General features: G+C 45.6%; 4 protein-coding genes across 10 annotated transcripts in view; 2 read left to right on the top strand and 2 right to left on the bottom strand.

The window, feature by feature from the left end:
• LOC134352238 (uncharacterized) overlaps positions 1-60,151 on the bottom strand; it is a 103,548-nt gene extending 43,397 nt beyond the window's left edge. For all 3 annotated transcript variants that reach the window (XM_063059556.1, XM_063059615.1, XM_063059691.1), the window contains exons 1-11: positions 59,533-60,151; positions 55,106-55,185; positions 52,181-52,289; positions 39,882-40,031; positions 36,687-36,792; positions 32,746-32,804; positions 27,876-27,970; positions 23,814-24,031; positions 23,015-23,144; positions 20,357-20,532; positions 2,438-2,695 (exon numbers count right to left, since the gene is read on the bottom strand). In XM_063059556.1, the coding sequence (XP_062915626.1) occupies positions 2,438-2,695; positions 20,357-20,532; positions 23,015-23,144; positions 23,814-24,031; positions 27,876-27,970; positions 32,746-32,804; positions 36,687-36,792; positions 39,882-40,031; positions 52,181-52,289; positions 55,106-55,185; positions 59,533-60,112 (1,961 nt within the window). In that variant the 5' untranslated portion in view covers positions 60,113-60,151. The remainder of the gene's footprint in view (positions 1-2,437; positions 2,696-20,356; positions 20,533-23,014; positions 23,145-23,813; positions 24,032-27,875; positions 27,971-32,745; positions 32,805-36,686; positions 36,793-39,881; positions 40,032-52,180; positions 52,290-55,105; positions 55,186-59,532) is intronic.
• Positions 60,152-91,840: 31,689 nt separating this feature from the next.
• On the top strand, positions 91,841-92,772 carry LOC134343794 (G-protein coupled receptor 4-like). Its single transcript, XM_063042968.1, has one exon. It carries the CDS (start codon positions 91,984-91,986, stop codon positions 92,770-92,772), a length of 789 nt encoding a protein of 262 aa, XP_062899038.1. The 5' UTR covers positions 91,841-91,983.
• A 5,450-nt stretch (positions 92,773-98,222) lies between these two features.
• hhipl1 (HHIP-like 1) lies at positions 98,223-144,700 on the top strand. Of its 5 annotated transcripts, none has more exons than XM_063045365.1 (9): positions 98,223-98,553; positions 113,185-113,831; positions 123,692-123,835; positions 124,966-125,294; positions 129,515-129,641; positions 131,337-131,482; positions 134,276-134,357; positions 136,660-136,742; positions 144,471-144,700. In XM_063045365.1, exons 1-9 carry the CDS (start codon positions 98,293-98,295, stop codon positions 144,698-144,700), a joined length of 2,049 nt encoding a protein of 682 aa, XP_062901435.1. In that variant the 5' UTR covers positions 98,223-98,292. The 5 variants fall into 5 exon arrangements, 4 of the variants coding, with proteins under 4 accessions (XP_062901435.1, XP_062901425.1, XP_062901456.1 ...); XM_063045355.1 differs by having other exon boundaries at positions 124,933-125,294; XR_010017617.1 differs by lacking the exons at positions 136,660-136,742; positions 144,471-144,700 and adding an exon at positions 133,608-133,918 and having other exon boundaries at positions 124,933-125,294; positions 134,276-134,315.
• Positions 144,701-160,147: 15,447 nt separating this feature from the next.
• LOC134352161 (cytosolic carboxypeptidase 3-like) lies at positions 160,148-258,136 on the bottom strand. Its single transcript, XM_063059461.1, has 19 exons — positions 257,825-258,136; positions 230,364-230,418; positions 221,769-221,951; positions 217,202-217,309; positions 214,388-214,532; positions 206,627-206,860; positions 205,267-205,815; positions 200,683-200,842; positions 197,657-197,783; positions 193,518-193,618; positions 190,231-190,358; positions 188,392-188,473; positions 187,607-187,705; positions 187,280-187,393; positions 185,801-185,885; positions 181,660-181,818; positions 180,025-180,082; positions 176,796-176,968; positions 160,148-160,309 (listed from the first exon to the last, which is right to left on the bottom strand). The coding sequence occupies exons 2-19, from the start codon at positions 230,392-230,394 to the stop codon at positions 160,290-160,292; spliced, it is 2,556 nt and encodes an 851-aa protein (XP_062915531.1). The 5' UTR covers positions 230,395-230,418; positions 257,825-258,136; the 3' UTR covers positions 160,148-160,289.
• Positions 258,137-288,358: the final 30,222 nt, after the last annotated feature.

Here is a 288,358-nt window from a genome sequence, read left to right as displayed (position 1 = left end):
AAATTCAAATGTGGTGAAGTATTGCTGCAGCTCCCCAGCCTCATGGTTAGACCACGCTTGTGTTAACTTCTGGTTGCCTCATTATAGGAAGGATGTGGAAGCTTTAGAGAAGGTGCAGAGGAGGCTTACCAACATGCTGTTTCTTTACAGGCATATCTTATGAGGATAGGCTGAGCAAACTAGGACTTTCCTCTTTGGAGTCAAGGCAGAGAGAGGCTTGACAGAGGTGTACAAGATGATAAGAAGCATAGAGTGGACAGCCAGATACTTTTCCCTAGGATGGTAGAAATATGGAGGGCTATGTAGGAGGGAAGGGTTAAAAGTTCAGCATAATATTGTGATCTGAAGTGCCTGTACCATCCTGTTCTATTCTATGTTCTATCCATCTGATTCTTCCTCAAACCTCAGCCCTGGAAGTTTGCTGCATATGTAGCAATTGGTGTGAAACTTCACAGCACCAGTTGTAAGAGCAGGGTTTGATTCCAGCCACTCTCTGTAAGGAGTTTCTATGTTCTCTCTGTGACCACGTGGATTTTGTCTGGGTGCTCCGATTTTCCCCCCCATATTCTAAAGATGTATGGATAGGGTTCGTGAGTTGTGGGCACGTTATGCTGGTACCGGAAGCGCGGACTGCCCCACCACATCTTTGCTGATTTGATTTGATGCGAAAAATGCATTTCACAGTGTGCTTCAATGTACATGTGAAAAAATAAAACTAATTTTTAATCTTCACAAGGTTTCAGGTCATGATTCTCAGTCTGGGCTGCAGGGCTGGGGTAGCTTGCAGAGGTCACAGGAGGTCTGTGGGGCCTGTGACATATTGCCCTGATGTAGGCATAGAGTTCACAGGTAAAGAATATACCCCACCCCTCCATTACCTGCCCCAGTGCAGGACTAGTGGCTGTGTCCCGGGGTTTCTGGGACAACCCTGACTCCATAAAAGGAACAACCAGTGATGCCTGTGGATAGTTATTGGACAGTGGAGGGCAGGAATTCTCTAGGGGTGATGTTGGGATATTATGGGGAGCAATCAGGATGCTTTCCCACAACTGGACAGGGAGCATCAAGAGGTGAGGTTTTGGAACCGGACCTCAGGGTCCTTAACTGCTGAGATGGGGGCTGGACTGAGCTCCCCCATTGTAAAAACTAACCATGACCCCTCACTCACATCAACACCGGATGATGGAGTTAACCTGCTAATCTTGAAGTCAACTGGGTGGTCTAGGCTCGGCAACAGTGTCTACCTCTGTGGGTTAATGGTATCCTATATGTTGTAGAACCACCACATCCTGGAATAATACAGGACTTTATGCGTGTTCGACAAACTTTACTTTGATGCATTACTGAAGGCTTTATGATGAATTCGGCACGTATGGATCTCCAAAAGATATCAGACAAACTTTTTCATGTGTAACAGGACGTGGGCTTAACATGCTGAGCCAGGCCTTAATTACCCATCTCCAGCTGCCCTTGAGAAGGTGGTGGCGAGTTGCCTCTTTGAGCCACCAGTGTCCCTGAGGTGTGGGTAAACCCACTATATTGTTCTGGAGATAGTTTAACCCAGTGGGAAAGGGATGGCGATGTATTTCCAAGTCAGGGTGGTATGTGGCTTGGTGGGTGACTTCCAGGGAATGGGGTACCCGTGCTAATGCTGCTCCTGTCCCTCTAGGTGGTAGGGTTGGTGGGTTTGGAAGGTGCTGTCTGAGGAGTCCCGGTGAGTTACTGAGGTGAGTCCTGAAGATGGTACAAACTGTGTCGTGGTGGTGGAGTGAGTGAATGGTTGTGGATGGAGTCCTGTCAAGTGGGCTGCTATTTCCTGCATGGTGTCACTGCCTATGAAACTACTTCAGTTCAGCTTCTGTCAGTGGTAACCCCATAATACTGACAGTGTGGGATTCAGTGATGGTTATGGCTTAGAATGTCAGGGGGTGATAGCTGGATTTTCTCTTGTTGGATCCCATAATTCACTGGGCTGGTAGGAGTGCATGGTAGGACAGTGTAGAGTGAACTTAACTCTATCTAACCCTAGGAGTGTGTGATGGGACAATGAAGAGCAAGTTCTACTTTACCTAACCCTGGGACTGTGTGATGGGACAGTGTAGAGTGAGTTTTACTTTACCTAGCCTTGGGAGAATGTGATGGGACAGCATAGAATGTGTTTAACTCTATCTAACTCTGGGAGTGTTTGATGGGACATTGTCGAGTGAGCTTTACTTTACCTGGGAGTGTGTGATGGGGCAGTGTAGAATGAGATTTACTATATCTGACCCCGAGAGTGTGTGATGGGACAACGTAGAGTGTGTTGAACTCTATCTAACCCTGGGAGTGTGTGCTGGGATGGAGTAGAGGGAGTTTACAGAGGCAGTTTAATCATGAGGGTGTGGAGAAGCAGGAAGAAGGGAGTTGTGGTGAACGGAGTTATCAGGGTGACACTTACTTTTGGATCTCGGCCCACATCTCCTCCTTCTCGTTCCTGAGAGCTGACAGCTCAACACTGGTAGCGAAGAAGTCAGACTGCAGGTCTGTCAGCTCCTTGAGGGCGCACTCCAGAGCGCAGGCACCTTCTGCCAACTTCCTGGGCTGCCTCTCCCCATTCCGCAGGACCAAGATCTGGGTAGTGCCTGCTTCACCAAGCATCTGCTCCAAAGATTCCACAGAGCAATTCCGTGCACTCCTTCCGTTGATCTCAATCAGCCTGAAAACAGAGAGTATTGAGAACAGCATACAGTACCTCCACACACAATGTTAGCTGCAGAAATAGGTCATTCTCCTTTTTAACATCACAGTATCTGCTTTTACAAAGCTGCTCAAATATCTTCTACTTGTCCTGAATCTCTTCACAAAGTCAAATTTTAATATCCCGGATACTAAACACAGGTTCTATGGTCATATCTACGCAGATTTCCAATGCATTCATTGCATCTGACAATAATACTGGATTTTACTTACTCTGGATATTCTTTCTCCCACCCCCCCCCCCGCATAAGATCAAAAGACATACAAGCAGAGTTAGGCCTTTTGGCCTATTAAGTCTGTTCCACTATTCCATCATGGCTGATTTATTATTCCTCTCAGCCCTAATCTCTTGTCTTCTCCCTGTAACCTTCAATGTCCTTACCAATCAAGAACCTACCAAGGTCCACTTTAAATATACTCAAAGACTTGGCCTCCACAGCAAACTGTGGCAATGAGTTCCACAGATTCAGCATCTCCCATCGGGCAGAAGATACAAAAGTCTGAAAGCATACATCGCCAGGCTCAAGGACAGCTTCTATCCCGCCGTTATAAAACTATTCACTGTATCAAAGTATCATTTGTTATCAAAGTACGTATACATACATCACCATATGCTACCTTGAGATTCATTTTCTTGCAGGCATTTAGATTAGATTAGATTATGAGAATACTCAGTTCTCTTTTATTATCATTTAGAAATGCATACATGCATTAAGAAATGATACAATGTTCCTCCAGAGATATATCATAGAAAACAGGACAAACCAAAGACTAACACTGACGGAACCACATAATTATAACATAAAGTTACAGCAGTGCAAAGCAATACCATAATCTGATAAAGAACAGACCATGGGCACGGTAAAAAAAAGTCTCAAGTCCCGATCGACTCCCAAGTCCCCGATAGCAGGTGGCAAAAGGGAGAAACTCCCTGCCATAAACCTCCAGACACCAACAACTGCCGACGCATTGGAAGCAGCCGACCACAGCTGACACTGAGCCCATTCGACCGAAAACTCCGAGCTTCCGACCCAGCCCCTCCAATACAGCCTCCCGAGCGCCGTCCTCTGCCGAGCGCCTTCAACCTCGCCCTGGCTGCCGAAACAAGCGAAGCCAAGGATTCGGGGCCTTCTGCTCCGGAGATTCCGGTTACCACACAGTAGCAGTGGCAGCGAAGCGGGCACTTCAGAAGTTTCTCCAGATGTTCCTCCGTATTCTCACGTCTGTCTCCATCAAATCAGGATTGTGCACAGTGCCCTACTTGACAGATAACAGATATCATTCACCGGAGAGGCCGCCATCTTCTTCTCCTCCCTGCTGATTTACAGGAAAATAAAGAAATACAATAGAATTTAAGAAAAACTATAAAGAGTGGCAAACGACCATTGTGCAAAAGAAGACAAATCATGCAGATAAAAAATAAATAATACGGGGAACACGAGTTGCAGAGTCCTTGAAAATTAGTCTGTAAGTTATGGAATTAGCTCAGAGGTCTGGTAAGTGAAGTTATCCATGCCAGTCCAGAAGCCTAGTGGTTGTAGAGTAATAACTGCCTCTAAACCTGGTAGTGTGGGACCTAAAGCTCTTGTATCTTCTACCTGATGGTAGTAGCAAGAAGAGAGTGTGGACTGGATGGTGGATGCTGCTTTCTTGTGGCAATGCTCCTTGTAGATGAGCTCAATGGTGGGGAGGGCTTTGCGTAATGGACTGGGCTGTCTCCACCATCTTCTGTAGAGTTTTCCATTCTTGGCCACTGGTGATTCCATATCAGGCTACCATGTACCCCGGTACATGTGGCAACAATAAACAGAAACACCAATACAAAAAAAGCAAAAACCACAAGGTGAGATATTAGGCGGGGACTGGTGTTCCAGGTTGTGAGTTGAAACACCACCATGCTCACAGTGGAATTTAAATTCAATTATTTGCAGTGCCTATAGAAAGTATTCACTCCCCCCCCCCGGAAGTTTTCATGTTTTATTGTTTTACTACATTGATTCACAGTGGATTTAATTTGTCTTTTTGACACGATGAACAGAAAAAGACTCATGTCAAAGTGAAAACAGATCTCCACAAAGTGATCTAAATTAATTACAAATATAACACACAAAATAATTGATTGCATAAATATTCACCCCCTTTAATATGACACTTGGTTTTAGAAGTCACATAATTAGTTAAATGGAGATCTGTGTGCAGTCAAGGTGTTACAATTGACTGCAGTAGAAATACACCTGTGTCTGGAAGGTCCAACTGCCAGTGAGTCAGTATCCTGGCAAAAATTACACCATCAAGATAAAAGAACACTCCAAACAACTCCGCAAAAAGGTTATTAAAAAGCATGTCAGGAAATGCAGCCAAGAAAATTTCCAAGTCACTGAATATCCCCTGGAGTATAGTTATTGAGAAATGGAGAGAATATGGCACAGCTGTAAATCTGCCTAGAGCAGGCCGTCCTCAAAAACTGAGTGACTGTGCAAGAAGGGGACTAGTGAGGGAGGCCACCAGGAGACCTATGACAACTCTGGAGCAGTTACAAGCTTCAGTGGCTGAGATGGGAGAGACTGCACATACAACAACTGTTGCTCAGGTGCTTCACCAATCGCAGCTTTATGTGGAGGGTGGCAATGAGAAACCCACTGTTGAAAAAGACTTGCATGAAATCTCAGCTAGAGTAGCATAAATGCAGCAAAATACAGGGAAATCCTGGAGGAAAACCTGATGCAGTCTGCAAAAGAATTGTGACCTGGGAGAAGATCTATTTTTCAGAAAGACAGTGACCCCAAGCATAAAGCCAAAGCTACACAGGAATGGCTTAAAACAACAGTTATTGTCCTGGAGTGGCCAAGTCAGAGTCCAGACCAAAATCTAATTGAGAATTTGTGGCTGGACTTGAAAAGGTTTGTTCATACAATCTGACAGAGGCTGAGCAGTTTTGTACAGAAGAATGGGGGAAAAATTGCAGTGTCCAGATGTGCAAAGCTGACAAGAGACCGATCCACACAGACAAGGCTGTAATTGCTACCAAAGGTGCATCTATTAAATACAGACTTGAAGGGAGTATATACTTACGCAATCAATTATTTTGTATTTTACAACTGTAATTAATTTAGATCACTTTGTAGAGATCTGTTTTCACTTTGACATGAGTGTCTTTTCCTGTTGAACAGTGTCAAAAAAAGCCAAATTAAATCCACTGTGATTCAATGTTGCAAAACAATAAAACATGAAAATGTCCGGGGGGGGGCGCGTCGGTGAATAATTTTTATAGGCACTGTATGTAGTGTATGTAGTTATTAGTAATGATGATGACAATAGTAGCTGAAACCCACTTAGTTCACTCACATCCTTCAGAGATGCATCCTTACCTGGCCTGGTATTATATGTGACTACAGACCAAGACCATGTAGCTAATGTTGAATATCCTAGCATGTTCCCTATTAAGTCAATTAGGGAATGTGTTACTAATGTGGGATTTCACCGAAAAAAGATGACTGGAGTTGTTTAGCACTTGCGTGCAAGCATGTTTATTCAATGTGCCAAAAAATCTAAATACAAAACTTAGTGAAAATAACGAAAATAAATCTGTCAATGTTCACAAAAAGTTATCTACCAGAAAACACAGCATTAGGCTGTACTTATAACTGACCAGTGTGACCTCCTGGCATCTCTATTTCTCCCCCCTGTGACTGAGAGCGAACTGCCACATTTTCTCGGCACCATGACATACCATCCTTAATTATCAACAAAGATAACTTCAGACTACACAGAGTTTGATGCACCCCACAATGTAGTTACAATCACATTACAAAATAAACATTAGTATCTACATTAAATACAAAATACAAAGAATATTTGTCTGTGAAGAGAAGTATTTCAGATTGTATACTGTACACATTCTCAGATAATAAATGGAAACATTTGATATATACACATTTACACATCCCCGTTACTGAAGAAATGAAATATTCCACCATATATGGTGGCAAAGGAAGCAGAAAGCCAATCCATTATAAGAATATACCAGGGAAGACGTTGAAATGTACACACTCAAGCACAACGACAGTGGAATGCCAAGGCAATATTTGTGTGTGGGTTAAGTGCGTGTAAATGCGCATGTGTATAGAGTGCCTTGACGAGTGCTCTCCATCACATTACCACCCTCCTCTCGTGTGGCGATAATGTTCAACAGTCGAGACAGGTCATCTGCAGTAACATTTTCTTTTCCTACTTAAGATTGAACGCAGAATTTGAAGGGTTGGAGCTCCAGGTACCACTGTGTTACTCTGGCATCATTGTCTGAATCCATGTCAACACTTTGTGATCTGCGTAAAGGTCAAACTCCCAGCCTAGGAGGTAGTACCGGAGGTTGTCAAGGATCCACTTAATGGCTAGACACTCCTTTTCAGTGGTGGAATACCAGATTTCACTAGGGAGAAGCTTTCGGCTTACGTAAAGGACAGGTCACTCTTCTCCAGGTTCTCCTTGTGCCAGAACTGCTCCAAAGCCTTCTCCTGAGAGATCCACCTGGCAAAGTCCAGGCTCTGAAGAATAGGTGAGATTTTAAAGGCTTGAAAAGTGTTTTTACATTCATTGTCCATGTCACTGGGTTGCTTACAAATCTCCCAGTCAGATTAGTCAGAGGCGCAGCTAGAGTGGTGAATTGGAGAATGAACATGATACTACCCTACTAGGCCCAGGAAGATCTTCCCTTCCTTCTTGGTGCGAGGTTTAGGACTGTTGCCGATTGCTCTCACTTTGTTCATCTATGCTCAAACCTTTCCATGTCCCAACTGGTAGCCAAAGTTTCCCTTTTTGCCCACTCACATTTTTGTAGGTTGAGGGTGAGACTGGCAACATGAATATTCCCCACGGTCTTGCGCAGATGGTCCAGGTGTTCTGACCATGTCTGGCTGTAGACAACCATGTCATCTAGATAGGTCGCACTGCAGCTCTTGTAGCCTTGTAGCACCCAGTCCATCAACCGCTGTAAGGTTGCTGGTACACATTGAAGACTAAGAGGCATCACAAATATATACACATCCTCATTATTAAAGAAATGGAAAATTCCACCATGTATGGTGGAAAAGCCATAAAGCCAACCCGTTATAATATACCAGGGAAAGATTCTGAAGTGCGCACATTCAGTGCAATGAAAGCAGAATGTCAAGACAGTGTGCGTGTGTGTGTTATTGACTCCTCTCTATCACAGATGGATTTGTAGATTCATAGGGTTACGTGGTACAGAGAAACCCAATTCGTCCATGCTGACCAATGTACTATCCTGTGCTAGTCCCATTTGCCTGCATATCAATAGGCACATTTAGTCAGAGAAATGTATACAATATACATCCTGAAATTCTTTTTCTTCGCAAACATCCACGAAAACAGAGGAGTGCCCCAAAGAATGAATGACAGTTAAAACATTAGAACCCCAAAGCCCCCCCAACTCCCCCTCCCAGACACAAGCAGCAGTAAGGCATATGGCTTGTATCCCTCTAAACCTCTGCTATCCATGTACCTGTCCAAATGTCTTTAAAAATTGTAATTGTACCCATTTCTACATTGTACACTCCTCTACAGGATGCATAAGATCAGCAGACAGATCCATACTAACAGATCCAGATAAAGTATGTGAGAGGTGGATTCAGTATATAGAACAGCTTTTTGAAGACAATAAAGGGGAACCCCCAGATATTAAACACCCTAATTCTGGTCCACCTATTACCAAAGAAGAAATAACTAAAGCAATGAAAAGCATGAAACATGGTAAAGCCACTGGATCTGATGAAATTTCAGTGGAAATGATACAAGCCCTCGAAGATCTGGGCATAGATATTCTTTTTGAACTGTTTAATGGCATATAGGGGTCTGGTGTATTGCCTGACGATCTCTTGAAATCAGCATTTATAACTCTGCCAAAAACTCCTGGAACTATTGACTGCGAAAATTCTAGAACAATCAGTCTTATGAGTCACATAATAAAGATTTTGTTGAGAATTGTTCTGAGTCGAATTAAAAACAAGTTAAAGCCAGAAACTTCTAAACTGCAGTATTGATTTATTGAAGAGAGAGGAACTAGGAACGCAATTTTCATACTACAAATGCTTTCAGAAAGTGCAATTGAATATCAAAATGATGTCTTTTTATGTTTTACGCAAACAACAGGAATTCTGCAGATGCTGGAAATTCAAGCAACATACATCAAAGTTGCTGGTGAACGCAGCAGGCCAAGCAGCATCTATTGATTTCATTAAAGCATTCGAAAAAGTGCAACATGAAAAAATATTTCAAATTCTCGCTAAACTAAACATAGTCGGAAGGGACCAACAACTGCTTCAAAATTTATATTGGAATCAAGCAGCGGCGGTAAAAATTGATGATAATATAAGTAGTTGGACTAAGTTTCAAAGGGGAGTTAGACAGGGATGTGTTGCCTCACTGGAATTATTTAATATCTATAGTGAAATGATTCTCAGAGAAATAGAAGACCTAGATGGGATAAAAATTGGAGGTGTTAACATCAACAATATAAGATATGCCGACGATACCACCCTAATAGCAAGTGCTGCAGAAGACCTACAAATCCTCCTAGACAAAGTAGTACAAACAAGTGCAGATTTTGGTCTAACCATCAACTGTAAAAAAAAATAAATGTATGGTCATATCAAAACAGCAGGATATTCCCAATTGCCAATTGTACATCGGTAACCAAGAGATTGAACAAAAGACCAGCTTTAATTACCTTGATAGCTTTATATCACAAGATGCTAGAAGTAAAGTAGAAATAAAAAGAATTGCCTTTGCCAAAACCAACTTCCAAAAAATGAAACCCATTTTTTACCAACAGACACATTTCTATGACAACAAGGCTTAGGCTACTAAAATGTTACATCTGGTCAATCTTGCTGTATGCTTCTGGTGTTATAGTTTGGACTATTAACACCAGAACTCCAAAGAAACTTAGAAGCAACAGAAATGTGGTTTCTTAGAAGAATGCTGAAAATATCATATAGGGATAGGGTAACTAATGAGACAGTACTCCAACGTGCCCATACAAGAAGATTTTTAATGAGAACATTAAATGAGAGGAAACTTAAATTCCTGGGCCATGTCATCAGAAAGGGAGAAATAGAATGCCTTACATTACAAGGCCGTATGCCTGGGAAACGCAGAAGAGGAAGGCAAAGAAGAAAATATAGATCGTTCGATGTGGAGAGCCATGATCGCCCAAGCATGTAACACGCAAGGCACATGAAGAAGACGACCCACTTCTACAGCTTCTTCTGATAGATGGTTGCACCCAGGCCATGCCATCTTCTCACATTCATCATTGGATAGGAGGTACAGAAGCCTGAAGTCCCACACCACTAATTCAAGAACAGCTACTTCCCTTCAACCATTCTGATCTTGAACCAACCAGCACAACCCTAATCACTATATTTTAGCAACATAATGATCACTTTGGTTACCTTGCACTAAAATGGATATTTTTTCTTCTAATTGTTTTGTCTTGTAAAGATTGTATAGGAATTATTTTTAAGTTATGTTTTTTTCTTGTGAATGTTGTGTATCTTGATGCTGTATGCCTGTAATGCTGCTGTAAGTTAGTTTTTCATTGCACCTGTGCACATATAAACTTGTGCAGATGACAATAAATTCAACTGTGACCTTGACCTGAGTTGGGAATGGAATTCACATTCTATGATTCCATATAAACTGCACAAACACACACGAAGAACAGAAGGATGGGATTTGAGGATGAAATGAGAGGAGACTTCTATAGAATATACAAACAGTGTGGTATCCCCACTATCCAAGCCATTCCAATAATGACCATCTACCACAGGGCACGAGAAACCTGAAGTCCCACATCACTCAGTTCAAGAACAACTACTTTCATTCTACCTTTTGGTTCATGAACAAAGTGGCAAACCCTTAATCACTGTATGTTATCAACATAATAACCACTGATCACTTTGTACTAAAACAGAGTTTGCTTTTTTTCTGTTCTAATCGAGTTTTCTTCTAAAGGTCATAAGACCATAAGACACAGGAGCAGAATTAGGCCATCTGGCCCATCGAGTCTGCTCCGCATTCAATCATGGCTGATCCTTTTTTCTATCCCCTCCTCAACCCCAGTTCCCGGCCTACTCACCATAACCTTTGATGCCATGTCCAATCAAGAACCTGTCAATCTCTGCGTTAAATACACCCAATGACCTGGCCTCCACAGCTACATGTGGCAACAAATTCCACAAATTCACCACCCTTTGGCTAAAGAAATTTCTCCACATCTCTGTTTTAAATGGTCGCCCCTCTAGCCTAAGACTGTGCCCTCTTGCCCTAGACTCTACCATCATGGGGAACATCCTTTCCAAATCTGCTCTGTCTAGGCTTTCAACATTTGAAAGATTTCAATGAGATCCCCCCTGATTCTTCTGAATTCCAGCGAGTACAGGCCCAGAGTCATTAAGCATTCCTCGTACAATAACTCTTTCATTCCTGGAATCACCCTTGTGAACCTCTGGACCCTCTCCAATGCCAGCACATCTTCTCAAAGATGAGGGGCCCAAAACTGTTCACAATACACAAGGTGAGGCCTCATTTGTGCCTTATAAAGCCTCAGCATCACATCCTTGCTCTTGTATTCTAGACACCTAGACCTCATGGCATTTGCCTTCCTCACCACCAACTCAACCTGCAAGTTAACCTTCAAAGTGTTCTGCACAAGGGCTCCCAAGTCCCTCTGCATCTCAGATTCCTATATTTTCTCCCTGTTTAGAAAATAGTCTGCACACTTATTTCTACTACCAAAGTGCAGGACTATGCATTTTTCAACATTGTATTTCATTTGCCACTTCCTTGCCCATTCTCCTAATCTGTCTAAGTCCTTCTTCATCCTACCTGTTTCCTCAACGCTACCTGCATCTCCACCAATCTTCATATCATCTGCAAACTTGGCAACAAAGCCATCTATTCCATCATCTAAATCATTTATATACAGCACAAAAAGAAGTGGTCCCCACACTGATCCCTGCGGAATCATGCATAATTCATGTTTGTGTTTTTCTTGTGAATGCTGCTTATCTGCTGCTTTGTGCCAGTGATGCTGTTGCAAGTAAGTTTTCATTGCACCTGTGTACAAATAAACTTGACATTGACTTTGACCCACCTTAAACTTGTGCCATCTAGTTTTACCCTGGGGAAAAGACTGTGATTATCTTGCCTATCTATACCCTTCATGACTTTATTTCTTTAAGGACACCCCCTCGGCTCCAGGGAAAACTCTTTCCAGAGTCTCTCCTTATATCTCAGGCCTCCAGTCCTGGCAACATCCTAGTGAATGTTTTCTACACAGTTTCCTAGTTTAATCACATCATTCCTTGGGCACAGCAGCTTAGTGCCTACCGTGATGCTTTACAGCACTGTTTATAAGGAGTTTATACGTTCTCCCCATGACTGAGTCATAGAGTCATAGAAAAAATACAGGATGGAAACAGGCCCTTCAGCCCATCTAGTCCATGCCAAATCATTTAACCTGCCTGCTCCCATCAACCTGCACTGGGACAATAGCCTTCCATACCCCTATCGTCCATGTATCTAAATAAAAAGATTAATTTTAAATTCAATTTGTCTAATGTTACATGCCTTACACGTTCCAAAGATGCACAGTTAGGGTCAGTAAGTTGTGGGCATGCCATATTGGTACCGGAAGTATGGCAACACTTGCAGGCTGCCCCCAGCACATATGCACCGATTTGATTTGATGTAAAACAATACTATGTTTCAAAGTACATGTGATCAATAAAGCTAATCTCTATACAATCTGTTTATCCTTTAATATGACGACCATAACTGCTCATGATATTCCAGGTGTGGGCTAACAACAGACTCTGAATGGCATAATGGTGATCTTGCTGGTTATATCCTGCCAATCTGATAATCATAGAACAGTGCAACACAGGAACAGGCCCTTTGGCCCATAATATCTGTGCCGACCATAATGCCAAATTAAAGTAAACCCCCTTTTCCTGCACATAATCCACATAGGTACTAGCATTGGCTTATTATTGTCGCAAGTACCCAGATACCGTGGAAGGCTTGCCTTGCCTATTGTGCATACAGATCTGGTATTTACACAGTGCATTGAGGTCGCACAAGGCAAATTCATAACCAGACAGCTGACGGTAGCAAAATCGTTAGTGTAATGCTATTACAGCACCAGTGACCCCGGTTCAATTCCCGCTACTGTCTGTAAGGAGTTTGTATGTCTGGGTGCTCTGCTTTCCTCTCATATTCCAAAAATTCCATTGTCTGTAATTGGTCACATGGGTGTCATTGGGCAGCACGGGCATCATTGGGCAGCACGGGCGTAACTGGGCAGCATGGGCGTAACTGGGCAGCATGGGCTCATTGGGCCAGAAAGGCCTGATATTGCGCTGTATCTCTAAATTAAAAAAAGACAAATAAAATGAAGTGTGAAAGCTACCAAAAAAATGTAGTGCAGGTAAACGAAAGTGCAAGATCATAATGAAGCAGATTGTAAAGCCATGAGCCCATTTTATCCTTTCATTGCACATAACTCAGGATAGAAGCTGCCCCGAGCCTTGTGATACATGCTTTCATGCTGTTGTATCTTCTGCCTGATGGGAGGGAGGGGAGAGAATGCCCGGGATGGGTGGGGTCTTACTGAGGCAGTGAGCAGTATAGACAGAGTCCCACGGAGGGGAGGCTGGTTCCTGTGATGTTCTGAGCTCTGTCCTCAATCCTCTGCAGCTTCTCACGGTCACATGCAGAGCAGCTGTCATACAAAGCCACAATACATGCTGACATTGCTTTTAGTGGTGTATCGATAAAGATTCAATCAGGACTCTTTATTGAGTTTTCTCTTTCTAAAAGAACGCTACCAACCCTGACAGGTACCCACTATTCTCTGTAAAGAACTTGCTCCACACATCTCCTTTAAACCAGCTCCAGCAAGCTGGGGCTTTTCCCTCTCGACTGGAGGATGATAAGAGGCAACTTTGCAAAGGTGCACAAGATGCTAAGAGGCATAGGCCGATATCAATATCAATAGCCAGAGACCTTTTTCCAGGGCAGAAATGGCTAATATCAGGGGGTATATGTTAAAGTGATTGGAGTACATGGGAGATGTCAGAGGTATGCTTTTTACACACAGAGTGGTGGGTACATGGGATATCCTGCCAGAGGTGGTGGTAGGGGCAGATACATGAGGGAAATTGAAGAAACTCTTAGATTGGTACATGGATGAGAGAAAAATAAAGGGCTAGGTGGGAGGGAAGGGGTAATTTGACCTTGGAGTAGGTTAAAAGGTTGGCGCAAGATTGAGGACCTGAACTGTGCTGTAATGGTTCATGTTCTAAACCTTCCCCCTCTCACCTTACAACAGGAATTCTGCTGATGCTGGAAATTCAAGCAACACACATCAAAGTTGCTGGTGAACGCAGCAGGCCAGGCAGCATCTATAGGAAGAGGCGCAGTCGACGTTTCAGGCCGAGACCCTTCGTCAGGAGTCCTGACGAAGGGTCTCGGCCTGAAACGTCGACTGCGCCTCTTCCTATAGATGCTGCCTGGCCTGCTGCGTTCACCAGCAACTTTGATGTGTGTTCCCCTCTCACCTTAGATGTACATCATCTAATATTTGATATTTAGACCCTGGGGAAATGATACTGACTGTCCGCCCTATCTATGCCTCTGATAATCTTATGAACTTCTAAACAGAACAGTTATTCATACAATGGGGTGGTGGTAATGAAATGAATGCACTCAATTCTCTATCCACAGATGCTGGGTTTGTCCAGCATTTTCTGTTTTAACCACCTTCTCTGTGTCGGATTTCCAATATTCAGAAATTGGAGGTGCAAAGAGAGTTGGGAGCGCAGGAATCCCTAAAGTTAACATGCAGATTGGTTGGTAGTAAGTGAAGAAATAGGAGCAGGAGCAGGCCATCTGGCCTGTCGAGCCTGCTCCACCATTGAATAAGATCATGGCTGATCTGGCCATGGACTCATCTCCACCTGCCTGTCTTTTCCCCATAACCCTCAATTTCCCTACTATGCAAAAATCTATCCAACCTTGTCTTAAATATATTTACTGAGATAGCCCCCACTGCTTCATTGGGCAGAGAATTCCACAGATTCACCACTCTCCGGGAAACGCAGTTCCTCCCATCTCCGTCCTAAATCTACTCCCCCAAATCTTGAAGCTATGTTCCCTAGTTCTAGTCTCACTTACTAGTGGAAACAACTTTCCTGCCTCTATCTTATCTATCCCCTTTCATAATTTTACATGTTTCTATAAGACCTCTTCTCATTCTTCTGAATTCCAGCGAGCACAGTCCCAGGCGACTCAATCTCTCCTCCTGTCTAACCCCCTCATCTCTGGAATCAACCTAGTGAACCTCCTCTGCACTGCCTCCAAAGTCAGTATATCCTTCCTCAAGTAAGGAGACCAGGACTGCACACAGTACTCCAGACGCAGCCTCACCAGTACCCTGTACAGTTGCTGCATAACCTCCTTGCTCTTAAATTCAATCCCTCTAGCAATGAAGGCTAACAGTCCATTTGCTTTCTTGATAGCCTGCTGCACCTGCAAACCAACCTTTTGTGATTCATGCACAAGTAAGGAAGACGAAGGCAAATGCAATGTTAGCATTCATTTGGAGAGGACTAGAATATAATGCTGAGGCTTTATATGAATTGGTCAGACTACATTTGGAGTACTGTGTATAGTTTTGGATCCCTTAGCTATTAAAGGATGTGCTGGTATTGGAGAGAGTGTATAGTTTAATGAGAATACCCAGGTTTCCCCCGCTATCCGAAGGTAGAGTGTTCCTATAAAACGGTTCGTAAGCCGAAATGTTGTAAAGTGAATGAGCAATTACCATTTATTAATAAGGGAAAAATTTTGAGCGTTCCCAAACCCAAAAAAACCCTACAAAATCATGCCAAATAACACATAAAACCTAAAATAACACTAACATATAGTAAAAGCAGGAATGATACGATAAATATACAGCCTATATAAAGTAGAAATACTTTTCAGCACCGTCTAGCGCAGCGAAAATCTCACAGCAGCGCTCTCGGCAGAAACACTCTCTCCAGTAACCTTTAAGCTATGAAGCTGCCAAATCATATCAAATAACGCATAAAATACACAGCCTATATAACGTAGAAATATTTTTCGGCACTGTCTATCGCAGCGAAAATATCACGGCAGCACTCTTGGCGGAAGCGCTCTCCGCGGAAACTTTCTCTCCAGTAACCTTTAAGCTATGAAGCTGTCAAATCATACCAAATAACGCATAAAAATGCACAGCCTATATAAAGTAGAAATAATGTATGTACAGTAGCCAAACTCACTATTGCCGTTTTTATTGTTGATGGTTCGAAGCCTTTAAAAATCGTTCACTGCTTCGGGACACAGTTTCCTCCAAAAGCCATTTCTCATCGAGACTGTTAGCCTGTCGAGAGCATCTCCAATGTTGGCGATTGCCAATTTTATATTGTATTCTTTCCCGATCTTTCACAAAGACGCTTCGGAGTTGTCCTCTCTGTCAGTGATACTTACAACAAAACGCATCACGTTTTGCGTATAGTAAGCCTTAACTGTGGCTATTAGGCCTTGGTCGCATGGCTGCAGCAACGATGTCGTATTTGGCGATAAGAACGCAAGACGAATGTTACCGCCATACTCGGTAATGCCAGGCGGATGAGCAGCACAATTATCGACGATCACAAGGCACCTATTATCGAGGTTATTTTCTCTACAGTATTTTTCAACAAAAGGACTAACGTATCCACTCATGTACTCAGAAAAAAGCACTTGGGTATTCCGACCACTTGGATGTGAACGGAACACAACGGGAAGTGTTTTCTTATCAACGCCTTTAAGTACCCTCGGATTTTCTGAATGATACACTAGTAGAGGCTTAAGGACAGCATCACCATTGGCGTTAATAATAGGCATTAGGGTAAACCTGTCCTTCGATGCCTTGTGTCCCTTAGCCTGCTTTTCTTCTATCGAAATAAATGTTTTGCTCGGCAATTTTTTCCAATAAATTGCAGTTTCGTCACAGTTAAACGAATAACCAAACGCCGTTTCTCTCTGCGTATAAATAGTGCGAATGGTGGACGCAGGCAAGTTCAATGCACGGACAATGTCCTTACTTCGTTCACCACGATCGAAACGCTTAATTATGTCTAGTTTTACGCTAAGTGTAACACCCTTACGAGCTCTTTTAGGCTTTTCCGATACCTTAGAACTCATCTTGTTAACAGATGCCCGTGTTCAAGCAATGCCGGCTAGAATGCAGTTCCGGGGGAGGAACTTGGCTGTTCGGGCGCGCTCTGCCTTTTTTGTAACAGTGAAAACACCTTCTGTTAGCGAAAACAGGTAACTAATGTAGGTCTTTCATAACAGTTTGGTATCGTAAAGCAAACGTTCGGAAAGCGGGGCCCACCATCCCAGGAATGAAAGGGTTAACACATAGGAGCATTTGATGGCCTGAGGCCTCTGCTCACTGATGTTTAGAAGAATGAAGGGGGATCTCGTTGAAAGGCCTAGATAGAGTAGATGTGGAGAGGATGTTTGCAATACTGGGAGAGTCTAGGACCAGAGGGCACAGCCTCAGGATAGAAAGATGACACTTTAGAATAGAGATGAGGAGGAACTTCTTTAGCCAGAGGGTGGTGAATCAGTGGAATTCATTACCACAGATGGCTGTGGAGGCCAAATCATTGAGTATATTTAAAGTGGAGGTTGATATTTTTCTGCATAGTAAGGGTGCCAAAGGTTTTGGAGAGAAGGGAGGAGAATGGGTTGACGCAAGCTCAATGGGCCAAATGGTCTAATTCTGCTCGTCTCTTTTGGCCTAATAATCTGTTATTCATATCACAGCTGTGAACATGTTTACTGATGAAGGTTCCACTGCCTGTTGGGCTAGGAGATTCCAAAGATTCATCACCTTAAATGGCCACAGCTTCTCTTGAGACCACATCAGCTGTGCCTGCCGCCCTTGGAGAGGACAAGCAAGCACTTTCCCCTAATGCTCCAAGTTCTCCAATGTTTGAAGAATAAAGTCAACCTGGCATAAAACTTCCTTTTAGTATTAAAAATTTGACGGCAGTTTATACGAGTTTTTCAGTCGTTTCCCTGACATGATGTGTGGTCAACATCTATCATTGAGAAGGCTAACACAAATATTTAAAATGACAAACAAGGAACTATGCTAAACACTTGTAAATCACTCAGTAGGATCCAGTACACAATTCCAGGAAGGATGTAGAGGAATTCTTGTTGAGGATAAGGGACTACAGCTGAGAAACCATAGGGGAGAAATTGGACTGTGGCAAGATGTAGTGAAGATTGTACAAAATTATGAGGGTTTCCCATGTAGCTGATAGAGTGAAACCATTTCCAAACCGAGGAAGGCTGATAACATATAAAGTATCTAAAGACTAATGCCAAAGAACCCAGAGGGGATTAAGGCAGAGACAGGATCTCTGATCTGGAATGTAATGACAAACTATGTGAAAGCTGGTCGAGTAACAACTTTCCAAAGGGAAGTAAACAGAGAGAAGGAATTGCCGGGGTTGGGGTACAGAACGTGGAAGGGTTTGCTCCTTAATGTTCTGAAATGCTGGGTATGGATATTTAATTGTAACAATGTGGTTCGGAATTCTGAATTGTAAACAACCTTTGGTAATTATTTGTGAAGTCTCCCGGAGGATTTCAATGCAATTTTTACACATTACGTCATATCAAACTCTTCCGGGACAGGGACAGTGTGAGTTGGATACAGAGTAAAGTGCCTCCACACTGTCCCAACAACACTCCCAGAGTAGGAAACACCTGTAGATGCAGAAAAATACTTCACCTTCACTGTCCTGTCACACACTCTTCAGGTAAGGATGACACTGGTTTATTATAAAGTCATTCTCAATTTCCTGAAATCCATCTGCACTGTCCCAGCAGCAGCAGCATGGGTCAGGCACAGGATGAAGTTCCCTCTACACTGTCCCATCACACGCTCCCAGGGTTATATATAGAATAGATGATGCTCCATCAACACTGTCTCATCACACACTCTCAGGGCAGTAACAGTACCTATTAGATAGATAAAGAGCAAATGTCCCTCTACGATGTCCTTCCAGAAAAAGTGATAGATTGAAGATGATCACTAAGATAGTTAATGAATGTTAACCAGGCCCAGCTATCTTACTAAGCATCTGGCACACCAGTACTCTTAACCATTGCTGGTTTGGCTTCTGATTATAGAAACTAGACCAACTAACCAATGCTCTGAGGTGGGATCTCGGGAATGATATGGGTCAGGCCTACAGATGAGGATAGTGGGAGGCCTGAGGTCTGACACATACTGGATACATGCGGAGGGAGAGAACTGTGAGAGTGTCAGAGACTGGGAATGCATAAGGGATGAATCACATTCAGGGCATTGACTGGTGGAGTAGAGACCACAGAGTCAAACAGCATGGACGCAGACCCTTCAGCCCAACTGGCCTATGCTGACAAACACCCATATGCAAAAGAAGACAAACTGCACAAATGCAAAATAATACCCAGAACATGAGTCCTTGAAAGTGAGTTTATAGGTTGTAGAATCAGATCAGAATTGAGGTGAGCAAAGTTATCCATCCCGGTTCAGGAGTCTGATCGTTGAAGGGATTGGTTCCTGAGCCTAGGGGTGTGGGACCTAAGGTTTCTGTACCTCTGGCCCAGTGGTGGTAGGGAGAAGAGGATATGGACAAGAAGGCTCTAGTTTGTTGCTTTAGATTCCAGCATTTACAGTCTCTTGTGACATAGAGTCATAGAGTCGTATCGTGTGGAAACAAGCTCTTCAGCCCAACTATCGTATACTGACCATCAAAGCTAGTCTGATTTGCCTGCATTTGACCCATATTCCTTCAAACTTTTCCTATCCAGGTAGCTATCCAAAGATTTAAAATGTTGTCATTGTACCTACTTCAACCATTTCTTTTGGCAGCTCCTTCCATATCCTGACCACCCTCTGTGTGAAAAGGCTACCCCTCAGATTCCTATCAAATCTCCCTCCTCTCCTATGCCCACTAGTCCTTGATTCCATAACCCTGGGAGAAGACTGTGTGCATTCACCCGATCTATACCCCTTTTATAACGTCAGAAACAACAGAGATTCTGCAGATGCTGGAAATCCAGAGCAACACACAAAATGCTGGAGGAACTCAGCAGGTCAGGCAACATCTGTGGAGGGGAATAAGCTGCCCATGTTTTGGGCTGAGACGCTTCATCAGTCCTGGAAAGGAAGGAGGAAGAAGCCAGAATAAGTAGGTGGGGCGGGGGAGGGAGGGAGTTCAAGCAGGCAGGTGATCAGTGAGACCAGGGGAGGGGGAGAGTAGGTGGGTGGAAGAGGGGGGATGAAGTAAGGTCGTTCAGATTCACATTCATTTTACTTATTACATGCCTATCGAAACATTCAGTGAAATCACCCTTCAGTCTCTTGGACTCCAATGGAAAATGCCTGAGCCTGCTCAGCCTCCCTCCATATCTCAGTCCTTTGAGTCCTGGCAATATTCTCATAAAACCCATCTGTACTTACCGATCTCCTTCAGCCAGTACTGGTAACACAGACCACGTTACCATGGGGGTCCCTGATGGATCCATGTCCAGACTGACCCACTGCTTTCGTGGGTCCGTGTCCACCTCCACCTGTAGTAACTGGGCTGATGAAGGGACTAGGGGTGAGAGGGGTTTCTTTGCCTGCTGCAGCAGGTCCTGTGAATTATGAAAGAGTTTATCAACTGGCCCTCAGCCAACACTGACATGTTGTCACTTTACAACATATTTTTTGTATCAACTTTTTATAGCAAATTTTTTCTAGCTACTTGCCATTGAAGTTGATGGGGTTGTTTAGAAGGCATAAAGTGTTTTGGCCTTTATTAGTCAAGGGATTAAGATCAAAAGCCACAAAGTAATGCTGCAGCTCTATAAAATTCTAGTTAGACCACACTTGGAGTATTGTGTTCAGTTCTGGTTGTCCTCATTACATGAAGGATGTGGAAACTTTAGAGAGAGCTCAGAGGATATTTACCAAGACACTGCCTGGATTATAGCATGTCTCATGAGAGAAGATTGAATGAGTTATGGCATTTTTCCCTGGAGCAAAGGAAGAGGAGAGATGACTTGATAAAGGGATACAAGATGAAAAGAGGTAAAGATATTATTGATAGCCAGAGACTTTTTCCCAGGGTGGAAATGGCTAATATGAGGGGGCATTATTTTAAGGTGATTGAAGTAAAGTATGAGGGGGTGTCAGAGGTAGGTGACAGAGAGTGGCGGCTGTGTGGAATGCTCTGCTGGGGGTGGTGGTAGAGCATTTAGGTGCATTGCTGAATACATCTTCCCAAAATTTTTCAAGGCTCGGACATGTCCAAAACATATGAATTAGTGTGGCCACTCCATTAGTACATCTATCACAGTAAGGGGAAATATCTGTGTAGAAACGAGAGAGCTTGTCTTTAGACATATGAACCCTATGTACCACTTTGAATTGTAATAAAGAATGACGAGCCCATATGATGAAGAATTAATCAATTTTAAAATAATCTTCCAGCTTTCTTCAGATATAAAAATCTGTAAATCCTTTTCCCAGTCTCCTTTAATTTTAACTAAAGAAGCCTTTTTCAGTCCCAACAGCAGACCGTAAATGTAAGATATTGAACCATTGTCAAAGGGTTTCAGATTAAAAATTGTATCTATTATATTCTTGTCTGGACTTGTAGGAAATGTATGTAATTGAGATCTTAAAAAATCTCTAATCTGTAAGTAACGAAACAAGTGGGTATTGGAAAGGTTAAATTTCGTTGAAAGTTGCACAAAAGAAGAGAGATTCCCTCCATCAAACAAATCCTGAAATCGTTTAATACCCAATCTATCCCATTCTTTAAAAGATAAGTCAATTATAGATGGTTTAAAGAAACAATTAGAAAAGATGGGACTCGAGAGGGAGAATCTCAATAAACCGAAATATTTTCTAAACTGTAACCAAATCCTCACAGTATGTTTGACCACCACATTGTCAGTTAGTTTATTTAAAGATAAAGAAAGCAAGATTCAAACTTTTTCTGTACTTTTCAAATGTTAGTTTTAAGCCTAATCCCTTGACTGCCATCTTCGGTATTGTTGAGGATAGTGCTACAAAATTGAAGCCACCTAATTTGCGGGTATTGGCCTTTATGTCTCTTATGGCCAGGAGGGTGACCTTGCTCAAGTGGAAGGAGGCCGCCCCCCCCCCACTCATGTTCAATGGCTATCTGATGTTATGTTATGCCTTGATCTAGAGAAGATTTGTTGTTGGAATTCTGATTCTAAACATGATTTTATAATGTTATGGGGATCCTTTCTGAGTTATTTTCATAATCTTTGAACTGTTATTAAAGTATGGATCTGAGCCATTATTATATGGTAAGATATTTTTTTTCTTCTCTTTTTTTTACCAACCAGCTCATTTTGGTAGTGGGGGTAGATTTTTTTTTAAATAAAATAAAATTATCTTATTTTATTTCATTTCATAATTCAATCTTTTTTTTCTACATGATTGATTTGGAATATAGGATACTGTGATCATATTACTGTGATTTAAACATAATGTAATTCATATTACTTACTTGTGTTCCTATGAATTTTGTATTTGTATTCATGCAATTTATCTAATATTATTAAAAATATTGAAAGAGGTGCATGGATGAAAGGAAAATGGTGGGTTATGTGGAAGGGAAGTGTTTGATTGATATTGGAGTAGATTAAAAGGTCATTGTGGGCTAAAAAGTCTATACTATGAATCCATCACAAGGAACAATGAGGGATTCTGATTGTTCAGGGTAATTCTTTTGATTTAAATTGGCGCTGGTGAAACACAGTGACCACTTGCTGGCAGCAAACAAAACTACTAACTGATCTATTAATCACACTTTCCCCAGTAATGATCACTGCAATCAATACCCTATAACTTCCCTTTTGGAGTTGAGCTTGTGAACTGCCTATACAATCTGGGATTTTTACAGTGTGAACAGAAGTCTCAAAGGTGCAGTGTGGTGTGTGTGGGCTGAATTGAGGTGGCAGGGCCCAAGCCCAAGAGTGGAAAACAAGCCAATGAATGGTCTTTGCTGGAGTGGACTTCGATTCCAAGAATAGATGGGAATCTTCCTCCTACTGCCCTCTGCCACCAGTCCCCGTGAGGAAGTAAGAGGAAGAATACCTGGAGGCCGTTCACACGGAGCTGTGTTTTCGCCTGACAGAACCGCTGTTTCAGCTGCAATAATACCACCTTCTGCTGGATCAGGTGCAGCTCCAGAGCAGTACCTTCACCCGAGGCCTTGGCCAGGTTCCTAAACACGAAGAAAGTGGATGGGCAGCTTTCAACATACAGTGTTGAGGCATAATCACCACTGTGGCCCAAATGAGTGCCAAGATAATAGCCTGGAGACTTGGAACCAAAGCATCAGGGAAATGAATTTGTTTAATTGAGATAAAGATTTAAAGATTAGGTTTACTTGTCACTTGTTCTTAGAAACATACAGTGTCGTTGGCATCAAATCAAATCAAATGTGAGGATTACTCTAGGCAGTCCACAACTTCATAAACACATGAGATTCTGCAGATGCTGGAAAGCCAGAGCAAACACATAAAGGAACTCAGCAGGTCAAGCAGCATCTATGCCAAGGAATAAACAGTGGACATTTTGGCCCGATACCCTTCATCAGGATTTAGGTTAATTAATTTCCTTCTGCATTACGTCAGATTGCATTGCTATCTTTTGGCTTCTGGCCCGCTTTCTTTCCAGACCTGATGAAGGATCTGTCAGTCTGTCTGTCAGCTGGTCTGTTTATCTATCTATATACATACAAGTATATACACACAGTACATTTCTTTTTGTAATTTATAATCTATTTTATGTACTAAACTGTTCTGCTGTCGCAAATCACATTTCATGACATCCGTCAGTGACAATAAACCTAATTCTGATTCCTTTGAGAGCTTCACTAAGCTTGACTGACCTGTCTTCCCAACTATAGGACTGCCGCCCTAACTCGATTTGCAAAATATTCTCTTCCACCTCTTCCATCATCTCTTGGATATGTCCCAGCCGGTCCTTCACCAGCACCAGATCCAGTGGTTTCCACAGATCACACTCCTGGACTTGGCGCCCGGCTTCACGCAGCCCTTCGTCCACCACCTTTGACAGTTCAAGCACTCTCCGATTCAGCAGAGGCATCTGAGGGGTGAGCACAGCAGAGGATATCACCATCAAGGGAGCCATCAGCTCTGGCCTTTGAGATGTAAGTCTTGGTTACATGGAGGTGCAGGCAACAGAGAAGCCAGCGTCACACTGCCAGTGACGCAGGTTCAATCCTGACATTAGGTGCTATCAAAGTTGAGGTCAAACTTACGATTATGGTGCAAAGAAAAAACTTGGAGTTGCATAACAGGCACATAGCATCAGATAAACAACGACAAGAAAAAGCAAAGTTCAACTTAAATTATACACCATATTTACAAGAGGAATACGATTACAACCAAAAAAAAGTCCATTTTAGTGGAAAGTGGTCATAGTGTCATGGAGCACTGCAGCACAGAGACAGGCCAAACTAGTCCATGCCAAACTATTATTCTGCCTAGTCCCATTGACTTTCACCCAGACTATAGCCCTTCATACCCCTCCCTTCCACGTACTTATCCAAACAGCTCTTAAGTATTGAAATCAAACCCACATCCAGCACTTTCATTGGCAGCTCGTTCCACACTCAAGAGCGAAGAAGTTCTCCCTTCATGTTCCCCTTAAATATTTCACTTTTCACCCCTTACGCAGATTAGTGTTGATAAACTGTAATGATTAGGATTGTGCCAAATGGGTGAATGGGAGTAGCTGTTCCTGAACCAGGTACTGTGGGACTTCAAGCTTCCCTACCTCCTGCCCAACAGTAGCTGTGAGAAGATGGTAGGAGCTGGACGGTGGGGATCTTTGCTGATCAACGTTGCCTTCTTGAGGCAATGTCTGCTGTAGATGTTCCCGATGGTGGAGAGGGATGTGCCCATGATTTATCGGGCAGAGTCCGCTACTCCCTGCAGTGTGACATTCTGGGCTTCCTGCATCCCAAAGACGTGTAAGTTGGGGGAGTTAATGGTCTGCAGGAAATTTCCCCCGGTGTGTCGGAAACGGCAGAATCTGGCAGGGAGTGGGGATAGTGCAGCTGAAGGGAATGTGGGAGAATGAAACAGGATTAGGAGTGGTGTAAACGGATGGTCGAGGGTCAGTACACACTCGGTGGGCTGAAAGGCCTGTGTCCATGCTGTATCTCTTTTGATCCTGAAGTCTCATCTCCAGAGCCTTGAATCAACAACTGTTAACCATCTATCAGCCTACTGAGACAAGTCTATCGACATAACTCACTCCCCACTCCCTTTAATAGCCCTCCCAGTCTGATCCCACTCTCCCTTCGCTCCCATACCCTTTAATACCTCACCCAGCTGCTATGTGACTTCCCAGTTTATATACTCACACCCTGCCTAATGATGGCAAGTTCCTCTCCACGCTTGCTTTGCCAATTTCAGGGAGCTATGTACTTGCACCCCAACAACTCCCTGTACACAAAAATGCACCTATTTCCCCACCATCACAAAAATAAAGCTCTCTCTAAATCCTCCATTAACCTAGTTGGTTCACTGAAGACAAGATTTAAAAGGTACTTGGACAGATCTAGATGGAGGAAAGGTTTAGAGAGATGGTGACCAAATGTGGACAAGCTGAAATGGTTGGCATGGACCAGCTGGGCTGAAGGGCATGTTCCTATGCTGTATGACTGTGTTTGAAGAGAGCGCTCGGAGTCACAGAGTACTACAGCACAGGAACGGACCCTTTGGCTTATCTAGTCCATGCCAACATGATCTTCAGGCTAGTACCATCAACCTGCACCTGGACCATAACTCTCCGTACCCTTCCCATCCATGTACGTATCTAAACTTCTCTTCAATGTTACAATTGAACCTGCATCTACCACTTCCACTTGTAGCTCATTCCACACTCTCACCACCCTCTGAGTGAAGAAATTCTCCCTCAGGCTCCCTTTAAATATTTAATCTTTTACCCTAAACCTGTAACTTCTAGCTCTAGTCTCACCCAGCCTCAGTGAACAAAGCCTGCATGCATTCATCCTCGCTATACCCCTCAAAATTTTATATACCTCTATAAGATCTCTCCTCATTCTTCTGCGGTCTAGGAATAAACTTCTAACCTATTCAACCTTTCCCTATAACTCAGGTCCTCAAGTCCTCGACATTCTTGTAAATTTTCTCTGCACTCTTTCAAGCTTATTGATGACGTTCTCGTAGGTAGTCAGCCAGAACTGTACACAATACTCCGAATTAGCCTTCTCCTACATCTTGTACAACTTCAGTGTAACATCCCAACCCCTGTATTCAATGCCCTGATTTAGGGCCAACATGCCAAAAGCTCTTTATAATCTTATCTACCTCTATGAAGGTAAATGTTCAAGGAGTGTCCCTTAATGCTGGAAACAGAAAATTGTCACTGAGTTGCTCTGTGCTTTCAACCGCTGTCAGAGATAAATCATCAGGCTGCTTCCTGACAAGGGAAGGATTTGTTAATTATACGCTGTCAGAAGGTCAAGGATATGACTGTGATTAAATGGGTGGTGAATTTCCATTTCTGTCAGGCAACAGGATTCCCATGAAACATTTTTACTTCAGAAACACCACACTGTAATGAAGTGTTTTAAGTAAGATAAACACTCTGTGATGTCAGTGCTCTGAATGCTTGCTTCAAGTGCAGCCAAGTGAAAAATGTATGATGTTCCAGCACTCTTTGTAATCTAAGTTAAAACATTCAATATTTGAGTTCTACATTTAAGCTGTTAATATTTCCTTTATTTACCTTGAGAGGTACAAATCATTTTGCGAATAAATTGTAGACACAACATGGTTAAGAGTTTTAAGGTGTTAGTACTGGGCCTCCTGTGTTTTATGTAAATTTGTGGATGGATCAATGATGATAAGGCTCATTGGTGATCTAGATGAGGGGGGCTAAAAGGCTTTTTTTCAGTTCCTTTGTATCAGTCTGAGGGAGTTAAATGGCTTGCTTTTGCTCTATTTATGGGCCAAGGAGTTTACAGCTTTCTTATACTCCTATATACGTTTCAAGGTTGTCCTTCAGTGTTACTTGATGGACTAAGTGAAGTCCACTTGTTCCCTTGTAACAAATCCAAGTACAGGTCGACCTTCACTAATCCGACTACCTGTAATCCGGTTCCTTCAATAATCCGGCACTGATTATGCTTAATGTGATCCTTCCGAATTCGGCGTTCTCACTAATCCGGCACTCCTCAGGTCCCAGTGGTGCCGGATTAGTGAAGGTGGACCTGTAGTCAAATGGCCTCCCATAAGACCATGAGACATAGGAGTGGAATCGGGCTATTTGGCTCATCATGTCTGCTCCACCATTCCATCATGGCTGATGTCTTATCCCCCTCAACCCCATTCTCCTGCTTTCACCTCATAACCATTAGAAGCTGCCTGACCCACTGAGTTCCTCCAGAATTTTGTGATTATATGGAATGAGCTCCAAGGAATTGGTTTTAAACATACTTTAAAGTTACTCGGGATAGGAAAAGTTTAGAGCAGGGGTTCCCAAGCTAGGATCCATGGACGCCTCGGTTAATAAGACCATAAGACATAGGAGCAGATTTAGGCCACTTGGCCCAGCGAGTCTGCTCTTCTATTTCATCAAGGCTGATCAATTTTCCCCTCAGCCCCAATCTCCTGCCTTTTTCCCCTTCCTGTATCCTGTGTAATGGTAGGAGTCCATGACATAAAAAAGGATGGGAACCTCTGGTTTAGAGGGAGATGGGCCAAATGTGAGCAAATAGGATTAACTTAGATAGGAAGTTTGGCGACAATAAAGTATAAAGTATCATGGTTGGCATGGACCAGTTGGGCTGAAGAGCTTACTCCCATGCTGTATGACACTATGGGTCTATGCCTAATCCAGGCCTAGCTTGAGGCTGCTCTCCCATCTTCCTAGTCACCCAGTGAGGAAGCATTACCTGATCCTGTTCAAAAGTAGCAGGAGACAATGGCACAGATTTAGATGGTGTGTCCTGAACTAGTTGCTGAGTTTGGTGACTGTATAACATGTCCACTGCCAAGGGAAAACACATAGAAGATTCAGATTTATTTATCACATGTGCATAGGAATACATCATTATCATTAACCGAAGGTTGTGTGGAGGGCACGGTTTCCTCAAAGCTGTACAGGTGCACGGCTGCACAGTTACTGAAATGCTCCCATACACATAGCCTTTGTTGCTGAGCAACTGAAATTTTCATTTATAATACAATTTTGAAATCATATTAATAATAGATGTGTATAGATGTGCAGTGGACAGTATATTGGCTGGCTGCATCACAGCCCGGTATGTAATTGCTAATGCCCTTGAACGGAAAATCCTATAAACAGTACTGGATACGGCCCATTCCATTATGGACAGAGCCCTCCCCATCCCTAAGCACATCTACATGAAGCATTGTTGCAGGGAAGCAACATCCATGATCAGGGACTCTCATCATCCAGGTCATGCTCTCTTCCCGCTGCTGCCATCAGGAAGAAGGTACAGGAGCCCCAGGTTCAGGAACAGTTAATCCCCCTAAACCATCAGGATCTTGAATGGAAAGGGATAACTTCGCTCAATTTCACTTGCTTCATTATTGAAATGTCCCCAGAATCTATGGACTCACTTTCAAGAACTCTTCATCTCATGTTCTCTATATTTATTATTTATTTATTTATTTATTTTTAATTTTATTTTTTTTTCTTTTTGTTTTTGCAGAGTTTGTGTCTTTTGCACAATGATTGAACACCCAAGTTGGTGCAGTCTTTCATTGATTCTATTATGGTTATTATTCTATTATGGATTTATTGAGTATGCCCACAGAAAATGAATCCCAGGGTTCTATATGGTGACATATATGTACTTTGATAGTAAATTTACTTTGGACTTTGAAATTATGTTCATATAACTTTGAAATAATGCCAACTTAATTTTGAAATCTATGGTAACATAATTGTGAAATATCCTTTAATTAATTATGAGTTCATGAATATAATCCATAAAATTTCTAAATAATAAACATACCACAACCTTTACTTTGAAACATTTTAAAGCTTCAACATATTTACTGTACGTGGTCAGTGTTTTAAGTTTCAACACTGATACAAATTGTAACAATAAACACAGAATGGAAGTCAGTACCTCATTATTAACCGCCAACCCACTAAAGACCATCACTGAATGTAAATGATTGTCTTTGTTGTACTGTATTCCATTATACCCTTCAATAAATAAAATCAAAAGTATGTGATCTTTTAACTTTCATTCCAAATATTTGTAATAAGCATATTACAGAAAAAAACATTTAAAGGACTGCACAGATTTCAGGCCATGTAAAAATTTCCTCTTAGAGCAATGGTTAGGCTGCACAGCTGTAAGAAAATTAGTGGCATTGTTGGCTGAGGGCAGCCCACAAATGTCACCACACATTCCAGCGCCAATATATCATGTTCACAATGCTCAGCAGAACAACACATTACACAACAAGCAACACAACAACAGTAGCAAAACAAGATCCCTTCTCTCTTCCCCCCCCCTCACACACACACACACACACAGTCCTCCAACCCCAGGCCCCAGGACAGGCTTGGTAACAGGCCCTTCTGGCCCAACAAGCCCGCGCTGCCCAATTACACTCGTGTGACCCATATCACCTCCTGTTCCTGTTCATCATTCATAATGCTTACTCTCCTGTATGCCTGGAATAGAGAATGCTAAAAATTCACAACTGCAAGAGGGAAATTTATAGGCAAATTCATCTTGAATTTAGAGTCCCTAGCATTTTACATCTAATTCCTCCCATTCTGAATAGAGCATAATTTAAATTGAACATACTTCCAGAGTCATACAGTACAGCAATAGGCCCTTTAGCTCTACCCATCCACACCAACCAAAATGTTTATTCAACAAGCCCCAATTCCTTGTATTGGGCCCATATCTCCCTAAACCTTTCCTATCCATGTACTTATCCGAATGTCTTTAAAACATTGCAATTTTATCCCCTACCACTTCTCTGGCAGCTCCTTCCATATACCCGCCACCCTTCTATGGAAATGTTCCTCCTTAAATCCCCTTTAATCTCCGTTAGCACAATGCTTTACAGTACAGGTGATCAGGTTCAATTCCCACTGCTGCCTGTAAGAAGTTTGAACGTTCTCCCTGTGACAACAGACCAAGTTATCAGAAGATTGATGCCGATAAGAGAGATGAGAGAGAGACAAATGGGGGAAATATTCAAAATGCTAATAAGGGAGAGATGAGAGAGATTAACGAAAAGAGACACAGTTCTGAGTATTGACAGACCGGTTGCTTTGAACCTGAACTGTTTGAAGTTTGATGGACAGGCGATACCCCAGCAGGGGGAATAAGAGGAACAGGTTCGCTAAGGCAAGCGACACACCACAACACCACGAGGTAACGAGACCCTGGAAGTGCAGTGTGCCCCCCCCCAAGTTGGTGGGAGTTTTGGAGGTCTGGTCACGGGACCGACCATAGACGCACAGGATGAAAAGGTACGATCGGCGGGAACCTGGTGTGTGTGTCCGCCCTTGCCTGGGTGCCGGGTTCACTGCAGAAGAACGATCGTATCCAGAACGGAGGGGACCTCAGAACACATTACAAAGAGCTTGCCCGAAAGCAAACTGTGAGGTATATCAAAGGTCTGTTTGAATCCGATTTGAATATCATCATTCGCTCGCTCTCTCTCTCTCTCTCCCCCCCCCCCCCACGGTACAACAGCGATTACTGCGAACTGAACTAAACTGAACTGAACTCTGTGTCACTTGAGACTGATCATTTTACCCCTAGACTATTATCCTATTAATATTATCCTAGTTCTGTGTACATGCGTGTTTTATCATTGCTAACCTGTTGCATTTATATCCTTGTGTTTAGAGTACTGTGTTACTTATTTCTTTAATAAAACTTTCTTAGTTCCAGTAATCCAGACTCCAACTAAGTGGTCCATTTCTGCTGGTTTGGCAACCCAGTTACGGGGTACGTAACATCCCCAAGACTGTGTGGGTTACCTCTGGATGCTCTGGTTTCCTCCCAGAGTCCAACGACATGCCGGTTGGTAGGTTAATTGGTCATGGTAAATTGTCCCATGTTTGGGCTCAGATTAAATCGGGGGATTGCTGGGTGGCCAGCTTGAAGGGTCAGAAGGGCCTATTCCACGCTGTATTTCAGTTTTTAAAGATTCTCTTCTCAGTGGAAAGGGTGAGCACCTTCAAGTTCCTGGGTATCAACATCTCAGAGGATCTGTCCTGGGCCCAACACATAGATACAATCGTGAAAAAGGTACGTCAGTGACTATACTTCATTAGGAGTTCAGGAAGATTTGTTATGTTATCAAAGACTCTAGTAAATTTTTATAGATGTACTGTGGAAAGTATTCTGAGTAACTGCATCACCGTCTGGTAGGAGGCACCACAGCATAGGACTGATAAAAGCTGCTGAGGGTTGTAGACTCACCCAGCTCCATCATGGGCACAACCCTCCCCATCACTGAGGAGATCTTCAAAAGGTGATGCTTCAAGAAGGTGACATCCATCATTAAGGACCCTCACCATCCTATACGTGTCCTCTTCTCATTATTACGATCAGAAAGGAGGAATCGGAGCCCAAAGATGCAGATTCAACATTTTAGAAAAAGCTTCTACCCCTCTGCCGTCAGATTTGCGAATGGTCCATGAACCCGTGAACACTATCTCACTACTCTTCTCTCTTTTTGCACCATATTTTATTAACTTCTTTCATCTATTTCCCATTGTAACTGGGCGTCATGGTAACGTAGTGGTTAGCACAGTACTAAGTGAGTTGAGAGTTGAGAGTTCAATTCTGGCACCAACTGTAAGGATGTACATTCTCCTTGTGACTGCATGGGTTTCCTCCGGGTGCTCCGGTTTCCTCCCACAGTGCAAAGATGTACCAGTTAGCAGGTTAATTGTTCATTGTAAGTTGTTCTGTGATTAGGCTAGGGTGAAATAGATGGGTTGATGGGGAGTACGGCCAGAACGGTCTGGTTAGTGCTGTGTCACTGAATAAATAAATAAACACATAGTAATTTTTATTCTATTATTTTTACCCCAATACAGTGTACTACTGCTATAATTAATTTCAGTGATAATAAACCTGATTCAGATTTGTTCCCTCTAGTTTTGGACTCTCCTACCCTGGGATAAAGACTGTGACCATCCACCTTATCTATGACCCTCATGATTTTATAAACCTCTATAATGTCACCCTCAGCCTCCTTCAGTCCTAGCCTCTCCTCAAAGCTCAAGCCCTGTCAGTCTTGGTGCAACCCATGTAAATCTCTCATGCACCCTTTCCAACATGATGACATTCCTCCTATAGCTTGGCAAGCAGAACTGTACACAATACTCCAAGTGTGGTCTCTCACCAATGCTTGCACAGTTACAACAATGCCCAATGTCCTGGTTGGCTGAAGATCATTGAATTGAATTGACTTTATTTCTTAAATCCTTCACATACATGAGGTGTAAAATTCTTTACGTTCGTCGGCAGTTTATTAATAATGAGCTACTGACTTTCATTCTGTGTTTATTGTTACAATTTGTATAGTATGTACAACAGGACAGTCAATATAGCATAGAAATACAATAGTGTCAGCGTGAATTAATCAGTCTGATGGCCTGGTGGAAGAAACTGCCTTGGAGCCTGTTGCTGAGGTATTAAATGCCAAATGCCACCTGTGTTCCCACTTTAGGGGAACCATGTGCCTGTAATCCAGGTCTCTCTGTTCTACAAGAATCTCTGAGGCCCAAACACTAATGCCACTTACTGTTACCCGGTGAGTTCTTGATCACTGATTCCAGCGCCAAATCCTCCAGATTTATGTAACTGATAAAGAATTAAACATAGTCTGAATTAAAGTTACACAAAGTGGCACCAAAACAGAGAAATATCGTTTTCCAAATAGACTCACTGGGTGTAATTAGAAAGAAAGGTTAGCTTTATTTGTCACATGCTCCTTGAAACTTACAGTGAAATGCGTTGTTTGCGTCAAAGTAAATCAGCGAGGGTTATGCTGAGGGCAACTCACAAGTGTCACCACACTTCCAGCACCAACAGAACATTCCCATATCTTGCTAGTCCTAAACCCATATGTCTTTGGAATGTGGGAGGAAACCAGAGCATCTGGAGGAAACCCATGTGGTTAAGGGGGGAAGGTACAAACTCCTTACAGAGAGTGATGGGAATCAAAACCCCATCTGGGACTGCTGGTATGTAAAGCAATGATGCTAAGCTACCATGCTGCAATTGGTAATTGGTTGTTGGTTTATTATTGTCACACGTACTGAGATACAGAGGAAAGCTTCTGTTTGCATACCACCCATACAAATCACTCCATACATCAGTGCATCAAGCAAAGGGAAAACAATAACAGGATGCAGAATATAGCATGGTACACTAAGTGTAGTACAGGGTCAAAGAAGACAGACACGGAGATCAATAATTCACCTTAAAACAGTGGAATAGAAGCTGTCCCTGAGCCTGGTGGTATGTGTGCTCTGTATCTCCCACTCGACAGGAGGGGGAAAGAGAGAGTGTTAGTGGGTGGGAGGGGTCCTTGATTATGCTGAGTTCAGGTAAGGATTAGGGATATCTACCTGGAGAGGCACACAATATCTCAGCTTCAGCCTAGTCCCTTGCTCTGCCCTGTCCCACCAGGGACACCTATCTTCCTGAATTCTCTGCTGCACAGACGTGCATGCACTGTTGTTGCACAGACTGTGACATTCTGGTGGGGAGGCGAGTTGGGAGGTGGGGAATGGGTATGTAGATCGTAGAGACATGGAGCACTACAGCACAGAAACAGGAACTGTGGCCCACCTAGCCCAAGCCACGTTGTTATTCTGCCTAGTCACCTGGACCATAGCCCTCCATACCCCTCCCATCCATGTACTCAACCAAACTTCTCTTCAAAGTTGAAATCAAACCTGGTGCCAGAGATTTTTTCTTGCTGTACTACGGAGGGGCAAAATGATTCAGTGATGGTGCTGAGGGATGCACTGTATGGTAATATATTCACAAGGCTAGACGCGAGGCATTAAAAAGTCAGTTTCAAGCATTATGTGCCTACTATAAATGCCTCTGTTGATTCACAAGCAACAGCAATTGACAGATCTAATGTAGAAGTGAACTGTTACAGTGTCAACGGCATCGGAGACAACCTGGGCTACATGGAGCATAGACAAAAAAAAACAAACAGAGCATCCGAACAACAGCGGACAACATGAATCACGCACCAATCCCGCAATCAGCGTCAAATGCGTGCTTTTCAACTGAAAAACACAACACGAACCCACTGCTATTCGTATTACATAGACATCAATGCCAAAAGATACACCGTTATTCAAGTCAAATAAGGCAAACAACAGATGCAAGGCTTTACCAGGAGTTGGACAAATCGTACTCTGACCATGCAGTACCTCAATTAATTGAATTTAAAACAAAAATCAACAGAATCAGCACTTGGAAGTCTAAGCAAAACCAGTAGGCTTAATAGCAGTAAATGTAATATTTTAGGATTTGCAGGAAACATAAGGACTATGGGGTATCCACCACAAAATAATAATAACAATAATCAGCATTAGTCTTGGCCCAAATTTTTAAAAAACAACTGCACTCACCATTAATGTTTTCAGAGAAGCACAACCCGTCTGTTGTTGTGATTGGTGGCGAAAGAATCAATGATTTTCTGGATGTCAAGTGCCTTGGTCCTCCGTTTGTTTATGGCCAACAGGGCCAAGTTGCTGTTCTGAGCATCGCCGCTGCTATTCCTTAAGTAGTTTTTGACGCGTCTGAGGCAAGAGAAACTCCGTTCGCATGAGGACCTATACTGACCTATACGTGCGTTCTTATCAATAACACACTGGGCGAGTGTCTGTACAATGCTTTTAAGAAGCAACTCTGCGTCCAACCCTTCTGCTGGAGTGAAGTGCAAACATTCTTCAAGCACTGTTCGTTATTCAAATACCGCACCACCACTGATATTTGCTCCTTTTTACTCAAGTCCTTACTTTCATCCACCATGATGGCAAAATATCCAGCCTCCTTGATTTCTGCACTTATTTGATGTCTGACCATATCTGCCATAATACCCATAATTTCATTTTGGATATCGTGATGGGTGTTTTTTTGCATTTCCAGGATTGCCCTCTATTTTTTTAGCTACAGTTTTATCAAACTTCCCAATTACACTGAGCAACTCAACAAAGTTTCCCCTATTGCCAGATCCATCATTCTCCCGGTGTCCTCGCTGGGCAATGCCTTGGCACACAGTATAGCGTAGAGCCTCAACTACTGCTCTCATATACTCACGATTTTCTTGGACAATCTTTGCATGTCCTTTATCAAGCATATTTCCCAATCTTGACCCGTCCTGTTTTCTCAGTCTGAATTCGGTCCATGCCTCCATAGCAAACTTATGAGCTGCACTTACATGGTGGGTTTTGAAAGCTGTTGTAGCTTTCCGCCAGTTGCGGTAACCGGTGACAGTGAAGGTAGACTCAGAATGGAACCCATGTCCTCCACACAGGAAATGCCTGCATGCGAAGCAGAATGTAGCATCTTTTGTGATTGAATATTCCAGCCAGGAGTACGGGTCAAACCAGCCACGAATAAAACTCCTTTGCTGATTGCCAAACTGTTGCGAAGGGTACTTTTTCAATGCTGGCTGACGGGGTCCTTCCTCAGGCTGCTGGCTAACATCGCTAACAGTATTCCCACTCGCACTAGGAGCGGCTTCATCCACGTTCTCTTCCGAATCCCGCTCCATTTCTTGTTCCTCTACTTTGCCCTCACACTCCTTCGATGAACTGCTGTCGTCCTCATCCCCACTTACTCCTTTCTACATGTCACTTTCAATTAAGACAGGCTCAGGCTGAGACACCACTGATTCCTCTGGATGAGGTTGTTTTCTGACTGAAGATCGATCCATTTTTCAAGCCCGCCAAAATAATGCACGTGCCAGGTCGACACTAGCTTGTAAAAGCACAATGTGCGCGTGTGACATCCGTTAGTCTCGCAAGACCATGGATCTGCGCCTGGATGTATACTATCAATCTCTCGCGTGAGTGAGAGTGAGTGACGTCACCACCTTAAGTGATCTTAGATCAGCTTAACTGATCTGAGGACAGCAATGGCAAGACATTGACAACGAACGAATAAGCAGAAGTGTAGGGTGGATCTGACCGAGTTTATAACTTTATTGCTGCATGGGTGCTATGGTAATTGGGGGCGCTGTTTCACTAGATCAACTGGAGAAACAAGCTGTATTCAAAACTATACAGAGAAAGCAAAGCAGCTGCAGTTGATTTCTTGGTGGTGCTATGGTGGTGCTATTACAATTTCTGCTGGGGCTATAGCCCCAGCTAGCACCACCATAGCGCCGCCCCTGTCAAACCTGTGTCCACTACTTCTGCTAGCAGCTCATCCCACACCATCACCACCCCTTGTGTGAAGAAGTTCCCTCTCAGGTTCTGCTTATATATTTCACCTTTCACTGTTAATCTATGACCTCTAATTCTAGTCTCACCCAACCTCAATGGAAAAAGCCTGCTTGTATTTACCCCATCTACCATATACCCCTTATAATTTCATTCAAATCTCTCCACATTCTTCTACGCTGCAGGGTATAAAATCCTAACACATTCAAACTTTCTCTAAAACTCAGGTCTTCCTGCCTGAGGTGAGAGAGCACAGGTCATTATTGTCTACCTGGAGTTCGCCTGAAGTAAATGTTCTCCTGATATCCGATCCTCTGAACCTGGCCTGTCCATTGTTAACTCCACGCCAGAGAACACGTTGTCAATGTCAGTGCTTCCTGTATGAGAGCAGAGGGAAAGAGGATCTAAATCATGTCTTGATCCACACATCCTATCTTGTCTTCCAGCTACTGAGGTTTTTGAGCAAATTGAGATCTCGGAAAGAGTGAACTAAAGAGTGACATACAGCAGGACAGGCGGCATCTGTGGAGAAAGAAACACACGGGTACAAACAAATGGAGCTGGGCTAGGCCACTCAGCCCCTCAAGCCTGCCTGCCTGCCATTCAATGCAATCATTGGCTGATCTATGCTAGCCTCAACTCCTGTTCTGTGCCAGTTCCCCATTATCATTAATTTCCTTACAAATAATGTTTCAGGCTCATTTATGACAGTAGCCCAGACCTGAAATGTTCACTGTGTTTTCCTCTCCACAGTCGCTGACTGACCCACTGGGTGTTTCCTATATCGGTTTATTGCAGGTTTCCGGCATCTATATTTTCTTTTCCTTGTGGAAAGTTACAGCAGGCCCATTAGAACAGCAGTGTACCAGTTAGCATGATGCTTTACAACACCAGCAACCCAGGTTCAATTCCTGCTGTTGTAAGGAGTTTGTTCGGTCTCCCTGTGATCATGTGGGTTTCCTCCAGGAGCTCCAGTTTTCTCCCACTTCCCACAACGGATGTGTTAGGGTTAGTGAGTTGTGGTCATGCTATATTGACGCCAGAAGTGTGGTGCACTTACGGGCTGCCCCCAGCACATCCACAGACTGTGTTACTTATTGACACAAATGGCGCATTCCACTGTGTATTTTGATGTACATGTGATGAATCTTGCTCTTTAGAAACAGATTTCCTATTTGCAATTGAACAAACCCGGGAAGAGGAGGATTAGTTTCTCAAGTTATTGTAGGAATATGGACAAAATACTCGAACGTGGGAACTGCTGATCATTGGTATGGAAACATCGATACCCAAGAATGGAAAAGCCTACTGGAAGTTTACAGTGGTGGATACAGCCCAGTCCATCAGAGGCAAAGTCCTCCACGCCGTTGAACACACTATATGGAACGCTGCTGCAGGAAAACAGCATCCATCATAAAGAACCCCCACCATCCAGGTCACGCTCTCTTTCTCGCTACTACCATTGGGCAGGAGCCTGAAGACCCACACCAGCAGCTTCTGGAGCAGTTATTACCCTACACCCATCAGGCTACTGAGCTGGTGTAGATAACTTCATTCGCCTCAATACTGAGCTGATTCCTCAGACTAGGGGCTCACTTTCAAGGACCCATACAACTCATGTTCTTGGTATTTTTTATTGTACGGTTTGTTTTTCTTTTGCACTTTGGTTGTTTATCGGTCTTTGTGTATATCTAGTTTTAATAAATCCTGTTGAATTTCTTTATTTTCCTGTAAAATGCCTGCAAGAAAATGAATCTCAAGGTATATCTGGCGACTTATGCATATTTGATAATGAATTTACTTTGACTTTGACCTGTAATTTGGGGAGCTGCTGTAGGTGAGGTGCACTGTGGCTTCATGATGGTACTACAGTTCCCAAGAATACGCTTGGCATTCATCACTGAGCATCCCACCATTCTGGTCATGCCCTCTTCTTGTTGCTACTGTCGGGCAGGAGGTACAGAAGCCTGAAGTCCCACACCACCAGGAACGCTTGTTATTCTATAACTAACAGGTTCTTCAACCGACCTGCGCAACCCTAACCTTACCTAAGCCGCGGAAAAATACAGAGCACCTCTTGCACTACCAGGGACTTGTGTCCGGTTATTTTCTGCACTAATGTCTGGTTTTGCACACTCTTTTTGTTCACTGTCTTGTTTATTTTGGCATAATTTGTGTGCTATGCATTGTCCGTACTTTGTGCTTCCGATGCTGCTGCAAGCAAGTTCTTTCTTACTGAGTTGGCAGCTTCTGCTGAGGAGAATGAACAGCCAACGCTTTGAGCTGAGCCCCCTCATCAGGACTGAGAAAGGGGGCAGAAGCAAGAATAAGAATTTGAGGAGGGGCACGTAGTACAAGCTGGCAGGTGAAAGATGAAACGAGGAGAGAGGGAAGGTGGGATGATGTAAGAAGCTGCGAGGGGATAGGTGAAAAAGAGAAAGGACAAAGGAGGAACCCCCCCCCCACATGCTCTTACCTATCACCTTATTCTGCTGAAGGATCTCAGTTAGAAATATCCACTGTTTACTCCTCTCCATAGATGGTGCCTGACCCACTGAATTTCTCAAGCATTTTGCCTATGTTGCTCAAGATGTCCAGCATCTGCAGAATCTCCTAGTTAAGTTTTTCCACTCTACCTGTACGGTGTACCTCACCGTACTTGACCACGAGACTCCATCATCTAGCCAACCACTGAAATTAGGCTAACTGACCTATAATTTGTCATATGAAGAGTGTTTGATGGTTCTGGGCCTGTACTTACTGGAATTCAGAAGAATGAAGGGTGACCTCATTGAAACCTATTGAATGGTGAAACGCCTTGATAGAGTGGATGTGGAGAGGATGTTTCCTATGGTTGGAAAATCTAAGACCAGAGGACACAACCTCAGAATAGAGGGGTCTCCTTTTAGAACAGAGATGAGGAGGAATTTCTTTTGCTAGAGAATGGTGAATCTGTGGAATTTGTTGCCACCGGCAGCTGTGGAGGCCAGGTCACTGGGTATATTTAAGGCAAAGGTTGATAGATTCTCGATTAGTCAGGGCTTGAAAGGATATGGGGAGAAGGCAGATTGGAGCTGAGAGGGAAATGGATCAGTCATGATAAAATGGTGGAGCAGACTTGATGGACCAAATGCTCTAATTCTGCTTCTTATGGTCTTATAAGTTCTTGTCTATTGTCTCCCTCCATTCTTAAAGAGTGAAGTTTTCCACTCCTCCAAAACCATTCCAGAATCAAGTGATTCTTGAAAGATCACTACTAATGCCTCCAGAATCTCTTCTGCTACCTATTTCAGAACCCTGGTGCGTAGTCCATCCGGTCCAGATGACTTATCCACCTTCAGACCTTTCAGATTCCCAAGCACCTTCTCCTTAGTAATAGTGACTACACTTATTCTGCCCCCTGACGCTCTTGAACTTTTCTGTTTTTATTGAACAGTATGTATACTGCATTTACTGTATTCCTTACCCAGGATCTCTTCAACGTTCATATCAGATGGGTTAAGCTCCTGGTACAGGGCAAATAGCAGCCTCTCTCTGTCCTCGGCTCCCTGCAGCTGCAGCTGGTCAAACAACTCGGAGTCAGTGTTGGCAAGCTGTCTGCCAGTGATCCCAAACTCTGCAGGAAGACAAGACAGGTGTACAACCAGATCACAATCTGCCCTTCCCATCCCACTTATTTGCGGGCATCAGCCTGGTGTTTCAGTTAGCATGACACTATTACAGCACCAAAGATTCCTGTTGCTGTTGTAAGGACTTTCTATATTCTCCCCGTAATTGTGTGGGTTTCCTCTGGGTGCTCCAGCTTCCTTCCTCATTCTAAAGACATATGGATTTGGGCTAGTAAGTTGTGGCATGCTGTGTTGGTACAAGAAACACAGCGACCCTTGCCCCAGCACAATCCTCGGACCGTGTCGGACTTTGAAGCAAACGGCACACTTCACTGTATGTTTCGATGTACATATGACAAATAAAGCTAGATCATCCCACACTCTCCTATGCTACAATGATGTATTAGTTAGTATAACACTTTGCAACACCAGTAATTGGGGTTCAATTCAATTACAGCCACCATCTGAAGGCATTTGAATGTTCTCCCTGTGACCGTACAGGCTTCCTCTGTTTGGCTCCCCTGACTGAGAACTTTTAAGCCTTGCTTACCATTTATTTTCCAATCACAATGTTAACTCTAGCTGGCTTGTGATCATCACCCAATGATAAGCAGAACAACATTAGAACAAGTTCTTGCTCATGGCTCCTTGCCTGTCCATACCAGTCCACTATGCTTTAATTTGGCATACCAATGTCAACCTGATTCTTTATCACATCCAATTTAAAATACACTAAATCAGGGGTTCCCAACATTTTTTATGCCTTGGACCCTGACCCCAGGCTGGAAACCTCTGAACTACAAACATAGATTAAAATGGACTCTCCAAGTGTTGACTAAATATTAAGTCTGAGTCAAATTCAGTTAAGAGTCTTTGCAACCTAAACAAAGATGAGTTTACGAAGTTTATAATGGAATGACTCAAAGGATTAAGATTTGAATCTTTCTTTTACATTTTGAGAGTCTCTTTATTGCAGATGAGCATATTTGATCTCATTGGTTCGGTGGATGCTGGGTGTCACCAGAATGTGGGAGGACAATGATTTTCCCTAATGGAGTTATTCTTCAGCCACAATGTGTATCACTGAAGTCGCCTGCTTCCCTAGAGGAAGTCGGTCAGTAGACAATCTAAAGACTGGCTTTGTTTGCCAAATGTATATCAAAACATACAGAGAAATGTATTGTTCGCATCAACGACTAACTCTGTCCAAGGATGTGCTGGGGGTAGCCCACTGGTGTCACCCTGCTTCCATCACCAACTCAACATGCCCACCATTTACTAACCCTAATCTGTACATCATTAGAATGTGGGAGGCAACTGCGGCACCCATGTGGTCATGGGAAGAACGTAGAAACTCCTTGCAGATGGCGACAGGAATTGAACCCCAAGTGCTTATGCTGTAAAGCATTACACTAGCCACTATGTTGTGTGCCATATTTAACTGCATTGGCCACCATCACCAATCCACTAATCTTCTACTTAACAGCTCACCATCTGCCTGTATTTTGTGCCATCTATAAATCTGGTATTTGTACCCTGTAAATTAAGATATATCATGAGAGCTGGGCAGATGAAATTAGATCCTACAAGTATGAGGTGATCATTTTTGGTAAATTGTATAAGAGGACTTGGCTTCAGGTTCAAGTCTGTTGTTCCCAGAAGGTGGTGGCACAGGTAGTTATGGTGGAGGCTTGTTTGACTTTATAGGTTGAGGCATTGAATAAGAGGTGGAATACTTTGTTGCTACTTTACAAGACACTGCTTAGGCCACACTCTGGTTACCACACTGTAGGAAGGATGTGGTCGTGCTGGATGGAGTGAAGAGCAGATTTGTCATGATGTTGCCTGGAGGACCTTATTTCTGGGAAGGGATTGGATAGGCTGTGTTCAACTTTCCTGAAGGCTGACAGATGAACACCAATGCCCTTGAACAGAAAGTCCTACAAAAAGTCATGGATATGGCCCGGTCCATCAAGGGTAAAGCCCTCCCCACCATTGAGCACATGTACACAGAGTGTAGTCGCAGGAAATCAGCATCCAAAATTTGGGACACCCACGCCCCAGGTCATACTTTCTTTTCACTGCTGCCATCAGGGAGAAGGTACAGGAGCCTCAGAGCTCTCACCACCAGGTTCAAGAACAGTTATTACCCTTCAACTGTCAAGCTTTTGAACCAAAGGGGATAACTTCACTTGCCCCATCACTGAAATGTTCCAGAACCTATGGACTCACTTTCACTCTTCATCCATTCGTCTCGATATTTATTGTTTATTTATTTATTTATTTCTTTTTGTAGTTGCTCAGTTTGTTGTCTTTTGCATACTGGTTGTCTACCCTGTTGGTGTGATCTTTCATTTATTCTATTATGGTTGTCGGATTTACTGAGTATGCCCGCAAAAAGATGAATCTTAGGGTTATATATGGTCACACATATGTACTTTGATAATAAATTTATTTCAAACTTTGAACTTTGATATGATGCAGGTATATAGTGAATCAAAATATTTTCCCATGATAGGGGATCAAAAATAAAGGGTTCAAGGTATTAAGAAGGATTTTTAAAGTTGATATCTGGAACTTGCTGTCAGAGATGATGCAGAAAAGATTTACAAGGATGTTGCCAGCACTTGAGAGACTGAGTTATAGGGAGAGGATGCACAGGCCAGAACTTTATTTCTTGGAGTGTAACAGACTGTGGGGTGATGTTATAGAGGTGTATAAAATCATGAGGGGCATAGATAGGCTGAATCAGAATCAGATTTATTATCACCAGCATGTGTCGTGAAATTTGTTAACTGAGCGGCAGAAGTACAATGCAATACATGATAATATAGAAAGAAAAAATACGTAAATCAATTACAATAAGTATATATATGTATAACAAATAGATTTAAAATAGTGCAAAAACCAAAATAATGTATTAAAAAAAAGTGAGGTGGTGTTCATGGGTTCAACGTCCATTTAGGAATTGGATGGCAGAGGGGAAGAAACTGTTCCCGAATTGCTGAGTGTGTGCCTTCAGGCTTCTGTACCTCCTTCCTGAAGGTAAAAGTGAGGAGAGGGCATGTAGGGCAAGTCTTGGGTGATGGGGGTCCTTCAAAATGGACGTTGCCTTTCTGAGCCACCACTGCTCCTTGAAGATGCCCTGGGTACTACGAAGGTTCGTACCCAAGATGGAGCTAATTTTACAATTTTCTGTAGCTTCTTTTGGTCTCATGCTGTAGCACCCCCCCCCCACATCCCTCCCCCCCATAACAGCCTGTCGGAATGCTCTCCACCGTACATCTATAGAAGTTCTCAAGTATTTTAGTTGATAAACTCCTAATGAAGTATAGCTGCGGTCTTGCCTTCTTTATAGCTGCATTGTTATGTTGGGACCTGGTTAAATCCTCAGAGATCTTGGCACCCAGGAACTTGAAATTCCTCACTCCCTCCACTTCTGATCCCTCGATGAGATTGATTCTTGCTCCCTTGTCTTACCCTTCCTGAAGTCCACATTCAGCTCTTTCCTCTCACTGACATCGAGTGCAATATTGTTGCTACACCACTCAACTAGCTGGTATACCTTGCTCCTGTACACCCTCCCATCTCCATCTGAGATTCTACCAACAATGATTGTATCAGCAAGTCTATAGATGGTATTTGAGCTATACTGAGCCACACAGTCATGGGTACAGACAGAGAGTAGAATAGAGGGCTAAGCACACACCCGAGGTGTGCCAGAGTCTACCAGCAATGATTGTATCAGCAAGTTTATAGATGGTATTTGAGCTGATTAGTTCCAAGGATTTGGATGGGGCAGAATTTGTTAAGTGTGTCCATGATGGATTCCTGTCACAGTATGTGGACAGGCCGACCAGGGGGAATGCCATACTAGATCTAGTACTAGGTAATGAACCGGGTCAGGTCACAGATCTCTCAGTGGGTGAGCATCTGGGGGACAGCAACCACTGCTCCCTGGCCTTTATAATTATCATGGAAAAGGATAGAATCAAAGAGGACAGGAAAATTTTTAATTGGGGAAAGGCAAATTATGAGGCTATAAGGCTAGAACTTGCGGGTGTGAATTGGGATGGTGTTTTTGCAGGGAAATGTAGTATGGACATGTGGTCGATGTTTGGGGATCTCTTGCAGGATGTTAGGGATAAATTTGTCCCGGTGAGGAAGATAAAGAATGGTAGGGTGAAAGAACCATGGGTGACAAGTGAGGTGAAAAATCTAGTCAGGAGGAAGAAGGCAGCATACATGAGGTTTAGGAAGCAAGGATCAGATGAGTCTATTGAGGAATATAGGGAAGCAAGAAAGGAGCTTAAGAAGGGGCTGAGAAGAGCAAGAAGGGGGCATGAGAAGGCCTTGGCGAGTAGGGTAAAGGAAAACCCCAAGGCATTCTTCAATTATGTGAAGAAAAAAAGGATGACAGGAGTGAAGGTAGGACCAATTAGAGATAAAGGTGGGAAGATGTGCCTGGAGGCTGTGGAAATGAGCGAGGTCCTTAATGAATACTTCTCTTCGGTATTCACCAATGAGAGGGAACTTGATGATGGTGAGGACAATATGAGTGAGGTTGATGTTCTGGAGCATGCTGATATTAAGGGAGAGGAGGTGTTAGAGTTGTTAAAATACATTAGGACAGATAAGTCCCCGGGGCCTGACGGAATATTCCCCAGGCTGCTCCACGAGGTGAGAGAAGAGATTGCTGAGCCTCTGGCTAGGATCTTTATGTCCTCATTGTCCATGGGAATGGTACCGGAGGATTGGAGGGAGGCGAATATTGTTCCCTTGTTCAAAAAAGGTAGTAGGGATAGTCCAGGTAATTATAGACCAGCGAGCCTTACGTCTGTGGTGGGAAAGCTGTTGGAAAAGATTCTTAGAGATAGGGTCTATAGGCATTTAGAGAATCATGGTCTGATCAGGGACAGTCAGCATGGCTTTGTGAAGGGCAGATCGTGTCTAACAAGCCTGATAGAGTTCTTTGAGGAGGTGACCAGGCATATAGATGAGGGTAGTGCAGTGGATGTGATCTATATGGATTTTAGTAAGGCATTTGACAAGGTTCCACATGGTAGGCTTACTCAGCAAGTTAGAAGGCATGGGATCCAGGGAAGTTTGGCTAGGTGGATTCAGAATTGGCTTGCCTGCAGAAGGCAGAGGGTGGTGGTGGAGGGAGTACATTCAGGTTGGAGGATTGTGACTAGTGGTGTCCCACAAGGATCTGATCACTTTTCGTGATTTTTATTAACGACCTGGATGTGGGGGTAGAAGGGTGGGTTGGCAAGTTTGCAGACGACACAAAGGTTGGTGGTGTTGTAGATAGTGTAGAGGATTGTCAAAGATTGCAGAGAGACATTGATAGGATGCAGAAGTGGGCTGAGAAGTGGCAGATGGAGTTCAACCCGGAGAAGTGTGAGGTGGTACACTTTGGAAGGACAAACTCCAAGGCAGAGTACAAAGTAAATGGCAGGATACTTGGTAGTGTGGAGGAGCAGAGGGATCTCGGGGTACATGTCCACAGATCCCTGAAAGTTGCCTCACAGGTGAATAGGGTAGTTAAGAAAGCTTATGGGGTGTTAGCTTTCATAAGTCGAGGGATAGAGTTTAAGAGTCGCGATGTAATGATGCAGCTCTATAAAACTCTGGTTAGGCCACACTTGGAGTACTGTGTCCAGTTCTGGTCACCTCACTATAGGAAGGATTTGGATGCATTGGAAAGGGTACAGAGGAGATTTACCAGGATGCTGCCTGGTTTAGAAAGTATGCATTATGATCAGAGATTAAGGGAGCTAGGGCTTTACTCTTTGGAGAGAAGGAGGATGAGAGGAGACATGATGGAGGTGTACAAGATAATAAGAGGAATAGATAGAGTGGATAGCCAGCGCCTCTTCCCCAGGGCACCACTGCTCGATACAAGAGGACATGGCTTTAAGGTAAGGGGTGGGAAGTTCAAGGGGGATATTAGAGGAAGGTTTTTTAATCAGAGAGTGGTTGGTGTGTGGAATGCACTGCCTGAGTCAGTGGTGGAGGCAGATACACTAGTGAAGTTTAAGAGACTACTAGACAGGTATATTCGAGGAATCTAAGGTGGGGGCTTATATGGGAGGCAGGGTTTGAGGGTCGGCACAACATTGTGGGCCGAAGGGCCTGTACTGTGCTGTACTATTCTATATTCTATGTTCTATACCTAGCCACACAGTCATGGGTACAGACAGAGAGTAGAATAGAGGGCTAAGCACACACCCGAGTGTGAGGAGGAGGTATTATTACCAATCTGCTCAGATTGTGGTCTTCCGGTTAGGAAGTCAAGGATCCAATTGCAGATGTAGGTACAGAGGCCCAGGTTCTGTAGCTTATTGACCATGAATGTGGGAATGATGGTCTTAAATGCTGAGCTATAGTCAACGAACAGCATCTTGTCATAAGTGTTTGCATTGCCCTGGTGATCTAAGGCCGTGTGAAGAGCCACTGAGACTGCGTCTGTGCTAGATCTATTACGGCGATAGGCAAATTGCCTATTTGCCTATCGCTGAGACAGGAGTTGATTCTGGCCTTGACCAACCTCTCAAAAGCATTTCATCTCTGTAGATGTGAGTGCTACTTGATGATAGTCATTAAGGCAGCTCACACTGCTCTTCTTAGGCACTGGTTTAATTATTGCCTTTTTGACGCAGGTGGGAGCTTCTGACTGTAGCAGTGAGAGGTTGAAAATGGTCCTTGAGTACTCCTGCCAGTTGGTTGGCACAATTTTTCAGACCCTTACCAGGTACTCCATTGAGGCCTGCCGCCTTGTGAGAGTTCACCCTCCTTAAAGGCAGCCTAACATCAGTTTCCGAGACAGAGATCACAGGGTCACCAGAGGCAGCATGGATCTTCACAGCTATAGTTATATTCTCACTTTCAAGGAAGGCATAGAAGGCATTCAGCTCATCTGGTAGTGAAGTATCGCTGCCATTCATGCTATTGGGTTTCACTTAGTAGGAAGTAATGTCTTGCAAACCCTGGATCCGATGTCATCCCCGATCTTACTTCGAATTGTCTCTTCACGCTTGAAATAGCCCTCCGCAAGTCATACCTGGTTTGCTTCTACAAACCTGGGCCACCAGACTTAAATGCCACAGATTTAGCCCTCAGCAGACGAGATACCTCCTGGTTCATCCACGGCTTTTGGTTTGGGAATGTACAGTAAGTTTTCATAAGCATACACTCATCCACGCAGGTTTTAATGAACTGCAGCATACTCATCCAGATTTGAAAATGAATACCTGAACGCCGTCCAGTCCATTGATTCAAAGCAGTCCTATAAGCGCTCCTGTGCTTCCCTCGTCCATAAGACCATAAGACATAGGAGCAGAATTAGGCCATTTGGCCTATCAAATCTGTTCCACCATTCAATCATGACTGATCCTTTTATCCACTCCTCAGCCCCACTCCCCGTAACCTTGATGCCATGTCCGATCAAGAACCTACCAAGCTCTAACTTAAATATATCCAATGACCTGGCCTCCACAGCAGTCTGTGGTAATAAATTCACCACCCTCTAGCTAAAGAAATTTCTCAGCATCTGCTTCAAATGGACGTCCCTCTAACCTGAGGCTGTGCCCTCTTGTCCTTGACTCTCCCACCATGGGAAACATTCTTTCCATATCGACTCTGCCTAGGCCTTTCAACATTCGAAGGGTTTCATTGAGATCCCCCCTCATCCTTCTAAATTCCAGCAGGTACAGACCCAGACCAATCAAACATTCCTTGTTTTATAACCCTTTCAATTCCCAGAATCATCCTTGTGAACCTCCACTAAACCCTCTCCAATGCCAGCACAACTTTTCTTAGATGAGGAGCCCAAAACTGTACACAATACTCAAGGTGAGGCCTCACCTGTGTCTTATAAAGCCTCAACATCACACTCTCGCTCTTGAATTCTAGACCTCTTGAAATAAATGCTAACATTGCATTTGCCTTCCTCACCACTGACTCTACCCACGAGTTAACCCTTAGGGTGTTCTGTACAAGGAGTCCCAAGACCCTTCGCATCACAGATTTTTGGATTTCTTCCCCGTTTAGAAAATTGCCTGCATATTTATTTAAGACCATACAACCATAAGATATAGGAGCAGAAGTAGGCCAGTTGGCCCATCGGGCCTGCTTCGCTATTCAATCATGGGCTGATCCAATTCTTCCAGTCATCCCCACTTCCCTGCCTTCTCCCCATACCCTTTGATGCCCTGGCTAATCAAGAACCTTAAATGCATCCAATGACTTGGCCTCCACAGCCGCTCGTGGCAACAAATTCCGCAGATTTACCACCCTCTGACTAAAGTAATTTCTCCACATCTCAGTTCTAAATGGATGTCCTTCAATCCTGAAGTCGTGCCCTCTTGTCCTAGACTCCTCTACCATGGGAAATAACTTTGCCATATCTAATCTATTCAGGCCTTTTAACATTCAGAATGTTTCTATGAGATCTCCCCTCATGCTCCTGAACTCCAGGGAATACAGACCAAGAGCTGCCAGAGGTTCCTCATACGGTAACCCTTTCATTCTCATGAATCTTCTCTGAACCCTCTCCAATGTCAGTCTATCCTTTCTAAAATAAGGAGCCCAAAACTGCACACAATACTTCAAGTGTGGTCTCACAAGTGCCTTATAGAGCCTCAGCATCACATCCCTACTCTTATATTCTATACCTCTAGAAATGAATGCCAACATTGCATTTGCCTTCTTCACCACTGACTCAACCTGGAGGTTAACCTTTAGGGTATCCTGCACAAGAACTCCCAAGTGCTTTTGTATCTCTGCATTTTGAATTCTCTCCCCACCTAAACAGTAATCTGCCCATTTATTTCTTCTACCAAAGGGCATGACCACGCATTTTCCAACATTGAATTTCATTTGCCATTTTCTTGCCCATTCTCCTAATCTGTCTAAGTCCTTCTGCAGCCTATCTGTTTCCTCAACACCACCTGCCCCTCCACCAATCTCCATATTAGCAAACTTGGCAACAAAGCCATCTATTCCATCATCTAAATCATTGATATACAGCATAAAAAGATGTCCCAACACCGACCTCTGCAGAACACCACTAGTCACTGGCAGCCAACCAGAAAAGGATCCTTTTATTCCCACTTGCTGCCTCCTACCAATCAGCCACTACTCTAAGCATGCCAGTAACTTTCCTGTAATACCATGGGCTCTTAACTTGATAAGCAACTTCATGTATGGTACCCTGTCTGAGAGTCCAAATATACAACATCCAATCCATCCTCTTTATCTATCCTACGTGTAAATTCCTTAAAGAATTAAAGAATTCAGGCCAGATTTTCCCTTAAGGAAACCATGCTCACTTTGTCTTATCTTGACCTGTGTGTCCAAGAACCCTATAACCTCATTCTTAACAATTGACTCCAACATCTTTCCAACCACTGAGGTCAGGCTAACTGATCTATAATTTCCTTTCTGCTGCCTTCCTCTTTTCTTAAAAAGTGGAGTGACATTTGCAATTTTCTAGTCCTTTGGCACCATGCCAGAGCCCAATGATTTTTGAAAGATCATTATTAATGCCTCCACAATCTCTACCACTACCTCTTTCAGAAATCTAGGTTCCCTCCAGCTTGCAGGGCACGCCCTTTTCTCACTGTTACCTTCAGGTAGGAGGTACAGAAGCCTGAAGGCACACACTCAGTGATTCAGGAACAGCTTCTTCCCCTCTGCCATCTGATTCCTAAATTGACATTGAACTCGTGAATACTACCTCACTTTATTTATATTATTTCTGTTTTTTGCATGATTTTAATCTAGTCAGTATATGTATACTGTAATTAATGTATTTATTTATTATTATTATTTTATTTTTCCTTCTTCTTCTATATTATGTTAACAAATTCACAACACATGCCGGGGATAATAAACGTGATTCTGAAGTAAACTAAAGTTCATCTGGTCCGGGTGACTTATGTACCCTTAGGTCTTACAGCTTTTTTGAGCACCTTCTCAATTGTAATAGTAACTGCACTCACTTCTCTTCCCTCACACCCTTCAACATTTGACACATTGCTAGTGTCCTCCACAGCGAAGACTGATGCAAAATACTCAATTAGTTCATCTGCCATCTCCTTGGCCCCCATTATTATTTCTCCTGCCTCACTTTCTGGCAATCCTACATCAAATCGAATCTCTCTTTTATTTTTTACGTATTTGAAAAAGCATTAAGAATACACTTTGATATTATTTGCTAGCTTGCTGTCATATTTCATCTTTTCCGTCTGAGTGATTCTTTTGGTTGGTCTCTGTAGGGTTTTAAAAGCTTCCCAATCCCCTGTCTTCCCATTAATTTTTGCTCTGTTGTATGCTCTTTCGCTTTTACATTAGCTTTGGCTTCCCTTGTCAGGCACAGTTGTACTATTTTGCCATTTGAGTATTGTTGATCCCATTGCTCAGATCATCTGGAGCTTGTCTGATATTGGCCTGAGGTGGAATGTCCACTGCTACTAAAATGATCGCAGAAATCTCTCGCGGCAGGTCAAATGGATGGCACTTAACTGTGAGATATTCCAGGTCTGGTGAGCAGAATTGGGGCATTGCTGATACATTTTTGTGCACCAAGAGGAGTTGATCATGAGCAGCACACACCTCCACTTCTGCTCTTGAGAGACTCGACAGTCCTATCCCGACCGTGTGTAGTGAACCCGTCAATCTGAATCGCTGCAAACGGGTTGAGGAACCATGAACTAAAAGACATGGGTTTAAGGTGAGAGGGGAAAGTTTTAATAGGAGCTTGAGGAATGAATGGTTGTTGTTTTGGCACAAAACCTTCCATCAAGACTGGAAAGGCAGTGGGAAGAAGCCAGAATGAGTCGGTGGGGGGAGGGTGAGGAATACAAGCTGGCAGGTCATAGGTGAGACCAGTTGAGGGAGGGTGGGGAATGGAACATGAAGTAAGAAGCTATAAGATAGGTGGAACAGGTAAAAGGGCTGAAGAAGGCAGCACAAGGTGGGGGTGGAGACAAGCTCCTAGAATGGACACGTGGCTGTGGTAGGGAATCTGGGTGAGCACATGATCAGAGAGTCGGAGAACAGCGGAGATCACAGACGGTGAGCAGACCGTTGGGCGTATAATTGGATAGGAAAGGTTTAGAGGGATCTGAGCCAAATGCTGGTAAATGGGACTAGCTTAGATGGGCATCTTGGTCAGCACGGACAAGTGGGCCAAAGAGCCTGTTTCCACACTGTATGACTCAACAACTGTATTGCCATGCTTAGGAGGCATTGAAACAGGTATTTAAATAGGCAAAGCATTGAAGTTGCTGTTATAATACAGGAAAGGTGCAGGTCATTTCTTTGCTGCTGCTTGAGTGTGGGAGGAGTGGGGGGATTTGGGGTTCCATCATTTTAACTGTCACTCATTCTTTAGGGCACTCTTTTGTTTTTGTGAACGTCTGTGAAGAACAAGAATTTCAGGATGTACACGTTTCAGTAGGTACATTTAATGTCAGAGAAATATATACAATATACGTTTGTACATCCTGAAATTCTTTTTCGTCACAAATTTATATTGCATACATTTCTCTGATATTAAATGGAACTATTGAATTATTGAATAGTGTAAGGCAACATGCTCTTGGCAGGCCTCTATAATAAAGTCATAGTTTTGGTAACCATAGGGTGATGGCTAGGAAGGATTTGCTTTTTGGAAAGGCTTCTAAGACATTCCGACACTCACTGTAACATGTGTAAAGGCCCAGGTCCCACATCCCAGTGACCTGTCACTGAGGTGAAGGTAACACAGAGACAAAGTGGGTAGGGCCACTGCCTCACAGCTCTGGCAACCCCGGTTCAATCCCGAGCCCTCCCTGCGATGGTGTGGGTGTCCCCTGGGTGCTCGAGTTTTCTTCCACATGCAGAAAATATGTAGGTTGCCAAGTAAATGGCCACTGTGAACTGATGTAAAAGGGGTGTTTGCAGGGATGTGGAAAATTTAGCAGGGAAGTGGAATTGCTCTGAGGACCAGTATAGACTCAATGGGCCAAATGGCTTCTTGCTCTATCATTAGAAAATAAGGAAAATATATGGAATGGGTAAGCCTTTTGAGTCCCCATAGGTTTTTAGCCATGTCAATGCAAATTGTGTTCCCTCAGTGTAACAGACATACAGACACTAGTCTTTTTACCTATGACACGATGGACACACGATTGAAAGCCAGAGTCTGTCAGCCATTTGCAAACTTCTTCTGTCGACATCTTCTCCAGTGACACAGACGTTCCTGACAGGTGAGTTTCCTGAAAGAGGTGTTTGAACAATGAGAAATGATGAGAGTTGGAAAACTAGTATTTGGTAAATTTGCTTATTGTTGTCACACATACCAACGTACAGCAAGAAACCTGTCCTGCATACCATCCATACAGTGAGAAACCTGTCCTGCATACCATCCATGCAGTGAGAAACCTGTCCTGCATACCATCCATGCAGTGAGAAACCTGTCCTGCATACCATCCATACAGTGAGAAACCTGTCCTGTGTACCATCCATACAGTGAGAAACCTGTCCTGCATACCATCCATACAGAGAAACCTGTCCTGCATACCATCTGTACAGTGAGAAACCTGTCCTGCATACCATCCGTACAGTGAGAAACCTGTCCTGCATACCATCCGTACAGTGAGAAACCTGTCCTGCATACCATCCACACAGTGAGAAACCTGTCCTGCGTACCATCCAAACAGTGAGAAACCTGTCCTGCATACCACCCGTACAGTGAGAAACCTGTCCTGCATACCATCTGTACAGTGAGAAACCTGTCCTGCATACCATCCATAGTGAGAAACCTGTCCTGCATACCACCCGTACAGTGAGAAACCTGTCCTGCATACCATCCATACAGTGAGAAACCTGTCCTGCATACCATCCATACAGTGAGAAACCTGTCCTGCATACCATCCGTCCAGTGAGAAACCTGTCCTGCGTACCATCCATACAGTGAGAAACCTGTCCTGCATACCATCCATACAGTGAGAAACCTGTCCTGCGTACCATCCGTACAGTGAGAAACCTGTCCTGCATACCGTCCGTACAGTGAGAAACCTGTCCTGCATAGCATCTATAGTGAGAAACCTGTCCTGCATACCATCCATAGTGAGAAACCTGTCCTGCATACCTCCCGTACAGTGAGAAACCTGTCCTGTATACCATCTGTACAGTGAGAAACCTGTCCTGCATACCACCCGTACAGTGAGAAACCTGTCCTGCATACCACCCGTACAGTGAGAAACCTGTCCTGCATACCACCCGTACAGTGAGAAACCTGTCCTGCATACCATCCGTACAGTGAGAAACCTGTCCTGCATACCATCTGTACAGTGAGAAACCTGTCCTGCATACCATCTGTACATATCACTTCAAAGAAGTAAAAACAATAATAGAATGCAGAATAAAGTGTTACAGCTACAGAGAAAGTGCAAAATGACAAAAGTTATAAGGTCATAACGAGATAATTGTGAGGGTAAGAGTCTATCTTACTATATTACGAGGATAATAATAAACCTAATAACATTAGATAAATGTTATCAACAGCTTATTAACAGTGGGTTGGAAACTGTCCTTCAGCCTGATAGTACGTGCTTTCAGACTTTTGTATCTTCTGCCTGGTGGGAGAAGACAAAATGTCTGGGCTGGATGGGGATTTGATTATGCTGGCAGTTTATCGAGGCAGTGAATGATATAGATCATGTACTGTATATTTAGATGAAAATATAGCCAGTTTCATTAATAGGTCTACAGCCAACATAAAATTGAGGGTAACTGTGGGAAGCTGAGGAAGTTGTTAGAGTATACAGAGCAGTTGGGCAGAGAATTGGCAGACGGAGTTCAATGCAAACACGTGAGTGATGAGCTGATGCACTTTGGGAGGTCAAATGCAAGAGGAAAGTATAGGGTAAATGAGCACTGATGTACAGAGGTATCTCGGGGTACAAGTCCCTAGTTTGCTGAAAGTGGCAACACAAATCCAGAGGGTGGTAAAGGGTGGCACATTAGTATAGTGACTAGCACATGGCTTTTGCAGCGCCAATGTAAGATCAGGGTTCAATTCCCGTTGCTGTCTGTGAGGAGTTTGCACCTTCTTCCTGTGACTGTGGGTCTCCTCCGGGTGCGCTGACACTCCTCCCACACTCCGTACAGGTTAGAGTTAATGGGCTGTAGGCGTAATGGCACCAGGGGCATGGGCCCCCAGTATATCCCTGCCAATTTGATTTGACACAAACGACATAGTTCGCTGGAAGCTTTGTATAGGTATACAACATACTTGCCTTCATTGGTCAGGGTGTTGAGTATAAAAGCCACCAACATCCAGGCAGAATACGCCTCATCTACAACCACCCTCTGCTATCTACAGGCAAGGCAAGTCTGAATACGCACAGCCAAGCTTCCCTGAATCTCATGCCTCCTGACTTTCTGAATGAGTCTACCATGGGGAACCTTGTTGAATACCTTACTAAAATCCATGTACACCACATCTACTGCTCTACCTTCATCAAACTGTTTTGTTACTACTTGAAAGGATTTAGTCTAGAATCACTGTAATTCGGAGCAAAAGGAAACAAAGTGCTGGAGGCAGAGTGATGCCCTGACACCCTGGAGCACAGTCTTGGCCCGAAGGTTAACCATCCCGTTAACTCCACAGATGCTGCCTGACTCGGCAAGTTAAAAATCTTTTTTAAAGGTTAGTTTTATTTGCCACATGTACATTAAAATAGTTTGCTTGCATCAGCAACCAACATAGTTCAAGGATGTGCTGGGGGCAGCCTGCAAGTGTCACCATGTTTCCAGCACCATCACAGCATGCCCACAACTCACAAGCCCTAACCCGTACACCCTTGGAATTTGGGAGGAAGCTGGAGCACCCGGAGGAAACCCACACGGTCATGGGCTACAGTGCTGCCCCAAACAGCTGACACAACTACATCGGGCCAAGGAGTCTTCCGCTATACAATCCTTCAAAGGATAATTGCCATGGAACATTTACTGTAGGTTTGGAATATCCTGTCACATTGAATTCCCTACGACTGCTTTAGCACAGTCCAGGCCTCAAGTTTGTCACCTTATCTGCTCCAGCTCTGGCATGTGCTTTGACCAGTTGCTGACTTGACAAGCCTTCTCCAACATCCAGACTCTCATTGCCTGTGAGATAAAGATGTTAAAAAATTCACAAAGGTTATTTTGCAGTTTAAGGTCACAGACCTAATACACATGTGCATAAATGTCACTAAATGTGAAAGGCATTTTCCTCTAATTGCAAATTGAATGTCTCCAAACAACTTCTCTGAATTAGGACATCCTCACTGGGAAATCTGCTGATCTTTAAATCTTTATTAGGTGCCATGATGGTGTAATGGTTAGCGGACCCCATTACAGCTTGAGGCATCAAAAACCCAGCGTCCTGTGTAAGGAGTCTCTGTACGTCCTCCCCGTGGAATGTCTGAGTTTTCTCCAGGTCCTCCAGTTTCCTCCCAAAAACCAAAGACGTACTGGGTAGGTTAACTGGTCATTGTGTGATTAGGTTGTGGGGTTGTGCAGCACGAAGGCCCAGAAGGGCCTATTCCCGATTGTATCTTCAACTAAAAATAAATAAATAAATCTCTTCAAATTTTGGCTGGCAATCTTGGTCAGCATAGAGCAGTTGGACTGAAGATTCCATTAGTATGTTGTATGACCACGGCCAGCTGAAAGCGCACAGCTCATAAATCCAAAAATCAGTGAAATGTCACAGCCCACAATGAACAGGGCATGCAAGGGAGGAAGCAGGGAAGCGGCTCCTCACGTGAAATGTCAAGATTAGATTAGATTATCTACATTTGTCACATGGACATTGAAGCAAACAGTGTGTGTGTCAATGACCAACACAGTCAGAGGATGTGCCCACAAGTGTTGCCATGCTTCTGGCACCAACATAGGATGCCCACAACTTACCAACACCAATCCGTACATCTTTGAAACGTGAGAGGAAACTGGAGCATCAGAGAAAACACACATGGTCTTTGGAAGAAAGTACAAACTCCTCACAGACAGTGGCTGGAACTGATCCCAGACAGGTGATTGCTGGTGCTGAGAAGTGTTGCACTAAACACTATGCTACCACAGTGAGAATTCCCCCCTGCCCCCACCCCATAATGCAACTGAGATGCCAATTTGACTGGAAAGGATGAACTGGGTAGATCTTGGGGAGAAATAGTTTTGAAAAATTCCCAATCATTGGAAGAGACACAGATCAGCAAAAATCTATTTAAATAACAGAACAGACTTGAAGGGCTGAATGGCCTACTTCCCCAATGTCGGCTGCTGTGATGAGTGTTGACTCTCTCCTCTTCCTGCCACACGCCCCCATATCTTACACCCACTACCCTGACGCACTGGTTAAATTTACAGAGTGATACAATTTGACCTAGAAATGGAGCTCTTGCCTTTCTGTTTGGGAAAACATGATTTTAAGAGCTGCAAAATGGTACTGAATTTTTGGGCATTATTTTATGACAAACATAGTTCTTTTCATACTTTTCTTTCTGCTTGGAAGAGGACGATTCAGCCTATCGAGTCTGTTGGCTCTTATCAGTTCCGACACCCACTGTAAACTATTCCCTCCACACATTCCCATCAATTCAACCCCAGATTCTACCCTTCAGCTATACACCTGGGGGAGGGGTGGGGCAATTAAGTTACTGACCCACATGTCCTTGGGATGTGAGAGGAAACTGGAGGATCTGGGCAGAACTCTTTAATAGACACATGCATGAAGGGAAAATGGAAGGAAGGTTTAGATTGAAGGTGGAGTAGGTTATAAAGTCAGCGTGACATCGTGGGCCAATGGACCTGTACTGTTCTATGTCCCTGAATCCCGATGATGCACTGGTCACATTAAAGCTTACCTTTAGTATTATTAATAGGAAGAGTTTCTCATCTCCCTTGAGATGTGTTGAGTCCTGATTGCCTCATTATAGGAAGAATATTGAAGCTTTAGAAAGGGTACAAAGATTTATAGAAAACTGCCTGGATTAGAGATCGTGTCTTTTGAAGGGTGAGTGAGCTAGGTGTTTTCTCTTTGGAGTGCAGGAGGATGAGAGATGACTTGACAGAGGTGTACAAGATGATAAGAGGCATTAATCGAGTGGATAGCCAGAGACTTTTTCCAAGGGCAGAAATGGCTAATACGAAAGGCATAATTGTAAGCTGATTGTTGGAAAGTATGGGGGGGGGGGATGTCAGAGGCAAGTTGTTTTGCTTAGAGTTGTAAGTACACAGAACACGCTTCCAGGGGCAGTGGTAGAGGCAGACACATTAAGGGCATTTAAGAGATGTAGACGGGCACATGGATGAAAGATCTGTACTGGGTCCAATGTTGTTTGTAATATATATTAATGATCTGGATGATGGGGTGGTAAATTGGATTAGTAAGTATACAGATGATACTAAGATAGGTGATGTTGTGAATGATGAGGTAGGTCTTCAAAACTTGCAGAGGGATTTAGGACAGTTAGAAGAGTGGGCTGAAAGATGGCAGATGGAGTTTAATGCTAAAAATGTGAGGTGCTACATTTTGATAGAACTAATCAAAATAGGACATACATGGTAAATGGTAGGGCATTAAAGAATGCTTTAGAACAGACGGATCTAGGAATAATGGTGCATAGTTCCCTAAAGATGGAATCTCATATGGATAGGATGGTGAAGAAAGCTTTTGGTTTGCTGGCCTTTATTAATCACAGCATTGAGTATAGGAATTGGGATGTAATGTTGAATTTGTATAAGGCATTGGTAAGGCCAAATCTGGAGCATTGTGTACAGTTCTGGTCACTGAGTTATAGGAAAGATGTCAATAAAATTGAGAGAGTATGGAGGAGGTTTACTAAAATGTTGGCTGGGTTTCACCTCCTAAGTTACAGAGAAAGGTTGAACAAGTTAGGTCTTTATTCTTTGGAGCGTAGAAGGTTGAGAGGGGACTTGATAGAGGTGTTTAAAATTACGAGGGGGATTGATAGAGTTGACGTAGTTAGACTTTTTCCAGAGTGGGGAAGATTCAAACAAGAGGACATGAGTTGAGAATTAGAGGACAAAAGTTTAGGGGTAACATGAGGGGGAACTTCTTTACTCAGAGAGTGGTAGCTGTGTGGAACGAACTTCCAGCAGAAGTGGTTGAGGCAGGTTCTATGTTGTTGTTTAAAGTTAAATTGGATAGATATACGGACAGGAAAGGAATGGAGGGTTATGGGCTGAGTGCAGGTTGGTGGGACTAGGATAGGGTAAGAGTTCAGTACGGACTAGAAGGGCCGAGATGGCCTGTTTCCGTGCTGTAATTGTTATATGGTTATACAGTTATATGACAGAGAAATAGGGGCTGTGTGTGAGGGAAGCATTAGACTGATCGCAAAGTGGGTTAAAAGTCATGGGCTGATAGGCCTGGACTATGCTGCATGATTCTCTATTCACCGAGCTGAAACCCCACAGAGAAAACATGCAAACTCCTCACAGACAGCGCCAAAGGTCAGGATCAAACCCAGATCTCTATAGCTGCTGTGTCACTTCTCTCACAAGCACCTCCAGCTCATTCTGGACCTCAGGTCAACAACAGTGCCTGCAAATTATTTGCCTGTAGGGATACCTCTCGTCTGTCCAGGACAATAGTGTTAGTGCAAATGAAATCTGGAAGGGCTGGAAAAGGAGCTGGTAATTTCACTCCCAGCCATGCGGAATTGCAAGGTGTCCTTCACGCACGGACTGAAAATGAAAATTTACAAATGGCAGGGGCTGGAAATCTCAAACAAAGTCAGCTAATGTCAGAAATACTCAACAAGGCAGGCAGTATCTCTGGACAGAGAGAAACAGCTGACATTTAGGGTTGCATGCACAAAATGGTAGAGGAATTCTGCATTTACGGAGGGGAATAAACTGTTAACATTTCGGACCAAGACCCCTCACCAGGACCTGCGTGACCTGCTGAGTTCCTCCAGCATTTTGTGCTTGCTGCTCAAGATTTCCAGTATCTGCAGAATCTCTTGTGCTTATGACACATCAATCTGACAGAAACGAAGTTAATTATAGGTTGCAGGGAAATAACGTGCAATGCAGAATGTAGGGGATGTCCGAGTTGCAATCAAAATACAATGGTATATACAGTGGTGCGATCAGTCTTGAGCTGCAGCCTCACAGCTCCAGAGACTGGGCTTTGATCAAGGGCTGTTTGTATGAACTTTACAAGTTCTCATGAATTGAGGCAGGTAGATTAACAATATTTAAAAGGTATTGGGACCGGTATATGGATTGAAAAGGTCCAGTGGGATACAGACCAAATGCTGTCATAGAATTATACAGGATTGAAACAGGACCTTCGGCCCAACTAGCTTATGCCAACCATAGATAGGATCAGCTTGGTCAGCATGGAGCAGATGGGCCGAATGTCCTGTTTACGTGCTCTATGACCCAGTGGAACCCATAGTCATCCTCTGCCCACAAGCCTGGCTCTTCTCTTAGACGTACCGAGTGCCAGTATCCGCCCGCCGCTGCCCTGCGGGCTGGATATCCTCGGGGACATCTCGGCCCCTCCAGGGATCCGGACCGCCTCTCCCAGACCGCTCACTCCTTGCCGGGGCTCTGTCCTCTTCTGTCCGGCGGTGACCACCGCATCCTGAAGCCCAGCGCCCCGCTCCGGAACCACGTTCCCGCTTGCCCAACCCTGGGCAGGCGATGCTCGACTGCCAGGCCTGCGGGTCCCGGTCTCGACATCAGCTCGTACCGTGTCGGCCCGGGCAGTGGCATCTACCGGTTCAGTGTCGGTCCCGTTACCGGCCGTGGCGTCACCGCGCCCCACTCGCCGCTGCGGCGGGGCCGGGCTGGTTTCACCTGCCGGTTGCCCCGGAGACCCGCAGGGGCCGCCCGGCAGTGGTTGCCTCGGGGACCGGTCGCTGTCACGCGCTGGATGCCCCGGAGATGGAACACAACCACGATCGGGTTGCCCCGGAGATCGGCTACAACCAGTCATGCGACCCAGCGGTGGTTGCCCCGGAGATGGAACACAACCACGATCGGGTTGCCCCGGAGATCGGCTACAACCAGTCATGCGACCCAGCGGTGGTTGCCCCGGGGATCGACGGCTGCCAGTCACGCGGCCTGGCGCCGGGCGGGAATCCAACCTCCTGTCGCCCACTGTGACGGTGATGCCGGCCTGGCCCCGTCCGCCGGACTCCCACCCACTACCCTCGGGGCTCCCGCGCCGGCTGTGCCCGCAGTCCCCCGGTCGCTCGCAGCTGCAGTAGCGGATGGTCTGCACGTAGCTGTTGAGGCCGTTGCGTGGGCCCGGTTCCCCCGCCTGGCCTGAGGAGGAGAAGCAGCTCGAGGTGGAGGAGGCACAGGACGGCAGCCTCTCGGCCCGGCGGTACCGGTGGTAGAGGTCGTGGAAAGACGGCGGGTCCTCGGCGGGGCCGCACTGCCCGGCGGCCGGCTGCGCGCACAGCCACTCGATGACATAAGAGGCGGAGGAGCTCTCCATGGTGGGGGGCAGCAGAAGGAGTTGGCTGTCCGCCCCAGCCGATGGGTCCTGCTGCTTCCTCCTCGTCATCTTCTCTTCCCCTTCGCTCTTGGTAGCCTTGGCTTCCAGCATACGGTCCCCTGCGGGAGGCTGGCCGGCTCTCTGATCCCCCTCTCGGGACGCTGAGGCGTTGGAAGCTGAGGGGCGCAAGAGCAGACATGTCATCTTCAAGCTTACTATCATAACTCTATTTGCCACTTCCCAGCCCAGCTCTGAATCCTATCAATGTCCCCTTGTAATCTACAATACCCTTCCACATTGTCTGCCTCAGCAATCTCTGGGTTCAGTTCCCACTGCTGTCTGTAAGGAGTTTGTACATTCTCCCCCTGACCACATGGGTTTCCTCCGGGTGCTCCAGCTTCCTCCGCGTTCCAAAGGCGTGCGGATTAGTGTCAGTAAGTTGTGGGCATGCTATGTTGCCGCCAAGAAGCACAGTAACACATTAATGTAAACAACTCATTTTACTTAATGTTTCAATATGTTACAAATAAAGCTAATCTAATCTAATCCACAGCTCCAGCAACCTTCCTGCCACCTGTGTAAATGCCTAATGATACCAAAGGTGGCCTCTTCTTATGAATTAGAACTGCCCACAGACATGCAGTCTACATGCTAAGTGTAGTTTTATTATGGAGTCAGAACAGAGGAGATTAACAAGGAAGTTACTTACATAGGGAGACTTAAGTTATAAGAAAAGACTAGATAGGCTCTCTCAGCCCCACATCTTAACTCAATTTTACAGGAGCACCATTGAGAGCATCCTGACAGGTTGCATCTCCATCTGGTATGAGAGCAGCCGAGCTCAGACCAGAAATCCGTACAAAGGACTGGGAGAACGGCCAGGAGTATCATAGGAGTCTCCAGACCATCTATCAGGAACATTTATCAGTATGTGGGGCCCTAAGTGTTATCAAGCATCCCACCTATCCATCCAGCAACCTCTTTGACTTTCTACTGTCGGGCAGGAGCCTCCAATGCATAAAGAAAAGAACAGTCAGGACGGGAGACAACTTCTTCCCTCAGGCTGTTAGGCTTCTGAACTCCCTCCTGCATCACATTTGAAGTGTCACCGGATAATTTGTTCTGTATCTTACAATATTTAATTTATGCCCTTTACTTTGATTATTTCTGCATCATTCATCTGTAGATTTTATTCTTACTTTCCGAAGTTATTATGTGTTATGTGTGTATGTCATGTCTACCACTGTGCTTTACACCATGGTCTGGAGAAATGTCTCGTTTGATGATATACATGTATATAGTTAAATGACAATAAACTTGACTTGATTTGACTTGTCTTACTAATCAAGAACCTATCAACCACTGCTTTAAATATACCCAATGGCTTGGCTTGCACAGCCATCTGTGGCAATGAATTCTACAGATTCACCACTCTGGTTAAAGGAATTCCTCCTCATCTCTGTTCTAAAAGGACATTCCTCTATTATGAGGCTGTGCCATCTGGTCCATAGGCTCTTCCACTATTTGAAACATCCTCTCCACATCCGATCTATTTTGACCTTTCAATATTTGGTAAGTTTCAATGAGATACCCCTCATTTTTCTAAACTCCAGCAAGAACAGGCCCAGAGCCATCAGGCATTCTTCATACATTAACCCTTTCATTCTTGGGATTATTCTTGTAAGCCTCCTCTGGACTCCCATAACCTTTCATCTCAAGTTTTCAAGTTGGAGACCCTTTCCTCACTTATAACAGAGTCCCGAAATATTAACTCTTTTTTTCTCTACAGTCACTGGCTGACCTACTGGATGCTTCCAATATTGATTTATTGCAGGTTTCCTGCATCTGTGCTTCTTTTGTCTTTGGAAAATGGTGGGAGCACCATTGGAGAAGGATTATTTTTTGAAGTTATTGTAGGTTATTCTGCTGAACATTGTGGGGATGCTATATTGCTACCAGAATGTGTGGCAACACTTGTGAACTGCCCCCAACAGATCCTTAGGTTGTGTTGGTTGTTTAATACAAGTAGAACACAGAAGAATGCAGTACAGTAAGAGGCCATTCGAACCAGCTAGAAAGCAAATCAAAAACGCCCTAACTCTAATCCCTCCTACCTACACCATGCCCATATCCCTACATCTTTCTTACATCCATGTGCCTAACTAAATGTCTCTTAAAAGCCTCTAATGTGTTTGCCTCTACCACCCTACCAGGCAGCATATTCCAGGTATCCACAACTGTGAGTAAAAACTTACCCTCTCATCCCCCTTGAACCTACCGCCTCTCACTTTTAATGCATGCCTTCTGGTATTAGACATTTCAACTTGGGAAACAGATACTCTGTCCTCTCTATCTATGCCTCTTATCATAATCTTATAAACCTCTGTCAGATCTCCTCTCAGCCTCCGATACTTCAGAGGAAACAACCCATGTTCATCCAGCCTCTCATGATAGCACATGCCCTTTTAAACCATGCAGCGTCCTGGTAAACCTCTTCTGCACCCTTTCTAGAGCCTCGACATCCTTCTTATAGTGGAACGACCAGAACTGTATGCAATACTCCTGATGTGGCCTACCCAGAGTTTTTTAAAGTTGCAATATAGTCTATTGACTTTTGAGCTCAATGCCTCGATTCATAAAAGCAGGCATTCCATAAGCCTTCATAACCACCGTATCGACCTGTGCAGCCACTTTCAAGGAGCTATGAACTTGGATCCCAAGATCTCTCCGCTCAGCGTTATCTCTGTACTGTCTCCTTACATTTGCCTACCAAAGTGCAACAAACTTATATCCATCTGCCACCTCTCTCATGCCGCATTCTTTGTCAGTCTTCTACACTATCCATAACTCCACCAACCTTGGAACCATCCCACAAACTTACTAACCCATCCACCTACATTTTCATCCAGGTCATTTATATACATTATAAACAGCAGAGGTCCTAGCACAGATCCCTGTGGAACACTATTAATTATAGACCTCCGACTCGAATAAGTCCCTTCAACTACTACCCTCTGTCTTCTATGCACAAGCCAGTTCTGAATCCAAACAGACACTTCACCACGGATCCCCTGCATCTTAATCTTCTGGGTTAGCCTCCCATGAGGTACTTTGTCAAACACTTTACTAAATCCATGTAGACAACATCCACTGCCCTACTCTCATCAATCTCTCTCATCACCTTGTCAGAAAACTCAGTCAAGTTGGTAAGGCACCACTTTCCATTCAGAAAGACATGCTGGTTCTCCCTAATTAGGCCATGGGTATCCAAATGCTCACACATCCTATCCCTTAGAATTTTCTCCAGCAATTTCCCTACAACTGACGTGAGACTCATCGGTCTATGGTTCCCAGGATTTTGCCTTGTTCCCTTCTTAAATAAAGGTACAATCAATCGTCAGTCCTCTGGGACCTCGCCTGTGGCTAGAGAGGATGCAAGATACTGGTCCGGTCATGGGCTCAGCAGTCTTTTCTCTTGCTACCTTCAATAACTTGGGGTAAATCCCATTGGGCCCTGGAGACTTAGCCAGCTTAGTACTCAGTAGGAAGCCCAACACTTCCTCCTCCTTGACCTCTAAATGCCCTAATGTATTTATACACTCAGCACTGACCTCTAAGTGCCCTAACGTATTCATACACTCAGCACTGATCTCTTGGTCCTCCATATCCTTTTCTTTGGTAAATGCTGAAGCAAACTACTCATTAAGTACCTCACCCACATTCTCTGCATCCAAGCAAGTGTTCCCCCCTCTATCCTTGAGTGGTTCCACTCTGTCCCAAGTTATCCTTTTACTCTATTGTATGTATAGAATGCTTTGGGTTTCACCTTAATCCTACTTGCCAAGGACCTTTCATGGTCCTTCCCATCTTTCCTAATTCCCTTCTTTAGTTCTTTTCCAGCTTTTTTATACTCATGTGCTTCATTTGATCCCACCTTCTGGAGCTTTACAAACTTTACCTTTTTCTGGTTGGCTAAATATATCACCTCCCTGGACATCTAAGGTTCTCTTATCTTTCCATCCCTGCCCTTCCTTCCAACAGAATCATACATTGCCTGTACTCTGTGCAATAGATCTTTAAACAGCCTCCACATGTCTGATATGGACTCGCCAGCGACAAGGTGTTCCCAATTAACACTTCTTAGCTCCTTTCCAATGCCCTCGTAATCTGCCCTAGTCCAATTTAAAACTCTCCCACAAGGACCATACCAATCTTTATCTATAGCTATCACTGTTCACCCACTGAAACGTCAGTCATCTGCCAGGCTCATTACCCAACACCAGGTCCAGTACAGCCCCTGCTCTGGTTGGACCAGCCACATATTGATTTAAGAAACCTTCCAGGATACACTTAACATATTCAGCCCCATCTAAACCCCTTACACTAAGAAGGTCTCAGTTTATATTAAGGAAGTCAAAATTCACCGTGACAACAACCCTATTATTTTAACACATTTCTTTAATCTGATTACATATCTGTTCCTCAATGTCCTGCTGGCTATGAGGGGGTCTGTAGTACAATCCCATCAGTGTGATTGCACCCTTCCTGTTCCTGAGTTCCACCCAAATAGACTCAGTGTCTGACCCCTCCATTATCTCAGCTCTGACTGCAGCTGTGATATTGTCCCTGATTAGTAGTGCAACTCCACCCCCTCTTTTACCTCCTCCTCTTTTCCTAAAATTTCAAAACCCTGGTACATTAATCACCCATTCCTGCCCCTCTCTCAACCAAGTTTCAGTAATGGCTACAACATCGAAGTTCTGTGTATTGATCCGTACTCTAAGTTCATCACCTTTACCTATAATACTCCTTGCATTAAAATATACACACTTCAAACTATCTGACTCATCATACCCGTTATTTCAATTTTGCCTTTCAATACTTTCCCTTACATCTACCTTTTGATCTGATCCTTCCCTTACTGACCTGAGGTTCTGGTTCCCAGCCCCCTGCAAAACTCTCCCAAGTAGGATCGGCAAATTTTGCAGCCAGCGTATTGGTTCACCTTCAGTTCAGGTGCAACCCGTCCCTCTTGAACAGGTCACCCCTTCCCCAGAGAAGTTCCAATGGTCCAAGAACTTGAAACCCTGTCCCCTGCACCATCTTCTCAGCCACTCATCCATGCATCCCTACCTGCACTAGCCCGTGGCACAGGGAGTAATCCGGAGATTACAATCTTGGAGGTCCTTCTCTTCTGACCTCTTCCCTAACCCTAAATACTCACTCTGTGGAACATCTTCACCTTTTCTGCCTATGTCATTGGTGCCAATATGCACCATGACCTCTGGCTGTTCCTCCTTCCCCTTGAGAATATCCTGCAGCCACTCCGATGCATCATGGACCCTAGCAACCGGGAGGCAACACAGCATCCTGGTGTCTCTTGTGTGGCATGATGCATTTCATGGTATGTTTCCATGTACATGTGATAAATAAATAAATGAATCTGAATCTGAATAGAATGATGGCTGACCTATGCTGGTCTCAACTCCTCATCTGGCCCTCCTCATTATCTTCAATTCTTTGATCTTTTGAATATTTAACTCTTCTCTACCTTAAGTATATATAATTTCAAAGATTCTTGGCCTCTGTTTTTTAAAGCACAACTTGTTTTATAGTTGTGGCCCCCTATTTGTGACATCTGCACAAGTGAAAAGAGCTCGACATCTAACCTGACGATCTGGGCTATTCGAATAAGCTCACCCTTCAACCTTCTAAACTCCAAGGAATAGACCACTCTACTACCAATCCTGGAATGTAGGCGCCCTTGTGAACCTGAGAAACAGGGAATCAAACTGTGCACAGCATGGAGCTTCACTGAGGTAGTCTTAATGTTGGAGTGGATTCAGAGCTTTCATAAATGCTTTTCTTATGTTCTTTTATCCTCCCACCAACAGGATTGTGATAATGGTCATGACAATCTGTCTGTGTGATTTTGGCAAAGGAATTAATTTTTGCCGGAGAGAGAATAGTTTGCTCCTCTGGAGGCTTCAATGGCTATGGAGGGGCAGATAGCTCTTGGTTCTAATGCAGTAACTGCACAACACTTTTCCAGTCCTCTGAAACCATTCCAGGACCCAGTGATTCCTGAAAGATCATTACTAATCTCTTCAGCCACCTCTTTCAGAATCCTGTGGTGTAGTCCATCTTGCCCAGGTGACTTATCTACCTTCAGACCTTTCAGCATCCCAAGCACCTCCTTCTTAGTAGTGCCAATTACACTCCTTTCTGCCCCTGACACTCTCAAATGTCTGGCCTCCCTCAGTTCTGTTGTGAAGTTCAGTTGAATGGTTCTATAACCCAACATGAGAGACTGACCTGTGGACATTATTGTTAACTGCCCGTCACTCCGTTGTCACTCGGGTGCTTGTTCACACTTAGTTTGATGTTCTCACACACAGCCATTTTGTGTAAATCTCCTCTCTGTGTGACATCGTGGACCTTGGCTATGATGTCACAGAAGATCAACTTTGTGAGGCAATTGAATGTGGCCTTGCTTTCAGAAATTTAAAGTCAGCCAGGTGAAGACAAAGGCTAATGGCTGTGTGTGTTCAAATACTCTTAGAGATTAAAGCCCCTTTAATTGGATCACATTATGAAAATATGTTGTGAAAACTCAGGATGATCTTTCTTGGAGAACCTTAGTCAAACACATAAGAAAAGTTTAGCTTTATTTGTCACATGTACATGAAAACATCGAAACATACCATGATATACATTGTTTATATCAACGACCAACACGGTCTGAATAAGTGCTGGAATTGAGCCCTGATTGCTGATGCTGGTGCTATAAAGCATTACGCTAATCATAATGCTTCACATGATGCACACTGCCCACGCAGGACTCTTCCAGTCCCTTCCCCATAAGGATTTCAGCATTGGGACTTTGTGTCTTCGTTTGCCCAGCCAGAGCCAATTCAGAGAAGCCGATCTGACCCCAACGGCCAAGCCTAGGCCCATGTGGCCCAGGTTAATAAAATGAGTTGGCCTGAGTCGATTGTCAATCTATTTAAATGTTTCTGATAATCGTGTTCACATTATATATTGGCAAATGATAAATTGATTTATTATTGTCACTTGTCCTGAGGTACAGTGAAAAACTTGTTTTGAATATCATTCATTTAGATCATTTCATCACATCAGTGCCTTGAGGACGTACAAGGGAAGCACAATAACAGAATGCAGAATAAAGTGTTACACTTACAGAAAAAATGCAGTGCAGGCAGACAATAAGCTGCAAGGCTACATCGAGGAGATTGTGAGATTATTGTACTAGTGGACTGTTAAGAAGTCCTATAACAGTGGGATAGAAACTGTCCCTGAGCCTGATAGTGCATGCGTGCAGGTTTTTGTAACTTCTGCCTAACTGGAGGCAGAAGAGAGAATGTCCCGAGTACGAGGGATCGTTGATTACACTGTCTGCATTATTGAGGCAATGAGATGTGTAGGCAGAGTCCATTGATGCCACTCAGTACAGTAATCTGGAGGTATGGTGACCAGGCACAGTACCATTGCAGTTTGCATAATGCTTTTCAGTGCCAGTGATCAGGGTTCACTTCCCACTGCTGTCTGTCAGGAGCTTGTACGTTCTCCCCATGACCGCGTGGGTTTCCTCCAGGTGCTCCGGTTCCCTCCCACGGTCCAAAGACTTACGGGTTAGGGTTAGTAAGTCATGGGCATGCTATATTGACGCCAGAAGTTCAAGTTTAAGTTTAATTTGGTGGGAGTGCTGATGCTTTCTGCTAGAATAAGTGGGTTGATGCTCCTTGTGCGTGGGAGGGGGAGGCAGGGAGCTCTGGGGTTTTTAAGATTTTTTCTGTCGTTCATTCTTTGGTGTTTTTCTTCTGTTTCATGGATGTCTGCAGAGAGCAAGAACTTCAGGTTGTATATTGTATACATTCTCTGATATTAAATGGAAGCATTGAACCATTAAACCATAGAACCATTCAGTTATCACTCAACCATACTCATGTGTACAGCTAAACAAAGCAGCATTCCTACAGGGCCAAGGTGTGAAACATAGTTTGTACACTTACACAGCACACGGCACATATTGTTACGAAAGCACTTACACTCACAAAATAATATTAGCACAGGTCTCTGATTGACATAGCCTGAAGATTGATGGTGCATGGGATATTGTCCTGGAGCCATGTTTCTGTAAAAAAAAAAGCACACAGCAGTTTCTCATCTTACACCGGTTTCAGGCAATCCAACTAGTCTTCCAGGGAACAAACACAGGAGAGCAGCACCAACTGGAGTGCCGGCCTACAAGGGCCTGCCCCCAACCCAGCATGGATTCCAACTCTCTTCTCTCCCACACCATCTCCGGCACCTCCTCCCCTGGGTGGCTGTAACAGGCAACACTGGGGCATGAGGGCCTGGTCCATGCAACAAATGATTCCACGCAGCCACCACCCCCCCCCCCACCGTCAGTCTTGCCAATGAACCAGTGAACAGGACTTGCAGTATTTTGTATTACCAATGGCGAACAGGGACTTATGACCACAAGAAAAACACTTAAGGTAATCATTTGCACTATTTGTTGGACCTGGAGAGGCCGCTGCAACCAGCTCTGCCACCACCCCAGAAACAGGTGACACTTGCGGGCTGTCCCAGCACATCCCCAGAGTGTGTTGGTTATTGATGAAAATGACACATTTCACCGTACGTTACAATGTACACGTGACAAGTAAAGCTAATATTTATCTTTGACGTTGAGTCGTTTTTGCGTACGAAACACCCTGGTTCTCTTGGCTGCATAAGTCTGGGGAAGACAACTCCTCTGGTCACGCCAAACTCATGAGGTTGAGCCAAACTCATGAGGTTGAGGCACACTCAAACCCAACCCAAACCCTGGATTGTGTGGATACTGTGTAATTTGCTACCCTGTTACAAATTAATGCCATGAAATAACATACTGCATACAATTAAAGGAATTATATGTATGAATCTTGTTACGTACCCCGTAACTGGGTTGCCAAACCAGCAGAAATGGATCACTCAGTTGGAGTCTGGAGTACTAGAACTAAGAAAGTTTTATTAAAGAAACAAGTAACACAGTAATCGAAAGGATAATAAATGCAACAATTCAACAATGATAACCACACATGTGCACAGAATTAAGATAACAGCATCAATCAAGCTCTATCGTTGTCTAGGGGTAAATGACCAATTTCAAAATGACTCAAAGTTCAGGTCGCAGTAATCGTTGCCATGGCGATGGACAAGGTGGGGGGAGAGAGACAGAATAGGAACAACTCATCATTCAGCACAGCTTCACTCACAGACCAGCGAGATGGCTCACAAACAGCATTTGGGCGGGTCCTTGGTGATGTCACCTGAGGTCACCGACTGTGACCCCTCCTCCAGATGCGGTCGATCCTCTGCAGTGAACCCGGCACCCAGGCAAGGGCGGACACACACCGGGTTCCCGCTGATCGTACCTTTCCACCCTTGTCGTTGTCTGGGACTTCTCACCCACTCGTGAGAAGCGCACCGCTTCCAGGGTCTCGTTACCTCGGGTGGCGTGTGTGTCTGTCTTAGCGAACCTGTCCCTTTTTATCCCCCTGCTGGGGTATCGCCTGTCCATCACTTCAAACAGTTCAGGGTTCAAAGGGGGGAGCCGCTCCAGACAGCTCTTCCTCCCACATCCCTTCATTACACATCTCCAGACGCTGCTCCATTGTTCCTTATCTCTCCTTCCCCTGAGGGCAGGTGGCAGACCAACTGCTGATGCCACCGATGCTAGCCCAGGCCAGCAAACATCTTAATTTTATGTGTATTCTCGTAACACTTCCCCCCTTTAAGGATTTTTACCGGGAGGTAAAAATTACAAACATGACTACATTATCTGATACATACACAATATACATCTTTAACAGTTATTTAGCTAATACAGAGAATTTGAAGCTGTCAACACCTTGACAGACAGTCATCACATTTTCTGTTCCTTTTACACGTGTTATTAATAATCCCTTAGACCAGGCTCCAACTCAGCAAACTTCATAGTGGCCAAAAACACTGATGAATTGCGACCAATGTAACCTCTCATTTGGTTTTGTCCCGGACCACAACAACAAGGGTCGTCCCATTCCGACTCAATTTTCCCTCGCAAGGGCTTAGTAGGAGGGGGACGGGTATTGACCGCAGAGTTATTGCAAAACTTCCTGCAGTACCCCACCATCTCCAAAAGCCTTCTGAGGGCCCTCTTGTCTGTCGGGGTTGGGAGGTCAGCGATAGCCTGCACTGTAGCTTGCATCACTGCCAGCTGCCCCTGTGTCACCACAATTCCCAGGTAAGTGACTCTCGTGTGGCCGAATTCATTTTTTTCAAGGTTCACTATCAAGCTGGCTTCAGACAGTCGTATTAAATTGCCAATACACACCTCTGTGTTCATCAGCCCTTTAGTCACTGAATTACTCAAAAAATATGGGTGTTGTTTACTTGGCCGCCCTATTGTAACAGACATAACCCAACGTCCCAGTTCTTTGCATTTCCTCGGGACAATCAAACACATGGGTGCGAGTCGTTTAATTACTCCTTCGGGGATTAAGGGAGAGACCTTATCAGTAGACCTGGCCAAAACAATAGCCTTCTCCCATCTGACCGATCCCATCCTAATCTTTTCAAAATGGTTTTTTCCTCTTATCAAGGGGCCCCTAGCTTCATTGATTTCCACGCTAACACCGACTAGGTTTGTTAGCATATCAAAAGCCGGTGACCGTCTCAGTTCGCGTCGGTCATGATCAATAACATTCTTCCCCCTGGGCAGCCGGTAAATCTCTTTCATGATTCCACCAACTGTTTCCCCCAGCACCGCAAAATGTCCACCGGGGGGTACTTCGTGGGCCATGTTAAAAACCTCATCCCCGTAACTCTTTTGCACCACCCCCCACTCCTCATCTGCGGATGCCGTACTTGATTTCCCTTTCTTCCTTAGCACTTCCTCCTCCGCACAATAGCTTGTCAAGGCTGTGTCAGAGAGAGCGGTCTCGGCAAAAACCATCAGCCCCTCGTCTCGCTCCTGCGTCTGCACAAATTCTTTCCTGGCTACTGCTACGTCCGTCCCAGCTCCCTCACTACCTCTTATCTCACTACACCCTGTCTCATACAAGGTTGGCAGAAATGTTTCAGCCAAATTCACCATCGCGGGCGGGGCCTCCATGCTGGCAGGCTGACCCGTCAATCTCACGACTGGGAACACGATCCCTCCGGCGATGTCATTACCGAGCAAGACTTCCACGTCTTTCATCGGTAATTCGGACCTCACCCCAATCGTGACTAGTCCAGAGACCAGGTTGCTCTGTAAATGTATCTGGTGCAAAGGGACTGACTCTGTCCCTTCCCCAACACCTTTGACCTCTACCTCCCCAGTCTGGGTCTCTGAGCTAAACTCTAATACACTCTTCAGTATTAGTGACTGACACGCTCCCGTGTCTCTCCAGATCCGCACTGGAACTGGTTTTAACCTCTTTTTCACTGACACCAGTCCGGCCGAGATAAACCTCTCGCGCCCTTCCTGGACTTTTTCAGACCTGTCCTTCCCTAGCGGTTCGCTTAACAGCTCAATACAGCCATTCAAAATTTCCGCTTTTCCTTTCCCCGTCTCCTTCCTTGGGGCAAAGCACCTGGACGCAAAGTGTCCGACTTTCCCACAATTATAACAGACGACTCCAGGAGACTTCCTACCAGACTGCTCCCGGTCTACCTTATCCTTTTCACTAGTCCCCGGCTTACTTTCTGACTTTTCCGGTGGACTCTCCCCGCCGTCCTGACTACCCTTCTGGTAGCCTTTACTCGGGGCAACCTTCATTTTATGCGTCAACGCATACTCATCCGCTAACTTAGCAGTTGCGGCTAACGTGGCTGCCTCTTTCTCATCGAGGTAGGGTCTCATACCCTCAGGGACACAACCTTTAAACTGCTCAATCAGAATCAGTTGCAGCAGTCTGTCATAATCCCCCTCTACCCCTTTCGAGGCGCACCAACGCTCACAATATGTTTGCATCTCGCGAGCAAACTCCAAATACGTGCGGTCCCACCGCTTCCTCGCATTCCGGAACCTCTGCCGGTATGCCTCCGGGACCAACTCATAAATCCTGAGGATGGCCTCCTTCACCACCTCATACTTCTGGGCATCTTCCGCGGATAAGGCGGAGTAAGCTTGTTGGGCTTTCCCTTTCAGTACACTCTGAAGTAAGACAACCCACTTATCCCTCGGCCATTCCTGACTTATAGCCACCTTTTCGAAGTGAAGAAAGTACCGATCCACATCGGTATCGTCAAATGGGGGAACCAGCCTAACCTCCTGGGTCGCCCGGAACCCTCCACCTTGGTTCGGCACGAGCCCCTGCTCAGCCCTTATCTTTAACTTCTCCAGCTCAAATTCCCTTTCCCTCTGTTTCTCCTCTCTCTCCAACTGTCTGTCCCTCTCTCTCTCTTCTCTCTCCAACTGTCTTTCTCTCTCTTTCTCTTCGTGTTCTAACTGCCGTACCCGGAACTCGTGCTCGAGTCTCAGTTTTTCAAGCTGTACCTGTACCGCGTCTCCAGCAGGTTTTTCAATAGACACCTCCCCCAGCTCACCTTGGGGAAACACACCTTTAGATACATAGTGCTCTACAATAGCTCTGTGTATCTCCTCTCTCCTCATTGTCGACTTCACCTTAGCAAGATTCACCCGTTTTGCCACAGCTATCAATTCCGATTTCCTGGCATCCTCTAATGCCTCCAAGGTCGGCGCCTTTATAAATTCCTCAACCTCCATTTCTGCTGTTTGTCTTTTCTTTCTTTCGGGAATTTTAACCCAATCAATTTACTCCGTCCCAAATTTAGCGTTCAAAATCGCGGACGAGAACCCCACTTATGTTACGTACCCCGTAACTGGGTTGCCAAACCAGCAGAAATGGATCACTCAGTTGGAGTCTGGAGTACTAGAACTAAGAAAGTTTTATTAAAGAAACAAGTAACACAGTAATCGAAAGGATAATAAATGCAACAATTCAACAATGATAACCACACATGTGCACAGAATTAAGATAACAGCATCAATCAAGCTCTATCGTTGTCTAGGGGTAAATGACCAATTTCAAAATGACTCAAAGTTCAGGTCGCAGTAATCGTTGCCATGGCGATGGACAAGGTGGGGGAAGAGAGACAGAATAGGAACAACTGATCATTCAGAACACTGCTTCACTCACAGACCAGCGAGATGGCTCACAAACAGCATTTGGGCGGGTCCTTGGTGATGTCACCTGAGGTCACCGACTGTGACCCCTCCTCCAGATGCGGTCGATCCTCTGCAGTGAACCCGGCACCCAGGCAAGGGCGGACACACACCGGGTTCCCGCTGATCGTACCTTTCCACCCTTGTCGTTGTCTGGCACTTCTCACCCACTCGTGAGAAGCGCACCGCTTCCAGGGTCTCGTTACCTCGGGTGGCGTGTGTGTCTGTCTTAGCGAACCTGTCCCTTTTTATCCCCCTGCTGGGGTATCGCCTGTCCATCACTTCAAACAGTTCAGGGTTCAAAGGGGGGAGCCGCTCCAGACAGCTCTTCCTCCCACATCCCTTCATTACACATCTCCAGACGCTGCTCCATTGTTCCTTATCTCTCCTTCCCCTGAGGGCAGGTGGCAGACCAACTGCTGCTGCCACCGATGCTAGCCCAGGCCAGCAAACATCTTAATTTTATGTGTATTCTCGTAACAATCTTAACTAAAAGGTTAGTAAAAGATAACAAAAAGAAAGCAGCCCGTTCTAGTTAAACAGTCAAATGTGCACGAGTTGGAGCTCACCTTGAACTTCTCTGTCACTCACGCGCTGGGCCCTCGGTCAACATGAAAGCACCCACCGCCTTCCGAACGTCACTCGCAATCCATCTCGCACAAACGGGTCTCCCACCGGATCGGATGCTACGATTGGTTCTCCCCAGCGTCTTCTGTCTTCATCTCCTCTCGAGCAAAAGCCCCAAGCCCAACCTTAGTGTCTGAAGCACCTTCAATAACTCCAAAAGACTGAGGTTAGGTAAAATACCGAAAGGCTTTTATTCGCTGTACAATGCGACCTCCACGGTGAGTGTCTGGGGGGGAGGGGCAAGGCGAAACACCTTTATACAGGACTCTGTGGGAGGAGCCACAGGGGCAGTCAGCAGAGGGTTGTGTCCAGACAGTTAACCCAGTCACAACATATATACATGGTTTATCACATTCACCCCTCCTCTTTTTTAAAAAGAGTCCCGTGGGGTGAAGTGACTGACAATATTTACAAGAAGTATATTTACAGGTCAAGTCTATCAGGCGGTCGAGTCCGTCGCTGTGATCTACGTAGCACCGGCGATGGCGGTTGTGCTGGCTCCGACCTGACTTGAGGTGCCAGCACGTTAGGCGTTGTTAATCCCTCGTGCGTGTGCGTCGCGCCCGGTATGGGAGTGTGGTGTGGTGTCTGTGTAGGGTTTGGAGTGCGCAGTGTCTCGTGGGTACATACATTGGTGGGTACGGGGTCAATAGTCACCACGGAGTGTTCAGGGTAGGGGCCCGGAGCTCCTGCGGGCGCCAGGTCGTGGATGGAGACTGTGTCCTCCCGCCCATCAGGTAAAACCACGTAGGCGTACTGAGGGTTCGCATGAAGTAAGTGAACCCTCTCAACCATCGGGGAGTATTTATTGCTCCTCGCATGTTTCCGGAGCAGCACTGGCCCAGGGGACGTCAGCCAAGTTGGTAGGGTGGTCCCAGTGGTCGATTTTCGGGGAAAAGAAAAGAGCCGCTCATGAGGGGTGGCATTGGTGGCTGTGCGTAACAGGGAGCAGATGGAGTAGAGTGCCTCGGGAAGGACCTCCTGCCAGCGAGAGACTGGCAGTCCCTTTGACCTGAGGGCTAAAAGTGTGGCTTTCCACACCGTGCCATTCTCCTTCTCCACCTGTCCATTCCCCCAGGGACTATAGCTCGTGGTCCTACTAGTTGCAATTCCCCTAGCCAGCAGGTATTGGCTCAGCTCATCACTCATAAACGAGGACCCCCTGTCACTGTGGATATAGCATGGGTATCCGAACAGAGTGAAAAGCTTGCACAGGGCTTTTATAACTGGACGTGGTAGTGGTATCGGGGCAGGGGTTGGCGAAGAGGAACCGCGAGTACTCGTCGATAACATTAAGAAAGTACACATTGCAGTCGGTGGAGGGAAGGGGGCCCTTAAAGTCAACACTCAGTCGCTCAAAGAGGTGGTTGGTCTTGATGAGTTATGCCTTTTTCGGGTCGGTAGAAGTGCAGTTTGCACTCTGCGCAGACTTGGCAGTCCCTGGTCATCATCCTGATCTCCTCAAGGGAGTAAGGCAGGTTCCGGGCTTTCACGAAGTGGAAAAGCCGGGTGACCCCCGGGTGGCAAAGATCTACATGTAGGGCGTATAGCCAGTTGATCTGCGCGCTGGCACACGTTCCCTGAGATAGGGCATCGGAGGGCTCGTTGAGCTTCCCAGGCCTGTACATGATGTCATAGTTGTAGGTGGAGAGTTCGATTCTCCACCTCAGAATTTTATCATTTTTGATTTTGCCCCGCTGTTGGTTAGTAAACATGAATACGACTGAGTGCTGGTCAGTTAGCAGGGTGAACCTTTTGCCGGCAAGATAATGACTCCAGTGCCTAATAGCTTCCACTATGGCCTGGGCCTCTTTCTCCACCGCGGAGTGCCGAATTTCAGGGCCTTGAAGGGTACGGGAGAAGAACGCCACTGGTCTTCCTGCCTGGTTGAGGGTAGCAGCCAGCACAAAGTCAGAGGCGTCACTCTCTACTTGGAAGGGAATGGCCTCATCCACCGCATGCATTCCTGCTTTGGCAATGTCCCCTTTTATGTGGTTGAAGGCCACGTGGGCCTCGGCAGAGAGGGGGAATGTGGTGGACTTGACCAGGGGGCAGGCCTTGTCTGCATAGTTAGAGACCCACTGGGCGTAATATGAAAAGAAGCCCAGGCACCTTTTGAGGCTCTGAGGGTGTTGGGAGGAGGGAGTTCCAACAAGGGGCGCATACGGTCGGGGTCAGGGCCAATGACTCCGTTTTCCATGACACACCCAAGGATAGCAAGTCGGGTGGTCCCGAATACACACTTGTTATAGGTGAGATTGAAAGATATGCCGCTTGGAGAAATTTTTGTAGGTTGTTGTCGTGATCCTGCCGGTCGTGACCGAAGATGGTGATGTTATCCAGATGTGGGAATGTGGCCTTCAGTTGGCACTGGTCCACCATCCCATCCATCGCCCTCTGGAAGACAGATACACCATTCGTGACACCGAAGGGGACGCGCAGGAAGTGATAAAGCCTGCCGTCCGCCTCGAAGGCGGTGTAAGGGCGGTCCTCCTGGCGGATAGGGAGCTGATGGTAAGTGGATTTTAGGTCTATGGTCGAGTACACCTTGTACTGTGCTATCTGATTGACCATATCCGCGATGCGGAGTAGAGGGTACGCGTCGAGCTGCGTGAACCTATTGATGGTCTGGCTATAGTCCACGACCATCCTATTCTTCTCCCCGTTCCAAACAACGACCACCTGCGCCCTCCAAGGACTTGTGCTTGCCTCAATGACCCCCTCCCTGAGCAGCCGCTGCACCTCCGACTTAATGAAAGCTCTGTCCCCCGCGCTGTACCTCCTGCTTTTAGTTGCCACAGGTTTACAGTCGGGGGTCAGGTTGGCGAACAGCGGTGGGGGAGGGATCTTGAAGGTGGAGAGGCCGCAAGTGGCGTCGGTAGTGCGGCAGTTGGCATGGTGTTGGGTGGTGTGTGCGGGTCGGTGTGTGTGTGTGGTCAGTAGCGGGGTATGTGACGTATCCTTACAAAACTGGGGATTTACGACAGTGACTGGCGGGAGGGGCCCATCATACTTCATTGTCACGCTTTTCAGGTGGCTCTGGAAGTCCAACCCCAACAGCACAGGGGCACACAGTTGAGGCAAGACCAGTAACGTAAAGTCTCGATATTCTGTGCCCTGCACCACTAGTGTCGCTACACAACCCCCCGGATGTCTGTTGTATGCGACCCGGAAGCCATGGTGACCCTCTGACTTACCGGCCGTATCGCAAGTCCGCAATGCTGCACCGTGTCCGGGTGGATAAGACTCTCCGTGCTGCCTGTGTCAAACAGGCAGCTTGTCCTGCGCCCCGCCACCAGGATGTCCATCATTGACCTTGCGAGCTGGTGGGGAGTGCTTTGGTCGAGGGTCACGGAGGCCAGAGTTGAGTCACTGTCTTGGTCCGGTGCGGTGGGATGCCCTCTGAGCACCCATTGGTCGTAGGCGGTGGGAGGTGGTGCCGACCAAGTTGGCCACCCCCATGTCTCGCACGTGGTGGCGGCGTGCAGGGAAGATGGCGGCAGGTAAGATGGCGACCCGCATGTCTTGCACGCGGTGCTGCTCGATCCCACTAGTGGTTTGGACTTACACACCTTCGCGAAGTGGCCCTTCTTTCCACAGCTGGAGCAGGTAGCTTCTCGGGCCGGGCAGCGTTTCTGGGGGTGCTTCTCAAATCTGCAGAAGTAGCACTTCGCGGACTTGTGACTGACGGCAGCCGAGGTCGATTCGCCGGTGGGTTGCAGGCTCTGCGGCGCCCATGAGGCCATCGGGGGATCGCGTGCCTGGAGAGCCTCAGAGTTATGCAGAGCGGCCTCCAGTGTGTCAGCCAGTTCATTCGCCGAACTTAAGGTAAGGTCGGCTGTTTCCAACAGCCGCTGGCGCACATACACTGACCTGGTCCCTGTGACGAAGGTGTCCCTCACTAGGAGTTCTGCATGCTGCGCCGCTGTCAGCTCCTGGCAATTGCAGGCCCGCACGAGCTTCCTTAGGGCCTGGATGAACTCAGCACTTGATTCCCCAGGCCGTTGTTGCCGTGTCGCTAAGCAGTGCCGAGCATAGATGCTGTTTATCGGCCGCAGGTAAGGGAAGAGGGAGAGTATGGGTGGGGGAAGTGGGGGTGAAGTGAGAAGCTGGGAACTGATAGATGGATAAGGTAAAGGGGTCAAGAAGAAGGGATCTGATAGGGAAGGACCATAAGAGAAAGGGAAGGAGGAAGAAAACCAGATGGAGGTGATAAGAAGAGAAGAGGTAAGAAGGGAGAAAGAATAGGGCATAAAAAAAGAGGAGGAGAGGAGAGCTTGTTACATACACCTGTTAGGGTGCATTCTCCAGTTACCTTATAAGGTAACCATAGCCTTCAGCCAGGAGCAGATGTCATCAGGTGGTTCCCAACCTTCACCGAGTGTTTCGACCCTTAACCACAACACTCTTCAGTTGGTGGGCCGGCAGTGGTGGCCAAATCACTGCCCATCTGTTCCTGGCTTCCAGCTCCCCTCCTCTCGCCTACTCCAAATCCAGCAAGAGGCTCGTTCTGCCTCTTCCCCCATCCTACGAGCTGCTTGTTTTTTGCTCCTTTCGTCCAGGCCCGGATCTGACAACAACCATCATGCTGATTTGGCTGGGAAACCTCTGCAGCCGATCTCCAGGGGGAACAACCATGCCTGCCATCCCTTGTCTTTACACTCCTGCACTAAGGGCTGGTACTTCAAGGCCTTTCTCTCGTGGGCCTCTTCCCATCCCTCCTCCCACGGCACAGTCAGCTCAGCCAGAATTATTTTCTTGTCTTCGGTTAACCACAGTACAATGTCCGGGCGTAGGGTTGTGTGCACCACATCCGGGAACTGCAAACTCCTTCCCACGTTGACCCTCGTCTCACAGGACCTGGCCATTAGCAGCAGATTGGGCTTTGGTTGGTTGATTACGAAAGGCCTGGCTCCCTCTTTGATGAAAGTGATGGCCTTCCTCAAATCTGTGCCAGCCGTCCTTTTCTTGCATCTCTCCCGCTCTAGTGTGTCAGCAAGAGCCAGAAGCACCTTATCATGGCGCCACCTATACCAAATTACTGGAATTTAGAGAAGTCAATATTTATGTCATCTGGTTGGAGGCTACCCAGATGGAGTAAGAGGTGTTGCTCCTCCAACCTAACTGAGAGTGCCTTGTCTTGGCAGTAAAGGAGGCTGTGGACTGACATGTTGGATTGGGAATGGAGAGTGGAATTAAAATGGTTGGCCTCCAGCAAATCCTGCTTGTTGTGGACAGAGCAAAGGTGCTCGACGAAGCGGTCCACCAATTGACATTGGGTCTCACCAGAGTAGAGGAGGATGCACAGGGAACACCAGGAATACCTCTGTGTGCAGGTTGTGTGTCATCTATAAATTTGCCAATGATACAATTGTTGACAGAATTTCAAATGGTGATGAGAGGGCATACAGGAGAAAGATTCGCCGGCTAGTCAAGTGGTTTTGTAGCAGCAACTTTGCATTCAACGCTAGTAAGACCAAAGATCTGATTGTGGACTTCAGAAAGAGTTGAACGAGGGAACACAAACCAATCCTCATAGCGGAATCAGAAGTGTAGAGAGTGAGGAATTTCAAGTTCCTGGGTGTCAATATCTCTGAGGATCTAACCATAAGACAAAGGAGCAGAAGTCAGCCATTCGGCCCATCGAGTCTGCTCCGCCATTTTATCATGAGCTGATCCATTCTCCCATTTAGTCCCACTCCCCCGCCTTCTCACCATAACCTTTGATGCCCTGGCTACTCAGATACCTATCAATCTCTGCCTTAAATACACCCAATGACTTGGCCTCCACTGCTGCCCGTGGCAACAAATTACATAGATTCACCACCCTCTGGCAAAAAAAAATTTCTTTGCATTTCTGTTCTGAATGGGCGCCTTCAATCCTTAAGTTATGCCCTATCGTACTAGACTCCCCCATCATGGGAAACAACTTTGCCACATCCACTCTGTCCATACCTTTCAACATTCGAAATGTTTCTATAAGGTCTCCCCTCATTCTTCTAAACTCCAAGAAATACAATCCAAGAGCAGGCAAACGTTCCTCATATGTTAACCCTCTCATTCCCGGAATCATTCTAGTGAATCTTCTCTGTACCCTCTCCAACGTCCAGCACATCCTTTCTTAAATATGGAGACCAAAACTGCCCACAGTACTCCAAGTGAGGTCTCATCAGCGCCTTATAGAGCCTCAACATCACATCCCTGCTCCTATACTCTATTCCTCTAGAAATGAATGCCAACATTGCATTCGCCTTCTTCACTACCGACTCAACCTGGAGGTTAACCTTAAGGGTATCCTGTACAAGGACTCCCAAGTCCCGTTGCATCGCAGAACTTTGAATTCTTTCCCCATTTAAATAATAGTCTGCCTGTTTATTACTTCTGCCAAAATGCATAGCCATACACTTTCCAACATTGTATTTCATTTGCCACTTCTTTGCCCATTCTTCCAATCTATCCAAGTCTCTCTGCAGACTCTCCGTTTCCTCAGCACTACCGGCCCCTCCACCTATCTTTGTATCGTCAGCAAACTTAGCCACAAAGCCATCTATTCCATAATCCAAATCGTTGATGTACAATGTAAAAAGAAGCGGCCCCAACACGGACCCCTGTGGAACACCACTGGTAACCGGCAGCCAACCAGGATAGGATCCCTTTATTCCCACTCTTTGTTTCCTGCCAATCAGCCAACGCTCTGTCCACGTATGTAACTTTCCCGTAATTCCATGGGCTCTTATCTTGTTAAGTAGCCTCATGTGTGGCACCTTGTCAAAGGCCTTCTGAAATTCCAAATATACAACATCCACTGTATCTCCCTTGTCTAGCCTACTGGTAATTTCCTCAAAAAATTGTAATAGGTTTGTCAGGCAGGATTTTCCTTTAAGGAATCCATGCTGAGCTCTGCCTATCTTGTCATATGCCTCCAGGTACTCTGTAACCTCATTCTTGACAATCAACTCCAACAACTTCCCAACCACCGATGTCAAGCTAACAGGTCTATAATTTCCTTGCCCACTTCTTAAATAGCGGAGTGACATTTGCAATCTTCCAGTCCTCCGGAACCATGCCAGGATCTATCGACTTTTGAAAGATCATCGCTAATGCCTCCGCAATCTCCATAGCTACTTCTTTCAGAACACGAGGGTGCATTCCATCTGGTCCAGGAGATTTATCTACCTTTAGACTATTCAGCTTCCTGAGTACTTTCTCTGTCGTAATTGTGACTGCGCACACTTCTCTTCCCTGCCACCCTTCAGTGTCCGGTATACTGCTGCTGTCTTCCTCAGTGAAGACTGATGCAAAATACTCGTTCAGTTCCTCTGCCATCTCCTTATCTCCCATTACAATTTCTCCAGCATCATTTTCTATCGGTCCTATATCTACTCTCACCTGTCTTTTACTCTTTATATACTTGAAAAAGCTTTTAGTATCCTCTTTGATATTATTTGCTAGCTTCCCTTCATAGTTAATCTTTTCTCTCTTAATGACCTTCTTAGTTTCCTTTTGTAAGGTTTTAAAAACTTCCCAATCCTCTGTCTTCCCACTAATTTTTGCTTCCTTGTATGCCCTCTCCTTTGCTCTAACTTTAGCTTTGACTTCTCTTGTCAACCACAGTTGCATCCTTTTTCCATTCGAAAATTTCTTCTTTTCTGGAATATACCTGTCTTGCACCTTCCTCACTTCTCGCATAAACTCCAGCCACTGCTGCTCTGCCATCTTTCCTGCCAGTGTCCCTTTCCAGTCAACTTTGGCCAGTTCCTCTCTCATGCCACTGTAATTTCCTTTACTCCACTGAAATATCGATACATCAGATTTCGGCTTCTCTTTTTCAAATGTCACAGTGAACTCAATCATGTTATGATCACTGCCTCCTAAGGGTTCCTTCACCTCAATCTCTCTAATCACCTCCAGTTCATTACAGAATACCCAATCTTGTACAGCCAATCCCCTAATGGGCTCAACAACAAGCTGTTCTAAAAAGCCATCTCGCAGACATTCTACAAATTCTCTCTCTTGAGATCCAGTGCCGACCTAATTTTCCCAATCCAATCGCATGTTAAAATCCCCCACAATTATCATAACACTGTCCTTCTGACAAGCCTTTTCTATTTCCTGCTGTAATTTGTAGTCCACATCTCTGCAGCTGTTTGGAGGCCTGTATATAACTGCCATTAGGGTCCTTTTACCCCTGCAATTTCTTAGCTCAACCCATAAAGATTCTGCACCTTCCGATCCTATATCACCTCTTTCTAATGATTTAATATCATTTCTTACCAATAAAGCCACGCCTCCCCCTCTGCCTACCTTCCTATCCTTCCGATACACCATGTATCCTTGGACGTTCAGCTCCCAGAGACATGCACCTTTAGCCATATCTCGGTGATGGCCACAATATCATACTTGGTCATAACATACTGATGCAGCTATAAAGAACGCAAGACATTAAACCCGATTCTGATTCCGATTCCCTGTAAGATATAGCTCTTTCCGTGCTCTGTACTGTATGGATATCATGTGATAAGGATGAAAATGCTGAGGTCTGTTATCTGTTAAATCAATTATATTTTTGTTTTCCTGAATTGAGACTGTGGGCTGTCACTGGAAAGTACAGAGCTCCATAGCTTTGCATGTGTACTGTTCAGAGGTGTGGTTAACTGGCAGCTTTGAGGCATGGAACTTTACAGCACGGAAATAAGCAATTGAGGCCAACTCATCTACGACAGCCAAGTTGCCGACTCGAGCTTGTCTCATTTTCCAGCATTTTGCCCATCACCCCCTCAGGAAACGGATCAGGCACATCGAACCCCAAATCTCTCCTCCCGGCAGCAAGAGAGATTTGGAGGCTGATGTGCCTGTTTCGTTCTGTTCAGTTTTTTTGCTGGGTGGGGGATTTGTGGGCTGATGTGTCTGTTTCGTTCTGTTTAGTTTTTTGCAGGGAGGGGGATTTGGGGGCTGATGTGCCTTTTTTGTGCTGTTCAGTTTTTTGCAGGGAGGGGGATTTGTGGGCTGATGTGCCTGTTTCGTCCTGTTCAGTTTTTTGCAGGGAGGGGGATTTGGGGGCTGATGTGCCTGTTTCATCTTGTTCAGTTTTTTGCAGGGAGGGGGATTTGTGGGCTGATATGCCTGTTTTGTTCTGTTCAGTTTTTTGCAGGGAGGGGGATTTGGGGGCTGATGTGCCTGTTTCATCCTGTTCAGTTTTTTGCAGGGAGGGGGATTTGGGGGCTGATGTGTCTGTTTCGTTCTGTTCAGTTTTTTGCAGGGAGGGGGATTTGGGGGTCGACATGCCTGTTTTGTTCTGTTCAGTTTTTTGCAGGGAGGGGGATTTGTGGGCTGATGTGTCTGTTTCGTTCTGTTCAGTTTTTTGCAGGGAGGGAGATTTGGGGGCTGATGTGTCTGTTTCGTTCTGTTCAGTTTTTTACAGGGAGGGGGATTTGGGGGGCTGATGTATCTGTTTCGTTCTGCTCGTTTTTTTGCAGGGAGGGGGATTTGGGGTCTGATGTATCTATTTCGTTCTGTTCAGTTTTTTGCAGGGAGGGATATTTGGGGACTGATGTGTCTGCTTCGTTCTGTTCAGTTTTTCGTAGGGTGGGGGATTTGGGGTCTGATGTATCTGTTTCGTTCTGTTTAGTTTTTTACAGGGAGGGGGATTTGGGGGCTGATGTGCCTGTTTCATCCTGTTCAGTTTTTTGCAGGGAGGGGGATTTGTGGGCTGATGTGCCTGTTTCGTCCTGTTCAGTTTTTTGCAGGGAGGGGGATTTGGGGACTGATGTGTCTGTTTCGTTCTGTTCAGTTTTTTGCAGGGAGGGGGATTTGGGGTCGACATGCCTGTTTCGTTCTATTCAGTTTTTTGCAGGGAGGGGGATTTGGGGGCTGATGTGCCTGTTTCGTTCTGTTCAGTTTTTTGCAGGGAGGGGGATTTGGGGGCTGATGTATCTGTTTCGTTCTGTTCAGTTTTTTGCAGGGAGGGGGATTTGGGGGCTGATGTCCCTGTTTCGTTCTGTTCAGTTTTTTGCAGGGAGGGAGATTTGGGGGCTGATGTGTCTGTTTCGTTCTGTTCAGTTTTTTGTAGGGAGGGGGATTTGGGGTCTGATGTATCTGTTTCGTTCTGTTCAGTTTTTTGCAGGGAGGGGGATTTGTGGGCTGATATGCCTGTTTTGTTCTGTTCAGTTTTTTGCAGGGAGGGGGATTTGGGGGCTGATGTGCCTGTTTCATCCTGTTCAGTTTTTTGCAGGGAGGGGGATTTGGGGGCTGATGTGTCTGTTTCATTCTGTTCAGTTTTTTGCAGGGAGGGGGATTTGGGGGTCGACATGCCTGTTTTGTTCTGTTCAGTTTTTTGCAGGGAGGGGGATTTGTGGGCTGATGTGTCTGTTTCGTTCTGTTCAGTTTTTTGCAGGGAGGGAGATTTGGGGGCTGATGTGTCTGTTTCGTTCTGTTCAGTTTTTTACAGGGAGGGGGATTTGGGGGGCTGATGTATCTGTTTCGTTCTGCTCGTTTTTTTGCAGGGAGGGGGATTTGGGGTCTGATGTATCTATTTCGTTCTGTTCAGTTTTTTGCAGGGAGGGATATTTGGGGACTGATGTGACTGCTTCGTTCTGTTCAGTTTTTCGTAGGGTGGGGGATTTGGGGTCTGATGTATCTGTTTCGTTCTGTTTAGTTTTTTACAGGGAGGGGGATTTGGGGGCTGATGTGCCTGTTTCATCCTGTTCAGTTTTTTGCAGGGAGGGGGATTTGTGGGCTGATGTGCCTGTTTCGTCCTGTTCAGTTTTTTGCAGGGAGGGGGATTTGGGGACTGATGTGTCTGTTTCGTTCTGTTCAGTTTTTTGCAGGGAGGGGGATTTGGGGTCGACATGCCTGTTTCGTTCTATTCAGTTTTTTGCAGGGAGGGGGATTTGGGGGCTGATGTGCCTGTTTCGTTCTGTTCAGTTTTTTGCAGGGAGGGGGATTTGGGGGCTGATGTATCTGTTTCGTTCTGTTCAGTGTTTTGCAGGGAGGGGGATTTGGGGGCTGATGTCCCTGTTTCGTTCTGTTCAGTTTTTTGCAGGGAGGGAGATTTGGGGGCTGATGTGTCTGTTTCGTTCTGTTCAGTTTTTTGTAGGGAGGGGGATTTGGGGTCTGATGTATCTGTTTCGTTCTGTTCAGTTTTTTGCAGGCTGGGGGATTTGGGGGCTGATGTATCTGTTTCGATCTGTTCCGATCTGTTCAGTTTTTTACAGGGAGGGGGATTTGGGGTCTGATGTATCTGTTTCGTTCTGTTCAGTTTTTTGCAGGGAGGGGGATTTGGCGGGCTGATGTATCTGTTTCGTTCTGTTCAGTTTTTTGCAGGGAGGGGGTTTTGGGGTCTGATGTATCTGTTTCGTTCTGTTCAGTTTTTTTTGCAGGGAGGGGGATTTGGGGGCTGATGTGCCTTTTTTGTGCTGTTCAGTTTTTTGCAGGGAGGGGGATTTGGGGGCTGATGTGCCTGTTTCATCTTGTTCAGTTTTTTGCAGGGAGGGGGATTTGTGGGCTGATGTGTCTGTTTCGTTCTGTCTGGTTTTTCTGCAGGGAGGGGGATTTGTGGGCTGATGTGCCTGTTTCGTTCTGTTCAGTTTTTTGCAGGGAGGGGGATTTGGTGGCTGATGTGCCTGTTTCGTCGTGTTCAGTTTTTTGCAGGGAGGGTGATTTGGGGGCTGATGTGCCTGTTTCGTTCTATTCAGTTTTTTGCAGTGAGGGGGATTTGGGGGCTGATGTATCTGTTTCGTTCTGTTCAGTTTTTTGCAGGGTGGGGGATTTGGAAGCTGATGTATCTGTTTCGTTCTGTTCAGTTTTTTGCAGGGAGGGGGATTTGTGGGCTGATGTATCTGTTTCGTTCTGTTCAGTTTTTTGCAGGGAGGGGGATTTGTGGGGATTATGTATCTGTTTCGTTCTGTTAAGTTTTTTGCAGGGAGGGGGATTTGTGAGCTGATGTGTCTGTTTCGTTCTGTTAAGTTTTTTGCAGGGAGGGGAATTTGGGGGGCTGATGTATCTGTTTCGTTCTGTTCAGTTTTTTGCAGGGAGGGGGATTTGTGGGCTGATGTGCCTGTTTCGTCCTGTTCAGTTTTTTGCAGGGAGGGGGATTTGTGGGCTGATGTGTCTGTTTCGTTCTGTTGAGCTTTTGCAGGGAGGGGGATATGTGGGCTGATGTGTCTGTTTCATTCTGTTCAGTTTTTTGCAGGGAGGGAGATTTGGGGGCTGATGTGTCTGTTTCGTTCTGTTCAGTTTTTTACAGGGAGGGGGATTTTGGGGCTGATGTGTCTGTTTCATTCTGTTCAGTGTTTTGCAGGGAGGGGGATTTGGGGTGCTGATGTATCTGTTTCGTTCTGTTCAGTTTTTTGCAGGGAGGGGGATTTTGGGGCTGATGTGTCTGTTTCATTCTGTTCAGTGTTTTGCAGGGAGGGGGATTTGGGGTGCTGATGTATCTGTTTCGTTCTGTTCAGTTTTTTGCAGGGAGGGGGATATGTGGGCTGATGTGTCTGTTTCATCCTGTTCAGTTTTTTGCCGGGAGGGGGATTTGGGGGCTGATGTGTCTGTTTCATTCTGTTCAGTTTTTTGCAGGGAGGGGGATATGTGGGCTGATGTATCTGTTTCGTTCTGTTCAGTTTTTTGCAGAGGGGGGATTGGGGGGGCTGATGTTCGTGCTGCTTTTCTTTTCTTTCTTGGTTTCATGGCTACCCGGAGAGTTTAAGAATTTCAGAGTTGTATACTGTGGTAATCATTGAAGCTCTCAATGTGCAGAGAATAACGAGATATAGACATTGATGAGGCAGAAGTTGAGTAGTTCAGTGAAGTGTTTAATTAGTTCAGCACAATATTGTGGGCTGAAGGGCCTGTTTCTATCTGTACTGCTCCATGTTTTATGTTTCTGTTGTTAAGAAATCAGTATAACTCAAAAATCCATTCCATCTGAAAGCATGTTGGCTTGTTTTGTTCAGTAGTTTCATTGTAACAATGAATACTTTGGCAATGAAATTATCTCTGCCTCGCACAATGTGCTCTTTATTGTCCCCTACCTTTTTGTGCACACCTGGTCATACTGCAGACAAATATCTCGCGGTCAATTTTAGATTTAAATCAATTTAATTTCCCTTTGTGCCACGTGATTTGCTTCTATTTAACTGTGCAGTGTGAGGAGTGTTTGTTTATACATTCATCTGAAACATAGGATTACAGACCTCCAGAGCATCACCAGAGAGAACTATGAAGGAAAAGCTTGCACCACTCTGGTAGGTTCCTTCTGGAGGTGTTTCACTGACACAGGGATTGGCTGTCTTCATTATTCAGGTACGGGGAAACAGTCCTCTCTTCACTGAGGTCCATGACTGGTGGTGTTTATGTTCCACAGGGTTAGGAGCTGGGATCTCTGCTGTTCATGATATATAACAATTATTTGGATAAAAGTGCATTCAGGGAGATTACTAAATTTTGTGGAGCTAAAATTGTGGAGCTGTGGATATTAAGGAAGATTGTCAAAGGATGCAGTAGGAGATAGATCAGTTGAAGATATGGGCGGGGAAATGGCAGAAACAATATTGAATTGAATTGAGTTTTACTTTATTTCTTAAATCTTTCACATACATGGGGAGTAAAATTCTTTACGTTACATCTCCGTCTGAATATGCAACATGCAATTCATAGTAATTTGCAATAAATAGTATGTACAACAGGACAGTCAATATAACATAGAAATACGATTGTATCAGTGTGAATTAATCAGTCTGTTGGCCTGGTTGAAGAAGCTGGCCCCGAGCCTGTAGGTCCAGGCTTTAATGCCGCAATATCATTTCCCAGACGGGAGCAGCTGGAACAATTTGTGGTTGGGGTGAGTCGGGTCCCCAATGATCCTTCAGGCCCTTTTTACGCACCTGTCTCTATAAATGTCCTGAATAGTGGGAGTTCACACCTACAGATGCGCTGGGCTGTCCATACCACTCTCTGCACAGTCCTGCGATTAAGGGAGGTACAGTTCCCATACCAGGCAGTGATGCAGCCAGTCAGGACGCTCTCAATTGTGCTCCTGTAGAAAGTTCTTAGGAATTGGGGACTCGTGCCAAACTTCCTCAACCGTCTGAGATGTACTGAGTACCGATGTTGAGCTCTGAGATCAATCTCATCCTCCCACATAGCCCCCATTTTCCTATCTTCCATGTGCTTAGCTAAGAGTATCTTAAGTGTCCCAAATGTATTTGCCTTTACCACCACACTGGCAGTGTGTTCCACGTACCCACCCCTCTCTGTGTAAACAGTTTTAACCCAAACAAGTGTGGGGGTTACACTTTGGGAGGTCAGACCTGAGGGGGAAGTATACAGTTACCAGAAGAACTGCAAAGGAGCATTAATGTGCGGAGGGACCTTGGGGCTGCAAATCAACAGCTCCCTAGAAATGGCAATACAAGTGGATAGGGTAGTAAAGATGGTATTCAGCATTCTTACTTTCATCAGACATATAGAAGTCAAAAAGTTACGTTGCAGCTATTTAAAACTTTGTGTAGGACTTATCTGGAGTATTGTATGGATTTCTGGTCACCAGATTATAGAAAGAATGTGGAGGCTTTGGAGTGTGTTCGGTTCACTAGATGTTGAGATTCGCATTTATTTTTCTCATATACATCCAAACATCCATTGAGATACGTCGTTTGTGTGTACAACCAACACAGCCTAATCTTGCGGCGGGGCAGGCCGCATGTGAACCACAGAGCATGCCCACCCAACAATACAAGCAACGACGACAGCAACAAAACAAAACAAAAGCAAGACAAGCCAATTTTCCACCATCCCCCTCACACACCACCACACTACAACCCCAGGCCAGCCCCCCTCTGGGCCTCTGATCCTTGGCCCTAGACTGACGGGCTTGCAGGCAATGGGTCTCCCATCTCCTGTCCCTGGCCCAGACTCACAGCTATAGTGCCTCTAACTTCTGGACAAGCAGACCCAGGGGCTTCAACCTTTGGATCTCTGCCTCCAGACTCATCTGGATTCAAGAGCATGTACTAAAAGGAGAGAGTGGACAAACCTGGGGTTGATTTCTCTGCAACACTGGAGTCTGGAGGTGACCTGACAGAAGCCAACAAAATTATGAGTGACAGAATTAGGGTAGACAGTTAGAGTCTTTCCCAGAGCGGAAATGTCAAATACTAGAGTGCATTGTTTTAATTTGTGAGAGGGAAAGTTTAAAGGAGATTTATGGGGCAAGTTGTATAAGACATTGGGGGGGCCTATCTTGGAGTATTGTGTGCAGTTCTGGTCAATTACCTGCAAGAAAGACATCAGTACGATTGAAAGAGTACAGTGAAAATTTACAAGAGTGCTGCCAGGAATTGAGGATCTGGATTATAGGGAAAGGTTGAATAAGTTCAGACTATTTTTAGTAAGAACGAGATCCTTTTTCAGGTTAGGATTTTATTTCCTGGAACATAAGAGAATGAGGGGAGATGTGATAGAGATATACAAAATTATGAGTGGTGGTGGGTCTCATCACAGTTGCAAGAATTATATTGTAAAACTGGAAAAAACCCAGATGTCCCACTATGAAGGAATGGACTGAGGAAATGATTAAGATTTCATCATATGAACACATGTTGGGAAGAACTAACAGTGAGGGAAAAGTGCAAGACGCAAGGGATCAATTTTGATTGTATGTTAATTTAAACTTAAATTAGAACTTCTTTCTGTCTCTAAGTTTTACTTGTTTTCCGGTCATGGGATAGCTTTGTAAATATGCTGTACTCTATCTGCTCTGTGATATGCTGTGCTGCTTTGTAAAATAAGAATAAATAAGAATAAAAATTTGAATTACAAAAAAAAATACCAGTGGTGTAGATTGGGTAAATGCAAGCAGGCTTTTTCCACTAGGGCTGGGCGAGACGAGAACTAGGGGTCATAGGTTAAGGGTGAAAGGTGGAATACTTAAGGGGAATATGAGATGGGAGCTTCTTTACTCAGAGGGTGGTGAGACTGTGGAATGAGCTGCTAGCAGTGTGATGCGAGTTTGATTGCAACCTTTAAGAGCAGTTTGTACGAGTACGTGGCTGGGAGGGCTATGGAGGGCTACAGCGGATGGAACTAGATAGAACAGGTGTTCGGCACAGTCTAGATGGCCAAACAACCTGCTTCTGTTCTGTGGTGCTCTACGGCTCTGTTTGTTGATGCCTGGAATGCACTGCCTGGGGAGATGGCAGAAGCAGGTACAATGTTTCAGAGGTATTTGAACAGATATATGTGCAGGCAGATTGCATTGGGATGGGCTGATGGCTGAAGTCCCTGCTGCTATGCTGTACCTTGTTATGTCGTACATGAGAGAGATTAGAACCTTGGGATTGTTCTGTCAAGGATCGATTTCACCATTGGCATTGTTCAGTGGGCTGCCAAGAAGGACACTGAGAGGCAAGTTTAGAGTGAAAGTGCAACGGTGTACAAAGACCCTACGGCAGTAGTAATGGTTTTGGTTTTCTTTTGCATTATTATTGTCACAGTCAGAAGTACGTTCTTTACACAGAGAGTGGTGGGTGCATGGAACGTGCTGCCAGGGGTGGTGGTGGAGGCAGATACATTAGGGGCATTTAAGAGACTCTTAGATAGGCATATGGATGATAGAAGATTGGAGGGCTATGTAATAGGGAAGGGTTGGATTGATGTTAGAGTGGATTAAAGTATCGGCACAACATTGTTGGTTGAAAGGGCTGTACTTTGTCGTAATGTTTTAGGTTATGTTTCGCACAGTGCGTTAAGCTACAAAAAGATAAAGCAATAACAATGCAGAGTACAGGTGTAAAAGCTACTGAAAAAGTAAACAATTAAGTGCAAGAACAGCATGGCAGCGTAGTGATCAGCCTAATGCTATTACAACTAGATGGCCAGACAAGATGGTATTCAAAATTCTTACTTTCATCAGTTGGGCCATTGAGTATAGAAGTCAAAAAGTCATGTTGCAGCTACTTAAAACTTTGTGTAGAGCATATCTGGAGTATTGTATGGATTTCTGGTCTCCAGATCATAGAAAGAATGTGGAGGTTTTTCGTAAACAAAGAACATGGAGGCTTTGGTGTGTGTTCAGTCGAGGTTCACTTGGTGCTCAGATTCACGGGCGATGCAGGTTTTCTGCTGTTCTCTGTAAGGAGTTTGCACATTCTCCCCATCCCCATATGGGTTTCCTCCTACACTCGGAAGAGGTATGGGTTAGGGTTAGTACGTTATAGACATGGCATGTTGGCACCAGAAGCATGGCAGCACTTGCGGGCTGCCCCCGCAAATCCTTGAACTGGGGTCGATCATTGACACAAATAACACATTTCAGTCTATGTTTCAATGGACAGTTGACAATTGAAGCTAATCTTTAATCTTTAACCCCTCCAGATGTTGCTTTGATCTTTGAAGTGTCGCAATGGCAGACAACCTGACACAAGGGGGTTCCGGTTCCAATTGCACCATAGGCATCAGAGAGGGACAATCCCTGATCCTCTTCCTCTACGCTGCCTCGTTCTTCATCAGCCTGCCCGGGAACTGTCTGTCCATCTACGTGGCGTGCCTCCATGTGAAACGCGACAACGAGATTGGTGTTTACCTCCTGAACTTGAGTTCCATGGACATCCTGTACACAATCACGATCCCTTTCTGGTTCTATGATTGCCTTAACCAGAGCAGCGACGTGCTCCTGTACAACGTGCTAATAGTGCTGACTTACAGTTCCATGTACCTGAGCCCTGCCTTCCTCTGCTGCATTGCCGCGGATCGTTACCTGGCCATTGTCTACCCACTCAGGTTTTATGAGCTGCGGACAATACGGGCAGCTGTGGTGGTATGTGCCATCTGCTGGGTCACCCAGTTAACCTGCCACGCTCTGTTGCTCCACAGGCTAGCTCTGTTTTCCAACTTCAGTTCCTCGGTGTATAAAGAGCCGCCCCCGATGAATGCCGCCCTGTTCACCGAGAACATCACCCGCATTGTGTTTGGTTTCTTCTTCCCCCTATCCATCTTCCTCTTTAGTTCCCAACGTATCTACAGGATGGTGGCAAACAGCACTTCTGTCGAGGACAAGGAGAAAAGGAAATTGGCAAGGCTCCTTTTACTATTGCTTCTAGTCTACATTATCAGCTTTGGTCCGTACCATGTCACCTTGCTTGCCCGCAGCCTTGCGGAACCAGGCAACTGCCGCTTTGCCCAGAGTATTTACCCCTTTTATAAAGTCTTCTTTGCTCTGACTGGCATGAACTGTGCCGCTGACCCCATCCTCTACTGCTGGCTGAATGACACAGCCAGGTATGACATTCTTCAGCTACATGTGTCTGCGAGAAACAGGCTACTGAGACTGTGCAGTTGGTTGAGGTGTCAGAAAGGTTACCCCAAGGAGTCACCAGGACTTTCTCTTTGATAGTGCAAGACCATCCGGGCATTATAGTGCCAGCTTTTTGACATGAAGTGTTAACTCTGATGATCTCTTTGGAAACTCACCCGGCAGCAGGCAACGGCAAACCACCGCTGTGACTTGCCTTGTACGCAGTTCCCCACTACCTCAAAGAGGCGTGGAGGGAAATCGTCCATTAACCGGAGGAACTCCAGATGAGACGTACCTTTCCTTTCCTTTATCTTTATTTGTCACATGTACATCAAAACACCAAAACATAGAGTGAAATGCATTGTTTGTTTCACCATAAGAACATAAGAAATAGGGGCAAGAGTAGGCGACCTCACCTGTCGAGCCTGCTCTGTCATTCAATAAGATCATGGCTGATCTGACTATGGACTCATTTCCACCTACCTGCCTTTCCAACATAACCCTTAATTCCCCTACTATGCAAAAATCTATCCAACCTTGTCGTAACTACATTTACTGCTTCATTGGGCTAAGAATTCCACAGATTCACCACTCTCTGGGAAATGAAGTTCCTCCACATCTCCATCCTGAATTTACTCCCCGAATCTTGAAGCTATGTCCCCTAGTTCTAGTCTCACCTACCAGTGGAAACAACTTTCCTGCCCCTATCTTATCTTCCCCATTTCTTAATTTTGTATGTTTCTTTAAGATCTCTCAACCTTCTGAATTCCAGCAAGTACAATCCCAGGTGACTTAATCTCTCCTCATAGTCTAACCCCCTCATCTCTGGTTTGAGGACATGCTGGGCACAGCCTGCAAGTGACACCAACATAGAAAATCCTCAACTAACTAATCCTTACTTCCTTACTAACCCTTATTCCCTTACTAATCCTTACTAGCTGGTACATCTTTGGAATGCGGGAGGAAACCAGCGCACCCGGAGGAAACACACGCAGTCACGGGGAGAACGTACAATCTCCTTACAGGGAGCAGTGGGAATTGAACTTCAGTTGCTGATCGCTGATGTTTAATAGCAGTATGCTATTATTTATTATAATTATTATTATTTCTTTCTTATTGTATTTTCACAGTTTCTTGTCCTGTGCACATTAGTTAAACGCCCAGTTGGTGTGGTTTTTAATTGATTCTATTATGGTTATTATTCTATTTTGGATTCATTAAGTATACCCACAAGAAAATGAATCTCAGGCTTGCATATGGTGACATATGTGTACTTTCATTAGAAATTTACTTTGAACCTTTTGACTGTAAATGAACAACTTCTCCTGATGTAACCTAAGGCAAATAAGAATATCACTGAAACAATTTTGTTACCAATAAAGAGAACTTATTTCCATGGAATTCTGTTCAAAGTCATCGAAATGGCAACTTTTGTATGTGTATGTATCTGCCTGTCTGTTTGTGTGCGTGTATGTGTGTGTGTGTGTGTGTGTGTGTGTGTGTGTGTGTGTTTGTGTGTGTGTGTGTGTATGTGTGTGTGTGTGTGTTTGTGTGTGTGTGTGTCTGTGTGTGTGCGGAGATGTGTATGTATGTGTCTACAGAAGTATATGTTTATATTTGTTCAAACATGTGGTGTATGTGTGCGCTTGTATGTGTGTGTGTGTGTGTGTGTGTGTGTGTGTGTGTGTATGTGTGTGGAGATGTGTATGTATGTGTCTACAGAAGTATAGGTTTATATTTGTTCAAACATGTGGTGTATGTGTGTGTGTGTGTGTGTGTGTGTGTTTATGTGTGTGTGTGTGTTTGTGTGTGTGGAGATGTGTATGTATGTGTATGTGTGTGTGTGTGTGTGTGTGTGTGTGTGTGTGTGTGTGTGTGTGTGTGTTTGTGTGTGTGTGTGTGTGTGTGTGTGTGTGTGTGTGTGTGTGTGTGGAGATGTGTATATGTGTGTGTGTGTGTGTGTGTGTGGGTGTGTGTGGAGATGTGTATGTATGTGTGTGTGTGTGTGTGTGTGTGTGTGGAGATGTGTATGTATGTGTGTGTGTGTGTGTGTGTGGAGATATGTATGTGTGTGTGTGTGTGTGTGTGTGTATGTGTGTGTATGTGTATGTGTGTGTGTGTGTGTGTGTATGTGTATGTGTGTGTGTGTGTATGTGTGTATGTGTGTGTGTGTGTGTGGTTTTTTACATTAACAGTCCCCCCAGAGAAAGCTTTAAAATTAGGATCACACACAAAGTGGTCAGACAGCGTCTATGGAAGGGAATAAACAGTCAATGTTTCAGGCTGAGACCCTTCATCAAGACTAGCCCAGTCCTGATGAAGGGTCTCAGTGCAAAATGTCATCAGTTTATTCCCCTCCATAGATGCTGCCTGACTTGCTGAATTCCTCCAGCATTTAGTGTCTGTTGCTCAAGCTTTCCAGCCCCTGCAGAATATACTGTGTTTAAAATTAGAATTATTCTGTACTCAAATGTTTTATCAATAGCACTTTCTCTGAGGGCTGTCAATTGTGTAGGGTGATATAGTTATCACAGTTTTTTAATTATTTAAATGATGAATTATATCTCTCACTTTCCTTGCAATGAAGTCAGCATTAAGCAAACCAATACCAACTATCCAAGAAACACACACAAAATGCTGGAGGAACTCAGCAGGCCAGGCAGCATCTATGGAAAAGAGTGAACAGTTGACATTTCGGGCCGAGACCCTTTAATAGGACCAAAGAAAAAAAGATGAGGAGTAGATTTAAAAGGTGGGGGAAGGACAAGGGCAAACACAAGGTGATAGGTAAAACCAGGAAGGGGAGGTGAAGTACAGAGCTTTCACCAAGAGATTGGTGAAAGAGATCAAGAGCTGGACAAGGAGGAACCTGATAGGAGAGGACAGAAGGCCATGGAACAAAGAAAAGGGGGACGAGCACCAGAGGGAGGCAATGAGCAGACAAGGAGATAAGGTGAGAGAAGGAAAAGGGAATGGGGAATGGTGTAGGGGTGGGGGGGGGGGCAGTTAGGATTATTACCAGAGGTTTGAGTAATCGATGTTCATGCCATTAGGTTGGAGGCTACCCAGACAGGATATAAGGTGTTGTTCCTCCAACCTGAGTGTGACTTCATTGCAACAGTAGAGGAGGCCATGGATTGATATATCAGAATGGGAACGGGAAGTGGAATTAAAATGGGTGGCTACTGGGAGATCCCGCCTTTTCTGGGATGCTCGGCGAAGCGGTCTCCTAATCTATATCAGGTCTCGCTGATGTACAGGAGGACACACTGGAAGCACTAAACACAATATATGACCACAACAGACTCACAGGTGAAGTGTTGCCTCACCTGGAAGGAATGTTTAGGGCCCTGAATGACAGTGAGGGAGGAGGAGTAGCGGCAGGTGTAGCACTTGTTCCAATTGCAAGGATAAGTGGCAGGAGGAAGAAATGAACGGACAAGGGAGTCTCGTAGGGAGCGATTCCAATTAAACTCTTCCAATTAGACTATCCAATTAAGCTCTTAGCTGAAATCAAGGGTGGGTCTTTCTGCATTGGCGTTTCGGAAGCGCCTTTCTCATTTCCACAAGGTTTTTGTTGAATTGACTTTCCATTTTGAATACAAAAGATAGGCAGATCATCTCTTGGGTGATAGGACAATGATACCTAATGTAAACAATGACAAATTTACTATTTTAAAGGTGGGTCTTATCACAGTTGCAAGAATTATATTGCAAAACTGGAAAAAACCCAGATGTGAAGGAATGGACTGAGGAAATGATTAAGATTTCATCATATGAACACATGTTGGGAAGAATTAACAGTGAGGGAAAAGTGCAAGATGCGTGGGATCAATTTTGGTTGTATGTTAATTTAAACTTAAATTAGAACTTCTTTCTGTTTCTAAGTTTTACTTGTTTTCCTGTCATGGGATGGCTGTGTAAATATGCTCTACACTATCTGCTCTGTGATATGCCGTGCTGCTTTGTAAGATAAAAATAAATAACAATAAAAATTTGAATTACAAATACAATGTTGGAAAGTGTATGGTCATACTCTATGGTAGAAGAAATAAAGGCATAGGCTATTTTCTAAACGGGGAACAAATTCAGAAATCAGAGGTGCAAAAGGACTTAGGAGTTTCCGTGCAGGATTCCCTGAAGATTAACTTGCAGGTTGAGTCAGTAGTAAGGAAGTTAAATTCAACGTTAGCACTTATTTCGAGAGGACTAGAATATAAAAGCAAGGATGTGATGCTGAGGGATAATTAGGCATTGGTTTCAGACCGCATTTAGAATATTGTGAGCGGTTTTGTGCCCCTTATCTGAGAAAGGATGTGCAGGCATTGGACAGGGACCCAAGGAGGTTCATATGAATGATTCCAAGAATGAAAGGGTTAATATACGTGAAGCATTTGATGGCCTTTACTCACTGGAGTTTAGAAGAATAAGTGGCGGACCTCATTGAAACCCTTTGAATATAGAGTGGACATGGAGAGGATATTTCCTATAGTGGGGGAGTTTAGGACCAGAGGGCACAGCCACAGAATATAGGTACATCCCTTTAGAATAGAGGTCAGGAGGAATTTCTTTAGCCAGAGGGTGGTGAATCTGTGCAATTCATTACCACAGATGGCTGAGGAAGCTAAGTCATTGGGTTTAGTTAAAATGAAGGTTGACAGGTTCTTGATTATTAAGGTTACAGGGAGAAAGTGGGAGAATGGGGTTCAGAGGGATAATAAATCAGCCATGATGGAATGGTGGAGCAGACTCGATGGGCCAAATGGCCTAATTCTGCTCCTATAACTTATGGTTTTACTAGCTCGAACTTTTGGCAATAGCAATCATTCGTTAGCACAGATGCTGGAATCGCTGACAATCTGCCTCGGCTGGAAGGGCTGTTTGGGTCACAGGATGGTGGGAAGGGACGAGGTTTACTTTCATACAAGTCACACTGGTGCCCAAGAAGAGCTGTGTGAGCCACCTCAATGACGATCAGCTGACGCCACCAACATCTACAGTGATGAAATGTACTGAGGAAGTCGGTCACGGCTAGAATTAGTTCCTGCTTGAGCAAAGGACCGGGCCCTGCTACTACAGCAGACGCAATCTCATTGGCTCTCCACTTGTCTTTGGATCTCCTGAACAGTAGCAATGCCTACATCAGGAGCTGTTTATTGATTACAGCTCAGTGTTTAACTCCATCACACCCTCAGAACTAATCAACAAGACACAAATCCCATACAATCACGGGGTGAATGTGCCAACCCCTTACAGGCAGTGGCGAGAATTGAACCCCAGCTCTGTAAAGCACTACGCTCATGTCTATGCCACCTGGCCACAAAGCCCTTTGACTTTGACTTGACAACTCAACTTTGACTTTGATTGATATTTTAAAACTTATCAATTCAGCAGATTTTTTTTTCCCCTGTTGTGCTAAGTCCTGTTTGCATTGAGCCATAGAATTTGGCAGACAAAGCTGTTTGAAGATTGCCCAACCTAACGATATCAGGCTATCAGCTGTGAGAAGCTACAGGGCAGAGCAAAGTGCATGCTCCAGAGTTACATCCCGATCCGTTGTTTTTACTGTCCTTTCCTGCAGTTTGTCAGCAGTTCCTTTCCCTCAGCTAAGCGAACATGGCCTGGAATCACTGGGGCTGGCAGTTCTGCCTCCCTGTTCTGTTCCCTCTGGTCAGATGTCACCCACAGTGCTTGGATTTCAAGCCCCCCTTCAAGCCAGCAAGGGCTCTTGCATTCTGCACACTCTATAGTGAGTTTGGCTGCTGCGACTCTGCCAAAGACAGGGAAATCCAGAGCCACTTCTACCGAATCATGGACAACTTTGATTACTCCCTGTATGCCAGCTGCGCTGTGCAGATCCGGGACATTTTATGTGGGGTAAGTGTCTCTGAGAGATCACTACTAATCAATGTCTTTAGACACAACTGTTTACAATGTCCTTCTGGTTACCTTCACTTCTTACTCCCTCCATAAACTTTGGTTCATCCAAAACTCTGCTGTCTCCACTCCGACTCACCCTCATCGCCTCCACACTCAGCATGCAAAATGGGATTAATATACAACATAGAAAATTCAGTACAATCCAAGCCCTTCAACCCATGATGTTGTGCCTAAACTTTAACCTTTAACCGAGATCAATGTACCCTTTCCCGCCCACATAACCCTGCGTTCCATTTGTACGCCTATTAAGTCTATTGAATGTCCCTAATGCACCTGCTTCTCCCCCCGCCCCTGGCAGTACGTACCATGCACCTGCCACTCTCTGTGAAAAAAAAACCCACTTCTGACATACCTCCTATACTTTCCTCTAATCACCTTAAAATTATGCCCCATCGTATTAGACATTTCTGCCTCAAAGTAAGGAGATGGCTGTCCACTTTATCTATCCTCTTATAATTTTATACACCTCTATTAAGCCATCTTTCATCCTCATTCTCCCCAAAGAGGTAAGCCTAACCCTAGCTTGCTCAACTTGATGGCATGAACATTGACTTCTCTAACTTCCGCTAATCCCCCACCTCCCCGTTATTTATTTATATACATACATTTTTTCTCTCTCTCTCCTTTTTCTCCCTCTGTCCCTCTGACTATACCCCTTGCCCATCCTCTGGGTTTTTCCCTCCCTCCCCCTTTTCCATCTCCCTGGGCCTCCTGTCCCATGATCCTCTCATATCCCTTTTGCCTATCACCTGTCCAGCTCCTGGCTCTATCCCTCCCCCTCCTGTCTTCTCCTATCATTTTGGATCTCCCCCACCCCCTCCCACTTTCAAATCTCTTACTAGTTCTTCCTTCAGTTAGTCTTGACGAAGGGTCTCGGCCCGAAACGTCGACTGTACCTCTTCCTAGAGATGCTGCCTGGCCTGCTGCGTTCACCAGCAACTTTTATGTGTGTTGCTTGAATTTCCAGCATCTACAGAATTCCTCGTGCTTGCTCAACCTGACTTGAACTGGTAAAATGGTGCCATTACATGGTGACTCGTTGTGTGTGGCTTCGATGGGAATCATCAGATATTCCTATTTAGGATTACCGCAGTCACAGCCATGAGTACTTCAGTAAGCAACATCATTTTAAGACATTTAAAAATGTATCAATACTCATATTCGATGTAGCTCAGATGGCAGAAGCTAGTTGCGAGGGCAGTTCCCCTTCAAGAAAACGGAAGTAGGGATGCAGCACCAGCCTACAAGTACGATTGAAATGCAGAGGCCTTAGACTGCCACTCCTAACTATCCTGCTGATGAATGCACAATGGAAAATAAAATTGAAGACCTCAGAGAAAGATTGTTGCACCAGAGGGATATCAGGGACTGCTGTGTACCCTGCTTTATGGAACCATGGCTCATATCCATAATTTTAGATGTAGTGTTGCATCCCAACGACTTTATCATTCTCTACCAAGACAGAACCGCTCAGTCTTTTAAAGACCAAGGAGGTGGAGTATGCTTTTCGATTAACTCATTGTGGTGCATAAACATGGTGGTTCCGTCTTAGTCCTGCTCACCTGACCTGGAACATCTAGCGGTCAAATGTTATTCATTTTATCTGCTAAGGGAGTTTTCTGCCGTCATCCTGGTCGCGGTGTACATTCCACCTCAGGCCAAGGTCAGGCAGGCACCGGAGGAGCTGAGCAACGTAATCAGCAGGCACTGAACTGTGCACCCTGAAGTCTTCCCTATTATTGTGGGGGATTCCAACCAGTCCAGCTTAAAGAAGTATCTGAACGACTACCACCAACGTATCACCTGTGGAACCTGAGGAGCCAACACACCTGACCACTATAGTGCCACCATCAAGACTGCTCACTGTGCTACCCCATTCCCACATCTTGCAAAGTCTGATCACCTGGCTGTACTTCTACTCCCAGCTTAGAGGCAGAAAAAACCGCAGCATCAGTACTGAGGATCAAGATGTTGACACTCAGGAATTTGAAACTGCTCACTCTTTCCACTACTGATCCATTGATGAAGACTGCTGCATGTCCCCTCGACTTCCCCTTCCTGAAGTCCACAGTTAATTCCTGGTCTTACTGAAATTGACAGCAAGGCTGTTGCTGCATCACCTCTCAAATAGCTGACCTATCTCGCTCCTGTACACCTCCTTGTCACCATTTGAAATTCTGCCAACGATAATTGCGTTGTTGGCAAATTTATAGTTGTCCTTTGAGCTGTGCCTATCCACACAATTACTGGTGTAGAGAGAGTAGAGCAGTGGGCTAAGCATGCACCCTTGAGCTAGCTAGGAGAAAATTTGATCTTCGATCCTCACAGACAATGGTTTCCTGGTGAGGAAGTCGAGGACCCAGTAGCAGAAATATCGGAGCCTGTTGATTGGAACCGAAGGTATGATTGTGTTGGACAGTGAGTGTAGTCACTAAACAGCAGCTTGATGTAGGTATTACTATTGTCCAGGTGACGCAAGGCTGAGTGGAGAGCCAGTGGGATTGCATCAGGTATAGACCTATTCTGGCGATAGGCCAATTGCAGTAGGTCCAGTTCCTTGCTTAGGCGGGATTTGATTCCAGCCATGATGAATCTCTCAAAGCACTTCATCACTGTGGATGTGAGTGCTACTGGGTGATAGTCGTTGAAGCAGCTCACCGAGCTCTTCTTGGGCACTGGTGTGATTGTCATCCTTTTGAAGCAGGTGAGAACATCCAACTGCAGCAGTGAGAGATTGAAGATGTCCTTGAACACTCCCACACATGTTGGCACACGTTTTCAGAGCCCTACCATGTACGCCATCAGGGCTGATGGTTCACTCTCTTGAAAGGTGTTCTGACATCAGCCTCCAAGGCAGAGATCATAGGGTCACCAGGTGCTGCACATAGGTGTACTTTTATTCTCCCCTCCAAAGTGTGCATAACAGGTGTTAACTCATCTGGGAGTGAAGCACCACAACCACTCACAGTATTAGGTTTCGCTTTGCAAACCCTGAAAGAGTTGACGTCCATCTGATTCTGCCTCTAACCTCACTTGAAATTGTTTTTCCTCTTTAAAGTCGCCTTCCGTAGGTCGTACCTGGACTAATTGTATAGTTCTGGATCGCTGGTCTTGAAAGCCACAAACATTGAGCCCCCAATAGACTATAACTCCATCCATGGCTTTTGGTTTGGATATGCCTGGTATGTTCTTGAAGGCACACGCTCATACTCACAGGCCTTGATGAAATCGGAGACAACTGTGGCATATTCATTCAGACTTGAGGATGAATCCCTGAATATTGTCCAGTCTACTGCCCTCCTGCCTCTCAACACATTGATGTAATTACAAAGAACTCACGACAGAAGCTCTACTTCATTAGAAGTATGAGAGACTCTAATTGGCTGCATCACCGTCTGGTCTGGAGGGACAACTGCACAGGATCAGGAAAAGCTGCAGAAAGTTGTAATCTCAGACAGCTCCATCACGCGCATTATGGGATGCATCCACAACACCTTCAAAAGGCGAGGCTTCAAAAAGGCGACATCCATCATTAAGGATCCCCATCAGCCAAACATGGCCCCTGCTCATTGCTACCATCAAGGAAGAGCTACGAGACCTGAAGACACAGAGTTAACTTTTCAGGAACAACTTCTTCCCCTTTGCTATCAGATTTCTGAATGGACGATAAATTCATGAACATTGCCGTAGGATCTTTCCCTGTATTTTTGCACTACTTATTTAATTATATGTGTAAGACCATAAGACCATAAGATATAGGAGAAGAATTAGGTCATTTGGCTCATCAAGTCTGATTCACTATTTTATCATGCCTGATCCATTTTTCCTCTCAGCCCCAATCTCCTGGCTTCCTCCCCCACCCCCACCCCCGTATCTTTTCATGCCCTGACTGATCAAGAATCCATCAACCTCTGCTTTAAATATATGTAAAGAATTGGCCTCCACAGCTGCCTGTGGCAACGTTCCACAGATTCTCCACTCTTTAGCGAGAGAAATTTCTCCTCATCTCCATTCTAAAAGGACACCCCTCTATTCTGAGGCTTAGACTCTCTCACCATAGGAAACATCCTCTCCAAAAACTCCATCGAGGTTTCAGCATTCGATAGGTTTCAATTAGGTCACTATTCATCCTTCTGAATTCTAGTGAATGCTGGCCCAGAGACATCAAACACTCTTCATATCACAAGTTGTTCAATCCCAGAATAGTTTTTGTGAATCTCCTTTGAACCCTTTCCAGTGTCAGCACAACCTTTCTAAGAACAAGGGCCCAAAACTGTTCACAATACTCCAAGTGAGGCCTCACCAGTGCCTTATAAGGTCTGCAATATAAAATCCTTGCTTTTATATTCTAGACCTCTTGAAACAGACTCAATCTGCAAAATATATACAGCATATAAACTTCTTATTATAATTTATAGTTTTTTTTTACTATGTAGTAACTGTACTGCCGCCAAAAAACAACACATTTCATGACATATGTTAGTGATATTAAACCAGGTTCCGATTCTGATTCTTATTCTATCCTCACAAAATAAGCTCTCAGATCCAGGCAGCTTCCTGATAAATCTCCTCTGCACACACAAATTTTTAAGAACAGCTTCTTCCCTTCCACTATTTGAGTTCTGAATGGACAATGTTGTTTTTTGTTGCATATTATGCTCCAACCAACAAGCCACAGCACATTTCTAATACATTTATATTTGTATACTAGACAAAGGGGTGACCCGTTGGGACACCCTTTGAGAGAAGGGTAGTGCAGTCTGATGTGACCAGAATGAACATTAAATTTTCCTGAATGCTATTGGTATCGCTTTGCTTTGGAAACTGAAGAAGAAAACCTCAGTTTATTAAAGAAGAACAATGCGTAGCAAAGCAAGTATAGCGCCTCCTCGTTTAATGAAGGACACTTTTGATGGCAGCATTTCTGGCTTATCTGCCACCCTTGTGCCTCTTGTTGTCATTCTGGAGACGTGCAGTCCTTTCATCCCCCGTCTCTTCATCTCTTCTGCTGTTTGTTGTTTGTCTCTGATCCTGGAGACGTGCATGCCTCTCCTCCTCTGTCTCTTCTTCTCTCATCTTTTTTTGTCCTGACTCTTTGATCCTGGAGTCATGCGGCCCCGGCCTCATCCAATTTTTGTTCTCTCCCTCTCCTTGTCGCTTCCTGAGGACGTTTGGTGTTATCTTTTGACCATAATGTCCCCCTTCCCTTTCCATGCAGCATAATTAGGCTGACCATTTCTTTTTTACCCTAATGCTGGATAGAAGATACGAAGCAGTAACACCAAAGGATGCTGATTATTGTTGATGATATGGTTGGCGCTCTCTTGAATGGACGTGATATAGTCACTGCTGTCCTTTGACTGCAGCAAAGGGTTTTATGGGTGCCTCGAAGTATGTCAGTACAATAAAATTTAATTATCTCTTATTGATGGATGGCAGTTAGATCTGTCCCAATCCTGCACATGCTGATGATGATTAGCAGATGTGACCACTTGAAATAGAGCTGCCCTGCCCTTTTGCTCCAGTAGGTGTCGCTGCTGAGGCTGGCCATGCGCATGCGTTGGGCTGTCGCGTCTCGATTTCCATGATGGCCAATCAGCTCTCGGTTGAAAGCCAGCCTGTTGGTTTTTGGCAAATAAGCAATTTTATACGAATATATAACCCTGAACTTTGCCTGCATTCTCTAAGTTAGTGCATTTTAATTCGATTTAGCCAAAAAAAAGTGCCACCGTAATGCACTGTTTGCGCTAGTTGGAGGTCACAAACAGACAAACAGACAGACAGAGCATGAGAGTTTTAGTAGTATATAGATGGCAAATAAAGTTGATCTGTGATCCTTGATCCTAAATATATGTGAACAGTTACTGGTTTGTCAGGTACTTTCACTCCATCTGCAAAAAACCTGATTTCCCATTTTAATTCCAATCACCATTTCCATTCTGACACGTCAGTCCATGGCCTCTTCTACTGCCACGATGAGGACATCCTCAGGTTGGAGGAGCAATATCTTATATTCCACCTGGGTAGTCTCCAACCTGATGACGTGAACACCAAATTTTCCCACATCTGTTAATTTTTGTCTCTCCCTCTTCCCTCATCTTCAATTCCCCACTCTGCCCCCCTTACTTCTCTTCTCCTCACCTGCCTATCACCCCCCAGTGCCCATCCTCATTCTCTTTCTTCCATTGGTTCACTCTCCTCTCCTATCAGATCCCTTCTTCTTCAGCCCTTTACCTTTCCCACCTATCAGCCTTCCCCAGCTCACCACCTGGCTTCACCTATCACCTTCTAGCTTTACTTCTTCCCCTCCTATCTTCATATTCTGGCTTCTTCCCCCTTCCTTTCCAGCCCTGATGAAAAGTCTCGGCCCGAAACGTCGACTATCGGTTTCATTTCCATTGACGCTGCCTGACCTGCTGAGCTCCCCCAGCATTCTGTGCATATTGCTCTGGATTGCCAGCATCTGTAGAACCTCTTGTGCAGTTTGTCACTGAGGTTGCATTATTATGCATTGAAGAATCACAGAGGCACACTCCTGGGGCTTTACAGCACAGAAACAAGCCCTTCAACCCAACTGGTCCATGCTGACCATCGTGCTTATTTACACTAATCCTAGTTGCCCGCATTAGGACCATACTCGAAAGTACTTAGCCTAGTTATTGTCTGTTCAAATGCATCTTAAATGGAGATTCAGATACAGATTTATTTGTCACATATATATTGAAACACACAGTGAAACGCATCTTTGGTGCTAACAACCAACACAGTCCAATGATGTGCTGGGACAGCCTGTCAGTGTCGCCGTGTTCCCGTGTTCCGGGACAGCATGAGGTTCTTTCAGGTCCCACCACCTCCTCCAGAAGCACGTTCAAGGGAGGAGAAGATGGCGGTGTGACGGCAGCGCGCGCGGCCACTTCGGTGATGATGTCTGTAATCTGTCAAGTAGGGGACTGTGCACAATCCTGATTTGATGGAGACAGACGTGAGAGTACGGAGGAACATCTGGAGAAGTTCTGAAATGCCCGCTTCGCTGCCGCTGCTACTGTGTGGTAACCGGAATCTCCGGAGCTGAAGGGCTCGAAATCTTCAGCTTTGCGTGTTTCAGTGGCCGGGGCGAGGTCAAAGCTGCTCGGCATAGGATAGCGCTCGGGAGGCTGTATCGGAGGGGCTGGTCGGAGGATCGAAGTTTTCGGATGGATGGACTCAGTGTCGGCTGTGGTCGGCTGCTTCCAAGGCAACGGCAAGTTGACGGTGCCTGGAGGTTTATGGCAGGGAGTTTCTCCCTTTTGCCGCCTGCTATTGGGGACTCGGGAGCTGATCGACTCAGGGACTTTTGAGACTATTTTTACCGTGCCCATGGTTTGTTCTTCATCAAATTATGGTATTTGCTTTGCACTGCTGTAACTATATATTATAATTATATGGTTCTGTCAGTGTTAGTCTTTGGTCTGTCCTGTTTTCTGTGATATCACTCCGGAGAAACATTGTATCCTTTCTTAATGCATGTATGCATTTCTAAATGACAATGAAAGAGGACTGAGTGTTCTCATAATCTAATCTAGTCTAAGATATCCACCATTCTCTGTGTAAAAACTTAACCCTCAGGTTCCCTTTAAAACAAATTCGGTGCTATAGATACAAATCAGTGACTAAAACAATTACTTCACTACAAATAGACAATACACATGAAATCAAAATGTTTACATTTCTATCAACGATGGCACTAAACCCCCGCGGAGCCCAATGGTCCTGGAATGCCTCCAAGGTCGCCGTGGACTGCACGTGTTCCTTCTCAATATTTACCTGGGCACAAACTTGTTCGGGAGCTGCTCCAGCCTATGGTCAGGCCACACTTAGATCCCCTCCAGTTTGCCTACCAGCCCCGACTAGGAGTTGAGGATGCCATCGTCTACCTGCTGAACTGTGTCTACGCCCACCTGGACAAGCCAGCGAACACTGTGAGGGTCATGTTTTTTGACTTCTCCAGTGCGTTCAACACCATCCGCCCTGCTCTGCTGGGGGAGAAGCTGACAGCGATGCAGGTGGATGCTTCCCTGGTATCATGGATTCTTGATTACCTGACTGGCAGACCACAGTACGTGTGCTTGCAACACTGTGTGTCCGACAGAGTGATCAGCAGCACTGGGGCTCCACAGGGGACTGTCTTGTCTCCCTTTCTCTTCACCATTTACACCTCGGACTTCAACTACTGCACAGAGTCTTGTCATCTTCAGAAGTTTTCGGATGACTGCCATAGTTGGATGCATCAGCAAGGGAGATGAGGTTGAGTACAGGGCTACAGGAGGAAACTTTGTCACATGGTGTGAGAATTACCTGCAGCTTAATGTGAAAAAGACTAAGGAGCTGGTGGTAGACCTGAGGAGAGCTAAGGTACCGGTGACCCCTGTTTCCATCCAGGGGGTCAGTGTGGACATGGTGGAGGATTACAAATACTTGGGGATATGAATTGACAATAAACTGGACTGGTCAAAGAACACTGAGGCTGTCTACAAGAAGGGTCAGAGCCGTCTCTATTTCCTGAGGAGACTGAGGTCCTTTAACATCTGCCGGATGATGCTGAGGATGTTCTATGAGTCTGTGGTGGCCAGTGCTATCATGTTTGCTGTTGTGTGCTGGAGCAGCAGGCTGAGGGTAGCAGATACCAACAGAATCAACAAACTCATTCGTAAGGCCAGTGATGTTGTGGGGATGGAACTGGACTCTCTGACGGTGGTGTCTGAAACGAGGATGCTGTCTAAGTTGCATGCCATCTTGGTCAATGTCTCCCATCCACTACATAATGTACTGGGTGGGCACAGGAGTACATTCAGCCAGAGACTCATCCCACCGAGATGCAACACAGAGCGTCATAGGAAGTCATTCCTGCCTGTGGCCATCAAACTTTACAACTCCTGCCTTGGGGGGGTCAGACATCCTGAGCCAATAGGCTGGTCCTGGACTTATTTCATAATTTACTGGCATAATTTACATATTACTATTTAACTATTTATGGTTCTATTACTATTTATTATTTATGGTGCAACTGTAACGAAAACCAATTTCCCCCGGGATCAATAAAGTACGACTATGACTATGACTAACATACCCCCTAAACATTGCCAGGCAGTCTACCTGAGGAAGTGAGAAACTCGGAGGTAACAGGTAGCAGAGGTAAAGGACTGAAGAAAAAGAGAGGACAGTGGACCATCGGAGAAATGGAAAGTGGAGGGACACCACAGGGAGGAAGGAATGGGATGATAGGCAGGTTTTGTGTGGGGGGAGGAGAATAGAAGGATTTAGAGAGTCTCTAGAATGAGGGAAAACAAAGATGGAGAAGAGGGGACATCAATAAAAACAGGGCAATGGTAACCAGAAGTTAGAGGAATCAATGTTCATGCCACCAGGTTGGAGGCTACCCAGACAGAAAATGAAGTGTTACTCCTCCGACCTGTGTTTGGCCTCATCATGGTTGTAGTGGACAGCATGGACAAACTCGCTGGTGTCACTGAGGCTTTATAAGGCATTGGTCAGACTGCACTTGGAGTATTGTGAACAGTTCTGGGCCCCTTTATCTCAGAAAAGATGTGCTGGTATTGGAGAGGGTCCAGAGGAGGATCAGGAGAATGATTCTGGGATTAAGAACGTTAACATGTGAGGAGCGATCGATGGCTCTGGGCCTGGACTCACTGGAGTTCAGAAGACCAAGGGGAGGATCCCATTGAAACCTATCGAATATAAAGTGGGCATGAAGAGGATGTTTCCTATAGTGGGGGGTGTCTAAGACTCCTGGAGTAGGAATACAGGAACGCTCCTTTATAACAGAGATGAGGAGGAATTTCTTTTGCTAGAGGGTGGTGAATCTGTTGAATTCACTGCCATGGACGGCTGTGGAGGACTAGTCATTGAGTGTATTTGAAGCAGAGGTTGATAGTTTCTTGATTAGTCAGGGAGTCAAAGGTTACAGGGAGAAGCCAGGAGGATAGGGTTGAGAGGGATAATAAATTAGTTATGATTAGGGTTGCCAACTGTCCCATATTAGCCGGGACGTCCTGTATATTGAGCTAAATTGGTTTGTCCCATATGGGACCACCCTTGTCCCGTATTTCCCCCACTAAGGTAGAGCATTTCTATGAAACCATTCGTAAGCCGAAATGGCGTAAGGTGCAGAAGCAATTACTATTAATTTACATGGGAAAAATTTTTGAGCGTTCCCAGACCCAAAAAATAATCTACCAGATCATAAAAATAACACATAAAACCTAAAATACAACTACCATATACAGTAGTAAAAGCAGGAACGTGTCATGGTCCGGTCCATGAAGTCCGTAATCCGGTTCACGGTCCAGTCCATTGACCCTTGCTCCAGGTTTTCCTGTCTACCCTGTTTCTGTTCTTGTTGAGTTCTAATTGAGGCAGCTGATGCTCGTTGGGGCTGGCTGCATAAATACCTTCAGAGACCAGGGCATGGCTGCTGGATTGTTCTTGTCCCCACTCCTTGTATCCCTTCCTCTGCCTTCTGTTGCCTCACCTGAAGCTCTGCCTTGTCTTGCCAGTAACTCTCGCCTCGTCTGAAGTTCTCGTCTTGCCTTGCTTTGCCCGAAGCTCTGCCTTGTCTTGCCGGTAACTCTCACCTCACCTAAAGTTCTCGTCTCGCCTTGCATTGCCTGAAGTCTTGCTTTGTCTTGCTGGTAACTCTCGCCTCATCTCGCCTGCAGTCTTGTCCTGGAGCCACCCTGTACCTAGCTCCCTTCCTGTCCCTTGCCTCCGCCCAGGTAAGCCAGGCCGTCTTGCCGTTACCTGTGGTTGGTTCTGTCCCTTCCTGTCCCTTGCCTCCGTCGGGTGGTGATCCGTGCCCTGCCCAGGAGGAGCCTGCCTAGCCTCAAGCCTGAAGATTCCTGCCTCCTGCCAAGCCTCGTCTCTAGCCTCAAGCCTGAAGACTCCAGCCTCCTGCCTCCTGCCAAGCCTCTCCTCTAGCCTCTAGCCTTGTCTCTAGCCTCAAGCCTGGACTTCAGCCTCCTGCCTCCTGCCAAGCCTCTCCTCTAGCCTCTAGCCTCTAGCTTCCAGCCTCTAGCCTCTAGCTTCCAGCCTCTAGCTTCCAGCCTCTAGCTTCCAGCCTCCAGCCTCCAGCCTCTAGCCTCTAGCCTCCAGCCTGAAGACTCCAGCCTCCTGCCTCCTGCCAAGTCTCGCCTCAAGTCTCTAGCCTCTAGCCTCAAGCCTGAAGACCCCAGCCTCCTGCCTAGCCTCAAGCCTGAAGACCTCAGCCTCCTGCCTAGCCTCAAGCCTGAAGACTCCAGCCTCCTGCCTCTAGCCTCCTGTTTCTCAAGTCTCTAGCCTCTAGCCTCCTGCGCCTCGTCTCTAGCCTCTAGTCTCAAGACTGAAGACCCCAGCCTCCTGCCTCCTGCCAAGCCTCGCTTCTAGCCTCAAGCCTGAAGACTCCAGCCTCCTGCCTCCTGCCAAGCTTTGCCTCTAGCCTCAAGCCTGGAGACCCCAGTCTCGTCCTGCCTGTCTGCCAAACCTCGTCCTTGCCTAGTTCTGGGGTTCAAGCTAGGGGCAAGACCCAGGTACTGGGTCCTTGTCCAGTCTCTGGCTCGGAGTCTAAGCCCGGGATCCTAGCTCTCTTGTCCAGTCCTGTTCCGGGTTCCCGGTTTTCGTGTCCATGTCCTAGCCCTCAGCCTGTATCCTAGTCCTGTCCCTAGTACTTCAATGTCTGTGTCTTGCACTTGGGTCCGTTCCCAGCCACCCTCCGTATGACAGAATGATATGATAAATCACAGCCTATATAAAGTAGAAATAATGTATGTACAGTGTATCAGAATTGGGAAGATTAAGCCAAAACGGATTTGTAGAAAAAACTCGGCATGTACAAGAATGTGCACGTCACGCATGCACAAGGCTTTGTGGTCACGGTAGTCTTTCTCGGGGTAAACACAAGTGTCCTGTATTTGACTGCTACTTTTGTCCCTTATTTGGGAGTGAGAAAATTGGCAACCCTAGCCATGATAGAACGGTGGAGAAGGCTTGGTGGGCCGGAATGGCCTAATTCTGCTCTTATGTTTTATGGAAGGGGAAGACAAATTACTGCAACTGTTGTGTTATAAGCATGACATTAACCATTTCCACCCCCACTATCCCTCCAACAGATTCTACCACCCACCCACAGACCAGGGACAATGAACAGCGGCCAACTAACCCACCACTCTGCACATCTTTGGGATGTGGCAGAAAATTGGCGCGCTGGGGGGCAGGGGGCGGGTACAGGGTGAATCTGCAAACTCCAGTCATTGAGAATTCAGGATCGAACCAGCTTTTCCTGCTGCACCACTGTGCTGCTCTGATTACGTGAGTTTCAAAGATCACTATCTCTACTGCTGCTCTGTACGGAACAAAGAGCAGTTTCTCTAACCCAAGTTACAATCGTAGAGAATTCTCCAGTCACAGAGGCACAGGCAAATTTTTGCACTAGGTGCTGGTTGAGTGTAAGTGGGGTGTAATTTGATAATGAAATGTTAAACAAAGCATGCAAACTGCCCAGAGTTATCACCCGAGATCAGATTGTCACAGAGTGGAAAAACACCTCTTCAACACACAGCCCCTCTGAACTCTCGATCCTGACGTACAACTTCAACCGAAAGCATCAGTACTTTCTTTCCTCCCACAGATATTTTTCAACCCACTGGGCTTTCTCCAGGAAACTATTAAAAGATAGAGGGATAAGTTTCATTTGTCACGAGCTTCAGAGCATACAGTGTATGGAATTGTTTGGGCCAAATCAGGTCAGTGAGGGTTGTGCTGGGCAGCCCACAATTGTCAACACGCTTCCAGAGCCAATGTAGCCTGTCCATAACTCACTAGGCCTTACTATACTTTTTCTTTGGAATTTGGGAGGAAGCTGGTGCACTCGGAGGAAACCCACGTGGTCAGGGAAAGAATGTGCAAACTCCTTACAGACAGTGGCGGGGAATCGAACCGCGAACTTTACAGCCTAGTGCTGTAAAGTGTTACGCTTACTGCTAAGCTCCCAGTTTCTAGCATCTGCCATCTCTTGTGTCCACCACCAAGGTCAAAGTCGAGTTTATTGTCGTACAAACTAGTACATGTCCCAGGCTAAGAGTTGGAATTCTGTACTGTTCTGGTCCATATCCATTAGACTTACCAGTAGAACTAAGCCACTCATCTCATTGAGTCTGCTCCAGCAAGGCCACACGGAACGTAATGAGGGGCTTACCCACAATGTACTAATCCGTCACTCCTTGGAATGTGGGTGGAAACCAGAGCACTGGGAGGAAATCCATGTGGTCACAGTTTAAAATGTGCAAACTCCTCGCAGACAGGGGCAGCAATTGAAGCCAAATTGCTGGCGCTGTAAAGCGGTACAAAACAATTAATTCAGTGCGCAGTACAATGAAGTGACCTGTACAGGTGGCATGCAAAAAAGAAGCTTTCCGTTGTATCTCGTAGATGTGGCAATAATAAAGCAATTCCAGTTTCAATTCCTAATGGGGACAGATGAGATTGGTGCGGGTGGGCAAATGAGTTGGCATGGACTAGACGGGCAGAAGGGTCATATCCGTGACTCTCTGTACTAACTGTGCTTGCTCATACTTTCTCTGATTGTGGGTCAGAAACTTTAAATTCCTTGGTGTCATATCAGAAAATCTGTCCTGGGACCAGGGCAAAGAAGACACTGGAGCCTATCTACTTTCTTAGAAGTTTGTGTAGACTCAGCATGTCATCTAAAGCTCTGACACAGTGCACAGTGAGGTAAGTATCCTAACTGGTTGCATCACAGCCCGGTAGGAAAGCAGTAAGGCCCAGGAACGGAAATACGTAAGTGGATATGGTTCAGTCCATCACAGGCAACGTCCTCCCCATCATTGAGCACTCTTACAAGGAGAGCTGCCACAAGAAAGCAGCGTCCATCATCAAAGATCCCCACTGCCTGGCCATGCTCTCAACTCGGTGCCAGCATCAGGCGGGAGGTACAGGAGTTTTAGGTCCCACATCACCGGGTTCAGGAACGGTCATCACCCTACAACCATCAGGCTCCTGAACCAGCATGGACAACTTCACACTCACCACAAAGATAAACTGACTCAGAACCTGTAGACTCACTTTCAGAAGCTCTAGAGTGCATGTTCTGGGTATTTATTTATTTACTGACATGATTTGTCTTCTTTTGCACATTTGTTGTTTGTCAGTCTTTGTTTCGTACAGATTTTCATAAATTCCATTGTATTTCTTCACTTTCCTGTAAAAGAAAATGAATCTCAAGTTAGTATATAGTGACATATATGAACTTTGATAACAGAGTTCCTTTGACTTTGATCTCTGTGCACTCTGTAATGATCTCACCCCTATGAACAGTGTGCAAAACAAGCTTTTCTCTGTACACGTGACAGTAATAAACCAACTCCAATTCCAGTTCCAAATGCAGACAGATAGGTTTGGAGTAGGTGGGCAGAGGGTTGGCACGGGCGTGATGAGCAGGAGGGCCAGATCCAGGATGCTGTGTGTGGTCTGTGCCTGCTTGCCTCGTCTCTATCTGACTACGATCTGTTCCCTTTGCAGGAATGCTCTCCATATTCTGCTCATCTGTACGATGCCGAAGACCCTTCGACACCCGTTAGGCAGCTGCTCGGACTCTGCAGTGAATACTGTGTCGAATTCTGGAATACCTGTCGGGCAATCCTGGCCACCTTGGTGGGAGAGGGAAGCCTTCGAGAGCTGGTATTGGACAGGGCTAAATTCTGTGAAGCTTTAGAGCTGCAAGACCGGGATTACTGCTACCCCCACATCCTGACCAACAAGAACCTAACGAGGAACCTGGGGCTGGTGAACCCGGGTTCCGGCGGCTGCCTTCAGCTGTGTCTGCGGGAAGTGGCCAATGGCCTTCGCAATCCCGTTGCCATGGTGCACGCAAATGACGGGACTCACCGGTTCTTTATCGCAGAGCAGATTGGCATTGTCTGGGTGTACCTCCACACCAGGGCCAGGCTGGAGAAACCGTTCCTCAACATCACTCACGCGGTGTTGACCTCTCCCTGGGAAGGGGACGAGCGTGGCTTTCTAGGCCTAGCCTTTCACCCCAAGTACAGATACACCGGGAAGGTCTACGTCTATTACTCCTTTGAGTTGCACTTTGAGGAAAAGATCAGAATTAGCGAGTTTACCATTTCTTCCAACGACATGAACGTATTAAATCATCGCTCTGAGCGGTGAGTGGGTCAAGTGCCCTCCTTGACTTATTGAGTTAATGGTTTTTGTATTAGTTTACTATTGTCATGTGTACGGAGACACAGTGAAGAGCTGATCTTGCATACAGTTCATACAGATCAAATCATTACACGGTGCACTGAGGTCGAACAAGGTAAAAAAAGAATCCAAAATCAGAGGTCGAGACAAGAACAGAATGCAGAACAAAGTGTAACAGCCACAGAGAAAGTATAGTGCAGGCAAGCAGTAAGGTGCAAGACCATAGCAAGGTAGATCAGGAGGCCATCTTTGTGTACTATGGATCACTTAAAAGTCTTATAAAAGCGGGATAGAGGCGACGGTGGTATGAGCTTTCAGTCTGTTGTATCTTCTGCCTGCTGGGAGGGGGGAGAAGAGAGAACGTCCGGGGTAGGGAAGGTCCTTTGATTATGCTGGCTGTTGGAGTGTGGTAGTGAGAAGTGTGGACAGTAGTAGTACAGGTGCCATGGTAACGTAGTGGCATGCAGCGATCGGAAGACTGGGGTTCAATTCCCACCACCGACTGTAAGCAGTTGGTAAGTTCGTCCAGGACCATGTGCATTTCCTCCGAGTACTTCTGTTCCCTCCCACGTTCCAAAGCTGTACAGGTGGGAGTTAATAAGCTGTGGGCATGTTACATTGGCACTGAATGCATGGCAGAACCTGTGGGCTGCCCCAACACAACCTTGGGTTGTTTTGGTTGTGACGCACACTGTGCATTTCACTGTATGTTTTGATATCTCGATATTCATGTGACAAGTAGAGCTAATCATAGTCCACGGATGGGAGGCTTTTTTTTCTGCGATGTGCAAAGCTCTGTCCACATCTCTGCACATCACTATTGTTCATGAGGCGTACACTCAAAATGCAGGAGGAGCCCAGTAGCTCAGGCAGCATCTATGGAGAGGAATAAAGAGTTGATGTTTCTTCGGGCCAAGACCCTTCATCAGGACTGCGAAAGAAAGGGGACAAAAGCCAGAATAAGAAGGTGGAGGGTGTGGGAGGAGAACAAGCTGGCAGATGCTAGGTGAGACTAGGTGAAGGGGGTGGAAAGGAGGAATGAAGTGAGAAGCAGGGAGATGATAGGTGGAATTGTCTTGGTTAATTCAATTGTTTTGTAACATTGACTGTTCATTCCTCTCCATAGATGCTGCCTGACTTGTTCAGTTAGACCATAAGACCATAAGACATAGGAACAGAATTAGGCCATTCAGCCCATCGAGTCTGCTCTGCCATTCCATCATGGCTGATCCCGGATCCCTCCCAACCCCATGCACTTGCCTTCTCGCTGTATCCTTTGATGCCCTGACCGATCAGGAAACTATCAACTTCTCCCTTAAATAAACCCACGGACTTCGCCTCCACCACAGTCTGTAGCAGAGCATTACACAGATTTAATACTTTTGAGCTAAAAAAAATTCCTCCTTACCTCTGTTCTAGAGGGTTGCCCCTCAATTTTGGGGCTGTACTCGCTAGCTCTAGATACCCCTGCCGTAGGAAACATCCTCCCTATCTGCCCTTTCAGCATTCGATAGGGCTCAATGAGACTCCCCCCACAATCTTCTAAATTCCAGTAAGTACAGGCCCAAAACTGCCAAATGCTCCTCATATGTTAACCGCTTCATTCCCAGATCATCCTCGTGAACCTCCTCTGGACTCTCTCCAATGACAACACATCACTTTCTGAGATATGGGGCCCAAAACTGTTGACAATACTCCACGTGTGGCCTGACTAGTGTCTTATAAAGGCTCAGCATTATCTCCTTGCTTTTATATTCCATTCCCCTTGAAATAAATACCAACATTGCATTTGCCTTCTTTACCACAGACTCAACCTGTAAATTAACCTTCTGGGCCTCTGCACCTCTGATGTTTGAACCTTCTCCCAATTTAGATAATAGTCTGCATTATTGTTCCTTTTACCAAAAAGCATTATTATACATTTCCCAATACTGTGCCATCTGCCACTTTTTTGCCCATTCTTCCAATCTGACTAAGTCCTGCTGCAATCGCATTGCTTCCTCAGCACTACCTACCCCTCCACCTATCTTCATATTATCGCAAACGTTGCCATAAAACCATCAATTCCATTATCTAAATCATTGACCAACAATATGAAAAGTAGTGGTCCCAATACTGACCCCCGAGGGACACCATTAGTCCCTGGCAGCCAACCAGAAAAGGCTCCTTTTATTCCTACTCGCTGCCTCCTGCCTGTCAGCCTTTCCTCTCTCCATGCCAGTATCTTTCCTGTAAAGCCATAGGATCTTGTCTTGTTAACCATCCTCTTGTGTGGCACCTGATCAAATGCCTTCTGAAAATCCAAGTAAATGACATCTACTGCCTCTCCTTTGTCCACCCTGCTTGTTACTTCCTCAAAGAGCTCCTAACAGATTTGACAGGTAAGATTGCCCTTTACGGAAACTATGCTGACCTTGACTTACTTTATCATTAGTCTCCAAGTACCTCGAAACCTTGTCCTTAATAATGGATTCCAACACTTTCCCAACCACGATGGTTAGGTTGTTACTACGTCGACTCCGGCCTAGGCGGCCGGCATCGGGCACGATGAATTAAAAGTGGTTAGGTTAACTGGCCTATAACTTCATTTATTTTGCTTCCTCCCTTCTTAAAGAATGGAGTGACATTTGCAATCTTCCAGTCTTCCAAGACCGTGCCAGAATCCAGAGATTCTTGAAAGATCATGACTAATACATCTGTTAACTCTTCAGCAACCTATCTCAGGACTCTGGGATGTAGTCCATTTAGTCCAGGTGACTTATCCACCTTAAGACCTTTGAGTTTGCCGAACACTTTTTCCTTTGTAATAGCAATGGCACTCACTCCTGCTCCCTGGCACTCACAGACCTCTGACACACTGCTGGTGTCTTCCACAGCGAAGTCAGATGCAAAGAACCCATTATGTTCATCTGCCATTTCTTTGTCCCCCATGAAGAGCATCATTTTCCAATGGTCCAGTATCAACTCTCACTTCCCTTTTACTCTTTATAAAGCAGGATAGCAAAAGTTTTTTCAATTATATAAAATCCAATAAGAGGCAATTAAAAAAGCTATAAGAAGGAAAAAAGATTAAATATGAGGGAAGACTTTAGCTTTTTTAATTCGCTTTTGTTGGATTTTAAAAGCTTCTTAATCATCCAACTTCCCACTCACTTTTGCTCCCTTATATGCCCTTTCCTTGGCTTTTATGCAGTCCTTAATTTCCTTTGTCAGCTCCAGTTGCCCATCCCTGCCATTTGAGAACTTCTTCCTCTGTGGGACATACCTATCCTGCGTCTTGTGAACTGTTCCCAGAAACTTCAGCCATCTCTGCTCTGCCATCATCCACGCCAGTATCCTCCTCCAATCCACCTGGACAAGTTCCTCTCTCATGCTCTATAATTCCCTTTATTCCATTGTGATACTGATACATGTGAGTTATGATTCTCCCTCTCAAACTGCTGTATGAATTCAATTATATTATAATCACCGCCTCCCAAGGGTTATTTTACATTAAGCTCCCTGATACGATCTTGGTTATTACACAACACCCAATCTACGATAGTCTTTCCCCGAGTAGGCTCAAGCACAAGCTGCTCTAAAAAACCATCTTGTAGGTATTCAACAAATTCCCCCTCTTGCGATCCAACACCAACCTGATTTTCCCAATCCCCTTGCATATTGAATTCCCCCTTATAATTGTGTCATTACCCTTATTACATGCCTTTTCCAGCTCCCCTTGAAATTTCAAACCCACATCTTTACTATTACTATTTGGAGGCCTACGTATGACTCCTATAATAGTCTTTTACCTTGCAGTTTCTTAACTTTGCTCACAAAAATTCAACATTCTCTGATCCTATACCACCTCTTTCTAAAGATGTAATTCCATCTCTTACCAACAGAACCACACTACCACCTACGCTTTTCTGCCTGTCCTTCTGATACAAAGTATGTCCTTTGATGTTAAGCTTCCAACTATGACTTTCTTTCAGCGACGACTCAAGTGATGCCCACAACATCACACCGACCAATCTCTAATTGAGCCCCGAGTGCAATCACCTTATTGCTTAAGTGCATTTAAATACAACACCTTCAGTCCTGCATTCTTCGCCCTTTTGAATTTTGCCTCTATGGTACAACTTAACCGTCAACTCTCTCTGCATTTGTACCCAGTCATTGGCTTGTCCTTCCTTACATTCATGTTACACCCACCATCTACTTGTAGGCCTGCGGGCTCATCCTCTGCTCTATTATTCTGGTTCCCATCCTCCTGCAGTACTAGCTTAAACAACTCCCAAAAGCTCTAGTAAATCTGACCGCAAGAATATTGGTCCCCCTTGGATTCAAGAGCAACCCTTCCTCCAGCATCTTATGTGTGTTGCTCTGGATCTCCAGCATCTGCGGAATCTCTTGGGCTCACTATTGTCCATTGAGATCTGAATATTGCCAGCAATGCCAGCTTTTATTGAATTTCTCCTGAGCCACATTCTTCAATAAATTCATTTCACACACTACAATTTTATTGGACATAAAGGTACCCTGGGAGAGCACCTTACTTACTGTACATGTCATTCTTAATCCACCAATCTTCTATTTATTTCTCACCCAGTAGGTGTACTGGGTAGAGCATAGCAGCTCAGAATCAGAATCAAAATCAGCTTATTATCACTGACATACGAGGGGTGATTGATAAGTTCGTGGCGTATGATAGAAGGAGATGAGTTATACAGCTCTCGTTACATGCATGTGCAGATCAACTGTTTGAGTGATTATGCAGAAAGTTTGAAGTTAATAACTCATCAGGGGTGATTGATAAGTTTGTGGCCTAAGGTAGAAGGAGATGAGTTATTAACTTCAAACTTTCTGCATAATCACTCAGAGTTGAACTGTATGTCCATATAACGAGAGCTGTATAACTCATCTCCGTCTACCTTAGGCCACGAACTTATCAATCACCCCTGCTGTGGACACTTTCTGGAGGTCCAAGATCCGTATGCTCCATGACCGCTGGACTTAGTGTGTAAATGTAGGAGGGGACTATGTTGAAAAATAAGTGTGCTAGGTTTTCTAAAATTGACTCCATCTACCTTAGGCCACGAACTTATCAATCAGCCCTCGTATGTCATGAAATTTGTTGTTTTGAGGCAGCAGTATAGTGCAAGACGTAAAAGTCACTACAGATCCCAAAAATTAATAAATAATCCGTGCAAAAGAGGAACAACGAGATTGTGCTTATGGGTTCATGGACTGTTTTGAAATCTGATGGGGGAGGGGAAGAAACTTCCTATCACATCGTGTGTGCATCTTCAGACTCCTGAAGCCCCTCACCAAGAAAAGGGCATGTCCCGGACAGAGAGTGTCCTTTACGATAGATGCCACCTTCTTGGAGCATTATCTTCTGAAGATGTCCTCGATGGAGGGGATTGCATCCGGGATGGGTCTACAACCCTCTGTGGCCTCTTACGATTGTGCGCATTGAAGCCTCGGTGCCAGTCGACATTTCAGGTTGAGATCCTTCATCGGGACTGGAAAGGAAGGAGCTCACTTCTTCCTTCCTTCCCTGACGAAAGGTCTCAGCCCAAAGCGTTGACTGTTTATTCCCCTCCGCAGATTTTGCCGGACCTGCTGAGTTCCTCCAGAACTTTGTGAGTTTTGCTTAACATTTTCAGCATCTGTGGAAACTCTTGTATTTAGGATGCATTTCATATCTTTATACTTCTGAAGGACATGGGAGGGGCACTGTTGTGAAGTTGATATTGAATCTCAGACACTCGGACTGAAAATCCCCCCCTTAATCCATACCGTCGTTTAAATGTAATCTCCCTCCCGGCACTTATCCGTGTAAGCGGAACAAGTGCTACACATGCCCTTACACTTCCTCCCTTACCACCATTCAGGGCCCCAGACAGTCCTTCCAGGTGAGGCAACACTTCACCTGTGAGTCGGCTGGGGTGATATACTGCGTCTGGTGCTCCTGATGTGGCCTTTTATATATTGGCGAGATCCGACGCAGACTGGGAGACCGCTTTGCTGAACATCTACACTCTGTCTGCCAGAGAAAGCAGGATCTCCCAGTGGCCACACATTTTAATCCCACATCCCATTCCCATTCTGACATGTCTATCCATGGCCTCCTCTACTGTAAAGATGAAGCCACACTTAGGTTGGAGGAACCACACCTTATATTCCGTCTGGGTAGCCTCCAACCTGATGGCATGAATATTGACTTCTCTAACTTCCGCTGATGCCCCACCTCCCCCTCATACCCCATCTGTTATTTATTTTTTATACACACATTCTTTCTCTCACTCTCCTTTTTCTCCCTCTGTCCCTCTGACTATACCCCTTGCCCATCCTCTGGTTCCCCACCCCCCCGTCTTTCTCCCCGGACCTCCTATCCCATGATCCTCTCATATCCCTTTTGCCTATCACCTGTCCAGCTCTTGGCTCCATTCCTCCCCCTCCTGTCTTCTCCTATCATTTTGGATCTCCCCCTCCCCCTCCTGCTTTCAAATTCCTTAATAACTCTTCCTTCAGTTAGTCCTGACGAAGGGTCTCGGCCTGAAACGTCGACTGTACCTCTTCCTAGAGATGCTGCCTGGCCTGCTGCGTTCACCAGCAACTTTGATGTGTGTTGTTGTTTAAATGCAAGAAGGCTTTTTCCACTGAGGTTGGGTGACACTAGAACCAGAGGTTATAGGTTAAGGGTGAAAAATCAAATATTTAAAGGGGAACCTGAGGGGGAACTTCTTTGTCTGGAGGATAATGTGAGTGTGGAATGAGCTGCCAGCGGAAGTAGTGAATGCAGGTTCAACTGCAACATTTAAGGGAATTTTGAACTAGTATGTGGATGGGAGGGGTGTGAAGGGCTGTGGTCTGGGTGCAGATAGATGAGACTCGACAGAATAATAGTTTGGCACAGACTAGATGGACCAAAGGGCCTGTTTCTGTGCTGTAGTGTTCTATGACTCTCTCCAACAAACCAATCACTTCAGGATGACGCGATGTTGCAGTTGGTAGATCTGGGCCATTAGAATTGCAGAGACCTGGCTTCAGTCCCGGCATCTGGCACTGCTTGTGTGGAGTTTGCCAGCTCTCTCTGTGGTGCCTAGGTTTCTCCCAGGGTGTTCTTATCTCCTCCCATACCCCAATGAGGTGGGGGGGTCCGTGGATTTTCTGGCTGCTGTGCATTGCCCCTCTGAACTGGTGGAATCTGGAGGGACTAGATGGGGAAGTGAGGTGAGTAAAATGGGATTAGTATAGGACTAGTGTAAATAGATGCTTGTTGGTCAGCACAAACCTGAGGGGCAGAAGGGTCTGTTTCTGTGCTGTATCTGGAAACATAGAAAACCTACAGCACAATACAGGCCCTTTGACCCACAATGCTGTGCCAAACATGAAATTACCTTGGGTTACCCGTAGCTGTCTATTTTCCTAAGCTCCATGTACCTATCTAAAAGTCTCTTAAAAGACCCTATCGTATCCGCCTCCACCACTGTCGCCGGCAGCCCATTCCACACACTCACCACTCTCTGCGTAAAAAACTTACCCCTGACATCTCCTCTGTACCGACTTCCAGGGGTGTCAGGGAGGGGTAACACCTCTGGTGGGGTAACATGTCGCGTCCTTTTCAAGGCGGTTAGTCTACCTTTGGTCCCCACCTGGCACTCAGCTCTCACCTGTGGCTCCCTGTAGCTGTTTGCATGTGACAGCGGCCACACCCCGGGCAACGGCTTCGACAAGCCGGCTAAACCAGGCGAGGGTAGCCGACGGGTCTCAAACCCTCGGTGAGATAGGGAGTTGTCTATCCCAGCATGTGAAGACAGACTCTGGCGGATTGAGCGGACGAGACTAATGGAAGGTCCAACGGTCAAGAAGGCGGTCTCTGCAAGCGTCGTGGGACGTGTAGAGCAGGACAAGACACAGAAGACGTCCTGGTCATCCACTGTGCCTAGTCCCATCTCCAGCCGTCTAGACTCTGTCTTGCCACTGGATCCAGATGGGAATTGGGAAGAGAGAGTGAGGCTGACGCTGCGCAACTCTCCCTCACTTAAATCCAAGTCACACGCTAGTCTCGACACCATCATAATGGTGTCGAGGTCCTCATCGACGTACGATGGACGAACAACACACCTACTTCCAAGCACCTTAAAACTGTGCCCTCTCGTGCTAGCCAGTTCAGCCCCGGGAAAAAGCTTCTGGCTATCCACATGAACAATGCCGCCCATACGACACTATGAAATATGCAGCACATCTTCAGAATAGAAGATGTGCATTAGAACAGAGATGAGGAGGAACCTCTTTAGCCAGAGCTGGTGAATCTGTGGAATTCATTGCCATAGACAGCTGTGGAAACCATACAATTGGGTATATTTAAAGCCAAGACTGATAGATTATTAATTAGTAAGGGTGTTGAAGGTTATGGGGAGAAGTCAGGAGAATGAGGTTGAGAGGGATAATCAATCATCCATGATAGAACTGCAGAGCAGACTCGATGGGCTGAATGGCCTAATTCTGCTCCAATGTCTCATGGTCTTTTGGGCCATAGGTTGAGGGGTGAATGGTAAATGATGCTGATTAACTGAAGCTTGCACTTGAAGAGTTGACCCCTGAAATATGGAGCAGTTTGGATCAGGGAGTGTCGTGACAACAACCAACATCAGCAAAACAAAAGAGCTAGGCATTGACTTCAGGAAGGAGAGCTGGTGTATGCAATCCCATTTACGTTAGCAGTTCTGGGCTCGAGAGGCTTGGAAGCTTGGCCATGATGTCTATGAAGTTGGGCCAGGATAAGCCATTGGTGGTGATCCACCAGTACTGGTTATGTTCTGCCAGTCCTGAGGGTCTGCTGTGTTTGCACCACAATATATGGCAACGCCTGCGGGCTGCCCCCAAAATGTCCTTGGGTGTGCTGATTGTTAATGAAATGATGCATTTCACTGCAAACAACAGGAATTCTGCAGATGCTGGAAATTCAAGCAACACACATCAAAGTTGCTGGTGAACGCAGCAGGCCAAGCAGCATCTATAGGAAGAGGCGCAGTCGACGTTTCAGGCCGAGACCCTTCGTCAGGACTAACTGATGCATTTCACTATATGTTTTGATAAATAAATCTGAATCTGAATCAATAGCCTGTCATGGTCGAGTGATGTAGATGCCATAGTCAAGAAAGCTTACTAAAGTCATAAAGCAGTACACGCAGAAACAGGCCCTTCAGCCCTTCTAGTCCATGCCAAAACTGGCACCTTTACTTCCCCAGGAGGCTAAAGGAATTTGGCAGGTCCCCTTTGACCCTTACTAATTTTATCGATGCACCATAGAAAACATCCTATTTGGATACATCAAAGCTTGGCACAGCAACTGTTCTGCCTGTGATCACAAAACACTACAGAGAGTAGTGGACACAGCTCAGCTCATCATGGAAACCGGCCTCCCCTCTGTGGACTCTGTCTACATTCCTCACTGCCTCAGTAAAATAGCTGGTATAATCACGAGCCCCACAAAACCAGACATTCTCTCTCCTCCCCTCTCCCCTCTCCCACTGGGCAAACCCGAAAGCACTACCAGTAGGCTTAAGGATGGCTTTAACCCCACTGTTATCAGACTATTGAACAGTCCCCTAGTACAATAAAATGATCTCTTGACCTCACGATCTACCTCGTTATGACCTTGCACCTCATTGTCTGTCCGCACTGTACTTTCTCCATAACTGTAATAATTCTTTCTTCATTCTGTTATTGTTTTCCATTCTACCAGTTGAATCCAGTTTAATAATGAATCAATAAGATGTTGTCATTTACATGTGACAAATAAAGCAATTTTTAATATTTAATTGTGTAGGATCATTCTGGAAGTTGACGAACCAGCATCAAACCACAATGGAGGACAACTCCTCTTCGCAGATGATGGCTACCTTTACATTTTCACCGGAGATGGCGGAATGGCTGGCGACCCTTTCGGGAAATATGGAAACGCACAAAATAAGTAATGTGATTGTCTTCCACTCATTGGTTTCACCAGGGTGTTTCTCCCCCAACATCGGGTTTAGATTCAAATTCAGATTTATTTATCCCATGTATATTGAAACATACAGAGGAATGCCTTGTTTCGTTAACAACCAACACACCCAAGGACGTGCTGGGGGCATCCCACATGTGTCGCCACACACTCTGGCGCCTACACAGCACGCCCAAAATGCTCGGCGGAACAACGTAACAAAACAGACCATACGAAGCAACACCAGTGAAACAATCCCTGTGCCTCCCACCCTCCTACCCACCACACACCCACACAAATACACAGTCCTCTACCTCCAGGACAGGCCACGTTCAGCTTCCAGACTCGAGCAGACCGGTGAACTCACAGACAGTGGTCCATAACTTCCCCAGTGAAATTGCAGAGATTCACAGACTAGGGCCATCAAACTTCGCGCTTCAAACCTGACTTCTGATTCACCTTTGTAGGATGAATTTATGAATCAATGGGGGTGAAATTCAACTTCCACAGGTACTTTTTGCACGGTAGCGCAGAGGGCATCCTGGTAACATAGAGGGCAGCACAGTGGTGTAGAGAATGACACAGTAGCATAGCAGTTAGTGCAACATTTTACAGCATCAGGGATCACTGATCGGGGTTTAATTCCCATCACTGTTTAAAGGAGTTTTTATGATCTCCCTGTGACCGCGTGGGTTTCCTCTGGGTGCTCCTGTTTCCTCCCACATCCCAGACTCTCAGAGTTCAAGGTCACTCAGTGAGTTGTGGGCATGCTATGCTGGTGCTGGAGACACACTTGCAGGCTGCCTGCAGCTCATGCTCAGACTGTGCTGGTCGTTGACATGAAAGACACATTTCACTGTACATTTCGATGTTTTGATGCACGTGTGACAAATAAAGCTAATCTTTATCTTTATGGGTTTATTGTCATATGTACACGTGTAGACACAGGTACAATGAAAAACTTGCCTGCAGTAGCATCACAGGCACGGAGCATCAGATAATCAGGCTTCTGGATGCTTCAACGTACTGGTGACAAATAAAACTAATCTTTCTCTTTCATCTCTCCCTTTACGTTCTCTCCAAAGTCTAACCCGGTTTGGTAACCTCCTCCTGTCCAGGTCAGCCTTACTGGGGAAGGTGCTTCGGATTGACGTCAATAACAATAACCGTGGGCCGCTCTATAGAATCCCTCCTGACAATCCATTTCTTCAGGACCCCGATGCGCGACCAGAGGTTTATGCTTATGGGGCGCGGAATATGTGGCGTTGTTCCGTGGACCGTGGGGACCCTGTAACTAAGGAAGGCAAAGGAAGAATCTTCTGTGGAGATGTCGGGCAGAACAAGTTCGAGGAGGTGGACATCATTGAGAAAGGCAAAAACTACGGCTGGAAAGCAAGAGAAGGCTTTTCCTGTTACGATAAGAAACTCTGTGCAAACTCCTCCCTGAGTAAGAAGCATTGTTTTATTTATCTAACTTTAGATCCTAATACCTTACCAAACCAGAATCATAGTCATGGAGTAACACAGTACAGAAGCAGGCCTTTTGGCCCATCTGGTTTATGCCAGCCATATCTTCTGCCCTGTCCCATCTACCTGCACAGGACTATATTCTTTCAAACCCCTTCCATCCATATAGCTATCCAAACTTCTCAAGTGTTAGAATTGACCACTACCATTGATTCTTTAGTATTTGAATGCCTGCAAGAAAATGAATCTCAGGGTATGGTGACATATATGTACTTTGATAATAAATTTACTTTGGCTCTTTTGACTTCTGGTAGATCGTTTCACACTTGCAACACTCCCTGAGTGAAGTTATCCCCCAGATTCCCTTAAATATTTCACTTCTCACATCATAACTTCACTCAACTTCACTTGTCCCTTCATTGAAAATCTTTCCACAACCTATGGACTCACTTTCAAGGACTCTTCATCTCACGTTCTTGATATCTATAAGCAGTTCCTCTGGGGCCAGGGTTGGGGCTGCCTGTTCTCATGTTATGTGTCAGTGATTTGAATGATGGAATTGATGGCTCTGTGGCCAACTTTGCTGAAGTAGATGGAGGTACAGGTAGTGTTAAGGAAGCAGGGAGTCGGCAGAAGGACTTGGACAGATTAGGAGAATGGGTAAAGAAATGGCGGATGGAATATGGTGTAGGGAAGTGTATGGTCAAGCACTTTGGTAGAAGGAATAAAGGTGTGGACTATTTTCTAAACGGAGGGAAAATTCAGAAATCAGAGGTGCAGATGGACTTGGGAGTCCTCGTGCAGGATTCCCTACGGGTTAATTTGCAGGTTGAGTCAGTGGTAAGGAAGGAAAATGCAACGTTTACATTCATTTTGAGATGTCTAGGATATAAAGGCAAAAATGTAATGCTGAGGCTTTATAAGGCATTGGTCAGACTGCACTTGGATTATTGTGAAGAGTTTTGGGTCCCTTATCTGAAAAAAAGATATGCTGACGTTGGAGAGGGTTCAGAGGAGGATCATGAGAATGAATCTGGGAATGAAAACATTAACATATGAGGAATGTTTGATGGCTCTGGGCCTGTGCTAACATATGAAGAGTTTCGGAGAATGAGGGAGGGGGATCTTCATTGAAACCTATCGGATATTGAATGACATAGACAGTGTGAATATGGAGAGGATGTTTCCCATCATAGGGGAGTCCAGGACCAGGGGGCCTAACCTCAGAATAGAAGGATGCCCCTTCAGAACAGATATGAGGAGAAGTTTCTTTTGCCAAAGGGCGATGAATCTGTGGAATTCATTGCTGAAGGTGACTGTGGAGGCAAAGCAATTGGGTGTATTTAAAGGGGAGGTTTTAAAAACAAATTTCGTCAACAATTTTAGAGCGTTCATTAGTAGTCTAACTACTCACTACTTCATTGCTTTTTCAGTTTTCAGTGAGGTGGGTCAGTTTGGTGCAGTGATGTCAGCTTCTCAATGTCAGGCTGAATGTCACTGAGAAGGAGTCGCAGACCCTCACTTTCCAGTAGCTTGCACTCTGTCTCATTGCTTTGAAAGAAGTTGGGCAGCAGCACTGAAACCGTGCCCCACTGACTATGATGTTGGGAAGGCAATAAAGGACAACTTAACCACAATGTAGGATAGTGTTCGGAGATTTCTTACTGCAACCGAAACCCTTTTGAACCTTGGCTTCAGCTCAGTCATTTTGTAGCAAGATCAGTTTTTCCTCTATCCTTCCTGTTAATTCCTTGTTAAAGTGTTCAGGAATAGACTTTCTATATTATCCAATTTGGAATTTGGATCGAGAGAAGGTCCTAAAATCTCTCTGACATGTCTTTATGCAGCTCACCCAGAAGATCATCATCTGGTATTCTTTCTGTCTCTTCCAATTCAGAGAGGCTCAGAAACTGAAAAAGGTCAAGGTGGCCAGCGTTGAACTTAAATAGGGTTAACTTGAACAGAAATATGATATCTGATCTGACTAATAAAATTCACATCATTTCCTTGCAATTGAAGACTGACTTCAGTAAAGTTTGCAAATAATTCTGAAAAATAAGCAATGTCATGCCTAATATTCTTCAGTTGATTACTGGATGATGCGTTTGAGTATTCAAAAAATGTTGTCACAGTTTTAAAAAGCACATAAAAATATCTCAGGCAGTTTCCTTTTGAGAACCATCTGATTTCTGCGTGCATCAGTAAGCAACTGTTCATCATTCTCAATACAAAGCTCTCGAAATAGATGAGAATTGAGAGCATGGGACTTGATTTATTTATCTTTTTGATAACAGTATTGAATGATTTTGTGCAGTTGATCACTTAAGCGTTTTGCAACAAGATGTCTATGAGTTACACAGTGAATGGCAGAGTTTTCTCTCAGAAAGTAATAACTACAAGGTGGCAGCCTCTCATTGATGGTAGCCCATCTGTTGTACGAGCAAGAGATTTATGAGCAGAATGTCCTTCTCTTTGAAAAGTTGCTCAACCCAAAATATTGACTCCCCCTTCATATCTGTTTCTGTAACAACTCTTGAACCACGCTTTCATTTTTTCTGACGTGAACATAACCAAGAAGCAAAGTTCACTCGTCCAACTGCAGAGCAAATTCTGTTGTCCTAACTATGTTGTACAATGTGCTTTCCTCATTCTCAGACATTTCATCTTTTTGAGTTGTCGTCGAGTAGAATTGCTTTAATTTCTTGGTCTGGCGACTTCTGCAAAACGGTACTGCTGGCAGAATCAGTTCGTCTCCAATTGTATGTGGCTTTCTAGATTTAGCAAAGAGCGATGAGATGTATGAAACATGCAGACCGTCGCTGTTATGTTCTGAAGTGGTGGCAAACATAGTTTTAAAGTGATTTTCGTATTTGAAAGTTTTCACAAAATGTCTGAAAATAAGCCAAGTTCTTGTTTGGTTTATCAGAGTGCATTCTCTTCAAATGTTCAAGAAGCCTGGACGGTTTCATTGCCTCATTTGAAAAGCTTTTTCACACAACAGACAAACTGGTTGATTGCTTGGTGCTGGTATAAATCCGTATTTCAGGTACTCCACACTGTACTGTTCACATTTATTTTTCATTTGGTCTGCTTCCGTCACTTTCATTATGACATTTTATATCCTTTATTTTCTTGACTAATTTCATTGCTTCTCTCAACATCCAAAGTTCTCTGCCGTTGCCATTGCTGTTCCTTCTGACTGGAACATACAGCATTTGTCCTGTAATTTCTGCAGTTGCTCCTTAAACACCCTCCACATGACAGATGGGCCCAAGAACAGTGGTTCCCAATTAACTCTCCCTAGTTACTGCCTAATGCTATCCTAATTTGCCCTGCTCCAATTGAACACTCTCCTGCGCACTTATCCCGATCTATAGCTATCTTAAAGCTTAAGGAATTGTGGTCACTGTTACCTCATTGCTGTTGACTGCCGCCCTTCAGGCTTCTGTACCTTCTTTCTGATGGTGGTAATGAGAAGCAGGCATATCCTGGGTGGTGAGGGTCTTTCTTGATGGGTGCCACCTTCTTGAGGCACTGCTTTGTGAAGATGTCCTTGATGGGGGGGTGGGGGGAAGGTGGGGGTTGTGTCTGTGTTGGAGTCAGCTGAGTCGACAACCCTCAGTAGATTTGTCTGACCAGTTGGTGATGCAACCACTCAAAATGCTCTCCGTGGTACACCTGTAGAAACTTGACGGTCATTGTGTTTATAGCAGTGAACTTGGCACTAGGTAGCCGCAGTGTACCCCGGTGTGCCTAAGGTACAGGAGACTTAGGTCCCACACCTCCAGGTTTAGGGACAGTCATTATCCTTCAACCATCAGGCTCCTGAACCAGAGTGGGATAACTTCACTCAACCCAGCACTGAACTGACTCTACAATGTTCAAGGATACCACAACTCCTTTCTTCGATATTAGTTATTACTTCTTTACCGATTATTAATTTGTTTTTCTTCTGTGTTTGCACAATATTTTTTGTCTTTTACATATTGCTTGTTTGTCCATCTTTGCGAGTGTGTAGTTTTTCATGGAGTCTATTGTGTTTCTTTGTATTTATTGTGAATGCCCGCAGTCTGTGCTAAGTAAATAACATGAATCTCAGTGTAGTATATAGTGACAGATATCTACTTCGATAATATCCTTACTCTTAAGGTTGAAGTTGAACTGTCCTAACCCAGTAAGCCACCTGTCACTCCTTCACAGATGATGTCCTTCCTATCTTTGCGTATCCTCACAGTGTGGGCAAATCTGTCACTGGGGGTTATGTGTACAGAGGCTGTGAATCTCCCAATTTAAATGGACTCTACATATTTGGGGACTTCATGAGTGGGTAAGTACCTGACAACTAACTCAGCTTCAAAGGGGGGGGGGAGTAGTAGACAAGAAATTGATACTAGACTGCTCAGACAATTCCCTAAAACATAGGAACATTACGACGAGAAGGAGTGGGCTGCATGGTAGCATAGCAGATAGTGTAAACACTTTACAGCACGAGGTCCCAAAGGTTGTCATAGCCGGGGTGGTTGTGGGGATAAGCTCTCACTACCTATAAAGTGCTCCAAATTGCATGCGACTCTTAACAGCCTCTGACAACCAAGTCCAACTCTTGGCCTCCACGTGTGGCTTAGCTACTAGGCCCAGCAGAACTGTTTCTACTGACAAGAGAAGGGGCAAAGGCTGACCTCTGGTGCTCCAAACCAGTTGCTTCGGGCAGGTGGGGCTCATCAGCCTTGGACAGCAGCCCGCCTAGGAGAAGGAAGACTCTGATTTTAAAACTCCGCTTCCTTGCGTCCATACCTACCAATGAGAAAGACTTTGGGAGTAAACCCCGAGGAAGAAATCCGGAGCCGGGGTCTCCAAAGCAGTTTGATGTTGTTTACAGCTTCACTCTGGCAACCTCTGCGACGACACTGGTGCCAAGCTGTATCGCATCAGTGACGTGGAAAGGGGAAACTTCAAATCTTCCCGCCCAGCCTTGCACCTGGAGAGGACACAGTCCACCAGAAGTGCAGACCCATGATTCCCTGGGATCAATGGCTGCCTAGCAATTGAAAGGTCAGGGTTTAATTGCCACTGTTGTATAATCTCTCCATAACCATGTAGCTTTTCTTCAGGTGCTCCAGTTTGCTCAAAAAACATATGGTAAGGGTTAGGGTTAATAAGCTGTAGGCATGCTATATTGGTATGGTGACACTTGCAGGCTGCCCCCACCATAGCCTCTGACTGTGTTGGTTGTTAACACAAATGACAGATTTCACTGTATGTTTCAATATAGATGTGGCAAATGAAGACAACCTTTATTCTTTTTCTTTAACCAATGCCTAGATTCTGCTTTGATAGTCGAGTAATGCTTACTAAGCAACACACACAAAATGCTGGAGGAACTCAGCAAGTCGTCAGCATCTATAGAAGGGAATAAACAGTTGATATTTTGGGCCAAGGTACCTCATCAGGACGATGATGTGTGTGTGATGGTCGCATCATGGCCTAGTATAGAAACAGCAATGCCCAGGAACAGGAATGTCTACAGGAAGTGATGGATACAACTAAGTCCATCATAGGCAAAGATAATCAATCTAACCCTTCCCTCCCACATAACCCTCCATTTTGCTTTCATCCATGTACCTGTCTAAGAATCTCTTAAATGCCCCTCTTGTCCCCAGGAGAATTGTACTTCCTGTCCTGTGTCTAACAGCTCCACTGGCACCACCCTCACACTCACACCACCCTCTGAGTGAACAGGTTCCCCTTAAATAGTTCACCTTATTCTTAGCATTATCTATTTGCATTTACACAGTTTGTCCTTTTTGCACATTGGTTGTTCGGATCTTTGTTTATGTATGGTTTTTCAAAGATTATATTGCATTTCTTTATTTTTCCTCAAGATAGTACTGTATATACTGTATATGGTAACATTTAAGTACGTTGATAATAAATTAACTTGAAGCTTTGAGTTCTGAATTCTCTACCCATTTAGACCTTCATTCCTTCTACCCTAGCACATAACCTTCCTCTGTCGTTACAGACGCCTAATGGTGTTGACTGAGAATACCAGAACTGGTACATGGCACAATAATAAGATCTGCATGGGCAAGGGTCAGACGTGCTCGTTCCCTGGACTCCGTGATCACTATCATCGATACATCATCTCCTTCGCAGAGGATGAAGCAGGTACCTCCCCAAGATCTCTACCAGCTGTGACAGTGAACTTTTAGATTTGTAACATCAGCTTAAGAAGCATCTAGGATGTGATTGCGCAGGGGAGGCTGGGTAGGAGATCCACCAGGATAGAACATTTCAGTCATTAGCAGAGATTGGAGAGGCAGAGTCAAGAATCATCTGTGTTTTACATGATATCAAGTTTGTTGTTTGAGAACATAGACACAGAACCTATGTTTGTAGAACAGTACAGCACAGTACACAATCTTTTGCCCAAATATTGTGCTGACTTTCACACACAGAATGCTGAAGGAACTCAGCAGGTCAGGGAGCATCTGTGGAAAACAGTAAGAACGTAAGACATAGGAGCCAAATTAGGCCATTCAGCCCTTCGAGTCTGCTTCGCCGTTCCATCATGGTTGATCCCGGATCCCACTCAACCCCTTACACCTGCCTGCTCGCCATATCCTTTGATGCCCTGACAGATCAGGAAACTATCAAGTTCTGCCTCAAATATACCCACAACTTGGCCTCCACCGCAGTCTGTGGCAGAGTATTCCACTATTCTCTGGCTAAAAATATTCCCCCTTACCTCTGTTCTAAAAGGTTGCCCCTCAATTTTGAGGCTGTGCCCTCTAGTTCTGGATACTCCCAACACAGGAAACATCATCACCATATCCACCTTATCTAGTCCTTTCAACATTCAGTAGGTTTCAATGAGATCACTCCCCACCCCCCCCCACACACACACACATTCTTCTAAATTCCAGAGAGTACAGGCCCAAAGCTGCCAAACACTCCTCATATGTTAACCCCTTCATTCCCCAAATCATCCTCGTGAACCTCCTCTGGACTCTCTCCAATGACAACACATATGTTCTGAGATATGGGGCCCAAAACTGTTGACAATACTCCAAGCGTGGCCTGACTAGTGTCTTATAAAGCATCAGCATTATCTCTCTGCTTTTGTATTCTATTCCCCTTGAAATAAATGCCAACATTACATTTGTCTTTACCACAGACTCAACCTGTAAATTAATCTTCTGGGAGTTTTGTACGAGGACTCCTACGTCCGTCTGCACCTCTGATATTTGAATTTTCTCACCATTTAGATAATAGTCCACACTATTGTTCCTTTTACCAAAATGCAATTTCCCAACGCTATTCCATCTGCCACTTATTTGCCTATTCTTCCAATCTGTCTGCAATCACATTGCTTTCTCAACTCTGCCTACCCCTCCATCTATCTTCGTAACATCTGCGCACTTTGCCATAAGGCCATCAATTCCACCATCTAAATCACTGACAAACAATGTGAAAAACAGTGGTCCCAATACTGACCCCTGAGGAACACCACTAGTCACTGGCAGCCAACCAGAAAAGGCCCCCTTTAATCTCACCTTTAAACAGTCGGTGTTCCGGGCCGAGACCCTTCTTGAGGAGACATCCTGAAACATCGACTGTTTACTTTGTTCCGTAGATGCTGCCTGACCTGCTGAGTTCCTCCAGCAGTTTGGATGTGTTGCTTTGGATTTCTAGCATCTGCAGATTTTCTTGCTTTTGTGCCAACCTTTTAACAGAGAACATACATATACTGTACAGTACAGGCCCTTCAGCCCACGATGTGGTGCTGATCTGTTAACCTGCTCCAAGATCAATCTAACCCTTCCCTCCCACATAGCCCTCCATTTTGCTTTCTTCCATGTGCCCGTATAACAATCTCTGATGAATCTGCCTCTACCACCACCCCTGGCAGTGAATTTCATGCACCCAGCAATCTGTGTATTAAAAAAACTACTTCTGACACTCCCTGTATTTTCCTCCAATCACCTTAAAATTATTTCCTCTTGTCCATGCTACCAATGCCTCTTATCATCTTACCCATCTATCAAATTACCTCTCACCCTCCTTTCCTCCAAAGAGAAAAGCCCTAGCTTGCTCAATCTATCGTCATAAGACATGCCTCTCTAATCCAGGCAGCATCCTGATGAATCTCCTCTGCACTCTCTCTAAAGCTTCCTACAATGAGGGGACCAGAACTGAACACAACGTCCACTGTTTAGTGTCAGCAGTGCAGTTCAAAGGTGTAAAATGCTCGTAGCGGCCACGCCGGTGGTGATATCTGTTATCTGTCAAGTAGGGTGCCGTGCACAATCCTGATTTGATGGAGACAGACCTGAGAGCATGGAGGAACATCTGGTGAAACTTCTGAAATGCCTGCTTCGCTGCTGCTGCTACTGTGTGGTCCAGAATCTCCGGAGGGGAAGGCCCCGAGTCCTCGGCTTTGCTTGTTGCTCGGCGGCCGGGGCCGGGTCGAAGTGCTCGGCAGAGATGGCGCTCAGTGTCGGAGGGGCTGGTCGGAGGCTCAAAGTTTTCGGACGGACTCAGAGTCTGCTGCGGTCGGGTGCTTCCAATGGTGCGGCATCGGCAAGTTGGCGGCACTTGGAGGTCCATGGCAGGGAGAGTTTCTCTCTTCTACTGTCTGTGTGAGATGATGAGGCTATCGGGATTTTAAGAGTTTTTTTTTACCATGCCCATGGTCTGCTCTTTATCAAATTACGGTATTGCTTTGCACTGTTGTAACTATATGTTATAATTATGTGGTTTTGTCAGTTTTGGTCTTGGTCTGTCCTGTGTTTCTGTGATATCATTCTGGAGGAACATTGTATCATTTTTTTAATGCATGCATTTCTAAATGACAATAAACAAGGACTGAGTGTCCTCACAAACTAATCTAAAAAAAATTACTATCATGAGGATGGAAGATACTCACACCTGTCTCTTCTAAATCACTCTTGTCCCCAGGAGAATTATACTTCCTATCCACACGGATTCCCACATCCACGTCTCCTACCGGAGTGGTTTACAAAATAGTGGACCCTTCACGGTAAGCCACAGCAAATAAAGAACTGAGTTCCTGCACGTAGATTAGATTAGTATATCTTTATTTGTCATATGTACATCGACATACCGAAACATACGGTGAACTGTGCCATTTGTGTCAACGACCAGTGAGGACGTGCTGGGGGCAGCCTGCAATTGTCACCATGCCTCCGGCACCAACTCAGCATACACACGGTTTCCTAACCTTAATCCGTGTGCCTTTGGAGGAACCCGGAGCACCCTGAGGAAACCCATGCGGCCACGGGGAGAACGTACAATCCCCTTTACAGACGGTGACGGGAATTGGACCCTGACCGCTGGTGCAGACTGGCATTACACTAACCGCAACGTCACCACGTCATGCATCAGCTTTGTAATCACCCAACCACTTTATAACTTCAGCATCTAAATTCTGCGTGTGGTTTTCCAGGAGCGCGACCTCCATGAACTCCCCCGTGCCTTCAAAACTTAGAACCTAGAACGCAGAAGAATTGGTCCATTGGTCCATGAAGTCTGTGCTGACCATGACACTGGTCTCTACTGCCTCTATGGGGGTCCATATCCCTTCATCCCCTGCATATTTGTGTGTACGTATTTCTAAAAACCTCCTGATTGCCACGACCGTATCTGCCTTGACCACCCTGCCCCTCCCCTCCTCCCTCCTCCTCCTCCCATCTCCCAACAGCCCATTCCAGCCAGCACCACTCTCCCTGTATAAAAAGCCCACCTCTGACATCCCTCCCTATTCTTTCCGCCAATCACCTTAAAGCAATGTCCCTTCGTATTAGCCTTTTCCACCAGTCCCTGGCTGTCCACTCTACCTGAGCCTCTTATCAAGTCATCTTTCATTCTCCTTCTACCACCACCCCAGCACCCCCACCACTACCACCATCCCTGGCAACGCGCTCCAGCCACTCACTACTTTCTGTGTGAAAAACTTTGCCCAGCACACCTCCTTTAAACATTCCCACTCTCAACTTAAGCGTACATCCTCTAATACTTGGCATTTCTACCATGGAAAAGAAAAGACTTGCCTACTCTATCACAAACAAGAGAAAATCTGCAGATGTTGTGTTGTGTGTGTTGCTATCTGCTCTATCTATGCCTCTCATAATCTTATAAACCCCTATCAGGTCTCCCTCAGCCTCTAACGTTGCAGGTAAAACAACCCAATTTTGTTAATCCTCTCCCTTGTAACTCATGTCCTCTAATCCAGGCAGCATCCCGGTAAACTTTACTGTGTCCTCTCCAAAGTCTTCACATCCTTCCTGCAACAGGGCAACCAGAACTGAACGCAATACTCCAAGCGTGGCCTAACCAAAGAATTAAAAGTGTGCTGCTGAGGAAAGATTTTATTTAAATTTTGAACTCCATAGCTTTTTGTTATTAGTAAGTAAAAAATTAAAAAAACCTTATTTTCTGAAAATCTAGAAGAGAAACTGAAATCACTGGAATAAAATAATTGGTAAATTGGTTTATTATTGTCACATGTCCTCACAAAGTGAAAAAACTTTATTTTTGCATGTAATGCATACAGATAATTTCAACACAACAGTACATCGAGATAGTACAAGAATGCAGAATAAAATGTTAGTTTCAGAGCACGTGCAGAGCAGGATGACAATAAGGTGCCAGACCATTACGAGGTAGATGGTGAGGTCAAGAGTATATTTTATCATACAAGATGGGTATCATGAGTCTCAGGAGAGTCCTGAGGATCAGTGAGTCTCCTCGACTCAGTGGATTCCCCCAGGAGGGTGCGTCCCTCCTGCCTTCACATTGGATGTCTGAGGCATGAGGGTTGGTGACCCCTGAGGCACACGTATCAGTGAGTAGAGAGTCCCAGTCCTTGAGTGCAGAGTCTGAGGCCTGGAGTTTGGGGGTCCTGTCATTGGCTAGTTCTGGGGTCCAAAGGTCAAGCTGAAGTTGACACCCAATGGCCAAGTTCTGGGCCTGTCCTAGGGTTGCAGGACTGCCTGTGTGTGTGTGTGACGAAGGGAGGAACGGTACTTGTTTTGCTGTTGTTGTTTTGTTGTTTGTTGTTTTCTCTTTTGTTGTGCCTTGTGTTGTTCTATCAAGTGATATGGGCATGGTATGTTGGCGCCGGAATGAGTGGCGACACTTTAACGGGCTGCCCCCAGCACACGCTTGGGTTGAGTTGGTTGTTAACACAAACGACACATTTCACTGTATGTTTTAAATGTATACGTGACAAATCAATGAATCTGACCACGCTTTGGATGGTGCAAGCAGCTCAGGGAGGAAGGAATCATTTCATTTCTCAGCCCTGTTCTCCCCTCCCTTAGGAGAGCGCCACCCGGAAAATGTCACTACACGCCACGGTCGGTTAAAGTGAAAAGCCGACTCATCAAATTTGTGCCGCAGCCAAGTAAGTACGTTATTCTCAGCAGAATCTTGCCTTCTGAAGTACAACGTCACCAGTGAATATGGCCAGCTGATGGCAATGATTTCAGGTAAACTGTTTGTGCAAAGTGGGTCAAAGCACTTCTGGTCTCCCCAAAACAGGACAGATGTGGAGAAATGGTGCCGATGAGGTTCACCGGGATGCTGCCCGGATTGGGTGGAATGAGAGAGTGGACAAACTTGGGCTGTTTTCTCTGGAGCAGTGGGGGCTGAGGGGAGACCTGGTAGAGGTTTATAAAATTACGAGAAGCATAGATAGGGCAGACAGTCAGAATCATCTGCCCAGCGTAGAACTGCCAAGTACTAGAGGTGAGGCATTTAGGGTGAGAGGGGAAAAGTTTCAAGCAGATGAGTGGGAGAAGTGTTCACACAGAAAATCGAAGGTGCCTGGAAAGGCCTGCCAGGCAAAAATAGAACGTAAAGCAGTACAGCAAGTATAGGCCTTTAGGCCAACAATGCCGTACCAAACTTTCAATCTACTCCAAGGTCAACTTAACTCTCCCCTCCCACATAACCCTCCATTTTGCTTTCATCTAAATACCCATCTAGTATAACTCCCTCTACCACCACTCCTGGCAATGCATTCCACGCACCCACCACTCTCTGTGTAAAAAAACTTACCTCTGACATTTCCCCCTATAGTTTCCTCCAATCACCTTCAAATTATGCTTCTTGTGTTAGCCATTTATGCCCTGGGGAAAAGATGCCAGTCCTGCTAAAGGTTCTCGGCCCAAAACGTCAACTGTACTCTTTTCCATAGGTGCTGCCTAGCCTGCCAAGTTCCTCCAGCATTTTGTGTGTGTTGACTGGATGTCCACTTTATCTCTGCCTCTTATCCTCTAGTACCCCTCTACCAAATCACCTCTCTTTCTTCACTCCAAAGAAAAAAGCACTACCTCATTCAACCTATTCTCATAAGACATGCTCTCTAATTCAGACAGCACCCTGGTAAATCTCCTTTGCACCCTCTTTGAAGCTTCCACATCCTTCCTTTAACAAGGTGACCAGAACTGAACATAATATTCCAAGTGCGGTCCAATCAGGATTTTATAGAGCTGCAACATTACCTTGCATCTATTGTGTTTCTTTGTTTTGTGGCTGTCTGCAAGAAGATGAATCTCAAGGTTATATAAGGATATATTTGATAATAAATTTACTTTGAACTCTGAACTCTGAACTCAGTCCCCTGACTAATGAAGGCCAACAGACCATATGCCTTCTTAATAACCCTATCAACTTGCGTTGCAACTTTGAGGGATTTATAGATGTGGACCCAAAGATCCCTCTGATCTTCTCCACACTGATAAGAATTCTTCCAATAACCTTTGTATTCTGTAAAGAGGGGCAACATTTTAACACAGAGAGTGCTGGATGTCTAGAATAGGCTGCCAGCAGTAGTGGAAACAGACACAATAGAGGCTTTTAGACAAATGAATATGCAGAGAATGGAGGGTTATGGATCATGTACAGGGAGGTGGGATTAGTTTCATCTGGCATCTTGTTGTGCATAGACATGGTGTGCCAATCTGCTGGTAGATGGATGTGGGTGGAGGGGCAGGATATCTGGGGGAAATAACTTCCAAACAAAATACCTCCAATGATGAAAGATATAGGTTGACCACTAGAGGGAGACAGACAGAGTCATACAGCAGAGAGACAGGCCCTTCAGCCCATTGAGTCTGTTCTGACCATCCACCACCCATTTATACCCACCCTATTTTATTCTCCACACACTCTCCCCTCGCACCCAGATTTTACAGTTCGCCTGCTCATGAGGGATAATTTACAGTGGCTCTAAACCTACCGACCCACTTGTCTTTGGAATGTGGAAGGAGACCAGAGCTGCTGAGGGAAACCCACGCAGTCACAAGGAGAACGTGCAAACTCCACGTGGACAGCATCCGAAGTCGGGATCGAACCCTGTGTCACTAGAGAGGTCTTGTTTCCAGGGCTGGGGAGTCAAGGACAAGATGATATGGGATGAAGTTGGGATGGAAGAGATTTAATAGGAACCTGATGGGCAACCTTTTCACCTGGAACACACATAAAAAAGTTGCTGGTGAATGCAACAGGCCAGGCAGCATCCATAGGAAGAGGTACAGTCGATGTTTCGAGCCGAGACCCTTCGTCAGGACTAACTGAAGTAAGGGATAGTAAGAGATTTGAAAGTGGGAGGGGGATACTCCTTGCCCATCCTTTGGTCTTCCCCCCCTCCCTTTCTTTCTCCCTAGGCCTCCCGTCTGTCCCATGATCCTCTCATATCCCTTTTGCCTATCACCTGTCCAGCTCTTGGCTCCATCCCTCCCCCTCCTGTCTTCTCCTATCATTTTGCATCTCCCCCTCCCCCTCCCACTTTCAAATCTCTTACTCACTCTTCCTTCAGTTAGTCCTGACGAAGGGTCTCAGCCCGAAATGTCAACTGTACCTCTCCCTAGAGATGCTGCCTGGCCTGCTGCGTTCACCAGCAACTTTTTTATGTGTGTTGCTTGAAATTCCAGCATCTGCAGATTTCCTCGTGTTTGTGCTTTTCACCTGGAGTTTGGTGGGAATATGGAAGAAGCTGTCAGAGGAAGTGGTTAAGGCAGGTGCATCATTTGAGAGACATTTGGACAGGAAAGATTAAGGGCAGGGGTTCCCTATAATTTTTTTATGCCATGGTGCCTTACCATTAACCGAGGGGTCTGTGACCCCAGGTTGGGAGCCCTTGGTTTAGATGAACATGGACCACACACAGGCTCCTTGGAGTAGTTCAGATGGGCATTTTGTCAGTATGGGTGAGTTGGGCCAAGGGTCTGTTTCTGTGCTGTGTGAGCCCCTGACTCCATCACTGTGCCAGCAGACAGAAAACACGGTGGCACTGGGTTCCAAGTGCTCAGTAAGGTGACATGTTTCTGACTGGGAATTAAACAGCTAGATATGATGCTCTCCCTGGATTTCTCAGTGCCCTAGTACAGCATCCAACATAATCAAAGACTCCACCCACCCTGAACATTCTCTTGTAGCCCCCACCCCCCCAAGCCAGCCTTAAGGTCGCTCGGCTCGCTGTCGTCTAGGGAAACAGCCCTCAGCCCCGCCAAACTGGGTAATTAGTTTGTGTGGATACTGTGTGATGTACCCCACCCCGCCCAAATAACAGACAATACACCAGATACGATTAAATGATTTACAGTTTATAGATATTACTGGAACTATATAATTACCATAGAAACCATAGAAACTACAGCACAGAAACAGGCCTTTTGGCCCTTTTTGGCTGTGCCGAACCATTTTCTGCCTAGTCCCACTGACCTGCACACAGACCATATCCCTCCATATGCCTCCCATCCATGTATCTGTCCAATTTATTCTTAAATGTTAAAAAAGAACCCGCATTTACCACCTCGTCTGGCAGCTCATTCCATACTCCCACCACTCTCTGTGTTAATAGAGAATAAAATATAAAAGGAAAATCAAAGGCTCCACACTTATCAAAGTTCAATCTGTTCGTGCACAAACAGTTGGAGCTCAGGACCCTCCTTCTTCACACTATGATCCCCTCAGACCATCTCGACCTGCCACCTGGGACCAACAACGGTGGTCGACCAGACGCTCCACACGAGTCCGTCTCTGTCTCCTCTCCTCGCTGAACACCCTGGACCTCGGACTCCTGCTCGGGGTCCGACCCCGTTAGCGGATTCACAGCACCTGGTCCATCCTCTGTCTCTCTCTCCCGCCTTCTCCTCCAAAACCCCATGCATACAATATCTTACAGACACACCAAAGCATAACAACTATCCCAATTGGTTCATTCGTCCTTTTATCAATAGCTAATCCAAAACAAACCTCTAGCAGGAGGCCTTTCTCAGCAGTTGACATAACAAAGAAGCCCTTTCCATTATAATATACCAGAGAAGCAGTTTTAATTAGACTATGCAGTGACATAAAAAAAGAAACCCTTTATATTCTCCCCCCACCAAATAAAAGTCATGTCCTCATGACTTCTAAATAACTCACCAACCAGTCCTACAGACACAAAACCCCACCCAGATACAGACAGCGACATTGCTCCCCCAAACAGTGGACCTTCCACCTGTCCACGGGCGCTACAGAGGCCAACCTATCTGAGAGCTTCCTAATCCTCCAAGACCTTCGTACCTCCTCACCTAAACCCAAAAGGCTCAGACACTACTAGGGATACCTCGGGTCTGCTCGCCAACTCCTCTCTCACTCGTGCCACCATTACAGCTCGGAGCCCCCAGTCCCATGTCCGGGGCCCCGCTTCTTTTCCTTCCTTGTCCTGCAGTAACCCAGACTGCCCACAGCTAGCCCTCCCCACTACACCTGACTCAGTGGGAGAAGGGCCAAAGGTCTCTTCCTCAATCACGGAGAAGTTAGCGAAAGGCAGCATATACCACATGTCCAGCACATCATCCTTCAAACCCGTATCCTTCCTCATTCCCTCGATCGGTAGCTGCTGTTTGAGTTTTTTCAAACTGAAGCATTTAGCCGGAGCTACCCCTTCAGCCTCCTGCAGTCGAGACATCAGCTTCTTTGGGGACTCCTTCAACTCTCGCCACAGCCTCAGCAGTTCCGACTCACGCTTCTTGGCCATCTCAATCTGGGATGCAGTTACCCCACCAGCTTCTTCCACCCTGACCTGAAAAGCAGCAGTTAAAGAATGTTCAACCTCCAGTCTTTTCCTCCTGATGACTTCTTCCAGGTCAACTTTCAGTTTTTCCACTTCATTTAAACTGTCGATAGTCATCTTCAGGTTCCTTTCAAGCGTCCGCCTCCCTTTTCCGAGATCTGTCCTCCATTTCTTCACCTCCTCGGGAGTGTAGTCAAACTCCCCTCCCTTGGCTCTCGGTTTTCTGTTGGCCTTAATCAGAACATTTCCTTGATCTTCCCCAACTTGTAAGTCCTCCTATCTTTTCTGGATTAATTCATCAGTACATGACCGCAGTGTCGGCTCGGAATTCCATTGCTCCTTCTCCACGTTGACGAGCGTGAATTCCAAGTCTGCAATGGTCGTCCCGCAAGTGCGGCACTCCGTCTCCGGCCTGCATTTCTGAGCGTTCAGTTCAGCGGTGCAAATCCCCTCTCTCCCCTGTATCTCATTCCGGTTGACGACCTGCGTTTCCATCCCCAGGTCCACCACCGTCTGTCCCAACACCAGGAAGTTCAACTGGTATGTCGGGTCATTTTTCTCACATTGCACCTCCAGCCAAAAACTCCTCCACATTTGACACTTCGCTTCTGTCGCCCGGGCTCAGCCACCCGCCTCGCCTCATAGTCCCCCCAGGTGAATCCAAGCTCTAGGCGGTCATCCACATACGCCAAAACTCCACACACCTTCACTTCCCCCATGGTCTTCCTCATGCCCCGCGGGAAGGATGCGGGGGCTCCGGATATGCCCTTGGGCATCTTTTCGGATCGGAAGAATCCCAGCGAACTAATAACGGCCGTCTCCTGCTCGTCAGCCGCACTCCTCAGGATCTGGCAACATCCACTCCTCAGATCTAGCACATTAAACCACGTCGCATAATTTGCACACACGCTGCCTCCATCTTCCACGCCGCTAGGGTCCAGTTGCCGCAACCTCTCTCTCACTGAGGTGTCTTCAGCGGTCAACTCCCCTCCCTCGTGGTAGTTCGGAGCATCTACTAAGAGGGTCTCACCCTCAGTTACTTTCCCCAGGCCGTACCACAGCTGGGTCTCGTTTAAATTCGGTACTGGCTCAAGGCTGCTACACACGTCCTCAGAAGCAACTCGACACGCTGGGTGCCCAGACAATGCCCTCATGAGCTCCAGGGTCAGTAACCAATCATCATCTTCTGGATAACTACTGGCACTGGTACCCCAAATCTCCGGTGCCCTTGCGGTTGTCAAGGGTAAATGCTTCAGACACCGGTTGTAAAACGAACTGTACAACAACTTGATCTGTGCCCCGGGGTCGAGGATAGCTTTAGCATCGCTTCCCTCTATCCATAGCGACACCCTGGGGCGTGGCCCCTCTAAGCCTTCAGGAATAGGGTCTTCTCCTTTCGGAAGTTCATTGGTGCATTGCTGGGAACCTGCTTCCCCAAAGACCCCAAGCTGTTCCCCGACTGGGCCTCCACTAAGTTTCCCGACACCTCCCTGATCAGCTGAACAACTGAAGGAGGGGCTGATCCCCTGAAATGATCCCCCTGGCACTGCAAGCAATTTAGCCGCCCTCCTAGCCAGAGAAGACACACAGAAAACTTTCCCCCCTCTTTCAAATAACTGACAGCTGTCACTACAGTGTAACTGAGCCTGACAGCTCTAACACCGTCACCAGCCCGTTAACTTAAACTTTCAACCAATCCCTGTCGCTCTCCCTCAACCGAGCACTGCCACCCATCTAACAACTGAGAGATCCGCTCCGCCCATGTCTCGCACGCCTCTGCCCCTCTTGGGGTGGGCACTATCCCAAACACCAGACGGAGCCTGCCAGAGCTAGAACATTTATTCTCAGAAACTACCTCCGAATCAGGCCACTCTTTCCTCTCTCTCCCAACCGCATGGACAGCCCCGAGTTCCACCCCCAACTCGTCAACGCTAGTCTGAACTCGAACAAAGACCTCACCCACCACGCATGCAGCAATAACCAGCAAATAACCCACAGAGACACTTACTGATTTAAATAGGGCAACCACACAGCATACCACTAGATCCAATCCTGGACAAAAGCCCCCACAATGTAACCCCCCGGAGAGCCTCAGGGTCGCTCGGCTCGCTGTCATCTAGGGAAACAGCCCTCGGCCCCACCAAACTGGGTAATTAGTTTGTGTGGATGCTGTGTGATGTACCCCACCCCGCCCAAATAACAGACAATACAATATCTTACAGACACACAGAAAGCATAACAACTATCCCAATTGGTTCATACCTCCTCTTATCAATAGATAATCCAAAACAAACTGCTAGCGGGAGGACTTTCTCAGCAGGTAACATAACAAAGAAGCCCTTTCAATTATAACATAGCAAAGAAGCCATTTATACTTTATACTTTATACTTTATTGTCGCCAAACAATTGGTACTAGAACGTACAATCATCACAGCGATATTTGATTCTGCGCTTCCCACTCCCTGGATTATAAATATTAAATATGAAAAATATTAAAAATAGTAAAAATTTTAATTAGACTACGCAGTGACATAAAAAAAGAAACCCCTTACACTCTCTTCTCTCCCTCCCATTGAGCAGAAAACACAAAATCCTGAAATCATGTACCATTAAACTCAAGGACAGTTTCTGTCCCACAGTTATTAAACTATCCCAACTTCTCTAATCCCACAAATCCCTATGTATATTCATCCTTATATCCTAAATTTTCCATAATCCCACCTCCTATCAACTCTACCAACTCAAGTTCTAATGAACACACAACCTTACATTTACTTGTTGTATCTATGCAGTGTTTTCTTCACAAGTAGGCTATTGGTTTATTATTGTCACAAGTACAAAGTTACAGTGAAAAGCTTGCCTTACCTACTGTCCATACAGATCAGATCATTGCACATTGAGCTAGAATAAGGTAAAACAATAACAATGCAGACTAAAGTGTAACAGCCATAGAGGACATACAGTGCAGGTAAATGATAAAGTACAAGATCAAAACAAGGTAGATTGTGAGGAGCTGGAGTCCAAGAGGTTACTAATTTAAATGGAAATGCTCCTTTGTCATGCAGGGCATGCACACCGCTCCAGGAAAAAGCAGGCCAGGAACAATCCGAGGGGAGGACAGAGAACGGCAATGCAGGCGGACAGCAGTCTCAACTGGTACCAGGAACTCCTGAAGGAACTGAAGAGGCTGCAGGCTGAATTGGACACTGCCACTGAGCCACCAGCAGTCAGTTCTCTGTCGGGGTCTGCCGAAGCCCACCGCCATGTCCCACCAGCTGGTGCTTCCCAGGAATGAGAGAGCTGAAGCTGGAGCTGAGCCAGCGGGAAGAACGCAGGGGGACCATAGCTGCTGGAATCCAGAGCAACAAATCACCAGCCAGAGAAACTCTCCCTGTGATCTTTGACACCCTTTACTAATCAAGAACCTAATAACTTCCTCTTTAAATATACCTAATGACTTGGCCTCCACAGCCATCTGTGGCAATGAATTCCACAGATTCACCACCCTCTGGCTAAAGAAATTCCTCCTCATCTCTGTTCTAAAGGGAAGTACTTGTATTCTGAAGCTGTGCCCTCCAGTGTTAGAATCCCCCACTATTGGAAACACCCTCTCCACGTCCACTCTAGGTCTTTCAATATTTTATAGTTTTCAGTGTAATCCACCCACATTCTTTTAAACTCCAGTGAGTACAGCCCAGAGTCATCAAACATTGCTCATATGTTAATCCTTTCATTCCCGGAATCTCTCTTGTGAACTTCTGGACCCTTTCCAACGCCAGCAAATCCTTTCCTAGATAAGGGGGCCAAAATTATTAATAATACTCTAAGTGCAGTCTGACCAATGCCTTATAAAGCCTCATCGTTACATTCTGACTTTAAAACACTGTAAGTTATAGGAGCAGAGCTAGATCTTATGGCCCATCGAGTCTGCTCCACCATTTCATCATGGCTGATCCATTTCCTGCTCAGCCTCAGTCTCCTGCTTTCTCCCCATATTCCTTCATGCCCTGACTAATCAAGAATCTATCAACCTCTGCCTTAAATATACCCAATGACTTGGGCCTCCACAGCTGCCCGTGGCAACAAATTCCACAGATTCTCTGGCTAAAGAAATACCTCCTCATCTGTGTTCTAAATTGACATCCCTTTATTCTGAGGCTGTGTCCTCTGGTCTTAGACTCCCCCAGCTCAGGAAACATTTTCTCCTCATCCACACTGTTGAGGCCTTTCAATGAGATCTCTCCGCCCCTCCCCCCCCCCCCCATTCTTCTGAATTCCAGTGAGTACAGGCCCAGAGCCATCAAACACTCTTCATTTGATAAGACTTACAATCCTGGAATCATCTTCATGAACCTTTAAAGTCTCTCCAATGTCAGCACATCCTCTCTCAGATAAGGGGCCCAAAACTGTTCACAATGCTCCAAGTGAGGCCTCACCAGTTCCTTATAAAGCCTCAACATTACATCCTTGTTTTTATATTCTAGACTTCTTGAAATGAATGCTAACATCACATTTGCATTTCTCTCCTCTGACTCAGCCTGCAAATTAACCTTTAGGGAATCTAGCACAAGGACATCCAACTCCCTTTGTACCCCAGTCTTTGAATTTCCTCTCCATTTAGAAAATAGTCTATACTTTCATTTCTTCTGCCAAAGTGCATGACTATACACTTCCCAACACTGTATTCCATCTGTCACTTCGTTGCCCATTCTCCTAATCTTTCTAAATCCTTCTGTGGCCTCTTTGCTTCTTCAAAACTACCTGCCCTTCCAGCTGTCTCTGAATCATCTGCAAACCTGACAAAAAAGCTATCAATTCTGTCATCCAAATCATTGACACATAACCTGAAAAGAAGCAGTCCCATCACAGACCCCTGAGAAACACCACTAGTCATCGTCAGCCAACCAGAAAAGGCTCCGTTTATTCCCACTCTTTGCCTTCTGTCAATCAGCCAATGCTCTATCCATGCTGGTATCTTTCCTGCAAAACCATGGGCTCTTAACTGATTAAGCAGTTTTATGTGTGACATCCTGTCAAGGGCCTGAAAATCCAAGTACACACCAGCCACCAATTCTCCTTTATCTATCCTGCTTGTTATTTCTTCAAAGAATTCCAACATATTTGCCAGGCAAGCTTTTCCCTTAAGGAAACTTCAAGGGGACACTTTGGCCTATTTTATCATGAGCCTCCAAGTACTCCAAAACCACATCATTAACGATTGACTCCAACATCTTCCCAACCATTGAGATGAGACTAACTGGCCTGTAATTTCCTTCCTTCTGCCTCTCTCCCTTCTTGAAGAGTGGAGTGACATTTGCAATTTTCCTTTTCTTGAAAGATCATTTGCAACTTTCTTGAAAGATCATTATATCGCCTTCATAATTTTTACAGCCACCACTTTCAGAACCCTGGGGTGTACACCATCTGGTCCAGATGAATTATCTACCTTGAGACCTTCCAGTTTTCCAAGCATCTTCTCCCTACTTATGGCAATTTCACACATTCTGCCTTTTGGCACTCTCGATCATCTGGCATACTGCTGGTGTCTTTCACAGTGAAGACTGATGCAAAATACTTATACAAACATTTGTAGAATTCATTCACCATTTCCTTGTAACCTATTAATCTTATTCCAGTGTCCTTTTCCAGCAGTCGTATATCTACTCTTGACTGTCTTTTACACTTTATATATCCGAAGAAATCTTTGATATCCTAGAAACGTAGAAATCCTACAGCACAGTGCAGGCCCTTCGGTCCACAAAGTTGTGCCGAACATGTCCTTACCATAGAAATTACTAGGTTTACCCATAGCCCTCTATTTTTCTAAGCTCCATGTACCTATCCAAAAGTCTCTAAAAAGACCCTATCGTATCCGCCTCCACCACCGTTGCCGGCAGCCCATTCCACGCTGTCACCACTCTCTGAGTAAAAAACTTACCCCTGACACCCCCTCTGTACCTACTCCCCAGCACCTTGAACCTGTGTCCTCTTGTGGCAACCATTTCAGCCCTGGGAAAAAGCCTCTGACTATCCCACATGATCAATGCCTCTCATCATCTTATAGCCCCCTATCAGGTCACCTCTCATCCTCCGTCGCTCTAAGGAGAAAAGGCTGAGTTCATTCAACCTGTTTTCATAAGGCATGCTCCCCAATGCAGCAATATCCATGTAAATCTCCTCTGTACCCTTTCTATGGCTTCCACATCCTTCCTGTAGTGAGGCGACCAGAACTGAGCACAGTACTCCAAGTGGTGTCTGACCAGGGTCCTATATAGCTGCAACGTTACCTCTGGGCTCTTAAATTCAATTCCACGATTGATGAAGGCCAATACACCGTATGCCTTCTTAACCACAGATTCAACCTGCGCAGTGGCTTTGAGCGTCCTACGGACTCGGACCCCAAAATCCCTCTGACCCTCCACACTGCCAAGAGCCTGACCATTAATACTATATTCTGCCATCATATTTGACCTGCCAAAATGAACTACTTCACACTTATCTGGGTTGAACTCCATCTGCCACTTCTTAACCCCGTTTTGCATCCTATCAATGTCCCGCTGTAACCTCTGAGAGCCCTCCACACTATCCACAACACCTCCAACATTTGTGCCATCAGCAAACTTACTAACCCATCCTTCCACTTCCTCATCCAGGTCATTTATAAAAATCACGAAGAGTAAGGGTCCTATAACAGATCCCTGAGGCACTCCACTGGTCACTGACCTCCATGCAGAATATGACCCATCTACAACCACTCTTTGCCTTCTGTGGGCAAGCCAGTTCTGGATCCACAAAGCAATGTCCCCTTGGATCCCATGCCTCCTTACTTTCTCAATAAGCCTTGCATAGGATACCTTATCAAATGCCTTGATGAAATCCATATACACTACATCTACTGCTCTTCCTTCATCAATGTGTTTAGTCACATCCTCAAAGAATTCAATCAGGCTCGTAAGGCACGATCCACCCTTGACAAAGCCATGTTGACTGTTCCTGATCATATTATACCTCCCCAAATGTTCATAAATCCTGCCTCTCAGGATCTTCTCCATCAACTTACCATTCACTGAAGTAAGACTCACTGGTCTATAATTTCCTGGGCTATCCCTACTCCCTTTCTTGAATAAGGGAACAACATCCGCAACTCTCCAATCCTCCAGAGCCTCTTCTGTCTCCATTGATGATGCAAAGGTCATCGCCAGAGGCTCAGCAATCTCCTCCCTCGCCTCCCACAGTAGCCTGGAGTACATCTCATCCAGTCCTGGAGACTCATCCAACTTGATGCTTTCCAAAAGCTCCAGCACACCCTCTTTCTTAATATCTACATGCTCAAGCTTTTCAGTCCGCTGCAAGCCATCACTACAATCACCAAGATCCTTTCCATAGTGACTACTGAAGTGAAGTATTCATTAAGTACCTCTGCTATTTCCTCCGGTTCCATACACACTTTCCCACTGTCACACTTGATAGGTCCTATTCTTTCAAGTCTTATCCTCTTGCTCTTCACATACTTGTGGAATGCCTTGGGGTTTTCCTTAATCCTGCCCACCAAGGCCTTCTCATGGCCCCTTCTGGCTCTCCTAATTTCCTTCTTAAACTCTTTCCTGTTAGCCTTATAATCTTCTAGATCTCTAACATTACCTAGCTCTTGGAGCCTTTTGTAAGCTTTTCTTTTCTTCTTGACTAGATTTATTACAGCCTTTGTACACCACGGTTCCTGTACCCTACCATAACTTCCCTGTCTCAGTAGAACGTACCTATGCAGAACTCCACACAAATATCCCCTGAACGTTTGCCACATTTCTTCCGTGCTTTTCCCTGAGGACATCTGCTCCCAATTTAAGCTTCCAAGTTCCTGCCTGATAGCCTCATAATTCCCCTTACTCCAATTAAACGCTTTTCTAACTTGTCTGTTCCTATCTCTCTCCAATGCTATGGTAAAAGAGATAGAATTATGATCACTATCTCCAAAATGCTCTCCCACTGAGAGATCTGACACCTGACCAGGTTCATTTCCCAATACCAAATCAAGTACAGCCTCTCCTCTTGTAGGCTTATCTACATATTGTGTCAAGAAACCTTTCTGAGCACACTAACAAACTCCACCCCATCTAAACCCTTTGCTTCAGGGGGATATTTGGGAAATTAAAATCTCCCACCACGACGACTCTGTTATTGTTACACCTTTCCAAGATTTGTTTCACTATCTGCTCCTCGATATCCCTGTTACTATTGGGCGGCCTATGAAAACCACCCAGTAAAGTTATTGACCCCTTCCTGTTCCTAACCTCCACCCACAGAGACTCTGTAGACAATCCGTCCATGATGTCCAACTTTTCTGCAGCCGTGACACTATCTCTGATCAACAGTCCCACACCCCCACCTCTTTTGCCTCCCTCCATGTCCTTTCTGAAACATCTAAAACCCAGCACTTGAAGTAACCATTCCTGCCCCGAGCCATCCAAGTCTCTGTCATGGCCACCACATCATAGCTCCAAGTACTGATCCATGCTCTAAGCTCATCCGCTTTGTTCATAATACTCTTTGCGTTAAAATAAACACATCTCATACCTTTGGTCTGAGCGCGTCCCTTCTCTATCACCCCCTTATCCTTCCTCATACACTGTCTACAAGCTTTCTCTATTTGTGAGCCAACTGTCTCTTCCCCAGTCTCTTCAGATTGATTCCCACCCCCCATCAATTCCAGTTTAAACTCTCCCCAATAGCCTTAGCAAACCTCCCCGCCAGGATATTGGTCCCCCTGGGATTCAAGTGCAACCTGTCCTTTTTGTACAGGTCACACCTGCCCCAAAAGAGGTCCCAATGATCCAGAAATCTGATTCCCTGCCCCCTGCTCCAATCCCTCAACCACACATTTATCCTCCACCTCATTCTATTCCTATACTCACTGTCACATGGCACAGGCAGTAATCCTGAGATGACTACCTTTGTGGTCCTGCTTCTCAACTTCCTTCCTAACTCCCTGTAGTCTCCTTTCAGGACCTCTTCCCTTTTCCTACCTATGCCATTGGTATCAATATGTACCACACAACCTCTGGCTATTCTCTTTCCCACTTCAGGATATCATGGACGCGATCAGAAACATCCTGGACCCTGGCACCTGAGAGGCAAACTACCATCTGTGTTTCTTTTCTGCGTCCACAGAATCGCCTGTCTGACCCCCTAACTATAGAGTCCCCTATCACTGCTGCCATCCTCTTCCTTTCCCTACCCTTCTGAGCCACAGGGCCGGACTCTGTGCCACAGGCACAGCCACTGTTGCTTTCCCCAGGTAGGCTGCCCCCCCCCCCAACAGTACTCAAACTTATTGTTCAGGGGGACAGCCACAGGGATACTCTCCAGCATCTGACTCCTGCCCTTCCCTCTCCTGACTGTTACCCACTTGTCTGTCTCCCACGGCCCCGGTGTGACCACCTGCCTATAACTCCTTTCCATCACCTCCTCGCTCTCCCTGACCAGACGAAGGTCATCGAGCTGTATCTCCAGTTCCCTAACGTGGTCCCTTAGGAGCTGCAGCTCGACACACCGGGTGCAGATATGGCCGTCCGGGAGGCTGGAAGACTCCAGGACCTCCCACATCTGACACTGAGCACAGAAAACCGGCCTCACACAAGTAATTCCTTTCCACAAGCAAATCTACCTCGCCTCGTTACCGCCTAAGCCCGTTGAGCCAAAGCCCTCACTCTACTGCCCGCTGGATATGGCGGTCTTCTTTTTAAATTTTTCCTGCTCTACTGGCTGACATCATGCGTCTGTGCAGTCTTGCCTCTCTTTTACCCTGAGTAGTAAAATGCCTTCGCTCTGGAAATCCTTCTCCGTTCTACTCATAGCCTTCTTGCTCCGAATCTCTTTAATATTATTGGCTAGCTTACTTTTGTATTCCATCTTTTCCCTCTTTATGATCTTTTTAGTTGCCTTCTGTTGTTTCTTAAAATCTGCTCAATCCTCTAACTTCCCAATAATTTTTGATCTATTATATGCTCACTCTTTGGCTTTTATGTTGTCTTTGACTTCCCTTGTCAGCCACGGTTGCATCATCCTGCCTCTTGAGTACTTCTTTGGGATGTATCTAACCTGCACCTTCTGAATTGCTCCCAGAAACTCCAGCCATTGCTGCTCTGCTGTCATTCCTACTTATGTTCCCTTCCAATCAAATTTGGCCAATTCCTCTCTCATGCCTCTGTAATTTGCTTTACTCCACTGCAATACTGATATATCTGACTTCATCTTCTCCTTCTGAAATTGCAGAGTGAATTCTATCATACTATGAACACTGATCCCTCAGGATTTGATTACCTTTAGCTCTCGAATTAATTCTGGTTCATTGCACTGTTGCAAAGAGAATGGGTGAGTCCAAACGCAGGACACTAACATGGAGGTAGCGTAACCAGGAGAGTGTTTATTGTCGGTTGCAGGGAAGGCTGGAAAGCGAGGATTAGACAGAGAAAAGCCGAGGAGTGAGTGAGGAGTGAGGCTACGGTGGGAGCGTGGCTTTTAACCACTGAGCCAGCGGAGAGTGTAGACGGACGGTGGGACAAGGCAGAGCAGGGATGCAGACAAGGGGATGAGCGTGGCTGGGGAAGAACGACAGGCGGCATGCCATGCTCCTGTTAACACGGAGAGACAGAGTTAACACAGGCAAGCAACAGTACGGAAAGAAAACTTAGAATACACAGTTCTAAGCGGCTAAGAGACAGCGTTAACACAGGCAAACAGCACAGAAACAGAACTTAGAATACACAATTCTTAGCGGTCGAGAGACAGGATTAATACTGGCAAACAACGTGGGAACAGAACTTAGAATACACAATTCTAAGCAGTCGAGCGACAGAGTTAACACAGGCAAACAGCACGGAGGAACGGAAGAGCAGGAGGCAGGCAAAACTTTTCTTGACACAGGGCGTTGCTGGAGCTGAACGGCAAACCGGAGACAGGCAGCAGGCAACACTTACCTTGACATGGAGCGGCAAATGGAACGATAAACGGCTGGCAATACTTACCTTGACACGGAGAGACAGAGTTACACAGGTAAACCTCGGTACTGAAGTAAAACTTAGAGTACACAATTCTAAGCGGCTGGGAACGTGAATTACCACACTGGCTGAAGCAACAATCGGGCAACGAGTAGATGCAAAGCCGGGGTTTTCATGCTGCAGGTTCAGATGAGAATCAGATGCCACAATTAAGGAGCCTGGGAGAACACGGGGAAAAGAGAATTAGGAGAATAAGAGGAATTTACGGTCGGGACCGTGACATGCACAACATCCAATGCAGAATAGCTGATCCCCTATTGGGCACAAACATGAGCTGCTCTAAAAAAAAACTCGTAGCTATTCCGCTAATTCCCCATCGTGGGATCCAGCACCAACTTGATTTTCCCGATCTACCTGAATATTGAAACCCCCCACATGACTTTCGTAACATTACCCTTTTTTGATATGCATTTTCTATTTGCCAATCTAACTTGTACCCCACATCCCAGCCTCTGTTCAGGAGTCTATATATAACACCCATCAGGTTATTTTTATCCTTACAGTTTCTTAGCTCAACCCACAAGTATTCTACACTTTCTGCTCCTGTGACACCTCTTTCTAATGATTTGATGTCATTTTTTAACAAACAGAGCAACACCACCCCCTCTGCCTACCTACCTGTCCCTTCGATACAATATGTATCCTTGAACGTTGAGCTCCCAGCTACAATCTTCTTTCAGCCATGATTCAGTGATGCCTACAACATTATACACGCCAATCTGTAACTGTGCTACAAGTTCATCTACCTTATTCCGTAAATTGTGTGTTTTCAAATATAACACCTCAGTCCTGTATTCACCACCCTTTTCAATTTTGTCCCCTTTTACATTGCAACTCATCCCATCGACTGCAATTTTGCCCTATCACCAGCCTCTCCCTACTAACAGTCTCATCACACACCGCCTTTGTTTGTAAACCAACCTACCCCATACTTAGCCCTGTCACTCCAGTTCCCATCTGTTGCAAGGGGCGGCTGGAGGACAGGGGCAGACCCAAGCGCAGGACACAGACACAGAAGTAGAATAAACAGAAATGTATTTATTGATAGCTACTCAGAAGGCCAGGAAGTGAGGATAAAAAGCCAACATGGACATGACCATTGGATAGCAAACTGGGAAAACCTGGATTCGGACTCGGAACGACAAAACAACGACAGTCCACTCGAGCTGCGGCAATCGGTCAGCAAATCTCAGGTGAACATGAAAACGACAGACTTCGCATCTTGACTCGGAGTAGCGGCAAAACGACTGGCAACTCAGCTGGACACGAAAATGACTGAATTCTCTAAACAGCCACAGGCACCGAAGCAGCTAAGAGTCCACGATCCACGGCAGCCCCGGGAATAAGCATAGCCGCACTGGCAACGGTGACGAACCAGCAGCGAGTAGATATAAGCCAGAGTTTTTATGTTGCCGGTTCAAATGAGGATCAGGTGCCCTAATCAAGGAGCCCAGTGGAACACGGGGAAAAGGAAATTAACTGAAATGAGCAGTCAACGGACCGGACCGTGACGCCATCCCTCTGCCAAATTAGTTTATCCCTCCTGAGCAGCTCTAGCCAACCTGCCCGGAAGGCTATTGGTCCCTCTTGGGTTCAGATGTAACTAATCCCTTTTGTACTGGTCGGATCTTCTCCAAAAGAGGTCCCAATGATCCAGAAATCTGAACCCCTGCCCCCTGCACCAGTTTCTCAGCCTCGCATCGACCTGCCAATTTATCCTATCCTTACCCTCACTGGCACGTGGCACAGGCAGCAATCCGGAGAATACTACCCTGGAGGTCCTGCTTTTCAGCTTTCTACCTCACTCCCTAAAATCTCTCTTCAGGACCTTGTGCACTTATGTCATTGGTGCCGATATGTACCAGGACTTCTGGTAGCTCACCCTACCCCTTTAGAATGCTGTGGACTGGATCCGAGCCGTCCCTGACTCTGGCACCTGGGAGGCAACATACCACCCGGGTGTCTCAATTGTGTTCACAGAATCGCGTTCCTATTCCTCTAACTATGGAATCGCCTATCACTGCTACACTCCTTCACTCCTCTTCCCTTCTGAGCCACAGCACCAGAGACCCAGTTGCTGTGGCTCCCCCCCCCACCCCCGGTGGGTTGCTCCCCTCAACAGTGTCCAAAGTGATATTGTTATTATTGAGGGGAATGGCCACAGGGGTACCCTGCACTGGCTGTCCATTTCCCTTCCTTCTCCTGACAGTCACCCAGTTATCAGCCAACTGCAGCCTTGGGTTGACCCTGTAGCTCCTTTCTCATTGTCCCCTGTGAGCCAAAGGTCATCGAGCTGCAGCTCCAGTTCCCTAACACATACTCAGAGGAGCTGCAGCTTGGTATACCTGGTGTGGATGTGGTTATCTCCCAGAATTCCCACATCTCACACAGAGAACAAATCATAGGCACTGGAGCCATACTAACTGTGCCCTAATAGGTGAGGAATAAAGAATAAAGAAAAAGAAGAAACTTACCAAATACGTACCTTACACCAGCCCACTCACACAATGGCCGCTCCAGCAATGACCTTGCCTTATTTTTATTTGTCTTTGCTAATGAATCCTGTTCACTGAATGGATGCAGTCCAACTCCGAAAACTGCAGTGAAGCGCTGCCTTTTTTAAACTTCAGCCGCAGAACTAACTGAAATCATTACTTCTTCCCGTGCTCCCACTCACCGACTGGGCACTGCTCAACTCCTCAATATGGAGGGCTATATACTAGTCCTCTCAAAATGAAAGCTAACATTGCATTTGCCTTCTCTACCACTTTCAAGTTAATCTTTGAGGAATCCTGCATGAGGACTTCTAAAATCCCCCTAAGACCGATCCCTCCATGTACATATCTATTCAGGTACTTCTTAAATGATACTATTGTACCTGCCTCAACCACTTCCTCTGGTAGCTCGTTCCATAAACTCACCACCCTCTGGGTGAAAAAGTTGCTCCTCTAGTCCCTTTTAAATCTTTCCTCTCTCACCCTAAATCTATGTCCCCCAATTTGGACTCCCCTGCCCTGGGGAAATGACTGTTACCCTCCACCTCACCTATAAGGGTGATTGATAAATTCGTGGCCTAAGGTAGACGGTCAATTTTAGAAAACCTAGCACATTTATTTTTCAACATAGTCCCCTCCTACATTTACACACTTAGTTCAGCGGTCGTGGAGCATACGGATCCTTTCTTTGTAGAAGTGGTCCACAGCAGGGGTGATTGATATGTTCGTGGCCTAAGGTGGAAGGAGATGAGTTTTTAACTTCAAACTTTCTGCATTATCACTCAGAGAGTTGAACTGCACATACATGTAACAAGAGCATCTTGGACCTCCAGGTGGTCCACAGCAGGGGTGATTGATAAGTTCGTAGCTTTGGGTAGAAGGAAATGAGTTATACAGCTCTTGTTACATGCGCATGCAGTTCAACTCTTTGAGTGAAAATGCAGAAAGTTTGAAGTTAATAGCTCATCTCCTTCTACTTAAGGCCATGAACTTATCAATCACCCCTGCTGTGGACCACTTTCTGGAGGTCCAAGACGCCGACTTCTACAAAGAAGGGATCCGTATGCTCCACAGCCACTGGACTAAGTGTGGAAATGTAGGAAAAATAAATGTGCTAGGTTTTCTAAAATTGACTCTTTCTACCTTAGGCCACAAACTTATCAATCACCCCTCGTATGCCTCTCATGATTGTAAACATTGTTGACATTTTGAGTCAAGAATGCCAATTGATAGAATCAGAATCAGAATCAGGTTTAATATCATTGACATACATTAAATTGTGAAGTGTGTAATTTTGCAGCAGTAGTACAGTGTGATACACAAAATACTATAAGTTACAACACAAACTATAAAAGTTACATAAATAAGTAGTGCAAAATAGAGCAAAATAGTGAGGTAGTGTTCACGGACTGTTCAGAAATCTGTGGGAAGAGAGGAACAAGTGTTTTCTAAAACATTGAGTGTGGGTCTTCAGACTCCTGTACCTCCTCCCCGGTGGTAGTAATGAGAAGAGTGTATATCCTGGATGGTGTGGGTCCTTTATGATGGATGCTGCCTTCTAGAGGCATCATGTTTTGAAGATGTTCTCAATGGTGGGGAGGTTAGTGCCCATGGTGGAGCTGGTTGAGTTTACAACCCTCTACAGCTTTGTCCGATCCTGGGCATTGGCGCCTCCGTAACAGACGGTGATGCGACCAGTCAGAATGCTCTCCGTGGTACATCTGTAGAAACTTGCTAGAGTCCTTCGTGGCATACCAAACACCAATTATAGTAGAATCAATTCCAAAAGACGCCTCCTTCGACCAAGAAGACAAGGAAACAAGAGCAAGGGTCCCTATGCATGGTCCAATATGAAACATCGACAATTCCTTTCCTCCCACAGAAGCTGCTCGACTCACTGAATTCCCCCAGTGCAGACAGGAATCTGTCTGAATTCCCCCAGTGCAGACAGGAATCTGTCTGAATTCCCCCAGTGCAGACAGGAATCTGTCTGATCTCCCCCAGTGTAGTCAGGAATCTGTCTGAACTCCCGCAGTGCAGACAGGAATCTGTCTGAATTCCCCCAGTGCAGACAGGAATCTGTCTGAACTCCGCCAGTGCAGACAGGAATCTGTCTGAACTCCGCCAGTGCAGACAGGAATCTGTCTGAACTCCCCCAGTGCAGATGTATACAAAACATAACAGATGCAGGAATCTGGAGCACCAAGAGGAACTCGACGGGTCAGGTAGCATCTGTGGGGGGAATGGAATTGTCAACGTTTCAAGCCACAACCTTGGAACAGAATAGATCTTGCTGCAGGTACAAGCAGCATGGTTACTGTGGCTAACATCGACAGGAGGTGCCTGCAAATAATTCCTTTGACGTCTGCTCTTATGGCGAGCCTCCATCACTTTATAATTGCTCTATTGTATTTATTGTTTTTATAATAATGAATAAACATTATAAATAATATTGTGTTTTCAGCATAGTGTACATAATTTGTTCTTATATTTGTTCAGTGTTTAATCTGTTCAATGCACACTGTCTTTATCCCCAGCACTGGGGAATCAAAAACTGGAGGACACAGGTCTAAGGGAAGAGTTTTAATAGGAAACTGAGGGGAAAATTTTGGAGTCATAAAGTCATAGAGGAGTAGAGCACATAAACAGGCCCTTCATCTCATCTAGTCTGTGCCAAACCATTTAAGCTGCCTCCTCCCATCAACCTGCACTGGGACCATAGCCCTCCATACCCCTACCATCCATGTACATATCCAAATTTCTCTTAAATGTTGAAATTGAGCTCGCATGCACCACTTGTGCTGTCACTCTCATGACCCTCTGAGTGAAGAAGTTTTCCTTCATGCTCCCCTGAAAAACTTCTCACCTTTCACCCTTAACCCATGACCTCTAGTTGTAGTCCCACCCAACTTCAATGGAAAAAGCCTGCTTGCATTTACCCAACCAACACACACAAAATGCTGGTGGAATGCAGCGTTCCACCAGCATTTTGTGTGTGTTGCTTGAATTTCCAGCATCTGCAGACTCCCTCGTGTTTGCATTTACCCTATCTATACCCCTCATAACTCACCACTTCTTTTAAAAGGACCTTCTTCTGACATCCCCCCACTATACTGTCCTCCAGTCACCATAAAATTATGTCCCCTGGTGTTTGCCATTTCTGCCCTATGTATGCCTCTCATCATCTTGTACACCTCTATCTAGTCACTTCTAATCTTCCTTTGCTCCAAAGAAAAAAGCCCTACCTATCCTCATAAGACATGGTCTCCAATCTAGGAAGCATTATGGTAAATGCGTGGTCATGCACTTTGGTAGTAGAAATAAATGTGCAGGCTATTTTCTGAATGGGAAGAAAATCCAAAAATCTGAGGTGCAAAGGGACTTGGGAGTCCTTGTGCAGAACACACTAAAGGTTAACTTGCAGGTAGAGTCAGTGGTGAGGAAGGCAAATCCAATGTTAGCATTCATTTCAAGAGGTCTAGAATATGAGAGCAGGGATGTGATGCTGAGGCTTTATAAGGCAGTGATGAGGCCTCACCTTAAGCTTCTCACCTAAGAAAAGTTGTCCTGGCATTGGGGAGGGTACAGAGGAGGTTCAGAAGGATGATTGCAGAAATGAAAAGGTTATCATATGAGGAACATTTGATAGCTCTGGGCCTGTACTCACTGGAATTTGGATAAATGACAGAGGATCTCATTGAAACCTTTTGAATGTTGAAAAGTCTAGACAGAGTAGATGTGAAAAGGATATTTCCCATGGTGGGGGAGCCTAGGATAAGAAGGCACAGCCTCGGGATGGGGTGGGGGCATCCATTTAAAACAGAGATACAGAGAAATTTCTTTAGCCAGAGGGTGTTGAATTTGTTATCACAGGCAGCTGTGGAGGACAGGTCATTGGGTGTATTCGAGTCAGAGCTTGATAGGTTCTTGATTGGACACAGTATCAAAGATTACGGGGAGAAGGTCAGGGAGTGGGACTGAGGAGAGGGAAAAAGGTTCAGCCATGATTGAATGGCAGAGCAGACTCGGGCCAAGCGGCCTAATTCTGCTCCTATGTCTTATGGTCTAAATCTCCTCTGCATATTTCGCTGGTGGAATTTAACTGAGGCAAGTGCAAAGTGATAAATTTTGGGAATTTTGCCCAGCCAGCATTTGCAGAGTGAATGGCAGATCCCTGGAGAGTGAGAATAATGTGGTCTTGGGGTACAAGTTCACACTTCTCTGAAATTGGTGCCACAGGTAGACTCAGTGTAGGAGTTGGAACATTATGTTACAGCTTCCGGTAAGGTTCTGGTAATGCGGCAGTGCAATTGGCTACAGCAGCCTCTCCGGGCCCAACCAAAGGTGTAATAGTTTGTTCCTTTACCTATTTTTATGATTATTGATATTAAGAACATCAAGTACTACTGATCTACCCCACTAACGAGTTGCTTGATAGCAGTGGAGCTGGACTCGCAAGACCCACTTGGACATCTGTAATGTAGAATACCGCAAGCCCGGTTCACTGGAGAGACCAACGGCGAGGGAGCTGTGTTGTCCGGAGTAGGACCTCATGCCATGGGGTCGCCTGTTGCAGCCTCCCAGGGGAGAGGCGCAAGTCCTAGCTGGGTTGGGGACTGTCCCCTCCCACCGGGGCTGCTCGCTAATGTTCGTTCAGTGGAAGACAAGGCTGATTACGTCCGTCTGCACCTGCACTGGCGAGCGATGAGGAACGCTGCACGGTTATTCTTGCAAAAACATGGCTCCAGGATAATGTCCCATACCCCATCAACTTACAGGACCAACTAGTCACTCAGGGACTCGGGCTGGATTATATTGTTTCTGTGTGACTGTATGCTTTCTGTGCTACTATATGTGCCTTGTGTGGCTGTGTGTGCCTGTTGCCCTGGAGGAACACTGTTTTGTTCCGATGTATTCATATATGGTTGAATGACAATTAAACTGACTTGGACTGGACTGTATGTTTTTCTGCTATCTAATTATATGTGCTGTCTGTGCCTTGTGCTGTGTGTGTGACTGCTGGTACTGTATCTTGCAACTTGGCCCTGGAGGAACGCTCATTCGTTTGGCGTTCAATTAAAGTTGAACTTACAGTTGTACAAGCCATGGGTTAGGTCACATTTGCAGTTCTGGCCACAACGAAAGAGAAAAGATGTGATGAAGATTCAAGATGAGCTTTATTTGTCATATATACATCACGATACTTTACAGCAGCCACTTGTAAGATGGAGGTCTGAATCTCGCCACTCTCCGCAGGGAGTTTGCACGCTCTCGCCATGCACGACTGCATCCGCATACACCACATCCACTGCCCTACCTTCATCAGTTTGTTTTGTCATTCTGTTATTGTTTTACCTTGTAAAGATAAAGATAAAGGTGAGCTTTATCTGCCGAGAGGACACTGAAACATGGAAACATAGAGTGAAATACATCATTTGCATGAATGACAGTCTGACGATGTGCTGGGGGCAGCCCGGAAGTGTTGTCACAGCATGCCCACAACTTGCTAACCTTAACCAGTACATAGCTGGAATACGGGAAGAGACCAGAACACCCAAAGGAAACCCACGTGGTCACAGGGAGAACGTACAAACTCCTCAGAGACAGTGTCGGGACCTGAACCCCGATCTTATGCTAACCGCTTCACCACCGTGCCGCCATGAGACGGTGCAGAAAGGATTCCCAGTAACGTTGCTGCGACTGGAGGACGGGAACTAAAGGGAGAGGTTGGACAACCTGGGTTCTTTTCTCTGGAGTGCCAGAGGCTGAGGGGAGATCCGATAGAGGTTTATAAAATTATGAGAGGCATGGATCGAGAAGGCGGTCAGAGTCTTTTCCCCAGGATGAAGATGTCAAATACTAGAGGGTATAGTTTTAATGTGAGAGGGTAAATTTTCAAGGAGACATGTGAGGCAGTATTTTCTTTTAGACGGGGAGATAGGTGCCTGGAACACACAGCCAGGGATGGTGATGGAAGCTGACATGAGAACAACATTTGAAAGAAACATGAACAGGCAGGGAATGGGGGGAATGTGGACAATGTGCAGGCTAGGGGATCAGCTTAGATTGGTATCAGAGTTGGCATAGGCTTAAGGCTGATTTATACTTCTGCATCAACTCGACGCCGTAGGTCGCCACAAAACCTACGCAGAGCCTACACGGATCCCTACACCATAGCCTGACGCGCACCTTTCCCAAAATGCAACTACACGTCGCGGCAACGCAGCAACGCAGAACGCAACAGCTGTGATTGGTCCGCTTGGTAGCATCGCATTTCATCCTACGCTGCAATAGCTTCCCACGGGCCGACTGAAGGGCAGGGAAGGAACTCTCGCTGCAATGCTTTCCATAAAGCCTTACAGACCTCTGAAATTATGGAGGACACATTTCGCTTTTACGAAAAAATAACGCTCACTTATTGTTTACCCCCAGAAAGACTACCATGACCATGAAGCCTTGCATGGGCAGGTGTGTGTGCATGCGTGATGAGTGTGAATTGCAGAGCGACGTAGACTCACCAACGCACAAGTATAAATGCTCACAACGCACGTAGGCCACTTGCGTAGGCTACCACGTTGAGTTGACGCAGAAGTATAAATCAGCCTTTAGTGGGTCAAAGGTGCTGATTTTGCTTTCTTTTTTTCTATTTATTTTTATTTTATTTCTTATTGGAGCATAGTATTTTTATGTACTGCATTACACTGCTTCCACAAAACAACAAATTGCTTGACATACATCAGTGATAATAAACCTGATTCTGTACAGTTCTATGTTCTGTGTTCGATCTTCTACATAAAGTGAGAGGGGAAAGGTTTAGGGCGACCCCAGGGGCAGGTTATTCACTCAGAGGGTAGTGGTTATAAGACCATAAGACCAAAAGAAATAGGAGCTGAATTAGGCTGTTCTGCCATTAAGTCTGTTCCACGATCCCATGTGGAATGTGCGGCCAGAGGAAGTGGTAACGGGAGATACAGTTACAACATTTAAAGCTCACCTGGCCAGGTATGGTACATGGATGGGAAAGATTTAGAGGGATATGGGCCAAACACAGGCAAATGGCACCGGTTTAAATTGGCATCTTGGTTGGCATGGATGAAAGGCCAGTTTCCGTGCTGTATGACATGCTGGTCACTGTAATTTACCCGTCTAGTGTAGGTGTATGGTGGAATCTTAGCGGGAGGTGATGGGAATGTGTGAGAGAACAAATTTCAGACACTGAATGATTTATTTTTTTATATAGTAACTAACCTCCATTGTGGCTGGTCTGTTGCTGGTTTGATATAGGATCATGGACATCTATTGCATATTTTTGGCCACATTGCTGTTTCATAGCAAACCATCAAAAATTACAAGACGAGAAAATCTGCAGATGCTGGCAAACCAAGCAACACCCACAAAATGCTAGAGGAACTCAGCAGGCCAGGCAGCATCTATGGAAAAGAGTATACAGACAACGTTTTGCGCTGAGAGGCCTGATGAAGGGTCTTGGCCCGAAACATCGACTGTTTACTCTTTTCCATAGATGCTGCCTGGCCTGCAGAGTTCCTCCAGCATAAATTATTCTGGTCTTACGATACAATAGAATCTTGACCTTACAATCTAGCTCAGAAAAAAAAAATCTTTTTCACACAGAGAGTTGTGGATCTGTGGAATGCTCTGCCTCAGAAGGCAGTGGAGGCCAATTCTCTGGATTCTTTCAAGAAAGAGTTAGAGCTCTTGAAGATAGTGGAGTGAAGGGATATGGGGAGAAGGCAGGAAAAGTGTACTGATTGTGGATGATCGGCCATGATCACAGTGAATGGCGGTGCTGGCTCGAAGGGCTGAATGGCCTACTCCTGCACCTATTGTCTATTGTCTATTATCTATCTCGTTATGACTTTGCAATTTATTGCACTTGTTACGAATTTGCAACTACCTGCATTGCACTTTCTCTGTAACTATTACACTTTACAGGAAGGATGTGGAAGCTTTAGAGAGAGTGCAGAGGAGATTTACCAGAATGGTGCCTGATTAGAGAGCATGTCTGAATAGGAAAGGATGAGTGAGCTAGGACTTTTCTCTTTTTGGAGGATGAGAGGTGTCTTGATAGAGACGTACACGATGATAAGAGACATAGAAAGAGTGGTCATAAGACCATGAGATATAGGAGCAGAATTAGGCCATTTGGCCCATCGAGTCTACTCTACCATTTCATCATGACTGATCCAATTTTCCTCTCAGCCCCAATCTCCTGCCTTCTCCCCATATCTCTTTATGCCCTGACTAATCAAGAATCTATCAACCTCTGTCTTAAATATACCTAATGACTTGGCCTCCACAGCTGTCTGTGGCAATGAATTCCACAGGTTCATCACAGATTCACTGAAGAAATTTCTCCTTATCTCCATTCTAAAGGGACGTCCCTCTGTTCTGAGGCTGCGTCCTCTGGTCTTAGAGACTCCCACCACAGCAAACATCCTCTCCAAATCTACAGTTTCGAGGCCTTTCAACATTTGATAGACTTCAATGAGATCTTCCCCCCCATTCTTCTGAGTATACGCCCAGAACCATCAAATACTCCTCATATAAAAAGCCTTTCAATCCCAGAATCATTTTTACAGACTTAATTTGAACTCCCTACAACGTCAGTGCATCTTTTCTTAGATAAATGTCCCAAAACTGTTCACAATACTCCGTGAGGCCTCACTAACGTTTTATAAGGCCTCAGCATTACATTCTAGTCATCCTGAAATGAATGCTAACATTGCATTTGCCTTCCTCACCACCGACTCAGCCTGCAAATTAACCTTTAGGGATTCCTGCTCAAGGACTCCCAAGTCCCCTTGCACCTCAGATTTTTGAACTTTAATTTTTGAAGTTTAATTATCATTCAACCTTAATAGATACAGTGAATGAAATGGTGTTGCTCTGGTGCCAAGGTGCAAAACATTCAAAATGGCAGTCTGTAGCAGTAGGTAAGCTGTGGCTTGAGTCTGGTCCTCTCTACAGCCAAGGCTACACAGCCTCCATGTTGTTTGTCATGCCACTAGACAAGGGTCACAGGCCTACGGCAACTCTGCTAACTCAGTACTACTTGTCCCTCCACTCGTCATCATACCATCCACGGACTTGAATACAAAGCCATCAATTCCTGCATCCAAATCATTGACATATAACGTAAAAAGCGTTTCCAACAAAGACCCCTGCAAACCACCACTAGTCACCAGCAGCCAACCAGAAAAGACTCCCTTTATTCCCAATCTTTGGCTCCTGCCAATCAGCCAATGCTCTATCCATGCTAGTATCTTTCCTGTAATACCGTGGGCTCATGTGTGGTACCTTGTCAAAATCCAAGTACACACCACCCACTGATTCTCCTTTGACTATACTGCTTGTTGTTTCTTTGAAAAATTCCAACAGATTTATCAGGCAATATTTTCCCTTAAGGAAACCATGCTGACTTTGACCTAGTTTATCATGTGCTTCCAAGTACCCCAAAACCACATCCTTAATAATCAACTCCAACCACTGAGGTCAGACCAACTGGCCTGTAATTTCCTTTCTTCATCCTCTCTCCCTTCTTGATGAGTGGAATGACATTTGCAATTTTCCAGTCCTCTGAAAAAATGTTGGAATCCATTGATCATTACTATTGTTTCACATTGTCTTCAGCCACCTCCATCAGAACCCTGGGGTATGGACCATCCAGTCCAAGTGACTTTTCTACCTTCAGACCCTTCAGTCTCTCAAGCACCTTCTTCCTAGTAATGGCAACTTCACTCTTCTGCCCCATGACATTCTTGAACTTCTGACACTCTGCTAGTGTCTTCCACAGTGAAGGGTGATGCAAAATACTTATTCCCTTTGTCCACCATTTCCTTGATCCCCATTACTACTGCTCCAGCACCATTTTCCAGCAGATGATATCTACTCTCACTACTCTTTTTCTCTTGAGATATCTGAAGAAAATTTTCTAACCCTTTTAATATTTTTGGCTAACTTACCTTTGTATTCCATCTTTTCCTTCTTTATTACTTCTTTAGTTGCCTTCTGTTGGTTTTTAAAAGGCTCCCAATCCTCGAACTTCCCACTAAATTTTGCTCTATTATAGTCTCTCTCTTTGGCTTTTATGTTGGTTTTAACTTCCCTTGTCATCCACAGTTGCATCATTCTGCTTTCAGAATATTTCTTCTTTGGGATGTATCTATCCTACACCTTCCAAAATACTCCCAGAAATTCCAGCCATTGCTGCTCTGCCATCATTCCTGTTCATGTTCTCTTCCAATCAATTTTGGCTAGTTCCTCTCTCATGCCTCTGTAATTCCCTTTATTCCACTGTAATACTCATACATCTGACTTTAGCTGTCCCTTTTCAAACTGAAGGGTTAATTCTATCATATTATGATCAGCTCTCCTCAGGGTTCCCTTACCTCAAGCTCTCTAATCAAATCTGGTTCTTTGCATAGCACCCAATGCAGAATAGATGATCCCCTAGTGGGCAGAATCACAAGCTGTTCCAAAAAACCATTTTGTAGACATTCTACAAATTTCCCCTCTTGAAATTCAGCACCAACCTGATTTTCCCAATCTACCTGCACATTGAAATCCCCCATGACTATCGTAACATTGCCCTTTTCATATGCATTTTCAATCTCCCATTGCAATTTGTAAACCTCATCTTTGCTACTGTTTGGAGGAGGTCTGTATATAACTCCCATCAGAGTCTTTTCACTCTTGCGTTTCTTAGCTTGACCCACAGCAATTCTACACTTTCCGATCCTATGTCACTTCTTTCTAATGATTTGATTTCATTTTTATTTTACCAGCAGTGCCTTTTTCCCAGCGCAGAAATGGCTAAAGCCAGCAGCATAATTTTAAGGGGATTGTTGGTAAGTATAGGGGGTGACGTCAGAGGCAGGTTTTTTACACCCAGTTGCATGGAACATCTGTCAGGAGGGGTGGTAGAGGCAGATATGTTAGGGACATTTAAGAGCCTCTTAGATAGGTTCGTGAATGAAAGACAAATGGAGAGCTCTTTGGGAGGAAAGGGTTAGATTGATCTTGGAGATGGGTAAAACGTTGACATGACTATGTGTGCCAAAGGGTTTGATCCGTGCTGTCATGCTCTACGTTCAATGTTTTATTTTATAACCTTGCACCTTTTTGTTTACTTCCACTGTAATTTCTCCGTAACTGTTACACTTTATTCTGCATTATTATTGTTTTCCCTTGTACTACATCATTGCACTGGGTAATGATTTGAACTGTATGAACAGGCAAATTTTCACTGCTCTGTATCTCAGCACAATAATAAACCAATTCCAGTTTCTGTTGCATCCATCCTATTATTGATCTAAGCCGCAAAGAAGTGAAGTTTATTAATGATGTGTTACCCTAAATAAGCAAATGATTATTTAAACTAAGCTATCTTTGACATGATTAAGCATAATCAGATGTAAGCTATGAATCCTGTCTCCACAACTAGTTCCTGATATCGCCAGTTGAAAAGGAGTTCCTTGGCATGTGATTCCATTTGTGTTGGCATCTGATGTGTTTTCCGTACACTTGGGAGGACATGCCAAGTTTGCCTTCTGTACATCTCAATATTCCAAGTGTTGATGATTCTTCTGTGTAGACGGCAGATTGCTGGCTGCCTTCACTGTGATCACCTTCCATCCTGAGATTCTGAATTGAGATCCCTTGGTGGAAAGGTGTCCTATCCTTTTCCTATACCGGCCTGTCTTTGACGGGGTCTCTGCCAATGTCCTGGGGCTTTCCCCCAGTGGTGAATCCAGTCTCTGCCTCTGGGCGTTGTCCCTGGCCAGCAGGGAGTGACCAGAATCCCCCTGCTGTAGATCCATCAGGGGCAAGGGCCAGCGATGTTGCCAGGATGAGAACATACGCCACCTCCCTTTCGCTTTCTCCTCACACTGACGGATGTTATCCAAATTGTCCAAGTTATGGCAGTGTGTTGACTTGGAGGTGGCTAACAATGACTTGTGGGCTTCAATTTTGCATTTTGCAAAATTAATTTTTTACTGATTTGCTGCTGCCTTACAGCCAATAAGACCATGAGACATAGGAGCAGAATTAAGGCTTTCAGCCCATCAAGTATGCTCTGACATTCAATCATGTCTGATTTATTATCACCCTCAACCCCATTCTCCTGCCATTTCCCCTTAATCTTTGACACCCTTACTAATCATGAACCTAACAACCTCCACTTTATACAGTACCCAATGATGTGGCCTCCACAGCCACCTGTGGCAATGAATTCCACAGATTCACTGCTCTGACTAAAGGATTTCCTCCTCTGTTCTAGAGGGACATCCTTCTTTTCCAAGGCTGTGCCCTCTTGTCCTAGACTCCCCAGTTATAGGAAACATCTTGGCCAGGAAAAGAGTAAGCTTCAAACAAGGGAAACAATGAAGCTATGGAATACATTTTATGCCCTTTCTCTTGGAATATTAGTCCTCCTCTGGCTCCTCCCAAAAATCCTGAGATGTATGGTAATTAGTGTAGGTCTGATCTATAGATTAGCAAATTTATAGAAGTGATATGGCTAGCAATCTATATAATAGAAAACACAGACCACTACAGCACAGTACAGACCCCTCAACCCACCTTATGCTGACATTTTAATCTATTCCAAGATCAATCTAACCCTTCCCTCCCACATAGCTTTCTATTTTCTTTCATCCATCATGCCTAGGAGTCTTTTAAATGTCCCTAATGTATCTGCTTTCACCACCACTCTTAGCAAGGCATTCCATGCACCCACTACTCTCTGTATAAAAAACCTATCTCTGACATACCCCTATACTTTCCTCCAATCACCTTAAAATTATGCCCCCTTGTGTTAGTCATTTCTGCCCTGGGGAAAAGGTCCCTGGCTCTTATCATCTTGTACACCTATATCAACTCGCCTCTTGTCCTCCTTGCGTCAAAGAGAAAAGCCCTCCCTTGCCCAACCTACCCCTTAAGACATGCTCTCTAATCCAGGCAGCATCCTGGTAAATCTCCTCTGCACCCTCTCTAAAGCTGCCACATCCTTCCTATAATGGGGCGACCTGAACTGAACACAATTTTCCAAGTGTGGTCTAACCAGGGTTTTATAGAGCTGCAACATTACCTCACGGCTCTTAAACTCAGTCACCCAACTAATGAACGCCAACACACCATATGTCTTTTTAACTATCCTCTCAATCTGTGCAGCAACTTTGAGTGATCTATGAGACTAAAGGATGAGAAATGGAGGGCTATATGGGAAGGAAGGATTAGATTTATCTTGGGGTAGATTAAAAGGTTGCATAACATCATCGGGCTGAAGGGCCTGTACTGTGCTGCACTATTCTTGCCTTTCATGTTCTTTGTTCTGTCTTCTCTTCTGCCTGCACACGTGCTAAATCCCTCCATTCCCCAGATATTCACGTGTCTGTTTAAGAGCCTCTTAAACTTCTCTATCATATCTGCCTCCACCACCACCTCTGGCAGTGTATTCTAGCCACCCACAACTCTCTGTGTAAAAATCATATACTGTACATCTCTGAACTTATCTATGTTCAATAATTTTATAAACTTCTATCAGGTCTCTGCCACTCCAGAGGAAACAGTTCAGGTATGTCCAGCCTGTCATTATACGCATGCCCCCTAATCCAGGCATCACCCTGGTGAGCCTCTTGTGCACCCTCTCTGGAGGCTCTGCATCCCTCCTGCAATGAGACGACCAGAGGAATGGAACTGCTCTGTCCTTCTTCTCACCTGATCTGAGCTGGCTGCTGTCAGTTCTGGCACAGACTTCCCCCTCAGAGAGCATTCCAACTAGTTGCATTACCGTTTGGCATGGACAGGATTGGAAAAGCTGCAGAGGGTTGTAACTCGGCCAGCTCCATCACAGGCACAACCCTCTACCCCTGAGGACATCTTCAGAAGGCGGTGGCTCAGGAAGGTGGCATCTATTACAAAAGACCCCCACCATCCAAGACATCTCCTCCTCTCATTACTATGCTCTCTTTTCGCACTAGTTATATATTTATTATTGTCATTTAGGGTATAATGTCTATATTGCCTTGCACTACTACTGCAAAACAACAAATTTTGTGAGGACTGCTACTTTTAATACTGAGATCAGATCTACCACAGGTTTTGTTCTCCATCCTAAGCAGGCCAGTTTGAGCACCAAATGCAATTCTGGTGCTCAGTAGTACTAATTGTAGGTCCCGTAGTCGCTGTTTTAGCAGTCCTGAAAATTGTTTCATTTTCTGTGTTACCTTCTCTATCTATTCTTTTACAGACTCACCTCTACCTTGTTGTGTCTCCATAATCTTAGACCAATTAGCCTCTTTTGGAAATGCGGTATATAATGCTTCGTACATAGTTTTATAAAAATCTTCATTTGGCATGGTGGCAGATCCTGGCCTAGTGCTTTTGAGAGCCCTGAAATTTAACCTCATAAAATTTGAGTTTGCAGTCTAACCATGACCTCATTAAAGTTTTCAAATCCACAATACCAGGTTTGTGACATAAAATAATAGTTTTAAGTTTCTAAATAGCTTTTTCCAAGCCTGTGTCTGGGTCAGGCAGTTCTTCTATTGTAGCCCTCAGTTCTGCCATCCAAGGTCGATATACACCCCTTGGTTCCCCCTCCACCCCGGCGGGGAAATACCTTAAGGGGAGCACTCCAGGAGGTGATCCGGTTAATGCTGTTGTTCCTCCTGACCTTGACCCTGATCAGTGGCCGAGGTATTGCTTGTCAGTTCTGTACCACACTGAGGCGTAGGGGAATGTGGTCTGGGAATTCAGGGGCGCTGAATAACAGGTTTTTCAGGATAAAGTGATCAGACATCCATTAGGATTTGGTCTGCTGAATCTGGAGCAGGAATTTCAGGACTAAGTGACATCACTCCCTCACTTTGTGCTTGGGAAAACATATGAGGAGAGGAGAAATTCCAATCGTCACCCTCCAGGGGAGGGGCCAACGCCACAGCGGCTAACCTTTCCTTCTCCTGTTTTCTAAAGTAACTAGCAATTTTTCATGAGGCTTTTCTAATTCCTTCTCCCAATCCTCAAACGCTGGCCATCTCACATGCTTAACTCCTCTCTTAAAAAGGTCCCTTTTCTCCAATACAATTTTCAATTGCTGAATCCTATCCTGATTAAAAGACCCGTCCGGTGGGAAGGGTTTGTCAGTATCCCTTGTCCATTTAATCCATTTAGGCAATTCTTCCACTGATCCCTTCCCATAATCATTAAACATATACCATGCTGGTGTTCCTTTATTTGGGACAGGGATAGACTCTCTTTGACCCATTATTACCAATTTCTATCTCTCCTTCTCACCCGACTTACCGTATTTTCTCTTTCTTTTATTCATTAGGTCATCCTGGAGTGATTAAACTTATGAGCTGTTTCCACAATTGTCACTCTTACTTCCTCTCTTTACTGGTACTGATGCCCCCCTGATGCCAGATCTGGTGTGTCTCTGATGCCAGATCTTAGGTGTTCCTAGTGCTCTTGCCATACGGATTTGGTGAGTCCCTGATGGCAGGTGTCCTGACACTCTTATTGTTCAAATTTGGTGCATCCCTGACGCCGCAGGAGTCCCTAACACTCTTACCAGTCAAATATAATCATTGATACCCATATGCTTCTGGTCATAGAAACATAGAAAACCTACAGCACAATACAGGCCCTTTGGCCCACAAAGTTGTGCCGAGCATGTCGCTACCTTAGAAATTACTAGGCTTACCCATAGTCCTCTATTTTTCTAAGCTCCATGTACCTATCCAAAAGTCTCTTAAAAGACCCTATCGTATCCGCCTCCACCACCGTTGCCAGCAGCCCATGCCATGCACTCACCACTCTCTACGTAAAAAAAATTTAACCCTGACATCTCCTCTGTACCTACTCCCCAGCACCTTAAACCTGTGTCCTCTTGTGGCAGGCATATCAGCCCTGGGAAAAAGCCTCTGACTATCCACATGATCAATGCCTCTCATCATCTTATACATCTTCTACCCTGCTGTCGCTGTACTGAAAGCAGCAGAATCATGGAGTGAAAAACGGATCTGCTCAATAGACAGTAGCGTAGATCACATTGTATAGAACATGGGATTGGGGCAGAACCCAATATTTGCCACTCGCCTGGAAAGGCCACGCAGACTGGCAGAAAGGCCAAGCAAACTGAAACTCTGCCCCCTGCCCTAGTTCCTCAGCCATGCATTCATCTGCCAAACCATCCTATTCTTATCCTCAATGGCGCATGGCACAGGCAGCATTCAGGAGATTGCTACCCTGAAGATCCTGCTTTTCAGTTTTCTACCTAGATCTTTAAATTCTCTAAAAGGACCAGCTCCTTTTTCCTACTTATGCCATTGGTGCCAACATGAACCAAGACTTCTGAGTGCCCATCCTCTGCCTTTCGAATGCCATGGACCCTATCCAAGACATCTCTGCCCCGGCACCTTGGAGGCAACGTACCATCCAGGTGTCCACAGAATCTTGTGTCTACTCCTCTGAGCAGGGAATCCCCTATCACTACTGCAGTCCTCTTCACCCTTCCTCTCTTCTGAATCACCGCACCGGACTCAGTGCCAGAGACCCGGTCACTGCAGCTCCCCCCGGTAAGTTATTTCCCCAACAATATACCACCCGTATACTTATTATTGAGGGGAACAGCCTTGGGGTACTCTGCACTGGCTGGCATTTTCTTTCCCTCTCCTGACAGTCACCCAGGTCCTGTCAGTACCTCCAGTTGAACTGTCTTTTTGTGTGCCTCCCCCCTGGCCATCAGTCTGTGGTTTTGTATTGCCATGTGCTCTTGTTTGTTTTCATGGCCCATGTACTCCTGTCCCCGCTCCTGCTCTACTCCGGCTCCTGTATTACTGAGTACTCCGTCTCTCACCTGTTCCTCATTATTACCTGAATTGCTGCCACCTGTGTCTCACTGTGCTCTGCCTGTCATCTGCCTCTCTGTTTATTGCTCAGTGTATTTCACTCCTGTGTTTCCAGCTGTTTGTTGCCAGGTTGTGCCAGTGAATTTTCCTGAGCCTGTCCAGCATTTGTATCTGTACTCTGTCTGTCTGATATTGACTCTGCCTGTTTCCTGATTCTGGTTTTTGGATTTCCCTGGATGTTTTGATCTCTGCCTGAACTTTGATGCCAACTTGGGATTTGTCACTCAATTAATATCACTGTGTGCACAGTACTGGGCCTGCGATGGGGTCCCTGCTCCAGTGTCCTGACAGGTCTCTAACTTATTTTTATTTGCCTTTTCTAATGAATAGTAGTTTGATTAGGCCACTGGAAAACGCTGAAAGCCTGTGAATGCTCCTTTTTAAAATCTCACTCTTGGACCTGTGATTTGTCTCTTCCGTCATTCCCAATTTGATCAGGCTGTTGGGGAAAATGGTGAGAGCTTGCAAAATTTTTTTTTTTAAATCTCACTTGCAGATCTGTGAGTTTCTTCTTCTCTCCCTTCTGATTTGATTGGGCTATTGATATTGTACCAAGGTACAGAGTTCAGAATTCAGAATCACTGAAATTTGTTGTTTTGTGGTAGCAGTACTGTGTAAGACACTTAAAAAAAATTACTATAGGTTGCAATTTTTAAAAAAGGAATAAATCACACAAGAGGAATAGAAAGATTGTGTTCAAAGGTTCATGAATGTCTCAGAAATCAAAAGGCAGAGGGGAAGAACCTGTTCTAAAAATGTTGAGTGGGTCTTCAGGCTCCTATGGGTCCTCTCTGATAGGAATAATGAGAGCACAGGTCCTGGATGGTGAGAGTCCTTAATGATGGATACTGCCTCCTGAAGTTGCCCTTGGTGGTGGGGAGAGTTGTACGGGTGATGGAGCTGGCTGAATTTACAACCCTCTGCAAGTGAAAAGCTTCTCTTGCATACTCTTCACTGATCAAACCATCAAACAGTGAGGTAGAACAGTATAAACAATAACAATGCAAAATAAAGTGTAACAGCTGCAGAGCAAGTGCAGTGCAGGTAGACAATAAGGTGCAAGATCTTAACAAGGTAGATTCTTTGGGTCAGAGTCAACCTTGTACGAGAGGTCCAGAGGGAAATGTACAGTTGCTGTTTCTGACTGAGAACTTTCATTGGGGCTGGGTCATCATTTTGCATTTTGTTTCCTTTTTACTGCCTCTGTGTAGTTCTGTGTGGTATGATATGGATGACATGTAAAGAAAAAATTGTCACTGTTCCTCATTACAGGTGACAATAATAAGCCAATTACTGGTTACCAAGATTAATGGCAGCAAAAACTGAAATGTTTACCAGACTTTGGCAGAACAAAACTGAGGCTCATTATTAGTGATTTTTTAAAAAAATTCATTAAATCCCAGAGGAATCCAGGAGAAACATCTTTACGTTGGAATGCAAAGTTGAAGAATAAAACTACAGGTACTGAAATAAATGCAAACAATGCTAGAAACACTCAGCATATCAGGCAGCATCTATGGAGGGGGTTGGTGAGCCGTTAGATGAAATATATTTTGTCACAAAGTGGGTAAAAACAGAAAAATAGTGAGTTTTCAGAGCAGAGAAGTGGGATGGGTAAAATAAATGAAATATCTCTGATAGGGCAAGACCAGATGTCCAAAACTGGCAGTTGAGGTTCAGACTAAACATATTTGACTAATTGTCACTGTGGGATGTGTCCAACAGGCCAGATTATACGAAAAAGTCTTGTCCATGCTATCTTCTCAGAAGTACCATCAGGCAGAAGGTACAAAAGCCTGAAATCTCACACCACCTGGTTAAAGAATAGCTATCTTCCTTCAACCATTCAGTTCTTGAACCAAGCAGCTCAATCTCGATCATTACCCGAGCATAGCAACACTATGAGCACTTTGATTACTTTACACTACAGTTGACTACCTCTGACATCCATCCTATACTTTCCCACAATCAATTACGCCCCTCAGTTTAGCCATTTCCACCCAGGGAAAATGTCTCTGGCTGTCAAATCTATCCATGACTTTATCATCTCTACACCTATCAAGCCACCACTCATCTTCCTTCACTCCAAAATGAAAAGCCCAAGCTCGTTCTATCTATCCTCATAAAACATGCTCTCTAATCCAGGCAGCATCCTGGTAAATCTCCTCTGCACCCTCTCTGAAGCTTCGCCCTCCTTCTTATATTGTTGGAATCAGAGCATAACACAATATTCCAACTGTGGTCTAACCAGAGTTTTGTCGGGTTGTAAGCTTACCCCTCAGCTCTTGAAATCTCTTCCCAGACTAACGAAAGCCAACACACCACAAGCCTTCTTAACCTCCTCTCAACTTACACAGTAACCTTCAGGGATCTATGAACTTGGACCCTAAGATTCCTCTGATCCTCCACTCTAAGAATCCTGCCATTCACCCTGTATTCTGCCCTTGACTTTAACCTTCCAGAGAGAATCACTTCACACTTTTCCAGACTAAGCAACAAGATTTCCACGCTAGCAGAATCGTTCATGTCCTTCTGTATAATTTCTGCTTTTCTTGTGAAAGCTATACATCTGATGTCCTGTGCTTGTGGGCAGTGAGTTTTTCATTGCACCTGTGCAGACATGGACTTGTGCACGTAACAATAAACGCAAATTAGACCTGGTTGTGCAGCTTGTTCACCAAATAAATAAACATAAACTTTATCTTTTATTTGTCACACATACGTCAAAACATAGAGTGAAATGAGTCATTTTTGTATCAAATCAATTCAGCGAGGATTCTGCTAAATAGCCCACAAGTGTTGCTACGCTTCCAACACCAACATAGCTCACTAACCCTAGCCAAACATATTTGGACTGTGGGAGGAAACCAGAGCACCCGGAGGAAACCCACATGGTCAGTGGCAGGAATTGAACCCTGATATTTTGCAGCTGGTGCTGTAAAGTGTAGCACTTCTACATGACCGAACTGTGCATAATGAATTCAAATAGAAGTGAGATGAGGTCAGACAGTAGGTAATGGGGGAATATTCTTCTGGGTGACTGATAACCAGTGTTAGATGTCTGAGGGTGCTAATTGTTAAGTACATGTAGCAAAAAATCACCACCCTGCAGGTTGATCGGATCACCTACACCCACCAAATATTGAAAGGCCTAGATACAGCGGACATGGAGAGAATGTTCCCATTAGTGGGAGTCTAGGACCAGAGTTTAATTAGCTTGGCACAACATCATGATCTGAAGGGTATATACTGTCCTGTGTTCTAAAGATTAAAAATAAAGATTGTCACATGTACATTGAAACATCAAAACATGCATCATCCGTGTCAATGACCAATACACTGAGGATATGCTGGATCAGCCCACAAATGTAGCCACGCTTCCAGCGTCGATGTTATATACTGTCAACTTACTAACCCTAACCCAAACACCTTTGGACTGTGGGAGGAAACTGGAGCACCTGGGGGAAACCCACACAGTCACTGATCTGTGAGTGAAATTACTGAAAGCAGCATCGTGACTGGATATGGTAGTGAGAATGTTGATTGTATTTGCACAAAGTGTTACAAGTGGTCTGGAGGAAATATTCTGTTGTGGAATCCATATCACTTTCTTGGTAAATTTCAAGGATTATTTGGATTGGCATCATAGCCAGCACAGGTATCATGGGCTGAGGGGCCTGCTCGTGATATGAACTATTCTATGGTTCAATTAGTTATCAGATAAACTTAAATTTCTTGCTGCCCTTATTTTTTTTTAAAAAACTAACACAGATTCTACAGATGTTGGAAATCTAGAGCAACACACAAATGGTGGAGGTCAGACAGAGAGGCTGAGACCCTTCTTCAATCCTCATGAAAGGTCTTGGTCTGAAATGTTCAAAGTAAATTTATTATCTAAATACATATATGTCACCATATACAACCCTGAGAATCATTTTCTTGTGGACCTACTCAATAAATCCAATAACCATAATAGAATCGGTGAAAGACGACGCCACCAGGGTGAACAACCAACGTGCAAAAGACAAGAAATTGAGCAAATACAAAAAGAGAGAGGAAAAAGTAATAATAATGAAGAAGCAGTAAATTTTGAGAATGTGAGCTGAAGAGGAAGGGAGTCCATTGGTCGTGGGAGCAGTTCAGTGATGAGACAAATGAATTTGAGTGAAGTTATCCCCTCTGGTTTAAGAGCCTGATGGTTGAGGGCTAATAACTGTTTCTTAAACTGGTGGTGGGGGTCCTGAGGCTCCTGTACCACCTTCCTGATTGCAGCAGTGGGAAGAGAACATGACCTGGGTTGGGTCTTTATTCCTCTCCATAGATAATGTCTGACCCTAGCACTTTGTGTGTGTTTCTCTGTACTGTGTTCAGTTCTTGTCACCTACCTATAAGAAAGATATCAAAAAAAGTTGAAAGAGTATAGAGAAGGTTTACGAGGATGCTGCAAAGCATGAGGGTCTGAGTCAAAGGGGTAGGTTGAGTAGGTTAGAACTTCATTCCCTGGAGTGCAGGAGAATGAGGGGAGATTTGACGGAGGTTTATAAAATTATGAGAGATATAGATAGGGTAAGTGCAAGCGGGCTTTTTCCACTGAGACTGGATGAGACTGGAACTAGAGGTCATGGGTTAAGGGTGAAAGGTGAAATATTAAGGGGAAACCGAGGGGGAGGTTCTTCACTCAGAGTGGTGAGAGTGTGGAATTTCAACTTTATAGGGAAGTTTGGATTAGTGCATGATTAGGAGGACTATGGTCCAGTGTGGGGTGATGGAATTAGCAGAATAAAAGTTTGGCACGACTAGATGGGCCAAAGTGCCTGTTTCTATACTGTAGTGCTCTATGACTCTATGACTAATTGAACCTCTAAAGTCTGGCAAAAGCAGCTAGTTTCAGGATAAACATACGTCACCTTGTTTTCTTGAGAGAGGCTGATTGCTCCCTCCTCTGGTACTGGGCACACCAGTCGAAGCCAAGCACACCTCCTCTTGATGGTCAGGGTCTCTGACTGGCCCTCTAGACTGCAGCAGTTCATCCGAGTTTAACACATGCTCTGGATCTAAGGTCCCAGAGGTGGGTTCATTGCTGTAAGAGATCGTTTGAAAAAAGTACACCCTTGAATCAAAGATGACGAGGAGGCCGTGGATAGTGTAGAAGTTTGTCATAGGTTACAATGGGGCACTAACAGGATGCAGAGCTGGGCTAAGAAGTGGCAGATGAAGTTCAATCAGGAAAGTGTGAAGCGATTCACTTTGGAAGATCAAACTTGAAGATAGAGTACAGGGTTAATGGCAGGATTCTTAACACACTGTTGATCTTGGGGTCCACTGTCCATAGGTCCCTCAAAGTTGCTGTGTAATTTGATAGGGAGGTTAAGAAGGCACATTGTCTATTGGGCTTCATTAATCAGAGCATTGAGTTCAAGAGCAGGAAGATAAAACCCCGATTAGATCACACACTGAAAATTGTGCTCATTTCTGGTTATTGTTATAGTCATTATAGGAAAGATGTGGCAGTATTAGAGAAGGTGCAGAGATTTACCAGGATGCTGCCTGGTTTAGAGAGCATGTCTCATGAGGGGAGGTTGAGTGAGCCAGGGCTTTTCTCTTGGACTACAGGAAAATGTGAGGCGACTTAACAGAGGTGTACAAGATGATAAGAGACATAAAATCGAGTGGGCACTCAGAGACATTTTCCCAGGGTGGAAATATCTGATATAAGGAGTTATAATTTAAGGTGATTGGAGGGAAGTGTAGGGAAATGTCAGAGGTAGGGTTTTTGCACAGAGAGTGGTAGTGTGTGGAATGAGCTGTCGGGGGTGGTGGTACAGGCAGATATGCTGGGACATTCAAGGGACTCTTAGATAAACACATGGCTGATAGAAAAATGGAGGGCTATGCTTGAGGGAAGAGTTACATTAATCTTAACAACACACATCAAAGTTGCTGGTGAACGCAGCAGGCCAGGCAGCATCTCTAGGAAGAGGTACAGTCGACGTTTCAGGCCGAGACCCTTCATCAGGACTAACTGAAAGAAGAGCTAGTAAGAGATTTGAGAGGGGGTGGGGGAGATCCAAAATGGTAGGCGAAGACAGGAGAGGGAGCGATGGAGCCAAGAGCTGGACAGTTGATTGGCAAAAGGGATATGAGAGGATCATGGGACAGGAGGCCTAGGGAGAAAGAAAAGGGGGGGGGGACCCAGAGGCCTCCTGTCCCATGATCCTCTCATATCCCTTTTGCCAATTAACTGTCCAGCTCTTGGCTCCATCCCTCCCCCTCCTGTCTTCTCCTATCATTTTGGATCTCCCCTTCCCCCTCCCACTCTCAAATCTCTTACTAGCTCTTCTTTCAGTTAGTCTTGATGAAGGATCTTGGCCTGAAACGTCGACTGTACCTCTTCCTAGAGATGCTGCCCGGCCTGCTGCGTTCACCAGCAACTTTTATGTGTGTTGCTTGAATTTCCAGCATCTGCAGAATTCCTCGTGTTTACATTAATCTTAGGTTAAGTTAAAAGGTTGGCACAACATTATGGGCTGAAGGGCCTGTACTTTGCTGTAATATTCTACATTCTAACATATAAAAACATCAGAACCTGCTGGAACGCACAACAGGTCACTGACATTGAGTAAAAGAGTTGGGACGTCATGTTAAAGCTGTATAAAACTGGTTACACTACACTTGGAGAACTGTCTGCAGTTATGTTCACTAAGAAGGATATGATTAATTAATTTATTATTTATTTAGAGACTTTCCATGGTCACTTCTTCTGCCTCATCGAGCCCGTGTGGCCCAATTACACCCACTAATTAACCTGCTTTGGAACGTGGGAGGAAACGGAAGCTCCCAGAGGAAACCCATGGGGTCATGGGGAGAATGTACACATTTCTTACAGACAACCGGAGGAATTGAACCTGGGTCACTGGCACTGTAATAGTTATGCTAGTCACTGCACTAATGAGCCACCCCTATCTAGAGAAGGTGCAGAAAGATTTAGAAAGATGTTGCTTGGACTGGAGGGCACAAATTCGGCAGCGCATCAGATTCGGCAATTGCGCTCGTGAATATGCCCGTGACAGCTAATTATTGCTTCATTGTGATTGTATTTAACTCCATTCATTCTGTCATAGTACTTGTCGAGTCTTGGACATGGACATAGCTACACTTCACTTCCTGCATCCTGCCTTGCCTGAGAAATTCAACTGTTGAGTCAACTAAATCTGAAGACTACCGGTGCTCACTTAATTCTTAGTTGTTCTTTTCAGCTGCAGTGTAGGCTTCGTTTTCCATTTGAGAGTTTGAATTAACGGCCATTTGGCCTAGTGTTTGTTTGCTTTCCCTGTAACATTGTTCGCATTAAAGCCTGTCATCTATGAGCGTCTGACTCTGCACTCGGGTCATGTCCGCACTCCGGTGACATCAGGAGAGGCTGGACAGGCTGGGACTGTCCTCCCTGGAGTGAGGGGTGACCTTATAGAAGTTCATAAAATCGTGAGGTGGAGGGTCAGTCTTTTCCCCAGAGTAGGGGTGTTTAAAACTAGAGAGCATGGGTTCAAGTTGAGAGGGAAGAATTTAAAGGGGACCTAAGGAGCAACTTTTCCACACAGAGGACATGTGGAACAAGTTGCCAGAGGAAGTGGTAGAGGTGGGTAAAATGATGACATTTAAAGGATATTTGGACAGGTAAATGGATATGAAAGGCTTAGATGGGACGTGGAGCAAACATGGGCAAGTGGAACTAGCAACTTGGTCAGCACGAACCAGTTGGATGGAAGGCTCTAAGCCTGTTCCATTTGCCTGAATTTGGCTCACATCGTTCTGAACCTCTCCTGTCTACATTCCCTATAGTAGAGACAACAAAAGCGACATGTGTTTAGGGTGGGGAGAAGAGGTTTTGAAGGGGTATCAGGAAGGTTTTTTCACTCAGAGGGTGGATGGAATCTGTAACTCACTGCCTGAGGAGGTGTCCTGTGGATTAATGGACATCAGGCAGTTCAGCCCATCGAGTCTGCCCCACCGTTCCATCACAGTTGATTTATTATCCCTCTCAACCCCAATCTCCTGCCTTCTCCCTGTAACCTTGTGCTTTGAACTTTGTGTAACTACGAAGTTGCCGTGGTACTTTTGACCAACAGTCCTACCTACCTGAATCCATCTGATGCCAAGAGGGACGCGGGCACAGCAAGAACATTATAGATAGTGTCTGTGGAAGAGAAATAAGATGCAGGTCAATAAACAATTTCTACCTGATCACAAAAAAAACTGTGGACTCTATCTGCACTTCCTTCTGTCTCAAGAAAACAGCCAATATAATCAGCGTTTCCCTCCTACCCCGGGCATTCTACCTTCTCCCCAGCCCACCCACTTCAGACAGAAAATACAAGGACTTGAGAACATGTACCACCAGGCTCGAGGACAGTTTCTATTCTGCTGCTTTAAGATTATTGAACAGACCACTTGGTGGGCTCTTGACCTCACAATCTAATTATCTGTGGCCTTTGCACCTTGTGTCTGCCTGCATTGCTCTTTCTCTGTAACTCCCACTCTATTCTGCATTTTGGTATTGCTTTTCTTTTTGTACTACCTCAATGTACTTATAAAGGTACATTGGATGTTCTCTATCTGGATGGCATTCAGACTTTCTGAATGGCCTGGTAGCATAGCAGTGCAATGTTTTACGGTGCTGGCAATCACCGATCAGTGTTCAAACCCCACCCTTGTCCGTAAGGAGTTAGTACGCCCTCCCGTGACTCTGTGCATTTCCTCCCACATTCCAAAGGTGTACGGGATGGAAAGGATTAGTAAGTTGTGGGCATGCTATGTTGGTACCAGAAGCATGGTGACACTTGCAGGCTGCCCTCAGGCTGTGTGGGTCATAGATACAAAAAGATGCATTTCCCTATGTTTCAATGTCATAAGATTATGAGACCATATGACGTAGGAGCAAAATGAGGCCACTAGGCCCATCGGGTCTACTCTGCCATTCCATGATGGCTGATTTACTATCCTCTCAATCCCATTCTCCTGCCTTCTCTCCGTAACCTTTGATGCTCTCACTAACCAACCTCTATTTTAAATAAACTCGATAACATGGCTTCCATAGCTGTCTTTGGCAATGAATTCCACAGATTCACAGCCACCTAGCTAAAGAAATTCCTTCTCATCTCTGTTCTAACTATTCTGAGGCTGTGCCCGCTGGTCCTGGATTCATATCCTCTCCACATCCGCTCTATCTAGGCCTTTCAATATTCAATACGTTTTAATGAGATACCCCCATCATTCTTCTAAACTCCAACTAGTACAGGCCCAAAGCCGTCAACCACTCCATATGCGTTATTCCCTTCATTTCCAGAATCATTCCTGTGAACCTCTGTCTATTGCACAATGGCTATTTGTCAGCCTTTGTTGTGCAGTTTTCCATCGAGTCTATTGTGTTCCTTTGTATTTTCTGTGAATGCCTAAAAGAAAAAGTACCTCAGGGTTGTGTGTGGTGACATATATGTACTTTGACAATAAATTTACTTTGAACTTGAATTTTTGAATTGATTTTTTAGGGTAACTTCATTCAGAGGGTAGTGTGAATATGGAAAGAGCTGCCTGTGGAAGTGGTGGATTTGGGGCCGATTGCAACATTTAAGGGAAGTTTGAATGAAAGGAGTATGGGAGAGGTGCATGTCGTAATAAAATCCAATTAGTAACTGAAACTGCAGAAAGTCATACCCGATCCCAAAGGAGGTCATCCCTAATCCTCGAAACAATCGCTCTACGATTCTTGCTTACTGTTTCTGGGCATCCTCCACTTCTTGCTCTCCACTTGGTTGAAGAAAGGAAACTTTGTTTTCCCAACAGGTAAGAAATGAACTGGAAACTCAAGCTGGTGCGGCACCAGAGAAGCTGTTCCCTTCCTTGTGTTGTCCGTGTTCGGAACCAACCTAAATTCTAATGGGTGAAAGAAACAGTCTTACTTCTACTTGTTTCGCAGACTCTTAATTTTTCCCAGGCTTTATTATGCATTGTTCAGACCACACTTGGAATATGGTGAGCAGTTTTGGGCTACTTATCTAAGAAAAGATGTGCTGGCATTGGAGAGGTACACAAGAATGATCCCAGAAATGAAAGGGTTAATGTACGAGGAGTGTTTGGTGGCTCAGGCCTGTACTTGCTGGAGGTTAGAAGAATGGGGGTGGGGGGGGGAATGGGGCGGATCTCACTGAAACCTCTCAAATACTAAAAGGCCCAGACGGAGTGTACCTGGAGAGTATGTTTCCTGTAGTGGGGGAGTCTAGGACAAAGGGACACAGCCTCAGAATACAAGGACATCTCTTTAGACCAGAGACAAAGAGGAATTTATGTAGCCAGCGGGTGGTATATCTGGAATTCATCGCCGTAGACGTCTCTGGAGGCCACGTCATTGGGTAAATTTAAATTGGAGTTTGATAGGTTTTTGATTAGCTAATGTGTCAAATGTTGCAATGAGAAGGCAGGAGAACGGGGTTGAGAAAGATAATAAATCAGCCATAATGGGATGGAGCAGATTGGATGGGCCAAATGGCCTCATTCTGAGTCTACGGTACATCTTATAGATATTATAGATATCTAATTCTGAGTCTATGGTACATCTTATAGATATTATAGATATCTAATTCTGAGTCTATGGTACATCTTATAGATATTATAGATACCTAATTCTGAGTCTACGGTATATTTTATAGATATTATAGATATCTAATTCTGAGTCTACGGTATATTTTATAGAGTTATGGTCATATGCATGAGAAACTCTTCTATTCATTTTCTGAACTCAAATTAATTTCAGCCAGTCTTTAAATACAGTTGGATCCCTATACCTTTGCGATCTAAAGATTCCTTTTGGAGTCAAGGATGAGGCAAAAAACTTGTTGCTTATGACCATTTTATTAAATGTCACAAGAACAAACAAATAAGAGCGGAGAGAACAAAGGAAAAAAAGGGAACAGTCATGGTCATTTCATACTCAGACTTGAGAAAACAAAGTTTCCCGTGATAACAATTAACCTATAAAATAGACAGCTTCAAGTAGTGAGACAGAGTGAAATCGATGAAGTTTCTAGAAAAATACAGAGACAACTGTATCGTAATTCCTGGAAAATTCACTAAACAATTACATGTATATATAGTAGGTGATTATATAAAAATACAACCAAACATAGGAAAGTTAAACTACAAGAAAAGTAACAATTCTACGGCTTAATCCAACAATATCAATCTTTTAAATGAACTCAAACCCAGAGCAGACTAAACAAATAAAGGTCTCTTTTAACACAAAGTGCTGGAGGAACTCAACAGGTCAGGGGGGGTGCAGCTGTCAGAGGCCTCTGTACTTGGAGCGATCTCGAGAGAGAGAAAGAGTCTGCTGATTCTCAATTCAGGGGAAGTTGAAATAAGCAATGCTGGACGTAGTTTTGGTGGTCTATAGATCATGGTCCCTGGGGACTTGCTATTGCTTTCATGGCAGATGATGGGGGATGAGGCTTTTTGCTGGAATAGGTGGGGGCAGGGGTGTTGGTGCTTTGCTTCTGCTTGTGCATGGGGGGGGAGGGGGAATTGGGATTCTAACTTTTTTTTCTGTCATTCATTCTTTGGGTTTTTTCTCTCTGTTTCGTGGATGTCTGTGAAGAGTAAGAATTTCAGGTTGTATACTGTATACATCTTTTCCACGGATGCTGCCCGACCTGCTGAGTTCCTCCAGCGCGTTGTGAGTGTTGCTTTGACCCCAGCATCTGCAGATTATTTTGTGTTTACTGTATACATTCTCTGATATTAAATTGAAACATTGATATTGAGTGATGGGGTCCTTGATGGATGCAGCCTTTTTGAGGCATTACCTTTTGAAGATATCCAAAGTGCTTCAGATATTTGTGACAACAATAAACCAATACCAATACCAACTGGTGTGGCGAGATGGCGAGTTGATGGATCAAGACCCTTCATCTGGATGCAGGGTCTCAAATAGAAACGCTGACTGTCATTTTCCTTCCACAGACGCTGCCTGACCTGTTCAGTTCCTCTGGCGGTTTGTGATGGCAACAGGCTATAGCATATTTAAGATCAGCTTTATTTGTCACATGTACCTCGAATCATCAAAACACACAGTGAAATGTGTTGTTTGCATTTATACTGAACACAGTCTAAGAATGTGCTGAGGGCAGCACACAAGTCTCGCCATGCATGCTCACCACTTACTAACCCATACGCCTTTGGAATGTGGGAGGAAACTGGAGCTCCCAACGGAACCCCACGTGGTAACAGGGAGCGCATACAATCTCCTTACAGACAGAGGTAGAAATTGAACCTCGCTCACTGGTGCTGTGAAGTGATGCATTAACCACCATGCCACTGTACTGCCCACAGGAGTAATGATGGGCCATCCAGCATTTTGCACCTGGATTCCATGCCATCAGGGACCAATTACCCAGTACATCTCAACCTGTATCAGAATCAGGCTTATTAACACTATCTTACATAATGTGAAATTTGCTGTTTTGTGGCAGCAATACAGTGCAAAGAGACAAAATTACTATAAATTACAAAATAAATAAATAGTGCAAAGAGAAAGGATTTGTAAGGTTGTGTTCATGGGTTCTGTTCAGAAATCTGATGATGGAAGGGAAGAAGCTGTTTCTGAATCACTGAGTGTAGGTCTTCAGGTTCCAGTACCACCTCCCTGGTAAGAAGAGGACATCTCTCAAATGGTGAAGGTCCTTAATGATGATTAATGCAATATTCCTGCTTTTTTCACACACTCCCTTAATGCCTTCAATATCTAGAGATCAACCTGTTTCCTTTGTAAGTATATATCTTCAGTGACTTCCAGGAGTCTCCATTGCAAGCTGCCTCCATTGACACAAAGCAATGAATTTCACTCTATGTTCTGATGTACATGTGATAAAGTCTATCTTAAATCTTAGAGCAGTTCAGCACAAAAGTAGGTCGTTTGGACCACCATGTCTGCGCCAACCAAACTAGTTCCATCTGCCTCCTTTTCCTGCCTGTTCATGTACCTGTCTAAATTGCTCTTAAATCATATCTAGATACGATAGGTTATCTTGCAGGTTGAGTCAGTAGTGAAAAGGAAAGGTACATTGCATCTGGAGTTTCTCCAGTTAGCGGACAATTTCCCTCCATGCCTCTCTGACATAGTGAGGAATCGCATACAGCAGTGGTTTGCTACATTGCCTTCTGCTGGGTGAGTTTCCAAACAGATCACCAGCTCGTAACCCAGCATGGATGGAAAGCGTGCAGGGGAGCCGGCTGAATTCGAACTCGGGACCTTTCATCCCGAAATCCAACGCTGATGCCACTACGCCACCAGCCGGGTCAGTAGTAAGGAAGGCAAATGCAAGGGTGATGTTAGCATTCAGTTCAAGGAGGACGAGAATGTAATGCTGAGGCTTTATAAGGCATTGGTCAGACCACACTTGGAGTTTTATGGGCAGTTTTGGGACCCTTATCTAAGAAAGGATGTGCTGGCATTGGAGAGAGTACACAGGAGGTTTACAAGAATGAAAGCATTGTCTATTGTATGAAGAATATTTGATGGCTCTGGGCCTGTAGTCGCTGGAGTTTAGAAAAATGGTGGTATGAGGTGGGTGTGGGAATCTCACTGAAACCTACCAGATATTGAAAGGCTTGGACAGGTTGGACATGGAGAGGATCTTTCCAATAGTTTGCAGATGTCACAACGGTTGGTGATGTTGTGGATAATATGGAGGGTTTTTCGAGTTTACACTAAGACATTGTTAGGATACGGAGCTGGGCTGAGAAGTGGCAGATGGAGTTCAATCCTTGCTAATTTGTCCTATTTCATGGCAACATTTCCTTTGATATGTCATTTTACACAATTGATGTTGCTGTTACTTTTGCTATGAGACAAACCTCTTACTTTTTGTGGCGCAGTGTCGTTTCACAGATACTCTTCCAGATAGACGGTCATCACACAGTGAACTTTCGCTCGGCTTGCATGGATCCTGTGAAATAGAGTTAAGGATAACATAAAGAATGGGGAAATTCTCTACCATTGAGCACATCTGTAAGAAGAGTGTCACAAAAAAAAACTGCATCCATTAACAAGGGCCCCCACCACCCAGGCCATGCTCTCTTCTCACTGCTGCCAACGGGAAACAGGTATAGAAGCTATAGGTCCCACACCACCAGGTTCACAAACAGTTATTCCCCTACAACCACCAAGCTCCTGAACCAGCGTGGGTAATACACTCACCTCAACACTGAACTGATTCCACAACCTATGAAGGGTCATGATGAAGGGACTCGGCCTGAAAGTTCGACTGTTTACTCTTTTCCATAAATGCTGCCTGGCCTGCTGAGTTCCTCACACATTTTGTGCGTATTGCCACAACTAATGGACTCACTTTCAAGGGCTCTACATCTCTTGTTGGTGATATCATTATTAATTTGTTTGTTTTAATTTCGACAATGTTGTCTTTTGTGAATTGGTTGGTTGTCCATCTTTGTGTGTAGCTCTTCATGTGTTTAATTGTATCTACTGCGAATGCCCACGAGAAAATGAATCACGGGTAGTATGTGGTGACTTATACATGCTATGATAATAACGTTACTTTGAACTTTAAACTTTGGAAAAGGTCCTTAATGTATTCCCTTCCAATAATCTGTAGTGAAGCCAGCACTAAAGCACAGGAAACATGGTGAATTATGTGCGGTTCTGGTTACCCCATTACATGAAGGATGTGGAGTTTTGGAGAGGGTGCAAAACTGGTTCACCAGGATGCCAATGGTATAGTGGCATCGGCACTGGACTTCGAGGCAGGTGGTCGTGAGTTCGAATCTGGCCGGGTCCCAACCTGGGCAGCAGCAGTCCTAGCAATCTACTTCCGTACCTTGCCACAAAAACCCTATGGACAACTACACTATCCATAGAGTCGCCATGAGTCAACGAAGACTGGATGGTTCTCAACAACAACAGTTAAAGGAGAGATTGAATTGTTCCATCTGGAACATTGGAGACTACACCACCCTCTGGCTAAAGAAATTCCTCTTCATTTCTGTTCTAAAGGGGCGTCCTTCTATTCTACAGCTATCCTCTAGACTCTCCGACTAGACTCTGTTTAGACTCTCCTACTATGGGAAAAATCTTCTCAGATTCAGATTCAGGTTTATTTCTCACACATTCATCAAAACATACAAGGACACTACACATTCTGGCATTAATATCCACTCTGTGTTGGTTTTTTAATATTGGATGTGACACTCAATGTGTCAATGAGTTCCTACATGCCAACGAGTACAGACCCAGAGCCTCATACGTTAACCTTTTTATTCCCAGAAAGTCTTCACTAGGTTGAATGTGTTCACTGACATGTTAAAATGGCAATATATAACTTACATTGACATTCGTGTCTGAGTCTGGCTCACTATCATGTTGCTGGGAGGTGCGGTTCGGCAACTTCTCAGCTTGGTCCTCCGCAGATGTCTCGGGAGTCTTTGCTCGTGAAGAAAACTGAAACACAAGAAATGATGAAAAGACCTACCTACACTCGGCTGTGGCTAATAGGGTTCGCTTGTCTCCCTGTAGATAGTATTCAGTATTAACCATACAAGGGACGGTTTAAAGCAGGGGCTTCCAACATTTTTATCCCCTCCCTCCCTACTGCATTCCATCCTCCCCCTCCATCACTACCACACTCACCCCTCCCCTTGGTTAACACTGTACCTTGTGATGCTTCTCAGTGCTCATTGCCTTCCGAATCAAGTAGGAGGTTTCTCTCTCCCTTTTGGTTTTCAGTTGCTTTCTTCTCTTCACCAAATTCTGCTAAAGAGGAAGAGGATGAGATGCTTTATTCCATACAGATGCTGCATTCAGAGTTTTTTTTATCAATGCCTGTTCTTCCCTCACTCGTCCCTATTGATCTTCAGTGTAAAGTTTCTGTTTCCACAGGGCACGGGGAAGGAGAATTGGGTGGAAATGGTTTTGCTGTTGATCTGTTATTATTTTCACATGGATGCAGTGAAAAACTTTTTGTTTGTGCACCATCAAAGACAAATCAATGCCTACAGTAAGTATGTTAAGGTAGCAAAACAAAATTTTAAAAAAAACAGTGCAGAATATTGTGTTACATGTACAGAGAAAGGGCAGTGCAGGTAGACAAATACATTGCAAGGGCCATGATGAGGTAGGCTGGGAGATCAAGAGTTCATATTTAAGCATATAAGAGGTCTGTTCAAGAGTCTGATAACAGCAGGGTAGTCACTGATGTGAAATCTGTGGTACATGGTTTCAAGCTTTTGTACCTTCTGCATAATGTGTCTGTTCTGCCCAATGTGCCTGTGATGCTAATACAAGTTTTTCATTGCATTTGCGCATATCTGTCAAAGTCAACGGAAGTTTATGATCCAAGTAAATATACCACATATACTACATTGTGATCAATTTTTGCGTACTTGTGCCTATGAGAACAAACATGACTTTAAAATGAGAGAATTTTTTTGCTGTACAACCTTTCTGGGGAATTTAGCACATTCCTTGCCAACTGATTTCCAAGGTGGCTCATCAGATTCGGAGCTGTTCGATCCTGTGGTGCTGAAATGAAAAAGAAAAGATATTGACTATTTCACCTACAGAAACAAGAATGAGAACAGCGCCAGGGACCCAGGCATACTGTATATCACAACTTGGATCAGTACTGAGGGACATCTGTACTGTCTTATCAAGCAGAGACATTCTTTAAGGTACAGGGAGATGTTTATACTGACCAAGGAGTCTAAGACCAGGGCTCACGGAGTACTGGTTAGCTCAATCAATTTAGAGCACCAGCAATCACCGATTGAGGTTCAATTCTTGTCCGTACAGAGCCCCTGTGACCATGTCGGCTTCCTTCAAGTGCTCCAGCTTCTTCCCACACTCCAAAGACATACAGGTTAGGGTGAGTGAGTTGTGGGCGTGCAACGTTGGCGCTGGAAGCGTGGTAACACTTGCGGGATGCACCCAACTTAATCCTCGCAAATTTAATTTGATGCAAATACATTTAACTCTATGTTCCGATGTACATATGACAAATAAAACTAATATTTAACACAAGAGATTCTTTGGATGCTGGGATCTAGAGTAACACATAAAATACTGAAGGCTAGGCAGCACCTATGGAAAGGAATTGAATTGACCTTTGGGCTGAGACCCCTCATCAAGACAAATCTTTGAATAAGGGCTAGGCAGTTTCGGGAAATTCCTTCAGTCAGATTTGGAGATCCTTTGGAATTCTCTGTCCCAGTGGGATCTGGAGATTTGGTCACTAAGATTATTCAGAACAGCAGATTCAGATTTACTTATAACATGTGCAGTACTCTACAGAAGTCCTGGGCACATAAGTATAGTTAGTGTCCCTAAGACTTTTGCACGATACTATATTAGACAACGTGGAGTGGTGAGCTAGTTTGTAAATCTGGAGGGAACCAAGGATGTTGGGAGTGGCGAGGGTGGAGTGCCACAGAAGGAGTGTGTGACAAGTGGCAGAGGAGGAGGGCCAAGGGCGGGGGGGGTGGTGGTGCGGGTGCAGACACACCCAACCCTGAGACACCATGCAATGTCATTTGATTCCAAACAATTGTTTTGCTAATCACTACGGAATGTCTCTCTGGTGCTTCCTGCCCTCCCTTCCCCTTTTCCCAACCACGATTCCCCTCCCCCTCCCCCTCCCTTCCTCTTTTCCCAACCACGTCCCCTCTCCCTCCCCCTCCCTTCTCCTTTTCCCAACCACAATCCCCCTCTGCCTGTCCCCTTCCTACTCCTAGTTCACAATAGAGACTCATATCAGAATCGGGTTTATGGTCACTCACATGTCATGGAATTTGCTTTTGTTTTGTTGTGGGAGTACAGTGCAATATATCAAATTACTGCAGTACTGTGCAAAAATCTTAGGCATCCTAGCTATATGCAAGCTAAGTCTGTACACGGAAACATACAGTGAAATGCGTCATTTGCACCAACAACCAACACAACCTAATCACAAAGAGAGAATCTGCAGATGCTGGAGATCTAAGCGACACACACACGCAAAATGCTGGAGGAACTCAGCAGGCCAGGCAGCATCTAAGGAAAAAAGTACAGTTGACATTTCGGGCCATGACCATTCCTCCCCTTTCCTTCTGAACCACAGCTGGACAGTAACATTCCCTCGCAGTTCTTCAAGTCAATCTCCTGGCTAATGGCCATAAGCCGTCTTAACCACCCTACCAACATGCGCAGCATTTTTAAGGGATCTATGGAGTTGGACCCCCAGGTTTCAGCTACTCCTCCAAATATCCAATTATTTATTAGCATATCAATGAAGAAATCCAAACCTGGACTCAATGCAGGACAAGATGTCACTGAGTGATGCATCAGAGTCGTAAGCTGCACCAGGAATTCCCATTTTGGCTGCAATATCTTCCTTCATCTGGTTCTTCAGCTGGTTAATGCATTGTGTGTACTGGATCAGGAAAGACAACATCAATTAATTCTCAGCGGGGACACAAGAGAAACTGTAGATGCTGGAAGTCTGGAGCAACACACAAAATGTTGGAGGAAATCAGCATTCATTCATTCATTCTTTAGTCATTCGTTTTCTATTTATCTATCTATACATTTATCTATCCAGAATCTATCTGTTTATTCATTGTAACTGCTATGTCTTGCTATGTACTACTGTCATAAAACAACAAATTCCATGACACATGTCAATGATAGTAAACCTGATTCTGATTCTGATTTGGGTCAGGTAGCATCCGTGGAGGAAAATGAATAGCCACCTATCACCCACCAGCTCCCCCACCACCACCACCACCTTTTTTTAACTGACTTCTGCCCTCTTTCTTTCCAGTCCAGATGAAGGGTCTCATCCTGAAACAGCAAAGGTCCATTTCCTCCATAGGAGCTCCCTAATCCACTAAGTTCCTACTTTGTGTGTTGCAATCCACTAATTCTCCTCACTAAATGAGGATGCAATAGGGTTTATCCACGGAGCAAAATGAGTAATAATGAAACAGCAATTCATTTACCCCTCCCCAATATCTACAGCAGGGAACTAAGTTAGGTGATTAGGTGAACCTTTTGGTGAAGGTCCCATTCCATTGTGGTAAATGAGTATCTTTGAGGCTCGTCTGTGTTGGAAGAAAGGTTGAGAGATGTGCAATTAAATTTATGTTGGAGTAATAATTTACCAAATAAGCTTGGATAGAATTTGAGGGAGTGTGCAGTGGGGTGAATAGCATTGTTGAATAGCATGTTACAAAAAGTGACACGAGGCAGAAATTGGTTAATTTGTTTATTTTTGACTCGTGCTGAGGTATAGTGAAAAACTTCGCATGTCATCCATACAGATCATTTGATCACATCAGTGCATTGAGATAGTACAAGGGAAAACAATCATCAGAATCTGAATCAGGTTTATTATCACTGGCATGTGTTGTAAAATTTGTTAACTTAGCAGCAGCAGTTCAATGCATTACATAGTATAGAAAAAAAGTAAAAATAAGTAGATCAATTACTGTATATGTATATTGAATAGATTAAAATCATGCAAAAAGCAAATAATATATACTAAAAAAATAAGGCAGTGTTCACAGGTTCAATGTCCATTTAGGAATCACATGGCAGAGCTGTTCCTGAATTGCTGAGTGTGTGCCTTCAGGCTTCTGTACCTCCTACCTGATGGTAACAGTGAGAAAAGGACATGCCCTGGGTGCTGGAGGCCCTTAATAATGGATGCTGCCTTTCTGAGACACCGCTCCCTAAAGATGTCCTGGGTACTTTGTAGGCTGAATTTACAACCCTCTGTAATTGCTTTTGGTCCTGTGCAATAGCGCCCCCCCCCACCATACCAGACAGTGAAGCAGCCTGTCAGAATGCTCTCCACAGTACATCTATAGAAGTTTTTGAGTGTTTTTGTTGACGTACCAAATCTCTTCAAACTCCGAATGAAGTATAGTCACTGGCTTATCTTTATAGCTGCATCGATATGTTGGGACCAGGTTAGATCCTCAGAGATCTTGACACCCAGGAACTTGAAACTGCTCACTCTCTCTATTTCTGAGGATTGGTATGTGCTCCTTCGTCTTACCCGTCCTGAAGTCCACAATCAGCTCTTTCGTCTTACTGATGTTGAGTGCCAGGTTGTTGCTGTGACACCATTCCACAGTTGGTATATCTCACTCCTGTACGCCCTCTCATCACCACCTGAGATTCTACCAACAATGGTTGTATCGTCAGCAAATTTATAGATGGTACTTGAGCTATGCCTAGCCACACAGTCATGTGTATCTAGAGAGCAGAGTAGTGGGCTAAGCACACACCCCTGAGGTGCGCCAGTGTTGATCGCCAGCGAGGAGGAGATATTATCACCAATCTGCACAGATTGTGGTCTTCCAGTTAGGAAGTTGAGGATCCAATTGCAGAGGGAGGTATAGAGTCCCAGGTTCTGTAACTTCTCAATCAGGGTTGTGGGAATGATGGTATTAAATGCTGAGCTATAGTTGATGAACAGCATTCTGACATAGATGTTTGTGTTGTCCAGGTGGTCTAAGGCCGTGTGAAGAGCCACTCAGATTGCATCTGCCGTTGACCTATTATGGCGATAGGAAAATTGCGTTGGGCCAAATAAGAGTGCAGGATAAAGTGTTACAGTTACAGAGGAAGTGCAGTAAAGCACAAAGCCCCAATAGGGTTGACTGTGAGGTTGTGCCCATATTACTGTACTAGGGTAAAACATTGTAATTTGTTGCAGAATTATTGGAATAGGAAGCTAAATGGATGATAAAAACAGGATAGGTCCACATTGTGTCATTCCATGTTTGAGGAACAGGAAGGTACAAACTGCTCCAAATTCCATGGCTTCTTCCAAAAATTAGCTGGTCAATAAGCTCCCCAGCGTGGATTGTAGCTGAGGGGTTGTTTCAATTTCAAAGGTCACATTTCAAAGTAAATTTATTATCTAAGTACATGTATGTCACCACATATTGTACTATCTGGAGATATGTTTTCTTGCAGGCATTTGTAGTAATACAATAGAATCAATGAAAACCTACACACAACAATGGACAAACAACCAATGTGCAAAAGAAAACAGTGCAATTATAAAAACAAGTAATAAATAAATAAATAGATAAATGCTGAGACTGAGTTTTTAGAGTTTTTGCAAGCGAGCCCGTAGGTTGTGGACTCAGTTTAGTGTTAAGGTGAATGAAGTTATCCATGTTGGTTCAGGACACTGATGGTTGAAGGATAATAACTGATCCTGAACCTGGTGGTGTGGGACCTGAGGCTCCTGTACCTCCTTCCTGATGTCAGTGGTGAGAGGAGAGCATGGCCTGGATGATGGATGCTGCTTTCTTGTGGGAGTGCTCTTTGTAAATGAGCTCAGTGGTAGGGGAGGGCCTTTCCTGTGATGGATTGGATATGCTACTTCATTGGTTTTTCCATAGTGTCAGAGACAGATGCTGGAAAGGCGAGGGTGCGGGGGCTGAGGGGATAATGTGTTGAGGTTACAGTCGGTTGAGATATAGACTTACTAAATAGCCAAGCAAGCTGGAGAAGCCTGCCTTGTGCTCACCTTAGATATTAACGTACATGAGGCAGCAAACTGTAAAGTTACCTTTGATTGGTCGGGATCGCAGTAGTCCAGCAGAGTGTCACAAAAGTGGAAGCCCATCTCCTCCAGATCTTTCACATTGAAGTGAATATTCCTTTTGTTCCCTGCAATTGAGCAATCAGGGTGAAGACTAGTCAAAGGGAAAAAAACCTCAAACAGCCTATGATTCCCATCCCACCATCCAAGGAGACCATCAAGTCAAGTCACATTTTATTGTCATTTCGACCATAACTGCTGGTACAGTACACAGTAAAAATGAGACAACGTTTTCCAGGACCATGGTGCTACATGAACAGTACAAAAACTACACTGAACTAGGTAAAACAACACAAAAACTACACTAGACTACAGACCTACCCAGGACTGCTTAAAGTGCACAAAACAGTGCAGGCATTACAATAAATAATAAACAAGACAATAGGCAGTAGAGGGCAGTAGGTTGGTGTCAGTCCAGGATCTGGGTATTGAGGAGTCTGATGGCTTGGGGGAAGAAACTGTTACATACTCTGGTCGTGAGAGCCCGAATGCTTCGGTGCCTTTTTCCAGGGATGGCAGGAGGGAGAAGAGTTTGTATGAGGGGTGCATGGGGTCCTTCATAATGCTGTTTGCTTTACGGATGCAGCATGTGGTGTTAATGTCTGTAATGGCGGGAAGAGAGACCCTAATGATCTTCTCAGCTGACCTCTCTATCCGCTGCAGGGTCTTGTGATCCAAGATGGTGCAATTTCCGAACCAGGCAGTGATGCAGCTGCTTGGGATGCTCTCAATACAACCTCTGTAGAATGTGTTGAGGATGGGGGGTGGGAGATGGACTTTTCTCAGCCTTCGCAGAAAGTAGAGATGCTGCTGGGCTTTCTTTGCTATGGAGCTGGTGTTGAGGGACCAGGTGAGATTCTCCACCAGGTGAACACCAAGAAATTTGGTGCTCTTAACGATCTTTACGGAGCGCTCCATGTCCTCCTGAAGTCAACGACCATCTCTTTTGTTTCGTTCACATTCAGAGACAGGTTGTTGGCTCTGCACCAGTCCGTTAGCCACTGCACCTCCTCTCTGTATGCTGACTCATCATTCTTGCTGATGAGACCCACCATGGTCGTGTCATCGGCGAACTTGATGATATGTTTCGAGCTGTGTGTTGCAGCACAGTCGTGGGTCAGCAGAGTGAACAGCAGTGGACTGAGCACACTCTGGAGGGCCCCCGTGCTCAGTGTGATGGTGTTGGAGATGCTGCTTCCAATCTGGACTGACTGAGGTCTCCCAGTCAGGAAGTCTAGGATCCAGTTGCAGAGGGAGGTGTTCAGGCCCAGTAGGCTCAGCTTTCCAATCAGTTTCTGAGGAATGATTGTGTTGAATGCTGAACTGAAGTCTATGAACTGCATTCGAACACAAGTGTCTTTTTTGTCCAGGTGGATTAGGGCCAGGTGGAGGGTGATGGCAATGGCGTCGTCTGTTGAACAGTTGGGACGGTACACGAACTGCAGGGGGTCCAGTGAGGCGGGCAGCAGGGTCTTGATGTGCCTCATGATGAGCCTCTCAAAACACTTCATGATGATGGATGTGAGTGCAACGGGACGGTAGTCGTTGAGGCAGGACACTGAAGACTCCTTCGGCACGGAGACGATGGTGGCAACCTTGAAGCACATAAGAACGACGGCACTACTCAGGGAGATGTTGAAGATGTCAGTGAGAATCTCAGCTAGCTGGTCTGCACATCCTCTAAGCACTCTGCTAGAAATATTGTCTGGTCCAGCAGCCTTCCAAGGGTTGACCCTGCACAGGGTTCTCCTCACATCAGTCACTGTAAGACACAGCACCTGGTCATTTGGAGGAGGGATGGTCTTCATCGCAGCCACGTCATTTTCCGCCTCAAACCGAACATAGAAGTTATTCAACACATCTGGGAGGGAGGCATCACCAGCAGAGGCAGGTGGTGTTGTTTTGTAGTTGGTGATGTCCTGAATGCCCTTCCACATACACCGTGCGTCGCCGCTGTCCTGCAGGTTACCCTAGCAACACTAACCCACATTCATGAATCTCCAAGAATCCTTTGATCTCTGTCCACCGCAGGCACAGTCCTCCCCGCCATCATGGGCATTGTCAAAAGGCAGCGCTATAAGTAGGCAGCATCCATCAGCAAAGACCTTCACCATCCTGGACATGTCCTCTTCTCATGACTACCATCAGGGAGGAGGTTCGGGAGCCTGAAGACCCACACTCAGTGTTTTAGGAACAGCTTCTTCTCCACTGCCATCAGATTTCTGAAAGGTCCATGTACACCAGCTTATTCTTCATCTTTTGCACTATTTACTCATTTTTGTAACTTAGAGTAATTTTTATACCGTGCTGCTGCAAAACAACAAATGGAGCAGCATGATAGAACGTGGAACATAGAACATGATACATAGAACATGTAACATGGTAGATAGAATGTGGAACATAGAACATGGTACATAGAACATGTAACATGGTAGATAGAACATGGAACATAGAACATGGAACCGTACAGCACAGTACAGGCCCTTCAGCCCACGATGTTGTGATAACTCTTTAACCTATTCTAGGATCAATCTAACCCTTCCCTTCCCCAATGTAGTGTAACGGTTAGTGTAATGCTATTACAGTGCCAGTGATCTGATTCAGTTCTGCTGCTGCCTGGAAGCAACTGTGTGGGTTTATTCCGGGTGCTCCAGTTTCTTCCCATATTCCAAAAATGTACGGATTGGTAGGTTAATTGGCCAAATGGGTATAATTTGCCAGCGTGAGCTGACTGGGCCTGTTACTGTGCTGTAGTCCTAAATAAAATTAAATAAGATTTTATGACATAGATTCTGCAGATGCTGGAAATCCAGAGCAATGCGCACAAAATGCTGGAGGAACTTGGCAGGTCAGGCAGCAGCTCCTATCAGTTCCTTGGTTAGTTGCCATGTGAGGATGGTGGTGTGATGGTGGGACAGATCCACCAAGTGATCACCAATTCCAACAGAAATCTCGGACCCAGATACCCTACCAGGTCAACTTCCTGCATGGTCCGCCAGCTGAATCCCCCGTGGACAAACTTGGGCAGTTTTCTCCGGAGCGGCAGAGACTGAGGAGTTTATAAAGTGATGAGAGGCATAGGTAGAGAGCCAGTGTCTTTTCCCCAGGGTCAAAATGTCTAACATCAGAGGGCATTGATTTAAGGTGAAGGAGGCAAAAAGGTGTTGTGCAGGAAATTTTTGTTTTACGCAGAGAGTGGTGGGTGCTAGGGGCAGTGGAAAAGCAGCGAGTTGTAAACAAAAGGATAAAGTGCTTTCCCGACATATATGACGAATAAGTTCTTGGGCTTCCAGCCTGGTCTAGGTATTGACTTTAACCGACGTTTCAATGACAAACTCTGCCATTTTCATCAGGGCTGATGCCTGGGCATGTCTAGTCTGGTGGTATTTATACCCCTTCTGATGGGACCTCCTCTTCATTGGTAAGACCTGACATTGGGGGGGGGGGTCACTTTGTCGAGCACCTGCACTGCATCTGCAACAAGCAGAATTTCCTGACAGCCAAGCATTTTAATTCCAATCCTCATTCCTATTCCGATGTGTTGGTCCATGGCTTCCTCGTTTTCCATGATGAGGCCCCTCTCAGAAGCAACATCTCATATCAGGAGCAACACCTCATGTTCCGTCTGGGCAGCCTTCATCCTTAAGGCATGAATATTGATTTCTCTAACTTCTGGTAATTTCCCCTCTCCCCCTTCTGCCATTCCCACTCTGGCTCCCGTCTTACCTCTTCTCCCATCACCTGCCAATCTCCTCCTCCTGGTGTCCCCTCTCCTCCTTTTTTTCTCATGGTCCACTCTCTTCTCCTATTAGATTATCAGTCATTTACCAGGCTTCACCTGTCACTTTCTATCTTGTATTCCTTCCCGTCTTCCCACCTTCTCATCCTGGCTTCTTGCCCCTTCATTTCCGGTCCTGATGAAGGATCTCAGCCTGAAACTTTGACTATCCCATAGAAGCTGCCTGACCTGCTGAGTTCCTCCGACATTTAGTATGTGTACTTTCTGATTGGTCACCTTGATTAAAGCACTTGATTGGCCACCCTGATTAAAGCGTTTCTGAATGGCTAGTCTGATTGAAGTATTTGATTGGCCACTCTGCACTCACCCAAGGTGGAGCCACAGAAGGTGGCCTCAAGTGTGTAACTGTTAGCCACACCCATCCTCCATGCCATCACGCGGCCTGTCCCTTCCTTCTCCCGCTTCATGTGGAACTTACAGCTCGGGAAGGAGAACTGTGGGGAGAATAATTTTTAAAAATGGGATTAATGTCAGCTTTAATTTGTTCAAAGTCTCATGAGATTTTGTATGTCACCAAATACAACAAATTTCATATCAGCGATATTAAACCTGATTCTGATATTGATTCAGTTTCTGCAAATTTCTACACTTGCATGGTGGAGAACATTCTCAAAGTCAAAATCAAAGTATATTTATTATCAAAGTATGTACCTGTCTCCATTTACAACCTTGAGATTCATTTTCTTGTGGGCATTCACAATAGAACAAAGAAATACAATAGAATCAATGAAAAAACACAAAGACTGACAAACAATATGCAAACCAATGAACATGAGAAGACAAACTGCTCAATTACAAACATAATAATTAATAAATAATACACTGAACATAAGTTGTAGAGTACTTGAAGTGAGTCCATAGGTTGTAGAATCAATTCATTGTTGACATGACAAAGTTATCCACGTCAGCTGAGGAGTCTGATGGTTGACGGGTAATAACCTGGTGGTGTGGGACTTCAAATTCTTCTACCTCCTTCCCAATGGCAGCAGTGAGAGGAGAGCATGGCCTGGATTTTGGAGGTCTTTGATGATGGGTGTTGCTTTTTCATGACAGTACTCCTTGTAGATGTGCTCAGTGGTGGGAATGGGCTTTTCATGTGATGGACTGGGCTATATCCACTACTTTTTGTAGGCTTTTCCATTCCTGGGCATTGATGCTTCCATACCAGGTTGTGATGCAACCACTTAGGATACTCTCCACTTTGCATCTATATAAGTTTGTCAAAGTTTTAGATGACCTGCCAAATCTTCAAAATCTTCTAAGAAAGTAGAATTGCCACCAATGCTTTCTTTGTGATGCCATTTATGTACTGGTCCCAGGACAGATCCTCTGATATGATAGTGCCGAGGAATTTAAAGTTACTGACACTCCCCACCTCTGATCCTCTGATGAGGACTGGTTCATGAACTTCTGGTTGCTTCCTCCTGTAGTGGATAATCAGCTCTTTAGTTTTACTAACATTGAATGAGAGGTTGTTGTTTTGGCACCAGCCTGGTATGGAGGCATCAATGGACAGGATCGCAAGAGGCTGTACAGGATTGTGGACCCAGCTAGCTCCATCACGGGCATACGGGGGAGGCACGGTAGTGTTGTGGTTATCATAACGCAATAACGGCACGAGAGACTCGGGCTTGTTCTCCCTGTGACTGTGTGGGCTTCCCCTGTGTGCTCCGGTTTCTTCCCATCTCCCAAAGGTGTAAGGGTTAGCAGGAAAACTGGAACTCCACCATGGACCATCCCAAGCTTCTGCTGCACATTGGGCATGGGACTAGAACCCCCATCACATTAAAACCCAGAGCTACAGTAGTTCCAAAGACCTCATCCCTGGGAGAAGAAGGATATTTGAAGATGGGCTACATCTGGGGACAACTTGAAAGACTGGGCCGGGACAGAGGACTCAGGCAAGCTCCTGTCGGTGGCCTGTGCCCCAGTGGGGATGACGGGCAAAACAAATGTAATTGGGCCAGAGGGGCCTGTTTCCTTGCAGTGTCTATAAATAAAAATAATAAAAACCCTCCCCAGCATCGAGGACATCTTCAAGAGGCGGTCCATCAAGAAGACAGCATCCATCACAAAGGACCCTCCCCATCTGTGACATGCCCTCTTCTCATTACTACCATCAGGGATAATCTGATTCTGATACGGGCTATGAGCAAGTGTATTGAACCTACCTAGTAAATCTTTGGACTGTGGGAGGAAACCAGGGGGGCCCGTAGAAAACCCATGTAGTCCACAGGGTGGACGTACAGACTCCTTACAGAGGACACTGGAATTGAACTATGAACTCCACACCTCGAGCTGTAACAGTGCCATGCTAACAGCTATGCCACTGTACCACCAGCTCCTACCCCACTCTTATATTGAACAACCTCTTAGCACCATAAAATGAATTCCTGACCTCACAATCTACCTTCTTATGACCTTGCATTTTATTGTTTACCTGCGCTGCACTTTCTCTATAACTGTAACACTTTATTCTGCATTCTGTTGTTGTTTTACCGTTTACAAACTCAATGCACTGTGTAATGAAGTGATCTGTATGATGGCATCCAAAATGAGTTTTTCACTGTATCTCAATGCATATGACAATAATAAACAAATTTACTAATTTATGAATATATACCTTTAAGACCATAAGACCATAAGACAAAGGAGCAGAAGTCGGCCATTCGGCCCATCGAGTCTGCTCCGCCATTTTATCATGAGCTGATCCATTCTCCCATTTAGTCCCACTCCCCTGCCTTCTCACCATAACCTTTGATGCCCTGGCTACTCAGATACCTATCAATCTTTGTAGAATTTTGATAACCAATCTGCCATGATCAAAAGGCAGAACAGCCATGATGGGCTGAATGGCCTTATTCTGCTCCTATGTTTTATGGTCTTATGGTCTTCCATGCAACTCTCCAGCTTAATCTAATCCTTGCTACATGTGGTTAAGCAGAGATACGCACTGTTGGCGCATTGGTGTGAATGCGCACGTTAGTGTGGTCTCCTATACAGCTATAACATGACGTCCCGGCTCTTGTACTCAATGCCCCATCCAGTGAAGGCAAGCTAGCCCCACTGTCGGTGACTGTGCTGCCCTGTGGTTGGAGGCCTGCTTGTGTGTGTGTGAGTGGGTGGGAGAGAAAGTTCTCGCTTTCCTGTTGTTTGTTGTTACTGCTTGGTTCTGCTGAACATTGGGCTTGCTGGCGCTGGAACGTGTGGCGACACTTGTGGGCTGCCCCCAGCACATCCTTAGGTCATGTTGGTTGTTAACGCAAACAATGCTGTGCGCTTCAGTGTATATGTGATAAATAAATCAGAATTGGAATTGGAATCTAATTGTACCTTGTCATCACAATTCTTGCTCAACATGAGAGGGAAGACTCGCTGGTTCAGGTACGACGACACCGTGCCGTGCTCCTGGCAGCCATACACGAAGACGTTCTGTTTCCGGCTGTGTCCATGCAAGTCGCAGTAAATTAAAACCACTCGCTCTTCCACCAACCTGACAAGAGGCCAGAATCACCAATGCATCTCACCTTTGTCCCCACGAGAGTTAGTGCTCCCCAGCTCTGCACAACCCCAGCCCAGTTGTCCTTGGGCGTGACACATCGTACCAGACAGCACTAAAACTCGTGTTCTCAGTATATATTTTTTTATTTGCATAATTTGTCTTCTTTTGAACATTGGTTGTTTATTTACAGTATCTTTAGTAAAACACACAGAATGCTGGAGGAACTCAGCAGGTCAGGCAGCATCTATGGAAAGGAATAAAGAGTCAACATTTCAGGCTATTCCCCTCCATAGATGCTGCCTGGCCTGCTGAGTTTCTCGAGCATCTTGTGTGTGTTACTCTGGATTTCCAGCATCTACAGAATATTGTGTACGATCCTTATTGTGATTTATAGTATATTTTATGTATTCCACTGTACAGCTGGACAAAGCAACAAATTCCACGACATATGCCAATGATAATAAGCCTGATTCTGCACTTCAGACCTGTGCTGTTCCTGCACTGGAATGTGTTATGGAACAGGGTAAAGAGAGACTTGCTCTTCATCCAATCCCTGTACTCCCTGCTCCGGGAGTGTTGCTGCCAGTGTAGACGGAGTCTTACTCTGTATCCAACCCCAGTGCTCCCCACTCTGTGAGTGTGTGGTCTGACAGGTTAGAGGTAGGTCACTTCCTCAGGAAGCTAAAGAAATTTGCCCTGCCCATATTGACCCTCACCAATTTTTGTCATAGAAGGCATCCGACCTGGACGCATCACTGCTTGCTATGGAAGAGACTGCTGAATTTTGGTGATGATCGTTGTGTCCTCACTGACCACAAAAGTAGTAACAGAGATTGGAGGCTGGCAAATGTTATTCCTTTGCTCAAGGAAGATAATAAGGGCGTTTCTGTGAATTATAGATGTCCCGGTAACATCAGTGGTAGGCAAACTACTGGAGAAGGTTCTCAGAGACAGGATTTACAAACATTTGAAGAAGCATAATCTGATTAGGAATAGTCAACCTATCTTTGTGAGGGGCAGGTCATGCCTCGTGAGCCTAACTGAATTCTTTAAGGATGTGACAAAGCATATTGATGAAGTAGAGGGTGGATGTGGTGTAAATGGATTTTAGCAAGGCATTCGTTCAACAAGGTTCCCCGTGGTAAGCTCATTCAGAAGGAATTCCTGACATTATCTATAAGGTGTCCGTACAGCCCTCCCCGTGGAATGCATGGGTTTTCTCCAGATGCTCTGGTTTCCTCCCTCAGTCCAAAGATGTACTGGGTAGAAAGTTAATTATTGTAAATTTTCCCACAATTAAGCTAGGGTTAATTCAGGGTTTGCTTGATGGATTGGTTCGAAGGCTTGAAGGGCCTATTCTGCACTATGTCTCAATAAATAAGTGAAGTGAGGAAGCATGGGATGCAGGGACACCTGGCAGTGTGGATACGGAACTGACTTGCCCACAGAAGGCAGGTAGTGGTTGTAAATGGAACATATTCTGCCTGGAGGACTGTGTCCAGTGATGTTCCCCAAGGATCTGCTCTTTGTGATTTTTATGACCGACTTGGATGAGGAAATGCCTTGGTGAGTTAGTAAGTTTGCAGATGACATGAAAGATGGAGCTGTTGTGGATGGTGTGGAGAGTTGTTTTAAATCACAATGGGACATTGACAGGATGTAGAGCTGTGCCAAGAAGTGGCAGATGGAGTTCAACCTGGAAAAGTGTGAAGTGATTCATTTTGGAAGTTTGAATTTGAAGATAAAATACAGGGTTAATAGCAGGATTCTTGGCAGTGTGGAGGAACAGAGGGATCTTGGGGATATGTCCACAGATCATTCAATGTTGCCGCACAAGTTGACAGGTGTTTAAGAAAGTATATAGTTTGTTGGCCTTCATCGTTCAGAGAATTGAGGGATAACGTTGCAGCTCTATAAACCCCTGGTTAGACCACCCCACTTGGATTCCTGTGTTCAGTTCTGGTCACCTCATTATAGAAAGGATGTGGAATCTTTAGGGAGGGTGCAGAAGAGATTTACCAGGATTAGAAAGCATGTCTTATGAGGATAGGTTGAGTGAGCTAGGGCTATTTTCTTTGGAGCAACCAAGAATGAGAGGTCACTTGATTGAGGTGTACAAGGTGATAAAATGAATAGCCAATGCTTTTTTTTAATTCCAGGATGGAAATGGCTAATATGAGGAGCGTAATTTTAAGATGATTGTAGGAAAGTTGGAGGTAGATATTTTACTCAGAGAGTGGTGAGTACATAGAATACCCTGCCAGGGGTGGTGGTAGAGGCAGATACTTTAGGGGCATTTAAGAAACTCTTGGATAGGCATGTTGATGAGGGAAAAATAGAGGATATGTGGGTGGGAAGGTTCAGTAGGTTAAAATGTTGGCAGAACATTAATAGCCAAAGGGCCTGTACTGTGCTTTAATGTTCTGTGTTCTAACTCTACTTGTCATGTGTACATCAAAACATATAGTGAAATGCACTGTTTGCACCAACAAACAACAGCCCAAACTTGTGCTGAGGGCAGCAGCAAGTGTCGCCAACATAGCATTCCGACAATTTACTAACCCTAATCTGTAAATCTTTCAGACCAGCGAGGAAACTGGAGCACCCCAAGGAAAACTACTCGGTCATGGGGTGAGAAAATACTCCTTACAGTCAACAGTGGGAGTTTAACCCTGATCGCTAGTAGTGTAAAACGTTACGCTAACCTCTAGGCTACCACGCCACTCAATAGCCTCTCTTTTCGGCAGATGCCCTCTAATCCAGGTGGCATCCTGATGAAACTCTTCTACGCCCTCATCAAAGCCTTCAGATCCTCCAGTAATGGTAAACAGAAGAGATTCTGCAGATGCTGGAAGTCTTGAGCATCACACACACAAAATACTGGAGGTACTCAGCAGGTCAGGCAGCATCTATGCAGAGGAGTTACGGGTCGCTGTTTCAGGCCGAGACCCTTCATCAAGACTGGAATGGAAAGGGGCAGAAGCCAGAATAAGAAAATTGTGAGAGGGGAGGGAGTACAAGCTGGGAGGATGGAGGTGAGACCAGGAGAGAGTAAAGGAGACCAAGCAGCATCTCTAGGAAGAGGTACAGTTGACGTTTTGGGCCGAGACCCTTCGTCAGGACTAACTGAAAGAAGAGAAAGTAAGAGATTTGAAAGTGGGAAAGTGGGGGGGGGGAGGTGGAGATCCGAAATGATAGGAGAAGACAGGAGGGGGAGAGATGGAGCCAAGAGCTGGACAGGTGATTGGCAAAAGGGATATGAGAGGATCATGGGACAGGAGGCCTAGGGAGGAAGAAAAGGGGGAGGGGGGAACCCCAGAGGATGGGCAAGGGGTATAGTGAGAGGGACAGAGGGAGAAAAAGGAGAGAGAGAAAAAGAATGTGTGTGTATAAATAAATAACGGATGGGGTACGAGGGGGAGGTGGGGCAAGAGTGGAAGTTAGAGAAGTCAATGTTCATGCCATCACGTTGGAGGCTACCCAGACGGACTATAAGGTGTTGTTCCTCCAACCTGAGTGTGGCTTCATCTTGACAGTAGAGGAGGCCGTGGATAGACATATCAGAATGGGAATGGGACATGGAATTGAAATGTGTGGCCACTGGGAGATCCTGCTTTCTCTGGCAGACAGAGCATGGGTGTTCAGCGAAATGATCTCTCAGTCTGCATCGGGTCTCGCCAATATATAGAAGGCCACATTGGGAGCACCGGACGCAGTATATCACCCCAGCCGACTCACAAGTGAAGTGTCTGGGGCCCTGAATGGTAGTGAGGGAGGAAGTGTAAGGGCATGTGTAGCACTTGTTCCGCTTACAAGGATAAGTGCCAGGAAGGAGATTGGTGGGGAGGGATAGGCCTCCTGTCCCATGATCCTCTCATATCTCTTTTGCCAATCACCTGTCCAGCTCAGCTCCATCCCCCCCCACCTGTCCTCTCCTATCATTTCGAATCTCCACCTCACCCTCTCACTTTCAAATCTCTTGCTAGCTCTTCTTTCTGTTAGTCCTGACGAAGGGTCTCAGCCCGAAATGTCAGCTGTACCTCTTCTTAGAGATGCTGCCTGGCCTGCTGCGTTCACCAGCAACTTTGATGTGTGTCGCTTGAAATTCCAGCATCTGCAGAATTCCTGTTGTTTGCGAGAGTAAAGGAGTGTAGGTGGGGGAGGGGATGAAGTAAGAAGCTGGTAGGTGATAGGTGGAAAAGGTAAAGGGCTGAGGAAGGAGGAATCTGATAGGAGAGGACAGTAGACCATGGAAGAAGAAGGGGCATCAGAAGGAAGGAAATGAAGGGGAAGAAATGGGGCAACCAAGAGTGAATGCAATGCCCCTGATGCGGCCTCACCGGAGTTTTATAAAGCTGCAACATAACTTCCCGACACTTGAGCTAGGTGAAGGTAATTCCGCTGTGGCCTCTCACCGTTTGACGAGCTTCCGGGTATACCACGCTGGGGGGTAGCGTTCCTGCAACAGGCTGCGGTATTGCCTGTTCAGATCCCGGCCGGAGAGCGAGCAGCGGTAGTTCCCTACGATCACCCCGTCCGGATTCAGCATTGGCACGATCTTGAAGAGGAAGGTGTCCCGGAGCAGGTGGGCATCAGCGGAGTCGCCCAGGAGGTGGTCCAGGAAGCCCTTCATCACCCACGAGCTGTTGCTCTCGCCCGGGTGGACGCGGGCGGTCAGCACCACCGCCTTCTTCCTCGCCGCCGCCTCGGGGCTCTCGGAGGGGTTGGTCACCGTCAGCAGGTAGATCATGTTGCCGGCCAGCGAGCGACAGAGGACTCGGGTCTTGCAATAGCTGGACTTGACTGGATCGGTGGCCACGTCGAGCAGGTAGTCCTGGAGGTCAGAGTAACTGTAGGGGTAGCAGTGGGCGAAGTAGCAGGTGTCCAAGTCATGGGGAAACTGGAAGGTCCAGGTGAGGGAGTAGAACTGGTGCCCCTCACCCCTGCACGTGCTCTTATAGTACCTGGATTTTTACAAAAATATGTTTATTGCTAATCACCTTCTACAATGCTGCAAAAACACATAGGCATTAACAGTGACTAACTCAATTAGTAACACATACTAAGTTAAATTAAAATGTTCCCATCTCTACCAAGGAAAGCATTTATCCCTAGTGGTGTCTGACAGTCCCGGAACACAGGGTAGTGTAGCAGCTTGGGCCATTCCAGAGTCAGGGGTTCGATTCCGTCCTCCCCGTGGAATGTGTGTGTTCCCCTCCCCAGGAGTTCTGGTTTCCTCCCACAGTCCAAAGTCGTACCGGGTAGATTAACTGGTCACTGTAAATTGCCCCGTGATTATGTTAGGGTTAATCGGGTTTGTTGGGGGTTGCTGGGACAGCATGGCTCGAAGGGCCAGAAGGGCCTACTCTGCTCTGTTTAGCTAAATAAATAAATGAACACCACCATGGTATCTGCAGACCCCTCCATGATTACCCAGGCATAGACACATCCCCAGGACACCACCAGGCATTCCACCCAGGCCAAACCCTCTGGGGCCTGCTTCCAGAACCCACGAATATCCATCTTTGGCAGCTCCAAGAGCAAGTTTACCAGGATGTCTTCGTCCCTCCTTACTGAATGACGTAAATAACTAAAGCGCAGCTGGAAGGCAAGGAGCAGCCCTTGCAGATATGCAAAATGGAGGCTGCAGGCCTACGGACATGGGGTACACTGTCTCTTGCACCCAGCAGAAGCCAGTGGTGGCCGGGGGATCTGTGTAGAGACTGACGAGTTTGTTACAGGGCACTACTCTATGCAGAGGCTCTCTTGTCGTACCTGATGTGGGTGCCAACCCTGCGCCAGCCGAGGCGGCCCTCACTGGCATCCCTGCTGGAGTACATGAGGGGCTTCATGCCCCTGTTGTACAGGCTGGTCGGCTTCGTCAGGTTGACGATAGTGAAGCGGTAGGGCACTGCCTTGTGTGTGTTCTGCACCTGGAAGTAGAACCATTGTGTATGCCTGGTTGTGTAGAGGTCTGTGCACAGCATCAGGTTGTAGTCACGCTCACCCCTGCAGAGGTCAAAAGGTCATACGGTCACACTGGATTGTAGAATCTTACAAGATCATAGTTGGTCACGCAGGCATACACCATCATTCGGTCATACACTCACACACCATCATAACGACATTCACTCACACACCATCATAATGACATACACTCACACACCATCATAATGACATACACTCACACACCATCATAATGACATTCACTCACACACCATCATAGTTATACACTCACACACCATCATAACGACATTCACTCACACACCATCATAATGACATACACTCACACACCATCATAACGTCATACACTCACACACCATCATAGTTATTTAATCATACACCATTATACAGTCAAACATCAAACTGTTGTGTACTGTATTTTAATATTTCAGTAGTATTTGAGTAATGTTATAAATATATTGTTTGATTAAGTGTAACGAGACATTCGAGTTAAAAAAAAAGTGCAGAGAGAAACAGTCGGATAAAATAAGTACGTGTTCTTCAGAAGGGAAGACATGTCGAGCTTTAAAAAAAGGCAGCAAACAGAAAGATTTATGGGCTCATAAACAGTGAGTACCAAGTAATATAATCATAAAAAAAGACCGAAATGGCTGACAGCATCAGAAAGATTGGCGCGTTTGATTACACTACGGATAACATATATATATATACATACACTGAGTTTGTAGGATAACAGAATTGGATGAAATGTACATAATTCACAACCACCCACATAGGGTTAGGGTCTCACTTTAAGAGTCTGTTCTGATGTGATGATGTGGTTACGTAAGGATTTTTTAGCACACTGTTGTGTTGAGGTTTTTGAGTGCAATAATATGTGTTACAGGTTTCATTAAACATACTTTGTTTTATTTGCAAAAGCCTACATTGGCAACCCCGATGCTCCAGGATGATTCCAGAGTTAATGAACGTGTCGACCAACGCAGTCACTTTGAAACTGCTGGAGTTTTGGGAGCAAAATGCCGTCGCTTGGTTTGTACAAGCTGAGGCCCAGTTCATTCCGTGAGAAATCACGGCCACTGACATCAATTTCTACTACATAGCAGCGTCGCTCAGCAATTCCACATCTGTGAGAGTGGTGAGTCTACTAGAACACCCGCCTGAACATGATAAATACTAATCACAATAAACTCTCCTTTTACAGACTTGTGGACTATTGGAATCTGAGCACACCCTGTCTGACCTCGACGATGCTAAACCATCGGAGCTAGCGAACCACGTGCTGTCTCTCCTGGGAAATTATTTTTAAAGAACTCTTTGTGTAGCAAATGCCTGATCAAGTCTGCTTAGCCCTTGCTAATGCACCTGTGAAGGACTGTAGGGAGCTTGCTAAAGTGGCTGATAGTCTACACACAGCCAGGCAGTGGTTCACCATTCCTCCTCCTCTCTCAACCTCAACAGAGAAAGGCCCCCATCATAAGGATGTCCATGGCTGCAAAACAGACGATGCCTGGCGTGTGTTTATACCATGCACACTTTGGTAGGAATGCTAGGAAATGGTGACCACCTTGCAGCTTCGACAATGCCAGCACATCGGGACGTCAGAGGTCTGTGAACACCAGGGGCTCCAGCTGCCAGGGTCGTCTACTGTTCATTACGGACACCCTTTCAGGGCGACGCTTCCTGTGTGACACAGTTGCTCATGTGTGCTGCCAGCATTGCCTATTGATGAAACAGCAAAGAGTGACGAAACCTCACGGGAGGCCGCCAATGGCAGCAAGATCCAGACCTACAGGACACGACGGGTAACACTCTGCCTTAGTGGACGATGTGACACATGGGACTTTGTCCTGGCTAAAGTGGCTAGACTTCTACTCGGTGCAGATTTCCTGTGTGCCCAGGGACTGGTAGTTAATCTTAAGAACTGCCAGCTTGTGGATGTCAAAGACTTTGGGTCCTTTGATGATTGCCGCCCATGTGGTGATTGTCGGTGCCTTAACGAGGCCACCACCCCTGATCATCACCCACTCCCACATATCCAAGACTTCGGTGTTTAGCCAGAAAGTTAATTTTTTCTGAAGTCAGTCTAGTAAGGGGCTACCATCAGGGGCCTGTGTGCTTAGGGAATGTCCCCAAATGGCTGTGATAACCCAGTTTGGCCTTAAGTTTCTGCGCATGCTGTTTGGGCTGAAAAACGCAGCCCAGACTTTTCAACAGCCAATGGACTCTGTATTAAAAGACTTAGATTTTCTTTTGTGAACCTGGATGACATACTTGTTGCTAGTGTGTCCAAATCTAAACACGTATCTCATCTCTGCTCACTTTTTGAGCGCCATCACATCTCCGCAAAAGGTGCAAAACCCCTCCCATCATAAGTAGTCACTTTTATGGATTTCCCAATGCCCTGCTCTCCAAAAATTTACAAGAGTTTATAGGCATGGTAAATTCCTATCACTGCTTCATTCCGCGAGCTGCTTAACAGGCTTTCCCTGTAGAGTGCATTTAAAGGCAATAGCCCTAATCACGTGCATGACTGGTCAGAGGACAATGCCAGGGCATTTGACGATCTTGAACAAGCTCCTTCTAACATGACCCTACTGTATACCCATAGCCATTACTACTGATGTCTCAGACTATGGTGTGGGTGCTGTGTATGAACAGTTTGTCAGGTGTGTTGCAGCCCCTCACCTCCGTCAGCTGGCAGCTCCATCCCCCCAAAAGGAAGTACAGCACATTTGACCATGAGCATCTCAGTCTCTATTTTCGTTTGCCATTTTCATTTTCTTCTAGAAGATCGCCATTTCACAGCATCAGTTAACCACAAACCTCTCATGCACACAATGGCCAAAATATCAGACACCTGGTCTGCACAGCAGCAACACCACCTGGCCTACATATCCAAGTTCACAACGGCTATACAACACATTAAGGGGAAAAATAATGTGGTGGTGATTGCCTCTCACAGCCGCCATTGAGGCTGTACACATAGGGGTTGGCTATGCTGGATTGGCAGCCATCCGTGGACTCACTTTACACCGTACACTATCAGAGCAGTGCTGCCAGGATAACCAAGGACACGACCCACCCAGCCAACACACTTTTCGTCCCTCTTCCCTCCGGGAGAAGGCTCAGGAGCTTGAAGACTCGTACAGCCAGATTTGGGAACAGCTTCTTTCCAACTGTGATAAGACTGCTGAATGGATCCCGACCCAGATCTGGGCCATACCCTCCAAATATCTGGACCTGCCTCTCGGTTTTTTTGCACTACCTTACTTCCCATTTTTCTATTTTCTATTTATGATTTATCATTTAAATTTTAAATATTTACTAATTTTAACTATTTTTAATATTTTTAATAGTTAATATTTGTAATGCAGGGAGTGTGAAGCGCAGAATCAAATATTGTTGTGTTGATTATACTTTCTAGTACCAATTGTTTGGCGACAATAAAGTATAAAGTATTAAAGCTACCGACCAGAGGTCCAGGCTTACCGAACAGCAGTCACGAGCCTGCGGTTGGCTGACGTTAAGTTTGGGGAAGCTGTGGTTTCTCTCCTGTGTGATGTCTCAACTGGTCGACCTCACCCCATCGTGTCCACATACTGGAAACAGACTGTTTTCGACTCCGTACATGGCCTCTTGCATCTGGACCAGAAGGCCTCTCAGAAACTGATTGCACTAAAGTTTGTTTGGCATGGCCTGAGAAAGGACGTGCGTGATTGGACTGCAGCCCATGTGGAGTGTCAGCTGTCACGTTCAGGCACCATTGGCACCTTTTCAGGTCCTTGAGTGATGGTTTGACCATGTCATGTGGACCTTGTTGGGCATCCACCACCCCCCCACAATTTCATGCACCTTCTTGCCATGGTGGACCGTACCACCAGGTGGCCAGAGGTCGTCCGCCTAGCGTCAATGACGGCCACAGACGTGGCTCGGGTGCTCATCGGCACCTGGTTTGTTCAGTTTGGCACACCATCTGATATTTCCTCTGACCATGGTGCCCAATTAATTTCAGACCTCTGGGCTGCAATTGCCCAGAACCTCAGTATCACCCGCAGTCCAATGGCCTACGCGAGCGGTTTCACCGCTCCTTAAAGGCTGCTCTGAGGGCTTCCCTGACTAATGAATGTTGGCATGATCAACTCCCATGGGTCCTGCAGGGGCTCAGAACAGCTCCAAAAGCAGAGATGGTATATGGGGAGTCGTTACGAGTGCCAGGCGATTTCATACTTGACACAATGAACACCTGGTCGATCGCTCAACAGTGATCCACCCTCCCCAGTAAATTCAATTCCTTTTCACCAATCCCCACGCCCATCACAGCCAGCAGCACCGTGACCTGCATTCTGCCTGGTCTATTTTTGTCTGCCACAATGCACACCAATATCCCCTGAGGCCCCCTTACGATGCCCCATTCCATGTTTTGGAAGGGAGAGAAAAGACTTTTACCATTGATAAGAGGGGTAAACATGAACATATTTCAGTAGATTGCCTTAAACCAGCCCATCAAGATTTGGACTATTCCGCTGCCATGCCCCTGGCATCACAACAATGCCATCAGCGTGTCAACACAGGTCTGGACGAGCCCAAGGCAACTGCTGTTCCTCCACCCACGGAACACAGGACCCAAGCTGGGTGGCTCACCCGAGCTCCAGACAGGCTCATGATGCTGGTTTTAGTGAATTCTGGGCTTGGGGGGCCTGTGTGGGGTAACATAACTGGGAGAAATTCACAACCATTGACATTGAGTTGGGGTTCACTTTAAGAGGATGGTCTGATGTGATGACTTTATTATGTAAAGATTTTCTGTGCGCTTTTGTGTTTAGGTTTTGGAGTTTATTAAGTTGTGTTACGGGCTTCATTAAACATAAAACACCTCACTTGGATTTATTTGCGAAAACCTACAAGCTAATTGAACAATATTTTAAAGCAAAAGTACCATTTTTTGCTGAGTTAATTGGGTTTAAAGGCATATTGAAGATTAACTGCTCCAACCAAACCAGCCGAAATGAGCTTTGCTGAATATTGTGAATGTAATACAGGAACATTTAGAACCAAAACCATTGTTGATTGCAGAACACTTCAGGTTTCATAAGTGGAATCAAAGGGAAGGGGAGTCCATTTCAGTGTTCATGGCTGAATTGAAGAAATTAGTGAACATCGTCAGTTCAGTGATGGGCTTAATGAAGCACTGAGAGATCACTTAGTTTGTGGAAAACATTTAAAAACAGCTCCTAACTGAAGCATAACTTACACTTAAAAGAACAGTTGAAATAGTTGTATCAATGGAAACAGAGACAGGGACACAACTGAGTTGCAGTCAGGAATGAAAGTGAGCATGAACCAAACTGCAATGTCTAAACAGAAAACGACCTGGCCAAACAAATTCTGTTACCATTGTGACAGGAACTCACGTACACCAGACCAAAACAGGTTTAAAACAGTGGTCTGACTACAACAGATTTTGTAGGCAATATATATGTGAAAGCTTCTGATACGTTTATCAGGCAGTTACTTGCGAGATGTGGTCTGGTTTTAAACTGGAAGAGAGTTCAAGGAGCTTCAGGAAAGATTCAAGCATTCAGTTTTTGTGAGTATAAAGAACCAGAATCTACTCTGTGTGCATTAAGGTTCAAGAGGGAGACAAAAAGCAGCTTGTTAAAGGAGATGTAAAGACCGAAGCCCAGTGGGATGAATGGAAGGTCAAAGAGCAAGGAGTCATTGGAGATACAAAAACCAAGGATTCATCAGATCATGTTGTGGATGAGGAAACCAAGAGGAGAGAATAGATCATAAAGGGAGCAATAGAAGGATTAATAAGAGAATACTCAATGAGCTAAAGATCAAGATGCACATCCCAGAAAGAAGAAAGGGAGAGGCGAGACAAAGAAAGACAAGATTTGAAAAGCAGAGAGGAAATAGAGGGAAAGAACGTGAGCAAGAAAGAGAGAAGGAACTTGAGAAAGAAAAGGAGTGGGATAAAGAAAGAGAAGGAAGCCGAGAAAAGGAGAAGAACGGTGTCCAGAGCAGTCAGAACCATTTCCTACAGGCTCGGCGTCTGCTCCTACAACGGCCATGGAGGAGGCACCAGAACCTGAGACTGTTTTCACAGCCATAAATCTCACCTGCCTAGTAGTGATCCCCCTTGTCAAGAAAGACTTTACCCCAGAAGAGTAAGTAAGCCTCTACAGTGATTAAATCTTTAGGCCTGAATTTAAAATTTACTATGTATTGGATGTCTGTGTTGTAGTTATATAGTATACTGTGTATATAGTTGAGATGCATTCTATATTGAGTTGGAGTTTATAGCGAAGCAGGGAGGAGTGTTGTGTATTTAATATTTCAGTAATATTTGAGTAATATTATAAATATATTGTTTGATTAAACATTCTTTGTTGTTTGCATAATCCATTTTGGGTTATATGTAAAAATAAGTGAATTGTATATGCTACCGCGAAATACGCATGCCCCGTATTCGGACCCCTACGTTTTTCTTCCATTTAGGTTTTTTTACGTTTTGGTTACAAAACATATAGTTTTGTACAGTCATATAGTCACGGAGTATAATAGGGTCACACACACCTCCTCAGTATAGGAAGGATGTGGACCTATGGTTACAATTCAGAACACCAGGGGTCAGGAACGTGGGTAGTCAGAATCCAGAATGTTTGAGTATTTCCTGCAGCTTTTAACTCTAACATAGAACAGTACAGCACTGGAACAGGCACTTTAGCCAAGGATCTTATGTTGAAATAATTAAAATAGTAACTAAACTCATCCCTTCTGCCTACACAATGTCTATATCCCTCCATTCTCTGTTTATTCGTGTTCTGAAGTGTCTTTTAAATGCCTCTGTCATATCTGTACCACCATCCCTGGCAGCATGTTGCAGGCACCCACCATTTTCCGTATAAAAAAAAACTCTCCCCACACAAATCCTTTGAACTTATCCCCTCTTGCCTTAAATGAATGCACTCTGGTATTAAACATTTCAGCCCTGGATGAAAGATACTTGCTGTCTGCCCCCACCTCTCAATCTTATAAGCCTCTCTCAGGTCTCCCCTGAGCCTCCAGTGCTGCCTAGAAAACAACCCAAGTTCATCCAACCTCTCCTCACAGCACATACCCTCTAATCCAGGCTGCATCCTGGTTAACCCCTTCTGAACCCCTCCAAAGGCTACACATCTCTCCTATAAAGGGACAACAAAATTTGAATGCAATACTCCAGACGTGGCCTCACTAATTATATAAAACTGCAACATAACTTCCCGATTCTGGAAACCAATGCTTTGGCCAACAATGGCAAACACACCATCTGCCTTTCTTGCCACCCTGTAAACGTGAGCAGCCCCTTTCAGGGAGTTGTGGACTTGGACTCCAAGATCCCTCTGGACACTGATGCTGTTAAGGACCCTGCCATTAACTGTGTACTGTGTACAGGCAGAAGAAAATGTTGACAGTAAATATGTGTTTGGCTATTAATGGGCGTCACATCTAAAAGTCCAGATTCTTGGCGGCCCGCTAACACAGAGGTTGCTAATGCCAGATTTCTGAAGTTTAACTCTTACGTACACTTTCACAACTTTCTGCAAATTTCCACACTCAAAGCGAGCCTCAAATCTCAGCGTGTTGTCCTGCTTGTCGAGGTTAACGGCCGCCTGGCTCAGGGGCTGAGCACTGCCCCCCACACGGGAGAAGGTGAAGTGTTTCGAGCTGGCTGCGAGACAAACACACCAAAGTCAGTCAGTGATGCTCCCGAGGCACGAGGCAAACTCCAGTTAAAGTTTAAACATAGAAACATTAAAAAATAGGTGCAGGAGTAGGCCATTTGGCCCTTCGAGCCTGCACCGCCATTCAGTATGATCATGGCTGATCATCCAACTCAGAACCCTGCACCAGCCTTCCCTCCATACCCCCTGATCCCTTTAGCCACAAGGGCCATATCTAACTCCCTCTTAAATATAGCCAATGAACTGGCCTCAACTGTTTCCTGTGGCAGAGAATTCCACAGATTCACCACTCTCTGTGTGAAGAAGTTTTTCCTAATCTCGGTCCTAAAAGGCTTCCCCTCTATCCTCAAACTGTGACCCCTCGTTCTGGACTTCCCCAACATCGGGAACAATCTTCCTGCATCTAGCCTGTCCAATCCCTTTAGGATTTTATACGTTTCAATCAGATTCCCCCTCAATCTTCTAAATTTCAACGAGTATAAGCCTAGTTCATCCAGTCTTTCATCATATGAAAGTCCTGCCATCCCAGGAATCAATCTGGTGAACCTTAAAGATTAGCTTTATTTGTCAAAACATCGAAGCATGCAGTGAAATGGATCATTTGAGTCAACTACCAACACAGTCGAAGCATGTGGTGTGGGCAGCCGACAAGTGTCGCCACATTTCCAGTCAACAGAGCATGCCCACAACTCATTAACCCTAACCTGGATGTGTTTTGAATGTGGTAGGAAACACGAGTACTCGGAGGAAACCTACACAGTCACAGAGAGAACATACAAGCCCCTTATAAGCAATGGCGTAAATCGAATCCTGATCTTACAGCTAATGCTCTACAGCATTACAATATCAGGTCACTCCCTCCCCCACCAGCCTCCTTCAATTCCAGGGATATCAAGGCCAGCCTATTCAATTCCTCCACATAACCTAGACCTTCCAAAGGAGGATGACAGGTGACTTGATAGAGCTGTATAAGATGAGAAGAGGCATAGATCGAGTGAACTATGCCAGAGACTTTCCCCAGGTGGAAATGGCTAACACAAAGGAGCATAACTTTAAGCTGGTTGGAAGAAAGTCAGAAGTATAGAAGAAAGTCAGGGGTAGGTTTTTTTTCCACAGAGAGTAATGTGTGTGTAAAACGTGCAGCCAGTGTCGGTCGTGGAGGGAGATACATTAGGGACAATAACACTTAAGAGACTCTTGGACAGGCACATGGATGATAGAAAACTGGAGGGCAAAGTGGGAAGGATGGGGTAGATTGATTTTGGAGTAGGAACATCCTGCCAGACAAACCTGCTGGAATTCTTTGAAGAAATAACAAGCAGGATAGACAAAGGAGAATCGGTTGATGCTGTGTACTTCGATTTTCAAAAGGCCTTTGACAAGGTGCCACACATGAGGCTGCTTAACAAACTATGAGCCCAGGGTATTACAGGAAAGATTCTAGCGTGGGTAAAGCAGAGGCTGACTGGCAGGAGGCAAAGAGTGGGAATAAAGGGAGACTTTTCTGGTTGGCTGCTGGTGACTATTGGTGCTCCACAGGGTTCTGTGTTGGGATTGATTCTTTTTTACATTATATGTCAGTGATTTGGATGACGGAATTGATGGCTTTGTTGCAAAGTTTGCAGACGATACAAAGATAGGTGGAGGGGCAGATAGTTTTGACGAAGCAGAGAGGTTACAGAGGACTTAGACAGATTAGGAGAGTGGGCAAAGAAATAGCAGATGGAATACAGTGTCACGAAATGTAGGGCCATGCACTTTGGTGGAAGAAATGCAAGGGTTGACAGTTATCTCAATGGAGAGAAAATACAAAAAACTGTGGTGCAAAGGGATTTGGAAGTCCTTGTGCAGGACTGCCTAAAGATTAATTTGTAGGCTGAGTCAGTAGTGTGGAAGGCAAATGCAATGTTAGCATTCATTTCATGAGGATTAGAATATAAAAGCAAGGATGTAATATTGAGAATTTATAAAACACTGGTGAGGCCTCACTTGGAGTATTGTGAGCAGTTTTGGGCCCCTTAGAAAGAATATGCTGAAACTGCAGAGGGTTCAAAGGAGGTTCATGAAAATGGTTCCAGGATTGAATGGCTTGTCCTATGAAGAGCATTTGATGATTCTGGGCCTGTTTTCACTAGCATTCAGAAGAATGAGGGGTGACTTCATTAAAATCTAGTGAATGGTGAAAGACTGTGATAGAGTGGATATAGAGAGGGTGCCTCCTTTTGTGGGAGAGTCTAAGAGCTGAGGACAGAGCCTTAGAATAGAGGGGCTTCCTTTTAGAACGGAGATGAAGAAGAATTTCTTTAGCCAGAGAATGGTGATTCTTTGGAATTCTTTGCCACAGGCAGCTGTGGAAGCCAATTCTATATATATTTAAGGTAGAGGTTGAAAGATTCTTGATTGGTTAGGACATGAAGGGATACAGGGAGAAGGCAGGAGATTCAAAGGAAAATTGATCAGCCAAGATGTAATAGCAGAGGAGATGCGATGGGCCAAATGGCCTAATTTTGCTCCTCTATCTTATGGTCTAAAAGGTTGGCAGAACATTGAGGGTCAAAGGACATTTACTATTCTATATTATAGGTATACATAATCTTTCACTTGAGCATGTCTTCCAATTAGAACTGACCAGAGAACATGTCGACTCTTTCTGTACCTTTATTAGTGATGTAAACCACTTCACCTTCCTCAGCATCTGTGCAGGTTGATGTTTCCTCCAACCCAGATGGAGTGTAGAGAGGTTCTGGTTCTAATGGAATTCCCACTGTAAAATACAAGAGATGATCAGGCCTTGCAATCAGACTCTGGAGTGGTAAGAGACACAAGCAACAGCAGGTGTTGGAGTCTGGAGCCACAAACTGTCTGATGGAGGAACTTAGTCAGTCGAGCAGCATTGGGGTGGGGGAGATACCTTTTGACAATTATAGAAAGGATGTGGAAACCTTAGAAAGGGTGCAGAGGAGATTTACCAGGATGTTGATGGATTGGAGAGCATGTCTGATAAGGAAATGTTGAGCGACCTAGGGTTTTTGTCTTTGGAGTGAAGGAGGGTGAGAGGTGACTTGATAGAGCAGTACAAGATAAGAAGCATAGATGCAGTGGACAGCCAGAGACATCTTTTCCCATGGCTACAATGGCCAATACCAGAGGACATCTGCTTAAGATGAGTGGAGGAAAGTTTAGGAAAGTTCAGGGTTAAGAATTTTGTTCCTCTGTTGCTCTTTCAAAACATTAGAAAGAGGTAACATAGGGTTGGAAGTAGTTGAATTATTGTGGATAGAACCAAGGAACTGCAAAGGTAAAAAGACACAGATGGGAGTTGAGTACAGGCCCCAAACAGTAGTAAGGATGTGGCCTGCAGGAGATAGAAGATGTATGCCTAAAGGGCAATGCTACAATAGTCATGGAGGACTTAAATATGCAGGTTGACTGGGAAAATCAGGTTGGTGTTGGATTCCAGGAGGAGGTACTTCTAGAGTGCTTAAGAGTTGACTTTTTAGAGCAGCTTGTGCTTGAGCCCATCAGAGGATCAGCTATTCTGGATTGGGTGTTGTGCAATGAGCCAAAATTGATTAGAGAGCTTAAGGTAAAAGAACCCTTAGGGGTAAGTGATCATATTATGATCAAATTCACCCTGAAATCTGAAAAGGTGAAGCTAAAGTCAGGTATATCAGTATTATGGTGGAGTAAAGGGAATTCCAGAGGCTTAAGAGAGGAGTTGGCCAGAATTGATTGGAAAAGAACACCGGCAGGGATGATGGCAGAACAACAATGGCTGGAATTTCTGGAAGCAATTCGGAAGGCACAGGATATATACATCCCAAAGGGGAAGAAGTATTATAAAGGGAAGATGGTACAACCATGGCTAACAAGAAAAATCTAAGCCAACATAAAAGCCAAAGAGAGGGCACATAATAGAACAAAAATTAGTGGGAAGTTAGAGGATTATGAAACTTTTAAAACCAACAGAAGGCAACTAAAAAAAGTCATTAAGAAGGTCAAGAAATACAAAAATAAGCTAGGCAATAATATTAAAATGAATACCAAGAGTTTCTTCAGATACATACTGTAAAGTGTAGAAGAGAGGCGAGAGTGGCTATTGGACCACTGGAAAATGATGTTGGAGAGGTAGTAAAGGTGGGCAATGAAATGGTGGATGAACTGCTAAGTGTTTTGCATCTGTCTTCATGGTGGAAGACACTAGCAGTGTGGTGGAAGTTCCAGGTGTCAGGGGCTGTGAAGTGTGGGAAGCTACCATGACTAGAGAGAAGGTTCTTGGGAAACTGTAAGGTCTGAAGGTAGATAAGCCATCTGGACCAGATGGTGTGCACCCCAGAGTTTTGAAAGAGATCGTGGAGGTATTAGTAATGATCTTTCAAGAATCACTAGATTCTAGAAAGGTTCTGGAAGACTGGAAAATTACAAATGTCATTCCACTATTCAAGGAGAGAGGCAGAAGAAAGGAAACTATAGGCCAGTTAGTTGGACCTCAATGCTTGGGAAGATGTTGAAGTTGATTATTAAGGATGAGGTCTCAGTGTACTTAGAGGCACATGATAAAATAAGCCGCAGTCAGCATGGTTTCCTCAAGGGAAAATCTTGCCTGACAAATCTGTTGGAATCTCTTGAAGAAATAACAATCAGGATAGATGAATGAGAATTGGTTGATATTGTGTACTTGGATATTCAGAAGGACTTTGACAAGCTGCCAGACATGAGGCTGCTTAACAAGTTATGAGCCTATGGTATTATAGGAAAGGTTCGAGCATGGATAAAGCAATGGCTGATTGACAGGAGACAAAGAGTGGGAATAAAGGGAGCTTTTTCTGCTTGGCTGCCGGTGACTAGTACTGTTCCATAGGGGTCTGTATCGAGACCGATTCTTTTTACATTATATGTCAATGATTTGGATGATGGAATTGATGGCTTTGTATCAAAGTTTGCAGACAATATGAGGATAGGTGGAGGGGCTGGTAGTTTTGACAAAGTACAGAGGCTGCAGAAGGACTTAGACAGATTAGGAAAATGGACAAAGAAATGGCAGATGGAATACAATGTCAGGAAACATATGGTCATGCACTTTGGTAGAAGAAATGAAAAGGTTGACGGTTTTCTCAATGGAGAGAAAATACAAAAAACATAAGGTACAAGAGGACTTGCGAGACCTTGTACAGGATTTCTTAAAGGTTAATTTGTTGGTTGAGTCCGTGGTGAGGAAGACAAATGCGATGTTAGCATTCATTTCACGAGGACTAGAGTATAAAAGAAAGGATACAATGTTGAAACTTTATTAAGCACTTGCAAGACCCCACTTGGAGTATTATGAGCAGTTTTGGGCCCCGTTTCTTAGGAAGGATGTGCTGAAACTGGAGAGGGTTCAAAAGAGGGAGATTCACAAAAATGATTCCAGGATTGAATGGCTCATACGAAGAGTGTTGGATGGCTCTGGGTTTGTTTTCACTAGAATTCAGAAGAATGAGGGCTGACCTCATTGAAACCTATCGAATGATGAAAGGTCTTGATATAATGGATATAGAGAGGATGTTTCCTGGAATGGGAGAGTCTAAGACCAGAAGACACAGCCTCAGAATAGAGGGGTGTCCCGTTAGAATGATGAGGAGGAATTGCTTTAGCCAAAGAGCGATGAATCTGTGGAATTCTTTATGTATATTTAAGGCAGAGGTTAGTAGATTCTTGATTGGTCAGGACATGAGGGGATATGGAGAGAAGGCAGGAGATTGGGGCTAAGAGGAAAGTTGGATCAGCCATGGTGAGATTGTAGAGCAGACTCGATGGGCCAAATGGCCTAATTCTGCCCCTATGTCTTATGATTTTGTGGTCATATTTTACACAGGGAATGACGTATGTCTGAAACGTTTAGCCAGAGTTTGGGTAAAGGCAGATATATTAGGGACTCTTAGATAGGCACATGGATGATTGAAAAATGGAGGGCTAGGTGGAAAGGGAGGGGTAGATTGACCATGAAGTTAGTTAAGAGGTCAGTACAACATTGTGGGCCGAAAGGCCTGTGCTGCGCTGTAATGTTCAATGTTTTAAGTCCCTTGCCTGTGAAATGGACACCATGACCTTTTGGATTTCATCAAAGTGCTTCTTGGCTACCAACCACCATCATTCCCAAGGAGGAGCCAATGGTGGAGGTCCCATCCACCAGGGCCCTGGTTTGCCGATGCCAGAATGCTTGCAAGAGGGTACAAAGGGCTATCCTGGCTGCCAACCATGTGGAATGCTGCCAGGCTAACTATGAGTAGCATTCAGATAGACTTCTCTGGCCTGGGGTTCGTGTTTAGCTGTCCACCCGAGATCTACTCCTGTGCATCAACTCCCTCAAGCTCTCACATTGATTTATTTGTTCTTTTAAGATTACCCATCGTATCACCCAGTCACTTCCTGTTTCCATCTGCCACTGTCCCTCAGGATCACACCTACCTTCCAAGAGTCCTGTCTGGAGCCTGTTGTCCATGGACCACTCAGACCACCTGAGCCTGCACCTCCGGAACCAGGATGGTGGAGGGTGGTCCAGTGTACACGGTTCGCTGGTTGATTGATCCACATCGGTGTGGGTGTGGTGTATGGTACCAGGTTGACTAGGAAGGGTACAGCCCGGAGGAGAGGTCTCGGGTGCCATCCAATTTCATTTTGGATCCATCGCTCATCGAGGAGTTCCATGAGACCCATCTGGATCGTCCTGCCAGATGTGGGGTGGGGGGGTGGTGTTCTGTCAAGCCTACACAGGCAGGCACCACCCAATCTCCACCCAGCTAACAGTCACCTGACACTCGTTTCCACACATCACCTGCAGCCTATTTAAACCCAGCTCTCATCCACGGTCTTTTATTCACCCATCGAACCAGTCAGCCTCAACCAGTTGTTCCTAGCCTTCAGTTACCCTCGTCATGTCATGTTAAGTATCTGTTCTCTCCTTTTTTGTGGCACCTTGTGGCTTGTATTTTGCAGTTTATTATTAAAGTGATCACCCACTGCTCTGTTTGGGTCAAGCGTCTTCCACAATTCCTGACAAAACCAATCTATTTATTTATTTTTATGCCTGGTTTTAGATTCTCTCCATTCTTTCCTCATGCATCCTCACAAGACTTCTCAGAATCTTTTCATCATTGCATCTCAACCTTCGAATCTCCGAAGGATACAAGTCTAGCCCAGTTAAAACTTAAAACACAGCCCACCATTCTGTGTGTCAGTCTCACCAATGTGTCGAATCCGCTCCTTAATGACCTCACACTCCTGGGGCCAACACACTGATTGACCCGTCCGCTTGGTGGACAGGCCGTGAAGATCCCAAGGTTCGCGCAGGCGATGAACAAGCCCTTCAAATCCATCCTCGATCACGATCTGTGTTGTACGGGGGAGAAGCAGCTTATTCTGACACCCTTCCAGGGAAAGAGAAGAGAGTATCTATAGTACATAACAACAGTTGATAAAATGAAATTATTTCAGAAACTATTAGATAGGCATATGGATGATAGAAAAATGGAGGGTTATGTAGATTGATCTGAGAATAAGTTGTAAGGTCAGCACATCATCGCAGGCCGAATGGCCTGTACTGTGCTGTATTGTTCTCTGTTCTATGATTTATGGTCTAACTAGTTTGAGAATTAAAACAGAACACCAGTGGGTATACAAGAGACTGTGGACACAAAATCTGGAACAACATACAGAGGTGCTGAAGGGAATCGGTCGGTTGGGTAGCATCTACGGAGGGAAATGGACAGTCAATGCCTTGGATCTAGACCTGTCATCAGGAATTTCTACCATTCGGAAGCAAGTTAGAACAAGAGAGGAACTTATAAACTTGGCAGAGGAAATAACTTGAGGGTACTGGGTCCTGCTCACCCAGTTTGGAATATCTAGCTGTGAAGTGTCACCCATACTATCTGCCATGGGTGTTCATTTCTGCTATCCTGACAGCGGTCTACATCCCACCCCGGATGGATGTGAAGACCGGACTCAATGAACTATAATCTGCAGTCAACAGCCTTGAAGCAGGATATCCAGAGACACTTTTCGTTGCTGCTGGAGACTTTTACCAGGACAGTTTCAAGAGTGTATTACCACACAGATGTAATGTTGCAGCTCTAAGAAACTCTGCTTACACCACACTCATTTCTGTATTGTACTCATTTCTGGTCACCCCATTATAGGAGGGATATGGAAGCTATATAGAGCAGCGGTCCCCAACCACCGGGCCGCGGACCAGTACCAGGCTGCAAAGCATGTGCTACCGGGCCGCGAGGAAACGATTTGATTTGGCGATATGAAACTATATGAGTCAGCTGCACCTTCTCTCATTCCCTGTCACGCCCTGTTGAACTTGAACACAGGGTTGCCAACTGTCCCATATTTGCCGGGACATCCCGTATATTGGGCTAAATTGGTTTATCCCATACAGGACTGCCCTTGTTCCGTATTTCCCCTGCTAAGGTACAGCGTTGCTATGAAACCGTTCGTAAGCCGAAATGGCGTAAAGCGAAAAAGCAATTACCATTAATTTACATGGGAAAATTTTTTGAGGATTCCCAGACCCAAAAAATAACCTACCAAATCATACCAAATAACACATAAAACCTAAAATAACACTAACATATAGTAAAAGCAGGAATGATATGATAATACACAGCCTATATAAAGTAGAATTAATGTATGCACAATGTAGTTTCACTTAACAGAAACGAGAAGATTAAGCCAAAACTGATTTGTAGAAAAAAATCGGCACGTACACACATGTGCACACAGGTGCCCGCACAAGGCTTCATGGTCATGGTAGTCTTTCTCGGGGTAAACACAAGTGTCCCGTATTTGACTGCTACTTTTGCCCCTTATTTGGGAGTGAGAAGGTTGGCAACCCTACTTGAACACCACCCCCTGCACTCCCCCCCCACCCCCCAGTCAGCCGGTCTGCAAGAATATTGTCAATATTAAACCGGTCCGCGGTCCAAAAAAGGTTGGAGACCCCTGATATAGAGTGTGTAGAGGAGATTTACCAGAATGCTGGATGGACTAGAGAGCATGTTTTATGAGGACAGGTTGATTGAGTTTGGGCTTTTCACCCTGGAGTGAAGGAGGATGAGAGGTGACTTGATGTAGATCTACAAATGATCAGAGGCATAGAGTTAACAGTCAGAGACTTCTCACAGATTGGAAATAGGTAACGCGAGGGGTTATAATTTTAAGGTGATTGGAGGAAAGTATGGGGGGAACGTCAGAAGAATATTCTTTACACAGAGAGGTGTGTGTGTGCGTGTGGAGCGCCCAACCAGGGTGGTAGGAGAGGCAGGTACATTTTGGAAACTCGTAGATAGGCATATGGATAATAGAAAAATGAAGGACTATATTGGACGGAAAGATTAGTTTGATCTTAGAGCAGGTTAAAGGCTGGCACAACATCATGGGCCAAAGAACCTGTACTGTACTATTCTGGGTTAGTGTTACCAGCACATCTCCTGTCCCACCAGGGAGCCAAACACCCTCGTCCATGCTATACAACCATCAAAGCCACCAGCTGAGCCAGCCCTCATCTACACGCTGGTAAATCAGACAACCAGGCTGTGCTCCTACTCCCTGTATACAAACAAGCGGGAGAATCCGGAACAGAAACTCACACAGTGCTGGTCTGAGCTTCCACGTGACTGCTCGGGTGTCGGGGTTAGTGTATTGTTTTACTGCTCTGGCAGTCACCAACTGGGGCTCAAACCCCCCCACTGTCTGTCTGTACGGAGTTTGTACTTTCACCAGGTGCTCTGTTTCCCTCCCACATCCCGAAGATACACGGGTTAGAGTTGCTAAGTAGTGGGCATGCTATTTTGGCACCGGAAGTCTGGTTACACTCGCGGGCTGCCTCCCACCACACCCTCGGACTATGCTGGTGGCTGGTGCAAATGATGCAAACCGCCGTATGCTTCGATGTTTCGATGTACATGTGACAAAATAAAGCAAACCCTATCTTAATCTTATCTTTGAGTTGGTAGACTGGTCCATGTTCAAATTTTCAGCTGCCGGGCAAGTTGAGTCTGTCAGCAACGTCACTGACTTTATCAGAAAGTGTGTTGAGGCTTCCGTACTAAAGAGGACAATGGAGGTGTCCCAAACGGGAAACTGTAGGTGATCTACCACCTGTTGAAGTCTACGTCTGCAGCATTGAAATCGGGTGACCCTGACCGATACAAGAAATCATCATACAGTCTCTGTAAAGCCATCAGGGATTCCAGGAGACCATACCAGCCCAAAGTACAGTCCCAGACCAGTTTCAGCTGCTGCAGGACGTACACGCCGTGATGGGTCACAAAACAGAGTCAGTCAGCATCGCCCGACGGCAGCACATCCCACCCGGTGGAGTTTAACACACTCCATGCATACTTTGAACAGGAACAGATGTGTCACCACCTACCCTGGTCGTCTCCAGGGAACCCGAACCCACAGTCACCACTGCAGACACAAGATCAGCCTTCTGGAGAGTGAGCACATTGGAAAGCATGTACCCCTGCTATCCATCGGACCTGGACAGCAGGGGTATATGCAGAATCTTTAACCTCTCCCTGCTTCAGTCTGTGGTTTTCTCCTCCTTTAAGAAGATCACTATCATCCGTACCTAGGACAAGCAAGATAACGTGGCTCTGATGTCTGCCATAAAGAAGTGTTTTGAAAGCTTACGTCAGCTCCAGCCTTCCAGAAAACCTCAACCCAATACAATTAGCTTGCTACCAAAACAGGTAACAGGTGATTGCCATCGCTCGGTCCTTACACTCACCTCTGGAGCATCTGGACAGTAAAGGCACCTGCAATGAAAATTACGACTGAAAGGGTGTTCAGGAAGCTTAATGGTCTGAGGGTGGATAAATCCCCTGGACCTGATGGAATGCACCCTCGGGTTCTGAAGGAACTAGCTGGAGAGACTGCGGAGGCATTAACAATCATCTTTCAAGAATCGATAGATTCTGGCATTGTATCGGATGACTGGAAAATTGCAAATGTTACTCTGCTATTTAAGAAGGGTGGGAGGCAGCAGAAAGGAAACTATAGACCTGTTAGCCTGGCATCAGTGGTTGGGAAGTTGTTGGAATCGATTGTTAAGGATGAGATTACAGAGTACCTGGAGGCAGATGACAAGATAGGCCAAAGCCAGCATGGTTTCCTGAAAGGAAAATCCTGCCTGACAAACCTACTGCAATTCTTTGAAGAAATCATAAGCATGGTAGACAAAGAAGATGCAGTAAATGTGGTGTACTTGGAGTTTCAGAAGGCCTTTGACAAGGTGCCGCACATGAGGCTGCTTAGCAAGATAAGAGCCCATGGAATTACAGGGGAGTTACTAGCATGGGTAGAGCATTGGCTGGTTGGCAGAAAGCAGGGAGTGGGAATAAAGGGATCCTATTCTGGCTGGCTGCCAGTTATCAATGGACCTCTGCTTTTTACAATGTATGTCAATGATTTGTACTATGGTATTAATGGATTTGTGGCTAAATTTGCTGATGATACAAAGATAGGTGGAGGAGTGGGTAGTGTTGAGGAAACAGAGAGTCTGCAGAGAGACTTAAATAGTTTAGGGGAATGGGCAAAGTGGCAAATGATATGCAATGTTGGAAAGTGTATGGTCATGCACTTTGGTGGAAGAAATAAACGGGCAGACTATTATTTAGATGGGAAAAGAATTCAAAATGCAGAGATGCAAAGGGACTTGGGAGCCCTTGTGCAGGATACCTTAAAGGTTAACCTCCAGGTTGAGTCGGGAAGGCAAATGCAATGTTGGCATTCATTTCTAGAGGTATAGAATATAAAAGCAGGAATGTAATGTTGAGGTTCTATAAGGCACTCGTGACACCACACTTGGAGCATTGTGTACAGTTCTGGGCTCTTTATTTTAGAAAGGATATGCTGACATTGGAGAGGGTTCAGAGAAGATTCATAAGAATGATTCCAGGAATGAAGGGGTTACTGTATGAGGAACATCTGGCAGCTCTTGGGCTGTATTCCCTGGAGTTCAGGAGAATGAGGGGGGATCTCATAGAAACATTCCGAATGTTAAAAGGCCTGAACAGATTAGATATGGCAAAGTTATTTCCCATGTTAGGGGATTCTACGACAAGAGGGCACGACTTCAGGACTGGAGGACATCCTTTTAAAACTGAAATGCGGAGAAATTACTTTAGTCACAGGGTGGTAAATCTGTAGAAATTTGTTTCCACAAGTGGCTGTGGAGGCCAAGTCATTGGGTGAATTTAAGGCAGAGATAGATTGGTTCTTGATTAGCCAGGGCACCAAAGGGTATGGGGTGAAAGCAAGGGAGTAGGGATGACTGGAAGAATTGGATCTGCCCATGATTGAATGGCAGAGCAGACTCGATGGGCCAAATGGCCTACTTCTGCTCCTATATCTTATGGCCTTATGGTACTTATGTCAGACAATTGTTTATTGTACAGTTCCGCCTTCAAGCAAACTCATCACCAAACTTCAGACCCAGGGAGTTGATACCTCCCTCTGCAATTGGATCCTTGACTTCCTACCAACAGACCACAATCAGTAAGGATCGACAGCAACAGCTCGGCCACGATTGTTCTAAACACTGATGCTCTGCACGCTCATGTCCTGAGCTCTCTTCTCTACTCCCTGTACACTCATGATTGCTCTAACTCCAACTAATAGTGTGTATATGCTATGACTGTAGTGGGCCATTATCTCAGATAATGATGAGTTTGGAATAGAGGAAGGAGGTAGAGAGCTTAGTAACATCATGTCAAGGCAACAACATGTCCATCAATGTCAGAAAAACAAAGGAGTTGGTCTTTGACTTCAGGAAGAGTCAATGTACATGCTCCTGTCTGCATCAACATCAACGGTGCTGAGGTTGAGATGCTTGACAGCTTTAGATTCCTTGGACTGAACATCACCAATGGCCTGTCCTGGACAACCACGGCAAGAAAGTTCACCAACACCTCTCCTTCCTCAGGAGGCAGAAGAAATTTGGCATGTCCCCATTAACCCTTACTAATTTTTATAGTTGCACCATTGAAAGCATCCTGTCCAGATGCATAACGGTTTGGTACAGCAATTGTTCTGCCTGTGACCACGTGCAGAGTTGTGGACACGGCTCAGCACACCACAGGAACCAGCCTCCCCTCCGTGGCCTCTGTCTATATTTCTCCTTTCCCAAACAAGAGAAAATCTGCGGATGCTAGAAATCAAAGCTACATGCAGAAAACGCGGGAGGAACTCAGCAGGCCAGGCAGCATCCATGGGAAAAGAGTAAACAGTCGACATTTCGGGCCGACAACTTAGCAACTCGACTCTCTTGCATAGATGCTGCCTGGCCTGCTGAGTCCTTCCAGCATTTTGTGTGTGTTGCCTATATTTCTCACCGCCTCAGTAAAATAGCCAGCATAATCAAAGACTCCTCCCACTGCGGACATTCTCTCTTCTCCCCCTCCCATCGAGCAGAAGATACAAAGCCCTGAAAACACCTACCAGTAGGCTCAAGGACAGCAGGACAGCTTAAACCCTGGTGTTATAAAACTATCAAATGGACCTTTTATATGCTAAAGACAAACTCTTGACCTCACAGTCCACCTCATCCTGGCCTCTGCGCCTTATTTTGTACCCGCACCCTGCACCATGTAGCAGTAACACTCTATTCAGCATTCTGTTAGTGATTTCCCTTGTACTCCTCGAAGGTTTTCACTGTACCTATTACATGTGACAACAACAAAGTCCATTCAAATTCAAAAACGAACGTGGATAGCTCCAGACAAAGGGTGTCAATCTGAAACGTCAATTGTCCATTTCTCTACAGGCGCTGCTTGACCCACTGAGTTCCTCTAGTGTTCTGTGTTCTGTGTTTTCTAAGAAAAGAGGTGCTGGCGTTGGAGAGGAGGTTCAGGAGAATGATTCCAGAAATGAAAGGGTTAATGTATGAGGGGTATTTGATGTCTCTGGTCCTGGAGTTTAGGCTCAGGCCCAGAGACTGGAGTTTAGAAGAATGAGGGTGGAGGATCTCACTGAAACCGACTGAATACTGAAAAGCCCAGATAAAGTGGATGTGGAGAGGATGTCTCCTGTAGTGTGAGAGTCTGGGACCAGAAGGCACAGCCTCAGAATAGAGAACAGACACGAAGAGGATTTTATTTAGCCAGAGGTGAATATGTAGAACTCATTGCAATCAGAAAAGCCTGCTTGCATTTACCCTATTTATAACTTCAATCAAATCTCCCTTCGTACTCCTACTCTCCAAGGGAATAATGTTCTAATCTATTCAACTTTTCCCCATTACTCAGGTCCACATCCTTGCATCACAAAAAGAAACATGTTACATATTTGTGTGTCCTTTTGCCTAAATTCATAGCTTCAGTCAAAATTCCAAGCACTAGATAGATGGCCTTACACATTTATAAAGCCGGCTTGTTATCATCATCAGTCTTTAGTGCTTACAAGGAATGAAGAAATGGTACAGACTCTGCCCTCTGGTGGACAGAAAGGCTCTATGAGTGGTCAAAATTGCCCAACACATCACTGGCACCAGCCTACCTGTCATCAAGGACATATATACAGAAAGGTGCCAGAAACATCAAGAAGGATCCCCCTCCACCCTACTCCTGGACTTTTTGTCCATGTCAGGACCACCAGACTCAAAACAGTTACTTTCCTCAATCAGCAAGGCGAATCAGCACTTTCACCTACTAATCCACCTCTCTGCATCCCCCTCCACCACTACTTCATCATATCCCGTCAGTCACCTTACGTACAGACACTCCTGTTACTGGTGTCTCTTTATGGGCATTCATACAATCAGTCTATGTATATAAGCTAGCTAATGTATATATATTTATTGTGCTTTTTATCATCGTGTTCTTTATCTTACTGTATTCTGTTTTGTGCTGCATCAGATTGGGAATAACAATTAATTTGTTCTCCTTTACACTCATGTACTGGAAATGACATTAGACAATCTTGAATCTTGCATTTTGAGTATAGGTGAAGTTGTGGCAAGGAAAATGTGTAGAAATCGCATTAACGGGCCAAAAGGGTGTAGGTAATTGGCAAGGTTTTCCATGCAAACTGAGAAGGTTTGGTAACGACAGAGGAATCAGGCACGTGTAAGAAAAGTATACGTTTAACAAATTCAGATTCAGATTTAGTTATCACATGTGCATTGAAGCATACAGTGCATTAACAACCACCACATCCAAGGATGTGGTGGGGGCAGCCCGCAAGGGTCACCACACATTCCAGCGCTAACACGACACGACCACCATGTTCAGCAGAACAACACAGAACACAACAAAGCAGAAAACCATAAATAACAGAACAACAACAACAGCAAAACAAGTCCCTTTCCACACATATGGACAGTCATCCAAATCCAGGAGAGCTTCTGGCCTCCAGTCTTCATGAGTTCAAAAACTGATACCCTAGGCACAAAGTTTTGGCAGGCAACGTAGCCTCTCACCAATCACAAAGCTCCTTCCATGTTCTCTTATGTTCCAAACTGTTCAAGGAAAGAAATAAATATTCCTTGTGCCTCACTCTAACCATCTAATTTGCTTTTGCCAAGCCAAAAATAACTGAATATTTTTGAAGTTGGATTTTTACGACTGTAATATTTTTGAAGTTGGATTTTTAAGCACATGTGAGGTGAGTGGGAGTTTTAACTGTGTGTGACACTGCGGTAGGATCGAGTTTCATGTGCCTAATTTCTTCTCCTTGCTCTGTTGAAATGCATCATCCATTCTCCCCCTCACTTTGCATCACTGTTTCCTTGTAAACTGTACGTAACTGAACTGAATGTGGTGACTCACCTGCCGATCTCTGAGGAAAATATTTTCTCATAAACTGCACGTACACATCTTCAACCTGTCAGGAGAGAGGCAAAGTTACTTCTTGCAACTCAAGCAGAAAATGTTGGAAATACTCAGCAGGCCAGGCAGCATCTGTGGGGAGAGAAAGAGTCAATGACTCTGGTGCAAATGATGTTCCTCTTACACTAGTGCACAATCGGTTATTTGTGATTCTGGCACAAAGAATTAAATAGAATTCAACTACAGCCAACTTATAAAGTAATGATCCCATCACCTACTTCCAGGGCAAGGATACTGCGGGGTCAGTCACAGAGTGAAACTACCTCAACACCATTCCGTCACACACACCGGGGTCAGTCACAGAGTGAAACTACCTCAACACCATTCCGTCACACACACCGGGGTCAGACACAGAGTGAAACTACCTCCACACCATTCCATCACACACACTGGGGTCAGTCACAGAGTGAAACTACCTCAACACCATTCCGTCACACACACCGGGGTCAGACACAGAGTGAAGCTCCCTCCACACCATTCCGTCACACACACTGGGGTCAGACACAGAGTGAAGCTCCCTCCACACCATTCCATCACACACACTGGGGTCAGACACAGAGTGAAACTCCCTTTACACCTTCCTATCACACACTCCCGGGGTCAGACACAGAGTGAAACTACCTCAACACCATTCCGTCACACACACTGGGGTCAGACACAGAGTGAAACTCCCTCCACACTGTCCCATCACACACACTGGGGTCAGACACAGAGTGAAACTACCTCAACACCATTCCATCACACACACTGGGGTCAGACACAGAGTGAAACTACCTCAACACCATTCCGTCACACACACCGGGGTCAGACACAGAGTGAAACTACCTCAACACCATTCCGTCACACACACCGGGGTCAGACACAGAGTGAAGCTACCTCCACACTGTCCCGTCACACACACCGGGGTCAGACACAGAGTGAAACTACCTCAACACCATTCCGTCACACACACTGGGGTCAGACACAGAGTGAAACTACCTCAACACCATTCCGTCACACACACTGGGGTCAGACACAGAGTGAAGCTACCTCAACACCATTCCGTCACACACACCGGGGTCAGACACAGAGTGAAGCTACCTCCACACTGTCCCGTCACACACACCGGGGTCAGACACAGAGTGAAACTACCTCCACACTGTCCCGTCACACACACCGGGGTCAGACACAGAGTGAAACTACCTCCACACCATTCCGTCACACACACTGGGGTCAGACACAGAGTGAAGCTACCTCAACACCATTCCGTCACACACACTGGGGTCAGACTCAGAGTGAAGCACCCTCCACACTGTCCTATCACACACTCCCGGGGTCAGACACAGAGTGAAACTACCTCCACACCATTCCGTCACACACACTGGGATCAGACACAGAGTGAAACTACCTCCACACCATTCCGTCACACACACTGGGATCAGACACAGAGTGAAGCTCCCTCCACACCATTCCGTCACACACACTGGGGTCAGACACAGAGTGAAACTACCTCCACACTGTCCCATCACACACACTGGGGTCAGACACAGAGTGAAACTACCTCAACACCATTCCGTCACACACACTGGGGTCAGACACAGAGTGAAACTACCTCCACACTGTCCCATCACACACACTGGGGTCAGACACAGAGTGAAACTACCTCAACACCATTCCGTCACACACACTGGGGTCAGACACAGAGTGAAACTACCTCAACACCATTCCATCACACACACTGGGGTCAGACACAGAGTGAAACTACCTCAACACCATTCCGTCACACACACTGGGGTCAGACACAGAGTGAAACTACCTCCACACTGTCCCATCACACACACTGGGGTCAGACACAGAGTGAAACTACCTCAACACCATTCCGTCACACACACTGGGGTCAGACACAGAGTGAAACTACCTGAACACCATTCCATCACACACACTGGGGTCAGACACAGAGTGAAACTACCTCAACACCATTCCATCACACACACTGGGGTCAGACACAGAGTGAAGCTCCCTCCACACTGTCCCATCACACACACTGGGGTCAGACACAGAGTGAAACTACCTCAACACCATTCCATCACACACACTGGGGTCAGACACAGAGTGAAACTACCTCAACACCATTCCATCACACACACTGGGGTCAGACACAGAGTGAAGCTCCCTCCACACTGTCCCATCACACACACTGGGGTTCAGTCACAGAATGAAACTACCTCCACACTGTCCCATCACACACACTGGGGTTCAGTCACAGAATGAAACTACCTCCACACCATTCCATCACACACACTGGGTTCAGTCACAGAATGAAACTACCTCAACACCATTCCGTCACACACACCGGGGTCAGACACAGAGTGAAACTCCCTCCACACTGTCCCATCACACACTCCTGAGGTCAGATACAGAATGAAACTACCTCAACACCATTCCGTCACACACTCCCGGGGTCAGACACAGAGAGGAGCTGTGCTGACTGAGCTGGGAGAAATCGAAGGAAAACTACTGGATAAAGTTCGTGGAATACTTTGGAGGTGGCTCTAAAAGTCTCTTGGACAACTGAGTGAGTGACGGCGTTGGCGTGGAAGCTCGGTGTGGAGTTTTTGCTGCCGGTTTGGACTGGGTTTGTTGGCGGCTGCTTACTGCGTAGCTCCCAGCTGCGGCCGCTGGCAACTCGCCAGTAAGCCGGTTCGCTCCAAAACCGGAGGCAAACGCCGTCGTTTTCCCCCCATTGACATCGGGGCAAAGTTCCTCCTCCATTGTTTTCCTGATTTTTCGTCCGGTGTCGGTGCCGGTGCCGGTGCCGGAGCATCTGGAAGGACGTTTCGGCCTCTCCCGGCCTGGGTCTCTGCAAGTCCGACGGAGCCTTTACTGGCGCCGAGCCAGCGAGGAACTGTCGACTGCAAACTTTCCCGGCCAGTTACTCGTTTCGCTCCAGGACTTCTAATCGACAGCGCTGTAGGATTCTCGGACTGGAAAGAGCGCCAGCATGCCGGACCGGTCTCCAGGGAGTCGCGGGCCTTCGGGGAGTTACGCAAGGGCGGCTGCCTCCCCGGCCTCGGACAACGCCCTGTTTCGGTCGGTGAAGGTGGAACGTGGGGTGCAATGTATTTTGCGCCCTGGAATGACACTAGAAAAGTGTACGGAGGCAATGGAGGACCTTGTGGGGAAAGGTGGTATTCTGGCCACCGAGAAGGAGTTCGGAAAGGCGGTGTTCTATCTGGTGAATGAAGAGCTAGTGCACCGGGCCCTAAGCAGGGGAGTCACGGTGGACAACATCTTTTTACCTATGGAGCTGGTGACGGCCCCCACGCAACGTATCGTGCTTGGGCATGTTAAGCCTTTCATTCCAAATGAGGACTTGCTTCCCCCACTGGCCCGTTTAGGGCAAGTAAGGTCGGAGATTACTGCCATCCGACACAAATTTAAGAGACGCACCCTCCGCACCGTAATCTCTTTCCGGCGTCAGGTTTTCATGCAGCTGGAAAGGGAGGACGATGTTGAGGGCCGCTTTACTGTCCGGCACGAGGGAGTAGATTATCAGGTGTACTGGAGCTCCGAGCGCCCACGGTGCCATGCGTGCAGGGAGGTGGGGCACTTTCGGAGGGACTGTCCTGCCGCCCGGAACCCGAGGGAGCCCACTTCGGGCACCAGTGCCGCAGCTACCTCTGCCCCTGATCCTACTCCTGCGCGTGCGCCTGCACCTGCATCTGACCCTGCCCCCGCCCGTGATCCTGCCCCAGCCCCTCACCCTGCCCCTACCCCTACCCCTGTCCCTACTTCTACGGTTGGGTCGGTCCCTGCTCCTCTCCCTGTAGTTCAGGTGGGGGACGGGGTGGAGTCTGTGCGGAGTAAGAAGGCAAAGGGGAAATCCAAACATAGTAAGAAGCGGGCCTTTGAGGCCGCAGAGCTCACACCCATTTCGTCTGAAGTGGAGCGTGGGGCTCGGGGAGGTGCGCAAGCAGACGGGGCGATGGAAACAGAAGGCGCCGCCCCATCGGTGAAGCCTGCACCTGTGTGCTCCTCCAGCGTGAAGAGGAGAAGGGAACGTTCCCGCAAGAGGGCAGGGGATGTAGATGCGGGGGAGTCCCAGGAAGGGGTGGGAATCCGGGTAGGGGTTGGTTCTAAACCTGAGTCCTCAGATGTAGCCACCAGTCCTGGGGTAGATGGTGTGGTTGTGCAAAAAGCTTGTGATAGGCCTGTTTGCACAAATGAGGCAGCCCTGGAAGCCTCCACCCAGGACCTACAAGTCAGCGCCTCTCTGGAGGCCAGTGTACCGAATAGTGTAAGAGGAGACGAGGCAAAGCTCTCTCATTCTCAGCACCAGGCGGCTTATGAATCCCTTGGACCAAAGGTGCCGGGTTCCCCTCTATGCCTGCCCCCTAGGGAGGACGATATTCTGTGCACATCGACCCCAGCAATAAATGACTTGCAGGGAGTCCCTGGGGATTGTCTCTCCACTGTCGCAAATGTGGATGAGGCTGATGCGACGGTGGAGCGGGCAGGTAAGAGCGAGGTGCCCGCTGCGCGGTGTGGGTCGCAGGCGCAGCCATCTATTGGAACATGCGGGGAGGCCGATGGGGATTCTGTCTGCAGTGACGGGTTGGAGGGGGACTCTTTCGATAGTGAAACAATGGACATCCTCACCCCTCCTGAGAAATCCCCTTTGATACCTGTAGAGGAAATTAAGCATTTCATTCTCACCTCTGAGGGTGCCAAGCACCGGCCTCAGCTAGCCTCGCTTCGCTGGCCCAGCATGCCGAGGCTGGTGAGGTCCCTGCGAGTCATCCTCAGACGAAAGGGAAAGGGAAAGAGGAATGCGGTGGTGGGGAACGACAGACGGCAACTAAAATCTTTCCTGGATGACCTAGTAAGGGACATCAGAGGGAGAAGCAGCCTCGCTCCTACGGGGGATGGTGGGTCACAGGGTGTTGCTGGTACCGCTCGAGCCCGGAAAGCAAAAGGTATCCTTGCTTTCTTTCCGGACAGTGTGGTGGAAGGCGCCTCCGCTCTCACCGAAATGGGCGTAGCTGCTGAGACCTAGTGTGCTCCCGCCATGAAGCTTACCATAGCTAGTCTCAATGTAAACGGCAGCAGGGGTCCACTTCGCAGGCATAACAATCTCTCAGTCCTCAGGGATGGGCGGTATACGGTGAGTTTCCTGCAGGAAACCCATACCATCCCTGGGGACGAGTCTGCTTGGCTCCTGGAGTGGCAGGGCGGGGTCTACATGAGCCAAAAAAAAAGGGGTCAGACACAGAGTGAAGCTCCCTCCACACTGTCCCATCACACACTCTCAGGGTCAGTCACAGAATGAAGCTCCCTCCACACTGTCCCATCACACACTCCCGGGGTCAGTCACAGAATGAAGCTCCCTCCACACTGTCCCATCACACACTCCTGAGGTCAGACACAGAATGAAACTACCTCAACACCATTCCATCACACACACTGGGGTCAGACACAGAATGAAACTACCTCAACACCATTCCGTCACACACACTGGGGTCAGACACAGAATGAAACTACCTCAACACCATTCCGTCACACACTCCCGGGGTCAGACACAGAGTGAAGCTCCCTCCACACTGTCCCATCACACACTCTCAGGGTCAGTCACAGAATGAAGCTCCCTCCACACTGTCCCATCACACACTCCTGAGGTCAGACACAGAATGAAACTACCTCAACACCATTCCATCACACACACTGGGGTCAGACACAGAATGAAACTACCTCAACACCATTCCGTCACACACACTGGGGTCAGACACAGAATGAAACTACCTCAACACCATTCCGTCACACACTCCCGGGGTCAGACACAGAGTGAAGCTCCCTCCACACTGTCCCATCACACACTCTCAGGGTCAGTCACAGAATGAAGCTCCCTCCACACTGTCCCATCACACACTCCCGGGGTCAGACACAGAGTGAAACTCCTTCTACACCTTCCTATCACACACTGGGGTCAGACACAGAGTGAAGCTCCCTCCACACTGTCCCATCACACACTCCCGGGGTCAGACACAGAGTGAAGCTCCCTCCGCACTGTCCCATCACACACTCCGGGGTCAGACACAGAGTGAAACTCCCTCCACACTGTCCCATCACACACTCTCAGGGTCAGACACAGAGTGAAGCTCCCTCCACACTGTCCCATCACACACTCCCGGGGTCAGACACAGAGTGAAGCTCCCTCCGCACTGTCCCATCACACACTCCGGGGTCAGACACAGAGTGAAACTCCCTCCACACTGTCCCATCACACACTCTCAGGGTCAGACACAGAGTGAAGCTCCCTCCACACTGTCCTATCACACACTCCTGGGATCAGACACAGAGTGAAACTACCTCAACACCATTCCGTCACACACACTGGGGTCAGACACAGAGTGAAGCTCCCTCCACACTGTCCTATCACACACTCCTGGGGTCAGACACAGAGTGAAGCTCCCTCCACACTGTCCCATCACACACTCCTGGGGTCAGACACAGAGTGAAGCTCCCTCCACACTGTCCCATCACACACTCCCGGGGTCAGACACAGAGTGAAGCTCCCTCCACACTGTCCCATCACACACTCCCGGGGTCAGACACAGAGTGAAGCACCCTCCACACTGTCCCATCACACACTCCCGGGGTCAGACACAGAGTGAAGTTCCCTCCACACTGTCCCATCACACACTCTCAGGGTCAGACACAGAGTGAAACTCCCTTTACACCTTCCTATCACACACTCTCAGGGTCAGACACAGAGTGAAGCTCCCTCCACACTGTCCCATCACACACTCCCGGGGTCAGACACAGAGTGAAGCTCCCTCCACACTGTCTCATAACACACTCCTGAGGTCAGATACAGAATGAAGCTCCCTCCACACTGTCCCATTGTACTCTCAGGGTCAGACACAGAGTGAAGCTCCCTCCACACTGTCCTATCACACACTCCTGGGGTCAGACACAGAGTGAAGCTCCCTCCACACTGTCCTATCACACACTCCTGGGGTCAGACACAGAGTGAAGCTCCCTCCACACTGTCCCATCACACACTCTTGGGGTCAGACACAGAGTGAAGCTCCCTCCACACTGTCTCATAACACACTCCTGAGGTCAGATACAGAATGAAGCTCCCTCCGCACTGTCCCATCACACACTCCCGGGGTCAGACACAGAGTGAAGCTCCCTCCACACTGTCCCATCACACACTCCTGGGGTCAGACACAGAGTGAAGCTCCCTCCACACTGTCCCATCACACACTCCTGGGGTCAGACACAGAGTGAAGCACCCTCCACACTGTCCCATAACACACTCTCAGTGTCAGACACAGAGTGAAACTCCCTTTACACCTTCCTATCACACACTCCTGGGATCAGATACAGAGTGAAGCTCCCTCCACACTGTCCCATCACACACTCCCGGGGTCAGACACAGAGTGAAGCTCCCTCCACATTATCCCATCACACACTCCCGGGGTCAGACACAGAGTGAAGCTCCCTCCACACTGTCCCATCACACACTCCCGGGGTCAGACTCAGAGTGAAGCTCCCTCCACACTGTCCCATCACACACTCCCGGGGTCAGACACAGAGTGAAGCTCCCTCCACATTATCCCATCACACACTCCCGGGGTCAGACACAGAGTGAAGCTCCCTCCACACTGTCCCATCACACACTCCCGGGGTCAGACTCAGAGTGAAGCTCCCTCCACACTGTCCCATCACACACTCTTGGGGTCAGACACAGAGTGAAGCTCCCTCCACACTGTCCCATCACACACTCCCGGGGTCAGACACAGAGTGAAGCTCCCTCCACATTGTCCCATCACACACTCCCGGGGTCAGACACAGAGTGAAGCTCCCTCCACACTGTCCCATCACACACTCCCGGGGTCAGACTCAGAGTGAAGCTCCCTCCACACTGTCCCATCACACACTCTTGGGGTCAGACACAGAGTGAAGCTCCCTCCACACTGTCCCATCGCATACTCCTGGGGTCAGACACAGAGTGAAGCTCCCTCCACATTGTCCCATCACACACTCTCAGGGTCAGACACAGAGTGAAACTCCCTCTACACCTTCCTATCACACACTTCCGGGGTCAGACACAGAGTGAAGCTCCCTCCACACTGTCCCATAACACACTCCCAGTGTCACCTCATGAGCCTCCTAGTTTAGGTCTTCAAATAACTCCTGACAAGACAAACACAATCTGCCTTTTACAGATTTATGCCATCTCTCCATCATTAACTTGGAGCTGCCCTATTGCTTATGAATATTTAATCTGATTATTTCATAAAGATTTCCCACACCGCATGTCACTTGGGCAGCTGCAGTTACTAGCCATGTCCACACACCTTTCCTTCATCAAAGGTATCATATTTTTCGCTTTCCAGTCCTCAAGCTCATCTTCCTACATTGGAATATTATGGCAGGTCCTGGCACTCTCACCACCCCATCTCCTTGAGTGCCCTACAAGTCATACCTTCTGGCCCAGCAAATTTACTCACTCTAGCCTTCCCATCTGTCCTGTCTGGGGCTTTTCTCTTTGGACTGATGTTCTCCTTCTTCAAAGAATGGGGTTTCATTTCCTCTACCATTGATACTGCCCTCACCCGCATCTCCTCCATTTCCTGGCCAGCCGCCCTCACCCCATCTTCCCACCACCTTAACGGGGATAGAGTTCCTCTTGTCCTAACCTACCACCCCATGAACCCTAACCTACCACCCCATGAACCCTAACCTACCACGCCATTCTCTGCAACTTCCACCATCTCCAAAGGATCCTACCACCAAACACATACTTGCCTCCCTCCACCCCCCCCAACACTCTGCTTTCCACAGGGATCACTCCCTCCATGATTCCTTTGTCCATTCAACCCTCCCCACTAATGTCCCTCCCGGCAATTATCCCTGCAAGTGGCCTAAGTACTGCACCTGCCCATTCACCTCCTCCCTCATCTCCATTCAGGGCCCAAAACAGTCCTTCCAGGTGAGGCAATACTTCACCTTTGAACCTTTTGGGGGTGCCCATTGTATCCATTGCTCCTGATTGGCCTCCTCTACATTGGTGAGACCTGCAAAAAATTGGGATGGGGGGTGCTGATTTGTCGAACACCTCCACTCCATCCACCAAAAGCAGACTTTACTGATGGCCGACCATATTGATTCCCTTTCCCATTCCCACTCTGACATGCCAGTCCATGGCTCCCTCTTATGACACGATGAGACCCCTGGAAGGAATGCTGGAGGAGCAGCACCTCATTTTCCATCCAGGCAGCCTCCAACCTGATGACATAAACATCGATTTCTTCTTCTGGTAAGAATCTTTTTCCTCTCCTTCCCTCTTCTTTAATTCTCGATTTGGGCCTCACTTGCTATTACCTCCACTGGTGCCCCTCCTCCTTCCCTCTCTTTCATGCTCCACTCTCCTCTCCTAACAGATTCCTTCCTCTCCAGCCCAATTTACCTTTCCTACCCACCTGGCGTCACCTATCACCTTCTAGATAGTCCTCATTCCCCTCCTCCTCACCTTTTTATTTTGATGGCTTCCCCCTTTCTTTCCAGTCCCGAAAAGGGTCTCGGCCCAAAATGTTGACTGTTTATTTCCATCGATGATGCCTGACCTGCTGAGCTCCTCCAGCATTTTGCATGTGTTGCTCTGGTATAATTGCCTTCATCGGTACGGGCACTGAGTATAGGAGGTGGGACATTTCTATAGGAGATGGACATACACTGAGTATAGGAGATGGGACATTATGTTGCAGTTCTATAATTTGTTGGTGAGCCTGCACTATGTGCATTTTGTCACCAGTTATAGCAACGACATGTTGCAGCTGGAAGGAATGCTGGAGAGAGTGCAGAAAAGATTGCCAGGGCTCCCTCACCCCCACACTTTGAGTAATAGGGAGGGGTTGGCCAGGCTCGGTCTTTATTCCATGGAACAGAGCAGAATGAGAGGTGGCCTCATAGAGGAGTTTAAGATTCGGAGAACCATAGATAAAGTGGACAGTAACAGTCTTTTCTCCAGGAATTGGGAGTCCAAAACTAGGGGGCATAGATTTAGGGCCAGAGGGGAAAGATTTAAAAGGGACCTGAGGGTGGTGGATATATGGAACAAGCTGCCAGAGGAAGTGGTTGAGGCAAGTCCTATGGTATAATTCAACAAGCACTTGGACAGGTACATTGAGGGGTGGGGTTTGGAGGGATTTGGGCCAAATGCAGGAAATTGGGACTAACTGGCCTGGCACAGTGGTTATCATGGGCTGATTGACCCAAAGGGCCTGTTTCCATGCTGTGATAGTATGGACAAGTTGGGCCAAAGGGCCTGTTTGCATGCTGTATAACTCACTGGACATCATCGTGCTGAAGAACATCTGTAGGCAAATACTCTTTGGAATCTGGTTGGTCTTTTGCAGCTTTCTGCCTAGTAACAATTGCTCCCCAATGCTGCTTTCAAAACCAATGATCTGATTCTCAGTCACACTGCATGGTGGTGGTTAGTCACATTTTCTCACCAAAACAAAAGAACTGGTCACTGACCCAAGAGTGGGCCACTGCTCCTGGCCACATCAATGGTGCTGAGGTTGAGAGCTTCAAGTTCACAGCAGTTAACATCACCAGTTGCCTGTCTGGCCATCCCACGTTGATGGCATGAACCAGAGAACTCAGCAACACCTCAACATACACAGCATATTAACATAGATTCTTATCAATCTTCATTGATGCACCGTAGAAAGCATATTGTCTGGATGCACCATGTATTGGTGTAGCAACTGGTCTGCACGTGAGGACGAGGAAGTGCAGAGAGTTGTGGACTCAGCTCTAAACATCACAGAAACCAGCCCCCTTCTATGGACTCTGTCTATACTTCTTAATGACTCAGTAAAGTAGCCAGCATAATCAAAGACCTCTGTGTAAGCTTTTCACTGTATCTTGGTACACGTGACAATAATAAGCCAAAACCAATACCAGTTGAGCAAAAAGGTCTGTTTCTGTGCTGTATAATCTCTTCAAGTTCAATTTAATTATCTTTCAACCATAAATTAATGTAACCAAAACACTGTTCATCTGGGGCCAAGGTGCAAAACACATTACCAACAGCACACAGTACGTAACACATATAGTTACGATAGCAGCAAACATACAGTCACAAAAACAACTAAAGCCCAACTCCACAATTGTACGGCCTGTAGACTGATGGTGCATAGGATGTTGTCCTGGGCAAGCTTGTTCTTCCACTGGGGGAGCACTGGAGCTCAGCAGCGAGCAAACTGAAACACTGGAGGGCGGCAGTGAGCAAACCGAAACACTGGAGGGCGGCAGTGAGCAAACCGAAACACTGGAGGGCGGCAGTGAGCAAACTGAAACACTGGAGGGCAGCAGTGAGCAAACCAAAACACTGGAGGGTGGCAGTGAGCAAACCAAAACACTGGGTGGCAGCAGTGAGCAAACTGAAACACTGGAGGGTGGCAGTGAGCAAACTGAATCACTGGAGGGCAGCAGTGAGCAAACTGAATCACTGGAGGGCAGCAGTGAGCAAACCGAAACACTGGAGGGCGGCAGTGAGCAAACTGATACACTGGAGGGCGGCAGTGAGCAAACAGAAACACTGGAACTCAGCAGTGAGCAAACTGAAACACTGGAGGGCGGCAGTGAGCAAACCGAAACACTGGAGCTCAGCAGTGAGCAAACTGAAACACTGGAGCTCAGCAGTGAGCAAACAGAAACACTGGAGGGCGGCAGTGAGCAAACCAAAACACTGGAGGGCAGCAGTGAGCAAACAGAAACACTGGAGGGTGGCAGTGAGCAAACAGAAACACTGGAGCTCAGCAGTGAGCAAACAGAAACACTGGAGCTCTGCAGTGAGCAAACTGAAACACTGGAGCTCTGCAGTGAGCAAACTGAAACACTGGAGGGCGGCAGTGAGCAAACAGAAACACTGGCGCTCAGCAGTGAGCAAACTGAAACACTGGAGAGCGGCAGTGAGCAAACAGAAACACTGGAGGGTGGCAGTGAGCAAACTGAAACACTGGAGCTCAGCAGTGAGCAAACTGAAACACTGGAGGATGGCACTGAGCAAACTGAAACACTGGAGGGCAGCAGTGAGCAAACTGAAACACTGGAGGGCGGCAGTGAGCAAACGGAAACACTGGAGGGTGGCAGTCAGCAAACTGAAACACTGGAGGGCGGCAGTGAGCAAACTGAAACACTGGAGGGCGGCAGTGAGCAAACAGAAACACTGGAGGGCGGCAGTCAGCAAACCAAAACACTGGAGGGTGGCAGTGAGCAAACTGAAACACTGGAGGGCGGCACTGAGCAAACTGAAACACTGGATGGCGGCACTGAGCCAACTGAAACACTGGAGGGCGGCAGTGAGCAAACAGAAACACTGGAGCTCAGCAGTGAGCAAACTGAAACACTGGAGGGTGGCAGTGAGCAAACCGAAACACTGGAATTCAGCAGTGAGCAATCTGAAACACTGGAGCTCAGCAGTGAGCAAACAGAAACACTGGAGCTCTGCAGTGAGCAAACTGAAACACTGGAGGACGGCACTGAGCAAACTGAAACACTGGAGGGCGGCAGTGGGCAAACTGAAACACTGGAGGGCGGCATTGAGCAAACTGAAACACTGGAGGGCGGCAGTGAGCAAACTGAAACACTGGAGGGCGGCACAGCAAACTGAAACACTGGAGCTCAGCAGTGAGCAAACTGAAACACTGGAGGGCGGCAGTGAGCAAACTGAAACACTGGAGGGCAGCAGTGAGCAAACTGAAACACTGGAGGGCGGCAGTGAGCAAACGGAAACACTGGAGGGTGGCAGTCAGCAAACTGAAACACTGGAGGGCGGCAGTGAGCAAACTGAAACACTGGAGGGCGGCAGTGAGCAAACAGAAACACTGGAGGGCGGCAGTCAGCAAACCAAAACACTGGAGGGTGGCAGTGAGCAAACTGAAACACTGGAGGGCGGCACTGAGCAAACTGAAACACTGGAGGGCGGCACTGAGCAAACTGAAACACTGGAGGGCGGCAGTGAGCAAACAGAAACACTGGAGCTCAGCAGTGAGCAAACTGAAACACTGGAGGGTGGCAGTGAGCAAACCGAAACACTGGAGTTCAGCAGTGGGCAATCTGAAACACTGGAGCTCAGCAGTGAGCAAACAGAAACACTGGAGCTCTGCAGTGAGCAAACTGAAACACTGGAGGACGGCACTGAGCAAACTGAAACACTGGAGGGCGGCAGTGGGCAAACTGAAACACTGGAGGGCGGCATTGAGCAAACTGAAACACTGGAGGGTGGCAGTGAGCAAACTGAAACACTGGAGGGCGGCACAGCAAACTGAAACACTGGAGCTCAGCAGTGAGCAAACTGAAACACTGGAGGGCGGCAGTGAGCAAACTGAAACACTGGAGGGCGGCAGTGAGCAAACAGAAACACTGGAGGGCGGCAGTGAGCAAACAGAAACACTGGAGCTCAGAAGTGAGCAAACTGAAACACTGGAGGGCGGCAGTGAGCAAACTGAAACACTGGAGGGCGGCAGTGAGCAAACAGAAACACTGGAGCTCAGCAGTGAGCAAACTGAAACACTGGAGGGTGGCAGTGAGCAAACCGAAACACTGGAGTTCAGCAGTGAGCAATTTGAAACACTGGAGCTCAGCAGTGAGCAAACAGAAACACTGGAGCTCTGCAGTGAGCAAACTGAAACACTGGAGGACGGCACTGAGCAAACTGAAACACTGGAGGGCGGCAGTGGGCAAACTGAAACACTGGAGGGCAGCATTGAGCAAACTGAAACACTGGAGGGCGGCAGTGAGCAAACTGAAACACTGGAGGGCGGCACAGCAAACTGAAACACTGGAGCTCAGCAGTGAGCAAACTGAAACACTGGAGGGCGGCAGTGAGCAAACTGAAACACTGGAGGGCGGCAGTGAGCAAACAGAAACACTGGAGGGCGGCAGTGAGCAAACAGAAACACTGGAGCTCAGAAGTGAGCAAACTGAAACACTGGAGGGCGGCAGTGAGCAAACTGAAGCACTGGAGGGCGGCACAGCAAACTGAAACACTGGAGCTCAGCAGTGAGCAAACTGAAACACTGGAGGGCGGCAGTGAGCAAACTGAAACACTGGGGGGCGGCAGTGAGCAAACAGAAACACTGGAGGGCGGCAGTGAGCAAACAGAAACACTGGAGCTCAGAAGTGAGCAAACTGAAACACTGGAGGGCGGCACTGAGCAAACTGAAACACTGGAGCTCAGCAGTGAGCAAACTGAAACACTGGAGGGCGGCAGTGAGCAAACTGAAACACTGGAGGGCGGCAGTGAGCAAACAGAAACACTGGAGGGCGGCAGTGAGCAAACTGAAACACTGGAGGGTGGCACTGAGCAAACTGAAACACTGGAGGGCGGCAGTGAGCAAACTGAAATACTGGAGGGCGGCAGTGAGCAACCAGAAACACTGGAGGGCGGCAGTGAGCAAACTGAAACACTGGAGGGTGGCAGTGAGCAAACCGAAACACTAGAGGGCAGCAGTGAGCAAACTGAAACACTGGAGGGCAGCACTGAGCAAACTGAAACACTGGAGGGCAACACTGAGAAAACAGAAACACTGGAGGGCAGCACTGAGAAAACAGAAACACTGGAGGGCAGCACTGAGCAAACTGAAACACTGGAGGGCGGCAGTGGGCAAACTGAAACACTGGAGGGCGGCAGTGAGCAAACTGAAACACTGGAGGGTGGCACTGAGCAAACTGAAACACTGGAGGGCGGCACTGAGCAAACAGAAACACTGGAGGGCGGCAGTGAGCAAACCGAAACACTGGAGGGCGGCAGTGGGCAAACGGAAACACTGGAAGGCAGTGCTGAGCAAACAGAAACACTGGAGGGCGGCAGTGAGCAAACTGAAAAACTGGAGGGCGGCAGTGAGCAAACTGAAAAACTGGAGGGCAGCAGTGAGCAAACTGAAACACTGCAGGGCGGCAGTGAGCAAACAGAAACACTGGAGGGTGGCAGTGGGCAAACGGAAACACTGGAGAGTGGCAGTGAGCAAATAGATACACTGGAGGGCGGCGCTGAGCAAACAGAAACACTGGAGGGTGGCAGTGAGCAAACTGAAACACTGGAGGGCGGCAGTGAGCAAACTGAAACACTGGAGGGCAGCACTGAGCAAACTGAAACACTGGAGGGTGGCAGTGAGCAAACTGAAACACTGGAGGGCGGCAGTGGGCAAACTGAAACACTGGAGGGCGGCAGTGGGCAAACTGAAACACTGGAGGGTGGCAGTGATCAAACTGAAACACTGGAGGGCGGCAGTGGGCAAACTGAATCACTGGAGGGTGGCAGTGAGCAAACCGAAACACTGGAGGGTGGCAGTGAGCAAACCGAAACACTGGAGGGTGGCAGTGAGCAAATTGAAACACTGGAGGGTGGCAGTGGGCAAACAGAAACACTGGAGGGCGGCAGTGGGCAAACTGAAACACTGGAGGGCGGCAGTGAGCAAACTGAATCACTGGAGGGCGGCAGTGGGTAAACTGAAACACTGGAGGGCGGCAGTGGGCAAACAGAAACACTGGAGGGCAGCAGTGAGCAATCTGAAACACTGGAGGGCAACACTGAGCAAACTGAAACACTGGAGGGCAGCACTGAGCAAACGGAAACACTGGAGGGTGGCACTGAGCAAACGGAAACACTGGAGGGTGGCACTGAGCAAACTGAAACACTGGAGGGCGGCAGTGAGCAAAGTGAAACACTGGAGGGCGGCAGTGAGCAAACTGAAACACTGGAGGGCAACACTGAGCAAACTGAAACACTGGAGGGCGGCAGTGAGCAAACAGATACACTGGAGGGCGGCAGTGAGCAAACAGAAACACTGGAGGCCGGCAGTGAGCAAACTGAAACACTGGAGGGCGGCAGTGGGCAAACGGAAACACTGGAGGGCAGTGCTGAGCAAACGGAAACACTGGAGGGCGGCAGTGAGCAAACTGAAAAACTGGAGGGCGGCAGTGAGCAAACTGAAAAACTGGAGGGCAGCAGTGAGCAAACTGAAACACTGCAGGGCGGCAGTGAGCAAACAGAAACACTGGAGGGTGGCAGTGGGCAAACGGAAACACTGGAGAGTGGCAGTGAGCAAATAGATACACTGGAGGGCGGCGCTGAGCAAACAGAAACACTGGAGGGTGGCAGTGAGCAAACTGAAACACTGGAGGGCGGCAGTGAGCAAACAGAAACACTGGAGGCCGGCAGTGAGCAAACTGAAACACTGGAGGGCGGCAGTGAGAGAAGGGGCCAAACCCCAACCCAGAGCGGATCCCAGCCGCCCCACAAAAGCCTCTGCTCTCCTCATACTGCCTCCGGCTTCCCCTCTCCTGGGCACCGCAACAGGCAACCTCGCAGCATGAGGGCCTGGTCCGAGTCACAGCCCAAGATGACTCGGCTCTCCTGCCATCTCTCTTGCCAATTAACCTTGCAATGTTCTATGTTAGCCCTGTCCAACAGGGTCTTGCGATGTCAAGAAAAATGTCCAAGACAATCCCTTTTGTTGGGCCGTGCTCTTGCTCAGCACAACAACGGTATGTAATAAGCCCAGCTGCATCATTGTCAAGTAACTTGCTGATGGGTCAGACCTGTGGTACTCGATGTTGTCAATATCTAGCAGTGACCTGCGATCATAAAAAAGATGTTATAAACGAACTATGATACCTTTGGTTGGACCAGGAGAGGCCACTGCGTCCGAGCGCACCACCATCATCCCAGACCTCACTATCTACCTCATTCGGCGTTGCACTTCGCTGCTCACCCGCGCAGTACTTCTTTTGTAGCTTTTACACTTCATTCAAAGTTCAAAGTAAATTTATTGAAGTATGTATGTGTCACCATAAATTAATTTAAGATTCATTTTCTTCAAGGCATACACAGGAAACCAAACAATGTATATAATAGAATAGTGTAAATAAAAAACTATTCACAAAGACTAACAAAGGACCGATGTGCCAAGGAAGAGAACGGAGCAAATATAAATAAATAAATATCTACATACATAAATACACAGACAGAGAGATGGATAGATAGAGAGATAAACAAATTAATAGATAAGCCAAATGAGTACATAAATATATAACAAATAGATAGATAAATAATACTGCAAACATGAGTTGTAGAGTCTTTGAAAATGAGTCCATAGGTTCTGAAATCAGTTCAGATCAGTTCTGCATTGTTATAGTTGTACATTATTCTAGCTCAGCGGTCCCCAGCCACCAGGCCGCAAAGCATGTGCTACCAGGCCGCGAGGAAATGATATGATTTGGCAATAGGAATGTCAGCTGCACCTTTCCTCATTCCCTGTCACGCCCACTGTTGAGCTTGAACGCACACGAGGTCATTACCCGCGCGTCATCCACGTCAGCACGGGAAGGAGATCAACTCCTCGAGTTTGCAAATGATGGCGGGCTGAGAAGTATGTTTGACATAACATCTCTACCGGCATTCTGGATCAAAGTCAAGGCTAAATATCCTGAGATAGCCACGAAAGCACTGAAAACATTGCCTCTATTTCCAACATCATATCTCTGTGAAGCGGAGTTTTCTGCAATGATTGCAACGAAAACTAAATTGCAGAATAGACTGGACATAAGGGACCCTCTTCGAGTATCGCTGTCTCCCATCACCCCTCGATAGGACCGTCTTGTTGTAGGAAAACAAGCCCAGGGCTCCCACTGATTCAGCGATATTGGTGTGTTGCAATGATTTTATATGTTCATACGGGGAAAATATATGCTGTGTGTTTAGTATCCAAACAGATGTTATGCTATTGACTTATTGGTGACTTATATAACCATATAACAATTACAGCACGGAAACAGGCCATCTCTGCCCTTCTAGTCTGTGCCGAACGCTACTCTCACCTAGTCCCACCGACCTGCACTCAGCCCACAACCCTCTATTCCTTTCCTGTCCATATACCTATCCAATTTTACTTTAAATGATAATATCGAACCTGCCTCTACCACTTCTACCGGAAGTTCGTTCAACACTTACTTCAAGCTCCCCTGTCCTTCCCTGATAATTGACTTATCACTATATTCATGCAAGGAAAATATGCGCTGTGTGTTTAATATTAGATTCATTAGAGAAACCCTTTTAGAAACGAAATTGAGTATATTAGCTACTTATCACCTATATTCCGTTTGTGATTAACATCACCCCCCCCCAACGGAATCGCCAAAAATGATTTGCAGGGGAAGAAATGGGCAGGTAACACGTATGCGCAGGTCACGTATGCGCACTGGTGCCCCTGCAGGGCTTCATGATCATTGAAGTCTTTTCTGGGTAAACATAATGCATTTGACTGCTACTCTTGTCCGTTGGCAACCCTACCCCTCACCCGGTTGGCCGGTCTGCAAGAATATTGTCAATATTAAACCGGTCTGCAGAGCAAAAAAGATTGGGGACCCCTGTTCCGGCTCAATGAACTGTGTAAAGATCTGATCTGTATGAACAGTGTGCAAGACAAGTTTTCACCGTATATTGGTACTTGTGAAAATAATATATCAAGTAAATAAAAACAAAAGACATTGTGGCAGTGAGGGGAGTGGATGAAAATCACAAAGTAGTTCATCAACCACAGAGTGTGGAAAACCCTGTCCCCTGAATGTCACCCCACCGTGTACTCACACACACAGAATCACCGTGGCCGTGCATTCTCTCTCCTCTCCCTGCTCTGATCTTTCTTCTTTTTACTTGACTGACTTGTGGTGGGCCAAAGCTGCCGGCCAACAGATCCGTGAGCTTCTCCAGGCTCACAGTCCGTGCACGGGGACACCGAAAGCAAGTGAGGTCGTTCGTCACAATCCACCCCACAGACTCTTGTTTCTCATTGGCTAACTGAGGTCAGAAAGAGTTGCCATCGCTATGGAAACCCTGCCTAACCAATCAGGAGCAAGCTCATGGAATACAGTCCATTGTTGGGCCAGCATCACCCATCACAGGCAGAGCCCTCTCCACCACTGAGCACGTCTACAGGAAGCACTACCACAAGAAAGCAACGTCTATCATCAACGAGACCCACCATCCAGGCCGTTCCCTCTTCTCATTACCATCATCGGGCAAGAAACCTTCAGATATAGGAGCAGAATTGGGCCATTTGGCCCATCAAGTCTGCTCTGCCATTTCATCATGGCTGATCCAATTTTCCTCTCAGCCCTACTCTCCTTCCTTCTCCCTGTATTCCTCCATGCCCTGACCAATCAAGAATCTATCAACCTCTGCCTTAAACATACATAAAGACTTGACCTCCATAGCTGCCTGAGGCAAGAATTCCACAGATTTACCACTGGATAAATTCCATTCTAGGAGGGCACCCTTCTATTCTGAGGCTGTGTCCTCTGGTCTTAGACTCTCCCATCGTCCTCTCCACATCCACTCAGTTAAGGCCCTTCCAAGTTCAGGAACAGTTATCACCCTATGACCATCAGGCTCCTGAACCAGCATAACGCCCCTCACCACAACTCTGAACTGACTCCACAACCCATGGACTCACTTTCTAGTAATCTAAACTCATTTTCTTAGTAATATTATGTTGTTTATTTGCACAATTTGTCTTCCTTTGCACTTATATAGAGTTTTCAATAATTCTCTGAAAAGAATCTCAGGGTAGTATATGGAAGGACTGAATCTCAGTGGCCAGGGGGAGGCGATGGACCGCGTACTGTATATGCAGAGTCTGAGAGGTTGCAGCACCCCCACCCTCAGTATCTGAAGGGACTGCTCCTCACGATCTGACTGTCCTCCAGCCCCACGGTCTGGATCTATATTCACCCGGTGAGGAGATTGGGGGATCTCCTGGTCAACTTACTCCTGGGCCTGGCCATTCCCAGGGCAAGAGCAGTCGAAGATTGCCCACGTGAGCTTCCTCCGAGTCAGTTTCCTCCTACATTCTAAAGGTGTCCAGGCTAGGGTTAGATAGCTGCGGCCATGCCAGATTGGCACTGGAAACACGGCAACACTTTCAGGCTGCTCCCAACACATCCTCAGACTGTTGGTCATAGATGCAAGCAACGCATTTCACTGTATGTTTCGATGTACATGTGACAAATAGAGCTGATCTTGTATTATCTTATTCCCTGTTCTCTGCACTGAAAAACTCAGCCGTTTGGAAGGTAGACTGGGAACGCTGAGAAACTGATTCCCCAAAGGGAGAAACTGCTTCTAATCCAAACAAAGGCAATTTGACGAACAGCAGATCAGCCATGTGTTTCCAGGAGTCAATGACGAAGGTTACCACTGTGCTCCTGACGGTAATTGAACCCACATTTATTAGCTGTGGGTTGCTGGGGAAGGTGAAGGGTGAAAAGGTGGGCTGGGAGCTCTCTACAGTGGGGGGTGGGGCCGTGAAACTTTATCACTCCACAGTTTGTAGCAAAGAAAATGTTCACGTACGATTTCACCTTTCAAAAAATAGCTTCTGCTGTATCGTCACTGCTTCCATGAACACAGGAACTGGCCCTCCTGCCCACCTGTCCATGCTAGACATGAAGTATGCATCCATACTAACTCCATTCGAAGGCTTTGTAAGGCATTGATCAGAGTGCACTGGGAGTATTGAGAGCAATTTGGACCAATTACCAAAGAACAAATGTGCTGTCATTGGAGAGGGTCCAGAGGAGGTTCACACGAATCATTGCAGGGCGGATGAGTGTTTGATGGCACTGGGGCCATATTTGCTAGAGTTTTAAAGAGTAAGGGGGGGTCCCATTGAAACCTATTAGATATTGAAAGGCCAAGATAGAGTGCACGTGGAGAGCATGTTTTCGGAAAATTTTGTAGTCGCCATGAGAACTTGCTCGTTGGTGAGGCAGTGTGAGGTTTAAATAAAAGTCAGGGTCATTCAGAGCTTTTTGGTGGGCTACGATGCTAGGCACTCGGCAGGGGCCAATATAAAGAACCAAGGTGTAAACGGAGCCACCTCCACTGGAGTGGGCAGCTTTAGAGTGGGCAGCTTTGGTTCAACAGGGTGAGGACAGGCACAGGCTGCAACTTAAGCTTGAGAAGTTAGAAGCATAATAAGTTGTAGGCTGGGTGATAGTTTAGGTAGTTGAATGCTCTCCCCGTGAGATGTGGGATTTCAGGGTTCCTAACAGTCTCCTTGATAACTACTGTACGTCTGCAGGAAGTGCACCCAACTTCACCTCCTGACTGACAAGGTCAAGAAACTGGAGCTGGATCTGGATGTATACAGGGAAGCTGAAAACCTTGTAGACGAAATTTTTACTGAGGTGGTCACACCCAGAGTGCAGGCTTTAGATAGTAGATGAGTGAACACCAGGACAAGCTAGGTGAGTCAGCAGTAACACTTTCAGTACGCTGGATGAACTCAGCGGGTCGGGCAGCATCACTTAGAAATGATGAGTCGATGTTTCGGGCCAGAACCCTTCGTCAGGACTGAAGAATGTAAAATGGGGAAGGATTTGAAGAATGCTTGTAGCTTCAGTTGAAAGACCAGTAATTTGGAAGACAAAGAGGTGGGGGAGGGGAAGCATTGACGTCATAGCCCTGAAAAACTCTACTGCCATGATGAGGCTAAACTCAGGTTGGAGGAGCAACGTCTCATATACCGTCTAGGTAGTCTCCAGCCCCTTGGTATGAACATAGAATTCTCCAACTTCCGGTAATTCCCTCCCCCTCCCTTCCTCTATCCCTATTTCACTCTACCCCCTCCCCCAGCTCCCTCATGGTTCCGCCTCCTCCTTCTACTACCTATTGTTTTCAGGGCTATGATGTCAATGCTTCCCTTCCCCCACCCCTTTGTCTTTCAACTGAAGCTACAAGCATTCTTCAAATCCTTCCCCATCTTTCACTCTTCAGTCCTGACGAAGGGTTCCGGCCCAAAATGTCGGCTCATCGTTTCTGACTGATGCTGTCTGACCTGCTGAGTTCATCCAGCATACTGAAAGTGTTGCTTTGATCTCTTACAGCATCTGCAGATTATTTTGTGTTTCAGGTGGGTCAGCAGGCAGTGCGGGGTTCACCTGTGTCGTTCCCCTCAGCAACAACTACACCCCTTTGGATACTGCTGGGGGAGAATGACCCATCAGGGCACTGCGTCGGCCAGGCCAGTGGCACTGTGGCCGGCTCTAAGGCTGAGCAGGGAGGGGTGAAGTCAGGCAGAGCGATAGTGATAGGAGAGTCGGTAGCTGGTGGGACGGACAGGAAATTCTGTAGCACTGAAAGAGAAGCCAGAAGAGTATGTTGCCTCCCAGGTTCTGGCATCCAGGATGGCTCCACGGCTGCAGAAGACTCTCAAGTGGGAGGGTGAGGAGCCTGAGGTCATGGTGCACATTGGCACCCGTGACCTAAGTAGAAAGGAGGAAGAGGTCCTGCCCAGTGAGTATAGGGAGTTAGAGAAGATGCAGAAGAGCAGGACCTCCAATGTAGCAATATCTGGAATACTCCCAGTGCAACATTCTAGTCAAGGCAAGAATAAGATGAGAGTATAGATGAGGATAGTGGCTTAGGATTGGTGCAGGAGGCAGTGTGTCTGATTTCTGGATCATTGGGATCTCTCTGGGGAAGTTCTGACATGTAGAGAAAGGACAGGTTACACCTAAACCCAAGGGAGACCAATATTGTTGTGGGTAGGTTTTCTAGAGCTGCTGGAGAGGGCTTAAACTAATTTGGCAGGGGGATGACAACCGGAGTGATAGGACTAAGGATGGAGCGGTTGGTATATGCTGTAAGTCGGTGCAGTGTTGTAGTGAGACTGTGAGGAAGGACGGGCAGATGGCAGGGCAAAGTTGCAGTCGGTGGGATGAGTTGAAGGGTAACACGGAGGCAAAATCAAAAAGGGTGATGTATACAGGACCAAAGGAATTATATCCGAATGCACGCAGAATATGTAATAAGGTAGATGATCTTGTAGCTCAGTTAGAGATTGGCAGGTATGACACTGTGGGCATACATTAATCAAGTTGTTGCTGAAAGAAGATTATAGTTGGGAGCTTAACATCCAAGGATACACATTGTAATGAGAGGGCAGGCAGGTAGGCAGAGGGGGTGGAGTGGCTCAGTTGGTAAAATATGAAATCAAATCCTTAGAAAGATTGGAAAATGTAGACTCCTTATAGCTAGAGTTAAGAAACGGCAAGGGTAAAAAGACCTGATGGGAGTTGTATACAGGCCTTGAAGTAGTAGCCAGGATGTGAGATAGATTTACAATGGGAGATAGAAATGGCATGTAATCAGAATAATGCTGTGATAGTCACGGGGAACTTCAATGTGCAGGGAGATAGAAATGGCATGTAATCAGAGTAATGCTGTGATAGTTACGGGGAACTTCAATGTGCAGGTAGATTGGAAAAATCAGGATGGTGCTGAATCCCAAGAGAGAGAATTTATAGAATGCCTACAAGATGGCTTTCTAGAGCAGCCTGTATTCAAATAGGAGAAAGGCAATTCTGAATTGGGTGTTATGTAATGAACCAAATTTGATTAGGGGGCTTAAGTAAAGAAACCCTTAGGAGACAGTGATCATAATATGACAGAATTCACCCTGCAATTTGAGAGGGAGAAGATAAAGTCAGAAGTATTAGTATTACAGTGGAGTAGAGGGAATTACAGAGGCATGGGAGGAGTTGACCAAAGTTGATTGAAAGGGGACACTAGCAAGGATGATGGCAGAGAAACAATGGATAGAGTTTTTGGGAGCGATTTGGAAGGCACAGGATAGATAAGTCCCAAGATGAAGAAGTATTCTAAAAGGAGGGTGAGGCAACTGTGGCTGACAAGGAAGTCAAAGACAGCATAAAGGAAAAGAGAGGATGTATAATATTGCAAAAATTGGTGGGAAGTTAGAGGATTGGGAAGTTTTAGAAAAACAACTAAACAGCCATAAGGAAAGAAAAGATTAATAATGAAGGTAAGCTAGCAAATAATATAAAAGGATACCAAAAACTTTTTCATATATATAAACAGTGGCACTATAGTGTAGTGGTTAGTACAACGCTTTACAGTACCAGTGACCCGGACTCAATTCCTGCCACTGCCTGTAAGGAGGTTGTACTTTCTCCCTGTGACTACATGGGCTTCTTCCCACATTCCAACAACATACCAGTTGGTACATTAACTGCTCATTGCAAATTGTCCCGTAATTAGGCCAGGATTAAATTGGGGGATTGCTGAGCAGCATAGCTCGAAGGTCTGAAAGGGCCTATTCCACACTGTGTATCAATAAATAAATGAATACATAAAAGGTAAAAGAGAGGCAAGAGTGGATATTGGACCCACTGGAGGGTATTAATGGGGGACATATAAATACCAGAAGAACTTAATAGGTCATTTGCATCAGTCTTCACTGTGGAAGACACCAGCAATGTGTCAGAAATTGGAGAGTGTCAGGGGGCAGAAGTGAGTGTCATTGCTAATACTAATGAGAAGGTGCTTGGGAAGCTGAAAAATCTGAAGGTACACAAGTCACCTGGACCAGATGGTCTACACTCCAGGGTTCTGAAAGAGACAGCTAAAGGATTTGTGGAGGCTTTAGTAATGATCTTTCAAGAATCACTAGATTCGAGAATGGTTCCAGGGCACTGGAAAATTGCAAATGTCTCTCCACTTTTTAAGAAGGGGGAGAGGCAGAAGAAAGGAAATTATAGGCCAGTTAACCTGGCTTCAGTGTTAGGTCTGTTATTAAGGATGAGATTTCAGAGTACTTGGAGGCTCACGATAAAGTAGGGCAAAGTAAGCATGATTTCCTTATGAGATTTTGCCTGACGAATCCATTGGAATTCTTTGAGGAAATACCAAACAGACTAGACAAAGGAGAGTCAATGGATGTTGTTTAGTTGGATTTTCAGGCCTTTGACAAGGTGTCACATATGAGGCTGCTTAGCAAGATAAGAGCCCATGGTATTACTGGAAAGATACTGGCATGAATAGAAAATTCTGATGAAGCCATCCTGAAGAAGGGCCTCGGCCTGAAACGTCGACTGTTTACTCTTTTCCATGGATGCTGCCTGGCCTGCTGAATTCCTTCAGCATTTTGTGTGTGTTTCTTGGATAGAAAATTGGTTGACTGGAAGGAGGCAAAATGTGGAAGTAAAGGGAGCCTTTTCTGGCTGGCTGCCGGTGACTAATAGTGTTCCACAGGAATTATTGAGACCATTTCTATTCATATTATATGTCAATGATTTGGATGATGGAATTGATGGCTTTATGGCCAAGTTTGCAGATTATACAAAAAAATTGGTGGAGGGGCAGGTAGTGAAGAAGGAGGCATGGAGTCTGCAGAAGGACTTAGAAGGAAGCTCCTTTAGAACGGACATGAAGAGGAATTCCTGTAGCCAGAGGGTGAGGAATCTGAGAAATTCATTGCCATTGATGCTGTGGAGGCCAAGTTATTGCGTATATTTAACATGGAGGTTCTTAGTAAAGGTATCTAAGGTTATAGGGAGAATGGGTTGAGAGGGATAATAAATTGGCCATAGTTGAATGGTGAAGCAGAATGAATGACCCAAATGGCCAAATTCTTCTCCTATGTCCTGTGGTCTTTTTGGACTGTAGTCTTCTGTACCTCACTGCTTGATATGTTTTTGTTAAATATTGTGAGACTCCCTGTCTCCATCACCCCTTCATAAGGTCACTGTACCTGCCTCACACACATCCCCTGGAAACTTATTCCATATATGGACCACCCTCTGGGTGAAAATGTTTGCCCCTCAAATTCCTATTAGACCATAAGACTATAAGTCTGTTGGGGTCATCTACTGAATCTGGTGCTCCCAATGTGGCCTCTCCTGGATATCGGTGAGACCCAACGAAAGCTGGGAGACCACTTCGTCAAAGACCTTTGCTCCATCCACAAGCAGGATTTCCCAGTGGCCTCCCATTTCAATTCTACTTCCCATTCCCATTCTGACATGTTAGTCCATGGCCTCTTATACTGCCACAATAAGGCCACACTCAGCCTGGGGGAGGAGCAACACCTTCTATTCCATCTGGGCAGCCTCCAACCTGATGGCATAAACATCGATTTCTCGAACTTCTGGTAATTGCCCCACCCCACTTCACTATTCCCCATTCCCATTTCCCTCTCTCACCTTCTCTTCTTACCTGACCAACACCTCCCTCTCTCTTTTCTTCCTTCCATGGCCTTCTGTCCTCTCCTATCAGATTCAACCTTCTCCAGCCCTTTATCTCTTTCACCAATCGACTTCCCAGCTCTTTACTTCACCCCCTCCCCTCTCTGATTTCACCTATTACCTGTCAACTTGTACGTCTTCCTCCCCTCTCCCCACCAGCTTCTTGTTCTGATATCTCTGCTTCCTTTTCAGTCCTGAAGAAGGGTCTCGGGCCAAAACGTCGACTGTTTACTCTTTTCCGGACATGCTGCCTGGCCTGCTGAGTTCCTCCAGCATTTTGCCTGGAAAGCAACCAATGTGCAAAAGAAGACAAACTGTGCAAATAGAAATAAATAAATAAACAAACAAACAAACAAATAAATAAATAATGCTGAGAACATGAGTTGTAGAGTCCTTGAAAGTGAGTCTGTAGATTCTGGAATTAGTTCAGTGTTGAGTTGAGAGAAGTTATCCACACTGCTCTGGAGTGGGAAAGTTTCCTTTATCAATACATAGAGGTCTCAACTGGACAGAGCACAATACTGGATCTCCTTCAGCCTTCAATGCTTCAGAGAAAATTGAGAATTCTAATTCAGATTGCTCACAGTGCTTCAGAAACAACCTGTAAAATGGTTAGTGTCTCTCACCACCAGAGGGCGCCAGCTCTCAGCTCATTCGCTGGTTTTATTTGCAGTTCATTTTATGATCATTTATCCATAAAACCACAATATATAAGACATAAGAGCAGAATTAGGCCCATTGGGTCTATTCCATTATTCCCATCATGACTGATTTATTACTCCTCTCAATCCCATTCTCCTCTAAAACAATAATACAGAGATGCAGAATGATTTCATTCAGCCCATCGAATAAACTCTACCATTCCATCATGGCTGATTTATTATCTTTCTCAACCCCAATCTCCTATAAGACCATAAGGCACAAGAGCAGAATTGGGCCATTCGGCCCATCAACTCTGTTCTACCAATACATAATGGCTGATTTATTACCCCTCTCAACCCCTTTCTTATATAAGACCAGAAGACACAGGAGCAGATTTAGGCTATTCGGCCCATCAAATGCACTTTCTCTGCATTTGCTTTCTTCTTGCTGCCTCATTGCATTTATGTATGGAATGATCAGTCCGGATGGCGAGCAAAACAAAAGCTTTTTATGGTATCTCCGTAAACATGACAATGACAAAACGACACCACCATCAGTTCATCCATTCAACAAAAGGACAATTACTTCACCTATGCTTTATATTGAAATTATTTAGTATAGTGATACATTAATAAGAAATTACTTACAATAAAATTATTCACAGTAAGACATCTCTTCTAAGCTTGAAGAGTGAGAAAGCTTTAGGTTCTTTGTCGGCTGTTGCTGCCATGACTTTTGGAAGCCTCTTTTCCAGAATTTACAATGTACTAAGGTGGATTGAAAGAAAGCCAGAGCCGGAGGATCTGTCTTGGAAGCTGCCCCCTTCCTCGTTGATGGGAAAGTTTGATTACTGATTGCAGAGGGAGTTAATTGAAAACAGTCTCCCGAATAAGGCTTGACGATGTGTTTTCTCAGCCCGCAGGGAGCAGTGTCAGAGCCGTCCTCACCCTCTGCTTCTGAGTGGGACTCGAGTTCGGTATCAGAGCACAGATGATGATGATGATCCGGGACTGTCTCTGGAACTCCATTAGGCAATACAGCTCTCAGCGGACTCAGCCAGTGCTGGGCTGCTGTCCAGCGACTGCAGTGCAAGCTGCCAGACATTACTCTCACCCTGGTTACTCGGATCTTCCCCACTCCGAGTGCCAAGTCGCTGGATCTCACTGCATCCGCTGGTCCAGACTTCCATGTGTTTCACTCTCAGGAGACCTGGGCTTCTGCAGGCTGTAATCGGCCAGTTTTAATGGAATGTAGCACATTGGTTGAATAAATTTCAGACACTGCAATAAATATACAAGAGAGGCTGATACATTTACCTCGACGATGAAAGGGCAAGAACACAGATTCAGGGTAGATTGAGGGGTAAACAAAATGCTCACAGAGATTTTTTTTTCTCCAAAAATACTTTATTCAGAATTATTACAAAATAAATTTATATACATACAAGAAAACACATTCATTGACTCTGAGTCCTTATTCAATAAATAAAGTTATTTACAATAAAATTATGCGTTGACTCTCTGTTCATATACAAATGAAAGATGTTTACAATAAATCATTCATTTACTCTCAACCCTTGGTCAAGAGTTAAGAGTTATTAACAATAAAATTATCAACAATAAAGGCAGGTATTGGCTCTAATTCCTCTTCCAAATTAACAATTCCACCCACTCCTAGGGCACCATGTTGATTATCTGTCCACACCACTGATGAGGGTTATTCTCCTGCCACCCGACCCCTCCGACCCCCACGGGTGATGAACCTTAAACTGTGGTCCTTCCCCACCGGGCCTTCACGGTGGCCGCACCAAGCTTGAGTGCATCCCTCAGCACGTACTCCTGCAGGCGAGAGTGAGCCAGTCAGCAGTATTCAGTCACGGGCATCTCCATGTGCTGGCAGACCACCAAGTTTCGGGCAGACCAAAGCGCGTCTTTCACCGAATTGATGATCTGCCAGCAGCACCGCATGTTTGTCTCTGTGTGCGTCCCCGGGAACAGCCCGTAGATCACGGAGTCCTCGGTAACGATGTGTTAGCTGACCTCCCAGGAGAGACTAACAGGGAGCAAGAATGTGTCTGGTAGATCAGGAAGCCGCCAAGACTGTAGACAAATTGGCAACAATCGATACCTTGACAACACCAAGCAATGTCACAATGACTTCATGAGTGGCGGTGTGACCTCATCCAGACCCATGTGGGAGGAGGACAGCTTTCCCCGAAACAGAATCGCAAGCTCGTGGCCAACAAGCAGAAAGGATAGAACCAGGAGGGAGACTAAGGGAGACAGAATATGAGAGAGGGAGAGAGGATCAGTGTTCGGACCATTTCCTTTTATGTTATATTATATGTCAGTAATTTGGATGACGGAATAGGATAGACTGAGGGGAAGGTAGTGTTGAGGAAGCATGGAGTCTGCAGAAGGATTTAAACAGATTAGAAGAATGGGCAAAGAAATGGCAGATGGAATGTAGTGTAAGGAAGCTGTCACTTTGGTAGAAGCAATGAAGATGTAGGCTATTTTCTAAATAGGGAGAAAATTCTGAAATCAGAGTCAGAGGGACTTGGGAGTCCTCGTGCAGGATTCCCCAAAGGTTAACTTGCAGGTTGAGTCAGTGGTAAGGAAGGTAAATACAATGTTAGCGTTCATTTCAACAAGACTAGAATATAAAAACAAGGATGTAACGCTGAGGCTTTACGAGGCATTGGTCAGACCACTCTTGGAGTACTGTGAACAGTTTTGGGCTGGCATTTGAGTGGACCGAGAAGAGCTTCGCGAGAATTATTTTGGGAATGAAAGGGTTAACGTATGAAGAGCATTTCAGGCTCTGGGCCTGCTCTCTCTGGAGTTTAGAACGATGAGGGGTGATCTCATTGAAACCTATTGAATACTGGAAGGCCTAGATAGAGTGGATGTGGAGAGGATGTTTCCTAGCGTGGGTAAGTCTAGGGCCAGAGAGCACAGCCTGAAGATAGGAAGACATTTCTTTAGTCAAGGTTGGTGAATCTTTGAAATGCATAGCACAGAAGACTGTGGAGGGCAAGTCATTAAGTATATTTAAAGTGGAAGTTGACAATTTCTTGATTAGTAAGAATGTCAAAGGTTACAGGGAGAATGCAGTAGGGTGGGGCTGGGAGGGATAATAAATCAGCCACAATGGAATCACATTAAACAACATTCCTCCGGACCAAGGTGCACAATGCAGTACCTACACCTCAGACACAACATACAAAGTAATATTACCATAAATAAATTAACAGATAATAAGGTGAATTTACAACTCAAGTTAAAAAGTAAACAGTATAACACCAGTGGCATTATATTCCAAGTGGATTCCTGTGGTTTTGTTTTTCCCTGGAAATAAACTCATTAACTATGCATTGTAGTAACTGCCAGATAACCACAGAGACTGTGGAAGCAGCCCCGTTGCTAAGAGCTGACAGAGTCATAGAGAGGGCAACAGGCCCTTTGGCTCTGCTTGGGTCTGCCCCTGTCCTCCAGCCGCCCCTTGCAACAGATGGGAACTGGAGTGACAGGGCTAAGTATGGGGTAGGTTGGTTTACAAACAAAGGCAGTGTGTGATGAGACTGTTAGTAGGGAGAGGCTGGTGATAGGGCAAAATTGCAGTCGATGGGATGAGTTGCAATGTAAAAGGGGACAAAATTGAAAAGGGTACAGAGGAGGTTCACCGCGATGCTGCCTCGATTAGAGAGTCTGAGCTATGAGGCGAGGTGGGACAAGCTTTGGTTGTTTTCTGTGGGTGGGCAGAGCCCTGATAGGAGTTTATAAAATTTTGAGAGAGGGGATCTTTTTGCCAGGGTAGAAAATGTCAGAGGCAGAGTCAGAATCACTGCCCTCCCGGGGTTTTGCCCAGCAGAGAGCAAGCTCTGTGGTGGCCGACTGCAGATTTGTTTGTCGGCACTCAATGGACTCGGGCCTCAAGCTTGTGGAGTCGTTTGCTTTTCATCTGCCAGACGAGAGGTGTCCGAGCCGTCACACTCTACCAAGGTCAGTGCAGTGCAGTTGTGGTCGACTGAAGATTTCAATTGGACTTAGGGTTCTCAACTATATATATATTGTATTTGTTTGGTTGTGTTTTCACTAACATTCGATATGTGTGCCTGTATATGCCAGGACAGGGCCTCAAAGCCGGGATGTCACCTAATGGGCATCAGGGGCTGCTCAGCAGATGATATCGGTGGGCTGGGGGGGTCTGGACTACATACATGCACATTCTGCATCGTAGTGGGTTTGTTGAATTGTATGTGTGCGGGCTGGGGGGGGCAGGGCAGCTTCGGGACTCTTTTATTCCGTAAATGTGTTCTTGTGTGTGACTGTTGGCAATTTATGTAAGCACTTTGACTCCATAGTGACGCTGTCTGGTTTGGCTGTATTCATGAGTGCTCCTGTATGGTTAAATGACAACTAAACTTGAATTGAGTATCACTGCCATAGAGTCGGTCGCGAAATGTGTTGCTCTGTGGCAGCAGTGCAACACAGTAGATAGTAGTGAATATTAAGTAATTAGTGCACAAAGGGGTAAAAGTGAGTCAGTGTCCCTGGGTTCGTGGACTCTTCTGTAGTTTTTGTGCAGCTACAATTAGTATATGAATTACACCAGAAAGAAGAGGACGAGAGATAGGAACACAAGCAAAACACCTCTTCCACATTCAGCATCAGCACAGGTACACACGAAGCTGTGGGCTTAGTGCCCTGCTCTACTCAATTAATACTTATGACTGTGTGGCTAAATACAGCTCCAATGCCATATGTAAGTTTGCTGTCCACTCCACTGTTGTTAGACCATTACACCTTAAGGCATAGGAGCAGAATTAGGCCATTCAGCCCATCAAGTCTGCTCTGCCATTCCATCGTGGCTGATTCATTATCCCTTTTAACCCCATTGTCCTGCCTTCTCCCCATAGCCTTTAACGCCCTGATCAATCAAGAACCTATCAACAGGAGATCAGAGCTGGAGAGGATCAGTAACCTCAAGTTCCTTGGTGTTCAGAGGATATGTCCTGGGACTTTTTAAATGTCATCACAAAGGGTATAATAGCACCCCTACTTTCTAAGAAGTTTGTGCATATTTGTAATGTTTGACAAACTTCTATAGAAGCGCAGTGGAGGGTATCCCAACTGGTTGCGTCATGGCCCAGTATGGAAACACCAATGCCTATGAACAGAAAAGCCTACAGAAAGTGGAGGGTGCAGTCCGGTCCATCACAGGCAAAGCTTACCCCAAAATTGAGCTGATCTACATGGAGCGCTGTCACAGTAAAGCAACATCCATTACCAAGCACCCCACCACCCTGGCCGTCCTCTCTTTTCACTGCCGCCATCAGGCATAGGCAGTAGAGCTTTGTTCCCACACCAACAGGTTCAGGAACAGTTGTTACTCTTCAACCATCAGGCTCCTGAACCAGCATAACTAGCTTCACTCACCTCAACATTGAACTGATTCCAAAACTTATAAATTCACTCTCAAGGACTCTACAACTTATTCTCAATATTATTTATCTATCTATCAATTATTTATTTATCATTTGTTTGCACAATTTCTCTTCTTTTACACATTGGTTACACTGAACAACAAAGATTTTGCTTCCTGAAGTATGTGCAGCTGGCTGACAACGTGCTTCAAGCATACAAAGGCAAGAAGTTCAATATGTCACTAAAGGTTCATTTTCTGCATTCCCATTTAGACTTCTTCCCAGCAAATCTTGCCTCTGTCAGTAATGAGCACGGTGAAAGATTTCACTGGGACATTACAGTCAATGGAGAAATGATATCAGGGCAACTGGAATCCATCAATGCTGGCTGATTATTGTTGGACACTTAAGTGAGAAGCCTCAGACACCGAGTACAAATGAAAATCATCAACAAACTAACTTAGCTTAGTTGATCTATTGCAAAGTGTCATTATGCAATTAAATGCATTATATTCAATTAAAGTTAAATTTCTTGTTTCTCCAAATTCCTATGTGATGCAAGTAGTCTGAAATGATATTTGTGTTCAGCTTCAAGCAGTTGATTTAAAACAAAAAAAAATTCAGAGGAAGCAACTTTCAACAGAATTTGTTGTCCAGTGTTATATGTTAGCATTTTTTGGGTGTAGTTTTTCATTGATTCCATTGAAATTCTTTGTTCAATGGAGATGAATCTCAAGGTAGTATATGGTGACATACAGTATGCCCTTTGTTAATAAATTTCTTTTGAACTTTGAAAAGCCGTGAGTGAGAATGTAGAGGGTGTGGTTAGCAAGACTGCTGACAACATTAAACTCGTTTTGTGTGTCCCAGCATTTCTTGTGTGTTGCTCAAAACTTCCAACATCTGCAGAATCTCTTGTATTTACTGTTGTGTATTTAATATTTCAGTAATATTTGAATAACATTGGAAATATATTGATTGACTAGGCATTTTTGTTTATTTAAATAATACGTTACAGCTATGTGTAAAAATATGTGAATGGCATACATCACCACACCACCAGGTCATATGTACATGCCTCACTTAAAGTACAAACAAAACTAAGACACATATCTCTCAGCCTCCCTTGATTTTCTTCCATTAGCTGTATGCTTTGAATTTACAAAAGATAACAGTGGCATTGAGGACGACAACCTACTTAATGAAGCACAGCAAGACGTTTAGATTTAAAAAGCGCAACATGCTTTCTTCCCAGGAGGAGAAGACAGCTGAATTTTTTTAAAAGACAGTAAACGGACAAATTCACGGGTTCACAAACAGTGATTAGGTGGTGATAATAATCATAATTTTTTTTAAAGAGCAGAAATGACTGGCTACATGAGAAAGATTGATGTGTTCAAATGCGTAAAAGATAACTGATATTGTATACCAAGCAAATCGAGCAATATTTTGAAGATCATTTAGTTCATGGAGTCTTACAAGAAATCATTCAAAAGTGACTCCTAACTAAAGCACAGCTAATATTTAAAAGAGCAGTAGAAATAGCTGTATCAATGGAAACTGCAACCAGAGATGCAATTGAGTGGCAGTCAGGAATGAATTCGAGCGTGAACAAAATTGCAACATCTAAACAGATGCATGCCTGACCAAACAAATTGTATTACCATTGTGGCAGAGACTCACATACACCAGGCCAATGCAGATTTAAAGGTAAAACTTGCAGAAAGACAACAATGTAGGACACGTACAAAAAAAAACATGTCAGCTAGACAAAAATAAATGGACTGCACAGGGAAGAGAGTAAGAAAAAAAAAAGTCAAGTTGCAGCTTCAAAAAATCTGCATGCTGTTGATGAAAACTCTGATAATGATGAGAGTGACACTGGATTGGGTAGCCTTGAGAGTTAGAATGTGAAAAATAACAGACAAGCAATGTGGCTAACACCAAAGATGAATGACAAATCAATTAAAATGGATGGACGCTGGTTCAGCCATTTCAGTCATTCCACAAAATGAGTTGAAACCGCAGAGGTGATAAAAAGTGGACCTGAAAAGGTTAAGGACAGGACTCGAATACTCTCCTACACTGTGGGGGTTGTGACTGATATCATCTGGAGATGACACATCACTCAATTGAGGAGAGCAGAGTCAATTCATACAGAAGAAAGCTGCTCAGAGCTGTCAGAACCACTTCCTGCAGTCCAAAGCCAACTCCTGCAAGCATCACGGAGGAAAGCCCAGAGCCCGAGATTGTTTCACAGCCACGTTTCTCCTGTCCAGCAGTGACACCACCCTCCCGCCATCAGGAAAAACATTACCCCACAAGGGTAAGAAATCCTCCACACCGATTAAATCTTTACGCCTGGATGGAACAATTTAAAATTTACTATGCTGTGAATGTCTATATGGTAGTTGTATTATATGGTATACTGTGTATACTGTATATGTATATAAACTGAGATGCATTCTATATTGAGTTCAAGGAATTTAATATTTCAGTAATATTCAAGTAATATTGGAAATATATTGTTCGATTAAGCATTTTTGTTTGTTTAAAAAAGTCATTACGGATTAGATGTAAAAGTATGTGAATGGCATACATCATCACAGCACCACATCGTATGCACGTGCCTCACTTAAAGTAAAAAACAGAACTAATACACGCATCTTTTGGGCTCCCTTGTTTTCTTTCAATTAGTTTTCAGACTCTTCAATACTCAGAGCCTGGACTGACACCAACCTACCGCCCTCTACTGTGCCTATTGTCTTGTTTATTATTTATTGTAATGCCTGCACTGTTTTGTGCACTTTATGCAGTCCTGCGTAGGTCTGTAGTCTAGTGTAGTTTTTGTGTTGTTTTACGTAGTTCAGTGTAGTTTTTGTATTGTTTCATGTAGCACCGTGGTCCTGAAAAATGTTGTCTCGTTTTTACTGTGTACTGTACCAGCAGTTATGGTCGAAATGACAATAAAAAGTGACTTGACTTGACTTGATGTTTTATAGTTACAAAACATAACACTTACCACCTATGCCCGTGAGCCACACTGAATGCAAGGCTCTTTCAAACCAGTAATCCGATTGAGGTGAGTTTTCAATTATTTAACATCAGGTTATTTAGAGCTGATGGATTAAACGTTCTAAAGAAAGCTTCTTTTGTTGCAAGCTCTTGCATTAACTGAACAACATGTAATCACTAATTACTGGATCAAGGTCCTTTTTCTCATGGAAAAAAAATCATAAATTATTAAATACTATCTGGTTGGCGGGTTTGGGAATCACATGACATTTGTAATAATGTGGTGTTGAATGTGAATAAAGCAAAGCCAATACATGGAAAGTTGGCTCAGTGATGTCTCGGGAAGGCCACATCCACTATCAAAGATCCCCACTGCCATCTTCACACAGCTACCATCGTGCGGGAGGTACAGATGCATGAAGCCCCGTGCCACCAGGTGTCAAAACAGTTACTCCGTTCAGGATGACTACACAACAGCTCTGCCCGTGACCGCAAGAAACCGTAGAGAGTTGTAGACAGGGCTCAGCCCATCACAGAAACCAGCCTCCCCTCCATGGACTCCGTCTGCACTTCTCTCTGCCTCAGTAAAACTGCCAGCCCAATCAAAGACCCCTCCCATTTCGATGGCAAGCAACTCAAGAACGTAAGAAATAGCAGCAGCAGTCGGCCTTCTGACCCGTTAGGCCTGCTCCACCATTCAATAAGATCATGGCTGATCTGACCATGGACTCATCTCCACCCACCTTCCCTGCTATGCAAAAATCTATGCAATTGTATCCTGTAAATGCCTTCAAGAAAATGTATCTCAAGGTAATATGTAGTAACACAGAAGTATTTTAATAATAAATATACTTTAACTTACATCTATCTAATGAGGTAGCCCTTTCTGCTGCCCTGGGCAATTCCACAGATTCACTACTAAAAGCACGTTTCACCAGGTTCAAGGACAGCTTCTATCCCACTGTTGTTAGACTCCTGAACAGACCTCTTATACGATAAGATGGACCTCATAATCCACCTCTTTATGACCTTGCTCTTAACCGTTTGCCTGCACTGCACATTTTTGATAGATTTCATTCTGCATTGTTTTTGCTTCTAACTCTAGCTCAGTGCACTGTGTAATGATCTGATCTGTATGAACTGTACGCAAGAGAAGCTTTTCACAGTACAATAATAAACCAGTACCAATACCTGTATGAATCACCTGCAGGCAGGACGCATATTAGCCTGACGTATATATTACGCACCAAAGTTCCTGTGCTCTACTGCTCTATGTCCTACTCATCAAATTGGCAGGATATATCCAGAAAGACTACCATTATGCACTACCAATACCAGTTGGGTCAGAGGGCTTGTTTCTGCGCTATATTACTTTGTGACCCAGTTAGACGTAAAATGGTGGCAGCACATGTTGAATTCGGCCTCTGTGCCCATTCCCTCGGGGAGTGTAGTGTGGAAACCAGCAGCTGGGCACTGTTTCCCAACTCACCCACACAGTGAGGGCAGTGCCGCCTCGCAGAGCAGAGCCTCCAGGCCTGCTCAGTGATTGAGCTGCCCGCAGGGGTCACCTCACAATCCCACCAGTAAACGGTGACACCTCACCGAGGTGGCATCCTTCAGTAAGGACCCCCATCACCCAGGACATGGTCTCTTCTCATTGCTACTATGAGGGACAAGGGGGTATAGGGGCCTCAAGACCCACACTCAACATTTTAGGAACAATTTTTTTCCCCTCCACTGTAAGATTTATGAACCATCCATAAACACTTCTTCCCTATTTTCCTCACTTTTGCTCTACTTACTTACTTATTTTTTTATATTTCTTATTGTAACATAATAATTTTTAATGACGAGAGGCGTTGATCATGTGGATAGTCAGATGCTTTTTCCCAGGGCTGAAATGGCTAACACGAGAGGGCACAGTTTTAAGGTGCTTGGAAGTAGGTACAGAGGAGATGGCAGGGGTGAGTTTTTTATGCAGAGAGTGGTGAGTGCGTGGAATGGGCTGCCGGTGACGGTGGTGGAGGCGTAAACGATAGGGTCTTTTAAGGGACTCCTGGATGGATACATGGAGCTCAGAAAAATAGAGGGTTATGGGTAAAGCCTAGGTAATTTCTAAGGTAAAGACATGTTCGGCACAGCTTTGTGGGCCGAAGGGCCTGTATTGTGCTGTAGGTTTTCTATGTTTCTATGTATTGCACTGCACTGCTGCCACATAACAACAAATGTTACGACAAACGTCAGAGATAATAAACCGGTCCTGCTTCAGATTCTGACAAAATCCACCCACATCATCACCACTGAAAAGATCTTGGGGTTGAATGAGGTTTAGGTCGTAAGGAATGACTTGTGGATGGAGAGTGGGAAGGTGGGCGTTGGTGGAGGTGGTGTTGAAGGGAATCCTCCTGTGAGTCAAAGTTCCACTGGGCAACTGAATAAAACTTTGTCTGCTTTTCTGAACTCAGTGTCAGCCTCTAGCAATAACGCAATAACAAGAGATCTGTTTGTACTTTGTTCCTGTTACATATTAAACCCGCCTCAGTGTCTTGCCTTAACCCTTTGAGGGCCAGGATCGGTATGTTGATCAGGGAAGAGAAGCCAGTCCAATGACAGCCACAGGACTGATGCTTTTCTGAAAGAAAACGCTGTTCTTCCTCCGGACAAGTGACGGTGAATTATCAAGCAAACATGCAGCTCAGGAGTGGGGCTCAGTCCAAATCAGAACCGCAAACAGAATCAGAATCATATTTATTATCACGGTTTAATATGATGTGAATTTTATTGCTTTGTGGCAGCAGTACAGTGCAAAGACAAAATTATAATAATTAACTAAATATATAACTAGCACAAAAAGGGAATAGTGGGGTAGTGATCATGGGTTTAGATATCTGATAGCAGAGGGGAAGAAGTTGTTACTGAATCACTGAGTGAGGGGCTCCTGTATCTCCTCCTTGATGGGAGTTACAGGAAGGTGAGGGCCTTTAATAATGGATGCCAAGCCATCAGTTTGGAGGCTAACCAGACAGATATGTGGTTTGGCTCCTCCAGCCTCAGTTTGGCCGTATGGTAAGAGTAGAGGAAGCCATGGAACGACATGTCGGAATGGGGCTGGGAAGTCGAATCAAATGAGCAGCCACCAGGAAATTGTACCTTTTGCAATGGGCAGAGCGAAGGGGCTCTGTTTTGTAAGAAACATTCACAAGAGAGACAAAAGCGAACGTAAATTATCCAGAATTTTTGCAAGGAAGGACATGGTAAGAACAAGTAAAGAGTAGATTTTAGTGAAAGGTGATCATAGTGTTGCAAAACTGTAGTGCTGGGGGTTCTGACCATTGGTTCAATGATGATCACGCTGAGTGCAAACGAGTGGTGTCTTTCCCACACTGAAACATTCACCCTTCTGGCTGTGGATCTTCCTGAGTTTTTGCAGAAGCAAAAAAAAACATAATTTAATATATTTTCTTTTTCAATTGAAGTTCTTTCCCAGGAATGTAAATGTTGCTTGTTGGCAACATGGAACTTAGCAAAACCCTGCTCACAGTCCCAAGCCTTTGATTTGATTCCAGCTGGAGTAGCTGTTATCCTATGTAGAAATTACCTCACATATTTACTATAATCCAACTCAAAAATCATTCCCAGATCTCCATCATTCTTACTTAAGCGTAACAAACACCCAATTAATCTCAGAGACACCAGAGACTCTGCAGATGCTGGAAAGCTTGAGCAATGCATACAAAATGCTGGAGGAGCTTTGAGCAGTGGGCAATCAGAGAGATCAGAAGCTTGAGAAGACGTAATTCACTCTGGTTTGCTGATCAAGTTAGCCGGCTGGTGACGTAGTGGCATCAGCGCCGGACTTCAGAGCGAAGGCTTCCGAGTTCGAATCCAGCCGGCTCCCTTGCACGCTTTCCATCCGTGCTGGGTTGAGCGTTGAATGAGCAACTCAGCCTTGTAAAAATAAAAAAGCCTGCTAAAAAAATGCCGTCATGACTGTGCCCCAATGACTCCACTCGGAGATAAGGGCTTTCTTCCTCTTCTTCTTCTTCTTCTTGCTGATCGAGTGGAAAAGGAAGCGAGCCATGGCAGCCTTTTGGAGCTTTTAGCAGCGGCCAAACAGTGCTCGAGATTGGTTAGCAGAACAAATTCAAGCAAGGCGGGGCAGGCAGAGCGCCCATCACTGGAGCAGACAGAGTTAGAATGGGACATTTTGAGGCTTTAGCTCTTCGAGACCAGCGAAGGGATGCTTCAGTCTGAGAAGGCAAAAGAAAAACTGTAGACAGAGTTTTTCTCTCCCTTTGCATTTATTGTGTGTTGTGTGTATTATGTGTACTATTGTGATTTACATGCTGGTTCAGAGAAATGTCTCGTTTCTATATACATTATATGATTATATATGTTATATACGTGCAACTAGTTAAATGACAATAAATTTGACTTGATTTGCTCCGTTAGGACAGTAGAGATGCCAGGCAAGATGGTGGAATGCTCCTCTTGTGGATGTGGGAAGACGGGGAGATCCCCAGTGTCCCTGACGACTACAACTGTGAGAGGTGCATCCAGCTGCAGCTTCTAACAATCTACATTAAGGAGTTGGAGCTGGAACTGGATGAACACCAGATCATTCAGGAGGCTGAGGGCGTTGTAGGTAGGACATATAGAGAGGTAGTTGCGCCCAAGGTGCAGGACGCAGGAGACTGTGTGACAAAAAGGAAGGTGAAAGGGGTTGACAAGCCTATGCAAAGTATTCCTGTGACCACCCCCCTCAACAACAATTATTTCACTTTAGGTATTGTTGGGGGAATGACCTAGCAGAGGAAAGTCACAATGGTCGGGACTCTGGCACTGAGGCCGGCTCCATGACTGGGGGGGAAGGGTGGGGGAAAGGCAAGCTGTAATGATCAGGGATTCTTTAGTTAGAAGAACGGACAAGAGGTTCTATGGCAAGAATGAGATTCCTGGATGGTATGTTCCCTCCTGGGTGCCAAGATCTGGGACATCTCAGATCGAGTCCTTAGCATTCTTAAGTGGGAGGGTGAACAGCCAGAGGTTGTGGACCATGTAGATACCAATGACATGGGTAGGAAGAGTGACAAGGTTCTGCAACGTGAGTTCAGGGAGTTAGGTTCTAAGTTATACTTTATACTTTATACTTTATTGTCACCAAACAATTGATACTAAAGCGTACAATCATCACAGCGATATTTGATTCTGCACTTCCCGCTCCCTGGATTACAAATCAATAGTAAATATTAAAAATTTAAATTATAAATCATAAATAGAAAATATAAAAATGGAAAGTAAGGTAGTGCAAAAAAACCGAGAGGCAGGTCTGGATATTTGGAGGGTACGGCCCAGATCCGGGTCAGGATCCATTCAGCAGTCTTATCACAGTTGGAAAGAAGCTGTTCCCAAATCTGGCCGTATGAGTCTTCAAGCTCCTGAGCCTTCTCCCAGAGGGAAGAGGGATGAAAAGTGTGTTGGCTGGGTGGGTCGTGTCCTTGATTATCCTGGCAGCGCTGCTCTGACAGCATGCGGTGTAAAGTGAGTCCAAGGATGGAAGATTGGTTTGTGTGATGTGCTGGGCTGTGTTCACGATCTTCTGCAGCTTCTTCCAGCCTTGGACAGGACAAAGGGCAGGACCTTCACAGTTGTGATCTCAGGATTGCTGCCATGAGCGAGTGAGGCCAGAAATAGGAAGATTACACAGTTTAACATGTGGCGAAGGTGTTGGTGTAGGGGGGAGGGCATAAGATTTATGGATCATTGGGCTCTCTTCCAGGGAAGGTGGGACCTAACAGTTTGCACCTAAACTGGAGGGGGACTAATATCCTAGTGGGAAGGTTTGCTAATGCCGTATAGAGTTGCAGAGGATGGGAACCAGAGTGTCAGAACAGTTCATGGAGAGGTTGTGGAGTCCGATGCTGGTCAGACAAAGTTAGGAATCAAACTGTTGAGCATAGCGCGACTAATGTCCTGAGCTGCGTATATTTCAATGTATTATAGGAAAGGCAGATGAGCTCAGGGCATGGATCAACAACTGGAATTATGACATTGTAGCCATTAGTGAGATTTGGTTGCAAGAGGGACAGGACTGGCAGCTCAATATTCCGGGATTCTGTTGTTTTAGCAGTGACAGTGGGAGGGACTAAAGGAGGAGGGGTGGCGAAAATAGTCAAGGAAAATATCACAGCGCGCTCCATCAGGACAGGCTGGAGAACTTGTCTGCTGTGGTACTATGGGCCAAACCGGGCAATAAAAAAGATATGTCCTCATTAATGGGGCTATATTACAGGCCACCCAAAACTCTGAGGGATTTAGAGGAACAAATTTGAGGGGAGATCACAGACTGTTGCAAGAAACATAAAGTTGTTGTAGTAACACACACAAAATGCTGGAGGAACTCAGCAGGTCAGGCAAAGGGTGACCTCACCTTGGCACAAGAGGAGGCCACATCGGAAAGGGAATGGGAATCGGAATTAAAATGTTTGCCCACTGGAAAGTGCCACTTGTGACCAATGATGTAGAGGTGCTTGACAAAGCAATTGTGATAGTAGGTGATTTAAACTTTCCACATACTGACTGGGACACACACACTGTAAAAGGACTAGATGGGATAGAGTTTGTCAAATGTGTTCAGGAAAGTTTCCTTAATCAATACGTAGAGGTCCCAACAAGACATTATGTGATACTTGATCTGCTATTAGGGAATGAGACAGGACAGGTGACAGAAGTTTGCTTAGGGGGACACTTTGCATCCAGTGACCACAATGCCAATAGTTTCAAGGTAAATATGCAAAATGATATGTCTGGTCTGCAAAAAGATTCTAATTTGGAGGAAGTCCAATTCTGATAGTATCAGAAATGATCTGGTAAGTGAGGATTGGGACAGGCTGTTTTCTGGCAAGGGTGTACTTGGTAAGTGGGGGCCTTCAAAACTGCAATTTTGAGAGTGCAAAGCTTGTATGTGCCTGTCAGAATAAAAGGTAAGGATAACAGGTTTAAGGAACCTTGGTTTTCAAGAGATATTGAGGCTCTAGTTCAGAAAAAACAAGGAGGTGCCTAGCAGGTATAGGCAGGTAGGAACAAATGAGATGCTTGTGGAGTATATGAAATGCAAGAGAACACTTAAGAAGAAATCATGGCTAACAGAAGCCATGAATTTGCCCTAATAGACAAGGTGCAGGAGACTCCTAAGGGATTCTTCAGATATGTTAAGAGCAAAATGATTGCAAGGGACAAAATTGGTTCTCTGGAAGATCAGAATGGTATTCCATGTGTGGAACTAAAAGAGATGGGGAAGATCTTAAATTTTTTTTTTTTTGCGTCTGTATTTGTTCAGGATGTGAACACAGAGTCTATAGAAGTGAGGCAAAGCAGTATTAACTTCATGGTCCCTGGACAGATTACAAAGGAATGAGCTGTTTGCTGTCCAGAGGCAAAAATGGGTGGATAAATCCCCAGGGCATGACAAGGCGTTCCCTCTGACCCTAAAGGAGGCAAGTGCAGAAATTGCCGGAGCCCGATCAGAGATATTTATATCATCCTTAGCAACAGGAGAAGTACCAGAGGATCGGAGAATAGCCAACGTTGTTCCACGGTTTATCAAAGCTTATAAACAAAAACCACATAATTATAGGCCAGTGAGTCTGACATCAGTAGTGGGAAAGTGGAGTCACAGGTAAATGGGGTTGTAAAGAAAGCTTTTGGCACATTGGCCTTCATAAATTAAAGTATTCAGTACAGGAGATGGGATGTTATGTTGAAATTGTACACGATGTTGGTGAGGCCTAATTTGGAGTATTGTGTGCAGATTTGGTCACTCACCTAGAGGAAAAAGGTAAATAAAGTTAAAAGAGTGCAGAGAAAATTTACAAGGATGTTGCCGGATCTGGAGGACATGAATTATAAGGAAATATTGAATAGGTTAGGGCATTATTCCTTGCAACTTAGAAGATTCAGAGGAGATTTGATACAGGTATACAAAATTATGAGGGGTAACTTCATCTCTGAGATGGTCATGAGAGCGTGGAACAAGGTGCCAGAACAAGTGGTGTATGGGAGCTCAATTTCAACATTTAAGCCAAGTTTGGATAGGTACATGGATGGTAGGGGTTTGGAGGGCTATGGTCCTGTTGCAGGTCAATGGGAGTAGGCAGATAAATGGTTTCAGCACAGACTAGATGGGCTGAAGGGCCAGTTACTGTGCTGTACTTTTCTATGACTCCATGAACACAGCATGTCATGCAGCATCTAAAGAAGGGAACAAATAGTCCTCTGGAATGGTCTAAACCCGACTGTTTATTCCCCTCCATAGAGGCTGCCTGACCTGCTGAGATCCTCCAGAATTCTGTGTGTGTGTTGCATTAGACTTTAGTCTGTGATTTGCTCCCAGGTGTCTGATATTCTTTACAGAAACATTCACCTTTTTATGCTGGCTCTGTTCAGTCCAGCTGAAATGTCTCAAGCTAAAACATCGATTGTCCACTTCCCTGCTCAGATCCTGCCTGACCATCTGGTCATCTCTTCCACAGACAGAAAGTAATCTCTATTTCAGGGCTCTGGAGTCAGGTATGTGTAGGGACCTATGTAGGAAAAAATGTGCTTGCATTGGAGAGGATTCAGAGGAGGCTGTCGATAAGGGAATCAAGGGTTATGGGGACAAGGCAGGAACCGGGTATTGATAGTAGATGATCAACCATGATCTCAGAATGGCGGTGCAGGCTCGAAGGGCCAAATGGTCTACTTCTGCACCTATTGTCTATTGTCTATTGAGAGTGATCCCAGGAATGAAAGGGTTAAAGAATGAGGAGTGCTCTGAGTCTGTACCCCTGATGTTTAGAAGAATGAGGGGGGGTCTCAGTAAACCCCACAAACCTGCCAGATTGGATGTGCCGAGGATGTTTCCAATAGTGGGAGAGCCTAGGACCAGAGGGCACAGCCTCAGAATAGAGGGAGGTCCCTTTAAAACAGAGATACGGAGGAATTTCTTTAGACAGACGGTGGTAAATCTGTGGATCTCATTGCTACACGCAGCTGTAGAGACCAAGTGATTGGGTATATTTAAAGTGGAGGCTAATGGATTTCTTGATTAGTAATGGAATCAAAGGTTATGGGAGAAGGCAGAAGAATGGGGTTGAGAGGGAAAATAAATCAGCCATGATTGAAAGGCTGATCAGACTCTGTGGCTGAATGGCCTAATTCTGCTCCTGTGTCGATCTACAGATAGGACATATAGAGAGGTAGTTACACCTGAGCACACCAGAAAATTAGGTGACACGTGTAGTTACCAATGACATGGGTAGGAAGAGTGACAAGGCTCTGCAAAGTGAGTTTTGGGTGTTAGGTGCTAAGTTAAAGGGCAGGATCTCCAGGGTTGTGATCTCAGGGTTGCTACCTGTGTTGCATGCTAGTGAGGCCAGAAATAGGCAGTTCCTACAACTTAACACATTGCTAAAGAGTTAGTGTAGGAGGGAGGGCATAGGATTTTTGGATCATTGGGCTTTCTTCCAGGGAAGGTGGTTACCTGTACAGAAGCGATGGTCTACACCTGAACTGGAGGAGGTCTAATATCCCAGCGGGAAGGTTTGCTGGTGGTGCATGGGGGTGAGAGTGTAGGGGGTTGTACTAGACTTTCAGGGGGATGGGAACCAGAGTACCAGAACAGATAGTGGAGAGGTTATGAGACAGGTGTTGTTAAGACGTCAAAGTCAGGAATCAAAAAAGGTTGAACACAGTGCGACTAATATCCTGTGCTGCCTGTATTTCAATGCAGGACGTATCGTAGAAAAGGCAGATGAGCTCAGGCATGTATCAACACCAGGAATTATGATATAGTAGTGAGACTTAGTTGTAGGAGGGGCAGGACTGGCAGCTCAATGTTCCAGGGTTCCATTGTTTTAAACGCAACAGTGCAGGAGCATTAAAGGGGGTAGGTGGCATTACTAGTCAGGAAACCTGTCACAGCAGGGCTCAGTAAGGACAGACTGGAGAGCTCATCTTGTGAGGTGTTATGGGTGGGACTGAGTGATCAGAAAGGTATGGCCACATTAATGGAGCTATGTTACAGACCACACAACAGTCCTAGGGATTTAGAGAGATCAGAGACTGTTGCAAGAAACATATTGTTGTTACAGCAAATGATTTTACCTTTCCTCATATTGACTCAAACTCCCATATTGTAAAAGGACTAGATGGGATAGAGTTCATCAAATGTGTTCTGGAAAGTTTTCTTAATTAGTACGTGGAAGTCCCAACAAGAGAGTGTCCAATATTTGATCTGCTGCCAGGGAATGAGACAGGGCAGGTGACAGAAGTTTGTGTAGGGGAACACTTTGCATCTAGTTATCACAATGCTATTAGTTTCAAAGTAAATAGGCAAACAGACACAGTAGGTCTGGTCCGCGGGTTGAGATTCTGAATTGAAGAAAAGCCAATTATGGTGTTATCAGAAATGATCTGGCCAGTGTGGATTGGTACAGGCTGTTTACAGGCAAAGGGGTACTTCATCAGTGGGAGGCCTTCAAAAGCGAAATTTTGAGAATACAAAGCTTGTAATGTGCCTGTCGGAATAAAGGTAAAGATAACAGTTTTAGGGAACCTTGGCTTTCAAGAGACATTGAGGCCCTGGTTAAGAAAACAAAGGTGGTGCATTGCAACAAATGAGGTGCTGATGGAGTACAAGAAAAGCAAGAGAGCACTTAAAGAGATCAGGAGGGCTAAAAGAAAGCACGAGGTTGCCTTGGCAGACAAGGTGAAGGAGAATCCTAAGGGATTCCACGGATACATTACGAGCAAAAGGATTGCAAGGGACAAAATTGGTCCTCTGGAGGACCAGAATGGTCATCCATGTGTGGAGCCAAAACAAAAGGGAGAGATCTGAAATGCATTTTTTGCATCTGTATTTGCTCAAGGGTCTGCAGAGGTGAGGCAAAGTGGCATCAACTTCATGGACCATATACAGATTACAGAGGAGGTGGTGTTTGCTGTCATGAGGCAAATTCGGGTGGATAAATCCCCAGGGCCTGACCTCTTGGACCCTGTGGCGGGCAAGCAGAGAAAGTCTTATCAGAGATATTTAAATCATCCTTAGCACAGGTGAGGTACTACAGGAGGATAGCTAATGGTGTTCTGTTGTTCAAGAAAGGCTGTAAAAATAAACCAGGAAATTATAGGCTTGTGTTCCTGACATCAGTTGTGGGAAATGTATTGGAAGGTATTCTGAGGGAGCAGATATATGAGTATTTGGATAGACATAGACTGATTAAGGATAGTCAGCATGATTTTGTGTGTGGTAAGTCATGTCTAACCAATCTTATAGAGTTTTTCAAAGAAACCAGTAGGAAAGTTGATGAAGGCAAGGCAGTGGCTGTTGTCTACATGGACTTTAGCAAGGCCTTTGACAAAGTCTCGCCTGGGAGGATTGTCAAGAAGGCTCAGTCTCTCAGGATTCAAGATGAGGTTATAACTGGATTAGACATTGGCTTTCTGGGCGAATCTGAAAAGTGGTAGTCGATGGTTGCCTCTCTGACTGGAGGTCTGTGACTAGTGGAGTGCCACAGGGATCGGTTCTGAGTCCGTTGTTGTTTGTCATTGTATCAACAATCTGGATGATAATGTAATTAACTGGATCAGCAAATTTGCGGAAAACACCAAGATTGGGGGTGTACTGGACGGCAAAGAGGACTATCATGGTTTGCAGTGGGATCTAGATCAACTGGAAAAGTGGGCTGAAAAATGACAGATGGAATTTAGCGCAGACAAGTGTGAGATTTTGACCAACCAGGATAGATATTACACAGTGAATGATAGGGCACTGAGGAGTCTGGTAGAACAAAGGGATCTGGGAATACAGGTCCATAATTCATTGAAAGTAGTATCATTGGTTGTTGGGTGTTAGGGTAAAGTCTTTATTGGCCTTCACAAATCAAAGTATTGAGTACAGGAAACACACACAAAATACTGGGTGAACTCAGCAGGCCAGGAAGCATCTATGGAAAAGAGTAAATAGTCAATGTTTCCTGGCCAAGCCCCTTCATCAGGACTCTATTGGGGATCTCGGCCTGAAATATCAACTCTTTTCCATAGATGCTGCCTGGCCTGCTGAGTTCCTCCAGCATTTTGTGTGTGTTGCTTGGATTTCTAACATCTTCAGTTTTTCTGATGTATTGAGTAGAGGAGATGGGATGTTATGTTGAAGTTGTGTGAGACATTGGTGAGGCCTAATTTGGAGTATTGTGTGCAGTTTTGGTCACCTACATACAGGAAAGATGAAAATAAGGTTGAAAGGGTACAGAGAAAATTTACAAGGATGTTGCTGGGACTGGAAGACATGAGTTCCAGAGTAAGATTGAATAGGTCAAGACTTTTTTCCTTGGAATATAGAAGATTGAGAGGAGATTTGATCGAGCTATACAAAATTATGAGGGGTATAGATAGGGTAAATGCAAGCAGTCTTTTTCCATTGAGGTCAGGTGGGACTACAAGTGGAGGTCATGGGTTAAAGGTGAAAGGTGAAAAGTTTAAAGGGAACATGAGGGGAAGCTTCTCCACTCAGAGGGTTGTGAAAGTGTGGAAAGTGTAGAGCCAAAGTGGCTCTAGTGTTGCTGAGCTGTGGTTCAAGAACCAAATGATTGAAGGAAGTAACTGTTCCTGAACCTGATGGTATGGGTCTTCAGGCTTCTGTACCTCCTGCGTGATGGCAAGTGCGAGAGGATAGCACAGCCCTGACTGTGTGGAGCTGTTGCATTCCTGAGGCATCACCTCCTGTAGATACTACCGATGGTAGTGAGGGGTGAGTCTATGATGTATCAGGGCACAACACAGTCTGTCTTTCATTATTTGAGAGGGTAGAAAGTCAGAACCTTTTTTCCCAGGGTAAAAATGTCAAGTACTACGTGACATGCATTTAAGGTGAGGGAGAAAGGTTTAAAGGAGATATGTGGGGCAAGTTATCCGTACTATCAAGCCCATAAGACATAGGAGCAGAATTAGGCCATTCGGCCTGTCGAGTGAAGGATTTACCTAGAGTGTAGTGAGTCTGTGGAATGGGCTGCCGGGCTTGGTGGTGGAAACAGATGTAATGGTGACATTTAAGAAGTTTTTAGACAGACAGTGAAAATGGAGGGATATGGATCGCGTGCCCACTTCTTATTGCCACCATCGCGAAGGAGACGGCAGACATCCAACATTTTAGGAACAGCTTTTCCCGTCTGCCATCAGGTTTCTGAAAGGACAACGAACCAACTCATAAACTCTACCTCACTCTTTCTGCTCTCTTTTGCACTATATACAGAATATTTTTTTATGTATTACACAGTACTAAACAACATATTTCCTGACATACGTCAGTGATATTGAATGTGATTCAGATTCATGTGCAGGCAGAAGCGATTTAGTTTAATTTAGCATTGTTGTCAGCCTAATTAAATTAAGCCAATATCAAGGGCTGTTCCTGTGCTGTAATATTCTGTTCTCACCCAGTTGGAGAAGGCATGCCAGGAATTAATGTCATGCACCAACTTGTTATAATTTCCTTCGGGAATGCTGAACAGTGCACAGCAATGATGAAGTGTTTGCGGGGTGCCTCATCGGCTACAGTCTGAATTTCCTTCCAAGCACAGAACTGAATGGATAGGAGGTGACAGGCAGATATGGACGGGGCAGGGATCTGCTCCTAAACACTGAAGAAAAGTTTGCACTGAAGCTCAAAGCCCCAGGGACCCACACACACTATTGCATCTGTTCATTCCAAAATTCAAAGTTCAAAGTAAATTTATTATCTAAGTATGCATATATTATTGTTACTACGTTGAGATGAATTTTCTTACATAACAAATTCCATGACATATATCGGTGATAGTAAACCTGATTCTGATTAAATCTTTCCGCTCTCAGCTTAAACCTGTGTTTTCTGAAATGAATGTTACTATGATACTATGTACCTGTGATGCTGTTGTACAGCTAACTCTTACACTGTACCTAAGCATACGTGGACTTGTGTAATGACAATAAGCTCCACTTGACTTTGAATCCATCCCCTTCCAACTGAATCATGTGGATTTTGTATTTCCTCTGCATTTTCCATCTCTTTCCTGAACCTGACCCTCAGCTCACACTTTTTGGGAAACTCTCCCACTCATCTCTGAATTTGGATCTTGGCTTCTAACCGTGCTGACAGTTGAGATGGAAGTTTAGAACTTTATTTTGGAATAGAGAACAAATGGCAGCTGGTGCCAGAAAAACTAACTGTGACGTTAATGTTTTAGCACAAAACAAAATGCCAGCAGGTTCAACAAAATCCTCCCGAGGAAGGAAACTACCAACTACACTTAGAGTCACAGAGTTATAGAACACTACAGCACAGAAACAGGCCCTTTGGCCCATCTAGTCTGTGCCAAACTGTTATTCTATCTAGTTATGGAACATAGCCCTCCATTATCGTAGCATCCACACACCGATCCAAACTCTCTTAAATGTTGCGATCAAGTCCGCATCCACTGCTTCCACTGGCAGCTTCTCCCACACTCTCACCACTCTCTGAGTGAATGGGAACCTTAGGATCCCATTAAACATTCCACCTTTCACCTTTAACCCATAACCTCTAGTCGTAGTCTCATGCAACATCAGTGAAAAAAGCCTGCTTGCGTTTTAACCTCATACCACTATCAAACCTCCCCTCCTTCTCCTACACTCCAAAGAGTAAAGTCCTAACCTTTGAAACCTTTCCCTATAACTCAGGTCAAGTCCCTGCAACACCCTTGTATTTTTTTGTTTTCTTTCAATTCTACTGACGTCTTTCCTGTAGATAGGTGACCAGAATTGCACAAAATATTCTGCACAAAAATTGGCTTCATCAACATTTTATACAACTTCGAAATAACATTCTAACTCCTGTACTCAATAGTCTGAAGGCCAACTTGCCAAAAACTCTCTTGATGATCCTATCTATCTGTGATACCTCCCTCTGCTCTACCACAATCCCCAGTGACCAACCATTCATTGCGTAAGTCCTAAAACCTGGTTTGTCCTCTTAAAGTGCAACGCCTCCTACTTGTCTGCATTAAATTGCATCTGCCATCTTTCACCCCATGTTTCCATTTGGTCCAGATCCCACGGCAAGCTTTTGATAGCCTTCATCACTGTCCACTGAGCCCCATTTGTGGTGTCATGGTTGTCTGGTGATGAGTCTGGGTAGGTTCTGCTCCGAGCAGGTGCAGCACACGAGGGTGTGTACTCTGAACGGAAGAACAAGACCGGTGTTTCGGCACGTGATGATGTCACCGCCTATTATGGGCACATGACTTATGCACATAACAATACACAAATACACCACAGCTAGGAGGTCTGATACTTGTCTCCAGTTCTGCTTAGCAGAGCTTGGAAAAACTTCACCTTCCCATGGAGAACTCATACTTTCATGACACCAGTCGGACTGGAAAACTTGGTCCCTCAAAGCATTCAAATCTACTCAGCTTGGGAAGAAAGGTCACAGGCTTTCTGAGGCCAACTTGGCTGATGTTGTTCCTTTCATAGAGTTATAGAGTGCAGAAGTAGGCCCTTCGGCCCGACACATCCCTGCTGACCAACATGTCTATCCGAACCTATCCCCATTTGCCTACACTTGGCCCGTATCCCTCTAAACCATTCCTATCCATATACCTGTCCAAATGACTTTTCAATGTTGTGCTGTAATTGTAGAGAGATACAACACTGAAACAGGCCATTCGGCCCAACAAGTCTGTGTGGATTATTACTCATCCATTTACACAAACCCTTGGGGATTAGTAACATCAGTGATTTTTCCTGGTCCAGCTATGATGGTGCAAAGGCCAAGAAAGCTCACCGATGCCTCTACTTTCTCAGGAGGTGAAGGAAATTTAGCATGGGCCAATATTTTGCAGGTGTGTCACCAAAAGCATCTTATCTCAATGCATCACAGTTCAGTACATCAAGTGCTCTGCCCAAGACTACAGGAAACTGCAGAGAGTTCTGAACACAGCTCAGCACACCACAGGAATAAAAAGCCTCCCCTGCACAAGCTCTGTCTTCGCTTCCCACTGCCTCAGGAAAGCAGCCAGTGTAATCAAGGACCCCTTCCATCACAGCATTCTCTCTTCTCCCCCCTCCCATCAGGCAGAAGATACAAAAGCTTGAAAGCACACACCACCAGGCTGAAGGACAAGTTCTACTCCACTGTTATAAACCTCTTGAATGGACCCCTCAAATGCTAAAGATTAACTTTCCCAAGCTAACTTATTGTGGCCCTTGTACTTTACAACATAGAACAGTACAGCATGGTACTGGCCCCTTGACCCACAATGGCCAACTTTTTAACTCACTCTAAGATCAATTAAGCCTGCCCTCCCACATAGTACTCTGTTTTTCTATCATCCATGTGTCTGTCTAAGAGTCTCCTCAATGCTCCTAATGCACCTGCCTCTACCAGCACCTCTGGCAGAGCGTTCCACACCCTCCACTCTCTGTGTAAAAAACCCTGTCTCTGACAAGCCCACTGCACCTAACTCCAATCACTTTAAAATTATGCCCCCTTGTACCAGCCATAAACTATTAACCATTTGTACACACTTTCACTATTTATAATGTTGATGTATTTATCTATGGATAGCACACAAACAAAAGGTTTTCTCTGTATCTCAGTGCACGAGACTGACTACCAGTTCCCTTTTAATTCTCCCTACCTTCTCATCAATTCTCCCCGATTCTTCCACCACTCCCCTACACATTCGGAGATAATACTCAGCAGCCCACTGACCCACACATCTTCGGGCTATGAGAGAAAACTCGAGCACCCAGGGAGAATTTGCAAACTCCGCACACGGCGCCGGGGGTCAGGTTCGAACTGGAGACACCAGAGCCACGAGGCCACAGTTCCACCTGCTGTGCCACTGAGGATTAACTAAAATAAACCCAGCCAGTTGTCTGGTGTGTAAGGGTGATGTCCCTCGGCTGGAGAAGAGCATTCACAAAGCAATATGTGAGGAACTCGAGGTCAGTCTTCCACTCCACGCTCCCTGTTTGAAGTCCAGCGATGGGGATGGGTGATGAAGGGCATGCACAGTCCAGGCCTCTGCTCCGTGCTCGAAGGCCGGCGACCAGAAGTCCATGCAAGCAGGATGCACAAAGGCCAGTCGGTGGGGCAACCAGACCGAGCCTGGAAATCAGGGTCCCGTTACCAGCTAATCTGGAGTCCGTACTGAAAGTGGGATCTGGGAGGTCGATCGGTAGTCCGGAAGTCGAAGGCGAATGCCTGGAGATTGGAGCCGGAGGCCAGTCCTGGCGAATGGAGGCTTGTCTAGGTGTGTTGTGGGTAGGAGGGTGGAAATGGGTTTGCTTTGCTCTTGTTGTTTTGCTGCTTGATGTGTCCTGCCGAGAACTGTGGGCATGCTGTGTTGGCACTGGAACATGTGGCAACACTTGTGGGCTGCCCCCAGCACATCCCTAAATTGTGCTGGTTGTAAAGGGCACATTTCATTGTATGGTTTGATGTATATATGATAAATAAATTTGATTCTGAATCTGAAATAAATCATGTGTTGATTAAAAAATTAACATTTATCTGATATATGTACGTTAGAATAAAACAATCTTCTCTCTTTCTCTCTCATTCTTATATTAATGGCGGATAATATGAAAGCAGAGGTTAGTTTAATGAAATCTGGATTGGAGGATTTTACTTGAGAATAACAGTAATTTAAGAATGAATCACAAATTGAAAGCTATTCCTGGAATGGGGAGATTATATATAGAGTAACAGATACTGGGGATGAGTTAAAGATTAGATCCTAGCCACAGGGTTGCAGATGATTCATATATATATAGTGTATGTTTTTAATACTTTGATGTTCTTGAGCAACACACACAAAATGCTGGAGGAACTCAGCAGGCCAGGCAGCACCCATGGAAAAGAGTATAGACGATGTTTCAGTCTCAGACCGTTCATCAGGACTGGGGAAAAATAATGAGGAGTGGGGACGGGGGAAGCTGAAGGAGGTGGGCAGGCTGGGGGGCATTACCGGGAGTTCGAGTAATCGGTGTTCATGCCATCGGGTTGGAGGCTCCCCAGATGGAACATAAAGTGTTGCTCCTCCAACCTGAGTGTGGCCTCATCACGATAGTAGAGGTGGCCATGGACTGACACGCCAGAATGGGAATGGGAAGTGGAATTAAAATGGGTGGCCAGTGGGAGATCCCAGTTTTTTGGTTGACGGAGTGTAGGTGCTCGGTGAAATGGTCTCCCAACCTACGTCAAGTCTTACTGATAGACAGGAGGCTACACTAGGAGCACTGGATATAGTAGATGACCCCAACAGACTTGCCCCCCACTTCACCATTCCCCATTCCCATTTCCCTCTCTCACCTTATCTCCTTACCTGTCCATCACCTCCCTCTGGTGCTCCTCCTCCTCTTCTCTCTTCTGTGGCCATCTGTCCTGCCCTATCAGATTCCCCCTTCTCCAGCCCTGTATCTCTTTCACCTATCAACTTCCCAGCTCTTTACTTCACCCCTCCTCCCCACTCCCGGTTTGACCTTTCACCTTGTGTTTCTTCCTCCCCTCCTCCCTCAGCTTCTTACTCTGACTCCTCATCTTTCTTTCTTCAGTCCTGATGAAGGGTCTCAGCCCAAAATGTCGACTGCACTCTTTTCCGTAGATGCTGCATGGCCTGCTGAGTTCCTCCAGTGTTTTGTGTGTGTTGCTTCAATTTCCAGCGTCTGCAGATTCTCTCTTGACATTCTTGTGCTTTGGTTATTGGTGATCTATTCAAACCAGAATCAGAACTATAATTAGGTTCGTTATCACTCCGCCACAAGATAGGAAATTTATGGTTTAGTTGCAGCAGCCCAGAGAAAAGATACAAAGTGCTGCAAATGTAAATGAAGTTGAGCTAAACAGAAGGAAAAAGAATCCCTTTATCCTTCCACTGTGGGTTCACGGACTGTGGAGGAGCTGTTCCTGAATCATTGAGTGTGAGTCTTCAAGCTCCTGGACCTCCTCCCCAATGTAGTAATGAGAGGAAGACATGTCCCCAGTGGCGAGTGTTCCTTGTGATGGATATCGCCTTCCTGAGGGTGGGGAGGGTTGTGCCCCTGACGGACTGGCTGACTCTACAGCCCTCTGCAGCCTCTCGTGCATTGGGGTACCATACCAGCCTGTCACACAACTAGCCAGAATGAAATTCTTTCCACTACACATCTGTAAAAATTTACAAGGATCTTTGGTGACATAGCAAACCTCCTCAAACTCCTAATGAAATATAGCCACTGGCATGCCCTCTCTATGATTGCATCAATATGTTGAGCCCATGATTGATCCTCTGAGACAGTGACACCCAGAAAGATGAAACTGCTCACTCTTTCCATCACTGATCCCTCAATGAGGACTGTTGAGTATTCTCCCAACTTCCCTTGCTGAACTCCACTAGCAATTCCTTGATCTTATCGATGTTGCATGCAAGGCTGTTGATGCAACTCCACTCAAGCAGCAGATCAATCTCCTTTGTGTACGCCTCCTCTTTGCAGGCAAATTTTTCACCCAGAGTGGTGAGCATACAGAGAATGAGCTGCCAGAGGAAGTGCTGGAGGTCGCCACTGTTACAATGTTTCAGTTCCCGTTACAATGTAACAGTTCCAGTTACAATGTTACAGTTCCAGTTACAATGTTCTAGTCACAGTTACAATGTTACAGTTCCACAGGCAAATGATATTAAATCAGATACACAACTTGGTCAGCACGAACAAGTTGGGCTGAAGGGCTGGTTATCTGTAGTATAAGATCATAACACAAGAGAAGCAGAATTAGAACTGAGTCTGCTTTGCCATTTTATCATGGCAAATGTATTATTCATCACTTCCCCATTCTCCTGCCTTTTCCCTGTAACCTTTGGTGCCCTTACTAATCAAGAACCTTTCAACCTCCTCTTCAAATATGCCCAATGACTTGCACTCTGCAGCTGTCTGCAGCAATGAATTCCACAGATTCACCATCCCTGGCTAAAGAAAATCCTTTTTGTCTCTGTTCTAAAGAGACATCCTTCTATTCTGAGACCGTGCCCTCTGGTCCTAGACTCCCCAACTATAGATACCATTCTCTCCACATCCACTCTGTCTAGGTATTTCAATATTCAATAGGTTTCAAAGAAATCCCCAACCATTCTTCTGAACTCCGGTGAGTACAGGCCCAGAACCACCAAACTTTTTTTTAAACTAAATGAACTTTATTCATTACAAAATCTTTACAAGAATAAACCATTCAATGTCTTTTCAATCTTTACATTCGTAGCCAGTGCTTTCCATACTGTTCTACTACATTCATACACACCAATGGCACCGCTGGCCTCATGTGTCACTGTGGGTTGGCATACTGCTACAAAAATAATTGTGGGACCTCCTCCCTCAACCCGGCGCCTCCCTCTCCGGTAGAGGAAGACCCCTACACTGTGGTCCTACTCCCACCGAGCCCCTGCAGGGGCTGCACCAAGCTTCCGTGCATCCCTCAGCACGAACTCCTGCAGCCTGGGATGTGCCAGTCGGCAGCGTTCATCCACGGACATCGCGATGTGCTGGCAGACCAACATGTTTCGGGCAGACCAAAGAGCGTCTTTCACCGAGCTGATGATCTGCTGACAACACGGAATGCTTGTCCCTGGTGAAGCCGTAGATCAGATTCTGGTCAGCATGAACCGTGACGTCTTTCTCCGCACACTCCTCACAAACCCGCAGTCTGCAAAGAGATGAGCGACTGTCTCTTCCCCTCGACAGTCATCCTGCGGGCAGCGAGCTGTGGGAGTGAAGCTCCTGGCATGCGGGAAGGATCTGACTGGGAGGGCCCCTCTCACCGCCAGCCAGGCAAGGTCTTGGTGCCTGTTAGTGAGGCCTGGCGATGAGGCATTCTGCCAGATGGTCTGGACAGTCTGCTCAGGAAACCACCCCAATGTGTCCATCGAGTCCTTCTGCTGCAGTGTCTGCAGGATGTTCCGTGCTGACCAATGTCGGATCGACTTATAGAATTTATTTTTACATGATGGAATAGGCCCTTCTGGACTTTCAACCCGCACAGCCAGCACCCACCAATTCAACCCTGGCCTAGTCACAGGACAATTTACAATGACCAATGTGCTGACTAACTGGTACATCTTTGGACTGTAGGAAGGAACTGGAGCACCCAGAGGAGACACACGCACATTCGACCGGGAAGATGGATGAACCCCTTACAGAAGACATCGGAATCAAAGTTCGAACTCTGACACCGTGAGCTGTAATATCATTGTGCTAACCACCACACTGCTGCAGCAGCTTGTGGTCAAAGGCGTTGGTGCAGACGAGCTTTTACACGAAAGGCAGGTGGTGCAGAACCGTCCAGCTGACTGGGACGATGCGCGGCAATGGGGCCAGACACAATCTTTCCAACACTGGGGACAGATAGAACCTCGGCACGTGTTTAGGCTCCACGCACAGCCTGATGCAGCCACACACAAAGGCGGTCATCAGGATGAAGGCAACACTGGCTATGTTTATATCCCCTGCTGTGAAGGGACTTGTGCATGGTGACCTGTCTTACCTGCTCCATCTTGGATCCCCAGATAAACCTGAAGAATCGGATGATTCCCAAACTGGAGGAGTGGAGGATGGGCCACACCTGCACCAAGTACGGTAGCGCTGAAAGCACCTCACATCTGATGACCAGGTTCTTCCCAGTTATTTACAGGGAGTACCCTCCCCCCAGTCCCAATTTCTGCTTTACTTTCCCAGTCCACTCCTCCAATTCTTGTTGCATGTCTTGGCCCCTCCAGCACGTTCACGTAATCAGACTTGGTGGTGAAGGGGACTCTGGATCAGTCGGGTCAGCTGCCAAAAAGCATAGCCTCGCTCTTTGTGCGGTTAACCCTGGCCCCTGATGTCAATTCAAACTGGTCGCAGATGCTGATCGATCTGCAAACTGAACTCGTATCTGAGCAGAAGACAGTGACCTCCCTATGTACAGGGAGGTTTCACTTGGGTTACTCCACTGTTCAGCAGCCTCACCCCTCTTATGCTCTTGTTCTTCCTGATGGCTTCGGCAAAGGGTTCTATACAACACACAAACAAGTCAAGGGAGAATGGGCAACACTGCCTGACTCCAGACTTGATGGGAAAGTTACCTGTTTTCCAACCATTGACTTGGACTCTACTACAGATGTACATGTTGAGCAGCTGGATCCAATTCCCAATTCCCTCACAAAATCCCACTTTGGAGAGTACATCCATCACGTATGGGTGTGATATCCTAGCGAAGGTTTTCTCCTGGTCCAAGCTGACCAGGCAGGCATCCACCCCATGTTCTGCATGTAGATGATGGTGTCCCTCAGCAGCATGTGGCTGTCAAATATCTTCCTGCCAGATACAGCACAGGTTTGGTCTGGGTGGATCACCTATCCTAGAGCAGACTTGACACGGATTGCTATGGCCTTGGACACATTCAAGAGTGAAATGGGTCTCCAATTCTTAATGTCATCTCTTTCCACCATCTGCTTGTAGGTGAGAGTAATGATGGCCTTCCTCATGCCAGCTCGAAGCATCACATCGTACACCTCCAGCAGGTCTGGGCCCATCCAGTCCAACAGAGCTGAGTACAACTCAGTCAGTAAGGCATTGTTTCTGGGAGTTTTATTTGAGTCAAAGGAATGGATGGAGCCAGTCAGTTCCTCCAGAGTCAGTGGCTGGTTCATACCCTCGCACTTGCTGT

This window comes from Mobula hypostoma, chromosome 1 (assembly GCF_963921235.1).
Source record: "Mobula hypostoma chromosome 1, sMobHyp1.1, whole genome shotgun sequence".
Classification (NCBI taxonomy): domain Eukaryota; kingdom Metazoa; phylum Chordata; class Chondrichthyes; order Myliobatiformes; family Myliobatidae; genus Mobula; species Mobula hypostoma.
The sequence above is the reverse complement of the archived record's forward strand: the minus strand, read 5'-3'. Positions and strand labels throughout refer to the sequence as shown.

Coding starts and splice junctions, on each gene's coding strand:
- LOC134343794 (XM_063042968.1), top strand. CDS start 91,984: ATGGACATCCTGTACACAATCACGATCCCTTTCTGGTTCTATGATTGC.
- hhipl1 (XM_063045355.1), top strand. CDS start 98,293: ATGGCCTGGAATCACTGGGGCTGGCAGTTCTGCCTCCCTGTTCTGTTC. Junction 113,832..123,691: donor TTAAATCATCGCTCTGAGCG/GTGAGTGGGTCA, acceptor TTAATTGTGTAG/GATCATTCTGGAAGTTGACG. Junction 131,483..134,275: donor CTTCGCAGAGGATGAAGCAG/GTACCTCCCCAA, acceptor TCTTGTCCCCAG/GAGAATTATACTTCCTATCC.
- LOC134352161 (XM_063059461.1), bottom strand. CDS start 230,394: ATGAGAAAATATTTTCCTCAGAGATCGGCAG. Junction 205,816..206,626: donor AGGGTTGGCACCCACATCAG/GTACGACAAGAG, acceptor GTAAAAATCCAG/GTACTATAAGAGCACGTGCA. Junction 181,819..185,800: donor ACGACACTGCGCCACAAAAA/GTAAGAGGTTTG, acceptor TTCACCCATTAG/AATTTAGGTTGGTTCCGAAC.